At 39.2% G+C, this 281,802-nt stretch overlaps 6 pseudogenes; 3 read left to right on the top strand and 3 right to left on the bottom strand.

Moving 5' to 3' along the window:
- Window positions 1-19,941: 19,941 nt before the first annotated feature.
- LOC101972397 (adenosine 5'-monophosphoramidase HINT1 pseudogene) lies at window positions 19,942-34,214 on the bottom strand (annotated as a pseudogene).
- A 240-nt stretch (window positions 34,215-34,454) lies between these two features.
- LOC110598702 (guanine nucleotide-binding protein G(s) subunit alpha pseudogene) lies at window positions 34,455-35,383 on the top strand (annotated as a pseudogene).
- A 17,763-nt stretch (window positions 35,384-53,146) lies between these two features.
- LOC101972968 (serine/threonine-protein phosphatase 2A 55 kDa regulatory subunit B alpha isoform-like) lies at window positions 53,147-54,119 on the bottom strand (annotated as a pseudogene).
- A 21,410-nt stretch (window positions 54,120-75,529) lies between these two features.
- LOC101973258 (large ribosomal subunit protein eL15 pseudogene) lies at window positions 75,530-76,092 on the top strand (annotated as a pseudogene).
- A 39,158-nt stretch (window positions 76,093-115,250) lies between these two features.
- LOC101973541 (heat shock factor-binding protein 1 pseudogene) lies at window positions 115,251-179,099 on the top strand (annotated as a pseudogene).
- Window positions 179,100-198,069: 18,970 nt separating this feature from the next.
- LOC101973829 (protein DEK-like) lies at window positions 198,070-281,488 on the bottom strand (annotated as a pseudogene).
- Window positions 281,489-281,802: the final 314 nt, after the last annotated feature.

Genomic DNA, 281,802 nt, shown 5'->3' with positions numbered 1-281,802 from the left:
GAATCCACCCTCGTCCTTGAGCAGGGTCACCTTTCTCAAACACACATGCAAGGTCACAGCGAATTTCCAAGGCAAGTCCATTTAACATGGGGTACGCTGGCAAGGAAATTTCGATGCATCCTTCCTCCTTGGCAATGGCCCTCAGCATCTCCCCCCTTCTGATTAATTAAACAACAAGCAATGTGGCTTAAGGACCGTGCCTGGTAGGTTGTCCAATTCAACATATGGTTCTTACCTGTCATGGGAAAAACTGACCTCTAGCTTTGTCTCAATCTGCCATGTACAAATACCTTTTTTCTTCTTTCTTCCTTTCTCAAGCTTTTAAAGTAAGTTTAGTTTCCTCAAAATCTTTTTAAATGGCATTTTATAACTTTTTACTTTACCATACAGAGATTGAGATTATCTCATCTAGAAACATTTTTCTTTCCTTTAACTTTTTATATTAAAATATATTTCCACATCTTGAATATTTTTATCTCTTTTTAACCGTTAACCCTTTTTATAAATTCACATTCTGAAACAACTCTTATAAAATTTCTGATTTAGACAAATTACTCCACTTTAATAAGATGAAATACTTTCATGTTTGTTTTTTTTTTTGGTATTATAATACTGTAATTGAAACCCAACTGAAACTTCTTATACTCTTTGTATATAAATTACACATGATAGAATCTTAACTCTTAGTAACCTTGTTTTAGCAAAGACACAGACCAAAGCAATATTAAACTTTTTTCCATTTACCAATTTATGAAAACACACATAATGTTTAAATATATTACCTTATGGAACTTAATAAGTAAAGAGTACTTGATTTCATATTTAGTGGTTGATATTTAAGGCTTTAGCTTTGTAAATTAATCAGATGTCTGTAAAAACCAAGATCTTAGACAAGTATAGTAAACAGAACTAGCCATCTCTTTCTTGTTGAAGAAAAATCCTTCTACAGGATACCATGATGGTTCCATGGTTATACTTAATAACTCGTCTTTAAAAAGCCATGGGCTACATTTTTGTACTGCATCAACATATGCCCTTATTGTTCTTGGTCTTACTGGGGTGCCTCCTTCCTCTAACAATTTCTCTTCCTCGGAGGTGAACAACTTCAAACATTGAGCCAACCATTTTCCCCAGTTTGCCTGAGAAAGTTCTAAGAACAGGCAACTTGAAATAAAAACAAAATAAATCAAAACAAGAACACATTGTTTTTTGAAATGGTCACTCATTTTTTTGCTCTCCTTCAGGAGCGAGCAAATTCACTTATGCTTCAGACATTCCGCATACGGACCACCAAATGCTGCAGTCTGGGCTGGGCACTGAATCACGAGCCACCACACACCTTGAAGATTCAAACAGCAATTCTTTATTCCCGAACTCACACCGGCTTCTACAAACACGTTCTGGGGAAATCCAAGTTCTGCCACCCAATTCACGTCCCAAATACTTTCTGAATCCCACGAGAACTCAAGGGGAACTCAAGGATTGGGCGTGCCTGAGGCAGCAGGATATGCCCTATTCCTAGCAGGAATAACCTTAAACCTGGAACCGCCTTAAACCTGGAACCACCTTAAACCCGGATTGTCTTAAACCGGGAACGCCCTAAACCCAAATTATCCTAAACCAGGATACTTCCTAAAACCTGCAGGATACACCCTAAACCTGGATCCACCCTCGTCCTTGAGCAGGGTCACCTTTTTCAAACACACATGCAATGTCACAGCAATGCGTCATTCCTACTTGGCAATGGCCCTCAGCAAATTGTGGTAGTGCTGGCATATCTTTGCTGATGGTGTCACCAGTGATGCAATTTTTCTAAAGGAGCCGTCAATTGGCTTGGTGTCGTGGCATTTCTGTATCCTCCTCCCTTCTACTAGTGATGGTCTAAAATTTGGGGGCCAACAGAGGTGAGGCAAAGAACCTCACCCCCCCACTGGCACCAATGCTAAATTTGGGGGCCAACAGAGGTGAGGCAAGAACCTCACGCCCCCACTGGTGCATAGGCCTATCCACAAGTATGGGTGAATGCTGGACTGGTAGTCAGTGACGGGTTGATCCGACTGCAGTGGTATCAACCTAAGACAGGAAGCTGACGCCTAGAGGTCAGTTTTTTCCATGACAGGTAAGAACCATATGTTGAATTGGACAACCTACCAGGCACGGTCCTTAAGCCACATTGCTTGTTGTTTAATTAATCAGAAGGGGGGAGATGCTGAGGGCCATTGCCAAGGAGGAAGGATGCATCGAAATTTCCTTGCCAGCGTACCCCATGTTAAATGGACTTGCCTTGGAAATTCGCTGTGACCTTGCATGTGTGTTTGAGAAAAGTGACCCTGCTCAAGGACGAGGGTGGATTCAGGTTTAGGGTGTATCCTGCAGGTTTTAGGAAGTATCCTGGTTTAGGATAATTTGGGTTTAGGGCATTCCCGGTTTAAGACAATCCGGGTTTAAGGTGGTTCCAGGTTTAAGGTTATTCCTGCTATGAATAGGGCATATTCTGCTGCCTCAGGCAAGCCTGATCCTTGAGTTCCCCTTGAGTTCTCGTGGGATTCAGAAAGTATTTGGGACGTGAATTGGGTGGCAGAACTTGGATTTCCCCAGAACGTGTTTGTAGAAGCCGGTGTGAGTTCGGGAATAAAGAATTGCTGTTTGAATCTACAAAGCTGTGAGTGGCTCGTGATCTTGTGCCCAGCCAAGACTGTGGAAACAATTAACATGGGGTGCGCTGGCAAGGAAATTGCATCACTGGTGACACCATCAGCAAAGATATGCCAGCACTACCACAATTCGCTACTTGGCATTCCTACTTGGCAATGGCCCTCAGCAATTTAGAATAACTTCCCTCCTGCTTTTCACCATAAACAAACAAAAATTAAAAATGGGTTAAAGAAAAATCTAAATATATCATTTACTTGGTCCAGTAATCACTATTTGGGGACTCTAGATAATAAGAATTTTTTTTTTTTTTTTTGTAGTTGTAGATAGACAGAATGCCTTTATTTTATTTGTTTATTTTTATGTGGTGCTGGGGATCAAACCCAGTGCCTCACACATGCTAGACAAGTGCTCTACCACTGAGCCCCAGCCTCAGCCCCTAGATAATAATAATTTTAAAGATTGTTATTGCAGCATTGTTTATAATACCAAATGTCATTCAAAATATAGGAATAGTTAAACATATTATAGCAAGCCCTTTCAATGGCAAATTGTATATTTCTATGATGTATTGCATTGAAAATGATGAATTAGGTTTATAATTATTGATCAAGAAAAGAGATATTATGTATTATTAAAGTTAAAAAAGTTATAGTTTTCTTTTTTGTTGTTATAGAATATACGTAGCATAAAATTCACAATTTTAACTTTTTTAATCATCTAGTTCAGTGACATTAAGTACCTTCACATTGTTGTGCAATCATTGCCACTCCCCATCATCATTTGGAACTTTTTCATCATTCCATACTGAAACTCATGCATTAACCAATAACTCCACATTTCTGACTCCCCTGGCCTCTGACAACCAGTGTTCTTCCTATCTACATGAATTTCACATAAGTGAATCATACACTATTTGTCCTTTATGTCTGACTTACCACTTAGTATAATGCCTTCAGTTTTCACCCATGCAATGTCATGTATTAGAATTTTACCCTTTTTCAAGGCTGGATAATATTCCATCATATGTTTTTTTTTTTTTAAACAACTTTTCATTTAGGCATTCATTTCTTGATGGTCATTTGGATTGTTTCTATATTTTGGCTACTGTGAATAATGCTGCTATGAACATTGGTATAAAATATATAAGTCTGTCATTTTGTTGATACTCTCAGGAGGGGAATTGCTAGATCAAATAGTAATTCTATGATAAAGATTGTGAGGAATTATTGTTGTTTTCCATATTAGCCGCACCATTTTACATTCCTGCAAGCAGTGCACAAGGACTCTAATTTCTCCACAATACACGAGCTTTTGTTATCTATCTATGTATCTATGTATCTATGTATCTATGTATCTATCTATCTATCTATCTATCTATCTATCTATCTATCTATCTATCTATCTATCTATTTATTTTAAAGAGAAGCTATCCTAATGGGTATAATGTGGTATCTCACTGTGGTTTTGATTTACATTGCCTTAACAATTAGTGCTGTTGAGCATCATTTCATGTGCTTTTTGGGCATTTGTATATATTCTTTGGAGAAATATCTGTTCAAGTTCTTTGCTTTTGAATTAGATATTTTGCTTTTGTTTAGTTTTAAGAGTTCCTTATATAGCCTGGATATTAATTCCTATGCAGATATATAATATGCAAATCTTTTCTCCCATCCAATGAGTTTCATTTTCACTCTGTTGATAGTGTCCATTGATGTAAAAAATATTTAAATATCTAATTTTAGTGAAGTTCAATTTGCTATTTTTGCTTTTGTTACTTATGGTTTTGGTACTATATCCAAGAAATCACTGTAAAAACCATTATCATGAAGCTTTTCTTTTGTTTTCTTGTAAGAGGCTTATGGTTTAGTGCTTACATTTAGATCTCTAGTCTATTTTTAGTTCTTTTATTTATTAGTTGCTCAAAACGTTACAATGATCTTGACATATCATACATTTGATTCAAATGGAATTCTTATTTTTCCACATGTTTAGTTCATTTTTGTATATAGTGTTAGGAAAGAATTCAGTTTCTTCTTTTGTATGTGGATATCCAGTTTCTTTAGCATCATTTATTGGAAAGACTCTCCTTTCCTCATTGAATAGCCACACAACAAGACTCCACCTTTGAATCAGAGACCAGGCTCCTCCCCAGATATGGAACCTGCTGGCACTTTTTTTTTTTTTTCTGATACTGGGGATTTAACTCAGGCATGCTTCATCACTGAACTATATCCACAGCCCTTTTTTTATTTTATTTTATTTTTTTAAATTTTGGCAGGAGGAGAGAAGGTTGCTCCTTAAGTGTACTAGTCTAGAGGTTCAAATAGCTCTCAGGTCAATGCTATTGGTCCAAATTTAGGTTAATCAGTGTTTGGAAAAGTACCAGCACTATTGGTCAGCTCTCCAGTCACCACTCGGGTCTGCACCTGTTCCTGTTTTATTGCTGCTTATTCAGCCAGTGTCAGGCCACCAGGGTCCACAGGTGTGTGTGCCCTAGCTACTGGGCTTCAGGCCCACACCAGCATGATGGACTCTGGGTGGCAGTGGCCCTGTGCTTGCCTCCCGTGCTCCAGCCCTCCTAGTCCACAACTCTGCTGCTTTGTAACAAGGGCTTGGCTCCACAAGTATTTTCCCTCTTTGGTCATAAGTTTTCTGTCCTTCCTTCCTTCCTCTTTTTCTTTCTTTCTTTCTTTCTTTCTTTCTTTCTTTCTTTCTTTTTCTTTCTTTCTTTGCTAGAGATTGGGGGATTGCTCATATTCTAAGCACGTGCTCTACCACTGAGCTAAACCTTAAACTAAATATGCCTATTTCTAAGTATTTTATTCCTCTTGAAGTTAATGTAAATGAAGTTGTTTCCTTAATTTCCTTTTCAGATTCTTCATTGTTAGTGTACAGAAGCACAAGTGTTTTTTTGAGTGTTGATTGATGAATTTTGCTCCTGTTACTTCACTGAACTTATTTATTACTTCTAACAGTTTTTTTTTTTTAAAACAGTCTATGGTTTTGGACACATAATATCATGACATCTGTTAGCAAAGATCCTTTCACTTCTCTCTTTCCAATTCAGATTCCCCCTCCCTTTTCTTGCTTAATTGTTCTAGAAGAGCAATTTGATTTTAATACTATGTTGTATAGAAGTAGCCAAAGCAGGCATAGAAGTCTTGTTCTTGATCTTAGAGGAAAAGCTTTCTCCCTTGAATCTGAGGTTACTTGTGGTGGTTTTCAAATATAGTCTTTATTATGTTGAAGTTTTATTCCTAGCTTTTTGAATGTTCTTATCATGAAAGGGTTTGAATTTTGTCAAGTGCTTTTTCTGCATCAATTGAGATGATCATGTGCCATTTATCCTTTCATCCTGTTAGTGTGTTATGTTATATTGAACAATTTTTAAATATTGAAATATTCTTGGATTCCAGAAATAAATCTCACTAATTCATAATTTATAATCCTTTTAATATGCTGTTGAATTTAATTTTCTAATATTTTGGTAAGGATTTTGCATTAATATTTACAAGGATATTGATTGATACTTGTAGTGTCCTCATGTGGCTTTGGTGTCAGGGTAATAATGCTGGCCTCATAAAATGAGTTAGGCAGCATACCCTTCTCTTGAAATTCTTTTGGGGAAGAGCTTGAGAACTGGCATTAATTCTTTAACTGTTTGGTTAAGTTACCAATGACATCATTAAGTTCAGGCTTTTTCTTTATCAGGTGGTCTCTAATTACTGATTCAATCATAACAATTATGGTCTATTCAGATTTTATATTTCTTCATAATTTAGTTTTGGCAGGTTGTAGGTTTCTAGCAATTTGCCTGTTTCATATAGATTTTTTTTCTTAGTCCATTTGTGCTGTGTTTTTTTTTTGGTACTGGAGATTGAACCCAGGGGTGCTTAACCACATCTTTATTTTTTTATTTTCAGAGAGGGTCTTGCTAAGTTGCTGAGGGCCTTGCTAAATTGCCAAGGCTGGCTTCAAATTTGCAACCCTCCTTTCTCAGCCTCCGGACTCACAGTCATGTACCACAACACCTGGCTCTTACTTGTGCTATTATAATAAAATACTGGAGACTGGGTAATTTATAAAGAACAAAAAGTTATACTCATAGTTCTGGAGGCTAGAAAGATTAAGATCAAGTTCTGATAGGGAGAGAAAAAACTTATCTCAAAATTGTAAAGGCTATATATGGCAAGTCCCAAGCCAACATCATACTGAATGCAAAAAAACTGAAAACATTTTCTCTAAAAACAGGAACAACCTTTGTCTAATATAAGATAATTGTAATTTTGTGAGTTAGTCTCTGTGTCCTCTATTCTGTACCATTGGTCTACCAGTCTGTTTTGGTGCCAATACCATGCTGTTTTTGTTACTGTTGCTCTGTATATAATTTAAGGTATGGTATAGTGATGCCACCTGCTTCACTATTCCTGCTAAGGATTGCTGTAGCTATTCTGGGTCTCTTATTTTTCCAGATGAATTTCATGATTGCTTTTTCTATTTCTATGAGTAATACCATTGGGATTTTCATTGAAATTTCAATAAATCTGTAGGGATGCTTTTGGCAGTTTGGTCATTTTGATAATATTAATTCTGCCCATCCAAGAGCAAGGTAGATCTTTCCATTTTCTAAGGTCTTCTTTGATTTCTTTATTTAGGATTCTGTAGTTTTCATTGTATACATCTTTCACCTCTTTTGTTAATTTGATTCCCAATATCTTCTTTTTTTGAGGCTATTCTAAATGGAATAGTTTTCCTCATTTGTTTCTCAAAGAATTTGTCACTGATATACAGAAATGCCTTTGATTTATGGGTGTTGATTTTATATCCTGCTACTTTTGCTGAATTTATTTACTAGTTCTAGAAGTTTTCTGATGGAGCTTTTTGGGTCTTCTAGATATAGAATCATATCGTTAGCAAATAGTGCTAATTTAAGTTCTTCTTTTCCTGTACATATTCCTTTAATTTATTTCATCTGTCTAATTGTCAAGAACCATGTTGAATAGAAGTGGTGAAAGAAGGCATCCCTGTCTTGTTCCAGTTTTTAGAGGGAACACCTTTAATTTTTCTCCATTTAGAATGATGTTGGCTTGAGGCTTTGCATAGATAGCCTTTATGATGTTGAGATATGTTCCTGTTATCTCTAGTTTTTCTAGTGTTTTGAACGTGTAAAGGTGCTGTATTTTGTCAAATGCTTTTTCTGTATCTATTGAGATGATCATATGATTCTTATCTTTGAGTCTACTGATGTGATGAATTACATTTATTGATTTCTGTATATTGGACCAACCTTGCATCCCTGGGCCCCCTTGATCATGGTGCATAATCTTTTTGATATGTTTTTGTATTTGATTTGCCAGAATTTTATTGAGAATTTTTGCATCTATGTTCATTAGAGATATTGGTCTAAAGTTTTCTTTCTTTGATGTGTCTTTGCCTGGTTTTGGGATCAGGGTAATATTGGCCTCATTAGAATGAGTTTGGAAGTGCTGCCTCTTTTTATATTTCCTGAAATAAATTGAAGAGTATTGGTATTAGTTCTTCTTTAAAGGTCTTGTAGAACTCAGCTGTGTATCGATCTGGTCCTGGGCTTTTCTTAGTGGGTAATCTTCTGGTGGCATCTTCTATTTCATTACTTGATATTGGCCTGTTTAAATTGTGGATATCTTCCTGAGTCAATCTGGGCAAATCATATGACTTAAGAATTTGATGATGCCTTCTATGTTTTCTATTTTATTGTAGTATAAGTTTTCAAAATAATTTCTAATTATCCTCTGTATTTCTGTAGTGTCTGTAATTTGAGTTTTTTCTCTCCTTCTCTTTGTTAGCATAGCTAAGGGTCTGTCAATTTTATTTATTTTTTCAAAGAACCAACTTTTCGTTTTATCAACTTTTTCAATTGTTTCTTTTGTTTTAATTTCATTGATTTCAGCTCTCATTTTAATTATTTCTTGCCATCTACTGCTTTTGCTGCTGATTTGTATATCTTTTTCTAGGGCTTTGAAATGTAGTGTGAAATTATTTTTTGTTGACTTTTTCTTCTTTTAAGGGATGAACTTCATGCAATGAATTTTCCTCTTAGTACTGCTTTTATAGTGTCCCAGAGATTTTGATATGTTGTGTCTATAGTATCTTCAACAAATGGTGCTGGGAAAACTGGAAATCCATATGCAACAAAATAAAATTAAACTCCTATCTCTCACCATGCACAAAACTCAATTCAAAGTGGATCAAAGACCTAGGAATTAAACCAGAGACTCTGTATCTAATAGAAGATTCATCATGTGGCATTAGGCCCCAGCTTCCTTAATAAGACTCCTATAGCACAAGAATTAAAACCAAGAATCAATAAATGGGATGGAATCAAACTAAAAAGTTTCTTCTAAGCAAAAGAAACAATCTGTAAGGTGAATAGAAAGACTACATCCTGGGAGCAAATTTTTACCCCTCACACATCAGATAGAGCACTAATCTCTAGGGTATATAAAGAACTCAAAAAGCTAATCACCAAAAAACCAAATAACCCAATCAACAAATGGGCCAAGGACCTGAACAGACACTTCTCAGAAGAGAATCAACAATCAATCAACAAATATATGAAAAAATGTTCATCATCTCTAGCAATTAAAGAAAAGCAAATCAAAACCACTCTAAGATATCATCTCACTCCAGTCAGAATGGCAGCTATTATGAAGACATTGTTACTTTTCAATAACAAGACATTGTTAATTTTCAATAACACATAACTACAATAAGTGTTGATGAAGATGTGGGGAAAAAGCTGTACTTATACACTGCTTGTGGGACTGCAAATTGGTGTAGCCAATATGGAAAGCAGTATGGAGATTCCTTGGAAATCTGGGAATGGAACCACCATTTGACCCAGCTATCACTCTCCTTGGTCTATACCCAAAAGACTTAAAAACAGCATACTACAGGGACACAGCCACATGAATGTTTATAGTAGCACAGTTCACAATAGCTAAACTGTGGAGCCAACCTAGATGCCTTTCAGTAGATGAATGGATAAAAAAAAATTGTGGCCCATATACACAATGGAATTTTACTCAGCAATAAAAGATAATAAAATCATGGCATTTGCAGGCAAATGGATGGAGTTAGAGAAGATAATGCTAAGTGAAGTTAGACAATCCCCCCCCCCAAAAAAAATGCTGAGTTTTTTCTCTGATATAAGGAGGCTGACTCATCATGGGGAAGGAAGGGGAGTCTGGGAGGAATAGATGAATTCTAGAAAGGGCAGAGGAGTGGGAGATGAATTCTAGAAAGGGAGAAAGCAGGGGATTGGCAAGGATGATGGAATGTGATAAATATCACTATCCAAAGTACATGTATGAAGATATAAATTGGTGTGAACATACTTTATATACAACCAGAGATATGAAAAATTGTGCTGTATATGTGTAATAAGAATTGTAATGCATTCTGCTGTCATTTATTTAAAAATTTTTTTTTAAAAAAGCAGGAACAATGATGCCCATTCTAACTACTCCTGTTTAACATAGTCCTTGAACTTCTAGCCAGAGAAATTAGGCAAGAGAAAGAAATTAAGGGGATATAAATAGAAAAAGAAGAAATCAAATTCCCGTTTGCTGATGACATGGTCCTATGCTTAGAGGACCCAAAAAACTGTAATAGAAGACTTCTTGAGCTAACAACAAATACAGCAAACTGACAGAATACAAGATCAACATACATAAATCAATCACTTTTCTATACTCCAATGATGATTCTAATGAGAAGGAAAACTACCCCATTCACAATAACCTCAAAACAAACAGACAACAACAACAACAACAACAACAACAAACAAACAAAAAACAAAACAAAACAAGAACTTGGGAATAAGTCTAACCAAGGAGGTGAAAGAACTCTAAAATGAAAACTATAGAACACTGAAGAAAGAAATTGAAGAAGACCTTCAAAGAGCAAAAGACCTCCCATGGTCTTGAATAGGCAAAATTAGTATTATCAAAATGGCTCTTCTACCAAAAGTGTTATACAGATTCATTCAATCCCCATTAAAATACCAGTGCCATTCTTTACAGAACTAGGAAAAAAAAGTTTTAAAATTCATTTGGGAGTATAAAAGATCCAGAGTAGCCAAAGCAACCCTGAGCAAGAAGAGCAATGCTGGAAGCATCACAATACTGGATCTCAATACTACAGAGTTATAGTAACAAACACAGCATAGTATTGGCACCAAAAAAGACATGTGTGGGAAGCTGTTCTTACACGTGATTGGGCACCTCCCTGATTGGGTGTGAGGCATTCTGGCCAGCTGTGTCAGAACTTATCCCCACCCTCTTTAGGTGAGAGAGCCCATCCTTGTGGGGAGTGTGACTGACCATTGACCCTGAGACCAATCACTGACACTGACCTTGGAATGCTGTCCCCCTTGACCTTCATTGGATGGAATTTTCCCCTAAATTTTTTGTTCCCCAATAAAAGCCCACTCTCTGGCATGCTCTCCCCTCTCTCCTGCTAGTCTCTTGTGTAAATCTCGCTTACCCCACCAGATGGCTTGAGGCAGGAGCCAGGAAGGGCCATCTCTGAACTGGGCAAGAAAAAGGTAAATTGAGTTTATGTGTCTTATTTTGATCTCACTAGTTAACTTCTATGCTTAGGACCTCTAGTATGAAGCTAGCTTGCTGGTCGCGCGGCAGATTTTGGTGCCCACGAGGGAGCATATTAGATTAACTAGATTGAGTGGGAGCGCGCTATAGAAATAAGGATTTGGTGACAATTTTGGGTCACAAAAGTACCTGGAGGTACTGAAGGGACAAGATGTTAAATTATTAATAATGGGAAATGCAACTTCTACTGATAAGGACATGTACTTGACTATTTTAAAAACGATAATTAATCAGAAAGGAAAACAGATACAAAAGACTCAACTGTTACAATTCTTAAAGGTTGTAGGTGAATTTTGCCCTTGGTTTTGTGACCAAGAATCACCAAATTTACATACTTGGGACAAATTAGGGAAGGAAATTACAAAAAAATCTGCCTTTCTAATGAATACCTGGAAATATTGAGAACATTCAGAAAGTATGGATGGCTTTAGAAATTTGTCTTTTTGACTACATGGACCATAGCTCAGTGGCCCCCTGAAGATCTATTGAAAGGCATTCAGAGAGCCATTAAATCTATTCAAATGGAAAACCTGCCTGAGTCTAAGGTAATTTCCTTAAGCTAGTTGAAAACAAAAGCTCTCGGGGCTAAGCCTAAGGTATGAAATGTAAGCTTGCAGGAACAAGGTCAAGGTAGCTTGGAGGAAGATCATAAAAGTCAGGGTCATAGAGATGAGGATTATATAGAGGAAACATCTGGAGACATAGAAAGTTCTCCCGGAGAGATAGAAAATCCTCTTGGAGAAGAAGTAATTCTTACAGAGGCACAAAGCCCTTTACCACGTGGCTCAAGAGCCCAATTTCAAGATGCTACGGAGAAAATTCTTCCCACAAGTCACAGTCTGAGGAAGAGGAATCAGACATTGAAATTCAGGACTTACAGAGAAATTTTAACAGACTGCGTTTAACACCACCTGCCCAGGCTATTAGAATTCGGCCATTTTCTGCTAAAAGGACAAAATTTAACAGGTACTCTGAATTAACAATGACTTTTCTTACCCGGTTCCAGGGAGGTATTAAGACAGCACAGAAGGCAGGGGAAGATATTAGCGGTTTTCAGCTTTTCCCAGTTTTTGAGCAGCTTAATGACCAGGGTCAACGAGTTCAAGTTCATGCAATAATTCCCTTTCAAACCATCAAAGAATTAAAAAGCGCTTGTGAGATTTATGGTCCCAATTCACCTTTTGTGCAAAATTTCCTTGATACTATATCCTCACCAAGAGACTGGGTTTCATTAACCAGGGCTTGTCTGAGTGGCAGAAACTTCTTGCTTTGACGGTCTTATTGGGCTGATTTTGGTGCTGAACAAGAAGAGAAAAATAGAAGACAGAATCTTCAGACACCAGTATAAATGCTTTTAGGAACAGGTGAATTTACTGATTTTGAAAGACAGTTAAATTATGAATTTGCAGTGTATGATCAGATAACTGGCTGTACTTAACGTGCCTGGAAACAGATAATTTCCAAGGACCAGTCCAATTTAGTTCTAACTAAAGTTAAACAAGGCACAAGTGAACCCTATTCTGATTTTGTAGTGAGGCTGTATCAACTGCCAATCGCTCAATAGGAGACCCAGGGGCTTGTGAATTTATTGTTAGACAATTGACATTTAAAAATGCAAATAAATATTGTCAGGATGTTCTCAGATCCCATCGGAAAAAAGGAACAGTTTCTGAGTTTATCCACTTGTGTTCTGAGATTGATTCCACCCATTTACAAACAGTAATGTTAGCTGCAGCCTTGAAGCAGACTTTACAGCCACAGGATTTGGTGCAAAAACCCCGCAGGAGATGTTATCTTTGCGGTAGAGAAGGCCATTTTGCTAAGGAATGTCGTACTCGTAATTTTAAGTCCAGGGTTCCCTCTGCTATTGATAATAGATATTACAGGACTCATCCCCACATGGCGGATCAAGATGGCTCTGATCAGCCTGCCTTCTTGTCATCATTTCCGCCTGGCTGGAACACAGACTTCTGGTTGGTCCTCCCCTTGGCCAAGAATGAGGAAGTAGATGATGGTCGCGCAAATTGACGTCATTGCACCGACCATGGGGGCCACCATTATTTTTACATGAGTGAAACAGTTTCTGTACAAACCCTTAATGATTTTCAAAAACTATTAGGAGATATTAATTGGCTGAGGCCATCCTTAAAACTAACTACTTCTGATTTAAGTCCTTTATTTCAGATATTAATATTTCCAATTGAGCATACCCCAATAGGAGCCATGTAGCAAAGATTGGGAGTTATTGAGTGGATTTATTTAGTCCACTCCCCTCAAAAAACATTGATTCCTTTTCATGACTCTATTGCTCAATTAGTAATTAAAGGTAGAATGAGAATTTTACAATTAATTGGATCTGAGCCTGATATCATAATTATTCCATTTTCTGTTCAACAGAATAATTGGCTTTTTCAAACTTCTAGCTTATGGCAGATAGCTTTTGCTGATTTTCCTGGCCAGATAGATAGTCATTACCCTCATGATAAAATTATTCAATTTGCATCATTAACATCGCTTATTTTTCCAAAGATTGTACATGCCCACCCTATAGATGGAGTTTTATCGGTGTTCAAGCTCAGGTAAAGCAGGTTTTTATAGTCGTGTCCACACAGAGGTAATGCAAACTTCATATACTTCTGCCCAGAGAGAGTAGCTTCAGGCTCTGATTTGTGCCTTAAATTACTTTGCAAATGAGCCTATTAATATTTATTCTGACAGCTTATATGCAGTCAGAGTTACCAAAAATACTGAAACTTCAGTTATTGCGTATACTTCATCACAAGAGTTATTTGAATTATTTCATAATTTACAGTAGGCAGTGCAAATGCGAAGATACCTATGTTTCATAGGACACATACGGGTTCATACTAATCTTCCAGGACCTTTAGCTTCAGGTAATGACAAGATTGATAAATTAGTAGCTGTTTGTCAACAGATGTCTCCATATGATTGTGCACAAGCCTCCCAGTCCTTGCATCATCAAAATGCTTCTAGTTTATGTAAAAAATTTAATATTACCAGAGAACAAGCTCATCAAATTGTAAGTCACTGCCCTAAGTGTGTTATTCACACTCCATCCCCGCCATCAGGGGTAAATCCCTGTGGATTAAAACCAAATCAAATATGGCAAATGGATGTAACTCATATTCCTCAATTCGGTAAGCAATGTTATGTACATGTAATAGTTGATACATATTCCAGATTTATTTTTGCCATAGCACGTACAAAAGAAAATACTCAACATGTAATTTCTCATTGCCTAACAGCCTTTGCTGTATTAGGGTGCCCTTTACAGATTAAAACAGATAATGCACTAGCTTATGTAAGCTCTTCTCTTCAACAATTTTGCCAAGAGTTTCAAATTAATCATAAAACAGGAATTCCTTATAACCCACAAAATCAAGCCATTGTGGAATGAGCTCATTTATCTGTTAAGCTTCAATTAGAAAAATTAAAAGGTCAAAATAGGTTTATGACTCCCCAAAATAGCCTCAATCATGCCTTGTTTGTTTTAAATTTTTTAAACTGTGACGTAGAAGGTCACACTCCAGCTGAGAGACATATGTCTCCCACAGTAACAGGCCCTTTAGGCAGAGTTTTGTGGAAAGATTTACAGACTGGTCAATGGAAAGGCCCAGATCCAGTGATTATGTGGGGCAGAGGTCATGCTTGTATTTTTCCAGAAGGTGCTTTCTGTCCTATCTGGGTGCCTGAAGGCGCAATCAGACATGGAAGAGATAGAACCCGGAGAGGCCCCCATTCAAAAGGAAGAGATATCAAAGAAGGACGAAGAGAAACCAGATTGACCCAGCCAAAAGGCTGATTTTATGGGAAGACATGAAGAAGCTAACAACACAGGTTTCACAAATAATTCGACTTCTAGGAAAAAACAAGACCCTAGTGGTGATGGTAGCCACAGTGATTGCCCTGCTGGGCTGTCAGGTAAAGGGGAGCCAAGCAGACACTTACTGGACATATTTCCCAGATCCACCCCTGGTACACCCAGCTGTGTGGACTGGAGAATCTATTCCAGTGTTTACTAATGACTCATTTATGATGGGAGGATTTACAGATACTAATATTACTCCCAATCATGTGACTAGATTTAATTATTCTGGCTAAAGTGCCCAATTACCTTTGTGTTGGTCCCATGATAAATATGCTTGCTGTCTGAAAGTATCATTTGAGGAAAAGACAGCGACTGGAGACCTAGACTGACTAATTATTCTATTTATGGAAACTTAAAACCTTATACTAGATCAGTAATTACGATGGGACTTTCCCATAACAAACCAGTCATTTCTGCAAAACCTCCACGAATACCCCACTGTCCAAATAGTTCTACAATTGAGATTGGCACCTTTCCTAGGTGGATAGATTGTGTAAATACTTTTCATGTACAACATAAGATGTCTAAAGATAGTGGGTATATTTTAGACTGATCTCCAAAAATTGATGAGACATATACGAAAAAATTCTGCTATGACACCTGCAGGATTTGTCAGTAATATTTTGACTTACAGTGAGGATGGTATTCAAAAAGATGTTTGGTGCTTAATTGCTGCCTCAGAATTCTTATATTTTACAGACAAGCCTTTACCAAAATTTGTTGGCAAGAACTGTAAGGATAGGATCTTGCAATGGTTTACAAGCCTGTGTCCAATTCCTTACATTTTAATTATTGAAAATGTAAAAGTTAAATGGATAGATGACAGATATGTTGTTACATGTTTCAAATGTAACCTAACCAATTGTATTACTAGGTATAATGGAGGAAAAGGAGTGCTGATACTTCATCAGCCCTATTTTGTTTTATTGCCTGCTAACATTTCAGAGCCATGGTATGCTGATGCTGGTTTTCAAGTCTTGCAGCAAATTCATGCCCAGCTAGCAAGACCAAAACATGCTATTGGAATTATAATTGTTGGTGTTTTGGCACTAGTTTCTTTCATTGCATCCAGTATTTCTGCCTCCTTAATGTTGTCTCAAAATATTCAACATGCAAAATTTCTTAATAATTTAGCTCAAAATACTTCCAAGTCTCTGCGTAATCAAGTAAATATTGATGAAAGAATTGAGACTAAGTTAAATGCCTTAGAGGCGACTGTTATAGACGTAGGTAATGAACTTTCAGCTTTAAAGTTTAAGGAAAGGCTTAAATGCCTCGCAAATTATAAATATGTGTGTGTTACAGCTGCCAAGTACAATGCTTCTCTCTGGGATTGGGAGAAGGTTAAAAACCATTTGTTAGGTATTTTGCAAAATAATAATAATAGCTTGGATCTTTTGGAACTTCATCACCATATCCAAGACATTCAAAATAATAGAGCTGATTTTTCAGATCCTTCTTTGGCTAACCAAATATTGAAGGAGTTAAATGGATTTAACCCTGGTACATTATTGTATTGTTCTCTTTGCTGTTAATTCTCTTTTGTGTTGTAATTATGGGATGGCAAGTCTTAGGAACAAGAGTGCAAAAACTCGAGAGAGTGAATCACCCCCTGATTTTTAAGAGAAAAAAGGGGGATATGTGGGAAGCTGTTCTCACACGTGATTGGGCACCTCCCTGATTGGGTGTGAGGCATTCTGGCCAGCTGTGTCAGAACTTATCCCCACCCTCTTTAGGTGAGAGAGCCCATCCTTGTGGGGAGTGTGACTGACCATTGACCCTGAGACCAATCACTGACACTGACCTTGGAATGCTGTCCCCCTTGACCTTCATTGGATGGAATTTTCCCCTGAATTTTTTGTTCCCCAATAAAAGCCCACTCTCTGGCATGCTCTCCCCTCTCTCCTGCTAGTCTCTTGTGTAAATCTCGCTTACCCCACCAGATGGCTCGAGGCAGGAGCCAGGAAGGGCCGTCTCTGAACTGGGCAAGAAAAAGGTAAATTGAGTTTATGTGTCTTTATTTTGATCTCACTAGTTAACTTCTATGCTTAGGACCTCTAGTATGAAGCTAGTGTGCTGATCACGCGGCAGAGACATGAAGACAAATAGAATAGAAGACACAGAGACAAATCTACATAGATACAGTCATTTGATACTTGACAAAGATGCCAAAACGTACATTGGAGAAAAGATAACGTTTTAAAGAAATGGTGCAGGGAAAACTGGATATTCATGTATAGAAGAATGAAACTTGATCCCTCTCATGCTGCACAAAAGTCAAAATGGTTAAGACCTAGGAATTAGACAATAAACTTTGTAACTGCTAGAATAAAATGAAGATTCAACAATCCAGCATATTGACACAGGCTCCAACTTCCTTAGCAAGACTCTTAAAGTGTGAGAAATAAAATCAATAATTCATAAGGTGGAATGGCATCAATTTAAAAACTTCTGCACAGCAAAGGAAACAATTAAGAGCACAAAAAGAAAGCCTAAAGAATGGGAGAAAATCTTTGCCACCTGCTTCTCTGGGGATTAATATTTAGAATATATAAAGAAATAAAAACAACTGCTGCTGCTGCTACTACTATTACTAGTACTACTACTAACCCAATTAATAAATGAGCAAAATATCTAAACAAACACTTCTCAAAAGAAGAAATACAGGTGGACAACAAATACATTAAAAAAGTTCTACACCTTTAGCACCAGGGAGATGCAAATCAAAACTACATTGAAATTCATCTCACTCCAGTCAGAATGACAATTATCAAGAATACAAATAATAATAAACACTATTAAAATGGGGGGGAAAAGGTACACTCAAGCATTTTTTGTGAGACTGCAATTAGTAGTCACTCGGGAAAGAAGTGTGGATGTTTCTAAAAAAAAAAAAAAAAAACGGGAATGGAACCGCCAAATGACCCAGCTATTTCATACCTTGGTATATATTCAAAATATCTAAAATCAGCGTACTATAGGGATGCAATTATATCAATCTTTATAGCAGTGCAATTCACAATAGCCAAGTTATGGAATCAGCCCAGATGCTAGTCAACAGATGAATGGATAAAGACAAAGTTGTATATAAACGCAATGGAGTTTTACTCCACCATAAAGAAGAGTGCAATTATAGCATTTGCCAGTAAATGAATGAAACTGGAGATTATCATGCTAAGTTAAATAAGTCAGACCCAGAAAATCAAGAGTTAAATGTTTCTCTCATATGCGGAAGCTAGACCAAAATAAGAAAAAAAAAAAAAAACAAAGTAGGGGGAATTCCATGAAAATAGAAGAGATATCAGTGGAGTAGAGGAAGGGGTGAGGGGGAGGGAGGAAGGATAGGAAAAGGAGGAATGGTAGAATGAAACTGACAAAATTATCCTAGGAACACATGTGAAAACACCACAGTGAATTTCATCTTTATTTAAATTTATAATGCACCAATTGAAAAAATTATGAACAAAATAAAAGACAGACAAGCAGAATAGAGGAAAGGGAACAGGCAGAAGGAAGGGGAACAGGAAAGGGGGAAGTGCTGGGGAATGAATTGAGCAAAAATTATATTCTATTCTTAAAAAATTATATTCCATGCTTGTATAATTATGTCAAAATATACCCCCAATATTATGTATATCTATAATGCACTAATAAAAAAATTTTAAAAAGATCAAGATATGGGAGGTTTAATAACTAGTGAGGTGCCCAATTCTTTTTCAAGATGATGCTTGGTTGCTGTGTCTTCCAGAGGAAAGGACGCTGTAACCTCACATGTGGAAGGGAAGGATGGGGAAAAGAGATGAATTCCCTTCATCAAGCCCTTTTATAAAAGCATCTAATCCCATTCATGGAGGCAGAGTCTTCATGACTCAATGACCAACTAAAGATCACACCTCTTTTTGTTTTGAGATGCAATCTTGCTATGTTGTCCAGGCTGGTCTTGTGGGCTTAAGTGATCCTTCTGCCTCAGCTTCGGGGGTAGCTGGGAATGCAAGTCTGTATCACACCTGCCACACCTCCTAATACTGTTGCATTAGGGATTAAGTTTTGGCACAAACTTTGGAAGAGATACAAAACATTCAGAGTGTATCCTCCTGTTCAATTGTTGTTAGTTATCCAAATTGTTGGATTACAACTATTTATAGTACTATTTTATATTACTTGTTATACATGCAGAATCAATCATAACATCTCCATTTTCATTTCTGAGTTTAGGAATTTGAGTCTTCTTTCTTTTTTTTCTTGGTCAATCTAAATTTTGTCAATTTTATTAATCTTTTTCAAAGAACTAGCTTTTGGTTTTGTTGATTTTCTCGAATGTTTTTCTTTTCTCTGTTTTATTTATTTCTAATCTTTATTATTTCCTTCTCTCTGCTAGTCTGGAGTTCTTTTTCTTCTAGTTTCTTGAGTTGTGAAGTTAAATGTTTGGCTTGCAATCTTTAAAAAAAAATCTAAGTGTTTTCAGCTACAAAATTATATCCCAGGCCTGCTTTTGATCCATTCCATAAGTTTTGGTATGTTGGGTTCTCACTTTCATCATCTTTAGGAATTTTCTAATTTCACTTGCTCTTTATTTGTTTTAACCATGCAACAATTTTTTTTGCATGTGTAGGTTTAAAAAATTATTTCTCCAATCTTTCCATATATAGTCAAAAATAAATGTGCTACTTACCACTTTGGAACTTACAAACTTGATCTTTGCCTAGAGACAGGGAAATTATTCCACAAACATTCTTAACTTGGAGATCAATTCATCTGCTGACCTCCAAGAACAAGACATGAATATGACAGAGATCTTCCTGCATCTGCCCTTCACTAACCAGCATTTGATAACTCTTCTTCAGGCCCATCTTGGCAGCATATTTCTTACCAATAATGATTAAATGTTTAAGAAAACTTGCATCATCTTTTTCTTCTGCAGAAATCTAGGATATATGCTTTTGGGGTATCACCAGAAAATATGTTGGTGCTTTAGGCTAAATGTCATGGAAAACAAGGCACTGGTCATCCTTAAAAATGATTTGGCTGGGATTGCCTTGTGGATGATCTTCACAAAGATCATGTTACCACCAAGATTGATGACCTGTGCCTCAGTGATCTCCTCTGTCTTCTCAGCCTTCTTCCTGTACTGAGGCCGTGAGAGAAGTCTAGAGGTAGCAGGAACCAGGAAGCAAGCAGAGAGTGAAAATCTCTTTTTCTTTCTTTCATACATTATGATTATATAAACATGTTTTAATTTCTTTTTTTACAAATTTGTGTTTTTTTTCATGTTTTCCTTCTTTGTTTCTAACTTCATTCTATTGTTATCAGAGAACCTTTTATGATATCTACCTTTTAAAATTTCCTGAGATTTGATTTGTGTGCTAACATATAGTTCTACCCTGGAGAATGTCCCATTTGCACTTGAGAAGAATGTATGTTCTGTTGTTTTTGAATGGAATGTTTTATATATATATATATATATATATATATATATATATATATATACATACGTACACCTGTCAGATCTTCTGGTATATATTTTCTTTCATTTTTGTTTGTTCACTTGTTATACAATAATGAGGTCATACTGCACACATGTTTTCTTAATTTCCCTTTTATGTGTTATGTGTATAAGGATAAAAGGAAGGCATAGAAAACAACCTTGGTTACTCCATTGGCGTGACAGTAGACAGAAAGAGGGCCGGGGAAAGACAGTTCTTTTTAGAAGTGTGTTACTTCTTCTTCTTTTTTTTTTTTTAAGTGTGTTACTTCTGAAGTGAGAGCGAGGGTGAGGGAATCCAGGTTGATGGTAGATGAGGGCTATCCCAATCATAGAATGGAGACCGCAGTTTGTTCCATTAATCTCTTACATGGAGTCCTTGTAGAAACTGGGTCTAGCTACTACACTGCAGGAAGCTCTGTGGTGGAGTTAACAGAATAAAAGCATGAAGAGCTTGAAGTGAACAGCAGTCATTGCCTTTTGTGTGACACTCCAGCATCTTCTCTGTCCCATTTCTAATTTCTAATCAGTTTTTACAGGCTTTGTCCAGGTACAGAGAGCACTTTCTGTCTGTTTGAGCTGAAGATCCCTTGCTTCCTGCCCTGAGACTTCTCTAAAGCTGTGTAGAGTGCAGAAACTTGGTTGGAACCCACTCAAGGGTTATCCTGTACAATTGGGAATTTGGGGGGATTTGGCTACTACTTCTTACCAATCAAGATTAACCTATCAGGTTAATCTTGATTGGTAAGAAGTAGTAGCCAAAGGACAAATGCTTCAACCTTTTGTCTTCCTTGACAGAGAATTTTGAATATGTTTTTAAAAGCTCCTCAAAAAGTATTAGAAAAAATGAAAACAGTCCTGGTGATCAGCTTGTTCCTCCTCCTGCTGACACTCCCCACATTACTTGCCTTCCCCAATATACTACCTACACATAATCACTGTCTCAGTCTCTGAGTTAAGGAAACCTCGGTAAAGACAGGAGTTTGTCAAGAAAGTCCAGGAGCTAGCACGAAGGGACATTCTGTCTAAAGATGGAACAATTTGAAAATTCAACAAAATGCCGACAATTTATGGGAACATACTGAATACATAGAAAGCCATCAGTTCATAATGGTATTCAAAATAGAAAATAATTATTAACAAAACAAAACTAATTAGACATTTTTGGAAGTTGCTGGGGCCCCAAATTATTTGTTTAAAAATTAGTTATTAGGGAAAAGAACTAGGAACATATTTTGACTTTCTTATATGAACTGTGTATCAGGAAAATGAAATAGTCTCAGAGGATAAGGGAGAGTTTTTATTTATAGAAGAATTCTAACTAATAAATGCTTAATAAATGATAGAATTAGAAAATTCCAATTCAAGGAATTGATTCAGGCAATTAGTAAGTCAACAAAAAATGTGAAAGATTTCTGCACTGAATTTTCTAAAATAATATTGAGAAAGTTTAAAGAAGTTGTACACAAAGAAGGAATATGTTATGTTCATGTATTGAAAGACTCAGTATGGTAACAATGTTCATATTTTACAAACTATGTATAGATGCAATGCAATATCAATCAATTAGCAGAGGATTTGTGTGTGTGTGTGTGTGTGTGTGTGTGTGTGTGTGTGTGTGTGTGTGAGCCACAGTCCAGCTGCAGCAAAATAACTGGGGGTGGGGGAGGGTGGGGTGACGAGCAACTTGTGTACATTGATACAGCAGGAGTGGGAGCCGTTTATTGTAGGACAGGAGGGGTATATATACATTACACACAGCTTATCTTAATTAACATAAACTAGATACAGCAGTCAACCAATAAGGAATCTCTACACTTAATGGCTCGCTGGCATTACTTCACAAACCACTCCCTCTGGCAAAATACCAGGTGCCATCTTGACTTGTTTACAGACCCTAACGTGTGTGTAAGAGATAAACAATAACACAACTTTATGACAAATATGAAAGTGTAAGAGGGGTAAGAATGGCTAAAGTAGACTCATCAACACCTTTATGAACTCACAGTAATAGAGGTAATGTGGGAATTGGCACAAGAATAGACCAATTAACAAACTAAAAGAAAACTTAGAAAAAATAATCCAGAAAGTGACTGTTGGCCCACATCCTTGTCTGCATTTGTTGTTGTCAATGTTTTGGATCTTAACTATTCTAATAAGAGTTCAAAGATATCTCATTGTTATCTTAATTTGCATTTTCCTGAGGACATACTAGAGCATCTGTTTACAAAATTATTTGGCACTTATCTACCTTTGATGAGGAATCTGTCAAGGTGTTTGGCCTACTTAAATAATTAGACTAGAGCTGGGGGATGTAGGTTAGTGGTAGTGCACTTGCCTAGCATATGTGAACTGTGAGTTCAGTTCCCAGTACTTATTGTTGAGTTTTAAGAATTCCTTGGATATTTTTGATAACAGTTTTTAAAAATGAGTTATGTCTTTTGCAAATGTTTTCTCATTGCCTATGGCTTGACCTTTGATTCTTTTGACAACATCTTTTGCAGAGCAGAAAAATTTTATTTGGCTAGCCACAGTGATGCACACCTGCAATTCCAGTGACTCAGGAGGTTGAGAATGGAAGATCTCAAGTCAAGGCTTGTCTCTGCAACTTAATGAGACCTTAGCAATTAAGCAAGAGCCTGTCTCAAAATAAAAAATTAAAAGGGCTGGGTAGAAAAAAAGGCCTGGGTAGAGCACATCTGGTTCAATCCCCAGTAAAAAAAATAATTTAAAAATTTTCTTTTCAGTACTTGTGTTTGAACTCAGGGGGACTCTACCACTGAGTTACATCTCTACTCCTTATTTTTTGAGATAGGTTCTTGCTAAATTGCTCAGGCTAGCCTCAAATGTGGTATCCAACTCAGCCTCCTGAGTTGCTGGAAGTTCAGGTGTGCACTACTGTGCCTGGCAGAAAAATGTACCCATCAGCAGATATTTTGTAATACAGACTAAGACATCCAGCTAACTACCAGTGAAGTGTAACAACTGTGTTGCTACTTTGTTCTCAGTATTATCCATAATCTGCATATTACTAGTGTTATTCAGATTTTTGTTGTTTTGACCAAAATACCTAAGGTTATGGTTTAAATGTGATATCTCCCAAAAGCTAATATGTGAGACAGTGAAGAAGGTTCAGAGGAGAAATGATTGGGTTGTAAGTATCTTAAACCAATCAGTGAATTAATCCTCTGATAGGGATTAAGTGAATGGTAACTAAAGTGGTAGTGGGGGACTGGAGGAGGTGGGAATTGGGGCATGGCTTGGGGGTATATTTTTGTATCTGGCAACTGGAGACCTATCTGTTTGCTGTCTAATCACCATGTGAGCTTCTTCCCTACACCATATTCTTTCACCATGATGTTCAGCCTCAACTGGAGCCCTGAGGAATGAAGCCTGCAGTATATGGACTGAGACTTCTGAAACTGTGAGCCTCCAAATAGACTTTTTTCCTCTACAATTTCTCTGGTCAGATCCTTTAGTCACAGAGGTGAAAAAGCTGACTAAAACAGAAATTGGCACTGAGAAGTGGGGTCATTGCTGTGACTAACCTGACCATATGGTTCATGTGTTTTTGGAATTGGTGGGAAGGATTTTGAGATGCTTAGTAGTGCAAGCTGGAAATGCCTTAAATTGTTGTAAATGGAGATTAATGGCCTATTCTGGTGGGAGCTCAGAAGATCAGAATGCCAATAGGAGGGCGGACAGTGAAGACAGGGCTCAAGAGGGTTTAGAGGAAAAGGAGGGCACTATTGGTAACTGGACTAGAGGTCATTCATTTTATGTTCTGGCTGAGAAGTTGTCTGCATTTTGCCTGTGTTCTGAGACTTGCTGTGAGGCTGATTTAAGAAGTTATGGATTGGTACCAGGGCTGTAGGTCAGTGGTAGAGTGCTTGCCTAGCACTCTGTGAGACAATATGTAAGACAATGTGTGAGATATTGGGTTCAATCCTCAGCACTGCTTAAAAATAAATAAAATAAAGGCATGCTGTCCTTACACAACTATAAAAAAAATAGGGAAAAAAGTGATGGACTATTTAATCTGGCAGAAGAAATGCCTAGGCAGCATAGCATTCAGGTAGTGGCATGGATATTGCTGGTGGCTTTTAGTCAAGTTTATTGTGATATCCAGGAGCAGAAAGTAGAGCAGGAAGATTTGAAAAACTTGGATTTGAAAGGTGGGATTAAAACTGTGGCTAAGGAAGTTGCAGTTGTTAAAGATTTACTTACCACAAGAAATGCTAAAGACGTTGCCTAGAAACAATGAAAAAGATGGCTTGGGGACATCTCAGGAGCTGTCAAGACCACACCCATCTCAGGCTCAAGGGAGTAAAAGTTTTCTTGAGACCAGTGGGATACCCTGCTTGCACAAGGGGCCCTAGGAAGTTTTTTCAATGTGCTCAACCACCCACACATTCAGAGGCAGCTAGGGTCCCTGGAAGCTTGGTTACTGCTTGAGATAGTGGCAGATCTTGGCATCTACCACAGGGTGCTGGTTCTGCAGGAATACAGTATGCTGGAGTTAGGGCATCATGGAGGCTTCCACCAAGATTTCAAAGGAAGGTCTTGGAAACCAGGCAAAGTGCAGCAGGGTTGGAGTCCCTGTGGGCATGCCCTGAGAAGATAAGGTGTGGAGATTTGAGGAGGAAGCCAAAGCTGCAGTGGAGACTCCCAAGATTAAGAAATGCCAGTAACATGGGACATCATCCTAGAAAAGCTGCAGGAATTGAGCAAAGACAAGCCAACACAAAGGCCACTTGGGCTGCAACCAACAAGGCCACAGGGCAGAGCTACTCAAGCTCTTTGGAGAGAATATCACAATGCCATGTGCCTCAGATGCCAGACTTAGAGCTACAGGACTTATTTCCCCAGCTAGATTTCAGTCTTATTTTGGTCCTATTCCTTCTTTCTATGCCCCTAGTTTTGTGAATGGAAATTTTAACTCCATACCATTATATATTGGATACTTGTAATTTACCTTTAATTTTACAGGATCTCACAATTTGAGATTGCCTTGAGCCTCAGAGAACACTTTGGAGTTAACTTTGGACAATCTTGAAACTGTTGAGACCATGGGGACCCTTGGGAATGGACTAAACATATTTTGCCTTATCAGATGAATGTGAGCTTTTGGGGTCCAGCAGCAGAATATTATGGTTTGGACATGAGCTATCCCCAAAAGCTCATGTGTGAGACAATGCAAGAAGGTTCAAAGGAGAAATGATTGGTTTGTTGTTGAGAGCCACAGCCAAAGGGGCCCCAGCAAACTTCCAGCTGCCAGCAAGCTTCAGACTGCCCCAGCAACATCTAGCTGATTGGCTCCTCTGCGGTGATGTTCATTGGGCTGTTTCCCTGCCCTTCAGACTGCCAGCTGATGATTGGCTCACAGCGGCCCCAGCAACATCTAGCTGATTGGCTCCTCCACGGAGCTGCTCATTGGGTGACTTCTTTGGCTCTGCCCATGCAACCCAGCCAATCGGCCTCAGGAGCAGGAGGATTGTGGGAGGTGGAGAGGCTGGTGTGGGAGAGAGAGGCTTGTGGAAGCCGGTGGTGGCAGTTGGGCTCTGAGGGTTTTTCCCTGAGGAGCTGTTTTGTTTGGCGTTTGTAGTTCTAAAAATAAAGTTAGTTTCTTTTTGACAAGTGGCTCCTGATTTGTGCCAAGCCAGACTTCGGCAGTTTGTGACAGCATTAACCCAATCAGTGAATTAATCCCATGGTGGGGTTCATTGAGTGGTAACTGAAATGGTAGGGTGTGGCTGGAGGAGGTGGGAATTTGGGCATGGCTTGGGGGGTATAATTTGTATTTGGCAAGTGGAGACCCCTCTCTCTGCTTTGTAATCACAATTTGAGCTGCTTCCCTCTGTCACATTCTTTTCTTCCACCCTGATATTCTGCCTCACCTCGAGCCCTGAGGAATGGAGACAGCCTTCCATGGACTAAGACTTCTGAAACTGTGAGCCTCCAAATAAACTTTCCTCTTTTACAATTGTTCCGGTCAGATCTTTGAGTCACAAGAGCAAAAAGCTGACCAAAACACCTGACAAGGACAACTTAGAGGAAGGAAGTTTTCTTTTGACTCATGGCTTCAGAAGATTCCATCCATTGTCAGCCAACTCCATTGTTTCATTTAGGCCTGAGGTGTTATCATGGTGGAAAGGAATGGTGGAGAAAGTATCTCAGCTCATTGCAGCCAGGAACCAGAGAGAAAAGAGGGGAGGCAAGAAGGGAGAGGGACGGAGACAAAGGAAAGGGCAGAGAAGATAAATTCTTGCAGGGCATGTCACCAGTGACCTATTTCCTTCAACTAGGTCCCACCTCCCAGAAGTCCATTCAGCTATGAATGGATAAATGCACTGGTGAGGTCAGAGCCCTCGTGATCTAACCATTGCCTAAAAAGTCCACTTCTGAACTTTTTTTTTTTTTTTTTTTTTGGTACTGCATATCAAACTCAAGGACATTTTTACCATTGAGCTACTTGCTCAGGCTGGTCTTGAACTTGCAATCCTCCTGCTTCAGCTCTCTGAATCAGAGTCACTGGGATTATAGGCATGCACCGCTGTGCCTGGACCCACCTCTTAACCTTGTGGCATTGGGAACCATGCTTTTAACACATGAGATTTAGGGGGACATTCCAGATCCAAACCATAACAGAAGCCTTTTGCCAACTGGCCAGTAAATGATTCAAACTCCATCTTACCTTCTGCCTTCTCAGACCTCTCCTGGTTCCAATTGCTATGGGTTAGGTTTCCCAGGAAGTAGATCCTCAGATGGATAATGGCCTTCGAGAAGACAGGGAATTCTTTTTATAGAAACACCTGTGGGACTAGGGACAGATGCAAAATGAAGCAGGGAAGAATCTGCAACCCTGTGAGGATCACTGAAGCTTTGCTATTCAGAGTTGTCCTGAATTGAGGTGACAAGACTAGAAATTAATAGCTATGTCTCAAATAGTCATTAGATATATTCTACTCCTGGGAAAGGAGCATATTGGCAAGGAAGCTCTCTTTCACTGAGGGAAATTTCTGGAAAGGATTGTCAAGGAGCTAGGGGGCATATACACCTCAGTGGGGGATTCTGGTGGTACAGTATAGTGACAATAATAATTGCCTAGGAAGCCACTCAAGAATGGCCATTGCATCATTTGCCTGTAGCCCCCAAATGGTGATATCTTCATTGTCCCCAGTTAGGAAAATGAATAAATAACCCATGTTTTAATTTAAAATGGAATGAAAATGAAAGCTCCAGATCTTCATGTGTCAACATGAATCAATCTCTCTCTCTCTCTCTCTCTCTCTCTCTCTCTCTCTCTTTTGCCATTCCTTCTTTGGAATGTTACTTTTTTTTTTAGAATTTTAATATTTATTTTAGTTTTCGGCAGACACAACATCTTTGTTTGTATTGAAAGGGTAAAGTTTCTAAGCTGGAAGGCTTGAATTAACGCCAGACCCTTACAGTATGTAGTGCTGAGGATGGAACCCGGGCTGCATGTATGCCAGTGATAAACCCAACCTGATCTTTTATTAAAATTGGGAGCCATCTTGCCACAAAGCCATGAAAAGCTAATTTCGGCTTTACTATAAATTACTGCAAATTCTGAACCTGCTTGGAATGCCTGCCCGTGCCTTGAACTCACCCATGCCTGGCTCTCTGACCAGATAGCAGTCCTCTCTGAAACTTTAGTGACACCTCATAAATATTGGCCTTCCCTGGCCAGACAACGACCCTCTCTGAGGCTCTAATGGTCCTCATAAATTCTGATGTTGGGGCCAGCAAAAAATGTAAACTACCATTAGTGTGATGCTTGTCAGAGTTCTGTTATCTGTAACCCCCCTTTGTGTAACTTTCTGGGCTATAAAGCTGGGCTGTAGGAAAGCTGGGGCTGCTGTCTTGTTCCCACCGTTTTGGGAGGAAAAGGCAGTCCGGCCGGTCGAAATAATAAGCTTGCTTTAATTTGAATTTAATTGGAGTCAGTGGTCTTTTCTTTCGTCCTGGTCTAACACCAGGTGAGCGTGCTACCGCTTGAGCCACATCCCCAGCCCTATGAATCAATCTCAAAAGTGATGAATGTTAAAAGTGCAGATTTACAGTATAATGCAAATATATAAACATAAAATATATGAACTGTTGGGAGCCAGCAACCGCACCCTGAATATGGCGCTGGTCTTTGCTTCCGCTTCGTTAGCGGTTAGAGTTGTTAGAAGTAAACAACTCCTTGTAAGGCTGTGGGGCTGGGCTCTGGCCTGCTTCCGCTGCGCTGTACTTATTAGACTTCTCCACGTGGTGCTAGTTCATTGGCGGGGCTGGGTACTTAAGCTAGGGCAGACCCACCGCTCGCTCTCTTGTTCCTGTTTTCTCATCATGATTCAAAGGTCCTGTGTAAACTGCTGAAAGAAGAATCCTGTGTCGTGTTTCCCTTGCCGGCGAGGGGTCGCGACAATGAACTTATAAACACATACATACACAATGAAAGTACAAAATAATGTGTGAGAATAATAAATAGAATGATTTATTCATTTAACTATTTTTAAAATAATAGAAAATAAGAATCTATTCAAAAGAACAACAAAATATTATTTAAAAAACCTAGAGATTACTAGGCTTCTAGATTACTAGATTACTACATATTTGTAGAGAAAAATTTAACCCCATATCTTAGACTTTAAAAGCAGATTTAAGTGGAGAGATAACCCTATGTTTATAGATAAGATGATTTAAGATTATAATGATGACCATTATCTCCAAATTAATTCATAAACACCAGTGCAATTCCAATCACCATTTTAGAATTGCTAGATTGACTTTGAGGAAAACAAATCCATTAAAAAATTTACATGAAGAGCAAAGTTCCAAAAATAAAACTAGACAATTCTTTGGGAAAAAAGTACAAAGCTGACAAGAGGGAGGCAAGTGGATGAGATTCTTGGCTGGTGAAGCTTAGAGCTCATGAAATTCCATCCATAAAAACTTGTGATAAAGCTAGGCTGAGCTGTCAAAAACAACCATTTCTAAAACTCTGGAAGCTGCCTAAAGGCATATAACCAATTTAGAACTGGATATGAATAAAAACTGAACTTTAGGCAAAAGCAGTGGGGTCTCCTGCAATATTTTCTGGGGGTACTTCTATTTCCCTTCCCTCACCTCTTTGGAGTGGGAATTTCTACCAGAGTGTGCCAGCTATGAAAACACACAGCTTGGGGCTGGGGATGTGGCTCAAGCGGTAGCGCGCTTGCCTGGTATGCGTGCGACCCGGGTTCGATCCTCAGCACCACATACCAACAAAGATGTTGTGTCCGCCGAGAACTGAAAAATAAATATTAAAAATTCTCTCTCTCTCTCTCTCTCTCTCTCTCACTCTCTCTTAAAAAAAAAACACACAGCTTCATTGCCAGAGAGGACTCAACTTTTAATGAAACATGGAAAAACCCATCCTCAGCAATCCCCAAGTTGCTGAGCTTGGGGGTAACCAGTATCTTAGCTATCTCCAATTTACAGACCTTGTTGGTACAAGCAATGAACTGGAGACTGATCAAAAGTTTAATATGATTTGGAATATGAGACAGGCATTGGGCCTTGATAAATTCTCCACATAGATGCATTGGCTAGACTGGAAAGGACCCAAACTATCCACACCAAAAGCATGATCTATGAAAGAAAAACTTGGACTTTATAAAAAATAAAAACTCAAAATATGTCATTAATAAAGTGAAAATGCTGTACAAGGTATATACTAGGAGAAACTATATTTAAGTTGAATGTCTTAAAATGTCTTGTATCTATAATATATATATAAAGAATTCTTGTGGTGAAGTTGTTCATCTTTATAAATTTACTAACACTCATTAAATTGTATACTTACAATGGGTGAACTGATATGTATGTTATGCCTCATTAAACATATTGAAAATGATGACTAGCAATGTTAAGGTATGGAAAAGTATAGGTGAAGTTGGGTGATGGCTATTTAAAGTTCATTTTGCACCTTTATTTATTTATTTATTTTTGGTACTGGGAATTGAACCCAAGTTGTGCTTTACTATTGAGCTACATCCCCACCCCTTTTCATTTTTTACTTTGGTACAAGATCTCACTAAGTTGCCCAAGCTGTCCTGGAAATTGCAATCCTCCCACCTTAGCCTTGCTGAGAGCCACAGCCGAGTGGCATTTTTGCCAGAAGGGAGTGGTTGAGAGGTGACACCAGCGAGCCATTGAGATGATGATGGTTATGTTGATCTGTGTATTCAATTGTATATTAGACCCCTGCTGTCCGCTTCCAGCACCCCGCTACTTTGGCTACTTTGGAGTTCTCTCGTTTGTTGGGGAAGTTCTGGAGGAGGGATTTCCGGTTGGTGGTGTTCCTGGAAGGGCTGTGTGGGTGGGTGGGTGGCGTTCGCGGGAGTTCGGCAATAAAGGAGTTCCTGTTTTGAACCTACAAGTGCCTCATGGCGGCTTGGTTATTTTGTGCCCAGCTAGACTGAGGCATAGCCTCCTGAGTTGCTGGGTTTATGGGTGTATCCCACTAAGTCTGTCCATTTTACACTTTAACTTCTGTGCATTAACAATTTTTGATCATAAAATGTTTTTAAAAGTTGGGTGATAGCCTTATTACATATGAAAAAAGTTGGAGGTTTTATACTGCTTGATTTTAAAGTTTAATATAATAATCAAGACAGTATGAAACTGGTTTAAGGATAGGCCTATGGCTCAGTGGAACAGAACTGGGAGTCCAGAAATGAATCCTAATGTTAACAGTCAACTTATTTTAGACCAAGGCAATTCAATGGGGATTAACAAACAGCCTAATGGAACAGAATAGAGAGTTCAGTGCTAGACCCATCTCTTTGTAGACACTTGCTATGGTAAAGGTGATACCACAAATCAATTCTCAGTAGACTACACTGGAAAAATGAACCATGTTTAGGAAAGTAAAAACTGAATTCCTTACTAGAGTGACTGAATCACGTACAGCTAGAAGAATGAGAAATTGTGCTCCATTTATGTACTAAATGTCAAAATGCATTCTACTATAAAGTAAATTAAAAAGACATCCCCCACCAAAAAAAAAAACAACCCAAAACCAAACCAAAACAAAACACAACTGGATTCCTACTATGCCCCTACCTTATTTATAGAGGTAGATTTCAGGTGGGTTAAAGGTGTAAAGGTACATATTTTAAAAAGCTTATATGAGGATATCTTTGTGACTATTTAAGATCTCAAATACATAAAACATATGGAAAAAAAGTTTTGTTTGTATCAAATTATAGGCTTCTGTTAGACTAAGAATCCCATAGTTAAGGTCAATACACAGATGATAGGTTGGGAGAATATATTTGCAATATCTAAGATTGATTAGAGAATAATGCTGGAATGTACGAGCAACTCTTGTGAATCAACAATGAGAAACATGATGGAAAACTTGATACATGATATAAACAGGAAATTTCCAAATAAGGAAACCAAATGAAAATTATGTAGAGGTACTAGAAATTAGAAAAATGTATAGTGTATTAAGATACTAGACATTGGTTTAAAAAAATTAAAAGTTTGATAATACCAAATATAAAGATATAAGAAAAATAGGACCCTCCTGCATTGTTGGGAGAATTTTGACTGGTATAATTTTCTTTGAAGAGTAAGTTAAATTACTTAAATTTAAATCAAGTATTAATATATTCTAGGGTATTCCTACACAAGTCCACAATAGGTCTGGGAATGTCAAGTGCCTCTACCTGGGATCAAATGGTGATTGCACTTCTGTTTACAGTTACAGAAAGAGTGGAAGAAAGATGGCTTAGTTACAACTGTGCAGTTGAATTTATTATCTTTAATATTTTATTTCCTAGCCTCTGTATTAGTCAGAGGCAGGATATAGTACAAAGGTAAAAATCATGAACTCTGGCAGGTAGATTATTCTTAAATCTTCCAGTTATAAGCTGTGTGACAGTACAAACTTCTACACATCTCAGTTTCTCCATCTGTAAAATGGAAATGATAATAATATCTATCACATAGGGCTGATGTGATAATCAAAATGTATGCACTTTATATGAGAATATATCCATATTTACATGGCACCTACTGTGCTTGGCACAGAGCAAGAATATTACAAATGTTCCCTGTTAGATATAAAGTAAAAGTTTCAAAACATTCATATATATTTAAAAATAAATATTCATACATTAGTGTATATATATGCTGTTTTTGAATTTTTGTATTTGAAATGTGTTCATTAGAAATAGAGGAATATAATTATCAATGAGAAGGGAGGAATAAACAATTGAATGCAGGAAGAATAGAAAGAAGTTGAGAATGAAGCAGAAGGCCAGGAGTGGTGGTGGTACATGCCTATGATCCCAGTGACTCAGGAGGCTTGCTCACTCAGTGAGGCAGGAGGATTGCAAGTTTGAGACCAGCCTCAGCAACTTAGTGAGACATTGTCTCAAAATTAAAAAACAAACAAACAAACAAACATAAAAAATGGTCTGGGAATGTAAAGTGCCCCTGTCTGGATTCAATCCCCAGTACCAAGTTTAAAAAAAAAAAAAGAGGGTATAATTTGATGTTTTAAATATTAGAGGATTCAGAGAAAATAATGTACCAGTCTGGCTTTTGTTTTTATTTCTTCTTAAAATTTCTTTGGTTTATTAGTACCAAGAAACAGAGAAAGGAAATCTGCCAATTCTGTAAGTTTTAAGGCAATACCTGTTGTTAAAAGCCTTGATGAGGCAAGAGTGTGAAATGTTGGCTAAAACACAGATAGTGGACATTCTTTGTGTTCCCCTGGAATGGAGAATGGAAGAGGTGTTCTAGGTGTCAAACAAGATACAGCATTTTTCATCAACAAACTTGCTGAACTTCAAAATTACATTTTTTTCTTTGTAAATGTTGAGAAGCTACATTGACATTATTCAACAAGCAATTAAAATCATTCAAGTTACTGCCCTCCTTCCCCAAAAAGGATAAGGTAAATTTCCAACTCCAATTATAATCAAAGCAAATCAGGAAGCTATTAAGCTATGTATCATAAGGAATCAAGCAGTAAAAATTAGACCAGACAGATGATGTAATGAACATGTGCTAAGCAAAGTTAATCCAGCAACCACTATAGGAACTTCCTCTGAATAGGTATTAGTTGAAGAGATCAACGGTACCAGTATCAATGTTGTTACTAAAGTCGTCGCCTGTGTGGTCATATCAGTGGGATAAAGTGCAGATTTAAGATATATATAATTTTGTGATACCATCAATGAAAAAGAAGTCTCTCCCTATATTTATATTATTTATTTAATTTTCTTGCCTTATAGCATTAGTGAGATATATTCCAAAATAATGTAAAATACTAGTGGTGATAGCCATTCTAGTCTTCCTTTAACTGGTGTTAATATGGTAGAATTTTCCCCACCATTTTCTTTTAACATGATTGTGTCTTTGTGTTCAAGATGGATTTCTTGAGCAGCTTATTCTGCTCCTGCTCTTGTATATCTTGGTTGGTGACAGCTCAGGGGTCCTAGAGCAGCACATACCCTTCTGTCTGATCCATGTTGCCAGCACACTTGCAGCATGCCTAGCACACTCCTGGTGAAAACCCAGCTAGTGCCTGGTCAACTTTACCCTTGGACTGCCTTAGGAATCATAAGGCTGAAATCCAGAGCAGTGAGCTGAAGGCTCAGTATAAAGACAACCAAAAAGTTGAGAAGCAGCTGCAGAGGAACAAACAGGTATCCAGGCTCCAACTGCTGCTGGGTTCTGGAGAATCTGGAATGAAACCCTTGTGAAGCAGATGAGGATCCTGCATATTAATGGATTTCATGGAGAGGACTTGCAGGCTGCAAGGAGCAATAGTCATGGTGAGAGGGTTGAGAAAGAGCAGGACATCAAAAACACCCTGAAAGAGGCACTGAATCATCATGATTGTTATGAACAAGCTCATGCCCCCAGTGGAGAACCAGTTCCCAGTGGGCTGCATTCTGAGCATGATGACTATGCCTGACTTTTCACACCTGAATTCTACAAGCAGGCCATGGCTGTATGGGAGGATGGGGAGTATGTGCCTGCTTAGTGCTCCAACCAGTACCAGCTGACTGTGCTGTTGTTCTTCCTTGACAGATTGAGTTGGCAAGCAGGCCCACTGTGCCAGGCATCCAAGACCTACCCTAATGCTGTGTACTAACTTCTGGGATCCTTGAGACCAAGTTATGGATAGACAAAGCTAACTTCCATGTGGAGGATATGAGTGGCCAGTGTGATGACTGCAGCAAACGGATCCAGGGCTGCAATGAAGTGAGTGCCATCACCTTCATGGTGGCCAGCAGTAGTTTCAATGCATTCATATGGGAGGACAACCTAACAGCCTGCAGAAGGCTCTGGACTTCTTCATGGGGGTCTGGAATAAGAGACGACTGTGCACTATTGCTGTGATTCTGTTTTAGAATGAGCAAGACCTGCTGGCTGAGAAAGTCCTTGCTGGGGGGAAAAAAAAAAAAAACAAAACAAACCTGAGGACTACTTTATGGAACTTGCTTTCTTCAGTAATCTTAGAAATGCAATTTCTGAGTCACCAGTGACCCAAGTATTTTATCCCTGACTGATTTCTGAGGATCAGTACTGCTAGGTGAACTGGTTGCTACTCTCGCTTCCCTCCCTTCACTTACTCTGAACATGACATCACCCGGTGCATGCACTTGCTCTAAGAAGAGAACTCTCACATTTAATTAAAGTCTATACACAATGTATTAAAACTGAGAGGTAATTGTACAAGTAGTTAATCACCTACTAGGCCACAATTATCAAAGTAGCCTTCCCTTTCTCCGTAGAGCTTTTCCCTAGAGCTCCCTTTTCCCTTCAGATTGATTGAATGTTCCAAATTTAGAAAGCTTGAGGTGGCTTATGGAAAAAGAAAAGCCACACAAGTTCTCTTTTACTTTCAGTAAATAGCAGTAGCAAACAGAAATTAAAAAAAAAAAGAAATAGAATAAGTATTATCTTGGGCTTCATTAAAAATCAATTATATAATTATATATATAATCATAGCATATAATTGAGTGTTTTGTATTTTTATAATTAGTATCAAGATTATCAACATAGGGGCTGGGGATTTGGCTCATGCGGTAGCGCGCTCGCCTGGCATGCGTGCGGCCCGGGTTCGATCCTCAGCACCACATACCAACAAAGATGTTGTGTCCGCCGAGAACTAAAAAATAAATATTAAAAATTCTTTCTCTCTGTCTCTCTCTCTCTCCCCTCTCTCACTCTCTCTTTAAAAAAAAAAAAAAAGATTATCAACATAGGCTCATTGACCCTGCCTATCATATGCCATTTGCCTGCCTCTTGCCTGCCCATTGCCTGCCCATGGCTCACTGCTCCACGTCTACCCACGGATTGCCCACAATTAGCCTGCACACTGCCCAAAGACCACCACTGGATTGCCCACTGCCCATTGCCCCCTGCTGCCTGGAATTTCATTGTCATAGTACCCGCAGGTTTGGTTACACATGGCTGCTGCCAACCTGGGACACCAGCCAGGACCTGTAAGTTTGCTGCTGCCACTGTTGCCATCCCAGGGCGCGGCTGCCTCAGTCTGGGAACACTGGCTGGGGACTGGAGATATATGGTCCAGGTATCTACAGGTCTGGTTGCAACTGAGGTCTTTCTGCTGGGTGTGCTAGTGGCCACCATCTGGCTGCTTCTTTGCAGGGCCACTCTGTTGTGTGAGCATATCCCTGCCTCTCTGCAAGTTGAAAGGGCATTGAGATCTTGGGACTAAAGCAAGGCAGAGCCTGGGGAAGCTAAAGCCCAGTCCAATGCCTGGACATGTGACTAAATCAGTCAGGGTCACTCCAGGTGAATTGGGCTGGCTAGTAAATAATCACACAGACACAGAAAGTGCCTTTTTCTTGGGGCATTTCATCAGTGGCTCCTCAGCCCCAGCTCCCACAAGGGAAGCAAGAGAGGCAGACAAAAAAGATGGAGGAGCATGTTCTGAAGCCCTATTTATTGAGGGGAGCCATTCAGTGGAATATTCCACCTTAGAAAGTAAAAGGGGCACTGGGTTCGATCCTCAGCACCACATAAAAACAAACAAACAAACAAAAGAAGATGTTGTGTCCACTGAAAACTGAAAAAAAAAAATTAAAAAACTCTCTCTTTCTTAAAAAAAAACAAAAAACTAAACAGGTGGGTGGACCAATGGTACAGAATAGAGGACGCAAAGACCAATCCACAAAATTACAACTATCTTATATTAGACAAAGGTGCTAAAAGCATGCAAAGGAGAAAGGATAGCATCTTCAACAAATGGTGCTGGGAGAACTGGAAATCCATATGCAACAAAATGAAATTGAATCCTCTCTCTCACCATGCACAAAAGTTAACTCAAAATGGATCAAGGACCTAGGAATCAAACCAGAGACTCTGCATCTAATAGAAGAAAAAGTAGGCCCTAATCTCCATCTCATGGGGTTGGGCTCCAAATTCCTTAATAGGACACCTATAGCACAAGAGTTAAAATCAAGGATCAACAAATGGGACATACTCAAACGAAAAAGTTTTTTTTTGTTTTTTTTTTTTTCTCAGTAAGAGAAATAATAAGTGAGGTAAATAGGAAGCCTACATCCTGGGAACAAATTTTTACCTCTCACACTTCAGATAGAGCCCTAATCTCCAGAGTATACAAAGAACTCAAAAAATTAAACACCAAGAAAACAAATGACCCAATCAACAAATGGGCAAGGATCTGAACAGACACTTCTCAGAGGAGGACATACAATCAATCAACAATTACACGAAAAAATGCTCACCATCTCTAGCAATCAGAGAAATGCAAATTAAAACCACTCTAAGATACTATCTCCAGTAAGATTGGCAGCCATTATGAAGTCAAACAATAACAAGTGCTGGCGAGGATGTGGGGAAGTAGGTACACTTGTACATTGCTGATGGGACTGCAAATTGGTTCAGCCAATTTGGAAAGCAGTATGGAGATTCCTTGGAAAGCTGGGAATGGAACCACCATTTGACCCAGCTATTCCCCTTCTCGGACTATACCAAAAGACCTAAAAAGAACATTCTACAGGGACACAGCTACATCAATGTTCATAGCAGCACAATTCACAATAGGTAGACTATGGAACCAACCTAGATGCCCTTCAATAGATAAATGGATAAAAAATGTGGCATTTATACACAATGGAATATTACTCAGCACTAAAAAATAACAAAATTATGGCATTTGCAGGGAAATGGATGGCATTAGAGCAGATTATGCTAAGTGAAGTTAGCCAATCCCTAAAAAACAAACGACAAATGTCTTTTTTGATGTAAGGGGGGGGTAACTCAAAACAGAGTAGGGAGGAAGAGCATGAGAAGAAAATTACCACTAAACAGGGACGAGAGGTGGGAGGGAATTGGAGGGAGAAGGGGAATTGCATGGAAGATGGAAGGAGACCCTCATTGTTATACAAAATTACATATATAATGATGTGAGGGGGAAGAGAAAAAAAATAAGAGGTAATATTACAGAGGAACAAGAAGGCAGCCCACTCCCAAAGTCTTACTCCCCTGCTGAGCGGAGATAGGGATCCTCCTGCTTCAGTGCACAGGAAAGCCAGTCTCTGCATTTCCATTGCTCAAAGCTGGGGTCGGGGGGGCACTCAGCTCCTATATGGAAGCTCCAGATGACAGCCAGGATTGCATGGGCCAGTCTGGGTCTAGTAAGCCTGTGGAAAGCCGGAAACTAGGGGCAGTTCCCTAGGGGGAGCACAGGTTGGAGAAACTGGAGAAAACTGGGCTCTCTCTAGCTCAGTGAGTCCTGAAGTGTGTGGGGATGGAAGGGGCTGGATACAATGGGTAGGGAGACTGGAAGAGGGTGTGAGAGCATCTTGCTATCTGCTCACTCACCCAACCAGTCGGGTCCCAATGGACTGGAGCTACCTTCAAACTTCAGACAACCCCACCTATGGGAAGAGAAGGGAAGCTGAGAAAGTTTTTGAAAGCCAATGGAAGCAATTATTCAATTTTCCATTGAGACTTTCCTTTTTTTTTTTTTTGCCTTCTCTCACATCTCTACCATCTTTGAACCCAAATATTTTTTCATGCATCAATTTATTAAGAAATGGGATGTCTGAATAGTATATTACAGTTTTGCTGTTTATTCTTATATTTTTACTTTTTTTTCTTAAAAAAAATCTGTACATATTTTTTCTCTCACCTGTATGCCTGGATTCTCTTTCTCACTTCTCTTATACTAACAGCCAACCTCAATTAATTCCTCTCTAACTCTTCCTATAAAGTTTTATCTCTATCATCTTCCCTTCTCCCTCATAAACATCACATCTTACACTACTTTTGTTCCCTCATTGTCCATCATTTGAAATGATAGACACTTTTAGCAAACTTACTGTTTATGTTGTAGACAATAATTGAACCCATCATTTCTGTTTATTGCAACAAACTGTAGGCACCTTAATAGGATCTATTTGGTTTAAAGGTGCAAACACATTAGGTGCTGTTAATATTGGTCTCCCACTTAAAGGTGAGTTACTGGAAGCTTTCAGGGACACCATAAGACTACAGGGTAGAAATTGTACTGCCTCAGATCCATACTGTTAGGTGTGAAAACACACACACAGCATGAAAAAACAAGGGAACAAAGCACTTTAAACAAACCAAGAAGTTCCAACAATAGAATTAATAGATAACATAGTAGAAGAAATGTCAGGGAAGGTGTTTAGAAGGTGCATAGTTAGGCTGATCTTCAACATAAAGGTTGGTATTGAAAAGAAAATATAGGAAGTGAAAGATCACTTTAATAAAGAGGCAGAGATTATAAAAAGGAATCAAGCAGAAATCCTTGAAATGAAGGAAACAATAAACCAAATTAAAAATTTAATGGAAAGTATCACCAACAGACTAGACCACTTAGAAGACCACTTCAGTCAAGGAAGAAAAAATATACACCCTCAAAAATAAAGTCAACTGCACAGTAAAGATAGTAAGAGCCATGAACAGAAATTCCAAGAAATATGGGATAACATGAAAAGACCAAATTTAAGATTTATCAGAATAGAAGAAGGTGTGATGATACAAATCAAAGAAATGCACAATCTTTTCTGCTGCGCCCCTCCCCTGACTCAGGCAATGGCAAGGCCCTACTGAGGTGGATGGCGCAAGGCATTCATCCTCTGGAGGAGTGCAGTATGTTTCTGGGAATGGGCTGATTTGTTATTGTATTCCTTTAATAAGTATAGTTGCGATTTCTCATATGACCATTAAGTATGAAGGAAAAATCATGACTTTCCCAATTAATGCAACTACTTCTAAAGCATAGATCTGTTTGCTCTAAATTCAATGATTCAGCTGTGGAGTGTAAATTGTTAATGTCTAAAGAAAAACTCCCTGTGTTCCTGTCAAGGAAGTTTTTGAGAAATTAAATTAAAATCTAGAGAAGAAAAATTAATGTTAAGAAGATAGATTAGTGCTTAGTACTGGGCAACTTGTTCTTGTTCCTGTGCACAATGGTTTGTGCTCTTACTTTTGTTTGATTAAAAGTAATAACAAATCAACTACTTGCCGTAACCATGGCACCGGTTCCAGTCAGTAAGTCAAGGAAGAATAGTCAAGGTATAGGCCAATAGTTTGGGACATTTGTAACTATTATTAAAAGTTAACTAAGCAGAAACAGCTCAAAGCAAAACTCGAACTGAAAGTACAAATGCTTGCTTATGCATAAGCCAAGATACATTCTTCTATTCTAATTGTAGCTACGTAATATTTTGTTTTGTTTGAATAATGATTCCTGTTTTGTAACCACAAAGTACTGTAAGCCTGCCAAAATGAAAAGTATATATGATCAACTTCACAAGTAAAGATTGGGATCAACACCTTCACTTTGGTGTCTGTGTTGTTTCTCTACCCCCTCCTTCGCTGACTCCTCACCATCCGTTCGTCTCCTGAGACCCCCTGTTGGAGCTGGTCTCCGACACTTTTCAAAGATATAACATCAGAAAATTTCCGAAATCTAAGAATGAAATGGAAAACTACAAGAGGCTTACAGGACCCCAAATGTACAAAATTACAGCAGACTCACACCAAGGCACATTATAATAAGAATGACCAATACACAGAATAAGGATAGAATCTTGTTTATTTATTTATTTATTTTAAAATTTTTATATGGTGCTGAGGATCAAACCCAGTGCCTCACATGTGCGAGACAAGCACTCTCCTGCTGACCCCCAGCCCCAGCCCCAAGGATTGAATTTTAAAGGCCCTGAGAGTTAAAAAAAAATCTAATTACATATAGGGGGAAACCAATTCAGAATTCAGACTTCAACTGATCTCTCAACCCAGACTTTCAATGCCAGGAGGTCATGGAAAAACATGTATCAAGCTATGAAAGAAAATGGATGCCAACCAAAATTAAGCCTCAGATTTGAAGATGAAATAAAAACCTTCCATGATAAAAAAAAATGTCAAAAGAATTCACAACTAGAAAGCCTGCACAACAGAATATTCTAAGCAAAATATTCCATGAGGAGGAAAAAAAACCAATAAAAACCAGCAAAGGGAGGAACTACACTAAAGGAAAGGTCAATCAGAGGAGAAACTAAGTCAAGTTAAAAACCAAAAGTAAACCAAAATGACTGGGATCACAAATCATATCTCAATAATAATCCTAAATACTAACGACCTAAACTCATCAATCAAAAGACATAGACTGGCAGGTTGGATTTTTAAAAAAGACCCCAAAATATGCTGTCTTCAAGAGACTCACCTTCTAGGAAAAGGGAATCATACATCAACAAGACATAAAATCATAACTATATATGTCCCGAACAATGGAGCATCTGTGTACATCAAACAAACCTTTCTCAATTTTAAGAATCAAATAGACCCATAACACAATAATATTGGATGACTTTAACACATCTCTCTCACCACTTGATAGATCTTCAAAAAAAAAAACCTAAACAAAGAATCTATAGAATTAAATAGTACAATCAATAATTTAGACTTAATGGATGTATATAGAGTGTTTCATTCATCACTGAGTGAATACATGTTCTTCTTGGCAGCACATGGGTCCTTCTCCAAAAAAGACCATATGTTATGCCACAAAGAAACTCTCAGCAAACACAAAAAAATAGAAATACTACCCTGCATTCTATGAGATCGTAAAGTAGTAACGAAATGAAACTAGAAATCAATGACAAAATAAAAAATAGAACCTACTTCAACACCTGGAGATTAAATAGCATATTATTGAATGACAAATGGATAGCAGAAGAAATCAGGGAGGAAATAAAAAGGTACTAGAAAAATACTTAGAGGTAAATGAGAACACCGATACAACATATCAAAATCTCTGGGACACTATGAAGGCAGAGTGCTAGGAGGAAAGTTTATTGCATTGAGCTCATTCATTAAAAGAAAAAGTCAGCAAATAAATGACCTAACATTACATCTCAAAGCCCTAGAAAAAGTAGGACAAATCAACACCCAGAGTGGTAGAAGAAAGGAAATGATTAAAATAGGAGCTGAAATCAATGAAATTGAAGCAAAATAAATAATTGAAAAAAATTGACAAAATGAAAAGTTGGTTCTTTGGAAAAAATAAATAAAATTGATAAACCATTAGCTACACTAATGAAGAGACAGAGAAAACTCAAATTACTAAAATTCGTGATGAAAAAGGAAATATCACAAGGGACACTACTAAAACACAGAAGATAATTTGAAAATTTATATTCCAATAGAAAATCTTGAAGACATCAACAAATTTCTAGAGACATATGATCTACCCAAACTGAATCAAGAGGACATACACAATTTGAACAGATCAATTTCAAGCAATGAAATAGAACACAATCAAAAGCCTACCGAACCAGAAAAGCCCAGTACCAGACAGATTCTCATTTGAGTTCTACAAGACCTTCAAAGAATAGTTAACACGATACTCCTCATCATGAAATAGAAAAGGAGGGAACTCTTACAAACTCATTCTATAAAGCTAGTATCACCCTGATACCAAAATCAGACAAAGACACATCAAGGAAAAAAACTTCACACCAATATCCCTGATGAACATAGATGCAAAAATTCTCAAAAATTCTGGCAAATCGCATACAAAAACATATTAAAAAGATAGTGCACCATGATCAAGTGGGGTTCATCTCAGGGATGTGAGGTTGGTTTAACATATGGAAATCAATAAACATAATACTTCAAATCAATAGACTTAAAGACAAGAATCGTGATTATCTCAATAGATGCAGAAAAAGCATTTGAGAAAATACAGTACTAAAAACACTAGAAAAACTAGTGATAGCAGGAACATACCTCAATATTGTAAAAGCATTCAATGCTAAGCCCCATGCCAACATCATTCTAAATGGAGAAAAAATGAATACATTCCCTCTAAAAACTGGAACAAGACAGGGATGCCCTCTTTCACAACTTCTATTTAACATAGTTCTTGAAACACTGGCCAGAGCAATTAGACAGATGAAAGAACTTAAAAGGATACGAATGGGAAGAGAAGAGCTCAAATTAGCACTATTTGCTGATGATATAGTTCTATACCTAGAAGACCCTCCCAAAAATTCCACCAGAAAACTCTTAGAACTAGTAAATGAATTCAGCAAAGTAGCAGGATACAAAATCAACACCTATAAATCAAAGGCATTCCTGTATATCAGTGACAAATCCTCTGAAAGGGAAATGAGGAAGACTACCCCACTTACAAAGACAAAACAAAACAACAAAAAACCAAAACCAAAAACCAGCTTGGGAATCAACCTAACAAAAGAGGTGAAAGACCTCTACAATGAAAACTACAGAATGCTAAAGAAAGAAGTTAAAGAAAATGGAAAATATCTTAAAAGATGGAAAGACCTACCTTGTTCTTAGATAGGCAGAATTAATATTGTCAAAATGACCATACTACCAAAAGCACTATACAGATTCAATGCAATTCCAATCAAAATTACAATGGCATTCCTCATGGAAATAGAAAAAGCAGTTATGAAATTCACCTGGAAAAATAAGAGACCCAGAATAGCTAAAGCAATCCTTAGCAAGATGAGTGAAGCAAGTGGCATCACTATACCAGAACTTAAACTATGCTACAGAGCAATGGTAACAAAACAGCATGGTATTGGCACCAAAATAGACTGGTAGACCAATGGTATAGAACAGAGGACACAGAGACTAACCCACATAATTACAATTATCTTACATTGTACAATAATGTACAAAAATGTATATTGGAGAAAAGAGCCTCTTCAACAAATGGTGATGTGAAAACTGGAAAGCCATATGCAACAAAATGAAATTAAACCCCTCTCTCTCACCATGCACAAAACTCAACTCAAAGTGAGTCAAGGACCTAGGGATTAAACCAGAGACCCTGCGTCTAATAGAAGAAAAAGTAGGCCCTAATCTTCATCATGTCAGATCAGGCCCTGATTTTCTTAATAAGACTCTTATAGTGCAAGAATTAAAATAAAGAATCAATAAATGGGATGGACTAAAACTAAAAAGCTTCTTCTCAACAAAAGAAACAGTCAGTGAAGTGAATAGAGAGTCAACATCTTGGGAGCAAATTTGTACCAACATTATTCTAAATGGAAAAATATTGAAAGTATTCCCTCTAAAAACTGGAACAAGACAGAGATGCCCTCTGTCACCACTTCTATTCAACGTAGTCCTTGAAACTCTAGCCAGAGGAATCAGACAGATGAAATAAATTAATAGGAAAAGAAGAACTCAAACTATCACTATTTGCCAATGATGTGGTTCTATATTTAGAAGATCCAAAAAATTCCACCAGAAAACTTCTAGAACTAATAAATGAATTCAGTAAAGTAACAGGATATAAAATCAACACCCATAAACCAAATGCATTTCTATATCATAAGTGATGATGCCACTGCAAGAGAAATTAGGAAAACTACTCCATTTAATGTAGCCTCAAAAAACAAAAAAATAAAATACTTGGGAATCAGCCTAACAAAAGAGGCAAAAGACCTTTACAATGAAAACTATAGAACACCTAAGAAAAAAATTAAATAAGACTTTAGAAGACCTATCCCTTGCTCTTGGATAGGCAGATTCAATATAATCAAAATGGCCAAAAACTGTTATACAGATTTAATGCAAATCCTATCAAAATCCCAATGACATTCTTCACAGAATTAGAAAAAGCCATTGTGAAATTCATTTGGAAAAATAAGAGACCCAGAATAGCCAAAACAATCCTTAGCAAGAAGAATGAAGCAGGAGGCATCACAATACCAGAACTTAAACTATACTACAGAGCTATAGTAACAAAAATGGCATAGTATTGGCATCAAAATAGACATGTAGACCAATGGTACAAAAATAGAAGACACAGAGACAAACCCACATAAATATGGTTATCTCATACTAGGCAAATGTGCTGAAAACATACATTGGAGAAGACAGCCTATTAAAAAATAGTGCTGGGAAAACTGGAAATTCATATGTAGCAAAATGAAATTAAACCTCTATCTCTCACCCTGCACAAAAATCAACTTAAAGTGTATCAAAGACTTAGGCACAAGAACAGAGACTCTGAGCCTGATAGAAAAAAAAAGTAGGCCCAAATCTGCACCATGTCAGCTTAGGACCTGATTTCCTTAACAAGACTCCTGAAGTGCAAGAAGTAAAATTAAGAATCAATAAATGGAGTGGAGTCAAACTAAAGAGTTTCTTCTCAGCAAAGGAAACAATCAACAACATAAAGAGAGAGCCTACAGAATGGGAAAAAAGAACCCCCAAACCTTAACACCAAATAAACAAATAAAGCCAATCAATAAATAGGATAAGAAACTGAACAGACACTTCACAGAAGAAGAAATACAATGAATCAACAAACATATGAAAAAATATTCATGGGGGAAAAGGTACACTCATTCATTGCTGGTAAGACTGCAAATTGGTGCAACCACTATGGAAATCAGTATGGAGATTCCTCAGAAAACTTGGAATGGAACCACCATTTGACCCAGCTATCCCAATCCTCAGTTTATACCCAACGGATGTAAAATCAGAATACTATAGTGACACAGCCACATCAATGTTTATAATAGCTCAATTCACAATAGCTAAACTATGGAACCGACCTAGGTGTCCTTCAACAGATGAATGGATAAAGAAAACGTGGTACATATTCACAATGGAATATTACTCATCCCTAAAGAAGAATGAAATTATGGCATTTGCAGGTAAATGGATTTAACTAGTAAATATCATGCCAAGTGAAATAAGCCAATCCTAAAAAACCAAAGGCTGAATGTCTTCTCTGATAAGTGGATCCTGATCCATAATGGGTGGGGGGTAAGGAAAAATGAAGGAACTTTGTATTATGCAGAGGGGATTGAAGGGAGGGGAGGGGCTGTGGGTTGGGAAAGATGGTAGAATGAGACAGACATGATTACCCTGTATACATGTATGATTACACTACTGGTGTGACTCTGCATCATGTACAGCCAGAGGAATGAGATGTTGTGTTCCATCTGTATACAATGTTTCAAAATGTATTCTTCTGTTATGTAAAACTAATTAGAACAAATTAAAAAACAAAAATAAAAAATAAAAAAGATTATCATTATGTTTATTCAAATCTATCATGTTAGCATTTGTTTCTAAGATACAGGGTCTTGCAGTCTGGCCCCCAATACCAGGGCTCAAGTGATTCTCAACCTCTTGAGTAGTTGGGACTACAGGCTGCCAGGCCAACAAGCCTACCTGTTTTTATCTCTTCAGCCCCAGTGGAAATAATTATTGTTGGAGAACTTTCCAGGTTGGGATGTTCTCTTCTAGTGACATGGAAACAAAAGAGTGATAGTGAAATTCATTCATTTCTTTTAAGATTTTCTAACAAGCACACTGACTGCTATTGGTTTTTTAAAAATTTTTTTTTCGTTATACACGAATACAATATCTTTATTTTGTTTATTTATTTTCATGTGGTGCTGAGGATCAAACCCAGTGTCTCACATGTGCAGTGCAAGCACTCTGCCACTAAGCCACAACCCCATTGGTTTTTGAATATACCCTTTGCTATATTTTTATTTTAGTAGGTGCTGTATGGTTTACAATATACCTCTTCATTTATCACACTGTGCCTTCAAATAATATTACATCAATTTATTTGCAATAAAAATAATTGCAATAATACACTTCTTTTTTTCTTCCTTCTGGCTTTTGAGCTACTATTCAAGCATTAACTTCTATATATCATAAGCACTAAAATTAATTATTATTTTTGCTTTAATCAGTCAATTACATTTTTTTTTCATTTTTAGATTCACAGTAAAATTGAGCAGAAGGTATAGAGATTTTGTATTTATTCCTGTCCCCATATATTCAGTTCCCTCATTATCAAAATCCTTGATCAGAGTGGTACATTTGTTATAATTGATGAACCTACACTGACACAGTATTCTCACCCCCAAATCCAAGAGTTCACATTAGGGCTTACTCCTGGAGTTGTACATTCTATTGGTATGAGCAAATGTATAATGACATATACCTTCCATTATAATATCACACAGAGTAATTTCACTGCCCTAAAAATCCTAAAAGCTCTGCCCAGTCATCCCTCCAACGTGCACATCCTTGGTAATGACTAATCTTTTTCCCAACTCCACAGATTTGCCTTTGTCAGAATGTCATATAGTTGGAATCATATAGTATGCAGTCTTTCCAGTCTGGCTTCTTTCAATTAGTAATGTACATGTAAGTTTCCTTGCAAATATTTTCTCCAGGTCTGTGGCTTATCTTTTTATTCTCTTGATGGTGTCCTTTGCAGAGCAGAAAATTTTAAATTTAGTGACATTCATCTGATCAATTTTTCTAGGGGTCATGTCTTTGGTGTCACAACTAAAAAATTATTGCCAATCCCAAGGTTACCTAGATTTTGTCCTATGTTATTTCCTGGGAATTTTTATTGTTTTGTATTTTACATTTATGTCTATAATACACTTTGAGATAGTTTTTGTGAAGGATATAAGGTGTGTCTAGAATCTTTTTTTTTTTTTTTTTGAGTGCAAATGTCCAGTTGTTCCAGCACCATTTGTTGAAAAGGCTATAATTTCTCCGTGATGGAGTTTGTTTTCTATTTATTCCATTTGTTCTTTTATTATTTTTTCTTTTTCCTGCTTTCCATTTTCTCCCAAGCAGTCTCTGACCCTGACTTTGCCTATCTTTTTTATTTTTCCTTTCTTTTTTAAGGTACAGTGTCTTGTCGGCTGACCTCCAGCACCTGGATTCAAGTGATTGTCAAACTAACAAATTTCTGCACAGCAAAAGCAAACAACAAAGTGAAAAGTGAAATCTATGGAATAAGAGACAGTATTTGCAAACCATTATCTATAAGAGATTAATATACAAAAAGGGTTTTGTTCTTATCTTTGATTTTCTGTAGTTTAAAAATGATATGCCTAGGGCTGGGGTTGTGTCTCAGTAGTAGAGTGCTCACCTAGCACACGTGAAACACTGGGTTCAAACCTCACCACCACATTAAAATGAAATAAAGATTTTGTCCACCTACAATTAAAAAATAAATATCTTTAAAAAAATGATGTGTAGCTAAAAATTTTGGCATTTATCCTGCTTGAATTCCTGGAACTATGGTGTATTAGTATTGTCTAGAGGAACAGAATCAACAGGAAGTGTAATTATAAAAGGGAGACATATTCGGTTGGCTTACATGACTAGAAGCTGGCTAGTCCACAATGGCTGTCTGCAAGATGGATAGCTGGAAGAACCAGTTCAAGAGGTTGAAGCCTCAGAACAAGAAGGATCAACAGTACTACCCTAGTCCAAGATGGAAGGCTTGAGTTTAAGGGCTAGAGTTGTAGCTCAGTGGAAGAGCACTTGCATAGCATGTGTGAGGCACTGGGTTTGATTCTCAGCACCACATACAAATAAATAAAGGTCCATCAATGATTAAAAAATATTTTTAAAAAATTAAAAGTAAAGAACCTGTTCAAGGGGCTGGGGTTGTGGCTCAGCGGTAGAGCACTCACCTAGCGCCTTCGAGGCCCTGGGTTCGATCCTCAGCACCACGTAAAAAATAAATACATAAAACCAAGGTATGTGTACAACTAAAAAATAAAATATTTTTTAAAAAGAATCTGTTCAAGAATAATGGAGCTTGCATTGCAGCTGCTTCCTTATTCTTGCAACTTTTATTCCATCCAAGCCATCATCCTACTGGACATTGCTGCCCATGCTTAGGGAGGGTCTCCATTTCAGCTGGCTATTCCCCCATGCCAGTCATTCCTAGACACACCTTTATGGACACAACCATAAGCCTATTAAACATCCGCATCTCTTAATCCTATCAAGTTGACAATTCAGATTAGCCATTACATATGGTTTGGTAGCTGACATTAATTTGGGAAAATCCTCAGTCATTATTATCTCAAATATTTTTCTGTTCTTTTTACTTTTTCTTCTTTTTCTGTTATTTCCATTGTAAGTATGTTAGACCTTTTATAGTTGTCCTATAGGTCTTGGACATTTTCCCCATCTTTTTTTCTTTCTATGTTTTAGAAGTTTGCATTGTGATATCCTGAAACTCATAGTTTCTTTCCTAAGCCATATCTCATCTACCAATAAGTCCATCAAAGTCATTCTTCATTTCTGTTATAGTGTTTTTGATCTTTAGCATTTCTGTTTGGTTCTTTCTTAGGATTTCCATCTCTCTGCTTACATTGGCCATCTGTTCTTGCATGCTGCCTACTTCATTCATTACAGCTGTTAGCTTTTTTCTTTTTTCTTTTTGTAGTTCTGGGGATCAGTTGAGTGAGGCAACTCAGGCCTGTAACTTCAGTGATTTGGGAGCCTCAAGCAGGAGAATCACAAGTTCAAACTAAACTGGGAAAATTAGCAAGATCCTATTGATAAATAAAACATAAAAAGGACCGGAGATAGAGCATAGTGTTAAAGTACCCTTGATTAAATCCCCAGTACCAAAAGACAAAACAATATTCTGGGGATTGAACCCAAGATGTTAGGCATGCTTGCATAATCCTTATATTGTGTTATATTTGTTTTAAATTCTTGGTCTGATAATTCCACCATATCTGATTCTGTTTCTAATATTTGCTGTCTCTTAAAAAAAATTTTAGCACGCCTTCTCATTTTTTCTTAATAGCTGAGCACAATGTATTTGGTAAAAGGAATTGCAGTGAATAAGCCTTCAGTACCATGATGGTAAGGTGTTGGAGGAGCAGGGCAGTATTCTGTAGACCTATGATTAAGTCTCAGTCTTTTAGTGAGCATGTGTCCCTGAACTGTGAGTCTCCGATGTGTTTCTCCATCTTTCAGACTTTTTTGGAACAGTATGGCTATATGGACTGTAGTTGGGTATTTCCCTTCTCCTACATGGAAAGCTAAATGGGGTGAGCTGGATTTGGGTAATTTTCTTCCCCAATGGTCAGGTTAGGCTCTGATAAGCCCAGCATATTGGGCTCTGGTTAGACAATTACTCATATGGGCAGGCCTTGTTAAGAAACTGTGCTCTGGCACATTTAAAAATGCTTCCTTATCTCTTCCCCCTGCTAGAACCATGAGAAGATTTTTCTCTGATGTTTACTGTGAGAACTGGTTGAGCTCTAGGAGGTAAAACTCACAAATGCGTGGGGGCCTCCTGATGACCGAGTGCCCTGGACATTTTCTTTTTCAGACTTTTATACAATGAGCCTCCAACAATTTTCTGTTATGGTTTGGTTCCATGGAGGTTTATGCTAGTGAGTTACAGCCCTGGTAAGTTGTGATTCTCTGTATTTGCCTGTAAGTCTTTCCAATTTGGGGGCAATGGATTGCTTTGGGCCTCATATCTCTTGTGGACTTAAGGAAAGTTATTGATTTTTCAGTTTGTTCAACATTTCACTTGATAGGACACACTAGCAACTTTCAGATATCTTACCGGTTTGACCAGATACTGGAGGTGCAATTATACCTTAAACATATTTTTTAAATGAGAAGAGTCTTTTGTATTTGCTCACCTACTTATTATTTTTTGTCATCTTTCTTTTCTTTTTTGTATATAATATATATTTAGTAGAAATATTTATCATTTTAGTGGCTAGATTTTTCTTTCTTCTTCTTTTTTTTTAATTTTTATTTGTTCTACTTAGTTGTACTTGACAGCAGAATGCATTTCAATTCACCATACACAAATGGAGTGCAGTATTTCAATTCTCTGGTTGTACATGGTGTAGAGATGCGCCATTCATGCAATCATATGTACCTAGGGTAATGATGTCCATCTCATTCCACCATCTTTCCTATCCTCATAACTCCTCCTCATCCTCCCCTTTGCCCAATCCAAATTTTCTTCATTCTTCCCATGCCACCCTGCTCCATCACAGATCAGCATCCATTAATCAGAAAAAAACATTCGGCCTTTAGTTTTTGGGGACTGGCTTACTTCACTTAGCATAATAGTCTCCAACTTCATCCATTTACCTGCAAATGCCACAATTTTATTCTCTTTAGTGCTGAGTAATATTCCATTGTTTGTATATACCACAGTTTCTTTATCCAACACAGGTATGTTGTTGAGCATCTAGGTTGGTTCCACTGTTTAGCTATTGTGAATTCAGCTACCATAAATATTGGTGTGGCTATGTCTCTATAGTATGCTGATTTTAAGTCCTTTGGGTATATAGAACAAGGAGTGGAATAGCTGGGTCAAATTGTGGTTCCATTCCAAGTTTTATGAGGAATCTCCACACTGCTTTTCAAATAGATACTTCTTAGAAGAAGATATACAAGTGACCAACAAATATATGAAAAAATGTTCAACATCTTTAGTAATTAGAGAAATGCAAATCAAAACTACTCACCCCAGTCAGAATGGAAGTTATCAAGAATACAAGCAATAACAGATGTTGGTGAAGATGTGGGGGAAAAGGTACATTCATACATTGCTGGTGGGACTGAAAATTGGTGCAACCACTTTAGAAAGCAATGTGGAGATTTCTCGGAAAACTTGGAATGGAACCATCATTTATTCATTTTTAATCCAAATATCCATGTGGTAACATTTTATTTCTATTGAAAGAGCATGCTTTAATTATTCTTTGCTGATGATCTGTTGGCAGAAAATTCATTCTTCATATATTTGCAAAAATCTTTTATTTGCTTTCATTGTTGAAATATATTTTTACTGGATATTAGAGGTTGAATTGGGTCCTTTTGCCTCCAAATTCAAATGTGGAAGTTCTAATTCCCCATACCCCAGAATGTGAGCTAACTTGGAAATAAGGTTTTTGCAAAAGTAATTACAGTAAGATAAGGTCATACTGGAATAGGATGGGATGCCCTTCCAATACATCTAGTGTCCTTATCAAGAGCAATTTAGACAGAGACACACAAAAGAGGGAGAAGACCATGTGAAGATGAAGGCAGAAGATGATGTGATGCGGCGGAAACTACGGGATTCCGCTTGCTGTCAACCCACCAGAAGCTAGAGGAGAGGAATGGACATGATATCCTTCAGAGGCCTGGGTAGGAATCAAGCTTCTGACCATTTGATCCTGGACTTCTACACTGAAGAAAAGAGACAAATTTCTTTTGAGAATTGTGACCATGCATGGCCTACAGAAGGCTCTGCCCAATATGCAGGCACCACCCAGAAGTAGACAGCTGCAGTGCTTAGCCCTTTCTGGGACATTCTCCTTCTTTTTTTCCCTCTCTCTCTGTAATTTTTATTCATATACCCCTTCACTCCCTGCCCTTATTTTTCAGTGCCAGACATGGCAAGGAGTGATACAGCCAACCATTATTAAAACATTTGTTTGTAACCTATATCCTCTTTATCACTGACCTCAAACCAACTCATTTTGTCTGTGTTTTGTTCTTTCTTTTTAAATACACTACCACCAAGACTGGTGGAAGGAGCTAGGGCAAGAGAGATGAAGGGAGAGAGTCCAGTAGGCCAGAGAGGAGGAATGCTACAAGTCACAGTAAGAATTAGCTGTATTTAATTTAAAAAGGGAGGGGGGGAGTGAAGAGAGATATCCTACAAATGATACAGTAATGAGGATACACAAATCCCATAGCACGGCAGAAGGCTTTCACTCCATTGGATGTCATCGCAGTGGAAGGCATAAAAAGTGGAGTAACTCAATGTTGATAGTCCAATCTAGTCCATTAGGCAAGATGGTGCAAGAAGTCATTTAAATTAAAAGTGCCCTACCCTTATGTAACTGGCTAGCAGATGTGGAGAATACAGTGATAATCCACAGAGCTTTCTCCATGTAGCTATAGAAATGTTTTGCTGAATGGATGAATGAATGAATGAATGTTGAATGAATGAATGTAGAATACTGGAATAGGGTGCTGCAATAGATCTCTCTCTTTCACAGATACAAATGCTAGATTCAGTTATCTCAACTAAGCAGGAAGTGGGCTCTTCTGCTAGGAATGCCAACCCTAACTCACTTTGTCTTGAAATGTACACAGATGTTTGTAGTAGATACAGCAGTGATGTTTTCCTTGGGGTGCCAGGTCATATGAAGGGTTTCATTCTTTTTTTTAATATTTATTTTTTAGTTTTAGGTGGGCACAATGTCTTTATTTTAAATGTATGTGGTGCTGAGGATCGAACCCAGTGCCTCAAGCATGCTAGGCAAGCACTCTACTGCTGAGCCACAACCCCAGCCCCTGAAGGGTTGTCTAGGCTGTCAACACTTATTTCATCTTTCTTTCACTTGCTGCTTGCACTTTGTGTGGCTTCAGAACTGTGTGAGGCTTATTGTTTCTCATGATGCTTCTAGAGTTAGATCTCGTTTTTTGTTCCTGTCAAACCAGTCATGACAACGCTGTCACATCCATTCTAGCAATATTCAAATTTATCAAATATGTATTTTCATATAGTGAACAAAGTTTATTTCTGAGGTATTCATGTACCTGGAATATTTCTATGGGCCTGTTTTCCATATTTAAGTTCTAAATTTTGACTGACAAATAGCCTCTAGTCATCATATAGTGACTACTATGGATGAATTTTACATTAGAAATAGGAGAGGTGATTTCAGAAAAAAAAAATGACCTGTTACTAGGGTCTTCAGGTTCTTCAAACAGTTTAGAATGTCTGTCACAAGGCAGATACTCTCATATCTCATAACTAAGTAGTTCCTTTGCTGCTGTTGTATACAATAGTATTACAGTCGTTTGGATGGAATTTTGCTGTTACAATCACTTCTGTGAGCTCCTCTGTATAGGCAGGCTTGGTATCTGCAGTATTAAAATTCCCGTCTGTCATTTCCAGGTTCCAAAGATTAATCCACAAACCATATGTAGATAAATAAGGTTCATGATCACTATGAATAGAAATTGAGTTGATGTGCTATATATGTGCATTGGCAAACATTCTTTGTGGACTGGCCTCGATCATTAGATCCATGGGCCTGAAGACTGGCACATGTAGTGTAGTAACTGTAGCAGGATTTCTGTACCTTCCATCTTCCTCTTTCAAGTTATACCCTCCCCTTCACTGATTTTCCATAATTTTCTTATTTTATCATTGGTAGACAATAAAAACTGAGCAGCATTTTTTTGGGGGGTAACCACCTATTTTTTTCCCCCTTTTTCTAAATTTTTCAAGTAGTCAAATTCTGGTTCATGGCTCTGGAAGGTGCTGTAAGCATTATTTTCTCCCCTGCTATAAAACTGGATTTTGTTCTCATGGGGTGTTGTGAGGATTAATTCGTCAGTGTTGGTAAAGCACCTGAGATCCTTGGGTTGAAGGTGCTCCTGCTTCTGGTGAAAGATAACAACTCTACCACTTTTTCTTCCTGTTACTAGTAATTTTCCAGAATGATTAAACTTTACTGTAGAAATTATATCTGCTTCTGCTACATTATCATTTACTGCTTTCACCTGAGAAAATATCATTGAATATCATTTCCTCCTCCAGCTGTTACCACTTTGGGCTGCAAATGGTGACCCTGCTGAGTTGCTCTGGGTCTCCACATCTTGAACTCTCTCCTCTCACCTAGAGATGGTGGGTAGACAGGGTGGATGGTGTGGATGGCACCTGTGGGGATAGGGGCCGGGGGCTGGGGAGAAGGAAGGAGGAGTAGACAAACCAGCCAGCAAGATGGTGGGTTTCACACAGGGGCTTTCCTGTTGGTGTTCCTTCTCCTGCAGCGGATGAGGCTACAACAGTGATGGCAGAGGTGGGTGACTCCACTTCTCCTTTCTGGGACCTTCTTCTTCCTCTTCCTCTTCTTCTTTTGTACCAGGAGTTGAATTCAGGGAGCTTAACCCCTGAGCCGTATCCCCAGCTTTTTTTGTGTTTTATACACACTAAGTTGCTGAGGCTGGCTTTGAACCCATGATCCTCCTGAGCTGCTGGGATTACAAGTGTGGTCCACTGCACCTGGCTCTGGAACCTTCTTAAAGGGACATTGTGAAGCATTATTTTTCTAGTGGTCAGTACTTGAAGCAGTGTACCTGGTTGTGTACTTTTCTTGGAAGGGGAAATGTCCACACATGTGATCATCCACCAGTTCAGGCGGTAGCCAGTGCTTTGGCCTGATGTTCAGAGACTTAGAAAGAACATGATTGGAAAAATGGTGGCAAGGAAATTTGGGGAAGTATGTGGATAGACTCTCTGAATGGATAAAACATATACAGAGAAATTTAATAATTAAGTGGATAGGTTGACATGTCTGTGAATGCCAGTCAACCTCTTCCTCCAGCTATCCTTGTTTTTGCCAAATGGTTTCATCAACAGAATGGCCATGATGGCAGAGATAGAGGTTATGCATGGGCTAAGTGACATGGACTTCTTCTGCAACCACTGCTCAGTGCCCAGTCTGCCGGCAATGGAAATCAGCACTAAGCCCCTGATAAGGCACCATTCTCTGGGAGTAATCACCCAGCTACCTGGAGGCAGGTTGATTACACTGGATCACTTCCATCATGGAAAGGGCAACATTTTGTTCTTACTGGATAAGATACTTTAAATATGTTTACTTTCCTTATATGCAATACTTTTGCAAAAACTACTATCTGTGGACTTACAATGTATCTTATCCACTGTAGTGCTGTACCACACAGTATTGTTTTTGATCAAGGAACTCACTTCATAGAAAACGAAGTGCTTCAATGGGCACTTGTTCATGGAATTCACTGGTCTTACCATGTTTCCCACTGCCCTAAGCAACTGACTTGATGAAGGGTGAAATGGCCTTTTGAAGACTTCGTTACAATTCCAGCTGGATAGCAATATCTTGCATACCTGGAGTAAAGTGCTCCAGAAGGCTATCTGGGCTCTGAAAAGGTATCCAAAAATATTGTGCTGTTTCTCCTATAGTCAGGATTCCTGAGTCTAGGAATCAAGGTTTGAAATGTGTCACCACTCATCATTACCCCAAGTGACCTACCAGCAAAAGGTTGGCTTCCTATTTCTGTGGCTTTATGCTCTGCTGACCTAGAGGTCTTGGTTCCAGAGACACAATAATGATTCCATTAACTGGATGTTAAGATTACCTCTCATGGGGCTGGGGATGTGGCTCAAGCGGTAGCACGCTTGCCTGGCATGCGTGCGGCCCGGGTTCCATCCTCAGCACCACATACAAAGATGTTGTGTCTGCAGATAACTAAAAAATAAATATTAAAATTCTCTCTCTCTCTCTCTCTCCCTCTCTGCCTCTCTCTTAAAAAAAAATTACCTCTCAGGCCACTTTAGACTTCTCATGCATATGGATCAACAGACAGATAAGGGATTTACTGTGTTGGCTGGATAGGTTGATCTGACTACCAGAGGAAATTGGACTTTCTTCCACAATGGAGGTAAGGAAAACTATGTCTAGGATACAGAATATCCCATAGGATGTCTCTTGGTATTATTATGCCCTGTGATTAAGGTTAATGGAAAATTACAACATTCATCCAGGCAGGACAACTAAAGACTCAGTCACTTTGGGAATGATTTAGGTCACTTCACAGGTAAAGAACCATGACCAGCTGGGTGCTCGCTGAAGGAAAGGGAAATACGGAACAGATAGTGGAAGCAGATAGTTGTAAAACTGACTATGACCATATGGCCAGTTACACAAAAGAGGATGGTAATTGTCATGAGTATTTCTTCCTTATTTTACTATGAATGTTGTCTTTGTTTTCTTCCCTTTCAAGATGTATTAATTTTATATCACACTATCTAAGTACTGCTGACTTTATATCATAGCATTGAGTCATGAGATAGCTAGGAGAAGGGTAAAGTCCTTACCTCCTTTTCTGGGGAAAAGGTTAGTGCATTTCAGTTGTATACAGGATATTTGTATTAAGTTAGGAGAAATTATGATCTTGTTATTATTTTCATTTAGAGACAAAATGTTTGTTATAAGGAGATGTGTATAGGTGACAAGCTGCCAATGAGGGGACCTGTGATGGTTAATTTTATGTGTCAACTAGTCTGGGTCATGGGGTGTCCAGATTAAACATTCAATATTCTGTGTGTGGAATCAGTGGACTCACTAAAATAGATTGCCCTCCCTGATGTGGGTAGGCATGATATGATCTTTGGGCACCTGAACAGAAGATGGACGAAGGAGACATTTACCCCCTCTTCTTCTGCTTCACTGCTTGAGCTGGGACATCTCATCTTCTCCTGTCGCAGACTAGGATTCATACCACAGGCTCCCCGTGTTCTTAGGCCTTTGAACTCTGACTGCTTTTTATCACGGGCCCTCTTGGTCTCTAGCCTGGGAGTGGCAGATGGCAATTATCAGCCTCTGTAATTGCACAAGCCAATTCCTCATAACAAATCAGCCTCTAAGTATCTCCCCAAATTTGTCATAAAGACATCTACAATGTAATTTATTTGTGTGTGTGTGTGTGTGTGTGTGTGTGTGTTTGTGTGTGTTATTCATTATGCTTCTCTGGAGAACCCTAATATATGCAAATTAATAATTTTCATTAAATTTGGAAAGAACACTATGTTTTTCAAATATTGCTTTCTTATTTTTTTTTCTGGATACTGCAATTATACACAAGCTAAGCTTTGTGGGATTTCCGCATTTCTTACTGATGCTCTGTTCAATTTTATTCCACTTTTCTTTCTTTCTTTTTTCTCTCAGTGTTTCATTTTGGATAGTTTCTGTTGCTATGTCTTCAAGTGAAGTCATCTTTTGTTCTATAGCATTTAATCTGTTGTTAATCTTGCCAGTGTATCTTTCATTTCAGATATTGTATTTTTTATTTCTAGAAGCTTAGTGGCTATGTTTTTATTTAATTTTTCTTCTTATTTCACCTGTATTTTCCTGAATACATGAAGTGTATTTATAACTACCATTTTGATGTTGTTGTCTATACATTTTACATCTGTGTTTTATCTGGCTTTATCTCTATGGGGATGATTTCTTTTCCTGGTTCTGTGACATATATTCCTGCTTATTTTCATACTTAGTAATGTTTGATTGGACACTGGACATTGTACATTATTTTTTATTGGGTGCTGGAATGTTGAATACTTTTAGATACTTTGGGCTTCTCTCTCTCTCTCTCTCTCTCTCTCTCTCTCTCTCTCTCTCTCTCTCTCCCTTTTCCCTTTGTACTAAAGATGGAACCTAAGGCACTTTACTACTGAGCTACATCCCCAGCACTTTTTACTTTTTATTTTGAGAGAGGATCTTGCTAAATTGCTGAGGCTGGACTTGAACTTGAGATTCACTTGCCTCTGTCTCCCAAGTCCCTGGATTACAGGCATGCACCACCACACAGGGCCGATACTTTGAGATTTGTTTAAAATGAACTAAATTACTTGTATCAGTTTTATTCTTTTGAGGTTTGCTTTTAAGCTTCAGTGGGGGCAGGTCTAAGACATCTTTTTATCAAGGGCTAATCTGGTTCCACTAAGGCTATATGCTTTGAGAACTGTACCAATGCCTCATATCCTGGGAGGTCTTCTCAGTCTGACTAGTGAGAACACTATTTCTGGCCCTGTGTGAACTCCTTAGTGGCCTGTCCCTGTCTGTCCTTTCCCCGGTTTCTACATAGCATATGGTTCCTGTTTAACAGCATTCTAACTTGCACACAGGTGTTCTCAAAGACTTGGCGAACCACTCTGCAGGTCTCTGGAGCCCTCACTTTTTATACTTCCTCCTTTTGATACTTTGCCTCACAAATTTCATCACCTTGTTCTGCTAGAACTCTGAACTTTGTGTCCTTAATCAGTGAAACTATTTGACTCTACTTTAATTTTTCTTTTTGTGTATTAGACCTGCAAATTCTCAGGCAGTGAGTGGGGCCACTGGTCACACTCATATGTTTTCTTCCTTTCAGGGATCACTGTTTAGCATTTTCTGTTACCCAACGTATGGAAACTTTTGTTTCATGTATTTTGTCCAGCTTTTAGTTGTGAAAGGAGAGAAGGTAAATTGAGTCTCCACCATAGTTGAAAATAGAGTTCTGTTTTGGTAAACAGTTTTTATCTTGTTTGAATAATTTCTACTCTTGTTTTCGTTATTTTTTAAAATTAGAATGCTATTAAATATGGGGGAAAATCCTCTGTTTTGTATGTATTTATAAAATCATGTAGGTTTTAGTCTCAATATACAGATTCAGTGACATAGACAAGATTCCTGTTGTGGAATAAGTATTACATTTCTGGAAGGAACTCTTTATTGGTCAATGATTATGTTATGTTATTAAAATATTAACAAATGTATAATATGATAGCTAGTCCCAATAACATGTTAGCATCAGAGCTATCTGTGTAGGTTGATGACACCTTGAGGGATTGTCACAAAGATTTGTCTGAAGGGGATTTAAATGGCAAAATAATTGTTTTTTTCTTCCAATAAAACTGTTAAAAATTTCTGATGGACTTTCTCACAATTTAGAAGATTTCTTTTACTTTTTATCTTTTTGGTTACATTTTGAAGCATTTAAAGTTCTTCATATATATTAGACTGATCAAAGTTGTCTCGCTGTGTACTAATGCTCTGAATTTCTTTTCGGTATTTTTCTTTCTGTGTTTAAATTTGGATGGCTTGTATTGCTGGATCTTCAAGTTCAATAATCTTTGACATCTAATTTGATATTAATCTCATCCAGTGTTTTTTTCAGGTCAAAAGTTCAGTTTGAATATTTGATTATTTTTGAGATAGGACCTTGTTAAGTTGCCCAGGCTGGTTTTGATTTTGTGATACTTCTACCTCAGCCTCCTTAGTAGCTGGGATTACATGTGTAAGTCACCACACTTGGCTCAATTAAAGGATTAAAAAATATTTTCCTTGTCTCTACCAACTTGTGCAATCTCCTCTGATTCTTGATCATATAATTATAATAATTATAACTGTTTTAATGTCTTTGTCCATGTCATTTCTGGGATGTTTTTCTTATTTTTACTTTTAATAATGACAAAACAGGAGTCATATTTTCCTGAATTTTTGCATGTCTTGTAATTTTTAATTGGATAGAAGATCCTGAAGTTTACCTTGTTGGGTCTGTGCCTCAAGGTGAGTAGAAAAGTGTCTTGAGGGCTGAAGCTCTGGCTGAAGAAGTTGGCAGGAGGCTCCCTCTTGTGGATGTAGTAAGGAAAGAAGAAAACTGACCATTCTCTTCTGCAGCTGCAGTCAGAGGTTTAACCAGGGGAGGATGACTCAGGATGGGAGCGGTGATGGTGACTAGAAGAGGGGAGTGATCTGGCAGAAGTTGGGCACCAGCCTCAGGGCAGGATAGAGCTTCCTTGGAGGTGGAAGGTGGTTCAGTACCAGTAAAGCAAGCCATTAAAAAAAAAAAAAAGAAGAAGCTTTAGAAAACAGGAGGAACCAATTCAGGACACTTGTTATATGACCAAATTTAGGAACTCAAATGATCTTTTGTAAAGTTATAAAGTTTGTGAAGGATAATAAATCTGAGTAGACCCCCCACAAACACACAGGAGGTGCTTGCAAAGAAGGTCGTGTAGGGAAGAAGATTGTCATAGCAAGATTTTTGCTTCTTTATTGCTACCAAGAATCTTGGTAGCAAACATGATTATAAGGATAATTCTTGAGCCACCCAGGAACTGTGATAAGATTGGGGGAAACCAGAACTTCAGCCTTTGCTAGGTGGGGCTTAAGGCAGAGGCTATGATATTTGGTTTATATGCCATTATAGACTTTGATGTTAGGCTTCTCAGGTTAGTGATTTCTTTTTTTTTTTTTTTTTTTGAGGCGGGGGTACTGGAGATTGAACCCAGAGCCCTTTACCACTGAGTTACATCCCCACTCTATTAAATTTTTAGAAACATTTTTATTTTGAGATAGAGTCTTGCTAACTTGCTTGGAGTCTTGCTAAATTGCTGAGGCTGGCCTTATTCTTATGATCCTTCTGCCTCAGCCTCCCGAGTTTCTGGGATTACAAGTGTGTGCCATCACACCTAGCTCAGGTTAATGATCTTAAAGACACTTATTATAGGTTAAACAAACTTCTTAAATATTAATATGTATGAGAAAGAGCCAATGAGGCTTGAGAACCATAACTTTGGAGCCTAGTGATACTAGGTAACTTGTTGGATATGCCTGAAATGTTCCTTGGACACATAAAGCATATTTTTTGTTATTTATTTATTTATAATTTTTAAATGTAATTGATTTTTAAATTTGTTTTTATTAGTTACACATGACAGTACAATGACCTTGACATATCATACATTTGAATCAGATGGGAAATAATTTCTCATTTTTCTGAGTGTACAGGTTGCAGAATCATATTGGTCATGCAGTCACATATATACACACAGTAATAATAATGTCTGTCTCATTCTACTCTCCTTCCTATCCCCCCTCCCGTCCCCTCCCCTCCCCTCCCATCACTTCTCTCTACCTAATCTAAGGTAACACTATTCTTTTTTTTTCCTCACATCATCACACATGTAATCTGTATAACAATGAGGGTCTCCTTCCACCATCCATGCAATTCCCCTTCTCCCTCCCTTTCCTTCCCACCTCTCTTCCCTATCTAGAGGTAATCTTCTTCCCATGCCCTTCCTCCCTACCCCATTTTGAGTCACCCCCCTTATATCAGAGAAGACATTCGGCATTTGTTTTTTAGGGATTGGCTAACTTCACTTAGCATAGTCTGCTCTAATGCCATCCATTTCCCTGCAAATGCCATGATCTTAGATACCATCTCACTCCAGTAAGAATGGCAGCCATGATGAAGACAAACAACAACACATGCTGGCGAGGATGTGGGGAAAAAGGTACACTCATCCACTGCTAGTGTAGCCGATTTGGAAAGCAGTATGGAGATTCCTTAGAAAGCTGAGAATGGAACCACCATTTGACCCAGCTATTCCTCTTCTTGGACTATACCCAAAGGACCTAAAAACAGCATACTACAGGGACACAGCCACATCAATGTTTATAGCCGCACAATTCACAATAGCTAGACTGTGGAGCCAACCTAGATGCCCTTCAATGGATGAATGGATAAAAAAAAATGTGGCAATTATACACAATGGAATATTACTCAGCACTAAAATTTATTTATTTATTTTTGATAATAATCAAATAAGTCTTACTGCATTATGCCTAAAGGTCACATGTAAGAGTAATATTAGCTTTGATGCTTATTTTGTAGATGAAATGGGATATCTAATTTTTTTGAACTAGGAATTGAATCTAGGGGAGCTTACCCCACTGAGCTACATCACCAGCCCTTTTTATTTATTATTTTGAGACAGGGTCTTGCTAAGTTTCTTAGGAACTTGCTCAGTTGCTAAGGCTGGCTTTGAACTTGTGATCCTCCTGCCTTAGCCTCCCCAGCTGCTGGGATTATGGGTGTGCAACCCAGTGCCCAGATCATTTTTATTTTATTATTTACCATGTGTTTTCTATGTTCATTTACATGTCTGCCTCCTCTAACAGCCCCCTAAGAGATCATGCTTTGTAGGTACCATGTGTTGAGTGATTACTGTTAGAAATATTGGTTTGCCACAAGAAATCAGACATGTGCTCAAAAGTTACTCTACAAGGCAAAATTCACTTCTACAGAAGGGTGTGCCACCAACCAGAGCAAGCACAGTGGGGTGGGCAGCCCACCTGTTTTTATCCCTAATGCAGCTCTGCCCCTTGTTCTAATAGGAGGAACTTGGGGTTATTATGTATGTGATTGGCTGATTTAAAATTGAGAAAAGAAAAGGGAAGGGTTATGATTGGCTCATTGAAGACACTATACACACTGTAATTGGAGACCAAGGACAAAGGGAGATTATAGTTGGGGGTTGTGACATAGGTATCGGGGTCTGCACTCTTGGTGGACATATGTTGGACATATGTTGTACATGTAGGGGAGCTCAAAATGGCTTTATTTTTGCCATATGGTTTTAGAATTTAGAATGGCTCCATCTAACCAAATATTATGAAATTTAAGTTTTAGGTTACAGTGAACAGGTTTTTGTTACATACCGGGAAACTAAGACTACAGGTTTAACTTTGGTAGAAAAGAGAACATTCATCTTACATTATCAAATAATGAAAGTTGATATATTTTATGTTGCTTATCTTATATACTTTCTGGGAAACTATGGATTTCATACTTCTGTCCACAGTTTCAGGTTTAGGAAACTGAGGTGAGTGCGGTAAATCACCTTCCCAAAGCCAGATGGCCACTAAGCCTTGAGTCCTCCTGTGAAGAATGCTGTGAACAGGGGTGTGCAGGCATCTCTCTGACATGCTGATGAACTGCCTTTGGTTATCTACTCAGCTTGGGCTTGCAGGTCACATGGCAGTTCTCTTGTTAGCTTTTGAGGCACCTCCATACTGTTTTCCATCATGATATACTAATTCACATTCCTGCTAATAGCTTACGGCATTCCCTTTTTTACATATTCTTGTCAGTACTCATTGTCATTTGGCTTTTTGATAATAGTCATTCTTACTGGGGGAGATGATATCTCATTGTGGTTTTGATTTGCATTTTCTGAATGACTAATGAGTTGGAGCATTACTCATACACCTGTTAGTCATTTGTCTGTCTTCTGAGAAGTATCTGTTTATGTCCTTTACTCTCATAATTTTTTTTGTTATTGACTTTTTGGGATTTCTTATATATTCTGGATATTAACTTCTTGTCAGATGTATAATTTGCAAATTCTTTCTCCCATTCTGTGAGTGTTCATCAACTGATGAATAGATAAAGAGAATGTGGCACACTATATATGATGGGTATATTATCTAGCCATAAAAAGAATGAAATCCTATCACTTGTGACAACACAGATGGAACTGGAGATGATTATGTTACAGTGAAATAATCCATGCACAGAAAGATAAGTATTGCACCATCTTACTCATAAGTGGAAACTGAAATAATTGATCTCCAATAACGTGAAGAGAGAGCCTATAGAATGGGAGAAAATCTTTACCACATGCATTTCAGATACAGAACTAATCTCCAGGATATATAAATAACTAAAAAAACTCAACTCAAGGAAACCAAACAAGTCAATCAACAAATGGTCTAAGGAACTGAACAGACACTTCACAGAAGAAATACATTGAATCAACAAATATATGAAAAAATGTTCAACATCCTTAGTGATAAGAGAAATGCAAATAAAAACTACACTGAAATTTCATCACACTCCCGTCAGAATGGCAATTATCAAGAATACAAGCCACGGGCTGGGGATGTGGCTCAAGCGGTAGCGCGTTCGCCTGGCATGCGTGCGGCCCGGGTTCGATCCTCAGCACCACATACAAACAAAGATGTTGTGTCCGCCGAGAACTAAAATAAATAAATAAATAAATTAAAAAAAAAGAATACAAGCCACAATAAGTATTAGCTAGGATTGGGGGAAAAAGGTACACTCATATATTGCTGGTAGAATTGCAAATTTGTGCAACTGTTATGAAAAGCAGTAAGGAGGTTCCTTTGAAAACTTGGAATGGAACCACCATTTGACCCAGCTATCCCATTTCTCAATTTATACTCAAAGGACTTAAAATCAGCATTCTACAGTGATACAGCCACATCAATGTTTACAGCAGCTCAATTTACAACTGCTAAACTATGAAACCTACCTAGATGCCCTTCAACAGATGAATGGATAAAGAAAATGTTATATATAATATATAATATGTATATATAATATATATATATTTTATGGGATATTACTCAGCCATAAAGAAGAATGAAATCATGACACTTGCTGGTAAATGGATGAAGCTGGAGAATATCACACTAGGTGAAATAAGATAATCCCAAAGAACCAAAGGCTGAATGTTTTCTCTGATATGCAGATACTAATTCATAATAAGAGGGAAAGCTATGGAGGAATAGAGGTACTTTGGATTAGAAGGAGGGGAGTGAAGGAAGGGGAGGGGATATAGGGATGAGAATGAATCAGATATTATTACCCTATGTACATATATATTACATGACCTATGCAATTCTACATCATGTACAACCAGAAGAATGAGAAGTTATACTTCATTTATGTAGGATGTGTCAAAATGCATTCTACTGGCATGTATAACTAATTAGAACAAACAAAAAATAAAATAATTGATCTCATAGAAGTTAAGAGTAGAATGGTGGCTATGGAAGGCTGGGAAGAGGAGAGGGAGGGAAGGATGGAAAGAGAGTGTCAGTGGGTGCTTAGTTACATAGGAGCAATTGTTCTGGTGTGCTATTGTACAAGAGGGTGACTACCGATGAAAATAATGCACTGTGTATTTTAAAAAGCTGTAAGTAAGGGTTTAGAAGTTTTTATCATAAAAATTATAAAGCCTGAGGATACAGATGTGTTTAACCTGATTTAAACATTGCACAATTTATACAAGTGTCAAAACATTGTTATTCCATTAATATGTACAATTTTTATGTACCTGCCAATTTTTTTTTAAAAAAATTTAAGAGTATGTGAACTCTAAAATTGTCCTATTAACCTCTGGATGCCTTGCACCTAACATAATGAATCAGGCGTAGTGCTCAATATTGAATAACTGAGTAGTGAACACCACAGTGCGTATGAGAAACAGTTGCCCACTGTGAACACTAGATAGCAGCATAGATCCAGCTATGCGGTTCACTACGGGGACACTTCTGTTTCTAGTGTTGAGCTTCCAGGATGGTTGATCAAAACCAGAAAATGCAGATCCCATTGGGAATCTATTTTGCTAGTTTTAAAATGAAAAAAATTAACAAGTGACATGAAGTTACTAAGTAAGGGGATCTGATAGCATTAATGAATTTATTCCAATCATAATTAGTATGAGGGCCTGGGACCAAAGAAGAATGATAGGAAATTTTCTTTTCTCAAGATCCCAGAATCATGCCTGCCCCCTTGCCTCTACGTAGGACTAAAAACACTCTCAGAGCATTTTTTTAGACTCAATATACATAACATACCTTTCCCTCCTCCTGTTTGTCTCCTCTGATGCTTCTTGGCTATCATTGTCAGAAAGCTCTGTACATATAAATGAAGAATAACTGTAATCTTAATTATAGTCTCTGATGGCTGTTATTGACCCCACTCATCAGCCTATTGTCTCTGTGTTTCTATGACATTTATCCAGAGCCCTTTCCCATCATTTTAAATAAATGGGCACTTTTCTGAACAATCTCCTTGAGATTTGTACATGTCTCCTAATGTTACAATTGCTTTTTAAAGAGTATGTGAACTCTAAAATTGTCCTATTAACCTCTGAATGCCTTGCACCTAACATAATGAGTGAAGCATAGTGCTCGATATTGAATAACTGAGTAATGAACACCACAGCATGTATGAGAAACAGTTGCCCACTGTGAACATTCCTCCCATGGCTGCTTATGACCAACTTGGGTTCACCAAGACATGGACTCCATGTCTCACAACTGTCAAGTTCATATCAAACTTCAATTTGATTTCTTTGAAATATATTTCTAAAAACGATAACCCAGAAGAACTACATGCATATATTTACTAAAAAACATGTTCTAGAATATTCACACTACTCTTATTACTAATGTCTCCAAACTGGAAACCACCCAAACGTCCAAGAGTAGAATGGAGGCACAGCTCTGCTATGCTCATTGAAGAAAATGCTATACAATAATGAATTAACTAGAACTTCATAGAAGAAGGATGAATCACACCAACATAATATTGACTTAAATAAGTCAGTCACAAAGAGACTGCAGAAAGTTCAAAGAACAGACAAAATCAGTATACCATGTTGAAACTCAGGATCACATTTACCCTGGGGTGGATGAAGCATAACTGGAAGTGAGGATGGAGAAGGCTTCTGGGATGTGTGGTATCCTCTTTCTTTATCTGGTTGCTGTTTTTGCAGGTATATTCACCGGATGAAATTTATTAAGGTGTAAACAAATTTATGACAATGTCTATTTCTCTAGGTATGTTTTATAAAACTTCCAGAAAAATAAGGAAGAAATATATTGCGATGTGTTGATTGGACTCCATTCTAGATTGTTTTGGAAATTGTAGTTTGAAGAGAGCTAGTGCTTAGAATATGTCCGGATCTATTACAATCCAAGGCCTGGATCCTAGTCAATCTTGTAAAAATTGTAAAATTAATTTTAAAAGAAGCTGTTTCCTGAAGTCCTTGTGTACTTAAGGGATGAAGAGCATTAAAGACTCAGGATCAGTACTGTCCTGAAACTCATATATTCTCTGGTCACCCTTTGGGAGAAACACCAGGCTTATGAATTCATCTTCAGAAACAGCTGGCCAGTGGCCCATTGCCCTCCCTCTATCGTCATTTTTGCATTGTTCTGGGACTCTGGTCACACACACTTTCTTAAATAACTGCAGTTGTTAGCATCGTCCAGGAGACTATTTTGAAATACGGGCTTAGCTTGGTGATGTGCAGGAGGAGGAAGAGCCCAGTTGTTGGCAGAGAGGACTAGGGCCACCAGGGAGCTGAGGGTAGGCAGGAAGTTATGAGGAATTGGGCTGCAGGAGGCTTGGACGGGTCCAGGGTTACCATGGCTTCTGACAAGTATTCAGTGCTGGTGTGGGGAATTGGGAAAGAAGGAGGAGAAAGTGTGGGGAGGAACCCATGCGGGTTGGAGGACATCTTAGAAGGGAAGCGTGACAGGGCTGGAGTCTTCCAGGAAGACTTGGTTTCTTCCGGAAGCCAAGGCTGCACTAAGACCTCAAACCTTGATTCTTGAGATCAAGTCAGAAATATTTTAGTCATATCACTCAGATTAATAGGCATGAATTTACTAAATTCATGGAATAATTTAGGAAAAGGATTAAGGGGACACTCTCAAGGGAGAGAGTGGTCCTCTCAGAAGAGAGGGACAGTGTGCCTCTCCTGCACTCCAATTTTATTGGGGATCTCAGAGAAACTTCCAGAAAGCCTTTCACAGATCCACTTCTTGTCTTTCTACTGACAGCAGGATGACCTCAGACTTTCAAGTCCCTATTGCCATGGCAACTCTAGGTCACTTTTGCCCCCTGACCAGTTCTAATTGATTTCTTAACTATAAGTTCTTACAGATTTTATGATTAGGAGGAATTATCCTTATATTCCTAAGTTTTAGGATCTGGTCTGTGAAAAGGTTTACCCAAAGTCTCCCATTCAGGATAAAATTTGGATTCCTCTTATCAACACTATTGTGGGTTTACATTTCTCCTGTGAGTAACAGGCAGTTTGCTGAGGAATGTGACATGTCCTGTCCACTAAGGCCAGGCAGGGCTGCAGGTTAATTGCTTCTTGGAAAAGAAAGCATGTGGGGGTCCACACAGTGGGCTCGTTTCATAGGATTACTCCCTTAACCTTGTGTTCTCACCATTCACATCTGTCTGTTCTCTAACAGAAGAAATGGGTGAAAGGATAGGAGGTTGACTGGAGCTGGAAGAAGAGGCAGAAGAGAGAGGGACGGACAGGGGAAGGGTGGGTCAGCGAGGATGTGGATTGAGGCATGACGGTGTTTGGGCACATGGTGTAAAGGGCAATTTCTATAGCCTGGAAGGACTTAGGGACAGCTGTTGGGAGCCTTCTGTGGGATGGCGAGTGGCAGCAAGGGGTGCGATGATTAACAGGCAGCCTGATGACATCCTGTCACCTTCAGCCACTTCATAGGGGTCAGATACTGTCACAGCCCCTCGGGCTATGGAGACACAGGAAACTCTCATAGGTGTAATGAAGGGGATGCTCAGATATGTTCTAAGGGACAAAAGTGGCACTCTCTTTTCAATTTGTATTGATTTCATAGGGCTGTAGAAAAAGTATACCATCAGCTGAAAACCCTGATTTCACTGGCTCTTGCAACCCCACTGTCTCACAGGGTCTCCAGAAACAATCTGCACCGATTTTTTCTGGGGTCCCTGTGGGAGCGTTTTCTGTACTTGTAGCATTTCTCACAGGAGTCCATCCATTGGTCTCTGGAGACCTCTCTCCTCACAATCACAGTTTAACAGAAAGGTTCTTAGGAAGGGATGCTGATGCCCCAGAATTCAACAAAGTTTAAGTGAACTACCGCCCCCGCTTTTGTTCTTGGGTCATCTTGCGGTGTTTGATTCCTTTTATTCTTTTATGAGTTTTAGCCCAGAAAATTTCCTAGCAACACCTCACTCCCACTCCTGCAAAATGACGTCACCAGGCTTCCCACCAGTATGCCAGACTTTCATGAGTCCCCACACAGGACCTGGCCTCAGTTTAAAGGCAGGTTGCTGATTCATCTAGAAACCTGGCCTCATGCAGGAGCAGGCTAGCTTGTCTCTGGCCCTCCATTGTAATTTTTCTTGCTTCCAGTCCCTCTCCCTAGGCCTTTCTTTACTAATGGAGTGTGCTAATCCCACCTCCTCCTCGCCCCATAACTGAGAAAACTCTTGTTCTGCATTGCTGCCTTTCAGGAGTGCCATACTTTACTAAAGGACCAGGGGTGACGAAGCGCTTCCCTGAAGTTCCTACTAATAAGAAAATACAAAGGAGATGCTATATCCTTTCACCCTGGGCCCTACATCCTTCCCAGATGGAAGAGCTCCTGTTTGTAGTGAACATGATCATCTGTGTAGAAATTCCCAGAAGGGCTGAGGCAGAAGGATCACAAGTTCAAGACTCACCTGGGAAACTTATTGAGACCCTGTCTCCAAATAATGAATAAATAAAGAAAAAGGGCTGAGGAGTAGCTCAGTGGTAGAGTGACCCTGGGTTCAATCCCCAGCACCCCATTCCCCGAAGACACGCAAACATAAGAAAATCCCCAAGACTCTGAAAAATTACTCTTAGAACTAATAAGTGAATTTGACAAGGTTGTAAGATATAAGATTAACGTACACAAAAGCAGTTATAGTTCCACATACCTGTGTATTAAGGTTCTTCCAAACAGATCTATAAAAATATAAATTTATATATATATATATATATATAGTTTTTTTGCAGACCTTTATGGATTTTCTACAGACTATATAAACATATACATGTATATTTATATATATGTGTGTATGTCCAGGTGGGCCTTGAACTTGTGATCCTCCTGCCTCAGCCTTGCTGGGGATTTTTCTACACAGATGATCATGCTCACTGCATGTGTGCATGTGAGCATACACATGCACACACACACACACACACACACACACACACTGTTGTCTCTCTGCAGCATGGGTTCCACATGGAGTCAACCAAACATGGACCAAAAGTATTTGAAAAATAGCATCTGTACTGAATATGTACAGATGTTTTTTTCTTGTCATTATTCTTGAAACAATATAGTTTAACAGCTATTTACATGGCATTTACTTGTGCTGAGTATTAAAGTAATCTAGAGATGATTTAAAGCATATGGGAGGATGTGTGTAGGTTATATGCAAATGCTATGCCTATTTATATAAGGGATTTGAACATCCACCTATTCTTTTTTTGTGTGGTTTCCAAGGAACTTATTTAATCAGAATTTTATAGGACTCTAGTGCAGTTCTAATAAGGCTTCAATTAAAAGTGTGATTTGGGGAAGCAATTTTAACCTTCATTTTGTGTCAGATCACATAATATGATAAAATTTAGTCATTTAATTAGACAAAAAATTTTTGTACAAATTATTGACACCTAGATACAATTCGGTTTGGAAAATGAAATAAAATCATATGAATATAGTTAAATGCATGAGATAAATGTGCTAAATGAAAAGCTATACAACAGTGACAAGCATTAAAGGATCAAATCCAAGTACAAAGGAAGACACTCACCTGAATTTCTATCTTTCCATTGAGCATCTTTTTGTTCTTTTCTTGTACTTTATTGTGTATTTACATTTTCTGCACCTGATTGGATCCCTACATTTTATTCCATTTCCTGTGTGACATTCTCCACACAGGTATATATTATTAGCTGCTGCTTTTGGGGTTGAATGTCCTTCCTGGTGTCCATTCTTACCTATGTACTGCGCAGAGACTTACCTGCATTTCTACACAAAACCCCAGTCGTTGTGCTGTTGAGCATCCACGTATTTTGAAATCTGCAGAGGTCCCTGGAACCATGCACATATCAAAGGATGGCTCTATATGTGTGTGTTCAGATAGAGTGGGAGATAGAAAGTGAGAGGGATTTACTTTAAGGAACTGGCTCATGTGATTGTGGGGCTGGCAAGTTCAAATTCTTCAGGGCACAGCAGCATGCTGGAGACCCAGGAAAGAGCCCATGTTGCAGATCAAGTCTGATGGCCATTGATTGGGAAGCAGAATTTCCTGTTCTGTAGGGAATCACAGTCTGTTTTCTCTTAAGGTCTTCAGCTGATGGGGTGAGGTCGATTCACATGGTGGAGGGTAATTTGCTTTACTCAAAATCTACTAATTTAAATGGTAATCACATCTACAAAATTCCTTCACAGAAACATCAAGACTAGAGTTTGATCCAAATCTGGGTACCATGGCTTAGCCAAGCTGATACATAAAATTAGCTATCACAACCTGCGATATATTATTGAAAAGCAAAACTATAAAACAATACCATTTAAAAAGCTTTAGGGCTGGGGTGGTAGTTCAGTGGTTGAACACTTGCCTAGCATGTGTGAGACACTAGGTTCTATCCTCAGCACCACATAAATGTAAATAAATAAGACAAAGGTAATGTGTTCATCTACAACTAAAAAATATTTGTAAGAGTTAAAAAAAATTGATACTTTTTTCATAGAAAGCTACAAAATGCTGATGAAAGAACTCAAAGGAGTCCTAAGTAAATACAGAGACATACTATGTTCAAGAATTGGAAGTCTTAACATAAAAAAGTTATTGATTTTGACAAAATATTGATGTATAGTATAGATTGAACACAATTCTTGTTGAAATATCATCAGGTCATTTTGTTGATATAGACAAGCTAATTCTAAAATTCATGTAGAAATGTACAAGTTCAGAAAAGCTAAAACAATTTTGAAAAATAAGAATAATGTAGAAATCATACCACCTAATTTTAAGACATACTATGACATGGTAACCAAGACAGTGTGATATTGGAAAGGGACACACACAGATCAGTGGGATATAGTAGACAATATATGATAAAAATGTTATACAAATATGGCCATTTTTTTTTACAAAGGTGCAAAAACAATTCAATGGAGAAAGGATCAGGTTTTTAACAAATGTTATTAGACAACTGGACATCTATAAAACAGACAAGCAAGAGTACATGGACCTAAATTTCATAGCATATAAGTGTGTTCTTTGGGGGGAGGGGCACCCAACCACTGAGCCACATCCCCAGCCCTTTCTGGTATTTTATTTAGAGACAGGGTCTCACTGAGTTGCTTAGAGCCTTGCTGTTGCTGAGGCTGGCTTTGAACTAGTGATCCTCCTGCCTCAGCCTCCTGAGCCACTGGGATTACAGGAATGCACCACTGTGCCTGGCAAACTTCATAACATATAAATAAGTGAACTCAATATGGACAATAGATATAAATGGAAAATGTAAAACTCTAGACTCTGATAGAATAAAACATTTAGGATAAAACGTTTTCTTGAGGTTAGGAAGAATTCTTAGACATGAAACCAAAAGCATCATCCACGAAAGAAAATAAATGATGAATTGGTCTTCATCAAGTTTGATAACATTAACTCTGAAAGATGCTGTCAAGAGAATGGAAACACTAGGCACAGCCTGGAAGAAAATATTTGCAAATCCCATTGGTCATAGGACTTTTATGCAGGACATACACATGGAAAAATAAAGACACAAGATGTTCTGTATTATCGGGCATTAGAGACTTGCTAATTAAAATCACAAGTACCTATTACAGTGGCTAAAATACCAAGTCCTGGCAAGAATATGGAGCAACTGCAATTCTCATACATTATGAGTGGGTCTGAAAACTGGCACAGCCATTCTGGAAAGCATTCTTTTTTTTATTAGTTGTTCAAAACATTACAAAGCTCTTGATGTATCATATTTCATACATTTGATTCAAGCGAATTATGAACTCCCATTTTTACCCTATATACATATTGCAGATTCACATCGGTTACACATCACTTTTTTACCTACTGCCATACTAGTGTATGTTGTATTCTGCTATCTTTCCTATCCTCTACTATCCCCCCTCCCCTCCCCTTCTCTCCCCTCCCCTCCCCTCCCTTCTCATCGTCTCTCCCTACCCCGTCTACTGTAATTCATTTCTCTCTCTTGTTTTTTTCCCCTTTCCCCTCACTTCCTCTTATATGTAATTTTGTATAACAATGAGGATCTCCTTCCTTTACCATGCAATTTCCCTTCTCTCTCTCTTTCCCTCCCCCTCTCATCCCTGTTTTGTGGTGATCTTCTTCTCATGCTCTTCCTCTCTATTCTGTTCTTAGTTGCTCTCCTTATATCAAAGAAGACATTTGGCATTTATTTTTAGGGATTGGCTAGCTTCACTTAGCATAATCTGCTCTAGTGCCATCCATTTCCCTGCAAATTCCATGATTTTGTCATTTTTTAGTGCAGAGTAATACTCCATTGTGTATAAATGCCACATTTTTTTAATCCATTCATCTATTGAAGGGCTTCTAGGTTGGTTCCACAGTCTAGCTATTGTGTATTGTGCTGCTATGAACATTGTTGTAGCAGTGTCCCTATAGCACACTCTTTTAAGGTCTTTAGGAAATAGTCCAAGAAGGGGAATAGCTGGGTCAAATGTTGGTTCCATTCCCAGCTTTCCAAGGAATCTCCATACTGCTCTCCAAATTGGCCACACCAATTTGCAGTCCCACCAGCAATGTACAAGTGTACCCTTTTCCCCACATCCTCGCCAGTACTTATTGTTGTTTGACTTCATAATGGCTGCCAATCTTACTGGAGTGAGATGGTATCTTAGGGTGGTTTTGATTTGCATTTCTCTGACTGCTAGAGATGGTGAGCATTTTTTCATGTACTTGTTGATTGATTGTATGTCCTCCTCTGAGAAGTATCTGTTCAGGTCCTTGGCCCATTTATTGATTGGGTTATTTGTTATCTTATTGTTTAATTTTTTGAGTTCTTTGTGTACTGTGGATATTAGGGCTCTATCTGAAGTGTGAGGAGTAAAGATGTGTTCCCATGATGTAGGCTCCCTATTTACCTCTCTTATTGTTTCTCTTGCTGAGAAAAAACTTTTTAGTTTAATAAGTCTCATTTGTTGATTCTTGTTATTAACTCTTGTGCTATGGGTGTCCTATTAAGAAATTTGGAGCCCGACCCCACAATATGTAGATCGGAGCCAACTTTTCCTTCTATCAGACTCAGAGTCTCTGATTTGATATCAAGCTCCTTGATCCATTTTGAGTTAACTTTTGTGCATGGCGAGAGAAAGGTATTCAGTTTCATTTTGTTGCATATGGATTTCCAGTTTTCCCAGCACCATTTGTTGAAGATGCTATCCTTCCTCCATTGCATGCTTTTAGCCCCATTGTCAAATATAAGATAGTTGTAACTTTGTGGATTAGTCTCTGTGTCCTCTATTCTGTACCATTGGTCCACCCGCCTGTTTTGGTACCAGTACCATGCTGTTTTTGTTACTATTGCTCTGTAGTATAATTTGAAATCTGCTATTGCTATACTGCCTGATTCACACTTCCTGCTTAGAGTTGCTTTTGCTATTCTGGGTCTTTTATTTTTCCATATGAATTTCATGATTGCTTTATATATCTCTACAAGAAATGCCCTTGGGATTTTGATTGGCATTGCAATAAACCTATAGAGAACTTTTGGTAATATTGCCATTTTGATGATATTAGTTCTGCCTATCCATGAACAGGGTATGTTTTTCCATCTTCTAAGATCTTCTATTTCTCTCTTTAGGGTTTTGTAGTTTTCATTGTATAAATCTTTCACCTCTTTTGTTAGGTTGATTCCCAAGTATTTTATTTTGTTTTTGAGGATATTGTGGATGGGGTGTTTTTCCTCATTTCCATTTCAGAAGTTTTGTCACTGATACACAGGAATGCCTTTGATTTATGTGTGTTGATTTTATATCCTGCCACTTTGCTGAATTCATTTATTAGTTCTAGTAGTTTTTTTGTAGACCCTTTTGGGTCTTCTAGGTATAGAATCATGTCATATGCAAATAGTGATAATTTAAGTTCTTCTTTTCCTATTTTTATGCCTTTAATTTCTTTTGTCTAATTGCTCTGGCCACTGTTTCGAGGATCAATGGGTTACAGAAGACATAAAGGAGGAAATCAAAAGATTCTTAGAGACAAATGGAAAGCATTCTTATAAAGTTAACATACATACATTTGTTATATAATTCAGCCATTCCATTCCCTAGAGAAATGAAAACTTATGCATGTGAGCGTAAGAAACCTGGATATGAAAGTTTATTGATATTCTAGTCACATTATCGCAAGCAAACGTCCTTCAGTAGGTGAATGGAGCCTTTCCATCTGGTGGCACCCATCAGGTAAGTCAAGATGGGGGCAAACAAGTCCACCCAGGAGCAATGGAGGTAGAAGCAGTTGGATGTGATGCTCTTTCTTCTGAAGGTCTGCTGCTGGCAGTATCACCAGCTCTCTGCACTCCATGGTGCACCCCGCCCCACCCAGCTGGATAAAGCATGCAGACTGGGATACAAGAACAATCAAGGTTATGTCATATACAGGATTTGTATGCACTGTGGTGGCCACAAATGCCAATCATGGTGTTGACCAGGATTAACCAGGATTCTTCAGTCTGTCATTGAGGAGTGAGCTGGACACCGTTGTGGGGCTCTGAGAGTCTTGCATTCTATTGGTAAAGATTCCACATACAAATTATTTGAGGTCATCCTCATTGATCCATTTAACAAAGCTGTCAGAAGAAATCCGGACACCCAATGAATCACCAAACCAGTCCCCAAGCACAGGGAAATGCATGGGTTAACATATGCAGGCTGCAAGAGTCCTGGCCTTGGAAAGGTCACAAGTTCCACCACACTATTGGTGGGTCTCCCTGTGCAGCTTGGAGAAGGCATAATATTCCCCAGCTCCACTACTAACTGCTAATGAAAGTATGATGTTTGTGACTTAAAGAAGAACGAAATTATGGCATTTGCCAGTAAATGGATAGAATTGGAGAATAGTATGCTAAGTGAAAGAAGCCAATCCCCCCAAACCAAATGTTTTCTCTGATATGCGGATGCTAATTCACAATAAGGAGGGGGTGAATAGAGATGTGTTGGACTAGACAGCAGGAGTGAAGGGAGAGGAGAGGGAATGGGGGTAGGAATGATAGTAGAATTAATTGGACATTATGACTCTCTGTGCATATATGATTACATGACCTGTGTAACTCTACTTCATGTACAATCAGATGAATGAGAAGTTATATCCTTTTATGTGTGAGGTGTCAAAATGCATTCTACTGTCATGTATAACTAATCATAACAAAAAAGTGTGATATTTGTAAAGTTCATATTTAATAAACAACTTAGGACAGTCATGTCTGCTTAAAGGTGTTATTTGTTAAAACTAGTGTGCAGATTATTTCATGAATGCTTTGTCAAATTATGGAAGTTAAAGTGCAATAATGTTTGAAGACAATAAGTGATGGTGTATCTTGTTTCTAATAAGATGAACTCTCTGTCTTGCTTTATCTTATTAGGGAATTACATGTCAGTGTTTAAAATATGTGGCATAATAGGTGTCAAATAAATTCTTTAAAGGGGGAAAACAGGGAAATGGATGAATAAATTGTAACATGTTCATACAAAAGAATACTACTAAGTAATAAAAAGGAATGTATTATTTATGCATGTAACAAAGAAGTATACTCCAAGGCATTATCCTGGGTGAAGGAAGCAGTCTTAGAGAGGTAGGCACTGTATTTCTTACTTGTAGGTGATTTTCATGATATTTTTGAAAAGACAAAGTAGTGATGGAGAATAGACCAGGGGTTCCCAGGAGTTAGGGGTGGGGGAGGCTGTGATCATAAAGGGAGAGCAGGAGGGAAATTTTAGGGGGTACTATTTTGCATCCTGATTGTGGTAATGATTCCATAATTTTATACATGTGTTAAAACTGTAGAAACTTTATAGTAAAAGAGTAAATTTTATTGTGATGATTTTTAAAAAATAAAACCAATAAAATGAGAGAGGATGGCAGTAGCTTCTGGAGTGGGACTCCAGTTCCTCCTCACAGGTGAGGCTGAAGACTGTGACCTGTGCAGCAGCTCTCAAGATGCCCACCTGCCCTGCATGTCTTCCCCGAGTCTCAAGGATTTGATCTTTTTCTCGTGGGGACAAGGGCATGGAGTACTGCATACATGGCATACGTTAAGGGCGTCTGAGTGGAAAACCACTCCCTGCTGCTAGGCGTGTGAGCCGCAAACCTCTTACCCCGCTTACCCTATAGGTACAGCCCTGGGCGTGAGGCCATGTGTTGCAGTCCCGGCGCTTTCTCCACGACCTGCTCCTCGATTGGTTGCTGCAAGGACAGTTGGTCAGAAATTGCATTGGTGGCTGCCTGTAATCTGCTTAGCTACTGCCTGAGTATATATACCTGGCAACTGCACGATAAAATCAGACCCGCTTCCTGCTTGGTCTCCAGAAGTCTTGATTAGTGACTCTATGGCCACACTCTCCTCTACTCTGTTCTGTGGATCTCCTCGAGGGACGAGAGAGAGTCCACACGGTTTCTTGATTTAGATCCATTAGGGCTGGACAGCAAGGCTTACATTTTGATTTTCATTCCCAGAAAAGAACATTAACAATCTTTCTCTCTCAACTGATTGATCAGCATTCTTTCTGGCTGTGTTCTGCACACTGTGACAGTGGTGAGGTATAATGATTTGAGATATAATTTTTATCTAGTATAATACCTAGATCTTCAAAATACAGTTTGGTGAGCTTTGGTGGATGTAGGCAGTGGTATATTCATAAATGTTAAACAACTGTTTTTGTTCTGGTGGGATTTTTAAAAAAACAAGCCTGGCTTTGTACTGATTGCCAACTTCCAGGGTACAAACACTTCCACCACGATGGATTTCATGCTGCCAATGTGATGCCATCTGATTTGCAAAGTTCTGAGAATTTGACCATTGGCTCTCTTGGTGGTGCTAATGGGCTGTGACGCACCTCTGCCCATTATGCTGGTGTGACCATCACCTAGACTGAGATCAAGGACATTTCCCTCACCCACATTTCCTATCGTCCCTTTGTAGGCAGTTTCCACCTCCTAAGCAGTGCTAACAACTATTCTGACTTCTACCAACATAGATTAGATTTTCTTATTCTAGAACATCTTAAAAACACGATATATGCATTTTTTTCCTATTTTTTTTCTCAGACTCAGGATTCACCCACATTGTTGCGCTTAGCTGTTTGTCCTTTTTGTTCTCTGGGGTGCTTCACTGTGTGGATTCACTGTGATCTGTTCTCCTGCTAATGGACGTTTGTGTTCTTCCCTGTGTGGGGCTTTTCTGAGTAATCTGGACAGTGCTCAAGTAGCTATGGAAGAAAAGGTTCTTGTGTTCTTGGCAAAATGTTTTCTGGTGGAAAGGGGATGGATCCTGAAGCTTTAGGTTTCACTGGTGACGATGAAAGAGAGTCTTTGAAAGTGTCTGGCACGCTGAAGATCATCACTCAATGTTAGTGGAGTCTCAATTTGGCAGAATTCTCTACCTAATTCTCATACATAAGCCTTGTGCCAAAGCCAAATTATCTTTTGGAGAAGGATCAGAATCAACCACTATAGAGAAAAGAAAATACAGACTATTTTAAAAATATATGAGTGATTCCATCTTTTCATTTGCTAGGTCCAGGTCAGAAATATTTCATAATTCAATTAGAAAAAAAAATTTATATGAAATTTTATGTTCTACCTAAAGATTATGTATTTTGCATATCTGATTTATTTAATATGCATTTCATTTTTATATTATGCATGTTATTTCATCTAACCTTTCCTACAATACTGCAAGATAAGTGTACCTCCCTTCTATATTAGGGAAAACAGATGCTTAGAGATATTAAGTAACTTTTCCCAAGCTCACAAAGCCGGTAGGCATGTGATCTCAGTTGTGTGATTCTAAAATTCATGCTTCTCCCACTGTGACATTTGCCTTATGTTCATACTTCAGTACAGATAAACAGCACATTTTTTATTAGAGCTTTATAATTATGCATAGTATTTGGGTTCCTTTTGACAAAATTATACATGCAAGGAATTTGATTTCAATTCACCCTCCTTTTTCCTCTCCTTCTCCCTCCCCCTTTTCTTCCTCCTCTACTGATCTTACTTTCATTCCTTTATTTATTTGTTTTTATTGGTACTTTCTACCTATACATAAAGGTGAAATTCCCTTTGGTACATTTATATATGCATATAACATGATTCTGTTCGATTCCTTTCATATTTTTCCCTCCCTCCCTCCCTCTCTTTCATTCTCCTCCTTCTGTTCCACTGATCTTCCCTATATATTTATGATGTCCAATCCCTTCCCCCACTGCTTCTTTATCTTATTTTACTTTAGCTTTTACATACAAGAGAAAACATTTGACCCTTGATTTTCTGAGTCTGGCTTATCTCACTTAGCATGTTCTCCATTTCCATCCACTTATTGGAAAATGCCATAATGTCATCATTTTTTATGGCTGAGTAAAACTTCATTTCTTGATCCATTCATCTATTAATGGGCATCTGGATTGATTCCATAGTTTGGCTATTTTGAATTGTGCTGCTATAAACATTATAATGGCTGTATTGCCATATCATGCTGACTTTAGTATTTTTGGATAAATACTGAGGAATGGGATAGCTGGGTCACATGGTGGTTGAGTTCCTAGCCTTTTGAGGAATCTACACACTGCTTTCCAAAGTGGCTGTAATAATTTGTAGTCTTACGAACAATGTTCTGAGTGTACATTTCCTCCCACATCCTCACCAGCATTTATTATTATTTGCATTCTTGATCATTGCCATTCTGACTGGAATGAGATAAAATCTTAGTGTAGTTTAGATCTGTATTTCTTTGATTGCTAGAGAAGTGGAACTTTATATATATATATATATATATATATATATATATATATTTGTTGGCCATTTGCAGCATATATTATTGAAATAATTGCTATCCATTTTCTTTGATCCCTATTTTTCCAGTAAGTAAAAAAATTTTCATTTTCACTTTCTTTTTTCATTTCACAAATATACTTCTAATAGATTCATTACTGCTTAAACTAGAAAATTAAAAGTACCTACAGGAATGTAAAAAGAAAAAAGTTCTTGAATAAAACTTGAGAACCAAAAAACATACCTGCTGAAAATTTGTTGGCAAAGCTGCACATCAATAGAGTGCCCGGCAGGTGGCAATGTTCACACACTATTGTACTACAGCCACACCCATGTGGCCACCAGGGGGCGCTGTGTTGCTCCTGAAGAAATGCTACTGAAAGGGATTCTCTTGATTCCCCATGGCTAGCACAACCAGGGAAATCAGTTTCAGCATATGCCTCTCCTCTAGGTGGGACACTGCAGTCCCATTGCCTTGTACTTACAAACAATGAGGGGTCCTATGTTCATAGGATAGTTTTCTTTAACAAGTTCAGTCCCGGAGACTCCTTCTGCAGCTTATACTCAGTTTTCTTGGAAAAGTTAGGCTGTGCAGGACCCTCACCCCCACCCCCCAAGCCAATGTGGCACCAAGCAGGGGTATAGCTCAGTGATAGAGTGCCCCTGGGTTCAATCCCCAGTACCCTTGTCCTCTATACACACACACACAAGAAAATCCTCAAGACTCTGCAAAACTTGTTAGAACTCTGTTAGAATTTAACAAGGTGGCAGGGTATAAAGTCAAAACACACAAAAGCAGTTATATTTCCATATACTTATGTATTAGAGTTCTCCAAAGAAGAATCTATTCAAATATAAATATAAATGTATATATAAATATAAATAGTTTTTATAGACTTCTATGGATTGTCTACACAGACTACATGTATATATATTTACATATATATATATATATATATATATATATATATATGTATGTATGCATGCCCGATGGGCCTTGAACTTGTGATCCTGCTGCCCAAGCCTTCCTGGGGATTTTCTACACAGATGATCATGTGTGCACACACACATACACACACATACACACAAATTGTTTCTCTGCATTCATGGGTTCCACATTCATGGACTCAGCCATCCACTGGGGAAAATTCCTCTCCTTTCCTCCATCCCGCTGGTCTTCTGGGATATTTCTTTGATCCCACACAACCCAGGTTCAAGATAATTTCACAACAGCTTCTTAGGCTCTTACCAATGTGAAAGGTGAGAGGATGCCAGGTTTCGAAAAAGCCGAGGTGTGAGGAGAGTTCTGGACGAGCTACGCACAATGGTGGCTAGGGGCATCCTGGCTCCACCCTGGCTTTTGTCTGTCAGCAGGAGACTGCTATTGAGACACAAAACTGGATTTGATGGACATGCCACCACAGCACAGATTCGAATGTCGTTGGCAAACCATTTGGGATGGATGAACCTGGAAAACATTGTGCTGAGTGCAGTCAGCCCGAAGCAGAAAGACCAGACTGTGTGGTTCCACTCACAGGAGGCCTCAGGGGATGCTGGAAGCCTGAGCAGTGGAGGCCGAATCTAGGACATTCTTGCCCACACTTTCTTCTCCAGCTGGCTCTGGGCAGAGAAAAGAGTTCTGAGGCCGAGCCACATCTGATCTCCTCATCATTCTGGCTGAGAGTCAGGAACTTCAGGGAGTACCAAGGGTCTTTTGTTCACCTCCATAGGGTTTTGACTAGGAAGTTCACCCCTCTCAGGTAGGGGCAAGAGGGAAGAGGGAAAATCCCACATCAAATGTGAATGGATGTGAATGTGGTAGGGGTTGCACCAATTTGAATGTTACAGAAGGAGTGAAGGAACTTTGGGATGGAGATAAAACTAAGAAAATGTTACCTTTTGAACAGCTTTATTGAGATATAATTGATATACAAAATTGCACATATTTAACATATACAACTTGATGAGTTTCAACATATGCATCTGCCCATGATACCATCCCCTCAGTCAAGGTAATAGACACATCCAACAACTCCCACAGTTTCCTTGTGTTTCTTTCTTTCTTTTCTTTTTCTTTGTGGTCAAAACACTTTACATGAGATCCACTCTCTTAATAAATTTTTAAGTGCACAAAACCATATTTTGAACTCTAGGCTTTATAGGCAGATCTCTAGAACTTACTGTCTTGTGTAACTGTAGTTCAACACCTACCGAGTAACGAGTCCCCGCTTGTCCTTCTCCCCGTCCTCTGGCAACCGATGTTCTGTTTTCTGCTTCTGTGGGTTTGACTATTGCAGATGCTTCAAGCAAGTGGAATCACACAGCGTGTGTCCTTCTTTGGCTGCCTCACTCATGCTGTCCTGCATGGTAGGATTTCCTTCTAGAAAATGGTATCTTACTTGAGTCTTTCCTTCATTTCCAGGGTTGATGTCAGAAGACCTGAAAGGGAAAGAACATGACATCCACTGAATTCATTCCTTAGGCATGTAATTGAGTTTTTTTTTTTTTGGTGCCTTCTTTGTGTCCCACTGCCAGCCAGGGATGTGGAGGGGGTGGAGACGACCATTCAAACACACTTGAGTCTGAAGCTCTGACCTGCCATGATATATATATATATATATATTTTTCCATATATATTCCATGAATACACATTTGTGAAAACCAATAAGCCAATCTAGTAGAATAATAGAGTGTAATAGTGATCACTAGAGACTGGGAAGGGCAGGGAGGAAGAGGAATGAAAAGAAGTTCAAGAGGGAGTGTCAATCATACAGTGGAGGGATTACTTCTGTTTTTTCTTTAGCAGAGTAGGTAAATAACTGTAGGTGAAAACAACCTATAATACATCTCCAAATGATACAAAAGTATGAAATTCCCAGCAGCAGATAAAAATGATTAATATTTGTAGAAATGTCGATGCTTTTTACCCTGATTTATTGCACATTGTGTACATTGTACTTGGTTACCATAAGGTACCCCATAAAGACATATAAATATTATGTCTCAATAAAAATAATAAAAAGAAGGCCATCATGGGCTGGGTTTGATTCTCAGCACCACATAAAAATAAATAAATAAAATAAAGATAAAAAAAAAGATGCAGTCATTGCCAAGAAGAAGAAGAAGAAGAAGAAGAAGAAGAGGAGGAGGAGGAGGAGGAGGAGGAGGAGGAGGAGGAGGAGGAGGAGGAGGAGGAGGAGGAAGAAGGCCATGAGTATGGTGCCTGGCTGTTAGTTGACATACAATCAATATTAGCAACTATTCTATTTCACTCCCTCAGTTCAGGATGTCTGTCCAACCATTTAGAATGAATTCAGGAAGATATATGCTCTATCACCCAAAAGAGATCATATGAAAAATGACCAAATTTTTGGACAGTTGATATTTGTGGGGTAAAAAACATTGCTCAAGGCACCACAGGTACCACAGGTAGAAATGAAGGAAGAAAAATCCCTAAACTTTAGGCAAAATTAGGTGTGATGCACAGACAAGAGCAGCCCCCTCTGTCCTTCCTGTGAGTGGTGGAAGCAGGCTCCACATTCCATCCCGTCTCAGGCCTGGCTGTCTCTGGGGGTTGTGTTCTGGCATGGACAGGCTTTCCCTCTGTGAGTCTCCATGCCTTCTTTCTTCCCTTGAAGCATTCCAGATCATTCAGTCCAAAGAAAGGACTGTGACTCCAAGTCCTTGGTTATAAGAACTAAACTAATGGCATAACCCTTGAGCCCCAGGGCCAGACTCCTGTCCATACCTGCACTATTAATTTTCCCTGTTTTCTCCATCTTTAGCCTGGCTTGAAGTTCTTGCAGTTCTGGATTCTTGCAGTTCCTGTGATTTATGCTTGGTAAATATCCACCTCCTTCAAACTTTGCAAATAAATGCCTCCTTCACAATGTCTCCTGAGCCCCTGGATCCATCTAACATTCCCGCTCAAGGCCTTCACGATGGATTCCCATTGTGGACATCAGTCCCCAAGTCTAAAACTTTCACTGAAGGTGATTTGTTTCCTTATCTCTCTTTTCTGAAATCTTCTCTCATTGAGGACATATTCACCTTTAAATGTCTCTAACACAAAGTTCAAGGACCAGAGCCCAGCATATCTTAGATGTTAAAAGCAGGTTTCACTTAGCATTCAGGAAGACTTTACATAATGAAGAGATTTCAAAAAAACTAAACCCAGCCCCATGTCTCTTGAAACCATACCGATATTTTATAAGCATCAAACAATTTGTCTGATGCTTTTAAAATTTTTTTCTGTCTATGAATATATTGCATTTTAAATGCTTACCAGAACCATAAGTTCATATATGAGATTTTACTTCATATATGAGATTCTTTAAATCATCACTGTTTTTAAAAGAGGGGCTTTTCCCTCTTCCTGTTGAAAGTTTTCTCCCAGGCTACATGTTGCAAGCTCCTTTCTTTTTTTTCCTTTTTCTTTAAATTAAAACATTTATTGATGCATTATAATTATACATAATAGTGGAATTTGCTGTTCCATATTTGTGCATGTACACAACATAATTTGGTCAATTTAAGGTCCCTTCTTTAAGGTCTTAGATACTACTTGGTCCCTGGAAGTACCAAGGGAGTACTTGGGAGTATTTCTAGTGGCTTGGACATGGCCAACTAGGGTGGGACTCAGGGACATCAAATAATCTCATTATTTAGCATGAAGAAGTTTCAGGAAAGTCTTGGAGGGGGAGTAAAGAATTGTTTTGAGTTTGGAGGTTGCCTTTGTAAGGCAGTGAGTGGTCTCTTGCCAGTTTGGGTTGGTGTCACCCCCAACCCTCAGCACCTGCCCAAGCTCTCTGATTGGGGGTTGCTCTCCATTGGCAAATGCCACTTTTTCCTCCCAATGCCTCTTCCCTCATCCATGCAGAGCAGGGTGGATCTCTGAGAGGTGGGAGAGGCTGCTGCTGGTGCTGGGCCTTGGATGAACTTTTCAGTAGCTAGAGGAGAGCCATGAACCTGGAAAAGGCCTACTGTCCTTCTGCTGGAGAGACCATGCCTGAGTTGGTCATTTCAAGTCAAGTTAGGGTAAAGACTCCAGGGTCAATTGTCTTTTTTTCTGGGAAGCATAAGCTCCCCTCTGGTTCTCTGAGCTCATTTCCCACATGCCCATAGGGACAGCTTTCCTTCTGCAGTGTTAGGGCTCATGGCAGAGCATGGGCTTTGAAGCCAGACTCCCTGGGTTCAAATCCTAGCATTACTTCTTAGTGGCTGTGTGACCTCTGTAACCTCAGGCATTTCACTTCAATCCTCTGTGAGTAAATTGGCTCTTCTGTAATGGGGGGGGGTCACTTCAAATGGGTGTTGTGAAGGTGAAATAGATTAACACAGGCTAAATGCCTACAGTAGTACCCAGAGCACAGTCAGTACTCCATTCCCAAATCTCTCTCTTTGATGTGGTCTAGGTTCATGCCAAAAGACATGCACTAGTGCTCAGGTACCCAATACTGACCGGTTCCAAGGGAGGTATTGAGGGAGATGAGGTGTGGTCTGTGCTCTCAAGGAGTTTGTGACCCAGAGATGTGGAGACAGAAGCTAAATACTTAAAATAAAGAATGAGTGAGCACTGAGATACATGCCACTGCATAGGAGAAGAGGGGGAAAGTGCAGTGAGCTGGAGTAGCTTCATGACAGAAGCAGAACTTGATTTGGGTCCAAAAGGAGGCAGAATATAGAGAACTGCTTTTATGATTTTGCATCCTGCCATTTATAGCTCTGAATTGTCCTTGCTTCTGTATCAATATGGTAAAAACAACTCCCACCACTTAGCTCTGGGAAATTCTCGTGATTCTAGTTTTCAGGCAGAGTATGCAAGACTTAGTCCACTGCTACCTTTTTAACTGCAGGAAAAATGCACAAAGTTCAGGGGCTACCTCTCTCCATGGAATAAATACCCCCCAGACAAATGGGCTTACCCTCTCTTCCCAGGTCTGTGATGTCTGCTTGCACCATGGCTACAAGAGACTGACTTCCAGGCCAGTAAATTCCACTCCTCCAAGCTGAAGTCTGCAAAGCATTAGGCACTATATTTAACCAGAGCCTAAAAGAAAAATGCCTGTCACTGTGCATCCAGACCGGAGAAAGAGGATTGTCACCTCAGAAGACACCCAGTTATTGTTCACCTCGGAGTCATGGACACACAGCCCTGGAATTTTCATCTCCTCCTGGCTCTATCTTTAGCTTTTGGGTAGGCTCAAGCAAAGTGGAGTCAATTCTGATGACCCTTGGCTAGTTAAAGCCTCTCTGATGGGAAGTTGCTGGCTGAGTATGGCTCTGTGGCAAAGGCCTCCGTAGATTCCAAACTTAAGGGCTCCTGGAGTCATACAAAAGCTTGTCAAAGCCGCATGTGATAGGAGCTCATGCACAGTGGTTCTGAGTCCGTGGGTCTGGAAGGAAGCTCAGGAATGTGCATCTTTTGCAAGCAAGCCAGGTGAGGGTGGATCTTGGACCACATTTGGTGAGAAAAATCAGAGGATACCACTAATGGGGACTTTGTTTAAGGAAACGAAAGGAGAAAAATAGCTAAAGATAGAAGCTGAAGCCGAGGGGTGATTTTGAATAGTTCATATTCAGAGTGGAGAGGACATGTATTAAGGAAATATATATACCCTCTCCATCATATCACAGGCTCAAAAACGGGGATTCTCATGACCTCCAGCCCAGTGAGGACATGTTGACATCGGTCATGAGGAGGGGAAGACGACTTGGGATGTGCTCTTCACCCAGAGCATCTTCACTTGGGTCTATTTTTATGTATGTGAGTCCACACAAGATTTCATTTCAAAGGTGGCTACTGCTAAAAGGAGTTGGAAAAAAGCAGTAACCCAGAGATGAAACATTAGTCCTTGGAAATGGCTTCATTTCCCTGGTTAGTGTTTGGGACAGTATTTCATCCACTCCAGATTGTTCTGTCTGCAAAAGCAGGACAACCGTGAACAGAATGCCTGTGTATTTCCTTTAGCTCTTCGTGTTCTTTTTCTCCCTTTCATCCAATTATTCTCTAATTTTTGTTCCAGATTCATTTGAGGATTACAGGAAAGCTTTGGACTTTCCTTACAAAAATGCACATAGGCACAAAACTATAAACGTGGGTATTCTATTTCAGTGGAGTACGTGACTTTGTAAAACACACCCATGTCCTGGAAGACCATCCCCTCCTCTAAATTTTAATTTTTGTGCAGCACCAGTGTTATTCTTTGTTTCAAGTCTTCTTAAATACATTGCAGGCCGCTTGAGTGTAGAAACTGTGGTGTCTGAAATGGGAAGGACAAGAGGATCCATTGCAGCATAAGAAGGAAATAGAAGTTCTACTTATTTTTAACTTAACTCCCTTTCAATTCCTGTTTGTCTCTATTTCTATAAAGCTCATTATAGTATTAGAATAGTTAATATTATTTAAATAGACATTCTTTCTTTGGGGATGCATGTTAAAAACATGCAGACAGGCTTGGAGTTGTGGCTCAGTGGTAGTGCGTGTGCCTTGCACCTGTGAAGCACTGGGTTTGATCCTCAGCACATAAAAATAAATAAAGGTGTTGTGTCCATCTACAACTAAAACAAATAATAATAAAAAACCCATACAGACACATGATTTGAAAAGTTTGGAGTGTCCTGCCTTACAAAACTTCCCTTCCTTCCCTCCTTCCTTCCTTCCTTCCTTCCTTCCTTCCTTCCTTCCTTCCTTCCTTCCTTCCTTCCTTCCTTCCTTCCTTCCTTCTCCCCTTTTCTTCTCTTGATGCTTACACTGATCATTTTTCTAGAAATTGGAAAAATACAAAAATGTTATGCAGTTTCTTCTCACAGGGAGTTTGTAGTTAATTTTGCATTTTGTAGGTGCAGCAGATATTTGAGTCAGTTTTTTTGACTCCAATTCAGTACAGGCTGAGCATCCCTTATCCAAAATACTTGTGACCAGAAGTGATTACATTTCAGATATTACTGGATTTTGGAATATTTGCATGTGCATAATCAAATATCTTGGGAATGGGACACAAATCTAAACATTAAGTTCATTTGTTTCACATACACCTGATACACATAGCCTAAAAGTAATTTTACTCACTATTTTTGATCACCTGTGTTTTGATTGTGTCCTGTGCTCAGAAAGTTTTAGATTATGGAGCATTTCAGATTTTGGATTTTTGGATTAGGGATGATCATTCTCTAACTATATAATGAATGAATTATTTCAAGACAGGCTATTTGATACATGTTTAGAAAACATCTCTTCCTACCCTGAACTGAGATACCTGGAAAAGCACCCCAGAGAATATGCCCAAACTCGGTGTGAAATATGAAGAGTCTCAGACTTTATATCATGTTAGATAGAGAGACACTATTCATAGTGATTCCAGAGTTTCTTAAATATAGAAAATGCTTAGGAGTGACCATTTCTCTGGAAGCACGAAGCTCATGCTGATTACATGGCAATCCCACTGCTGTTAGATTTTGTTTCTTGGAGATGGTCTTAGGAAAGTGATGGATATTTTGGAGGAGAAGTGGAGTGTGGTTATCCCAAGTTACTTGTTACTGTGGCCTAGGGATGTCACAGGAAACTGGAATCAAATTTGGAGAGAAAGCGAATAAACTGGTGCTTATTGAGATGAGAACTTAGCTACAGAGAGAACATACCAGATCACTGCTCAGGACTTTCCAGCAGCATGCGGCATCAAAACTCCAAGGAGAATATTTCTCAGAGCAACTGCCAGACTGGACCCATTTCTCAGCAGCTGTCAACCATTTATTAGTGGGACTCGGCTGAAGCCAAGGGGAGGGGGAGGGGGAGCAGACAAATGAAGAAAATAAAATTGTGTTAATGATCAGTCCATTTCCATGATGCAAAGGTGACCCGGTCTGTCATCTCCTTCCCGGGGCTGGTGCTTTGTTGGCTCTGACATGGGCAGAGAGTGCTCCCAGCTGGGCATCTGTTGCCCCATCACCATGGAGACAGCAGCTGCAGCCACGTCTCCTTTGAGAACCCGCCGCCTGAGATTTCAGGAACCATTCTGGAAGCATTTGTCCCGACAGTGCCTGCTAATCTCCCTTTCATTTGTAATTATTTTATCGCCTTGATTCTCTGCTTTGGCATGGTTCCCGTAGCTAACTCTGTTCCCCGACATAAGAGTCCATGGGGAGGTGTCAGCCGCTCCAGCCCCGTCTGGGTGGAGATGAAAAGGGGGTGAAGGGGAAGACTTGGTCCAGCGCTGCTATCTTCAAACAGGCCCTGTCTCCTGTAGGCAGCCCTGGGGGGGCCCTGGCTGATTGAAGTAGCCCGAATTATGAAGCCCAAAGCCTTTGAGGTGAGCCGCCCCATCCTGGCCAAGAATAATTGAACAAATAGTTTATCTGGCTAACCAACAGCTGTAGAGCCCAGGCGATTTGGAGAGGATTAGGGGAGAGTAGTAAAAGGATACTCCCACGGGGTCCTCCAAATCCTCATCCTGAATTCTACCGATGAAGAACACATGTTGAAACCCTGAGACTGCTTTTTTAAGTCCGTTTTTCTCCCTTTCCAAGTGCCTCTGTCCAGTGCTTCCAAGAATTTTAAGTGACTGAGGTAACCATCATTGGGGTCACCATCATTGGGTTCCTTTCAGTTGTCCCCTTCAATTGCCCCAAACCCCGTTTCATCCCAGACGGCTCAGATTCGTGTGGAGATCCTGATCAGTCTGGGAGGGCTGGAGGCTCACGGCCCTTTCCTGAAGTCTACATTTCTGGCAGCTGTTGTCATGTCTACAGAGGGCCAGGGCCAAGGGGATATGGAGAGTGGTGGGATGGAGAGGGAAGACACAGGAATCGCCTTCTCTGAGTAAGGAAAATGAAGAACAACTCCAAGGAGCCAAAGGTCAAACCTTTAAAGAAATCCATAAAAGTCATAGATGAAAACTTTTGAGGATTTCTTGTCAAAACCTTTATAAACTTGGGATGGAGTAATGTGTTTCTATCATTCAAATTTCATAAATCACAAAACCCAAGGTTGGTAAGTCAAACGATATGAAAAATTCTGCACGGCAAAACACGTTCGCATATATAATTAAACAAACATTTGCAGCCCATCTCATAGAAAATGGTGGATCTTCCTCATTGAGAAAAAGCTCACACATACCAATCAGCAAAAGACTAAGAACCCATCAGAAAAGCAAGTAAAGGGTGTGAATTGATAGTTCATAGGACAGAAAGCAGAAGTGGCCCCTGACAATATAAAAGGTATATTCAATCTCATTTCTGATAAGAGCAATGCAAAAATTAAAGCTACCCCGAGATACCATTTTCATTGATCAGATTGGAAAAAATTCAAAAGTGTAACAACACCCAATGCTGATACATCTGTGGGAAATAGAAGTCTCTTACATTAATGTTGACAGGTAAAATTGGAGAGCATTTTGGCAGTATATGTCAAAATTACAAAGGCATGTAACCTTTGACCCAGCAATAGCACCCTTAAGGATTTGCCTTGCACACTTGTACAATAACATGCACACAATTTATAAATTGCCAGTGATTTAAAATAGCAAATTTTTGGAATTTGTCCACATATCTACCAAGTGGAAAATAATTAAGTAAATTATTGTACTTCCCTACAGTTGAATATTACACAACTGTAAAAAAGAATGAAGATGCTCTCTAGTAAATGATTTCCAATATATTAAGTGAAGAAACTCTAGGTGCAGCAAAGTATGTATAATATGCTACCTTTCCCATAAATTAAAGAGAAAATAAATGAGTAAGTAAATGTTTATATTTGTTTTCTTGGCATTAAAAACACTCTGGGAAAGACTATACAAGATACCAATGAATTGATTAGCTGTGTGTGTGTGTGTGTGTGTGTGTGTGTGTGAGAGAGAGAGAGAGAGAGAGAGAGAGAGAGAGAGAGAGAGAGAGAGAGAGAGAGAGAGGAGAATAACTGGCATTGAAGTAAGACTTCTCTGAATATCTTTTTGAGTTAATTAAGTTTTGAACTAATGTAATACCTATTCCAAAACCAAACCAAACCACTCCAGACAAAAATATTATATAGTGAAAAATCTATCCAAACCAAATGATGAGGTCATTGCTCCAATGGGCAGCGTGGAGCCTAGAACATTCCTTACTTCTTCACTGGTACTGGCACCTTATCTGGGCTCTGAATGGCCAGTGCACAAGAATAGTGTAGCCCTGAGGGCTCAGTCCTTTCAGAACCTCCTCCTAATCATCCTGGGAAGGAGGCCTGGCCCAGCACTTGGAGCCTCAAGGAAGTCAACCTGGGAAATTTTTGCCTGGAAGTACAGTCATGCATCACATAATGATGGGAACAGATTCTAAGAAAGATGTCATTAGGTGACTTTGTCATTGTGTGAACATTATAGAGGTATGTACACAAACCTAGGTGCTATAGACCAATCACTCCACGTGGCCTCTTGATGCAACCAGGAGACATAGTACACAGGAAGTATATGAGCTGCTGCCGGCAGAACACAGCCTCCTGTTTACACCAAACATTTTTCTCAATGAGTAGAAGGAGTACACTATAAAATAGCCATAAAGTATAGAGAAGTAAATACATAGACCACTTATAGTAAGTGTTTTTATTTATCAAGTATTATATACTCTCCATAACTGTATGTGAATGATGGTGCAGGAGGTATGTTCACAACACTGACACCACATGCATGAGAGTCATGCGTTATGCTACAGCAGTGGCTACCATGTCCCCAGGCAAATGGAATTGTCCCATCACCATCTTTTGGTGTATGCACCCCTCATTGGCTGTTAGCAATACATGAGTGACTGTCTTCTCCTGTGGCTTCTTCAGGGAAGACTCCCTTTCTTCACAGGAATCTCATAAGTCCTGAATAATGAGGTTCTGTACACAAGAGTCCCACACTTTTAAGTCATTTGAGAATTTGGGACTCTGATTGGAAACTCTTATTCATTTCCCCTGTGTGGGCGTCTTTAAGGGGACTTTGTCTGCTGGAAACTCCGGAGAGAAGACCGACTCACCCACTGGGCTGAGCCCATCAGCCCTGGATGTACACCTGGCTCTCAAGTTGGCCATTCTGTCAGGCCAAGAGATGCAGACCTGAAGAAAAGAGCCCAGGTCAGAGCAGCCTGCGTGGAGGGGGTTTGGGGCTGATGTATCTATTTAAAAAAATTATGACACTTAGACTATAAAAATACTTGGGGAATGAAACTGACCAAATTATATAGTTATATTGTGAGCAGGTACAAATATGTAACAATAAACTTCACTACTGTGTATAATTATAATGCACCAATAAGGACATAAACTAAATGGAGAAAAAAGAATATAAAAAGGTTGATCTTGTGGCTTTATAGATATTAACTCACTTGCTCCTCACAATGATCTTCGAGGAAAACGTTTTTGCTATTCCCAATTTAAGATGAAGAAACTGAGGTGCAGAGGTCCAGCAGCTCACCCAGTGTCACCTAATGACATGGCAAGTCACCATTCCAAGCCAGGCTGCTAGCTGAGCACGGTGGTGCACACTTGTGATCCCAGCTACTCAGGAGGCTGAGGAAGGAGGATCACAAGTTTGAAGGCAGTCTGGGCAACTTAGACCCTGCCTCAAAATAAAAAATAAAAAGGGCTGAGGATGTGGCTTCATGGTAGAGTGCCCCTGAGTTCAATCCCCAATACTGCAAAACAATACCAGGCAGCCAATAGTAACCAACAGTCTCTTGGCTTTTTATCTATTTATCTTTATCTCTTTATCTAGATATCATCTACTAACTTTTTTATTTATCTTATTCATCTATGTATTCATTGGTACTGGGGACTGAACCCTATGTCCCATTTTTTAATACTTATTTTTTAATTGTAGGTGGACACAATACCTTTATTTTATTTATTTATACATGGAGCTGAGGATTGAACCCACGGCCTCGCACATTGCTAGTCAAGCACTCTACCGCTGAGCCACAACTCCAGCCCAGTTCTCTTTATCTTCTAATTTGAGACAGGATCTCCCTAAGTCACTGGGGCTTTGGAACTTGCCAAGTTAGTGGTGCAGGAGTGCACCACCATGTTCAGCATGTCTGTCTGTCTGTCTTTTTCAAATTAAGATCAAATTTACGTAATATAGAAATAACCATTTAAAAATGCACCATTAGGTGGCATTCATTACATTCAAATGCTGTGACAATTGTCACTTCAAGCATGGGGTTTCAAAATGCTGTCATCACCCTCGGAGGAAACCTTATCTCGTTCCTCCTCCACCTCTGACAACTTCTATTGTGCTTTCTGACTCTGTGGATTTGCCTAGTCTAGATATTATATAGAAATGGAATCATGTAATATGTGACCTTCTGTGTTTGGCTTCTTTCACTTAGTGTGATGTTTTTGAGGTTCATCTGTGAGATGGCATAAATCAGTGTTTCATTCCTTTTTAGAGCTGAATAATATTCCATTGTATGGATATGCTACATTTTGTTTACTCATTGATCTGTTGAAGTTCATTTGGTTTGTTTCCACCTTTTGGTAAAATTGAAGTGTTGCTATGAACATTCGAGTTTCAACTTTCCTTAAATAATGGTTTTCAACTCTTTTGGGTATTATGCTGACTTTTAGACATCAGATGCTTTTACCTTCATGAGTCTCTGTTCTTGGGACTATCACCTCCCTGATGCTCTTTATCCTCTTTGTGAGAAAAAAAAACAACCCCAAACCCCAAACCCCAAATCAAAACATTGTCAGATCAGTAAGTAAGGAAAAGTCTGTTTGGGGGAGGAAAATAGAAAAAAAAAAGACTAGTAATTTTTAGATACCAAGAAGAGATGGGCTGGGGGCCATCTTCCTATTCAGCCTTTGCAAGGTAGAATGGGAACCTGCTGAGGCTAGATTCCATGGCCAGGAGCCTCCTAGGGCTTCTCTAAGCAGCTAAGATTCATCATTATTATAAACAGACTCCTGATCTCCATCTACCCCTGCAAATTCAGAAATAATGCTGTGCTAGAACATTGACAAAGGAAAGTGAAGCTTTCCAAATGTGTGGATAAGTCCACCTGCTTTCCCCTGCCTCCCACCAAGTCTTGGGAATCAGGAGCTCTCCTTCCATGTTCTACAAAGTTCCACTGCTATTCTTTCTACACTTGAGCCTTGTGAAGTTTGCCATTAGGTTGTATTTCACCTTTTTCTTTCCCTTGGGGGGGCTAACTAATTCAAGTTCCTCTATGAGTCTCTCTTAACCTCATCTAGAGTTTAGAGTTGCAAGCCCTTTTTTCTTTCCTTGTCTTCTCCTCCTCATTTTCCTGCTCCTCCTCCTTCTCCTTTTTGTGCCTGGTATTGAACCCAGGGCCTTGAGAGTGCTAAGATGTGCTCTACCACTGAGTGGCTCTCCCAGCTCTTGGTTTTAAGATCTTCATGCATCTTTTTCACCCCATAGGCAGAAAAAGACCTCTTTAGGGTTTGACCAGATTGGAATTAAGTCAGAGACAATCCCATTTTTTTTGTGTGTGTGAGCCTAGGGTGTTAAGGTTTGGATGTGAAGTGTTCTCCAAAAGCTCATGTGTGAGACAGTGCAAGAACATTCAGAGGTGAAATGATTGGGTTATGAAGGCCTTAACCCAATCAGTGAATAAATCCCCTGATGGGGATTAACTGAGTATCCCTGAAGGTGGGCAGGGTGTGGCTAGAGGAGGTGGGTTTTGGGGGGCATGCCTTTGTCAGCTATATATGAACTGAGACCTCTGAAACCCTGAGCCCCCAAATAAACTTCTTCTCTTCTAAAATTGTTCTGGTCAGGTCTTTTGGTCACAGTAGTGAAAAAGCTGACCAAAACACTAGAGCTGCTCTACACTCCTGAAATTTCAAACCTTTGTGAAAAGTTTCTTTTCCTTATTCTCCTCCTCCTCTTCCTCCTTTTTGTTTATTTCCTCTTTTTTTCTTTGCTCCTCCTCCATGATTTTTGTCCTCTTGACTTCTGGAACAAATCATACACGGGTGACTTTCATGCCCAATCTGACCTACTGATGTATTTTTAAAAATTTGTTCTAATTAGTCATACATGACAGCATTCTAATTCATTGTACACAAACGGAGCACAACTTTTCATTTCTCTGCTTGTACACAATATAGAATTGCATCGTATGTGCAGTCATACATATACCTAGGGTGATGTTCACTGCTGATGTATTTTTATAAGTAGTGCTTTTAAAGAATATGAATGATCATTGAAAAATGGGAGAATTTTGCATTAAAACATGTTTATCTAGCTTCTCTTCAAGAAACTGTCAATCTTGTCACACAGAACTTGTGTTCTGTTGTGGAACACTCAGGGCTCCTGGGTGGTGGCCCTCGGTGGGCCTCCAGCTCACCAGAGACACACGCTCACATGCTGTCCATCTCCGACTTGATCCTTGTCTAGATTATCTCATTTATGTTACCACCCTGACCCCTCTACAGTTATATGCAGAAAGGAGGAAAATTACTTTGAAGGTTTTGTGTAAAGGATTTAAATCTATTTTGGACATATGGCCTTGCATTTTGGTGACTTCCTAAGTCTAGCTTTGGTATCAATCAATGAACACAAGCTTCAGCAATTCCCACTGGGGCCTCTCCTGTATAAGGAAAGTAGAAATTAAAGAAACATTGGTTAGAATTTCAGTTATTTTTGCTTTAATTCTGTACCTTTTGTTAACTTTGCAAGGTATTTAGTGACAAGTCATATTGGTATGTAAAACACTTTATAAAATCAAGCCAACTATTATTGTTCTTGGAGGGAAGAAATTGCTTTGTGGACACAAGGTTGTTTTACTGGAATGCCAACAGAAGAGAACGAAAAACATTATCGCCCCAGTTCACTGTTATGAACTCAATATCTGCAGCACCCAAGGAATTTAAAAAAAAATCCTGAATTTAAAAAAAAATTAAATTTTAAATCTGGAAGGAGCAGAAAGAAGAGATGACAGTATTTTAGGAATGAAATAGGGAAGAATTTTTTTAAAAATTTATGTTTTAGTTGTAATTGGACACAATATCTTTATTTTTCTTATTTCTTTTTATGTGGTGCTGAGGATCAAACCCAGGGCCTCACACGTGCTAGGCAAGCACTCTACCTCGGAGCCACAATACCAGACCCGAGGAAAGAATTAAAAAAAAAAAAATGTTCATGTGTATGTGTGAGAGTGTATTCATGCACATTCCTCAGTGTGTGTGAAGTGTACCTATAGTCATGTGCTGCATAATACGGTTTTAGTTGACCTTTAGACAGACTGCATATGTGACAGTTGTTAGAAGAGCATACGGAGCTGAAAAGTTCCTGTGGCCTAGTATCTTTACCATTCCTGTTCTATGTTTAGATACACTGATATGTCTGGGTTACAACTGCCTGCAACATTACGTACATCACATGCTGTGCAGATCTGCAGCCTAGGATCAATAGCTCACACCACATAGTCTGGGTATATGGCAGGCTGTGTCTTCTAGGTTTGTGTGTATTCACACTATGATGTTTGCACAATAATGAAATCCCTTAAGCATGCATTTCACAGAACACATGCCTGTTGTTAAGTGAAGAGTGACTCTGTAAAACGGGGGATGTATGCTTTGTGTACGAGAAAGGGAGAGTATAATTGTAATGGCTGTGTAGGATTCTATCATAATTATCTAGCCCTGTCTTCTGTAACTGGGAGTGTTTGTTACATGGCTGGAGCTAAATGAGGGAATGAAATAAATTGGATGCTTACAATTAAAAAAGGAAAGAAAGGGAAATAATATGTTCACATGTCATAGTAAAGATAATTTCTCTTTTAAGATACTTACAAAAGAAAAGCAATTTATTTTTATTTATTTATTTTTATTGGTTCATTATAATTATATGCAATAGTGGAGTTCATTATGCCATTTTCATACATGCACATAACATAATTTGATCAATCTTGTTCCCTGGTCCCCTTGCTTTACTCAGCTGGTTTTCTTTCTATTGCTATTATTTGAATTACAGAATTATAATCATACATAAAAGCAGGTATATTCACATGTGATCATCTCATAATTTGGCAGATTTTGTTCCCCAGTACTTCCCCCATCCCGCTCTCCCTCCCTCCTTCTTGATTCCCTTCCTCGACTCTTTTGGTCTCCCTTCTATTTTCATGAGATCCCTTTTTTATTCTTTTAAAAAAAATTCTCTTTAGCTTCCACATGAGAGGAAACATTTGACACTTGACTGAGTTTGGTTTATCTCACTTACCATGATGTTCTTCAGTTCCATCCACTTACCAGCAAATGACATAATTTCATTCTTCGTTATGGCTAATTATGTGCCATATTTTCTTTATCCATTCATCTGTTGATGGACACCTGGGCTGGTTCCATAATTTGGCTTTTATGAGCTATGGTACTATAACATTGGTATGCATGTATCACTGTGGTGTGCTGATTTTAGTTCTTTTGTATAACTACCAAGGAATGGGATACCTGGGCCATGGTGGTTCCATTCATTCCTGGTCTTTTGAGGAAACTCCATACTGATAGGAAGAGCCATTTATGAAGCACTACTGTTATCAGCTCACTTTGGCTTCTCCATGGAGGTGTTGGTCCAGAGTCCTCTCACTCAGTTCTTTTTCATTGTTAACACAGGAAATATTATTCATTCAGAAGGGCTTATTGAGATCCCATTCCTTGCCTGGAATTGTTGTACACACTGGGGATATGTAGAGAATGAGAACCCCCAAGTGAGAGCAAGTTTGGTGTGCTCTGGAATAGAAAGCCACTGAGCTGCCCTGGAGCTTGAGGAGAGGCACAAGATGATGTAGGTTGGGCAGTGGCCTTAGTTAGTGCCCATAAACAGATTGTGGGGATAGCTCCATTACCTCTGTGGAGATAGGCACTAGAGAGAGAGAAAGTATATATATATTTTTTTGTTTATATATTAGAAAATCAAACTGAGAAGTTATACAATTTTTAATTAACTAAAATAACATTGATAATGGGCTTATCATCAATAACATCAATTAATTAATAACATTAATAAACCTGTTATATATTATCATAATTACTTGATTTCTATAAAAGACAACTATGTTTTCCAAAGCAATAAAATTTTACTGAGAAGAGTGGCACCATTTTACAGTTTTGCAACTCTTTCTAACGTTTGGCTTCAAAGAAGACAGCTAGACTCTCAAGTGTTGGGGTGCATTGTGTCAGTTGAAATATATGCAGAAAGTCTGGCTTTGTATAGACACATAGCTATAAAGAGAAGTATTCAGTGGATAATTGTGGATAGCATGAAAAATGGACAATAGTAGTTTCTTAAAAGTGAGCTGCAGTACGAACCTGAAGGCTACTTCTGCTTCAGAGGAGCAAAAGACCAGGCACATCTGGAAAGCCTAGTGGGGTTGGGCTGCTTGGGCAGTCTTTGCTGACCCAAAGGAGCCTATCCTGTCACTGAACCCACAGTTTCACAAGAGGAGGAGCCAGTTCCCCAGTGTATAACCCAGCTTCAAAAGCAAGGAAAATGTATTCCTGTAATCTATATGGACCATCTACCTCAAATATTTGGAAACCCAGATCCAAGAGTATTTGTCACTTCGACAAGAGACATCCCATAAGTAAAAAGACTGGGAGCAGGAGAGGTTACACATTGGGTGTCTGAGTTCAAGGATACTGCCAAGCTAGGGGCAGAAGCAGTGGCCAAGTGTTTGATGTCACTTGCAAAAGCACATGGTGAACTTTCTAGATCTTAGAACGTTCTATTTTAAAAGCCATCATATCCAGCAGTGAAATGGTCCAATCAGAATTGGATACTTTGGCAAAATCTGTGGATGGAATTACAATTCAAAAGAAACAAAGTATTACTCAGGAAGAGATTAGCTAAAAACAGAATTGAAACCACCTCAATGAACTTCCTACTCAGTTGCATTAATTACTTGGTTTTGTTACAATGTAACTTGGTCTTGTTGGCCACTTAGAAAAGAAAGACACAGCTGAGGAGATCTTTCAAATGGTGACATATTTAATTATATGAGATAGAAATAATCACGTTAGTAAAGAACACCACTGATTTCACTGTTAAAATTTTTAAGGATTGGAAAGTTGTCAAATTTACAGTGGTAGCAACTAGTTTTCCAGAAGAGCATTTTTTTTTCTTTTTAAAAATATTTATTTATTTATTTTTGCACTACAATTCTTAATACACCATTATATCATACTTTATCATATCTCTGATTATATATAAGGTATGTTTGACACCAAATTCACATCTTCATACATGTATTTTGTATAGTGATGAGGGTCTCCTTTCAGAATAGCAATTTTTGATTAAGAAATTAAATTTTATCATTGGCAACAAATATTGTCAATTGTTTTCATTGAATTGATAGGCTTTATTTTTATTTTTGCAAAAATTTTTCTAAATATCTATATCTAAATAAGCACAGCTTGATTGATAATCCCTCAAGTAAAAAATAGTGTTCCACAAAAACTTGTCTAGTTTATTTTACAACTCAGTCACACACCTGTCTATCCTATTGTACCATATAAAACAAAGTGATATATGTACAATATGTAGCATTAAAAAACTATATAAAAAACTGAGATGAAATAAAATTAATAGCTTTTATTGTTTTATCAAAGACATAAGTGAAACTGGCATTTTTAAAAAAGAATACAGTGACAGTAAAATTTGGTGCTATGCTTTGATTTGAATTAAGGCATCAGCTTTATCTATCTATCTATCTATCTATTTATATTTGTTCTAATTAGTTATAAATTATAGTAAAATGCATTTTGGTACTTCATACATAGATGGAGTATAATTTCTTATTCTTCTGGTTGTACATGATGTAGAATCCCATCAGTTGTGTACATAGGGTAATAATGTCTGATTTATTCTACTATTCTTCCTATCCCCAACTTCCTCCCCTCCCTTCACTCCCCTCTACATAATCTAAAGTAACTCTATTCTTCCTTAGTTGCCCATCCCTCACCTCTTATTGTGAATTAGAATCTGCATATCAGAGAAAACATCTGGACTTTGTTTTTTGGGGATTGGCTTATTTTGCTTAGCATGATATTCTCCAGTTTTATCTATCTATCTACCAACAAATGTCATAATTTATTCTTCTTTAAGGTTGAATAATATTCCATTGTGTGTGTATACCACAGTTTCTTTATCCATTCATTTGTTGAAGGGCACCTAGGTTGATTCCATAGTTTAGCTATTGTGAATTGAGCTGCTATAGATATTGATGTGGCTGTATCACTGTAGTATGCTGATTTTAAATCCTTTGGGTATAAACTTAGGAGTGGGATAACTGGGTCAAATGGTTCCATTCCAAGTTTTCTGAGGGATATCCATACTGTTTTCCAGAGTGGTTGCACCAATTTATAGTCCCACCAGCAATGTATGAGTGCTGCAGTCTGGCTGGGCACAATTCAGGAGCCACTTGTCAAAAGAAACTAACTTTATTTTTAGAACTACAAATGCCAAGCAAAACAGCTCCTCAGGAAAAAAACCCTTAGAGCCCAACTGCCACCACCGGCTTCCACAAGCCTCTCACCCATACAAACCTCACCACCTCCCACAATCCTCCTGCTCTTGAGGCCGATTGGCTGGGTCCCGTGGGCGGAGCCAAAGAAGTTTCCCAATGAGCAGCTCCGTGGTCTGAAAGGGCAGGGAAACAGCCCAATGTGCAGCTCCGTGGAGGAGCCAATCAGCTAGATGTTGCTGGGGCCGCTGTGAGCCAATCATCAGCCGGCAGCTGGAAGTTTGCTGGCAGCTGGAAGTTTGCTGGCAGCTGGAAGTTTGCTGGGGCCCCTTTGGCTGTGGCTCTCAACATCTCCCCTATGAGTGTACTTCCATCTCCATGAGTGTACTCCCCCCCCACATCTTCGCCAACATTTATCGTTGCTTGTATTTTTTTGTTTGGGGGGTGGGTATCAGGGACTGAACTCAAGGGCACTCATCCACTGAGCCACATCCCCAGCCCTATTTTGTATTTGATTTAAAAATGGGGTCTCACTGAGTTGCTTAGCACCTCACCATTGCTGAGGCTGGCTTTGAACTCTCAATCCTCCTGCTTCAGTCTCCCAAGCTGCTGGGATTACAGACATGTGCCACCACACCCGGCTTGTTGCTTGTACACTTGATAATTGCCATGTGACTGGGATGAGATGAAATCTTAGAGTAGTTTTGATTTGAATTTCTCTAATTGCTAAAGAACATTTTATATATATTTGTTCATTGATTGTATTTCTTCTTCTGTGAAGTGTCTGTTAAGTTCCTTTGCCCACTTATTGATTGGGTTATTATTATTATTTATTTGGTGCTAAGTTTTTTGAGTTCTTTATTTATTCTGGAGATTAATGCTCTATCTGAAGTTCATGTGGTAAAGATTTTATTCTGTTCTGTGGAGTCTCTATGTTGCCGATTGTTTCCTTGGCTGAGAAGAAGCTTTTTAGTTAGAATCCATTCTACTTATTGATTCTTGATTTTACTTCTTGCACTTTAGGGATCTTGTTAAGGAAGTCAGGTCCTAGGCTGAAGGCACCAGCATTTTGTCATTGCCTTTGTACCATCAATGCAAAGGTGAATACAGTGAAAAAAAAAATAAAGAACATCTTTGTATTATTTCAAAAATAGTTTTGGCCGCATGGATACTTAGGAGAATTTTGGAGGCCTCCCCTACCAGTGGTCTATGGGTCATACTTTGAGAAACACTGTTATAAATTTCTGAGTGCCCAAATCCCATTAACATTATTTGTATTGCCTCAAGAGCTATGTTGCTTTAGAAAAACAATCATGAATTTGGCACGTGGGAAAGCCTCTTACCCATGAATAGCCATATCTTGTTTTTTTTTTGTACAATTTCCATTTTGCTGCACATGAGTGCGTATTAAATTCAGATTTCTTCCCTCACTTTTATCAAGCTGAGGCATTTTCCCCTGGTACCGATGGTGAAATAGGTTCATTTCATTTTAGATTCTCAAAAGTGGGATAGCGCTACATCTGACATAAGACGTATCTGAAAATATCACCACAAAAATGTCTGTAGGCAAATATTTCTTGTTTCATGTGATTACTGAATTTAAGCAGAATGTTCTGGGAGTTCTGCCATAGGTGATTGACATCTGGTAAAAATAAGGTTTTCCAGTATTCCATTTTTCACAACGGTGGGAAAGGCATCTAGAAATAGAGTTCCTGAATGTGTTAAACTCTGAGGTGTTAGACCTCTGTTTCCTAGGCTGTAAAACAAATTCTCATGATGACAACCATAATTCTTCACCCTGTTAGGAAAGGAAAGCAGAAGTGTGCCCATCCCCAGGAGTTTGTCTTGACTGACTCTCTTTGAATTTATAGTGGAATAATTTAGAGTGCTAGGGGGAGTCTTAAAGGGATAAGGATCAGCATCAGGTCAATATTTTCATCATCTCACCTCTTCAAAATCCTGTGGAAATGTAAGGACCTTAGACATGGACTCTCACATCAGAAAGCAGAGCTAACTAGGACAAGAAGGGAGACACTGGCACTTAATGAAGAGCCCGGGATTTCTATTTTGGAAGGTCATTTGTGTTTCACAGCAATCCTAGAGTGCTGGATTGGGTTCTAGACATCACATCTTGGGTTTTTCATCTATAAATGGAGGTGGCTAGGTTAGAGGACTCCTGACATGCCTTCCAGATTTCTTGGCAATTAATTCTAGGGATGACTGTGATTGTTGACAGGGCCCAGGAAGAGGCCCAGATGACTTCACAAAACTTTTCATCATAACCTCTAGGCGGCGTGCCAGGCCTCCCTATAGCTTTAAAACATTGCCAATTCTTCAGCATTTCTGTTACTGGGAATCCTAAGCTCCTACTTAGGGAAGGGACCTGAGGCTGAACTCACAAAGGAATAAGCAAAAGCAGATATTTTATAGGTAAAAGAGGAACATGGCTAAACTTATCTAGAAAGATTGAAAAGACAGATCCCAGGTGCGATATGAATCTAGAACTCAAAACTACCAGTAAAATTGGAGAAGAGTTTCGGTGGGGTAGGAGAGAGGTAGAGATTCATAGCTGGTCTGAAAAGGAGTCCATTGTTTGTCTAATTCAGCAAAATCCAAGAACATGCTAGGTATTGGTAAAGCCAATGAAATAGATATGAATGGATTTTGTCATGTGGCCAGCCAGCCAGGAACAAGGTGGTTAACGTGAAGCATTAGGAGAGCTATGAAGGGCCAAGTTCAGACAGATGACACTATCTAAGCAGGGGGTTGTAACCAGGTCTGGGGGTCAGAGAAGATTTGAAGATGCAGACTAAAAGGATACGTAGGAATTAGGAAGTGAGGAGGTGGGTGGAAAGCAGGGGGGAGGGAGGAGAAAGGTGAGTGGGGGGCGTCACTGTCAAGGAAAGGCATCTGAGAAACCTGCAGGGGATGGGGACATGTGTCCTGGGAGGTGGAAGGAAGCTGAGTGTGGCTGTTTTACTGAATGAGAGACAGGTGTGTAAGAAAGGCGGCTTGGGTGGTTGGGAGGGGTCGGTTTAGGCTAAGGAGACAGAACTCCATCTTAACAATCAGGGGAACCATTGGAAGGCTTTTCGGAGGGGATTTGAGGGGAGCTCTTTCCAGCTGGTTGGTGAATACATTAAAGAGGAACGAGACCGTAGGCTGTGGCACCAGTGAGTGGGTGGTTGAATTCTTCCAGGTGAGACACGACGTGGACTGAAATGGTGTGGTGAGAACTGAAGTGAATTGAGAGATATTTAGAAGGTAGTCAGACTGGGTTTTCAAAACTATGGCTTCACTGACAAATAAGCAGAGTTAATCATGTTGTGTTCCCCTCCAGCAACACAGATAAAAGTGGAGGAATGAATACTTCCTTCCCCGGGACCTCCTCTCTCTCTGAATCTGATTGTGGTACCTGTGTGAACAGGCAGCTGTAGAGACCTACCTCTCTACCTCAGGGGCCCTGTTTTCTTCACAGCTAAAGTACTCTGGCATTTTCAGCCTCATTGAAGAAAGAGATAAAACTCTAATTGGCTAGTAACCAGAGACCTGGATTAATGTGATGATGTCTGTTTCCAGGGAATGGTTGCAAAGGTTTCTCAACTCCATTTAAGAAACTCTTTCTTCTGTGATCTGTTGGGTTTTTTTTTTTTGCAGCCCAGCTGTTTCCACCCGAGAAAGAGGCAGAGCAAGTTTGCCATTCAGCGCCTTGCACTGGGAGAAGAGAATGATCCTCTCCAAGTAGGAGAACGAGCCTCACTGCTTCCAGCCAGGAAGCATGGCACAGCTTCAGAAGTGGGTAGAAGCACTCAGGACTGGTGTCCAGGAGGGGTGCCTTGTCCGAGGGCCAGTGACTGAGATTCCATCAAAGGTTTCCCATCAGGTTCTGGATATGCTGCTCATTGTGTTCCTCGAATGCAAGATTAGCTGGCCTCTACTCAGAGACCCTGGAACCCTGCTCTAGAGCAAACTTGAATCTGCTGGAAATGTGGTCTGGGGATCCTCAGGGGGGTGGGAGTATCTCTCTTCCCTGTGGAGATTTCATTACAGTGGAGCATGATAGGTAAGCAATAAATGTAATATCATGACTCTCTGGGAGGCCTCAGACCCCCAATTTCAGCCTAATTCACTTGGGAGAATGCATCGTTCTCTCTTGACATCAAGTGTGGCAAGGAAACCTGACCTCTGGGGGCAGACATGCTGTTGTAGGGAGAATCTATCCTGTTCCTGACCTGGGTAGAAAGTCAGCAAAGCCAATGAATGCATAAAATTATCAATGCCCCTATGAAAATGACAGAGTAAAAGAAAAAAGAGGAGATTAAGATGACTTTATAGAGTTCCCTGTTCCCAATAATTTATCTTCATAAATGATTTTGTTTGTTTCAGATATCCTTTAAATTCAGTCCAGAATTCATAAGTATATATTATAATTTATATATAAATTCTATATCCACATGAGTAGGATCATCACCCCATTGCTAGAAATTGCTAGTCGAAATGATGAGAAGGCATCTGCTGAAGCATTGTTTGACTACTTTGGATAGAAGTCGCCTTATTTGTTTTTCCCATCAAAAATGTAGAGAGAAGCCTGTGGTTATTTCTTTGGAGGGTTGGAGTTGTAGCTCACAGAGGGAGAGGTGCTAGAAAATTCTCAAGTGGTAAAATGATCAGGCAAAGGAGTAGTGTGCTTCAGTCATGTGAGTGAAATCCAGGCCCCAGGGTGGGCTCTGCTCTGCTCTAGTCTGTTCCTGACCTTTGATGCATAGGATTTCAGGGCTTAGTTCATTGTCAATGAAGCGGGCACTTACTCAACCTCTTCCTGTGTTTGCTAATAATTATCACCCAGTTCATGATGGGCCCTGCAACACTCCCACTTCCTTTAATTAATTTGTTCTGTATTAATTATTGGGGCATTTTTGTTTTAGAAAGGTGATGACTAATGCAGCCCAGCAGGTTCAGAACTGCCCTGTTGGCATTTGACTGACAAGGGCGTGGTCTCCCAATTCAGCCCGATGCGTTCAGGAGGATGCATCATGCTCCCTTGACATCAGGTGTGGCAAGGGAGCTGGTGCTTGCCAGGGAGCCTGACCTCCTGGGGCAGAGATCTTGTCAGAGCCACTGAGTCAGAGAGGTCAGTTCTGTCCATGACCTGCATGCGAAGAGAGAGAAGCCAGTGATGCGCAAAGCCTAGCGCAGGAGAGCAGCCTCAGAGACAAAGTACTATGTGACCTTCAGACTGGAAAATTCAGATAATTGGAGGATCCTAAAGCATTCTTCTGGGATACAGAAAAAAAAATCTTCATGGGATACAAGTGATATTGCTGCTCGTTTTTTTCTTGGTGTGCTTTTCTCTTGAGTGTTTTCCTAAAGCTGTTTTTTTCCCCCTCTCTCATAATAACTGCTTATGATTTTTCCTGGGGTTTTGTGTTTTATCCCAACATTATTCCTATCTCTGCTCAAAATCCTATGAAGTTAATGTTGGAACCACCGTCCTGTGTGTCGAGCAACAGAGATGTGTTGTGTGTTCCAACATGGAAGAGATTCCTGCATCTAGACCTCTCACCCAGGATATTCTGTGCCGTTGGATTGTGCCAATGGCCAGGGAATATTCAAGGCCAGGGAATAGGCCGTATTTATCTTCATAATCCCAGGCCTGGGAGAGAGCTGTGCTCACCAATAGGAAGCAAGTGACTACTTCTTAAAGGAACGAACAAATGACGGAATGAATAAAGCATGGCTCTCAAACCACCCAGAGTATTCCAACAGCCTCCCAATTTGTCCCCTTTCCTCCCTAGGCACAGCCTGTCCCACTCCCATCTATCCTTTGGGGAAATGCTTCCTGATCTCAATTCCATGGTGTCACTTCCCTCTTAAAGTTCTCCAGTTGAATTCCTATCCCCAGAAAAACAAAGCTGGCTTGGTACACAGGTTCTCCCTGACCTTGTCCCCATCCTTCCCCACCCCTGGGTCAGTCAGCTCTTGCCACTCTCTCATTGCTACTCAGTAGTAGATCCATGTGGGAATTTTTAAGTATGTGATGAGGTTTCACACTTTTGCATCTGTTGTTGTTCCCTGGATTAACAGGTTCTGTACTCTTTTTTTTTGAGCTCCTTGTGAACTTGCTCAAACATCCCTGCCCCTGTGAGAGCTCCCTGATTCATGCCCACCCCAATTAATTCCTCCATCCTCTTCCCTTAGTGCCTACCTATCAGAACCAGCTCCGTGTGATAACTATTATTTGCTTTCACGGCAGTTCTGTGCTGTTGGATTATGCCTTCTCAAGGCCAGGAATAGGCCGTATTTATCTTCGTAATCCCAGGCCTTGGAGAGAGCTGTGCTCACCAATAGGAGGCAAGTGACTACTTCTTAAAGGAATGAACAAGTGAAGGAACGAATAAAGCATGGATCTCAATCCAGCCTTTGCTCCAATAAACATGTATGTTATCTAAGAGCAAAGTTTCTCAATTTTTAAAAACCCACACCCTCCTTTGAGAGTAAACATAAAAATCTTTTTCCTTCTTTAATGCTATTGAAAGTTCAAAATAAATCAAATATTGTTATTAAACCAAATCAAAGCAATGGGGTTTAAATATGCTTAGTCAACCTGTGTATGCTGCAATCTTTCTGCCTTGGGAATCATCAACTTGCTTAGGCCCCTGCTGTGTGACTCCAGTCGGATCCCTGAAGGTCAATTGGCTGTGAAGTCAGTTGTTTTTAGGCTCTTAGACAATTGGTAGTTGCCTTTATTTCTGCAACGGGCCCCATTTCAGAGGAAGAGCTCCTAAGGTGAGGGAAGACACCATATCTCTCTGACTTCTACAAACAAGGTCCTGGCCAAATTTTCCAGCTGAACATTCTTTCCCATAGTCACACAAAAAGGTACTTTCAGAACTTCTTTGGGTATGGAGCACACGATTCCATGAGCTAGAGTTTATTTCTCATAACAACCTCCATTTCTTCACACCTAGTCATTCCCCTCTTGCCTGCCTGAGACTGTGGAAGAAAACCAGCCTCATCTTGTGCCCAATAGATTGTTACTTTAGTGAAGAAAAGCTGTAGAGTGATTCGTTTTGGTGGTTGGCCACATTACGATTATGTGCGTGTGTGGTTGGGATGGGATGTGGCATGGGGGATGTTCAGTTGGCCTGGGGAGTCATTTAAACTGTCCAGATTTGTGAGGTAGAGAATGGAAGGAAGGAGGAGTGAGCTCTAATGCCAAAGAGCAGTAAGAGCATGATTAGGAATCAACATGATTGGACAAAGTACAGGCTGGAAGAGGGCAATGGCAGGTGGAGTAGCTGAGGGTGGAATTCACAATGAGCTCAGCAGAGATGGGCTGAATCCTCGTAGAGTAGGTGGCAGAGAGTTCCATTGTCAGAATGCAGTTGAGGATGCTGGTCTGGAGCAGAGCCCCAGGTTCTGGGAATCCAGGGGAGGAGGTAGGGATATGAGGATTGGCCCTGACAAGAGTCCTTCTTAGGGATGTTCTGCCTAAAGCTGGATTTGAAGGTACAATTCAATCTCTTCCAGAATGGATCTCCTATCTTATAGTCTTCATTTCCTAGAAAAATTCATTAGTCCAGCTCAGACATTTTGTACCTGGTCCTACTGAAATCCTCCCTGCATCCTTCCCCTTTTGGCCTTGGAGGAGCCCTCATCTCTTGATGATCTTGTACACACCTTCTGGTTTGCCTGACTTTCTCCAGATAGTTACCCTCAGAATAGACTAGAATTTAAAACAAAGTAGGAGTAGTCAGATCCCATAGTCTGGTCACTGGCTCTACCTTAGTCGAGCTGGACCTTGATTTTCCTCTTCTATAACATGGGCAACATGCCAATTCACCTCCTCTGAGCTGTCCAGTTAAACCCTACTCTGAGTTCCCAGGGAGTGCAGTGCCCTACAGCTCTCCAGGATGCAAATTGGTAATTTTTATTTTTTGCCAAGCCTCTCACATCAGCTCTAGTTTCATAACCTCAGTCACCCTTCCCTCTCCCTCCCTTGCTGCACGTACAGAACCCTCCCCTCTAGCCCAGATGCACACCTGCAGGAAAAATTGGCATGGACTCCTTCCCATCTGTCACCGCTTCAAATAGCTCGAGTGTGCTGATGACAGATAAAGTAATTGCAGAGAATAAGAATGACTTAATATTTGATGTGTTAAAATAATTTTTTAATGCCATGCATTTGTATAATTTATAGCTGGAATCCACAGTTTTCATCTTTCTTCCCACTTCTTGCCTGGTTGCTCTATAGTGGTGGAAACATTTGCTCCATGTCTTGTGTTTTCTGCTTAGTGGGGTCACAGGGAGGAATGGGGAACATTCAGCAGCATCAACAATGCCTGCTGATTTCTTCCTCTCCAGGGCCTCTTTCAGTTCTTAGCATGTCGAGGTGCTTAAAAATATTTGATGAATGCATTATTAAGTAGCAGTTTGGGACTCACCTAACAAATATTTATGGAGTGCTCATGAGTGCCAACTAGCATCCTAGGTAGTAGAATATCACAATGAACAACAGACATGGCCATGCCCTCAAGGAGTTTAGAGTTTGGTATTGAAGATAGACATTAAGTGAATAAAGAGATGAGGAGGGGAGGAAGGGTTTTAAACAGGAAGGTGACATGATCTGATTTTTTTCTTCTAGAAAGATGTGTTGAGGCCAGAAATAAACTGGTGGCCAACATGAGGGTGGGCTGGGAATAAGGCCAACAATTGAAGGTGGAGACCTCTATCAGTTCAATTCTTAGAGTTCATCCTGGCTCAGATCTGGCATGAAGAGCATGAAAGACAATAGAAAAAACAGGGCCATCCCTCCTCTGAGCTGTCCAGTTAAGCCCTACTCCAAGTTCCCAGGTAGTGCAGAGCCCTACAGCCCTACAGGTCTTGGGAATCAAACCCAGGGCCTACATACATGTTGGGAAAGTGCTCTACCACTGAACCACATCCCCAACCCTAGGTCTGCACTCTTTAAAAAGGATTTTCAAACATTCGAGAGAAAATTCTCAGCTGGGAACCTTTGTACTCTTTGCTACTTAAATGCCTTGTCACCTACAGGTGTGTTTCATCTTGCACTTACAATGAAGGGCAGATGAGAAGAATATGGCCTTCAAAGGTGTGTCTGAGATGTTACTTCCTTCTTTCTGTGATGTCCCATCCCCTTCCCTGATCTGAGCTCTTCTCTTTGTAGAATTTCCACAGTTGCCAGATATGTGCTTGCTCCAGCTTGAAATTGGCTATGAGGGTCATATTTATACCAAGGAAATCAAAGGAAATGCTGCTATAACTCAGGGCTTTTATTTTCCCTGGAAAGCTGGTTGTTAAACATTTACCAGCATCCCACCACCTGCCACTCCACTGTGAACCTAGTGGCTCCTCACAGGTGAAAGCCCTAACAGGTAGTGAGGGACTTCTGTTTTGGCTACAGCACTGAGGTGGCTAATTCCCTTGTTCACCAAGGCTATAATTTCTACCCGTTAGTTTTCTAGGGTATTTTCAGTTCCTAGTGCAACACTAACAAGGGTCCTGAAATGAGGGGTGGTTGTAGGAAGAGAGGGACAGCCTTTCTTTTGTCCTCCGTCTGCCTGCAGGTGGCCATTCTGTACTTGTACTGGTGTGCACCCTCCTGGCTAGGCCACTCTTTGGTCCATGGGATGACTTCCAGATCTTCCTCTAATCCCTTCTCCATTGCCCATTGAGGTGGTTATAGATTGGAAGAGAGAGAAGGGGAAAGTAAGACAAATTAGTTTTTGCTCATTCATTACCCTCTGGAAGATGCCCAATAGATGACATAATCAACTTGGTGTGATGGAAGTCCTGTGGACATGGAAATCACAGACCTGGACTCACTCCATGCTTTCCCACTTTGCAGCTAGCAGACCTCTGAATGTTCTTCGATGTCTTTCAGCTGGGATGGTAATCACACCAAACACAGAAGGCTGTTCTAAGACCCATGTTGGAAACTCATCAACATATACCAATTCTTTCCTTAGATATATTCTGGAGCTATAGTGACCTTTAAATGTGTAAGTTCACATGTTTACTCAGAGAGATAATGGAGGATATGTTATATAAGGACATACAATCCTAACGTTGCCCACACTGACCCAGGAACAATGCCAGTGTCTCTATCTAAGCATCAGTATCAGCTATAGTCCAAGGACAGTTTGATGGGCATATCCATCTCCTGGCCTCTGAAAGATTCAGAGAAAGGACTGCATTGGATGACATGGAAGTTGTCAAAATGTCACTGGATTTGGTGACCAGGGTGGGAATATAGGTGTTTTCTTGTAACTCTGTTTTTATCCTTTGTGTGAAAATAATTTAATTTGTGTAGCAGAGTCATCTGTTCTACAGGAGGTTGTCTTTTATGAGCTTCCAGTGGGGAGCAGGGAGGAAGGAGAGGAATGGGCTTATGGTCTCAGACCTGAGGTCATCTCTGCTTCAGGAGAAGGGCTGATGCTTGCTAAGGAAGGTATGGCCCCCTTGTTCCGAATACTACATCCCTGTCTTCCCAAGATCAAGTGTATAACTTTCTAATGGGTCCCAGGAGCAAAGCAACAAAACACATGTTATCACAAAGCAACATGTCATCAGAGAATTAGGACAGCCGACATCATTCAGCTAACTCATCACATTTTACCACCAAGTGAAGATGGGAAAAGAAGAAACAGGTCAAGATCTCATCACTCAGGGATTTGCAAGTGTCTCATGTCATTACCATCATTTCTGATTTGTCCAATCTCTTGTCATATTCTCCCACAGCTGTCTCCTGAGGTCTTCATTTTTCATTTGAGACACCCTCCCAAGGGCTCATTCCATGAACTTTCCAGATTATGTCACCCGTTCAGTTGGTTGGTGGGCACAACATCCTTTTCTTACCCACACTCTTTAAGGCTCACAGGGAAACCATGGCTGGGTAGGGGCATGGGGCACTTCCACTTCTGATTAGAGTTTTATGAGGGAAATATGCTTTCCCCAAAGTCCTCTTTGGGGAACTAGGCATTCTCAAGTAGGCATGAAAATTGTAGATTCTGCTCTGGCCTGGTCCAATGGAAAATAAGAGTTATGGTGGCTAAGATAAAGGGATTATAGAAGTGGAAGGCTGGAGAATTCAGTCCTACTACTGACATCAGAATATGTAGACAAGAAATTCACAGAAGAAATACAAAGAGCTAACCTACAGTTACAAACATATTCAGCCTTTCATATATATATATATATATATATATATATATATATATATATATATATGGGCTAGAGATGTGGCTCAGTGATTAAGCACTCCTGGGTTCAATCCCTGGTACAACAAAAAAAAAAAAAAAGGAAAGAATTTTATGTGGAGTTGTGTGTATGTATTTAGAAATATACCAACCTGTTCAGAGTAGATACATCTGGGAATTGAGACTAAGGAAGAGGAGAGTGAGGAGTTATTAATTTTTACTTTGTGCTATTGTTTGAATTTTTGTAATAAAACCTTAATAGATTTAGGTATTTACAATACAGAAGAAAACATACCCTGGTTCACTAAGAACTAGGAAACCCTCATGTAGCTCAGAGCATGGTCTGGCAGGGACCAGTGGCTACAGGGGTAGGATGCAAGCTGGGACTTGGAATCATATCTGCTCCTGCGTGAAAATTGTTCAAGGACAGTTTGTAGATCCTCCAGGTCCTTTCGATCCTAGTAAGAAGGTTAACACTAGGTACTGAGGCTTATGCTTTTTTTTGTGTGTGTGGGTGTGGGTGGTGCTGGGGAATTGAACCCAGGCCCTCACATATGCAAAGCATAAGCTCTATTACTGAACTACATCCCCCAGCCCACCTGCTTACACGTATTTGTTGAGGAATGGAGGAGAAATCTGGATCAAGCAGTGCTAGATGCCAGTCCTAGAGAAACTGGGATTCCGTGGAGTGATCAAGTTGTGAAGGCAGGGAACCAGTCTCCAGAGGCACACACAGGAGCAAGGCAGCAGGACCTCGAGCGGCTGTCATCAAAGGTAACCAGTACCCAGGGTAAGGCAGTGTTTCCAGCCGGTGAGTTCAGACTGACTCCAGGGACAGGTTGGGGCCTGGTCTGTAAGGGGGAGCCTGATGACCCCAGTTGCAGAGAGCAGAGCTGCAGATTCTGGCAGGGATGCAGAACCTACACCATGGCGCCCTGGAGTGGATGTAGACGCCCTGCACTTGTGGCTTCAAAGCCTGCTGGGGAGTTCGGGTGCGGCTGAACAGTGCGTGCGTGAGGTCTGTTCCCATTCCATGTGCAGACAAGCTGCTGGTCAGGACCTGGCCAGCAGAGTCCAGTGACTCCAGGAGTGGGACAGCGCTGCAGCACTGCTCAGCCTGGCAGGAGGTGGCCTTGGTAGGCTGCCCCACCATGGAGGCAGGGTGCCAAGGCCGCCTCTTTGCTGCTCTGTTCATTGTGTCCCAGCCACAGGCCTGGAGGAGTCAACTGAGTGGAAAGTCAATAAAACAAGCTGGCGTTTCTCCCCCTGGCGCCCTGACAGCCTCGGCACCGTGGGAACCCTTATCGTGGGGACAGGACGGGCTCCAGGAGCTCCTGCTGTCAGCTGCCCCACAGTGTCCCGCCTGGCAAGTTTGGGCAGCCCGCTGGCTGGGAGGGAGGTCACCGTAGCTTCTCTTTGATGCAGCCCCCTCCACCCTTCACCCTCCTCCTCAGCAGCTGTCTCCTCTTTCCAGATCACCCAGCTGCAGAAGAGGCTGGCAGAGAGCACTGGTGAAGGAGTCCTGGGAGGAATTCTGAGTCTGTGTGACCCAGGGCAGGTCATTAACCTCTCTGAGACTCTGACTGCACACAAGTTGTGAGCCTGTGAGACAAAAGAGGTAATGGCTAATGTTTAGCAAATTCTTCTGTAGTGTGAGGCACTGTGGCCCCTGTAGCATTCCATATGGTGTCCTTATTTATTATCTTGATTATCTGTGACCCCAACTAAAAGAGAATTTCACAGAGAACATTTTTGATACAATTTGTTTACTGTGTTTAGAACAGTGCAGGCATGGTAGATGCTCAAAATTATTTGAGGAGTGAGGGAGCAAACGAAGGGGTGTCTCATTTAGTCCTCAGGTTAACCTTATAAGATGCACATCATTAGCATCTCCATTGGAGAGGCAGAACCTTGAGACTAGGGGAGGACAGAAGATGGTGTGTTAGTGCTGGCCTCCAAACCAGGCAATTCAACTCTAGCACGTGCTCTGCTTGTACTCTGAATAAAACCATGTACTCATCCCTGGAAACACTGGAAGGAGCTGTCCAAATGTAAGGTGTTCCCATGATGGCACTTCACTCACCTGAGGACGTGAATGTCAACTTTGGGTCTGTATGACCCTGCAGCTTCTCCCTCATCCTTTGAGCCTTCCACCGCCCCATTTTAGGTAGCACAGTCAACTGTTAACTTTTTGCTGACACACATTTTGTACATGATCCATAGCCAATCTTTAATCCCATGGCTGATTTATTCTGACCACCCAGCACATTCTCTGCCTCCTCCCTCCACACAGTGAGCTGGTGGCGAGTGTGCTGGGAAAGTTATCACTCATTTTATGGCCAGCCCAAGACACCGTGCCCCGGAGTGGAAGCCTTGTGAGGAGGGAGCATGCTGCATTCCAGGGCCAGAGTTCAAAGGCTTCTGTTGCTAAGCTATATTCCCATGTCTGTCTTCTTTATCATTGTCACCTGAGAATGACTTGGAAATCTCATAGAAGATGTACTAGTAGGTACTCTGTTTCTATCCCATTATTCGCTTCCATTTTTCATCTGGCTCTGAATTATACTGACATGTCCTCACCTATATCTGACTTTACCTCTGCTGTCCCCCAGCCAGGACATAGATATCCTGATTGGGAACCAGGGGAGACTGAGGAAGCAGGGCGGGGGAATGGTTGAATAAGAATATGGAATTATAAATGGAGAAGGGAGAAAAACCAGAGTTGTCCACCCCCTCCCCCCAAATTCTCTGTTAAGCACCCTATTTCTGCTGCTCTGGAAGACTTGCTGCTTCCTGGATAGTCAGAAAACAAGGATTTCTCCTGGGTGAAGAGTCTGAGAGCATGGAGAAGGCAGGAGAATAGAAGCAGAGCTTTCTGCCATTGCTACAAGGATGGGGTTGACAGCCTCTGGCTTCCTGGGGGCAGGTGGTCATCAGGTCCCTTCCTGAGGGGATGTTCAACATCAGAGACAAAGGGACGGTGGTAAAAGAGAGAAGAACCACAGACTTTGGAGTCAGCCTGGTTTTGAGTTCAGATGCCACCCTCTCCTAGCTGTGCCATGTTGGTCACTTAACATCTCTGAGCCTCAGTTTCCCCCATTGTAAAATCAGAGTCACTTTTCAGAGTCACTGTAAGAATCAAATGAGATGGCCAATAAAGTGCCCTACAAACAAGGTGCATCATATAAGCTATTCTGACTGCCAAAGAAATGAAGAAAATTTACATACTAGCCCTTGCCTTAGAAGGAAATGATTTGTTGGAGAAATACTTTGGTCTGGGCTTCAGAAAAAGAAGCTGAAGTTTCAGGATGACCTGGGATGGGAAGAGTGCACTGCACAGGCACAGGGAGGAAGGCAGTGAAGGGCTTTGGGGTGCTTCAGTTGAAACCACCCCGGGGCACCTTCCCCTAGTCAGTTTCTCTGAATTCACAAGGTGGTTGTGGGTAAGTGAATTTTTTCTTTGAGGTGGGAAAGACCAGAAGTAGCATGCGCAGATGAGCTACCTGGAGTCAAGAAAATCACCCAGAGGTAAGCACAGGAGTTCATAAACAATTGTCGGAAAAACTTGGGACTCTCATAGGTCAAGGGGGTGGGGCACAGATCAGGTTAAGAGAGTTTTTGTGGGCTAGGAAGTTACAATGACCATCTGTTTACTCTACCTTTTCTTCATTTTTCTCCTCCTCCTGCTGTTCTTTTTCCTGCCCGCCTCATCCTTCTCCCTCTTCCTCTTCAGCATCCCTATTTAGTAGGGAGAAACAGGTTCGACTGAACTACTTTGCTCAGTCAAGGTCACATGGCACCAATGGTGACAAGACTGGTTTTAAGTTTCCTGAGCCTGCTTCCAGTCCATGGCTGTACCCTCTGAGTCAGACCACCTGTCCATCATGAAAGGCTTGTGGTCTCAGGTAACAGATGAGGATATTAATCTCATAGGGCTTGCACAATCTGCTCAAGGTCAGACCTGGGCTTCATGCAGGGCCCTCAGATCGGGCAGGAGATTTCAGCAGGGATCTGGCCCCTGTTGTGGCCTTCAGGGCTGAGGGGAGCTGTTTTGCTTTCAGACAAATTACTTCATTTATCTGGGCTAATCACCCCTACTGATCCTGTCTGCTAGTTGTGCTAAAGTGTCCCCTCTCTGCAAGTGGATTAAGGATTATGGAGACAGAACTGGGCACAGGACCCAGGAGTTCTGCTCTCACACTTCATGTGGCTTCATGGCTGCACCTGTTTCATTCTTTCGGCGCTCGGTTTCATTTGGTCACACTTCAAAGCATAAACTCACATAAAAAGGCTAAATTTAGCTTTAATCAAGTAATTACTGAACACTATATCTTCCAACGATCATTACCAGCTCCAATTATTGATGACTAAGATGGAAGGCCCTAGAAGAGAGAAATCAGTTACATAATTGAACCCTCACGGAGGTTTTAAAAGATAATCCTGTGTGTGTCCAATTGCCTTCTTATTTCAGAAAGCTTAACACCTGTATCAGATGTCCTCTCAGATGCCGTGGAAACCCCATTGGCTATGGAGATAAGGCTGACCCCAGAATGACTGTGGGGGGGGGGCAGAGTGGGGCGGGGATGAGGTGGTGGGGATCTCCCGGTGCCATTGAGATCAGTATTTATCTATCTAAATTATACTATAACTGAATTATTTATCCTAGAGCAAGAGAAACAAAGAGAGGAGATGAAGAAAAGAGCATGAGGAAGTCTCTCCTGCCCCCATCTCCCATCTCACTTTAAAAGAAGACAAACTACAGAGGGGGAAAGTATGAGCCACAGAGCCTTGGTCTTGCTTGCACAGACAGATTTTAGGTGATCTGGAGCAAGTTTTTAGAACTTGAGAGATTTTTGCCAATTAGCTCATTGAGGGGAATGACTTAGTGATTGTCAAATACCCACCAGCTACCCTGTGGGTCTCTGTCATGAAGAGAGAAGTTGGTTAACCTAGTTAATCCTGGGTTCTCTCTAGCTTACACTGTTTCGGTATTCTGAGCACAAGTGGTATCCATACAGTCCAACAATATCTAGAGAAATTCTTTAATATAAGACATGAGGAGTGTAGCTAAGCCTGCTTTCTGTACTGTGCATTGTGTAGGTATGGGTGTGGAGCTGTTCATACTCACTCACAAGAGCAGTTACGTGCCTCTCTTTCCAAATTTGTGTTTAGTGACATCACCTTGGTTGCTTGGAATTTACTTCAGTGGGAACTTTAAAAAATATTTATATTTTTCCACTTTATTGAAATGTGATTGACAAATAAAAATTGTAATATTCAAGGTGCACAATGGGATGCACATATACCATGTGAAATGATTACCACGATCGAGCTGATTAACATCCCTCAGCACACAGTTTCCTTTTTCTTTGTGATGAGAATACTTAAGATCACTTTCTTAGTAAATTTCAAGTACATAATTATTAACTATAGTCATTGTTCTGTATAGGTCTCTGGAAATTATTCATCTTAGAACTGAATGTTTGTACCATTTGTTCCCATTTTCCCCATGGTTCCAGCCCCTGATTACTTCTCTTCTACTTTTTGTTCCTATGAGTCTAATTCTTTTAGATTCACAGGAAAGTAGGATCATCCAGTGTTTGTCTTTCTGTGGCTGGCTATTTCACTTAGCATAGTGTCTTCCAGGTTCATTTCTGTTGTCTCAAATGGCAGGGTCTCCTTCTTTTTAAAAGCGGAACAATATTTCATTATTTATGGAATATTTGTGATTATGTAAAATTTTGTATGAATTCTGTTCTGACATATAATTATGTCCATACACACACATTTTCTTTATCAATTCATCCACTGATGGACATTTGGTTTGTTTCCATATCTTGGTATTGTGAATAGGGCTGTAGTGAACAAGGGAGTGTGAAAATATCTTTGAGATAGTGATATTATTTCCTTTGGACATATACCTAGAAGTGGGATTTCAGGATCATATGATAGTTTAAACATATTTTTTAAAACCTCCACACTATTTTCCATAGTGATTGTCCCATTTACCTTCCCACTGTGAGAGCATACAAACTGTGAAGATTGGCAAACAAATCTAGGATTTCCCTTTGCTAGAGAGCCAGTTTAAAACATTTATCAGCCAAACAACGCTGAGATACCATGGCACATCTATGACAATGGCTAAAATCCAACACTGGCAATATCAAATGTTGGCGAGGATAAGGAGCAACAGAAGAAATGCTCATTCATTGCTGGTGGGCATGCAAAATGGTACAGTCATATTGGAAGGCAGTTGGGCAGTTTCTTGTAAAACTATACATACTTTTACCATATGCTCCAGCAATCATACTTCTTGGTATTTACCCAAAGGACTTAAAAACTTAAGTCTCCATAAAAAATGTAAGTTAATGTTTATAGTAGCTTTATTTATAATTGCTTCAAATTGGAAACAAAAATATCCTTTAAAAGATGAGTGGACAAACAAGCTGTAGTTCATCCCCATAATGAAATATTACTCAGTAGTAAAAAGAAGTGAGCTTATCAAGCTGAGAAAAGATATGGAGGAAACTTAAGTACATATTGCCAAGTGAAAGAAGCTAGTCTGAAAAGGCTACATACTATGTGATTCCAACTATATAACAAACAAATCTGGGATTTCCCTTTGCTGGAGAGCCAGATTAAAACATTTATCAGCCAAACAACACTGAGATACCATGGCACATCTATGAGAATGGCCAAAATCCAACACTGGCAATATCAAATGTTCTGGAAAAAGCAAAGCTTTTGGGCAGCATAAACATCAGTAGTTTCCAGGGGAAGAAGGGAGTGGGAGGGATGAGTAGGTAGAGCACAAGGGATTTTTAGGGAAGTGAAACTATTCTGCATGGTACTGTAATTGTATTATGCATTTGACGAAACCTATAGAGTTATAAAACAGAAAAGTGATCTCTAGTATAAACTACAGATTTTCATTAATAATAATGTATTAATATTGGATCATCAGGAATTCATGAATGCAAGTTGTTAATAATAGTAAAAATTGTGAGTAGTGACTGGCAGAGGAAGTATATGGGAACTCCATGTTTTCTCTATAAACCTAAAACTGCTCAATAAAAAATAGTATAATTAAAAAAAAACATAGCAGCATGTCTCTGTGTGTATATAATGACTTATTGAACCAATGGTGCACATTGGGTGCAAGTAGAAAACAACTTTATTTTCTTATACCATTGCCTTGTTTGAATCTCTTACCTCTCCTTACTGATATCAATAGGAACTTTATGGTTTCCTCTCAACTATTAAAAAATCTTGCTTCAAGTTAAAAGTTAAGTCCATTTAATTTTTTTAAGCGTCCATCTCTGGCTTGATTCATGGCTTCCTCCTTTCCTCAGGACGGACCTGTCAGATTGGGAGATGTACAGTGCAGAAGGAGATATGAATGGATTCCTCCAGTTTTCCTTTTCTTTCTTCTCTATTGAGAATTCTGTGTTGGCTTTTCTGGAGTTGGAGAAGGCAGTAGGAAAAGGGTACAGTTGCAATCTGGCTTTGGTGGTCCCTGGGAGTCCAGCTGTCCCAGTTAAGTTTCTGTGCTATATTCCTGGGTCAGGGTCAGCCCCCTTCTATCTGATCACTTTAAAAAAGTTATAATATGCATCATAAAGTTATTATTTGGGTTTCAATTGGTTATTCTGTACCATATTTACCATTTCCCATGCGCCATTTATCTGTCACTGACTACATGTTCATAATTGTGTAAAGTAATGGAAACCAAATTCAATACAGTATGTATGAAATAAATGTTTTTTTAAAAATTTTTACTAATTGCTTTATTTTTCAAAAAAGCAAATATGAATGAGGCAGTTTTCATGAGTTTCACCAAGGATATAGAGAACTGAGCCTCCTCGTTCCACAGGGAAATATGGATTGATCCCGTCTTTTTGGAAAGAAATTTGCAAGATTAGCAACAACCACAGACTTTAAAAAAATGTTCCTGCCTTTTTTTCATTTTTTAAAATTTTAATTTGTTATATATTACAGCAGAAAAAATTACAATTCATATTACACATATAAAGCATGATTTTTCATATCTCTGGCTGTACACAAAGTAAAGTCACACCATTTGTGTCTTCATACATGTACTTAGGTAACGAAGTCCATCTCATTCCACTGTCTTTCCTACCCCCATGTCCCTTCCCTTCCTCTCTCTCCCCCTTTCCCTTTTGCCCTATCTAGAGTTCATCTATCCTCCCATGCCCGCCCCCCCAACCACATTAGAATCAGCATCCTTAAATCAGAGAAAACATTCAGCATTTGGTTTTGGGGAATTGGCTAACTTCACTTAGCATTATATTCTCCAACTCCATCCATTTACCTGCAAATGCCATGATTTTATTCTCTTTTAGTGCTGAATAATATTCTATTGTGTATATATACCACATTTTCTTTATCCATTCATCTACTGAAGAACATCTAAATTGGTTCCACAGTTTAACTATTGTGAATTGTACTGCTATAAACATTGATGTGGCCGTGTCCCTGTAGTATGCTGATTTTAAGTCCTTTGGGTATAGACTGAGGAGTGGGATAGTTGGGTCAAATTGTGGTTCCATTCCCAGTTTTCTAAGGAATCTCCATACTGCTTTCCATATTAGCTACACCAATTTGCAGTCCCACCAGCAATTAATGAGTGTGCCTTTTCCCACACATCCTTGCCAATACTTATTGTTATTTGTATTCTTAAAAGCTGCCATTCTGACTGAGATGGTATCTTAGTTTTGATTTGCATTTCTCTAATTGCTAGAGATGTTGAACATTTTTTCATATATTTGTTGATTGATTGTATATCTTCTTCTGAGAAGTGTCTGTTCAGTTCCTTGACCCATTTATTGATTGGATTATTATTATTATTATTTTGGTGCTTAGCTCTTTGAGTTCTTTGTATATCCTAGAGATTAGTGCTCTATCTGATGTGTGAGGGGTAAAGATTTGCTCCCAAGATGTAGGCTCTCTATTCACCTCATAGATTGTTTCTTTTGCTGAGAAAAAGTTTTTAGTTTGAATCCATCCCATTTATTGATTCTTGATATTAATTTTTGCGCTATAGGAGTCTTATTAAGGAAGTTGGGGCCTAATCCCACATGATGGAAATTTGGACTTACTTTTTCTTCTAATAGACTCAGTGTCTGTTTTAATTCCTAGGTCCTTGATCCACTTTGAGTTTTGTGCATGGTGAGAGATAGGGGTTTAATTTCATTTTGTTCCATATGGATTTCCAGTTTTCCCAGCACCATTTGTTGAAGAGGTTATCTTTTCTTCAATGTACATTTTTGGCACACTTGTCTAATATAAGATAACTGTAATTATGTGGGTTAGTCTCTGTGTCCTCTATTCTGTACCATTGGTTTACCAGTCTATTTTGGTGCCAATACCATGCTGTTTTTGTTACTATTGCTCTGTGATGCCACCTGCTTTACTCTTCTTGTTAAGGATTGTTTTAGCTATTCTGAGTGTCTTATTTTTCCAGATGAATTTCATGACTGCTTTTTCTATTTCTTTGAGGAATGCCATTGGGATTTTGATTGGAATTGCATTAAATCTCTACAGAGAGTGTCATTTTGACAATATTAATTCTGCCCATTCAAGAACAAGGTAGATTTTTTTCATCTTTTAAGGTCTTCTTTTATTTCTTTCTTTAGCGTTCTGTAGTTTTGTTGTAGAGGTCTTTCACATCTTTTGTTGATTCCCAAGTATTTTTTTTCCTTTTTTTGAGGCTATTGTTAATAGGGTAGTTTTCCTCATTTTCCTTTCAGAGGATTTGTCACTGATATACAGAAATTCCTTTGGTTTATGGGTGTTAATTTTGTAATCCTGCTACTTTGCTGAATTCATTCACTAGTTCTAGAAGTTTTCTGGTGGAATTTCTTTGGTCTTCTAAGTATAGAATCATATCATCAGCAAATAGTGCCATTTTGAGTTCTTCTTTTTCTATGTGTACCCCTTTAATTTCTTTCATCTAATTGCTCTGGCCAGTGTTTCAAGAACTATGTTAAATAGAAGTGATAAAAGAGGGCATCCCTTTCTTGTTCCAGTTTTTAAAGGGAATGCTTTCAATTTCTCTCCATTTAGAATGATATTGGCCTAAGGCTTTGCATAGATAGCTTTTACAATGTTGAGATATGTTCCTGTTATCCCTAGTTTTTGTAATGTTTTGAACATGAAAGGTATTTTGTCAAATGCTTTTTCCTTCTCTTTGTTAGCTTGGTTAAGGGTGAACTAAATGTTTTTATGGGCGGATGGTCGCTGTCTTCAGAAATCCTCACCCTCCAGTTTCTACCTGTCCATCTCCAAACTTCTTCTGCATCCTTTAGTGGGTGATGGACTAAGAGCTACTGAATTGGTATTTGGGTCACATGTGGCATATTCTTCATCAACATTCATTTAGAATGTCGGCTTTTGACACCTACCACCTCCCCACAGCTTGGGCTTGAGGAGACAGAGAGAAGAAAGGGGAAAAGGGAACCCAGCACTCAGAAGCTGGCCTGGCACTCATAGCTAGGCAGTGCTGTTCTCTGAGTACCAACTTCAGAACACTCCAAGACCATGGTAGATAAAACAAACCAAAGCCACTTCTTACTTGTGTCTAAGCACAGATAAAAACAAGGACACTGCTTCACAAAAGTGCCCAACACCAACTTCTCTTGGCTGGGAGAAATAACAGCTACTTCTTTATGAATTACAGCTTGATCCTAGTCCCAGTTTCCCCTCCCTATGGATAAGATCCATTGAGATGCCCTGTCATAGAATTGCCGCCACTTTCTGGTGACCCCCAATCTAGGGTGGCCAATAACTTTCTTAGGTCCTCCTATAAGTCACACATCAAAGCTCACAGCCTACAGTGAGTGCTTCCTAACACAGCTTTAGGGATTCCCTGTGACTCTTTCATGGTGGATTTTGCCCCTGGGCAAGTTATAAAACCAATTTGTGTGCTTCTGATGGCCTTTGGATAGAGAACATTGCCAGAAGCCATGGTGAAAATTATACTTTGACCTCTTATTCCATACAGATGTGCCTTCTCTGCACCCTTCAAGGACCTTTTTATTCTACCCAGAGAGAGAACATTTCTTCCTTTACAGCTTTACTGAGGTATGATTTACATTGATAAACCTTACATATTTAAAATAAACATTTGATAAGTTTTGACACATGAATATCTTTATTTAGCACCCCAAAGTTCTCTTGTGACTCTTGCCTCCATAATTCTTCTCTAATAACCCTGTGCACCACCCTTTCCCCAGTGAGGATTAGATAACAGCGATGTCTGCAAGTTAATTTCCTGATTTCCATACTGTCTAATTATTGTGTCACAGAATGTCCTTGTTTATAGAAAATACATATTCCAATATTAGTGTTATTCTTGGGACTGAACCAATTGTTTCACTCAGTCCCTTTTGGCCCTAGTCTTACAGGATCTCTGATCCCCGGAGGAGGTTCCATCTTTCCATTCTGGATGAAGGTCCCTGGCAGATGGCATGGGTTCTGAGGGTCCCTGAGAGGTGGTGTGGGTTCTCTAGGTGCAGATGCCAAGGAATATTTGAAAACAATATGAGAGTGGGAAGTAAAGCCACTGAACTTTGTTCTGTGCCTGGGACTCTCCCTATTTTTACTGGAGTGTTGAAACCAGGAAACTTATTAATGATATCTACAGCATATCAACACAGGCATTAATATTAATACCTGTGAGGAGGTTGGATAGTTGTGGGAATTCCCCCTTGCCATAGGCACTATCCACAGAAGGACGTGGCCTTACTCAGTGATCACATCCTTGCTTCTCAAAGCTGTACTAGACATATAAAACTATGTCTGTTTTATATTTGTAAATTCCTTCCTGATATTAAAAAAATAGTTTACCATCCAGTACAATAAACTGAAATTTGCTGAGAACTGTTACTTTTCATATAGGCAAGGCAAGAAAAGAGATTTAGTTTTTGTTTGTTTGCTGGTTCTTGTACCCAGATCACTCTTGATTCATAAGGATCTCCTAGAAACCATTGCTGCTGATGATCCTCCCAGTTACAGTTGAGGGGGCAGCAACCTTATTCTTGAGATTCCATCCCTTCCCTCATGATCTTGACTGGTTAACTCCAGAAACTGGCCCTTCAACTGGATGGCCAATCCCTAGGTTGGTTTCCTCCCAGATCATCTGCATAAAGTTACCATCTCTCATCTTCTGCACCTCTACCTCCACCTCCAGCTCCTCCTCCACCTCTTCCATGCCCTCCAGTCACATTCCTTACCTCTCCTTTCTGAAGAGTAATGAAATTGTGGATCCTAAAAAAAATGTTTTAGGTTGGATCATGCCTCAAGTGTACTCTGTGCAGCTCAGACTGACATTGGTACAACCAGTCCTTTCAGGGACAAACTGGATTTTTTAAGGGGATGGGACTTGGGAGATGGTTTTGGTGCTGAGTGCAGATCCTATAAGTGATCTGTTTGTTATTTCACAATGGAGATGCGAGTAAAACACCCAGACAAGCATTTAATGCACCACATCATACCATCCTCTCCCAGTCCAATTACCCCATCTCGGCTGCCCTTGCCTATTGCTTATCTTATACAGAGGTAAAGTGTTTTCCTTTCCACCTTAAGAGGGCTTGCTCTAGTCAAGGCTTCGTGAAATATGATAAATGACAGCTTAGCAAATCTCATGTCAAAAATTCCTCCTAATGAGTAAAAGGAGGTAGTGGTGGGGGGGGGGGCTGGAGACAGGCAGGAGGAGAGCCTCAGGGCTGGGAATAACCCCTTTATTGATGTGAGATGATCCAGAGCCAGGAGTGATGAATTGGGGGATTGTGTGTCTCCCTGGCTATAAACCCCTCTCTCCCTCCTCCTCCTCAGCCTCATCTCCCTATAAAAAAGTGATTTGGGATAATTGCTGGAAAACAGCCTTGTATATACTTGGGGAAAGAAACTTTACATGACATAATGATTTTGGACAAAATCCTACTAAGCTGGTGCCCTGTGGCTGTTTTTCCATCAAGGTATTTCACAATCCATGATCTCCTCTTTGGGAGAAAGAGGGAAACTCGGTCATGGGGCCAGAAAGGGGAGATGGATGAGAATGGACTCTCTGTTCTCTTTTAGCACTTAACTTCTCCCTTCATGTAGGAGGTCTTTGCCTTGGCTCTGCTGCCTTTAGAAGTCCTAGGCTCTGGGCAAGTCAGTTCTGGAAGAAATGCAGGAAGAGCATATTGTGGAAAACACAAGCTCAGAAGCTGGATAACTAATAGCTCAGTAGTCGCCGCAACACCAACTACTAACAGAGGAATGGCAAAACCAAAATTTGCCAAGCAGGACTTTGTTATTATTACAGTTGATTTGACTCTGTGGTTTTGAGCAAGAGGAAATATGTAAAATATGACTGAGGTGTTTCCCCTACAATATGTGATAGTCCCACTGCCTTTGTGTTCAGGGCCAGGGGCCCCATATGAGAGTCTTAGCTGCCTCCCCATGGTTGACTTGGACTGATGGGGCAGTGAGCCAGCACCACAGGAGAGACATGCCATCAAGTGCCCTTGGAAAGGAGATGTGGTCAGCCTGCAAAGGGCAAGAGGCAGAAACAGAGGAGGAGGCCCATGCCTGCCAAGAACGGTGACCCTTGTGCATGGTGCTTCATCAAGCCTCACTGTCGACACAGCACTTTGCACAATGCCTCACCACAGAGAGCCAGTGAGGTAGGCAGGACAGATGCTGTGATCTCCAATACACACCAGAGAGATTTGGGGTTCACAGAAGTGAATGGGGTCTTCCAAGGACACACAGCAAACGAGGGGCAGAGCCAGGGCTGCATGTCAGCAATCTTGATTCCATGATGGGTGGAATTGCCAAAGGCATGGAGGACATGCTGGCACCAGCAGGATGCTAACAGGTTTGCCTGTCTGGGCCTCGGTGTCTCCACTGCCCTGTGATGGACTCGTGCTTTTAGGTCAAGGCACTGTCTCTGCCATAGCACTGGTCAAAGGCAAATGGAGGTCAAAGAAACTGTGAATTTTATAACTTTGACTTATGCTGTGTTGTGGCAGCCAGGTCTCCCAGAGATACAAACAGGTGTCTGGCCCTCAGCTTCTTGATTCCTCATTCATTCTACTCCCTTTTAAAGATGCATACATAAATTCTAGATGGTGTCCTGCTCTTTGGCCGACTTAAACTACCTATGTACACATCATGGACACATCTTTCCATTCTCAGCTCCTCCCCTTTGTTCAAGCACTCCCTTGGCCTTCTTATTTTGTATGTCTCTGTAAGCCATAAAAGCATCTCAAAATTGTGTCTTTGAATATTCAAAAGCTGTTAATGCAATTGTTTTCCAATAGTGGAGGACAAGAGATAACTGAGTGGAAGTTTGGGTGGCATTTGTTGAAAAAGTTTCCATCCACTTTGGTGCAACAAATTAGACTTCAGGAGCTTTAGGATACGGGTAACTTTCATAGGGGCAGATCAATGTTTTAGGTGGTGGACAGAGTTGGATTCTGCTAAAGATGTGGAATGATTGTATGAAGGCTGTAAAGGTTTTGCAGAACTTTAAAAATATCATTTATTCCATTTTCCTACCTCTGAAATGTATGACTCTGTGCTGGAGATATCCTGAACTTTGGGGAGTGCCTGACTCATAGTGAGACTCTGAGGTTGATGGAAAAGGAATTTACACAGGATATTGCCAGTGATGCTTAAAAGGGGATGTCTCTCCCCCCTCCCCCTCCTCTCCCTTCTCCCTCCTACCCTTCCTCCTTTCCCCTCCCCCTCCCACCCTCCCCCTCATCTCCCTCCTCCTCTTTTCTCTTTTTCTTCAGGACTATAAATGGTATGAAGCATATTGCCATTTTCTAAGCTAGGGACTCACAATAGAGTCCTCAACCCATGGTCTGATTGGACAAAACTAACTGGGAGACCATTGTGAGGACAGCTTCCCAACCCCCACCCTGAATGTCCCAGTGGTTCAGGTCTACAGCTTCAACTGCAGACAGCTCTCAGGAGCCAGCACACAGTCATGCCCAGAGAGGATGGTGCTGAGCTGAGAAGACATGTCAGTGTTACCTCCTCCATCCGTCTGGTGTCTTCTCTGACAGATGGGAGGGAATTACCAGTCCATTGATTCAGTAGTGTTCAGGATACATAGGCCAGGTTTTCCCTGCACCTAGATTTCCAGTCTCCAGAACAAATAAGATTCTCCAAAGAAACAGAATTCTCCCAGATAGCTTCAGTTCCCAAGGTCGACTGCCATGTGTTGAAATCCATAAGTTCATACTAGAACCCTGAACTGCTCCAGCCCGACACCACAGTTTTTCTGTCTTCACATTTTTATTTAAAAACTTTAATAGCAAAATACCTACCTGTTGCTTAATAGCAAAATACTTTCCTCCATTTGTTCATTGGAGTCAGTAATGTTAATAATATTGGGTATGGAGTATGGAGGAATTAATAGATGGGACACAACACTAATATTTTTTCTTTATAGGTTAAAAAACAGGGAAAATTGGGCTGTGAAAAGGAGATGCACTGGCAATAATCACCCCTTTGTTAATTAAGTTTTAGGTAATGAGTTTCAATCCTTGAAGGCCTTGTTTTTTTAAAATTATTTGGTTTTAAATAAGTTTTAACCACAAACTTAAAAAATTTTTAACTGATACATAAGAACATAAAAGTATAAATACTAGTGGAATATTATGTGATGTTTTGAAATATGTATACATTGTATAATGTTTAAATCAGGTTAAACGTGTCTATCTTTTCAAACTTCCATCATTATTTTGTGGTGAAACATTTTAAATCCTTTCTTTGAGCTTTTGTAGATATATAGTACAAGATTGTTGTCTATGGTCACCCTACAATAGCATTCCAGAACTTCTTGCTCCTATCTGATGGTAACTTAGTTGATCAACCTTTTTTCATTATCCCAATCCTGCTATGCTCCCCAGCCACTGGTAAACACTGTTCTACCAAAATCACAGTGAAATATTACCTTACTCCAATAAGAATGGCTATTATCAAAAAGACAGAATATAACAAGAGCCAGTGAAGATGGGGAGAAAAGGAAAGCCTTATACACCATTGGTAGGAATATAAATTAGTATAGCCATTATAGAAAACATCATGTGATTCCTTACAAAACTCTGTAGGTTAAAGAGACATCTGTGCTCCCTATTTATTGCAGCACTATTTATGTTTTTCAAGAGATGGAATCAATTTAAGTGTCCATTGACTGAAGGGATAAAGAAAACATGGCACATATACATGAAGGAATACTATTCAGTCACAAAAAAATGAAATCCGGGGGCTGAGGCTGTAGCTCAGAGTGCTTGCTTGCACATGTGAGGCACTGGGTTCGATCCTCAGCACCGCATAAAAATAAATAAATAAACAAATAAAGGCATTTAAAAAAAGAGAGAGATAATACATTTTTTAAAAAAGAATGAAATCCTGTCATTTGTGACACATGGATGGCACTGGAGATTGTTAAGCTAAATAAATGAGCAAGACACAAAAAGGCAAGTATTTCGGAGTCTTGTTCATATGTGGAATGAGAAAGTTGATCTCATAGAAGTTGAGAGTAGAAGGGTGATTCCCTTTTTATAATTTCAAATTTCTTTACTGAAAGAGGAAGACTTGGTTCAGTTATCTTTAATATACATAATTGTTTTGTCATTGCCTAGCAGGGGCTCCTGTCCCCTCCATCACAGAGAGGCCCTTCTTACCAGACTTGGGCTCTGATGCCCTGTGTCAATCTCTCCCTTTGTGTCAAACCCCTTCTCTCTCTGTCTGGGCCCCGGCATCCTGTGCTGGCCTGCCCCTGTGTGGATGGTCTCCTTGCTCACTGTTGAGTGGACATGTCATCTGGGACCTCCCCTGGGGTTGCCCTCTGAACCCATCTTGGGCTCTAAGCCTCCTATGCCAGACAACTTCCCATGTAGATGCCCTGACCTTGCCTGGGCTCTGACACCCCATTCTGGGCCCTTGTACGCCCACACTGGATACGGGAGCCTACTTTTCATTGAGGACTGAATCACTCGGGAAAATGAAGGGAAGAAAAGGGAAAAGAATAAGAAGGAGTAGAAGACAGAAGGAGAAAGAAGAGGAGAAGGAAGGGAAGGAGGGAAGAAGGAGGAAACAGAGTGACCCTCAACTTCTGTGACCTCCCTCTTGAGTGAATCCTGTGACTAGTCGGGTATCTGTCATGGAGTTTCTTTCCTAGACAACATCAGCCAACGGGAGGACAGTGGAAAGTGGCAGTCACACGAAGTCAACGGCGATCCAGACTCCTGAGTCCCTTGGGCACAGCCACTGGCACCTTTGGTTGGGTCACCGTCTCAGTGCCTCAGCTGTTTTGTCCATTTGAGGAGAGTGGCCACTGTGCCAGCCCAACAGAGTTGTTCTGATCCCAGACACTGGGCTCGTGGATCCCAGGACCAGGGAACGTGCAGACCAGGCTTTCATTGGAGCGTCTGTTGAGGAAGGGAGACCCAGTCCTGACAAGGAGGCAACCTCATCGAAAGAAAGGAGCTTGATTGGTTACTTGCACAGGTGAACGTGTTAACAGGCATTGGTTGTATCTGACCCAAGCATTTTGTCCTGTGCTGAAGATAAGTCAGTGCAGCTACTCCAGAGAACACACACAGGGCATCCTGACCCCAGTGAAGCAAAGCTGACACTGTTCAAGGATGGCAACATCAGGCTTCCCGGAGTCTGCTGTCAGGCCTTGAACCTGCTTGCCAGCCCCAGAGGTGCATCGGCCCTTTCTCCCAGTGGCGGTCCCTGTCTCAGTATGAGGATTCAATTAGCTAACCCATGCAAGTGCTTACCAGAGAGGCTGGCTCGAGTAAGGACTCCATGAAAATGCTCTTACTGAGGAGCTTCCTGCTGATCAGCGAGGAATCAGAGGCTGGGGCTGGTCAGAGAGGCACTAGGCATACCAGGAAAGTCCATGTCATTTGTGTCAGCTTCTGGGCCTGCTTCCCCTCCTGTAAAATGAGGAGCCAGCTGACATTTAAGGGATCCTCCTGGTTCTGACATTGTGGTATTCTATCATCAAACTCCTTCAAGAAGCCAGAGAAAGAGATGGCGAGTCAGGAAACTGGAATTCAGGCTGTGTCCCAGGTGGGCACAGGTGTGCCTGCAGATGGTTCCAGAACCAGAGGACTACATAGATGAACAGTCATGTGCTCCGCAGTCTGCAAGCCTCCGCCATCTTATGTGATTCCTGGAGCTGCGGTGATCAGGGAAGAGATTAGTGACACCACTTAGAAACAGCAGAAGTAGCAAGCTACGTCTCAGACCTGAATCCCAGACGGTGCTTGTCCTTTGGACCCACAGGCCAGCTGCAAGGGGGGCAATTCAGTGCTGGGAATATTTACTAAAGGACAAACTGACACTGCCCCACCAGAGCTTAAATGTCAATTAGCCATCAACAGAACTTTGTCATTAGCGTAATGGCCAAACGTTACTTAGGAGGAAGGGCTAATCAGGCATTGGGAAGGAGTTTTAACCAGGCTGGTTTAACCTAAGAGACCTTCCTGGAGAAGGTGATACCATTTATTTGTGGTTAAATTCAGAAGGAAGATCGTGTAGTTGAGGCTGGAGGAACCAGACAACCTGGGGAATCTTCCCTCCTTTCCTGATCCTCTCCTTCTCATTTCCTGTGGATCTGATGGTCCCTTTCAGGTTCACACAGGCATGGCTCAGTGGCAAAAACCAGAAAGAGATCCTGGGCCATTTGATATCCCAAGTTGGAGCCCTGGAGAAAAGATGCTGCTGCTTTCCCACCCCTTCATGAATCTTGTTTCACCTCTTTTGCAAGATGGGAGTCTCAGCACAAGGGAGGAGGTAGTGTGAGAATGAGTGTTTGCAAACTCCCTGAGTGTTCCGGAAGAAAGAGGTAGTGTTTGTGTGAAGCTCCCCAGAGGTGCCTGTCACACGGTTGTGCACTCCCATTCATGCCCTGAACCTGGAGGCTGGGCATGACTGCCAAGTGTCACTGACACACACCAGTGAGCATCAGGAGGGGCATGTTGCAGCAGGGTAGATGGACGGAGGCCAAATGCCTCCAAGTTACAATGCAATAGATGATGGAAGACCAATTAATTTTTTTTTACAACAGGAGAAATAGCTAACAGATTAACAAGCATTAATTATTTATTGAACTGCTGCCTGTGCAAAAAAAAAAAAAAAAAAGGAGGGAGATTTGCTCTCTATAGGGAAATTATCTCTTCAGTAATCTTATCTCTGGGTTGCTATCTGCCTCTGCTTGGAGGTCATGCAAATCATCTCCAGGCAAAGGGATGAGATCATTTAGGAAGCAGGGAAGAACTTAGTTTCTTCCAGGGTAGTCAACAAACTGGTGAGAAATGTACAGTTTTCCACCTTTCTATCTTTCAATCTTGCTGGCTCTGTGTAGAGAAGGCAAGCTCTAGAGCTCAACCTCCATCCTAGATCTGCAGTCCCCAAAGAGGCCAGTTCAGACAAATGACTGTGAATCCCAGAACAGCCCCAGCAGCCAGTAAAGCCTGGGTAACTGGTCTTAAAACAGGGGCCAGGAGGCAGGTGGGGATCCCTCTGTTGACCTGTTAGACTCTGTCCTGGGATAAGTCATGAAGAGCTCATTCATTCATTCATTCATTCACATACCTGTTCATTCACTCTCTGATTCATCCATTCAGTTTTGATCCCAGTGCCTCTTATGTGCTCCCTACTATACTGTTACCCATTCCACTAGCTGGCTCAGATTAGGGTTCCTACGACATCCCTTTTTGTCAGAAATCTCTGAGATATGTAGCCTGATGGGTGTTGCAGCTCTTTGTCCTCTTCAGACATATTGCTCAGGAGTGAGAATTTGGGAGAAGGAAGTTAACAGTGGTGGTGTTGGCTTGTGATCCCTTTCATCTCAGGTCTCCTTTGCCCATTTTCTTCCCACCTCCCCATTTGAACTTCAAATCCTTTCTCCTAAGTCCCTCTTGATTCCATCCTCCCTATCCACCCCCATTGCCATGTCCTGCTCGAGGCCTTCATTGTTGTTTGCTTGGACTGATGAACAGCATGCCCAGAGCTTCCTCCTTCCAGATCACTCCTCCTCAGCCCTCTTTCCACAATGCCACCAAAGAAATCCTCTCAGGGGAAGAAACCCGAGGGAGTCTGACACTGCACTTAGAAGACTTCCACTCCCCCTGCCATATTGATCAATATTCCAAACCTGTCAGTGTGATGTCTGTTCTTCTTTCCATCCTCTCCTGTGCTCACCCCACACCCCTCCACTCTAGCTTCAGCCATGCCTGTGCTGCTGCTGCTTGGTCCCCACCATCAGCTCTCTTCTTTCTCCTTCTGGACATTTGCATACATGATGCCTCTGTCTGGAGCCTACTGCAAACCACCTCCTCTGAGATGCCTTCCCTGACCGATTAAGACATAGTCATGGCTGTTTTATCACATGCTCCAATAAAGCTTCTTCTATCCACAACTTGACTTGAACTCTGTGGGAAGAGATAGTATTTCATTTATATTTTGTCCCCAGACCCTAAGTAGGGCCTGACAGGCATTCATTCACTCATTCATTCTTATTCACTCTACACCTGGCCTGTGCTAATCAACAGGGGTACAAACAATGAAGAGGTAGCACCCCAGCCTCACAGATGTTATGGATAGAGGAGTTAAAGGAGACTTGAGAGGGATGTGAAGGGAGTCAGGATGTTAGGGAGCATTCAGAGAGCCCAGGGAGCTGTGGGCAGGCTGGGGCAGGGCAGGACCCAGGGCTGCCCTGCACACCTGCAGAGCTCTGAACTGGTGCCCAGCTGAAAACATTACACACCCAGCCTGTCAGAGGGAAGTGTGGGCAGGGCGAAGCCTGTGCTGCTAGTCCTTTCTGTTTACAATGTCTGGGTCTCTCCAGAGGGGTATTGGTGCAGTGGAGCTGGGAGACCTGAATTAGAATCGTATCTCTTAGCTAGAGATCTCTGAGACTTTCCAAAGAGTAGGTCTTGACATGGATGCTACGCTAGATGATCAAAGCCCTTTTTCGTGGAGAAGGACACTGGGAGATAGAATTCCCAGTAACTACATAATTACATTTCCAATTTTAGAAAAGTTAAAATGTGATCCAAAAAAGTGTGATGTTGAATTGAAGCCAGGTGTGGTGGCTCACACCTGTAATCCCAGTGACTTAGGAGACTGAGGCAGGAGATTCACAAGTTCAAGGCCAGCCTCCGAAACTTAGTGAGGCCCTAAGCAATTTAGAGATACCCTGTTTCAAAAAAAAAAAGGAAAAAGGAAAAAAAAAAAGGGGGCTGGGGAAGTGGCTCAGTGGTAAAGTGCCCCAGTGCCAAAATAAGTAAATAAATAAAATTGAATTATCATAGTTGGGAGGAATATGGTGAAGAAAAACATTGGTGCCATGATATTATATTAGGAAGACCATAACACAGTCTGGAGGTTAGAACAGGCTTCTCAAGGGAGTAACATCAATGTGACTTGGTTTAGGCCTGAGTTCAATTCCCTCCACAGGGTTCAATCCAACTATTCTGCAATAACCCCTGTGACCACAAGGGGGCCTGGTTGAGACCATCCTGGAAGAATGGTCCCTGCTAGGAAAAAAACGTTCATGATCTTGTGTTTGTGCCTTCTGTTTCCAGAGGCTCAGGCCACCTTCAGGGTACAGAGTGCCTGTACACTCTACAGACAAATTTGAGAGGGGGAGCTCCCAGCTGGGCCAGTCCCTGGGTGTCCTTTTTGTGGAGCTTCCACTAGGTTCTAACCCCACCAGGGCTTGCTGAACAGATCCTGCCTAGGGTGGCTTTGTATTTAGACCCCTTTGCCTGTCACCCCTGGGAGGGGGCAGGGAGCCGTTTTTATGTGGCTTTCCCAGTACATTTTCTCTAGGCTGGATCTGAAGGTGCAAAGTGAGATAGAGAAGCTACATATGCCTGAAACATCTGAATCTATTTGGAGCTCCATTTCCAGTTCTCTTCACCCTTGTGAAAAAAGCACTGAGTGAAAGTCCACCTTCCTCTCTGGCAGCGGCAACCACTCCCTTCCCCACAGCCGAGGGCCAAGGCATCGAGTCTACATCGAGGGCTGTGAAGGGACACTTGCCCCGAATTCCAGGCTGGCCTCTCCCAGTGCCTGTTGGAAAAGAACAGAAGAGAACAGGTTCCATCAGCCAAACACACCTCTACCTGTTGGCAAAGTGGTGAGCATGTGATTTGGGAAACATGTAGGATGTTCAATAGAATGCAGTGTCTTCCCCACTCCCAGATTCTATTACATAGAAATTCCACTGTTGGAATCCATTCATTCAGGCCAATCACCCACAGCAGCTAACCTTTCTTTGCCATTTTTCAGTCTATAAAGTGCTTCTACATATGTGCCTCATGTCATCTGCATGAATTCTGGAGGATAAGCACTAGCAAGTTAATTTTCACTTAACTCATGAGAAACTTGACGTCTTGCCTGAAGTCATCAGCACTCAATACCAGGTCTCCCACCTCTCAGTTTGGCTGTGGCTAGAACCCCTTAAGCCCCTTGATGGAAGTGAATTGCCTGTTCACTGGGTTTGGGATGACAGCCCTACAGTCGCAGGGAAGTGACAGACCATCCACTAGCTGGGAAAGGGATGAGACATGAGGGTCTGAAGATGGGAAGACCCATGCGGGCAAGAAGCTCAGGCAACAAAGACAGCTTTCCCTCCACGCCAGACAGAGCTCCCACACTTGGAGCAACTGTGTGTGTGTGTGTTTGTGTGTGTGTGTGTGTGTGTGTGTTCTCACTGAGTTTGACAGAGGGCAGACACATTTCAAGTGCCTTCCTGAGCCGTGGTTTGTGAGTTGTTGCCTATGAGAGCGTTGCTCAGTGTTATTGGGGGTGATTCTCAGTGTCCCTTCAGGCCAGCGTGTCCAGTTTTCTCTTCTTTAGCTATAGAGGGTGCCAGAAGGTATCTTCTTTCTGCACAGCACCTCTCTGAGCTGTGACACCAGCTTCTGGCTGGGGCTGGTTCCCCACGGGACCCACGGAGTAGATGCTGCTCTCAGTTCCCAGTGGGGAGGTAGGAGGGACACAGCTCTGCACCAGGGCAGCTTCTGCCTTGCAAAGGCTGTCAGCACAGATGCACCAGAGATGGGCAGCTGGGCTAGGTGCTGTAAAATCTCCTACATAGCCCCAGGCCTTGTTTTCCAGGAGCTTATCATGGGAAGTGTCTTGGTTCTATTACTCTCCCTCCCTGCTTCTCTCCCTCTGACTGTGGCTGCTGTTTATCATTGCAATGAGGTACTGCTTTTCTTTATTTGTGGGGGAGTGGCAAGGATACTGGGTTTGGGGGTCACAAGACTTGAATAGAACCCTAGATCTGCCACTAAATTAGCTGTGTGGTCTTGAGCAGGATATGTGGTCTCACTGGGCCTCAATTTTCTCCTCTGTGGAATGGAAAAGCTAATACCAGGCCTTAAGATGGTTCTGAGGCTATAATGAGAATACACACATAAAAGCACCTTGGGAGCCACAAAAAGCAGTGCATGTGGGAGCTGAGCTGTAGAGGCAAGCAGAACAGCTGAGGGGACCCACTGCCATACTGTGTCTTTCTCTTTCCTTCTCTGCCTGTTCCTTATTTCGTGTGTGTTTGAGGGTTTGAACCCATGGCCTTGCACATGCTAGGCAAGAGCACTCTGTTTCTGAGCTACACCCCAACCCATCCCCCATTTTATTGAGATAGGTCTCATTAAGTTGCCCAGGTTGACCTCAAACTTGCAATCCTCCTGCCACAGCCTCCAGACTAGCTGGGATTACAGTTGTGTACCACCAGGCCCGGACACCTGTTCTTAGCATCTCTGGCAAGTGCTCTTGACACCTACCCATTTGCCATCCCAAGGCCTGTTTTCTGTGCTATGGTCTTTCTTTTATCTCTCTACTCTTAAAACTCGCCTATTCTCTGCTTCACTTCATATCCTTACACCTTCAGTGATTCATTTTTATAATAGATGTTTATTGATTACCCTGCAGAAGAGAGCCTGGTGTAGTAGAAAGGATGGGAATTTGGATCTTTTGCCTCTTCCCTGCTAGCCATGTGACTTTAGGCAAGCCCCTTGCCTTCTCTGAGCTTCAGTTTCCTAAAATATCAAATAGTCATGATACATGCATTACAGGGTTGTCTAGAGGATGATGAGGGGTAATATGTCCCAAAACCAAAGGATGGTGCCTGATAAATTTAACTCCCTGCTCCAATCTGCCACCTGCCAATCAGTTAAACTTACAAGGTAGCAATGGGATGATAGGGACTTCCTATGCTACCCCAACAAAACAAAGCAAAACAACCCACACTGTTGTAATGGGATCTTGGGACTTGCCACCAATCCTGGTCTGGTAATAGTTGCTTGAACATGTGGCTGGACCTCCAAAGCCATCTCAAGGAGTAGGTGAGAGACGCATTCCAAATTCCATAGAGGGGCCCCTGCCCAATAAGGTGTTGAGTTCATCTGTAGCAACACCAAACACTGTAAAATACAGAGTCTTTTCATCCGATAAGAAGATTTTAGACATCTTTTGTTGTTGTTGTTGTTGTGGGAGCAAACTTAAAAACCAGGAATATCAATTGATTTAGGTTGATATTAAGCCTCTGGAGGGCAATTCAAGGAAGCTCCTGAATCATGATTTCAGCAAATCCTGATTGAGTTAGGTCCCTTCTTAGTGTTGGAGACATAGCAGTGAACAAGACAGAATTTCTGCCCTTGTGGAGCTCAAAAGGTGGTAGAGGTAGGTAACAGAGAGGAAACATCCTAAATAAGGAAGTTAAAGTATATCAGCAAGTGGGAAGTACTGAGAGAGAAGAACAAGTGGGGCTGGATAAGGGGCCTTGGAGCACCAGAGGGAAAGGCAGGAGGTCTGCAGTGTTAAAAGACCTCACTGGAAAGGTGACATTTAGCCAACTTGAGGGAGGTGAGGGGTTGAGGATGTTGAGGTGCAGAGCACAAGGTGTGAATGTATTGGTCAGTTTTCTGTTATGATATGACCAAATAATCGAAGCTGGGTAATTTAAAAAGCAAAGAGGTTTCTTTAGCTCACATTCCTGGTGGTTCAAGGGCATGATGCCAGCCTCCACTCAGCTCTGTTGCTGGCCTTGAAATAGATGGTATCACAATGGTAGAAGCCACCTGAGAGAGAGATGAGTGAAAGGAGAGGCCTGTTTTGCTCTTTTTATAACAATCTTGTGGTGAGAATTAACTCAGATTCCCATGAGAGCTACATAGATCTCTTCTGAGGGTAGGGCTCCCAGTGACCCCTTACTAGGCTCCCTTTCTTAAAGGTTCCACCACCTCTTAACATGGGGTCCAAGGGAACCATGCCTCCAATATATGAACCCTTGGGGGAACAAGTCTCCTTTAAACTGTAGCAGCACCACATGTTCCCTCTGGTGTCCTCAGGGCATGCCATTCTCGGGGACTCCCCACGGTCCACATGGTGGGGTAACAGGAACGAGGGGAGAAGAAGAAGAAGAGATCAGACAGGTTCTGGGGTCGGGCAGGCAGATCACTCAGGGCCTTGGTGTCCATCATGAGCATTTCAGTATTATTCTTGGAGTAAAGGGACCAACCAGTGGGTTTTGCGGAAGGATGTGATCTGCCAAGAGAATTCATTCAGTCCTGACTGTGCTATACTTGGGGCAAATCAAGTCACCTCTCTTGGCTGCCTCTTGCCTCAGGCATCCGATGAGATGGTTGGCTTGGGTTATTTCAAAGGGCCATTATAAATCCTATGGTGCTGGGTATGGACCAAGTCAAGCACCCTGGTCATAAATTTCTGTCTATCACAGAAAATATCAGGCTCCCAGGCCAGTGTTTCATTTTCCCCATCGTTCTTTCCCAGGTTGTCCCAGAGGCAAACCCAGGTCTCCAGGTGCATCTGGAAGTGAGAGCCGGTGGCTCCAGGAGAGATAGCTGCACCCCTACCACTCCCACAGGGAGTTGAGTGCAACTCCTTCCAAGGAAATTAATTCCCCTGGCTGGAATTGAAGGTAGCACAGTTTCCCATGGCGAGATGAGCCCATCTCCTGTCCTCAACACCAAAACTGGGCTGGAAGGATTAGGATAGGGACAGGAAACAAATGACAGGCCAGGACGGGCCCCTTTGGGAGGGGAGCAGGATGTGGCAGGCAGTGTCCTTTGTTGGGCACTGTGGCAGGATATGAGTGCAGCATCAGGGGCAGCTGCGAGGGGAAGGCTGGGGGCAAGCCTGTCTGATGCCAGAGCTGCACCCATTTACTCCAAGGATGTCAGAGACATGCACCTCTGCCAAGAAGACAGTGACACCCATGCCTGATTGCCAGGAGCAGGTGCCAAATGCTCTTTTGCTGCAGGATTGTCAGAAAGGAGGAGCTGCCCTTTTCTTGGAGAGGGAGATGGGATATGAAAGGGGAAAGGGGTGCACCTCCCACTTCCAGCCATCATCTCCACTTCTCCTCCATCTGCCAGCTAGTAGGTGCCCGTTAGCCAAGTTTCCAGAGCTGGACATTCCCTCATGCTAGAGGTTGTTGGAAATAAAATACGTGACATCTAGCCAAGAACTTTCAAACTCACAACCACCCATGCACATGGCTGCCCAGGCCGCACAAGGAGGAGAGTTTCAGATTACAAGGACAGTTAACTGCTGAGGTCGGTCTCCTCTCTGGATCCACCAATGCCCAACAATGTAGGTCAACAGTTCAGCAAGAGGTGTTTTTAAAATGTTTGGTTTACTGAAGTATAGATGATGTTGAACAAAAAGCATCTTTTAAAAAGTGCGCAGTGAATGAATTTTGACAAATGTAAATAACCACACAACCACCACCACAAACAAAATTCACATTTTCATCACCCCAGAGAGTGTCCGCATGGCCTGTTGCATTTAATAATCTCCCTCACAGACCCCTTCCTAGAAATATTTTTCCTGAATTATCCTTCTTTTCCTCTAAATGTCCTTTTATCTGTATTCTTTCAGTTAACACTTTGTTTCTGAGATTTATCCAAGTATATTGTCTTCATAATTCTTTTTTTATTGCTACGAAGAATCATCTGTTTTTTTTAATTTTTAAAATATTTTATTATAATCAAACATATAGTATAATATTTGTCCATTTATTTGTAAGTATATGGTTTAGTGGCATTAATTATGTTCACAGTGTTCTATAACCACCATCACTATTTCCAAAACTTTCCATCATCCCAAAGAGAAACTATACCCATTAAGCAGTAATTCTTCCTTTCCCCTTCCCACATCCCTGGGCGCCTCTAATCTACGTCTCTATGAATTCCCCTATTCTAAGTAGTTCATGTGTGGAATCATGCAGTGCTGTTCCTTTTATGTCTGAATTACTACACATATCATAATGGATCATCCATGTTGTAGCATGTGTCAGAATTTCATTTCTTTGTGTGGCTAAATAATATTCTTTAGTGTGGATGTGACATATATTTTGTTAATTTCATTCATCCTTTGGTAGACACTTAGGTTATTTCCAAACTTTTGGCTATAGTGAGTGATGCTGCTGTGAACATTGGCATACCAATACTTGTGTGAATCCCTGCTTTTTAAGTTACTTTGAGTCTATACTGAGGAGTGGAATTTCAGGTCATGTGGTAATCCTATGTTTAGTTTTTTAAGGAACTCCCATTCTGTTTGCCCATGGAAGCTGCGCCATTTTTCCCACCAGCAATGTCCAAGAGTTCCAATTTCTACCCTTCTTTGACATCATTTGTTATTTTCCGTGTTTTAAAAAACTATAGCCAGATGGAGATGTGGAGTAGAATGTGATTGTGCTTTCGATTACAGCCTAAGGACTAATGGTGTTGAACATCGTTTTTTTTTTTTTTCATATGTTTATTTGTCATTCATATGCTTAATTTGGAGACACCTTATTCAAGTGCTTTGTCTATATTTGAATTGAGTATTTTTTGGTAGTTATCATTGAGTCATAAGAGTTCTTTATGTAGTGGAGATATTAATCCCTCATCACATGTGATTGGCAACCTCCGTTTGGTGGGTTATCCTTTCACTTATTAGTGTCTTTTGATGTTTTAAATGTTGATGAAGTGCCATTTGTCATTTTCTCTTTTGTTGCCTGTGCTTTGGGTATCATATCAGAGAAATTGTCGCAAAATCCCAGGTCATGGAGTTGTCCCTCATGTTTTCTTCTAAGAGTTTTATGGTTTTAGCTTTTACATTTAGATCTTCTCTCCATTTTGAGTTAATTTTTGTGTATGGTGTAGCAAGGTTTCAGTTTCATTCTTTTCATGTGGAAATCCACTTTTCCGAGTATCATTGGTTGAAAATACTGTCTTTCTCTATTGTTTGGTCTTGGCACTCTTGTGGAAAATTATTTGATCATATACACAAAGCTTTATTTCTGAGCTCTCTATTGTATTCCATTGGTCTATCTATGATTTTATGCAAGTACCACACTGTTCTTATTGCTGTAGCTTTGTATTGAGTTTAAAATCAGGAAGTTTGATACCTCAAACTTGTTCGTTTCTTAGAAAAGAACTTGTTAGTGAACTTATTTGAGTTTACTTCCTGAATGATAGATGGACTTTTCTATTTCTGTAAAAAAAATGCCATTGGGATTTTATTAGGGATTGCACTGAATCTGTAGATCATTTTGTGAGTATTGAAATCCTAATATTTTTATGTCTTCCATTCTATGAACACTGTATAGCTTCCATTTATTTATGTCTTCTTTAATCTTTCAGCAATGTATTATAGATTTCAGTGTATAAAGCTTCATCTGTGTAGTTAGGCTTACTACTAAGAATTTTGTTCTTTTTTGTTTTTTGGGACGGGAGGTTACTGGAGATTGAACTCAAGGGAGCTCAACCAATGAGCCACATCCCCATCCCTATTTTGTATTTTATTTAGAGACAGGGTCTCACTGAGTTGCTTAGTACCTTGCTTTTGCTGAGGCTGGCTTTGAACTCAAGATCCTCCTGCTTCAGCCTCCCAAGCTGCTGGGATTACAGGCGTGGTGGCATACCACGCCTGACTAAGTTTAGTTCTTTTTGATTCTATTGCAGGTGAAATTGTTTTTCTAATCTTATTTTCACATTGTTCATAATGTATAGAAATAAAACATTTTTATGTGTTGATTTTATATCCTACAACTTTGTTGAATTTTTTAGCTTTAACAGTTTTGTTTTGCTCGAATAATTATGGTTTTCTACCTCTATGATCCTGTCAGCTATGAATAGAGAGCGTTTAAAACTTTCCTTCCTTATTTGGATGATTTTTTTCTTATTTTTCTAATAAGACCAGTTTTTTCTGGTCATAGCTTCTAACACTGTATTGAATAGAAATGGCAAAAGCAGTCATTGTCTTTGTTCCAGACCTTAGACTAGAAAAATCTTTCTTTCAGTCTTTCGCTATTGAACATAGAGTTAACTGTGAGGTTTTCATACATGGTCTTTAATATGTTGAAGTATTTTTCTTCTATTCATAGTTTATTGGTGTTTTATTTCATTGTGAAAGGGCATTGATTTTGTCAATGGCTTTTTCTATACCACTCAAGATGATCATGTAGTTCTTGCCTTTATTCTGTTAATGTGGCATATTATATTGTTTGAACCACCATTTTATTCTGGGAGTAAATCCCCCTTGGTCATGGTGTATAATCCTTTTACTATGCTGTTGAATTGGTTTGATGATATTTTGTTGAAGATTTTTGCATCAATGTTCATAAGGGATAATGGTCTATAGAGTTTTTGGCTTTGGTATAGGGCAACGTAGGCCTCAGAACGAGTTAGGAAGCATTTCCTTCTCTTCAATTTTGGAGGAGTTTGAGAAGAATTGCTCTTAGTTCTTCCTTAATGTTTGACATAATTCACTGGTGAAGACTTTAGGTCCTGACATGTTATGTTTTCATGGTTTCAAGTTATTTTCTTATTTCCCTGTCATTTCCTCTTTGACCCATTGCTAGTACCCACTGTTGGTTTCTGATGTCATTCCATTTGTGATCAGAAAAGATTCTTTATATAATTGTAATCTTTTAAAGTTCATTAAAAATGTTTTAAAGTTTAAAAAGTTTTTTTAAAAAAACTTTTCAAATTTTGTGGCTTAAATATTATTTATCCTGGAGAATGTTCCATGTGCTCTTGAAAAGTATGTATTCTACTGTTGTTGGCTAATTAATTTATGGTGCTAAGTCCTCTATTTCTGTATTGATCTTCTATCTGGTTGTTCTTTTCATTATTGCAAGTCGGGTATTAAAGTCTCTAATATTGTAGGTATGTATGCTTCTCTCTTCAATTCTTCAATGTTTGGTGTATATACATTTGTAATAGTTACATTTGCTTGGTGAATTAAATTGTTTATCAGTATATATTGTCTTTGTCTTATCACAGTTATTTTTATTTTTATGTGTTCTTTTTTATTATACATGACAGCAGAGTCTATTTTGAAATAATTATACAAACATGGAGCATGTCTTATTCTAATTAGGATCCCAATCTTGTGGATATACATGATGTGGAGATTCACTATGGTGTATTCACATATGTACATGGGAAAGTTATGCTAGATTCATTCTTTGCATTTCATATTTCTTATGACAGTTTTTTACTTAAAGTCTATTTTGTGGATTTAGTACAGCTATTCCACTTCTATTTTTTCTACTATTTTTTAAAAAAGAGAACTAATATATATCTTTTTTAAAATTGAAATTAAAATTGTATATATTTATGTCACAAATATGAATTTTGACATGTGTATATGTTGTGGAATGGCTCAGTCAAGCTAATTAACACATGTATTACTTCTTACACATCATTTTTTTGGGGGTGGAGAGAACACACACATCTATTCTCAGCAATTTTCAAGTATGATGTAAAAATCGTTATTAAATCACCATGTTTTATAACAGGTATACTGTGTTGCCTAACATTATCCTCTCCCATCCCTAGCTCCTGGTTACTGCTTTTGTGAATTTGACTTTTTTTTTTTTTTAAGATCTTTTGGTTACTGTTTTCATGGAATTTTTTTCATCTCTCTTCCATTTATTTTATTTATTCTAATTAGTTATATATGACAGTGGAATGCACTTTGACACATCATACATAAATGGAGTAGAACTTCTCATTCTTCTGGTTGTATATGGTGTAGAATCACACCAGTCATGTAATCAAATATGCACACAGGGTAATAATGTCCCATTCATTCTACTGTCCTTCCTACTCCCATACCCGCTCCCTCCCTTTCCTCCCCTCTGCCTAGTCCAAAGTACTTCTTTTCTTCCCTAGGCCCACTCCTTACTGTGAATTAGCATCTGCACATCCAAGAAAACATTCGTCCTTTGGTTTTTAGGGATTTTTTTTTTTTGCTTAGCATTATATTCTCCAGCTCAATCTGTTTACTGGCAAATGCCATAGTTTCTCTAGCTCCATCTGTTTTTCTGGTTAATGCCTTTCTTTAAGGCTGAGAAATATTCCATTGATTCCATTGTGTGTGTGTGTGTGTATATATATATATATATATCTAAGTTTCTTTATCCATTCCTCTGTTGAAGGGTACCTAGGTTGGTTCCATAGTTTAGCTATTGTGAGTTGAGCTTCTGTAAACATTGATGTGACTTTGTCACTATAGTCTGCTGATTTTAAGTCCTTTTGGTATAAACCAAGGAGTGGGATAACTGGATCAAATTGTGTTTACATTCTAAATTTAGAAAAAATTTTAAAAAATTACTTGTTAATGGACACAATATGTTTATTTACTTATTTTTATGTGGTGCTGAGGATCGAACCCAGTGCCTCACACATGCAAGGCAAGTGCTCTACCACTGAGTTATAGCCCCAGCCCTAGAAAATATATTTTATGACTAAATTTTTTAACATATATTGGTAGAAAAAACGTGACATAACATGGTAAATATTGTTGAAAAGAATGTGTGCTCTACTCTTGTTGGGTGGTACATTCTAGAAATGTCGTTTAGATCAAGTTAGTTGATAATGCTATTCAAATCTTCTATAATTCTTACTGATTTTCTGTCTACTTGTTCTATCAGTTTGAGAGAGAAGCACTGAAATCTCCAAACAGAATTTTTTTATTTCTCTTTCAAGTCAGTCAGATTTTTCTTCAGGTATTTTGAAACTGTTATTGGGAATAAACCGTGAGGATTTTGTGTCATTGTGAATTAACTATTGCTAGTGATGCACATTATCCTGGCAATAGTTAATTCTCAATGACACAAAATCTTCACTGTTTATTCCCTAATAATAGTATCTAAACTACTGTGGAGTGACCCACATTATCCCTGGCAATAGTCTTTGTTTTGAAATCTAATTTGTCTTATATTAACACAGTCACTTCAACTTTGATTAGTTTATCGTCTGTTATTATTTCCTGTTGACTTATTAAAGTAGGTTTCTTATAGGCAGCATGTAATTGGATCATAATTTCTCGTGCAATTTGACATTATCTGTCTTCTAATTGGTGGTTTATAGTACCTAAGTTTAATGTATTTATTGATTTAATTGGGTTCAAGTCTATTCCATTGCTATTTGTATTCTGTTTATCCATCACTTCTTTGATTCCTTTCCCCTTCATTTTCTGTCTTCTATGAATGATTTTTTTTTTTTTTGGTGACTCTCTTTTATTATCTTTGTTGGCTTACTAACCGTAACTCTGCTAATTACCTGATTTCTATAATTTCAGCAACTATATATTCAAAGTTCTCCCTCTTCTGAATTCTCTTTGTTCTTTCCTTTTGGAGACCAGGAGCCAACTGTTGGTCTGCCTGGTGTTTGTTTCTGGCTACCATCATTAAGCATATTGTTTAGTCCAGCTGACATTATTTTTGAACTAAGCTTACTTGATAAAAGAAGCACATTGCTTAAATTCCAACACAAGCTCCTTATCTCATAGCAGACTGAGCTTTGTGAAGCAGTGTTCTAGAGGTTAGAGAAACAGGGCTTGGTTCTCATCTTGGCAAGGCCAGAAAGATAACTTTTAGGCTTCTGTAACACTGATGTTGAGCCTCTGAAGGTAACCCACTGTTCATCAGGCAGATGGGACAGGAAAAAAATCCCAGGTGTTTTGAATTTCTTGGGGTCAGGCACATTGTCTTCTTTGTCTTGGTAGCTTCAGAATAATACCTGACACATAACAAGTGCTCAATGAATGTCTGCAGAATTGAGCTGAACACAGTGGGGGAGTAATGTCAGTGAATTGCTAGAGGAATTGGTACAGGTGTTACATGGGGGTGCTGCAAGTACAGGGTGAAAAGATGATGCTAGAGAAATGCAAAAGAATCGGATGTGGAGCACTTTGTTAGACAGGTTACGGGTTTCTAACTTTATCTTAAGACTTATCAGGGCTACTTGAAGGGTTTCAAGCATGATGTGATCAGATTGGAATTGCAGAAGATCTCTCTGTGCATTCTGTAAAAGGTCATTCAGAGCAGGCAAACCAGGAGGGAATATCCCCAGAAATATGATCTAAGATTGGCTTCTCACTGGAAAACAGTCATTTCTGTCTGCAGGCACAGTTTCAGTAGAAATTCTCCTATTCTGCCTGCCCCTGGGGATACTAATTGTACTGGTAACAATCACTACCTTTTATATCTCCTCTGAGACTTAAGGAGTGCATGCCTGCTTTGTTCTAGGTGTTTGCAATGGGGTGAACATCTTGTGGGGACATGGAGGAGGAGGAGAAGGGCTCAGCTCACCATGCCTTTCTGCCATTTCCTGCTACTGGAGAATCAGACATTGCCCCAAGAACAGTGCTCCTGGAAAAAATGAAAGTCAGCTGACACTCCTCGTCCCCAAAGCTCTTTCTGGACACAGAAGTTATTCTAGCTCCAAACATGACTTTACCAGAGAATTAGAAATTGTTCTCCCTACTGTCCTATGAGAGAACTCCCTTACCCTCAACCCTACAAGCTCAACTTCCCCAGCACTCCAAGAGGCATATAAGGTTTACAAATTCCTCTCCTGTGATTCCTGCTATTTCTGAAGCAGTTGCTGTGTAAGGGAGACAAGTTTGGTTCATCAAGTTTGCAAGAGACAGAAAGTGAAGGGGAAATAATACCAACGATGACGATAATAACAGAAAAAACAGCCAGGAGGAAAATTGCCCAACATTGATATACAACAGTCAATTAAGTATGTGTGTATGTGTTTTTAGTTTCAGCAAAGCTGGGGGAGCTTTTAACTATACAGAGATGCTTTTGCAATTCTATTACTAGATGAATAATTGACTCCTGGCCATATTTCCCTGTCATGGATAATAAACGCATCCAAACTTACTTACAGATTTACTCTATGCTAATATGCTCAGTGTGCTGCTAATCACCATCTTTCCCAAAGATCTCCTGTGATTTGGAGGTGGAGCTGGGGGTGGGGGCAGAGAGAGTGAAAGAAAGATTTTGTTCTAATTGACTTTTTTTTATTTCTTTGGAGGGACCAATTGGCTAGCTGAATTATATAATGGGTGATGAGTGTCCGGTGACAGGGTGCTTCTGCTTGATAAATGGGCTTACCATCATCACAAAAGGTATTAAATTCTAAACCATTTTTAGAGAACTGAAATATAGTGATCCATATTCATAACTTTTAATTTTCTAATAGTCTCATTTTAAAAGTAAAAGAGGAAAGAGGAGAAATGAATTTTAATGCAATATTTTATTTAACCCAGTGCATTAAAATTATCATTTCAGTATGTTACCAACATAAAATTAATCTCATTATCAACAAGATCTTTTATATATTTTTTCATGCTACATCTTATAAATCTGTTATGAGTTCCATATTTACTGCACATCTCAATTAGGTCTAGCCACAATTCAGGGGCTCAAAAGACACATGTGACTAGTGGCTGCCATATGGGAGAGTGCAGCTCTAGAGTTTCTTAGGTAATTTGACTTTGGGGTGCCCTTCGTCATGGTCTAAGGAACCCAGACTTACTTTTCTGGGCTGTTTATACCCAGTGATTTACGAGATTCAACCTCACACTACTTTGATGAGAACCTGTTGTCACAGATGCTGCTGAACCAAGGTCATTAGGAAAAGAAAGGCTGAGTTGCAATGGGCAGGTGAGGTTCACTTTACAGTCCCCACTCTGATGGTTCTGTAGCACTTGTCTGCACTGGTTCTCACAGACTGTCTGTTTCATCTTTCCTCCATTTGCCTGTAATGATCCTAAGAAGATGAACAGACCCCAAGAGGATTGGAGATGGAAGAGGTGTTAGAGGACCTTTGGTACAAACTTGCTTTACAGATGAAGACATCGAGACCTGGAATGTCAGAAATTTGCCAGGGACCCATAGCTGATTAGAAGCAAAGCCTTTCTTATCCTTCAGAATCCCAGACTGGGGTCTCATCCTCTGCATCCGATAGATACAAGAATGTGCTCAGCTGGAAAAGTCCACAGCTAATGTTTTCTAGTGCTTCCAAGGCTCAGTGTGTCCAGGAAAAGGAAAACCAGTCACCAGTGCATGTTGGATGAATGCACCTGGACATCATATGTGTAAGGAAATTCTTAGGATAAAAAGCAGGTGCTAGGAACATTATCATGCAGACCAGGGGAGATAAGCCAGGGCTAGGATAGCACTTTGTCACCCCAGTGGTTCCACTGACCAAAGGTCTGAGAAGTAAGAGACAGCTTGTGGGACCTGTTAAATAGACAAGACTGAACTATATTATATTTAATGAATGTACTTCAAGTATTATGAAAAAGAGGTTAAAAGTAAAAACATGGAAAAGATATATACCATGCACTAATCCTAAGAATGGGGGGTGGGTATATTAGACATGAAATGGTAGATTTCAGGACAGGAATATTACTAGAAAGGAAAAGAGATGTTTCATAATGATAATGCAGTAAATTAATAAAAAACCCATAATTCTAAATATACATGCAGTTAATAACAGAGTTTCAGAATACATTAAGCAACACCGATGAGACTGAAAGGAAAAATAAATTCATAATTATGGTTGGAGATTACAAAACTTCTTTCTCAGTAACCAGTAAAAGTAAACAGAACAAGAAGAATGTGGAAGCCCTGAAAACATGGTCAACCAACTTGACTAAATAGAATCTTCTCAAACAATACATCCAACCATGATGGTATATGCCTTCTTTTGAAGCACGTATTCATCAAGATAGATTATATGCTCAACAATAAAACAATCTTAATATATTTTTAAAAACTGAAATCATGTTCTCTGACTTTTGTGTAATTAAAATTATAATTCAATATCAAAAAGATATGAAAAATCCCCCAAATTAAATCACATATGTGCACCACATAATGATACAGGTCAGTAATGGCCTGCATATTTGACAGTGGTATCGTGAGATTATACTGCCTAATGACCTAATGGCTATTTAGATCGTTCAAGTGCACTCCATGATATCTATTTCTCAGAATGCATTCCTGCCAGTAAGCGACACATGGCTCTATTTCTAAATAACCCACAGGTCAAAAAAGGAAATCATTGGGGAAAATAGGAAAAATTTTTGAATTAAATGAAAATAAAAACAGCACATAGAAATTTGTGAGATGTCAATGAAGCAGTACTTCCAAGAAAACTATTGCTGTAAGTGCTCACATTAGGAAAAAAAGGTATATGCTGACCTAAGCTCCTATTTATAAAAATATTAAAAAACAAGAAAAGATTAAGCCCAAACTAGGTAGAATAAATAATAAATAGTGGAAATTAATGAAACAAAAAAGAAAAATCAATAAAATAATAAGATAAATAAGATTGAAAACTTCTATCTAGGCTGATGAAGAAAAGACACAAATTACCAACATCATAAGATTTTAGAGATCATGAAAAGGATAATAAGACATTATAAATAATTTATCAGAATTAATTTTATAACCTATGTGAAATGGACAAATGCCTTGAAGACACAAATTACCAAAATTGACCCATGAAGAAATGAAAAATTTAAAAAAACTCAATAGACTGATTTTTGAATTAAGAACCTTCCTATAATGAAAATTCCAGGATTTCAAATGATTTCACATATGAAAACTTACAACAAGGAAAAAATAATATAACTTCATCACAAAATTTTCAGAAAACAGAGAAAAAGGGAACACTTCACAACTAATTTTATGTGATGAGGATCAACCTGAAACCTACAGTAGATAAACATTATAAGAAAAGAAAATAGAGCAATATTTCCCGTAACTATAGTTTAAAATATCCTTAACAAAATGCAAGTGAAATTTAGAAATATATGAAAGAATTATACATTATTTTCCTATTTGGCCTCTGTTTCCTTAACTATAATCTAAAGAATTGAGTTAAAACCAGATAATGTCTTTAAGTCTCATTTAGGTCCTAAATTTTATGATCTGTTTATCTTGGCCTCTGGTCCAGACGCCTCCTCTTCTTCTTCTTCTTCATAAAGATTTGTATTTTAGTTGTAGATGGACACAATAACCTTTATTTTGTTTTTATGTGGTGCTAAGGATTGAACCAGTGCCTCATGCATGCTAGGCAAGCACTCTACCGCTGAGCCATAACCCCAGTCCCAGACTCCTTTTTTAAAAATGGGCTTAGAAATGCTGAAATTCCAGCTTCTATTAGACCCAACTTATCAAAAAGGATCTATAAATGCATAGAACAGGGTTTTAATATAAAGTTACAGGATAATTCCTGTTCTGTACCCCATCAGTTCCAGTAGCAAGAATTTTAGGCTAGAAAGAGAAGGAAGCGACAAGGGGTGGAGAGATGTCTTGGGGTTGGTCCCTTACATCACACTATTAAACTCATGCTTCTGGCTTACAATAGGTCTTATCCACACAGACCCATTGCTAAATTAGATATATCGTGAGTCAAAAATACATGTAATGTTGACAAGGATGTGGGGGGAAAGGTTCACTCACAAGGTACTGGTAGGATTGCAACCACTCTGGAAAGCGGTACAGAGATTCCTTAGGAAATTTGGAATGGAACTATCATTTTGACCCAGTTATCCTGCTCTTTGACATATACCCGAAGAACTTAAAATCAGCATACTACAGTGAAGCAGCCACATCAATGTTTATAGCAACTCAATTCACAATAGCCAATCTATGGAACAAACCTAGGTGCCCTTCAACAGATGGATAAAGACAATGTGGTATATATACACAATGGAATATTATTCAGCCATAAAGCTGAATGAAATTATTTCATTTGCCGGTAAATGGATAGAAATGGAGATTATCATGCTAAATGAAATATGCCAATCCCAAAATACCAAAGGCCAAATGTTTTCTCTGATATGTGGATGCTAACACACAATAAGGGTGGGGAAGGAAAGAATAGAAATTCATTAGACAAAGGAGAATGAAGGGAAGGGAGGGAGAATGGGAATAGGAAAGACAGTAGAATGAATCAGACATAACTTTCCTATGTTTATATATGAACCAGTGAAACTCCACATCATGTACAACTATAAGAATGGGATCCTAATTAGAATAAGTTATACTCCATGTATGTATAATATGTCAAAATACACTCTACTGTTATGTATTTCTAAAAAAGAACAAATAAAATAAAATAAATGCATTTAATACAATTAACTAGGCTGCATTCCACATAGTAGCTTAGACTAGCTTATCTTAAACGTGCTTAGAACACTCATTGGCTCATAGTTAGGCAAAATCATCTAACATAAAGTTCATCTGATAATAAAGTGTTGAAAATCTCAATGTGATATTTTGAATACCCACATTAAAAAAAAAAGGCTGGCAAGGAATAGTATACTGTAAAGTGTGTGTGGTTTCTCTTTGTGATCATGTGACTAACAGAACTGGTTCTCTACCACAGTGCAGCATCAAGAGTGTATCTTAGTACATATTGCTAACGTGGAAAAAGATGAAAGTGTAAAGTTTAAAGTACAGTTTCTACTGAAAGTGTATTGCTTTTGCATCATGGTAAAGTCCTGAGTTCAAAAGTTGGAACATCAGAAGTTAGGACTGTCTGTCATTCACCTGCCTTGTGTGGAGTTCCCCTAATGTTGATGCAATACACATATTAGTCAGAATGAGCAAAGACTCCAACACAGTGCTAACCTCAGTTGTTCTAAACCTGAAAGTCAAATTTTATTCTAACAAAAGTCAAGGACCTCTACAAAACCTCTTCGAAATGCAATAGAGAAAGAAGCCATTCTTAGGTAAACAGAAGGAACACACAGGAAGCTAAATCTCTTTTGCACCTAAGTGTACAGTTCCAAAATAGGGCATCAAAGATTACAACTATAACATATGATTGTTATATTTATTTAAATTGTGGACTTGAGAAAAATAATGATAACTTTGCACAGTTAATAAAAACCCCAGTGCCTGAAAATGCCTAGCTCAGTGCAAGCTAACTTGGGATATAAATCATCAAAGAACACAGAACAAGATTGGCAGGAACCTGAAGGTAGAAAGAAGAGGGACTTGACCAACCTGAGAAAAACCAGGCTGCATTTCACCAGCTCCTTAATGAGGATGAAGTGGAATTAACCATAAACCTACCTTCTGTGTCACTTCAAGTTTACTGTGGTGTATTTCTATAATCCATTTAGTTGTCGGGTGTCTCATCCACAGTCCAGTTGTGCCAGGGCAGTAGGGTAGGTTGCAGACAGGCCAAAGAGAGTACCCAGAGACAGCCTGGGAACCATATGGTTGATTGGGAAAAGCTTACAAGAGATCAGTGACTGCTCCAAGAAGAGTTTGGTAGTGGCAGGCTGACAGCTCTGCTGTCCCTCGTGGTGTCTCCCAAGTGGTGTCTCTTCTCCCTCACAGTGTTGTGTCCAGCAAGGATGTGTGTCCTTTCCACACTGCCTTCAGTTTTGCACCCAGTCCCTCTCAGAAAGGGGATTTATGTATTTGGCTGCAGGAGCAGTGGCATCAGCAGCGCCAGCTTGCTTAGTTTGCTTGTGACCAGCATCCTCAGGAACAACTGTTCCAGCATCCAGGCAAGAAAGTGGCTTAAAGAAGAAGAAGAGGAAGAAGAGGGAGAAGTAGAAGGAGGAGAAGGAGAAGGAGAAGGAGAAGGAGAAGGAGAAGGAGAAGGAGAAGGAGAAGGAGAAGGAGAAGGAGAAGGAGAAAGTGGTTTTTTACAGACAACACTAACTTGCCTTAGTTCCCCATGTACATTAGAGAAAGTCACTGTCCTTAAAGATACTATGTATCTGGACCGCCTGGCTCAGGCTTGCTCTCATTATTCCCTTGGTTTGGTTAAGTTTTGGGGGGAACAGAAAGGAGGCATTCAGGGGCATGGTGTTTTATTGTCCCTCTTTTTTTTTTTTTTTTTTAGTGATGATACATCTAGATTCGGTTATTTTCATCTAACCCTTGCCATTGTATTGTCTCAAGTAGAAAATAAATTCCTTCAGCTATTCTGCATGTCAGTCAAGTGGGTCACTCATCATTTATTGCAGTCAAGATCTGAATGCTCTGGATGGGCAATACAGGCAGAATGCCTACATATCACATCTGAGCAGGGCTTGCTCTTGCCTGGGTGTGCTATGCGCTGCATTAGAGTCCTTACGGCAAAGGAACAAGGATGTCATTGAATCAACCATGTGGGCCTTTTCAATCTGGTAGTATCCAGGATTGCTTCTAAATCTCCAGAGAAAGCTACATTTTGGAGGATGTGAAAAAACCAGAGGTCTCACTTCATGCCATTACCCATGCATGAAATGCTTCCCCTTCCTTCTACCCCCCAAGTCCTGCACATCTTTCAACACTCTGCTCAAAACATGCTGTCCCTCAAGCTTTTCCACATTACTGACCCTCCCTCCCTCTCTAATAGGGGCAGCTAGTGATTTCTTTCTTGGGGCTTCTATTATTGTTATGGTTCTTTATTGTCCTAGTTGTCTTTTAGAGAGAGGGTTCTTTTTTTCAAGGTTTCTCTCTCTCTCTCTCTCTCTCTCTCTCTCTCTCTCTCTCTCTCTCTCTCTCTCTCTTTAATTTCTCCCCTCCCACCCTGTTTATTTTGTAGTGCTGAGGACCAAACCTAGGGCTTCCCACATGGTAGGCAAGTGCAGTGCTCTACCACTGAGCCACACACCCAGTCCACTTTTGATTTTTGGTATTTTCTAGAATCACTGCTGAATGTTGAGGTTTGCATTGGTTTTTATTTAACTCGCTTGGAATTTGGTGTATTTCTTCAATCTAGAGTGTTATGTCTTTCTTCAATTCTGTTAAATCCTCAACAATAATCTCAAATATTTCTGCTCTCTCTTTCTATTTTGTGCCTCTGGCATGCCTAACCAGAATGGTAGGTCTTTTCTAATGTTGTCCCTATTAATTCTATTCTTCATATCTGAACTGCTTTTTGCATGTTCATCCCTTTATATCTCTCTTAATCTCTATTTCATCTCTTCATCTCTGTATGTGTAAAACTTTAATTATCCTTCAGTTCACTAACAGCATCTTTAGCCATGTCTGATCCACTAGGGGCTCTTTAAATCTCAGGTATGCAGAAGCAGACTGATGTTAATCCTCAGCTGTTATGAACTTTTGTCACTTGTTCAAGCATGGCTCTCTTTTACTTGTTCATCTGAGAATCTATTCACAACAACATTAAAAAAAAACAGAGGAACTAGATTATTAACAATAACGCAATTACCTATATTCTTCTTATCCAAGATGACCACTCCCTGCACCTTGTGCTAATTGTTCCTTTACCTTGAAAATGTTTATATTCCTAAAATATATGTATTCTTAAAAGGCACATTTGTTCAGTTTTGATTTTTTAAAACTTTGTAACACCTTGCGGCTTTATAAAAATTGTAAAAAGAGCCTTCTGGGACTTATGTCTTTCATTCATAATAATGTTGTCAAAATCCATCCAAATTGCTGCATGGGTCTGTAATTCATTTGTTTTGACTGCACTATAATGTTCCATTGTGTCACTGTTTGACTATATCACAGTTTATTTATCCACTCTTCTGTCAGTGAGCTTTTGGGTTGTTTCCAGGTTTTTGCTATTAGGAACAGCACCACTATAAACATCATTATTCACGTCTCTTGGGTTTCTCTTGGCTATGTTCCAAGAAATGCAATTGCTGAGAAATAGAACGTGTGAATGCTCAGCTTTTCAAAATAGTGGTACAGTCCTTTCCTTGATGATTGTACACTAACCTGCTATTTAGTCTGTTCATTGAGTTTTACATTTTCAGTGACCATATTAATTTGTTTTTATTTTTCTGAACTGTCTTCTGTTGTTATTGTAACTTCCATTTCTTCATTTATCCATTTAATCAGTTTAAATATCCCTATGTTATAATCTTTCTCAAACTGTGTGATTATCTCCACTTCTTGAAGTTTTAAACCTGTTTGCTGCACCTACTTAACACCCAGATATACTCCCTCACCCTATGTTTTTTGTTTCCTGTGTGGTTTATCAATTTTGCTTGTGAGCTTATCTTCAGCTTTTTTTTTTTTATCTGAGGGAATCCTGGGTATTCTGACATAAACATATTTATCAATTCACCTATTGGAGAACATCATGGTTGCTCCCAATTTGAGCAATTATGAATCAAGCTGCTACAAATATCTGTGTGCAGGTATTTGTGTAGACATGCAAATTTCAGGTCCTTTCAGTAAATACCAAGAAGCATGATTGTTGGACTGTATGGTAAGAATATGTAGTAAAATACCACTAAACTGTCTTCTGAGGTGGCTGTACCATTCTGAACTCCCACCAGCAATAAATGAGAGTTCCTACTGCTCCACTTTCTTGGCAGCCTTTGCTATTGTCAGTGTCCTGGATTGTCAGGTGTGGGGTATAATCTCATTGTTGTTTTAATTTGCATATCCCTGATGACGTATGATGGGAAGCATTTTTTTGTATGCTTATTTACTATATGCATACTTTTCTTTGGTGAGATACCTGTCTCTGACCCATTTTTAAGCTGGGCTTCTTGTTTTCTTTTTGTTGAATTTTAAGAGTGTATTTTAGACAACAATACTTTATCACATATGTATTTTGAAAATATTTTCTCCCAGTCCATGGCTTATCTTTTCATTTTCTTGATAATGTCTATTGCAGGATAGAAAATATTAATTTTAATGAACCCAGCTGACCACACCTTTGGCATAACTGAAAAGTTATTGCCAAACCCAAAGTCATCTAGATTTTGTCCTATATTGATTTGTCCTTTTTTTTGGGAGTTTGTAATTTTGTGTTTTATATTTGTGTCTATGATCCATTTTCAGTTTAGTTTTGTGAGATTTATGTGTAGATTCTTTTTTTTTTTTTTTTAGTTTTTTTGCATGTGGGTGCCCAGTTGTTCCTACATCTTTTGTTATAGTCTATTTTCCTTTACTGTCTTGTCTTTATTTCCTTGTTAATGATCAGTTGATTATATTTATATTGGTCTATTTCTGCACTCCATTCTCTTCCATGGATTTATTTGTCTATGCATCTACCAATTAATATAGAATTGTAGATTAGTGGGTTTTCCTCTTTTTGTCTCTCAACACTGTAAATAACTTACACTTTAACTTCTTCTTGCTTGCATAATTTCTGAGAAGTCAGATGCAATCCCAAGATTGTTACTCTATAGGCAAGGTGTTTTTCCCTCTAGCTTCTTTTGATATATTTTTTTCCTACATGACAGGCATAGTTAAAAAAAATTCTTCTCGGGTGGGGAGGAGGAAGAAGGCTGTATTTACTGTATTTATCTTCTTGGTATCCCTTGAGTTTTCTGGATCTATGGCTTGGTGCCTAATATTAATTTGGGGAAATTTTTCAGCCATCATTATTTTAAATATTTCTGCTGTTCTTCTCTCTTCTCCTTCTGAAATCATATGTGCATGCTACACTTTTTTTAGTTGTCTCATATTTCTTAGATATTCTGTTATTTTTTTCCAGTTTTTTGTTCAGATTGTCTTTCAGTTTGGGGGGCGGTTTATTGAGATTGCCCAAGTTCAGAGATTCTTTCCCTAGAGGTGTCTGGTCTACTAATAAGCTCACTAAAAGAATTCCTCATTTCTGCAATAGAATTTTTTATCTCTAGCATTTGGCTTTGATTCTTTTTTAGGATTTCCTTCCATCTTCTGCTGATATGATTTCATTTACTGGTTTACTTTCCTCATTGTATCCTCCCCCCACCTTTTCAAAGTAATTACAGTTGTTTAAAATTCCAGATCTGATAATTCCAAATCTGATAATTCCAACATTTCTGTTTATTCTTGCTATGTCTTATTCCAATATTAACTCTGTCTCTTCAAACTATGTTTATTATTTTTTGTTTGTTTGTTTTGCCTTCCTGTATGTCTCCCCCACCCCGGTTAGCGAGGCATGATGTACTGAGTAAAAGAAATGACTATAAATAAGCCTTTTGTAATGGGGTGGTGATTAAGTCTCAGTCTTTTGAAAAGCCTGTGCTCCTGGGTTGTGAAGTTCACACCTGTTTCTCAGTGTTCTACCCTTATCTTTTGAGTGATAGGTGGCTAAAGTGTGCTGGGATTGGGTATTTCCCTCCTCACACCTCCTCCACCCCTTACCCTGGTCAGTTAGGCTTTGTAATCTATGTAAGCAGTGCTTAAGCACTGGTTAACTAGTTTCTCCTGAAGACAGACCTTGTTAAGAAGAACAGAGTGGGATAGCTGGATAGCTTGGAATGGTGGTTCCATTCCAGGTTTTTAAGGAATCTCCATACTAATTTCCAGATTGGTTGCACCAATTTGCAATCTCACCAGCAATGAATGAGTGTGCCTTTTCCCCCACATCCTCACCAACATTTATTGTCTGTATTCTTGATAACTGCCATTCTGACAGGCGAGAGATGAAATCTTAGCCTTGATTTGCATTTCTCTAATTTCTATAGATGTTAAACATTTTTTTTCATATAATTGTTGATCAAATGTATATTTTCTTCTGAGAAGTGTCAGTTCAGCTCCTTAGCTCATTTATTGATTGGGTTATTTGGTTTTTGGTGTTAATTTTTTTGATTTCTTTATATATACTGGAGATTAGTGCTCTAACATGCATGTGGCAAATATTTGCTCCCAAAATGTAGGCTCTCTCTTCTCAGTCTGAACCCAAAGGACTTAAAATCAGCATACTATAGTAATGCAGCCACCTCAATGTTTATAGCAGCTCAATTCACAATGGCTAAATTGTGGAACAACCTAGATGCCCTTCAATAGATGAATGGATAAAGAAACTGTGGTATATATACACAATGGAATATTATTCAGCAATAAAAGAGAATAAAATTATAAAATTTGCAAGTAAATGGATGGAGTTGGGAGAATATCATGTTAAGTGAAGCAAGCCAATCCCCCAAAACCAAAGGCTGAATGTTCTGATAAATGGATGCTGATCTATAATGGGGAGGACATGGGAAAAATGGAGGAACTTTGATGGGGCAAAGGGAAGGAAGGGGTGGGGAGGGGGCATGGGGGTAGGAAAAATAGTGGAATGAGATAGACATCATTACCCCAGGTACATGTATGACTGCACATATGGTGCAACGCTACATCGTGCACAACCATAGAAATGTAAAGTTGTTTTACAATTGTGTACAATGAATCAAAATGCATTCTGCTGTCATATATACCTAATTAAAATAATAAAAAATATTTGCTGAATGAATTAATAAATGATCAGTTAATGAAAAAAAAAAGAACAGAGTGCTTTGGCATATTGCAAAATGGTTCCTTTTCCCCTTCTTTGTAGGAAGTATAAGGGAATTTTTCTCCAATATTTACCGTGAGAAACAAATTGAGCTCTTTAAGATAAAATTTACAAAAGGTTGCCCCCTCCCATGACTGGGTCCCCAGGAATTATTAACTCTCAGACTTATCAGACTGAGCTATGGCAATTCATGAGTTACAGTTTAGGTTTTCAGTGCTGGTTTCTAATAGAGGTTTCTACTCTGATAAGTTGTGATTCTCTGCATCTCTCTTGTCCTTCTCTCCAATTCCATGGACAGCAGTTTGTCCTATGATTTCATTATTTTTACAGATTAAGAAGAGTTATTGATTTTTCAGTTTGTCCAATGTTTTACTTGTTGCTAGGATGAAGTGGCAACTTTCAAACTTCTTGCATGCAAAACTGAAAATTAAAACCATGATATAGTTTTACTACAGCATTTAATGTCATTCCTTTTTTAAGAATTTTTGTTAATTGATTAATTCGTGTCTCTCACACTGAGTGCAAACTGCTTGAGATCAGGTACCTGTTCATGCATGACTTCCAGCAACAACAGATTTCTATGGCAGTCATATTTCTGTGACTGTAACAGCTATCTGAGGTAATCAACTTAGAAAGTGTTTATTTTGGCTCACAGTTTCAGAGGTTCTTGCCACTGATCAATTGGCTTCATTGCTTTGGGTCCATGATGAGGCAGCACATTGTGTCAGGAAATGTTGTGGCGAAGCAATCTGCTTATCTCGTGGCTAGGACACAGAAAAGGAAGAGTCCCATAGTCCCCTCGGCATCCTTCCCTCAATGACCTAAGACCTCAAACTAGGTTCTCCTTTTTTTTTTTTTTTTTTAATTCCTGGTTCTTTTTGCTGCATTTTGAAATTGGTGCAATAGACTTATATATAATGGCATTACTTACTCATACATGCACATAATATAACAATAGAATTTGGCTAATATCATTCCCCAGTATTTCTCCTTTCCTTCTTGTCTTCCTCCTCCCTGGTTCCTTTCCTCTACTGATCTCCCTTTAATTTTCAAATCTATTCCCATGCTTTTTTAAAAAAAAATCCCCTTTCTTCTCTAGCTTCCACATATGAAAGAAAAACATATGCCTTAAACCTTCTGAGTTTGACTTATTTCATTTAACATGATGGTCTCTAGTTCTGTCCATTTTCCTGCAAATGACATAATTTCATTCCTCTTTATGGCTGAATAAACTTCATTGTGTATGTGTACCACATTTTCTTTATTCATTCATCCATATTGATGGAAACCTGGCTATTGTTAATTGTGCTGCTACAAAACATGGGTATATGACCTGGGGGTTGTAGACCAGTGGTAGAGTGCTTGCCTAGCATGTGTGAAGCACTGAATTTGATCCTTCACAGTGCACACGCACGATCATGCTCATGCACATGCACGATCATGCTCATGCACATGCACAACTATATATATAAATTAAATAAAGGTAAACAAACATGGATATGCTTGTATCACTGTAGTATGATGACTTTAATTTTTAGGGTAAATACTGAGAAATGGTATATCTGGGTCATATGGTGGTTCTATGCCTAGTGTTTTGAAGAAACTCCATACTGATACCCATTGTAGCTATACTAATTTACAGTTCCATCACAGTATAAAAGTGTTCCATTTTTCCACATCCTATCCAGCATGTATTATTGTATTCTTGATGGCTGCCATTCTAACTGGAGTGAGATAAAATCTATTAATTTGCATTTCTCTAATTACTAATGATGTTGACAATTTTTCATGTATTTGTTAGCCATTTGTATTTCTTCTTTTGAAAAGTGTCTGTTTAGTTCATTTCAGGGCTCTACCTCTTAAAGGTTCTGTCACATCTCAATACCATGAATTGGGGATCGAGTTTTTAACATATAGGACTTTGGGTGACATTCCAGATCCAAACTATAGGTAGCAACATCCAAATTGAATTGGGAAATCAGACGCAAGGAATGAATAAATTAGTGACTCAATGCCACCTGGCATCACCACCTTACTACTCTCCAAATTCACTCTCTCCTAAAACCACATTTTCAACATTTTATTCAAGGAATTCTCAGGACATAGAAGGACAGAATCTTGTTCAAGTCAAGCAGCCAAAGTGCTGGGAAGAGAACTTTGGAATCCTGAGCTGTTAACTGATACCCTCTGTTCTCCAGAGAGCATAAGACACACACCTACTCCTGCACAGAGACCATGTGCTGTGTCTCTTACAGGCTTTTGTATAGTAACTTTCGGGTTTCAGATTGAGTGAACTAGGGATTGTGAAATTTTTGGAGTGGGAGCACCTCTAGAAAGTAGCAGAGCTCAGGTGGCCCTTTGTGCAAACACTGCTGGTTGAGTTTCTTGCTCCACCTGAAAGATTCCTGAGCTCCCAGTCATGAAAGGAGAAACCTAATGTTACAGATGCTCTGGAGCAAGTGTGTGTGTGTGTGTGTGTGTGTGTGTGTGTGTGTGTGTGTGTGTGTGTGTGTTTTACCACCTGTATTCTGGAAAAGGAAAAACAGTGCTCTACATCTGACTCTGCTTTAGCACTCAGGAATTATATCAAATTTGTTTGTATATTTGCCTCTCAAGTTCTCTGTTTTTTGAAGGTGGGTCCTATGTCTTCCCTTCTTTGCAACCTCAATGCCAACAAGAGTAGATGTTTGCTGAATCAGATTATCAAAAATGAAGCCAGGAATGAGATGTCTTCAAACAGTCCAGCTGCTTTTCTGGATTAGAGTCGGTGTCTCTCACATTATCCTGAGTCTCTAAAGATGCAGTATCCCCCTTATTCCTCTTCCCAACAAGCAGGGAAGATAACAAACCAACTGTTTCCATCTTTGCTTAGCTTCACTCTCTGTCAGCTTTGTATGTGGATCTTGAGCAGGCCTGTTCCCACCTTTGAGAGACAGAACCAGTTTGAGGCCTCTTCATGAAGTATGTGGCAATGGTGTCCCCAAATAGCTTGGGGTGATGAAAGAAATCAGCTTGGGAGAGACACCTCCCTGTTTGTCTTCTCAGTCTTGGGAGTGGGCCCCAGTAGGGCTTTGCCCCAACCCTGGCCTCTCTCTGCCCAGGGCTATGAGGTACTCGGTGTTGTTGCATTCTGAGTGTGTGAAAAGAGCAAAGGGAATATGAGTCAGAGAAATAATTCCTAGGGCCAACCTCACCCTAGAATTGTTTCATCAAAATGGGAAGCTAGAGAGGGGGGAACTCGTCCTTTGCCAAAGTCTCCACACTGTTCCGACTTGCCTTTGACTTGAGGACTCAGCAAACACTGACATGGGGTTGACAAACCAAGACGGACTTGATTTACAGTGTACTCCTCTGTCCCAGGGAGAAATCAAACATTGTAAATCACTAATGAATGGCCAAGGTTCTACAGTGCTTATAAATGATAAGGGTTAGCTTTGCAGCTCTCCCCAGAGTAAATTTCCAGTGGGCAGCCTGCCCTCCTACGATGTAAGATGGAAAGAAAGTACTTCCGTGCACATACCAAGAGGTGAGTCAAGTGGAGTGTCAAGTCAGTCTCTTGTCTTCTCCCAGGCAAGACTCTTGAGTTCCCTCGGGGGAATTTCATCATAGCTCCTGCTCTCTGTCCCTGGCTTCAGAGGGGCTTCATCAGCAGCAGGGCTATGCTGTTTCATGGGATGAGGAGGGAGAGACAACTCCAATTCCCACAGCCTGGCCTTGGTGACACTGATGACTGAGTTTTACAATCCAGACTGCCTGCTAGTTAGCAGCCCCTAGAACCCTGGAGTGAGCCACATGTTTTCCTTATAGTGGTGCTTCTAGGGTTTCTACAGAAGAGGCTCTTAGGAGCACCAATATTAGCAGAGAAGCTGGGGAATTTGTCTTAAAGGTAGGCTTCCATGATCCAGGTGACCAGCTAACTAGAAATGGAACAAACACATGAGCACAATTAATGAAAGAAAAATTCATATTTCATTTACATCAATGAGATACCTATCTGGCTTTTATAGACATGAAATTCAGAACTTATTTTTTTCTTAAATAAGTCAATTATTCGAGTTGTATTTTATTTTCTTCCTGTACTGGTGACCCATCTGGGGGGTTGCTTTACCACTGAGCTCTTTCCCTAGCCCTTTTAAAAAATCTTTAAATTTTGAGACAGGGTTTCACTAAGTTGCACAGGTTAGCCTTGAACTTTTGATCCTCCTTCCTCAGCATCCTGAGCAGTTGGGACTACAGGAGTGCACCATGGTGCCAAGCAAGCAGTTGTATTTTATAGAATTTTCTTTGGCCTAGTTTCTTTCTTCTAGAATGTTCTGTGACCTCATCAGTCTGGGAATTTAAAATATATACCTTTTGGTTATTTATTTATTACTGAAATTTACCTTTTATTCATTCACTTACTTAATTTGTTGAGACTTTGGATGCGGGGTTGATACAGATGGGTGTGGGGCAAGTAACATGGGTCCTGCCAGTTCTTCTTGGTTTTGGATTTTGGAATGAATGCCATTGTTTGAGAATTAACCTAACTTTATTTCTAGTTGAAGCACAAAGGATAATATTGAATCTAACGTGTGAAAGTTCCTGTAATATATGGGAGCAAGTTATTACTTCTCTCCAGATTGTAATTCCCTACAAAATAAAGAAGTCAGCCTGGATGAGTAACGTCTCTTTTCAGCACTCGCTATCTATTGGGGAATGGGGCCTATGCAGGTTATTTCATTTCTCCCATTTATTTATTATAATCCAAGAGTGCAGTGTGTTCTTTTGTGCCTCCCTGGCTTCCTGTTCTCCAATTATGATCTAAGAACTTTCACCTTGGCCTCTTTTCCATCTGCAAGCAAGGAATCTCAGCATCCAGGGTAGGAAATGTGATTTGGTCCCTCCATCCCTTCCTGAAGGATCCCAGAGGCACAGCCAAATCTAGGTAGGAAGACAGCCCACTCCCACTCCCGCCCCCTGCCATCCAACACATACAGGTGGACACTTCCTCTCTTAGGAAGAGGAAAATGAAGAACAGAAGGAGAACAGTTCAAGCAGGGAATCAGCAAGGACAGCCTGAACCACAGTCCTGGGCAGTGTGGCTCCCCTACCCATCCCCATTGGACCTTGGTCAGTCTTGAACTTGCCAAGTATCATAGCAGGAAATTTTGTGGAGAACATCTTTTTTCCCCCCCACTTTTTAAAATTGGTACATTATAGTTGTACATATGGATGGGATCTGTTGTTTCCTATGTATACATGCACACAATATAATCATATAATTTGATCAATATCACTCCCCAGCATGTTCCTGCTTCCTCTCTACCTTCCTTCCTTGGATTCCTTTCCTCTACTGATCTTCCTTTGATTTTTAGAAGACCACCACCACCTTTGCTTCCTTTTTCCTTCAGTTTCCATATATGAAAGAAATATATGACCCTTAACTATCTGAGTTTGACTTATTTCACTTAACATGATGGTCTCTATTTTCATCCATTTTTCTGCAAATGACATAATTTCATTTTTATTTATGGCTGAGTAAAATTCCCTTGTGTATATACCACATTGTCTTTGTCTATTCACCCATTGATGGACACCTAGGTTGGTTCCACAGTTTGGCTGTTGTGAATTGTGCTGGTATAGACACAGGTATGCATGTATCACTGTTATAGGATGACTTTAATTCTTCAGGATAAATGCCAAGAAGTGTTATAGCTAGGTCATATGGTGGTTCCATGCCTAGTCTTTTGAGGAGCCTCCATATTGATTTCCATAGTGGTTACACTAATTTACAGTCCAACCAACAATGTAAGAGTGTTCCTTTTTCTTGTAGAGATCATCTTGACAACTGTAACTTGGGAAGATGAACTGAGCTATGATCAACCTTGATTAAACCTGAGGCCAACCTGTTAAATACAAAAGTTGAGAACCAAACCAGATGAAATATTCAAAAGTTGTAACTTCCATCAATAATCTAAATTAAATACCTATCACAGGAAACAAATCCTAAGCAGCTTTTAAGAGAATTGGATGAAATATTGGTATAATAGCCTGGCTCTGGGTTTAGGTCCCAGTGCTTTCAGTAGAAAGAATCACTTTCTCCCTGCCAGTTGGTTAGGAAAGGTTCCATGCTGGAGGGAATCCCAGATGTCAACAGGGGAGAAGCTCTGTCACTTGAGAGAGGTGAAGTGGTGTGGGGAAGAAGTCAAAGGCAGGTGGGAGGAACTCAATAACAAGTACTAGCATTTCCCAGAGCCATAAAGTGCTTGTCAACCACTTGCATGGAGAAACTGATAAGTTGACCCTCCTCCTCACATCATTCATGTTTTAGAAATCCTACTTCTTCCATGAGACCTTCCTACAACACATTCAGTCAAGCCTAAACTCTTCCCCTTTGTCAGTGGCTTTAGAATGGATATGGTAAATTTTCTTTCTCCACCTAAATTTGTATTAACCCCTGGCACCTATTTCCATTGTAATGGTTTAGTAAATTATGCCTTCTATGTCCCTTCATCAAGCAGATGAGAGACATCTCAGCCATAGAATGTTAAGAGTAAGAAGGGTTAACTATTCTACATGCTCATCCCAAGTTATCAGAGACTTGGTAACACTTCTAGCGGGTGACTTTGGGAACAGGAATGCTGTGTTTCTCAGTGCGGTAGTCTGTCATCACAGGACGTGGAGTTGGCCTAAGCTTCCCTTCCCTTTCCCAGCAGACTCTTGGGCTCCCCCAGTTCTGCTCACTGTTACTTACCCTTCACACTAAGAGAACTTCCTGGTTGGTTCCAATATGAAGGCAGCAGAGTAGAAGGCAAATCTGAATTTCATCAGATCAATTGGAAGAGAAGAGGGGGAGAGAAAGAGAAGAAGGAGGAGGAGGAGGAGGAGGAGGAGGAGGAGAAGGGAGAGGAGGAAAAGGAACAGAAATGCAGTAGACAAATGAAAGCTGAATGTGAAAATGTGAACTGAACACTGGTCACCTGGATCATTCCGATTCTAAAGGTAATTCACAAGGGGAAATTCTGGAAATGCTGAGACCAAGGCAACAACTTTTGAAGACTATGAATTTAGACCTCTATGGTCCAGCATGCTCATGGGATAAAGATGCAGCTTTTTTTTTTTTTTTTTTTTTTGAGAGAGAGAGAGAGAGAGAGAGAGAGAGAGAGAGAGAGAGAGAGAGAGAAAGAGAGAGAGAATTTTAATATTTATTTTTTAGTTTTCAGTGGACACAACATCTTTCTTTGTATGTGGTGCTGAAGATCGAACCTGGGCCACACGCATGCCAGGCGAGCGCGATACCGCTTGAGCCACATCCCCAGCCCAAAATGCAGCTTTTTAACTTACAAGTATTCTAACTATTCACTCTTTCATTTACATTTTTTTTAAACAGACAGTACATTTCTCCATTAGTGGATTCCTTCTACTATAGATTAAAAAGGCTTACTTCTGGACTCAGGATCAACCTAATAATGTATGTGACTGACTCTGGCTAGTAGTTCAGGCCAGGAACTGAGAGATCTTGACACTCTGCAACAATGTAACAGGGGATAAATGGTGGAAATTTCAGTGCAAATTAAAGTTATGCATTTTAAAAGAAAATATATATTTTTTTAAAAATGCATGCCTCACATAAGATGAGGATATAAAGTAAATAAGTAACTACTTCTTACATGACCATAGTTGAGAAGGTAAAACAATTCAAATATGGAGTGATTTGTTGCATTATCATTTGTTGAATTATCCATATTTTGGCTTTAAACAGATTTACACTGACAAGCATACATCTTTGGATTTATTTCTCAAAACAACATTACAAATTCTAAGTTTCTTCAAAGATCTATTTAAAGATTCCTATCAGAATGTACTTCAAGATTCCCTGAACAAATGTAATTTCATTCATTGTGGTAAATAAAACAAAACTATTAAAAAGTGTTAACAGTTTAATTAATTATCATACTCTAGTGGTTGACTTCCATATTACTCTATTTGCTGTCTATACATTTTTTAAGGCTTACATTAAGTTCACACACACATATATGCATATATATATATATATATATATATACACAAAAAAAAAATTTGAATTTAATTAATTGTGGCATTTGTGGTCATTCTCCATAAATAGTTAGTCTTTAGGCTGTTTGTAATGAAAGTGGCTTAGTTTCTGCTGGAAAATCTGATTCAGTTTACATCATTTTGACTTATAGCACCTCTGCCAGGAATTAAATCTAAGAGTTTAAGACTGTCCTGCTTTTTCCCCAGGTCTGTAGAGGCCTGTTGCTTTTAATGGGTTATGTGTAGGACACAAGGATATGACTCATCTACCTACTTAACAGTCATAAAAAAGTAATGCAAACAGCTTAGCTGCAGTCATAACTCTTATTGTATGGACTACAGTGAACTTGCATTATCATTTAGCTTCTGGGATTTTATAGGAAGGGCATTTCTGCACAGTGAATGAAGTGTCTGTTACATTCAATGTCATCAATGTCACAAATGTAATTGGTTTTAGTGATCATAGGATATAGGTGCTGAACTATTCCTCTTGTTACTGAACATCTCTGCCAACCCTTTTATTGTCTCCCTGCTTTGAAGAAGAGAAACCAAATGGCTGCTTTTGCAGAATCCTCTCCTCTGTGAAGTTCCAGGGGAGACCATCCAATGAGAGATACTCACATCAGGAAGGGGGAAGAGAGGTGAGACCAGTATTTTCCAGAGGCAGTTATAGGCAGATGTCCAGAGAAATAAGGAGTTTGAAGCAGCTTCCAGATGAACTTTTTGAGAACTGACTGTATTGTGCTTCAGGCTGAGACAGGTGTCAGGAGCATCTTAGAGTTCATAAGCTTTGCTGTCTCCCAGGTGAGCTCTTGAGAATCATTTCCTTCCATGCTCCAGGCTAGTCTCTGATTCTCTGGTGGTCTTATTCTACTGTCTTAAAATTCTTCATACTTGGAAGATACAGAGTGGCTTCTATTTTTCTGATAAAACCCTGACTGATACAATAAGTAATTATTAGAAATTTAATACAAAGTTAAGCAAAAAGAACATGCAAAACATAGGTTAAAATAAACTACCAATGAGCTACATCTACTATAAAAGTAAGACAACCAAAGGCTGACCAAACAAAAGAATAAAAAAGTATAAACCAACCAATTATAAGCAATCATTTAAATGTATTAAAATTTTGATTATAAATTATCAGATTATTATATATCACATATGTGAACATATATAATTTGCATATAAATGTATTATTTATAAGTATAATATAGAATATGTTAAAGAGAAAAGATTAATAAGAATAATATAAAATACTACATGAATATAATATAAAATATATATTTAGAGATAAAATTACTTTATATTAAATTTTATTATTTATGTATATATAATACCATTATGATACTGCATAATAATTTGGTCTTAGATATTGCTTTGTCTTGGGCCATAGATAGAAAATGCTCAGACTATAGGAATAATGTGGAATCTACAATATCGACACAAAGCTATCAAATGTGGGAAGAACCAGAGATCTCCATTCAATACCATGTGAACAGTACTTGGCATGAAGTAGACATAGCACACAGAAAGCAAGCTCTTGATGAGAGATCACACCAGGGTTGGAAACAAAGGAAAGCAGAAAATTGATTCATTGATTTGTTCATGCAATAAAAATTTTTATTAGTTTTGCCCTATAGTTATATATAATATTGGGTCCATTTTGACATAATTATACAAACATGGAGTACAATTTGCTTCAATTCAGTTCCTAGGACTTCCTCTTTTAACCCCCTCTTCCTACTCCTGTTCCCTTTTATCTACTCTACTGTTTTTTCTTTATTTATAGTTTTTTTAAGTGCTTTATAGATATACATAAAGGTGAAATTCACTTTATGGTACATTCATATGTGTACATAGGACAGTTTGGTCAATTCCATTCCACCGTTCCTCCCATTTCCCATCCTTCTTCCCTCCCTCTCAGTCATCTTTCTTTACTTATCTCTCTTCTGTATGCAACAAATATTTTTGAGCACTTCTGGTTTCCATGTACTATAATAAATGGTGGGGGAGGCAATTGTGAACAAAATAGACATGGTAACTGCCCTTAAGGTGCTCAAAGTCTACTTGGAGATGTGGACAAGTAAATAGCCAGTTCCAATTGATTGTGAGGTGTGCTGTGTGATGCAAGAAGTACACTGTGTTATAGGAACACCTACAAAAGGCAACTTTCTCAGAATTAGGGAATAGGGTCTGGGGTGGGGACAGAGAGACTTCCTGAGGTGATCTCCAAGATAAGACTTGAAGGAGAAAAAGAGGTCAGGAGGTCAGATTTACATGGAATGGAGGAGTTGGAGGCTATCTTCAATTTGTACAAAGGCCCAGAGGCCAGAGTGGGCTCAGAAGTGGTCTCAGTGAACATGCCATTGTGAAGTGGTAGTGGTGAGTTCTGAGGGCAAGGGAGAGATGTTGAGTGACATGATTAGTCTTTTGATTTTAAAACATCCCTTTGGCTGAAGGATCAAGAATGAATTCCAAGAGAGCATGATTAAGTGGAGAGACCATCAAAGGCTGTCTTAATGGTCCATACAAGAGATGTACATAGCCTGGATGTCCATAATGTATATAGGATGCCCATTCTGGCATTGGGGATGGAGAGAAGTCAGCAGCTACAAGCAACATTGAATGCATGACTGGAATGGGAGAAGTCAAGGATGACTCACTTTACACATAGGGAACCTGAAGCTTAGAGGGATTACCTAGCTCACCTAAGGTCACATAGCTCAGAAGCAGTGGAATTAGGATTCAAACTTCCATTTGTCTGACTCTGGAGTTTTTGATTTTAACTACAAGCTCTATAGGATATACATCAGAACATGGTCACAGATGTTCAATTCTTAAAAAATAATTAAATGAGGTCATTATGTCATATAAGTTACCATTTTGTATTAATGTAACCTAGTGGTTCTGCTAGGATCTCTTCCTCTCATCTGCACTGTAAATTTTCTTAGCATTTTTATAAGCATTTCCTCTAAGTGTGTAAATGATGTTTTAATTAAAGGAGAAAGAAGGATTTCTTCCCCCATCACTACCATTTTGTTTTCCATTTAAAGCAAAACCAATGCCATTTCTCCTTAACTTTTTGGAGTCTATGAATTTGTAACTATGAAACTTCTAGAAGCTAAAAGCCAAAACCAGCTGTCACACTTTGTTTGCCAGATGACTAAAGTAATGGGTAAGACCAAGAAAGCTGTAAAGTAATTACCCATATTGCTTCCAAACACCTACCACTTCTCTTATATTTCAGATCTATTAAACAAGTCCAAAATAGTTGGAAACAAATACTGACATGCCCATGATTCTAACTCCCTTTTATTTGCTGACGAGTCTTAAGCCTCTTCCAGAAGAGAAGCCTTTGCAAGTTCCAGACACTGAAGGGCATCCCAGTCAGTTCAAGTCTCCTTGATCTTTGTATGTCCCAATAATCTCGGTGGAGCTCTTGAGGCCCCTCACCACCCGACTCTTTCCTAAGCCTTCACCAGGCAACTCAACAAAACTAGACACTTAAAAGTTATTCTACATTTCTCTTTCTCTCCTATTCCTCATATCTAATCAGGCACTAAATTCCGATGAATCTACCTTCTAAAGACTTCTCTAATTTTTTCTTTCCTCTCCATTTCCTCTATGGCTGTCTTACTGGAGAGCAGTGATTTGAAATTAGTATCCTGCCAGATACTAATTTTTGTGATGTAGAAACAAGACGCAAAATCCCCAAACTCAAGTTATTTGTATTTTCCTGATACTTATATGTTTTAAAATCATTGGCCATAATAATAAACAATGAACAGTTTTTCTGCAATAGGATTATACAAAAAAATTCAAGAAGTTTTCTGTAAAGAAAGAAAAAGATACAGTAATAAATACTTGCCTATTATTATTATAAAATCATATATTGCAATAATAAGTGAAAAAAATGCCCTCTGTTATAGATAGTTGATTAAAGAAAACACAAGAAGAAAGGAACATTAGTATAATATAAATGGCTAATAAAGATCACTAAAAAATAGGAAGGTTCGTTGGTATGGAGGTACATACCTGATTCCTAGCTGCTCAGGGGTCTGAGGCAAGAGAACAGCTAGAGTTAGAGTTCATCATGGACAGCACAGGAAAAGCCCATCTCCAAAACAAACAAACAAAAAAAACAAAAATGGAAAAATAATGCCCAAAATATTTTAATATTTAAAAAACTTATTCTTTACATAAAATTATAAAGCACATAAGCATGATTTTTTTTTGTTCAGTAGTTTTAGATTTTCTTTTGGGACAGATATTAAGGAACATGTTGCTTCCTATAAGTTCATTTCCATTTTTATTCATGAAAATATTTTTTCTACTTGCACTGGCATTCCTTTTACTATTCCAGTAGATGCTACTTTTGTTAATTCAGAGTTTAGCTCATTTTCTGGTTTCTTACTAGAATATTATATAATAACATAGATCTATTATTTTTATATTTATTTAATCAAAATATCTGCAGAGAACTATAGCATGTAATGGATATTTAAATAATAGAAAATGCCAACAAACATTGGGTAATCCTCCAGTAATGTAGCATTCATAACTTCTAACAAGGTTAATAGCACACTCACAGGCTTGCATGCCAAAGTGGCCCGTGTAGGGATTTATTTTGTTTCCAAAACTTGTTATTTCTTGGCAAACCACTCTCAGGATTTGTATAATGTACACTATATATGCAAACTTATATTTATTTTATTGTCAAAAATGACTTATTAGCAGCAGACAGGGACACAAAAATATACTTACACCATGGCAGTAGCTGTAGGCAAGACTGATTAGATCCTGGCTGCTTCTCCTTCCATGCATCTGCCCCAATTTCCAAAATACTAGCCTTAGTATTTGCCTCTACAGCTCAGCATTCCTTCCTGTTTTACATTTGACTTGCTATCAGTGGATCCTTTGGGCCATTAATGTTAATTAAGCTAATTCTCACAGGAGAATTATATCCCCTTTCTTGTTATATATTTTCCAACTGATTTCTTTAAAAATTCATAATTTAGAAAAATATATAAATTACTCTAGAAATGTCAGGAAATTCCACATGGAAACATCAATACACGCACCACCACTAATATCTTTGTCAAATAATCACTTCACTGACCTCTGGACTCTTGCTGTGTGTCCTCTCAATCCATCCTCTTCACTGCTTATTCTGCAAAGGGGCCATTCACTTAACAACTTGGGTGATCATTTAAAATATGCCTGTCTTTCCCACTCAACTGCACATTTCTCAAAGACAGAGACCAAGTCTTATTCAGCTCTTGATTTCTTGTATCTAGTGATGAATTGGCGCAATCCAGATTTTCAATAAATGTTTGATAAATTGGGTTGAATTCAATGGAATTTATTTGAATCAGAAAGATAATGAAGTCTTCTGTTTTGGGAAACCTGGTGGGTGAGACACCTCTCCCACTACGAATTCCTAGAAGTTCTAGATAGGATATAACTAAGAGGTTTTAAAGCAGAGCTGAGCTCAGAAGGATAAACAAGGAAGACTTTAAGCAGAACAAACAAGCGCAACAAGAACAAAAACCCTGAAAGCTTGAGGCAGCAAGCAGTGAAGCTGACAGCATCAGGGCTGGGGTGGAGACGGGACAGGCTGGTGCAGTGTTAGACCAGTAATTAGGCTGAGGCTTCTGTAATCACGCAAGGATAGAAAGCCGTCTAGGAAGATGTGTCATGTGCTCACCAGGTCAGTCTTAAGCCATGCTGACTGAAGGACAGACATCCATGTACAAATAGTATTGTCCTTTTCACTTTTTCAATATGCCTTTTGACTGTTGTTCCTCCTGGTGGGCTGAGTGCTGGGCAGGTGTTTGTTCAACATCAAGAGATCACATTCTAGGGAAGCAGTTCAAGATGTGATGGGGAGACATGCTGTTTTGTGTTTATGCTATTTAATTATGAATGCTAAATTTAATATGACCAAGAAACACATTTTCACTCACATTCTGCTTACTCTGGAAAAACTCGTCCTGTGGACACCGTGAGTGATACATACATAATAGCAACTTCCAAAAGAGTCACTGGGAACCAGTATTCATGGGCAGCACGAGGGATGAGCCAATGCTTGAGCTGTGATGCAACAACTAGCGTTAGGTAATAAATGGTTCTAGGGAACTGCAAAGGCAAGGAGATTTATGTTGTTTCAATATAAACAGATTCCAAAGAGTTGTACATATATTATCAATTACTTCAATTTGCATATGCCTATGAGTTTTGCAATGCATTTTTAATTAAACTGTTTATGTAGATGAGAACCCTACAACATATATCTGCCCAGGACCATATATGCATTTAGGGTGTCTCTGCTCCTGGTTTCTTTCTGCTAGCTCCTATTTCAGTGCTTGCTTTTCTGTAGGTAGACTGTGTAGGAATGGATTCTAATAAGAAATGTGAGACATAAGAAGAAAAAAATGTAAGATTAGATCAAGCTGAATTTACTAGTATTATAACAGTTGCCAGGGATACGAGATTTGATATATTGACCAAAGAAGTAGAAATAGTACTTAACAGAAGCCTGGACTCAATAATGGAGTTTCTCAAATTTATCATGGAGAAGAATCACCCAGTGATTTTATTAGATGCAGATTCTGATACCGTAGATCTGGGGTGTTCCTGGGATTATACATTTTAAACAAGTTCTAATTCATAGATCATACTCAAATAGCAAAAACTTACAACCAATAACATAGAAAAAAGAGTCTACAGTGTCAGGAGATAGGAATGTGGGAACAGAATTAATGTGAGAAATTTTCTCAGTCATTTCCAGGAAGCCCAAGAGGATCAACCCTCACTAAGACACAAAAACTGCATTGCTGGGGGAATGTCAGAATTATTAAAAAAGTGTTGTGACTATAGTCATAGGCCAGAGCTCATGATGTCAGATATGGTAATGGAATTGGATACTCTGATTTTGGTGGAAATAATAAATTGAGGGCACGGTAGAAAACTAGTGGAGGCGGTTCTTAGCCACCAAATATAGGTGGGAAAAAACTACCATTATAAACTGATGGGAGAGAGAAGGTGCTATGATTTGAATGTTTATGCCCCAAATTCCTATGTTGAAATCTGAATCCCCAAGGTGGTAACATTAGGAGGTGAGCCTTTAGGAGGTGATTAGGTCGTGAAGGTAGAGTCCTGAGGAATGGGATTAGTGTCTTTATAAAAGAGACCCCCACAGATTCTCCTTTCCCTTCCACTTGTGAAGATACACCGAGGAGGTATCAATGATGAAATATAGCCCTCTTCGCACACTGAATCTGCTAGTGCCTTGATCATGGACTTCTCGGCCTCGAGAACTGTGAGAAATAAATTTCTGTTGTTTATAAACCACCTAGTTTAAGGTATTTTGTTATAGCAGACCAAATGAACTTAGAGGGATAATTTTTTTTCCTTGTTTGGATCTATATAATGTCAAATTGATCAGGGTCCCAAAGGAACAGAATGAAAGGGCAATCTGTTAAAGTACTCATTGAAATGTGTAAGTAGAAGTATTTTACGTCTGGTGGGCAAAAATATGACTAGAAACACAGTAGTGGGGTTGTCATAGCCTCTTACCCAGCTCCCAAAGGGAGGTCAGAAGACTTGGAGTCCTCTGATAGCCCCCTGTAAGTCACAGGTTTTGCTTGTAAAAAAGCTATGTGGATCTTTGAGGATGACCGTGGATTGTCTCGGACTTAATCATGAGGTAACCCCAATCAAAGCTACTGTCCTGAATGTTGTGTGTTTACTGGTAAAAACTCACAGATCCCCTGGCACCTGCAGCCTTTGTTTTCACGTGGCAATGTCAGTAGTACACTTTCACTCTATTTCCTCAGACTCATGTCAATCTCCTGACCTCTGTCATAATATAGTATTTAGGAATCTTGAGAGACTTGATAATCCACAGAACATGATTCTGCAACATTACAATGATGATATTATTGTAATTATATCTGGAGAGCAGGAAGTATCACATAACTTAAATTTTAAAAAAATCTTAGTAAGGACACGTGTACCAGAAAATGGGAGATAAACCCTATGAAACTCCAGGGAACAGAACAATCAATTATGTCAGGATATTCTTCTGTAAAGTGAGGGACATATCTCTGCAACTTGAAATCCACCATGAAGAAGGAAATATAGAACTTGATGGGATTCTTCAGATGTTGGAAGCAAATGTATACTTCATTTAAGTGAGCCACTCTGTTCTTTTTACAAAGTAATTTATAAAGCTGTCTATTTTGAACAAATCCTAGAATAAGAAAAACTAAGACACATCTAGACCATAGTGTAAGCAATTCTGCAACTCAGGTCTTATGACCTAGCAGTTCCAATGGTAACTAAAGTGTCTCTGGTAGCCAGGGATGCTTTATGGATTCTACAGTAAGACCCAATGATAGAACCATAGCTTCGACCCCTAGGGATTTGGAGTAAGGTTGTCCATTCTCTGCTAATAACTACAAAAAAACAATTCTTGGCATGATAATATCCTTTGGTAGAAATGGAGTGCCTGATTGGGAGATACCATGTAACTGTGATCTGAAATATCATCATAAAGTGGGTATTCTCTGATCCATTAAATAGTAAAATTGGACACGTGTAGAAAGTCAAATGGACATGGCAGATGAGGAATGCATAAATAAATTACACAAGCAAGTGACTTAAGCTTCTATGGTATCTGCACCTACTCCTTTGCCACCACACCCTCAACTCATAGCTACAAGCTTATGAAGCATTCTTTTTTATGACCAATTAGCAGAGTAAGAATAATCACAGGTGCAATGCTAAAACAGGCCTGCACAGTATACTGGTGCAGGCTAGAAGTGGATGGCTTCTTCATAGCCATGCAATCCCACTCCAAAAGAAGCAAAGAACATTAATATTTAGGAATAAATATAACAGAAGCCATTTACAACCTCTAAACTGAAAACAACAAAACATTACTGAAAGAAATTAAAGAAGAACAATATGCAAATAGAGAAATTTATCGTGTTCATGTATCAGAGGTCTCAATATTATTAAGATTGTAATCCTCTCCAAATTGACCTATAGATCTGACACTATCCCAACTAAAGTTCAAGCATCCTATTTTATAAAAATTAATGCAGTTTCTAAAATTTATTTGAAAACAAAAATGAATACCAAAGCCAGTTTTAAAGAAGAACGAAGTTGGAGGACTTATCCTACCTAATATCAAGACTTATTTTAAATTTCTGATAAACAAAACAATTTGGAATTTCCAAAATAATAAGCATATAGATCAGCAGGATAGAATAGAGAGCTTAGTGATAGACACATATAAACTGGATTAAATTTCAACCAAGATACAAATTAACTTCAATGGGGAAAAGGAACATCTTTTAAAAAATGGTGCTTCAATAACTAGATGTCCATTTGTAAAAATAAAAATAAACTTTAACCTTTACTTCACATCATATATCAACATAGACTTAAGATTGATCATATATCTAAATGTAAAACCTACAACAAGCCTCCTCAAAACATAATTTAAAAAATAATAAAATCTTTGTGATTTTAGGCCAGGTAAATATTTCTTAAGATGCTAAAGACACAAATTACAAAAGAAGAAAGGTGGTAAATTTGACTTGATAAATGGATTCTTCTCTAACATAGACCATATCTTATGCCCCAAAGCAACTCTTAGCAAATACAAAAAAGTACAAATACTACCCTGTATTCTATCAGATCATAATGGAATAAAATTAGAAATCAATGAAAAAATAAAACATAAAAATTACTTCAACTGGAGACTAAGTAATATGCTATTGAATGATGAATGGATAGCAAAAGAAATCAGGAATAAAATAAAAAATACTTAGCAGTAAATAAGAACACCAATATAACATGAAAATCTCTGGGATGCTATGAAGGTAGGGCTAAGACAAAAGTTCATTGCATCAAGCTCATACATTAAAAGAATAAAAAGTCAACAAATAAATGACCTAATATTACATTTGAAAGCCCTAGAAAAAGAACAAATCAACACCCAAAGCAGTAGATACAGAAAATAATTAAAATCAGAACTGAAATCAATGAAATTGAAACCAAAAAAACCCAATTCAAATAATTGATAAAATCAAAAGTTTGCGGTTTGGAAAAAATAAAAAAAAATTGATAAACCCTTAGCTATACTAATGAAGAGGTAGAGAGAGAACTCAAACTACTAAAATTTATGATGAAAAAGGAAATTTTGTGATGGACATTACTGAAATACAAAAAATAATTAGAAACTATTTTGAAAATTTATACTCCAATAAAATAGAAAATCTCAAAGACAATGACAAATTTCTAGAGACATATGACCTACTCAAACTGAATCAGGAGGACATATACAATTTAAACAGATCAATTTCAAGCAATGAAATAGAAGATGCCATCAAAAGCCTACCAACGACAAAACGCCCAGGACCAGATGGATTCTTAGCCAAGTTCTACAAGACCTTCAAAGAACAACTAACACCAATACTTCTCAAATTATTCCATGAAATAGAAAATGAGAGAACCCTTTCAAACTCGTTCTATGAGGCTAGTATTATCCTGATACCAGAACCAGACAAAGATACATCAAGGAAAGAAAACTTCAGGCCAATATCCCTGATGAACATAGATGCAAAATTCTCAATAAAATTCTGGAAAATCACATTCAAAAATATACTAACAAATGTAGTGTACCACTATCAAGTGGGGTTCATCCCAGGGAGACAAGGTTGGTTCAACATATGTAAATCAATAAGTGTCATTCATCACATTAATAGATTTAAAGACAAGAATCATATCATCATCTTAATGGATGCAGAAAAAGCATTTGCCAAATACAGCACCCCTTCATGTCCAAAACACTAGAAAAAAAACTAGTGATAGTAGGAAAAAACTTCAACATTGTAAAAGCTATCTATGCTAAATCCAAGGACAACATCATTCTAAATGGAGAAAAATTGAAAGTATTCCCTCTAAGACCTGGAACAAGGCAAGGATGCCCTCTTTCACCACTTTTATTCAACATAGTCCTGGAAACTCTAGCTAGAGCAATCAGAGAGATAAAAGAAATTAAAGGGATATGAATAGGAAAAGAAGAACTCAAACTATCACTATTTGCAAATGTTTCTATATTTAGAAAATCCAAAAAATTCCAGAAAACTTCTTGAATAAATGAATTTAGCAAAGTAGCAGGATATAAAATCAATACCCTTCAATCAAAAATGTTCCTATACATCAGTGATGAATCCACTGAAAGAGAAATTAGGAAAACTACCCCATTCACAATAGCCTAAAAAAAAAAAATACTTGGGAGTCAATCTAACAAACGAGGTGAAAGACCTCTACAACGCAAACTACAGAACATTAAATAAAAAGATTGAAGAAGACTTTAGAAGATGGAAAGATCTCCCATTCTTTTGAATAAGCAGAATTAATATTGTCAAAATGGCTATACTACCAAAAGCACTAGAGAGATTTAATGCAATTCCTATTAAAATTCTAATGACATTCTTCATAGAAATAGAAAGAGCAATCATGAAATTTATTTGGAAAAATAAGAGACCCAGTATAGCCAAAGCAATCATTATTAAGAAAAGTGATTCAGGAGGCACCACAATATCAGAATTTAAACTATACTACAGAGACATAATAATAAAAATGGCATGGTATTGGGACCAAAACAGGCACATAGACCAATGGCACAGAATAGAAAGCACAGAGACAAACCCAGATAAATATCTCATACTAAAGAAAAGACACCAAAAACATTCATTGGAGAAAAAATAGCCTATTTGACAAATGGTGCTGGCAAAACTGGAAATCTATCTGTAGTAAAATGAAATTAAACCCCTATCTCTCACCCTACACAAACCTCAACCCAAAGGGGATCAAAGACTTATTAGAACAGAGACCCTGCTTCTAATAGAAGAAAAAGGAGGACCAAATCTTCACCATGTCGACTTAGGAACTGACTTCCTTAACAAGATTCCTAAAGCACAAGAAATAAAATCAAGAATCAATAAATGGGATGGATTCAAACTAAAAAGATTCTTTTCAGCAAAGGAAGCAATCAATAATATGAAGAGAGGGCCTACAGAATGGGAGAAAATCTTCACCACATTCACCTCAGATCAGCACTAATCTCTAGGATATGTAAAGAACTCAAAAACCTCAACACCAAAAAACCAAATAACCCAGTCAATAAATGGGCTAAGAGACTGAACAGATACTTCACAAAAAAAGATATACAATCTGAAATACAATATGAAAAAATGGTCATCATCTTTAGCAATTAGAGGAATGCAAATCAAAACTACTCTAAGATTTCATTTCATTCCAATAAGAATGACAATTACCAAGAATAAAAGCAACAGTAAGTGTTGGTGAGGGTGTGAGGAAAAAGGTACACTCATACATTGCTGGTGGGACTACAAATTTGTGCAACCACTCTGGAAAGCAGTGTGGAGATTCCTCAGATAACTTGGAATGGAATCACCATTTGACCCAGCTATCCCATTCCTCAATATATACCCAAAGGATTTAAAATCAGCATACTACAGGGACATAGCCACAACAATGTTTATAGCAGCACAGTTCACAATAGCTAAACTGTGGAACCATCCTAAATGCCCTTCAGTAGATGAGTGGATAAAGAAAATGTGGTATATATACGCAATGGAATATTGCTCAGCCTTAAATAAAAATGAAATTATGGCATTTGCAGGTAAATGGATGGAGCTGGAGAATATCATGCTAAGCGAAGAAAGCCAACCCCCACAAAACAAAATCTGAAAATTTTCTCTGATATGCGGATGCTAATTCACAATAAGTGGGGGGGGTGGTGGTGGGAAGAATAAAGGTATTTTGTACTACACAGAGGGGAGTGAAAAGAGGGGAGAGGGTATGAGGGGAGGAAGGATAGTAGAATGAATTAGACATTGGACTCATGTACATACATGAGTACATGACTGGTATAATTCTACATCATGCACAACCAGAAGAATGAGAAGTTCTACTCCATTTATGTATGATGTGTCAAAATGTGTCCTACTGTCATGTATAATTAATTAGAACAAGTAAAAAAAAAGTAAAGAAACTTTTGCCTTTTGAAAGATACACTTGAGCAAATAAAAAAGATAAACCAGACTGGGAGAAAATACCATACATATAGTATTATATATGATATGTACATAATATTTTCTTATATATGAAAAACCTATATATAAAATATAAAAAGAACTCTCATAATTTACTAAGTAATAACAGAAGGATTTAATAAAAAGTAGGTGAAAGATTTTTAATGACATTTCACCAAAGAAGATATGTTAATGGCTAATAAATCACATGTAAATAATCCACCTAATCACTCATCAAACTAAAGGCAAACTAAAACCACAATTAGGACAAGAAGTGGATGGTTGGGGGTGTCTGCACAGACAAACTGAAGAGGATGACAGTCTGAGACATCATTGCCAAACTGGGAACTGGAGTGATAGCCGAGATTGACCCCCAGACTGTGCAGGACCTCACCTCAGAGGTGCAGACACTCCTGCAGCAGATGCAAGATGAATTTTAGACCATGTCTGACCAGATCATTGAAAGACTTGATGAAATGAGTGGTTGCATTGATGATCTGGAAAAAAACATTACAGACCTCCTGACACAGACGGGGTGGAAGAACTTGAAGGCAAAAACAAGATACCTGCTACACAAGAGAGTTGAAGGTTGCTAATTATCCAGAATACCATATTTTTAAGCCAAGAGAAGACTGAATGGCTTTTTACAATTTTTTTTTTTTGCAACTAAGAGTAGACAGGTTTTTATACGATAGTGCATTCTTTTCATATATTACCTAATTAGTTTTTAGAGTGATTTTTTTCCGCCAAGTTTCTCAAATAAGTTCCCATTTTGGAACTTGGTCAATTGTGCTCTTAATATTAAACACTAGAATTTAGGTAGTTCCTGCATAAAATTGTCAAAAATTTTAGTGTATTTTGTGAAGTCATTTTTTTCTGCCATTTTTTTGTAGTAGTTGCTGTTTGAAAAAAAAAAGTTGCTGAATAATTTTTTTTATTAAATAAGTAATAAATCCTTCATTTTTGTGGGACTTGATGGAGTAAAACATTTGCAGAGTTCAGATTCTTTTATTTTCAGCACTATGTGACTATTGCTCTAACATTAAACAATGTGTTAGCAATAATTTCCAAATGGCTAAAAGTTCTGTATTCAGAAATGTCTATCTCTACTTTGTTGCTAAAACCCAGAATTGAACTGCAATTTATGACTAGTCTGTGAGATCAGATGCTGAAGTCAGTGAAGAGTAACCACTGCCACTTAACTACATCAGCATTTTAAAATACAGGAAATGCTCTAATAGCCTGATGTAATGAGGCATTCCTTTGTGTTTTGCCTGAGATTCTAGTACTTCTAGTTTGTTCACCTACAATGTTCACTACAAAGAAACAAAAGGGCAGGATTTTAAAACTCAATTATTCTACCCTTTCTTTGAGCTATTGATTGGAGGAGAGAAAAAGAAAAGAGAGGGACAGTGTTGAGTCTGCGCTAGTAACTTGGTCAGAAAATGGTAGATTCAGATTTTAAGAAATATTCTTGGCCTGGCGTGGTGACGCATGCCTGTAATCACAGGGAGTCTAGAAGCTGAGATAGGAGGATCATGAGTTCAAAGCCAGCCTCAGCACCTCAGCAAAGCTCTAAGCAACTCACTGAGACTCTGCCTCAAAATAAAAATAAAAAGGGTTGAGGATGTGGCTTAGTGGTTAAGTGCCCCTGGGTTCAATCCCCTATACCAAATAAGTAAATAAATAAATAAAATAAAAAATAAACAAAACAAATAAATAAATAAAAGGAAATACTATTCTATTTGAGCTCTTTCTCACCTAAATTCTTGCAGAGTAACAATTTTTTTTGTTGATTATAGAAGATAGAGATAGTAAAATTTGCAATTCAAAAATGCCAGTAACAGGAGTGCTGAGCCTAGAAGTCAATATTGATGACCTGGAAGGCAATCCACGTGATTGTCACCACAAAGTAATTTCCTACAACCAAAACATGATGCCTGAAAATGCTGAGGATTGGTGTGGTCTTCATAAAGGGAAACCAATGAAAACAGTAGGATTTAAGTTTCCCATTGCACCAGTTTCTTGTTTGTATTGTAAATATATAATGTTAAGAAAAAAAACTCCCACAATTAGATATTGCCATATAACCATGAGAATATCTACCAAGTATTGGCATAGATATGGGCCAGTTGGAACATAAAATGCTTTAGGGGACATAAAATGGTATATGTACATTGGTAAAAAGTGAAGATTTTTTAAAATAAGCATACGCCTAATATGACCCAGTCATTCCACCCCATGGTATTTTATCAAGAGAAACAAAAATATGTGTCAAAACAAAGGCTTGTACAAGGATACTCATGCAGTTTTATTTGTAATAACTTCAAACTGGAAAGAGTCCAAACACTGATCCCCAGGTAAACCAATCAGACAAATCCAGAATATAGAAATGTTTTGCAAGACAAGAGGCCTGGACTGTACAGAAGATTTCATGTAATGGAGAACAGAGGAGGAAGGGGAGAATATCTGGGCTGATGGAAATGATTGAGACATAGTGTCCAGATGCAGTACATAAATTTTTGACTGGATCTTAATGAAAAGGTAAAAACAGCTAGAAAGCACATATTTGAGACAATTGCAAAAATTTGAACATGCACAGCATATGACAAGATATTGAATTAATGTTGCTTTTCCTAGGTGGGTAATAGTGATATGGTTGCTTAAAAAATGACTGTTCTCTGGAGATGTGTTTTGAAATGTTTAGGATTGAAATGCCATGATAAGTACATTCTATTTTCAGATGAACTGTCAAAAAAAAAGTGTGTGTGTGTGTGTGTGTGTGTGTGTGTGTGTGTGTGTTTAGAGAGCAGGAGAGAGAAAGAGAGGGAAAGCGGGGAGAGGGAGAGGGAGAGGGAGAGGGAGAGGGAGAGGGAGAGGGAGAGGGAGAGGGAGAGGGAGAACACAATTTGGCAAGAATTTAACAGTTAGTGGATCTTACTTATTTGAGGGGATAGGACGGTTTCCATCATACAGGTTGTACATTCTGTGTCGAAGGAACCGCTGAGCTAGAGCCAGTCCTTTTCCATCATATAGGTTTAAACATTTTCAAGAGAAAAACTAAAAAGAATTAGAGTTCACCCAACTACCTCCAGTATTATCACAAGAATTTCAGCTATATGCTCTTCAAAAAGGATATGACGAAAATGTAATGATGCAGAAGATTAAAAGTAAAAGCCTGAAAAAAGATTAACCAAGCATAAAGGAAGTTTTTAAAAGTTGCTATATAGCTACTGTGATGTCATCAAATTTTTAAGTTAAAACAGTATTAGTCATAAAGAGAATCAATACACAATAGAAAAAACAATTCATCAGGATAATTAAACAATCTTATACATGTAGGCTTGTAGCAAGAGAACAACACTGTGTTCTCTTAGCTCCCACGAGGAGGGACTTTGCTGTGTCCTGCCATCACGGCCCTGACTTACTCTGCCTTGGGAGGACTTGTCTGGTAGGGAGATTGACCATGACAACTGGGCATGTGCAGTTCAATTTTGCTGTCTTCTTCCTTTTCAAGGCAAGCTGCCCTCAGGAAGCCTGTGTTCCAATTTTCTTCAAGGCCTTGCTCCTCCTGGGGGAGAAATGCTGTGGTCTAGGGTTGCCTGCCACTAGCTGGGAGTGCTGCCCCTTTTGGGGTTCAGCTCACAAGTCCATTTGACTCTTTTACCAACCCATCTTCCAACTTAGCCTCTACTAATAAGAAAGGGAATATTTTGACCTACATATTTACTTTTTGGTTTAATTCATAATTTATTCAGACTTAGGCAGAGAAAAGAATATTATCTTTTGGAGGCATTCCTCAGAAGTCCCAATAGTATGCAATTACATATATATATATATATATATATATATATATATATATATATATATATAGAGAGAGAGAGAGAGAGAGAGAGAGAGAGAGAAATGTGTAGAAAAATGGGGAAAATAGAGAAGTCACAATCATATTGGAAAGTTTAGAAAAGCACAGGGAATAAGATTGATCTAAGATAAAGATCTACAGAACTTGACTCCCATTAAACAGAGAACATAACATTCCTTCAAGTGTTCCAAACACTTACAAAATCTTACCCTGTACTAGGTTACAAAGAAAGTTTCCAAAAATAGCAAAAAACAAAAACAACAAACAAGTCCAACAACAGTTTATATAATTAGACCAGATTCTCCAAGGCACAATACAGGTGAATGTAAAATTAGTAACTAAAAATTACAAACCTCTCTGTTCCCTTATATTTGGGTAGATTAAGAACACTTCAAAAACAATCCCTAAAACAAGATATCATATTGTGTGCTACAGTTCTGTTGAAACTGTTTTGTCTAATTTGCTGATAACAGTAGTGGAAGCAACAGCAACCAAATCTGTGAGACAATACCTGAAGGAAAATGTGTAAGAAGAAGAGAAGACTAAAAATCAAAAAGCAAAATCCCCACTTCAAGAAGGTAGAAAATCAAAACAAAAGGAACCTTCCCTGCCTAAAATCAGTGACTTTCAAGGAATTTCTAAGGTGATGTTAATTATATGGAAAGAAGAAAGGCCAGGATAGATTTGACAGTTTTAAAGAAAAACAAAGAGAGGAGATTGATTCTAACAAAGATTTATTATAAAGTTACCAGTAATCAATACAGTGTGATATTGGCGCAAGTGGAGATAAATAGACTAAGGATCAGCCAACTATGACATTCGGGCTGAATTTGGCCCCCTGTTTTATAAATAAAGTTTTGTGGCACACAGCTGCTTTTGCATTACAACAGCAAATGGTGTGGTTGTGACAGACTCTAGGAACCACAAACCATAAAATAGTTATCTCACCTTTTACAGAAAGAGTTTGCTCACCCTTGAAATAGACCAGTGAAATAAAATAAAAGGCCCAGAGATGGACCAAAGAATACGTGGACAGAAATGACATTTCAAATCAATTAGAAAAGGGGGAAGTATTCAATTAGTAGATTTGGACTAATTAATTATGCATATGAAGAAAGATAAAAATAGATTCCTTCTTTACATTTTACCCAAAAAATAAATTCAGAAGGATCAAAGACTAAATGTAAAAAGTAAAACAACATGTTAGACAAAAATATGTGCAGTATCTTATGAACTTCAGATAACAAAGAATCTGTTAAACAATATGTAAAAACAACTTAAACTCTAAAGGAAAAGATTGATCAATTTTGATTGTATTAAAATTTAAAACTTCCACATAATGAAGGATTCCATAGACCATGTTAAAAGATTAGCCACACACAGGAGGATAGATCTGCAAGGTACAGAGCAGGGAAAAGTTTAGTGTTCAGAATACAGAAAGAATTTCAAGACAGTAAGGAAAAGAGAAACCAAAGGAAAAACAGAAAAAGGATATTTCAGAAGAAGATATCTGAATGGGTTATGGGAAGATGTTCACCTTATCAGTAATTAGGCAAATTAAAATTTCATAGCTATCAGTTTAGAGAAAAAAATTAGTCTAGTTACATTAATATTGGCAAGAATGTGAGGGAAATCAGAAAGTTTGTTCATTGCTGGTGATAGTCTATATTGTTACCCCTAATTTGGAAAACAGGTTACAACCCTTGATAAAGGTAAAGATACATAAACTCTGTGACCCAATTATTTCCCTTCCAGGAATCTCTTTGGAGAGCCTCTTGCATAAGTGCCCAAGGAGACATGTATAAGCCCATCTAAGGTGGCTTTGTCAGCAACAGCAAAGAGTTAGAAATAACCCATTCACCTATCATTTGGGAAATGTCCTAATTTTATCCATGGTGAGGCCTTGGGGTTACACAGGAGAACCAGCATGGGCATGTTGCAGATACCTGGAGACAGGTGTTAAGGGTGGTCACAATGGAGGGAGTGATCAGGTTTTCCTGAGGGAGCAGCGAGGGTGCTCATTAAAGATGACATTCGGTGTGTTCTGAGGTAGGAGTAGGTATTTGAAAGGCAGGGAGGAAAGAGACAAAACAAAAGACAGAAAGGTCAGTTTAGACAGAGGACAATCAAAGGTATAAATCCTGGAGCCAGCCTGGGCCCTGGGAGGCTGGCAGCACAGTTGTGGTAGGAGTGGGGGGAGTCAGGGTTAGGATTGTGACAGGCAGGAAAGGTGATGCAACCCAAGGAACGGGTGACCTCATTTATTGTGTGAAGAAATTTGGACCTTACTTCCCTAGGTAATCAATTCTAGAGTTGATTCTAGAATGGGAGCAAATCTTAGCCAGCTTCTCCTTCAATAGGCAATTAATATCCAGATGATATAAAGAACTCAAAAATTGTAACACCAAGAAAACAAATAACCCAATCAAGAAATGGGCAAATGAAATAAAGAGACATTTCTCAAAAGAAGAAACACAAATAGCCAACAAATATATGAAAAAATGTTCAACATCCGTAGTTATCAAGGAAATGCAAATCAAAACTTCAGTGAGATTTCATCTCACTCCAGTCAGAAAGGCAATGATCAACAATATAAATAATGAATGCTGGCAAGGATATGGGGGAAAAGGTATACTCCTACAATTTTGGTAGGACTGAAAATCAGTACAATCACTCAGGAAAGCAGTATGGAGACTCAAAAAACTAGGGAAGAAACCACCATATGAAACAGCTATCCTCCTTGGTATCTATCCCAAAGAACTAAAATCAGCAGATTATGGTGATACGGTCACATTGATGTTTATAGCAGCGCAACTCACTGTAGCCAAGATATGGATCCAGCCCAGGTGCCTATCAACAGATGAATGAATTAAGAAAATATAGTATATACACACAATGAAGTTTTACTCAGTCATAAAGAAGAATGAAATTATGGCATTTGCTGGTAAATGGAGGAATGTCCTGCTAAGTGAAAAATGCCAGACCCAGAAAGTCAAGTGTTTTATCTCATAGGTGGAAGCTAGAACAAAATAAGGGGAAGAAAGGGGGGGAGGTCAAATATAAAGATAGAGGGAAGATCAGTGAAATAGAAGAAAGAGAGATTGAGAGGGAGAGAAGAGAGAAAGGAAAGGGGAGGAAATACAGAACAAATTTGACAAAATTATGCTATGTGAATGTATAAATATACCACAAAGAACTCCACTCTTATGTATAAGACAAATTAAAAAAAAAAGGAGTGAAAGGAAGACCAGTACAGTAAGAAAGTGGAAAAGAGGAAGGGAGAACGGAAGGGAAGTGAGGGGCAGGACCAAGAACTGAGATGGAGTAAATTAAACTCCATGCATGTATAATTATGTCAAAATGAAACTATCATTTATAACTATAATGCACCATTAAAAGCCCAAAAAAGTGAGAAATGTGTGGTTTAAAAGAAGAGAACTGGATTTTCATATTTGTGCTTAATAGTTTTTACTTGTTTTGATTGAAGTATATGAAGAAAAGTAGGTTTCATACAGATGTATAATGGGAAATTTTCTCTCAAAAGCCTCTTGAGAGAACTATGGATCTCCTCCTCCTTCTCCTCTTCTTCATTCTTCTTCTTCTCCTCCCCCTGTTTGTTTGTTTGCAGCACTGAGAATTGAACCCAGGTCCTTGCACATGCTAGCACCACTGAGCTACATCCCCAACCCAATTATGGATATTCTTTAATACTATACTGAAATTGGGTAAATAGTAGTTTACTAATGGTTCATTTCAAATGTGGATTCTGAAGTCAGTTTAAAGAACATTTGAAACTCTGTTACATTAAAACCTATTGATCCATTTTACACCTTAATAGATCATTATATGCATAATTTTGTCACCTCAAGCTTGATCATTTGGAAAATACTGGCTCAGTGAGTTACATAAAGCTTCTACTACACATGTACACATCTCATTAAACAAGATACCAAACAAATCCATGGACCTCCTGAAAGTGTGTTAGGTCCCATTTGAGATCTGCTTCTAGAAGAGATGGAGGACACTGGGGAGAGGCATGCCCAAGTCACATTTGTTAAAATCACCACCATTCTTCTCAGGAAAGTCCATAAGTGATGGAAAACTGCCATGATCATGGTTACAAGTGTATGTTTTCCAAAATTTTTATTTTTGTTTGAAAAAAACTTTTATCATTGATATCAAACACTATCAGTAATTTTCCTTGAAGTAACAAGCTTGCTTCATTAATTTCTGAGACTATGACTGTCAAATACCCAATAATTATAATACTACAGTAACCACAGGTTGTCTGTGAGCTGTACTTCTAAAAAGTTGTACTTCTAGAAAGTACAACTTAGGTAGAGGGGAAGAGCTAGTTGAGTATGCAACTCACAGGATTGCACAAATGCTTTTGCCTGAGACTGCCCCCATAGGCTGGTATGTAGCAGAACTGTTTACTAAGTGCTTTGCATGTGACACACAGAATATTAAAAGATGCTCATTCAAGGGCTGAGGTTTAATAAGATTAATTATTATTTACTGCTTCATATGAGCATGATTAACTGTTTTTTTTTTCTTTCTATGAGTACACAGAGTGTAGGACACAAATACTGGGAATCATGGACTTGGTTCCACACCTTCATTCAGGCTAAAGCACCTGACATTTACATAGAATTGCTTTTGAACCATCAGTGCAAATATCAACACAGTGAAAAGAGTAAAATAAGGTCCTCTATTATGAAAATAATTTTGTCTTCATGGACCTCCTAAAAGTGTCTTGGGTCCCATTTGAGATCTGCTTCTAGAAGAGATGGAGGATACTGGGGAGAGGAAAGGGAGGATACTGGAGAGAGGCATGCCCAAATCACAATTCAGGAAGATCAGTCTGCTAGCAGTTGGATGGATAGTCTGGAGGTGGCAGTCTATAGTAGGAGTGAGGAGGGATGATGAAGGTTTGGATTTAGGACAGAAGCCTGGGCATAGGGAGCACAGGAGTAAGAAAAATGATAACTCTGAGATGAATCCCAGCTTCCATGATTACATGACTGGATTCACTAACATGGAAAACTCAGGAGAAGGAGAAGCTTGGGGCACAGCACATAGAATTCTCCTTTGGTTATGTTGACATTGAAGTACTGTCCATGGCAAGATGTTCAGAGGCAGGTGATTAATAGCTATTGACATACATATTTAGAACTAAAATCAGAGGAAACATAGGCCTTGGAGAATTAGTCTAGAGAGAGAACAACCTACCTACTATCAGGTATTAATGAATAGGCAGAGGAAGTGGAATCTGCAAAAGAGATTTAGAAGGCACATTGAAAAAGACAGGAGGACCATAGGAGACTGGTATCATGGATGCAAGAGTGTTTCCAGAAGGTAAAGCTCAACAACAACAAATGCTACAGAGACAGAAGGACTAAAAGAAGTTCATGAAAACATAAACTCCAGGAAAATTTTTACCTCACTATATTCCTGTGTCTGGTTCAGAACAGAAAAATATCTTGTTGAATAAATGGATGAATCCTCTGGATATGGCCATTGAGGACACTGATAACCTCTGCCATAATGGTTCTGTCGAGTGCAAACACAACATGCAGCCACGTATGGATGAAAAGAGAGGTGGGTGAGTGTAAGTTTTTTTGTTTTGGTTTGTTTTGGTTTGGTGTTTAGGAACTTGGTAATCAAAGGAGGAAGGAAAGAGACGAAGCAAGAGCTTTCAAGTATAAAAGCATTAGAGTTAGGGAGGGCTGTTATTTTGTTAGGCTGATTTCATTCCCTTTTCTCCCTTTCTTTCCTTTCCTTTCTTTCTCTTCTTCAGAATAAAAGAGACTGATGTTTTTAAGCTCTGGAAAATGAGCAAGTAGAAAGGGAAAGGTTGACAATTATCAATTCTGAGTACTTCATTTACAGCTCTCTGTTCTCGTAACTCACTCCATCCCCAAAGCCACAAATGGCTTGAAGAAACAAGAGTTCTCCCTGACACAAGGCATACTTCAAGCAGATCTTTGGTTGTGCCTATCATTCACAAATAAGACACCGCTGTCTCCTCCTCTCTTTGTACCAGGCTGTGATAATGACCTGGGCCTCTTGGGCATTACTGGATGTCAAGACATCCCACCCAAGATGCAGCTCCAAGGTCTACAAGTCTGTCTATGGGGCTCTTTGGACGTGACCTCCCCGCTCTCACCTCCTTGCCCTCTTTCCTGGAGTCTTCCCTCTGAGTCCTCTGTAGACATCCTTTTTCCCCTAAGTTTCTTCTGTCACAGCAGGGATCACACTAGTTTGCAGATTCCTGCTCACAACCCTACTCCCTTGACTAGTCTAGAAGCTCTGTAAAGGAAGGTACCATGTCTTGTTCTGTGTGTTCTCAGTGTATCACACATAGCAAGGCTCACAAAGTGTGTGCTGCATGAATTAATGAACAATGGGTTACTCCAAATCCTTTTTCATCCTGACTCTCTGCCTGGGGAAAGACGACCTGGGCAATGTAGCAGATTTAGAAATGAATCCAGAGTCACAGTAGGTTAATGTAGTTTCCCTCTTAGAGTCTAATTTTCTCTAGCTGCAGACAGGCTGCAAGCAGTCTGCAGACTTGGAGGCAGCACAGACTACATCATAATAACCATCTATTAAACTTCAAAGAGAGAAAAATTAAAAACATGAATAGGGCTAATTGCTGGCTGCCACAAATTGGTTCCTGGGCATTATAAGTGGTTTAATAGTTGGTGTAGATACTATTATGATAGGTTGGTGCCATATATAAATATGAACACAAAAAGATGCAGAGATAACCAAGACCAGGCTGTGACCTCACCAAATCACAGCTCCATGGCCCAAAGGGGAGAATTTTTTATGTTCTGTGTGTTTGGCATAATTATCTGTCACAAAGTAGCCAAAAAGACTCTTGTTTAACAATTATATTACCTAAAGACATGGAGTCTGGTGAAACAAACCAAGAATTACTTACTATCCTGAATTAGGATTCAGGATGCCTGGGGGCCACTTCTGGCTCTGAAGCAACCAGCTGTATGCCCACAGGCCTGGTGCCTGTCTCTGTTACTCAGTGAGGAATGATATAATACTTGAGCTCATGCATCCACTTACTCATTTATTTAAAACATACTTATTAGGTACATACTATATTCCTGGCACAATGCTAGGCACCAAGAATACCAAGAGGTACAAGACAAAGCCTTTGAACTTGGGATTGCAGTTCACTGTCAGGTAAAACAGAAGAACCCCACATGGCAATGCTGCTGGGGTTTGCACAGGCACTGTGGGCACCAGAAAAGAAAACAGGTGAACCCTCCAAAGAGCGAGTCTTTGAGTTGGACTTTTTATGATATATAATAGGAGATTATCAGGCAGAGAACAAAGAGATGCCATCCAAACAAGGGGAACAGGATTCCAAAGATACTTGGAAAGGATATATTTAGGGAACAGTAAGTGCTAGTTGGGTATGGCTAGATAATTAGGGGACTGTGGATTTAGTTAGTGAGGTCTGTGAGGGGTCTGGGCACTATCTTGTAGGCAACAAGGTTGAGGTACTCAAAGTGCAGCACACCCCAGCTCTCCCTGGAGTCATGTATTAGAATTTCACCACTGGGAGAAAATACCTGATAATCAACTTAAAAAGGAAGATGTGCTTCTCTAATAATAAGTTGCAGGTGATACTTTTGCTACTAGTCCTGGGACCACACTCAAGGAGTCACTTTACTAAGGAGAGTTCCCTTCTGATGCTTTTAGGTCGAGGGCTGTTGAAGCGAGCACTCAACACCACATAGAGCAGACTGGAAGGGGACAGGCTGAAGGCAGACAGGTATCCAGTGGACATGTAGAGGCTCTGACAAATAAAACTCTTGCCAGCTTTCACAACTCAAGCAATCCTGATTGATCTTAAATCCTTATATTTATTTCCCTTATTTAGCTGCTACTGGTGCCTGGATGTTTTGCCATACAGAACTTTCTTTATTTGGATTATAAATTATTTCCTATTTAAACACAAATATATCTGAAAGGGACAGCACATAAGACTGCTGTCAGCAACTTGCCATAGAGTGTTAATTATGAGGTCCTTTCCACTCAGAGCCAGATGAGACTCTAGTCATTTTTAATGATCTGGGAGGGTAGACTCCATTGTGGTTGTGCCGCACCTTGATGGCATGATATCACCCAAGTCACTTTACCTCCCTGAGTCCCAGTTCAGTTTCCTCTTTGGTGAAATTGAGGATAATAACAACATCTGCCACATAGTGTTGTTTTGAGGATTGTATTAAGTGCAGTAATGTGTGTGGAAGCTCTTGGAATCTGTCAAGTCTAAACAGAAGTGCTAAAATATATGTATATAAACACACACACCTTTTAGTACTTCCTTTAGCGTTATTGAAAACTCCAGAGGATTCTTAATGAGTCTAAGAGGTCTGTGGAGTCTCTGGAGTTGTAGATATCTGGGCTCAGGACAGACAGAGAAGTGAGATTGAATATGTCAGAGTGGAAGGAGGAGCCTAATATGGATTCCAATTCTTCTATTGGGCTTTTGATCTTATTTCCAATAACTTTTAGGGAGATTTCTAAATGAGATAGGAATCTAGAAATCTTAGGAATTTCCCCTTGTTATCAAATAAAAAACCATCGTAGGGCTTTATAGGAGTTTCTGGTTTCTCTGTGGACCATCACTATTTTCCACAAGTTGAGAAACAAGAGGTATTGACCAGGCTCAGACTGGGTGTTTTCCTAATTCCTTTAAACAAATACATGTCTAGCCAGTCCTAGGAAATCTTTTCTTAACCTCAGGGCTATTCTCCACCTTCAGGTTATTGACAGACCAGGCTTAAAGAGTCCTTTAACTGAATATGATGGGAATTTTCCTTTCATCAGGAGGTAGCATGTGATTCAGGAGTGTGTTGGCAGGTGTGCCCTGGAACAGCAAGCTATCAGCTTACACACAAGTGAACAATTACCCGGGTGGCATGGTTAATCACAGCAGCTTCACCATGGTAAAAGAAAAATAACATCCTTTCTATCTCCTCCCAAGGAAGAGAGACATCTCCCAATTTGTAAGAGGATAATTTCCTTATTATTCCATGAAGTTTGTTATTTCTGGTGGGTCCTTAAATCAGGTTGAGAAGGGTGAAATCTGATCCTTTCATGATGGGGGAAAAAAAATTAACAACAGGGTTAGGTTTTCAGTGTCTCCCTCTACAGCTGAAGGAAGAATTTGCTGATCTCCATCAAAGGCTCAGAGGCAGCCACACATGCAGAAGGTGCCCAAGTGGAAGTGCCAAGGCTGTTGTGCTTTAGGCTGGTCACAATGTAATTGTTTCACCACTTGGAGAATGCCCCTCTTAGGTGTGGCGTGGCCCCAGCAGAATACATGATTAATGGCACATTACTTCTGGATGTTTTAGAAAGGAAGGTTGCCCTCACTTTTCAGTAACCCTTAAATTTCCTTCAAGGCAAATGGTGAAAAGAGGAGGGGTGTTTTCCTAGAGATCATTAAATGTTACCCAATCCCCACCACAAAAGGGGTGCTCACTGGAAAAGAAACCAACCTTCTGTAAAATGCCCCTGTGTGTTTCCACCTCCTGTTCCCTTGACTTTTCACAACAATCTTGTGAGGCAAGGGGAATAAAGTGCTGTTTTAAAGTGGAAATGTTGGAGTTCAAAGTCTAAATGCCCAAATGGAGGAGCTGAGGAAGAGCTCCCTGTCTGACACCACATCCTGAAGGAAGCATGCCATTGATAGCTCTCCATTTCCAGAGCTCTGCTTCTGCAATTTTCCACTTTCCACTCTCTCACCTGTGAGGATCAGGGGAAGGGGCAACAGGAGCAGGGAAGGAACAGGTGGTACGTCCTGGATGTAGAGAATGCTTGGTCTTGGAGTAAGGCCAGGGCTTATGATAAGAATAGAAATAAGTGAGAAATGGCTTTGGAGAGAGTTCCAACTGCAGACCAACCCTCCTCCACGCCTGACATCCATTTATTAACTATTCTGGGCCTCCCTCTGTACCCACCAAGTACCTAATGGGCATTTGGAGGTAGAGCAATGGGAAAAAAAAATCCCTCCCCTCAAGGAGCTTATATTCTAGGGCAGTTTCTCTCCAGTAGTTTCAGGTGCTCCTTCAGCTGCTTAGAATTCTTTATTAAGGTGCCCCCTGGGGTTCCTATTCAGACGCACAAAATGATCACACGTGTGTGCTCATTCACGCATGCCCACTGCCCCCTGTCTTGCCACCCGCCTCCTGCTTATACACCTACGTGTGTGCACACGCGCGGACACGCACTCGCTCACACTGCGCATTCACAAGCCCAGGGGATAAACGCACGTGGGCCCACTCTCACTTCCCAGTCTCAAGCATCCGGTGCAAAGAGGCAGGGCAGTCCTTCCGACCGCGGCGGCAGACGCCAGGGAGAAGCAGGAGCATCTCTGGGTCCTGGCAGTCTGCAGGGCGCAGCGGGGCGATGCGGGGTTGGAGGCTGCATAGAGCCCTAGCCGCCAGAGTCCCGCGTGGTTACACACCTGCCTGTGCTTCCTCCCCGCGGCATAGCAGTGCTCTCTGCGAACAGTGCAGGGTTCCCGCCTGGGTGGTTCAGACCAGGCACTGCAGACCCTTCCAGGCTCCCCTGGGCACACGCCCGCTGCGTGTCGCTGCTTCCATTCATTAACCCGCCCGGGCTTCCCCTCCCTGACCTGGCCTCTCTGGATTTATTCCTCCCTTCAATATTTCTGGGATTTAGTCTAAAGGGAGGAGAAAGGGAGTGTGGCCCGCAGCTGAGCAGTGGTTTTTGCGCAAGACACAGGTGGAAAACAATTACAGAACTCTTTGGAAACAGTCTGGGCCCTGGGTCTGTGGTAGAAACTTGGACTCAGCGGCCTGAAACCAGGCCGAGGAGAACCACCAGGCGGGGCTGCCCCGGGGGGTTAATTGATTAGACGTTCCTTCCTCCCAAAGCACTTAAGAGTGCGTTTGTTTGTTTCCAACCCTAGCAACTGCCTATCATCGGTTAGGCTCACTATCATGGTCCCTAATTTAAGGTTGCGGAGGTTAGCGAGCTCGTTTCTTTATCAGATTTAACCTCTCCTGTGCTCTCTCCATTTTCAAGAAGTTCTGTCACGACCAAACTTACTATCTTGTCCTTTCAAGAAGGAGAAAGAGAAAGTGACAAAGCAGGAAAAAGGAAGGCATCCTCTGTGTCCCAATAGGACAGTTGACTCCATTCAGAAATCCCTGGCTCTGAAGGGCCCTTGAACTGAAGAGCATTTTTTAAAGTTCTGAGGAGGTCAAGATGCAGGCAAGTTTTCTGTGTAGGGGACCCTGAGCAATCCTCTCCTGCACCCTTTGTGAATCAGTGCCAACAGCAAGAGATTCACATAGGACCCAGCTTTCCTCCCTTCTTGGCACTGTACAAGAGAATTCTGTATTTATCCTCTTCCCAAAACTTTGTTGAAGGAGCATCGGGGTAAAACATCTCCCATTGCTCTTTGGAAGGGTGAGGGGGGGGGATAGGGTTTCTTCTTTTTGGGAACCTAAGTTGGAAATTTGGGAGCTTGAAGGACGAATTGCCCTCATAGCCTGTGGCTTAGCACTTGTCCCTGGAAACCTGCACATAGCATTCCCTTTAATTCTCACAGTGACTCTGCTAGACTTGGATTACCATCCCCATTTTACAGGTGAGGAGATTGAGTTTGAGGGAGTCACCTAAGTTCTTGTTTAGTTATGAATGTGAGAAGGAGAATAAAACAAACCACCTTATTGCTAGTAGAAATTCTAAATTTTCTGGCTCTTGCAAAGCAGTAGATTAGGTTGGGAATTAGGATGCCCTCCCTCTACCATAATCACGCCAGTTTTGCCTCTATCCTGTAAACAGTCCTTGTTCTTTTGTGTCTTCTAGATTCTCTTGGTAGTTTCCCACCCTTGGAATGCCACTCTCCCTTCCACCAATGCAACTCCTACACACCTGCCAAGGCCTGGCTAACCAACCTCTTCCTGTTCACTGTAGCTTTTGTCCATTTTCCTCTATGCTATACTAATATCTACATTCTGGGCCATAAAATCAAACCATTGATTATGTTACTGGTTTTGATGATTCTCTGATTAGTTTCCTTTTCATTGATCTCATTCATTCAGCCACACTGATCTCTGTAAAGGGCAAAAGGCTATGCATAGACACTTCATTAAATACCACACTGTTTCTAGCATGATGCTAGATGCAGAATTACACTTGGTAAGTCTTGTTTGGCTTGAAATTCATCAGACACATTCTGAATCTCGCCAAATGTTGTCCAAGCAGCCTTTGCTACAAGACATGCAGAGGTGATATTAATAGGTTTTCTTTCAGACATTTATTAGCAGCTCCCCTTCCTTGGATGGCTTGCCTGCACGGTTCTCCCAGCCTTGGAGAAGCCTTGCATCTGCATTGACTGAGAAAGTGAGACAGAGCTTAATTGTATTCTTTGTTCACAATGAGATACCCAAGGACTCCTTTAAACAGATAATGTGTATAAATGCCACACATTGTCTGTTTAAAGGAGTCCTTGGGTATCTCACTGTGACCAATAAAAAAATAAGTAAATAAATAAACAGACAATGTGTCTTTTACAATGCCTATGGTATGTGTTAATTGAGAATATAGAAGTGAAATGCAAACCATTACATAAATAAAAGATCTGGGGTAAAATTGAAATAAAACCAGAAAGCAAAAATCGCTTTTTTGGAGGTACATTTCTATACTTCCTGTTGAAGCTTTGGAGGTATTTAAATATATCATCTAAGGTCAAGTGTTTTTTTCTATTACCTGTGCAACATACATGAGCGCTTATCCTGTACCTATGCAGCTTATAACAGGTTTTTCACATCCATCATTTCATTTACCTGTGCAACATACATGAGCGCTTATCCTGTACCTATGCAGCTTATAACAGGTTTTCACATCCATCATTTCATTTATTTCTCACAAATCAGAGAGGCAATAACAATGTCTACAAAACATCAGTACTTATTTTTAATATCTACACATACTAGGAACTAACATGTAACAATACCCTCTGCCAGGCAAGGCTGATAGGAACTTTATAGCCACTTTCTCACCTAATGCAATAATCTACAAGGTTAGTTGGTTTATTCCTTATCACTTTACAGATGTAGAAACTGAGGCATGGAGAGTTTTGATTTCAGACCATACATACTTAAAGTGGCAAAGTCTGAATTCGTACCCAAGCCTACTGACCTATAACTTGGCAGAGAGAGGAACAAGTTTCCCTCACCTCATGCCTGTGGCTGCATCTAATGCTTCTTTCACTCACTACTTCCAGAAAATACCTCATTCTGGCTTGTAGGAGAGCCCTGGCTCACTCCTGGGAAAGGTTCATTAGTAGGGTTGGTGTCCTGGACTCAAGGACAAGGACCACTGAGCCCAAGACCTTGCTCTGTTGCTTGCTGGCCAGGTGTGAACTTGGTCATTCACTTGACCTTTCCAAGTCAACATTTAATCTTCAGATTAGAAATGATGGTCCTAAAATAACTAACAGGGATATTGTGAGGATCCAAGGAGACAGTGTAAATATAAAACACTTGTAATAAAATTCTCCTCCTCCCTTTTCCCTGTTCCAGGGAAGTATTGCCTGCCTGGGCACAGGGTTTACTGTGTTGAATGAACATGGTTCTCTGTGAGCCACACTCCTGAATGTAAGAAGACAGGGACCTCTGAAAGGAACACTCATTCCCATTATGTGTGGGGGACAAGGACTGTCTTCATATTGGAAGTAGGAACACAGAAAATAGGTACTGGGCGGAGAGGGAGTTTGGGCCTTTTTTTTTCTCCAGTCTGGATCTTGAGGTCTCTAGACAGGGTAGAAGGTGTCCTCTGAGGTCAGGTAGAGCTGGACAGAAGCTCTCGATGTGCACCACACAGTGCAGAGGCAACACTGTGGGTTACCTGCATGTTGCTTTCTGGCTCTGTTATCCCTACTTGAGTTATGTCTTTGCTAAAACCTCTAGCCTGGTCTTAGCCTTGCCACTGCAGGCCACAAAGGAGACCCAAGTCTGGGCCTCTTGAGTAAATAAGAATAGCAGCGGCATGCCAGTCAGCACATTGAGGTGCCAGCAGAGCATGATGCTGTGAATGTCCCCAGTACAGACAGGACCCAAGAGATAGGGTCACCCAAGGAGAAATTCTCTCTCCCAGCCAGTGTTTCTGCCGCAACAAACTACAGCATTCCAGGTCTTACTGAAGGGGTTCTAGTGCAGTGGGGGTTTCATTGACAGGAAGGAGAAGATGCCTGAGCCCTGAGTAAGGAAACTAACATGTAACAATACCCTCTGCCAGGCAAGGCTGATGGGAACTTTATAGCCACTTTCTCTCCTAATACAATAATCTACAAGGAAGGTGCTGTAACCTTCCCCTACATTCTTGGACACTCAGCCTTTGAGAGATCAGGGTGCTCTCCCTGAGGGCCCAGCTGGTGTGTGGCTGAGCCAGGATCCAAAGCCAGGTCGAGGGACTCACCTGCTTGTGCTGTACACCCTGTATGCCATGTGCTCAGGATGGCATGGCCTCTTGGGCCTTTTTGTTTTTCTCTGAGAGAAGGAAGGCAGTGTTTATTTTGCTGGCTGGGATGGTGAGATCTTTATCAACCTCAGAAAGGCAAGTATTTAATCTCTAATTGTGCATGACATTGAGCAGAGCACCAAATTATTTTGTACACAAAAATAAGCTAAATACACAGACCAGGTCCCTGCCCTCTGGGAACACAAGAACCCCAGCACATGAAGGTGAACGTAAGCATCATGCCTATAAAACTAAGATCTCAGTGCCATTTTCCCAGGGCCCGTCATAGCCAAAGACTGCACCCCTTTCCTTAGCAAGGGTACATCCTGGGTATGGAGGTGTGAGAGGGTCTTCCAAATTCATCCTCACTGCTAGGAAATGCTGGAGGCGTCCAGACTTTAGGGAAGGATAATGGGTTGGAAGCCTTCTAGTGACCTGCGCCTTGGACAAATTCTTTACCCTCTCCAAGTTTCAGTTTCCCATCCACAGAATCAGACTAACAATGGTACCCATCTCACAGTCTTGTTGCACGAGTTCAGGGAGATAACACATGAAAAGCACTTAGCAAAGTGCTGATGGTAAGTCCTCAATGATAATAAATAGTTGTTATTACAGCACCTGGGTAGGGGGCTTGACTCTAAAATGAACTTAGGGCTGAGGGAAAGTTTTGTGCTTAAATAGAAGGAGAACTTTGCACAAGAGAAACTTTGACTTTCTGCCTTGCTGTGCCACAAAACCTTCATAACCTTCATTTTTCTTACCTGTTCATTTTCTTGAGGTGACAAGGGTCAGGCCACTGTGGAGCAATCTTCCCAGTGTCCGTCTCTTAGTGAGTAGTTGATTCTTAGTTCTTTCTTCTGGAGAGGCGTGCCCCTCTCTTGAGTCAAAAGACTTGAAGGATGAGGGAAAAGCAGTAGACTAGAGTATTTAATGAATTGCATGTGCTGAGAACTCGAAAAACGCTGGAAACCCTTGGCTTCCCTCTCTCCAGATCTACAATGGAGTCTGCTGTCCTTCTAATACTTACATAAGGAATAAAGCAACCACACTGGGTGAGATGTCTTGGGATTGCTGAGGGGCTGCATGGTGGTTGGAAGGCTCCAGAATGTCATTTGCTCCCTGGGAGAGTCCCCAGAATGTTTGTCCCTTGCTCACCCAGAGCTGGTCAGAGAGTGACCAGGAGGCCATAGTAACGCAAGGCCACACGCTTCAGAAAGTCCCTTTTTGTTTCTTCTTGGCAGAGGCCCCTATACATCATGGCCTTTATGCTTAATGGCCTGTCAGGAGAAAGAAAAAAAAAAAAAAGAATCTGCAGAACTAAGGGAGAAGAAGATTAAACTACTAATAAAACCAAACCCAAACATCGCTGCCCTCCCTCCCTCCACCCCAGCCCTTACTTGACTGTCTTCCAGCCAGTTCCCCTCCCAGGCAAATAATATTTATTCCATGAGGCCCTGACACACCAGTCCGGAACAAGACAATGCTTGATTGTTTCTTCCTTCCCCCTGCGGCAAATGATGGGCTGGAGCTCGAGACGTGGAAAGGGAAAGGAGTGAGTTTGCTGTTCTTCTCATGGGACCCAGCTCCCAGCGCTGTCAAAACAAGCCTGAGACACGGCGGGGGAGGGGTGGCGGGCCGGGGAGATTAGCGCAGCTACTGCCCAACCTGCTTGGAAAGTTTCACTCTTTTAGCAAAGTTCCTGGCAGCTGTGACCACTTAAACGGCTTTTGCTTCCATTAAACAGGAGAGTCATTAAGTCACGGAGCTTAATGCAGCTCTAAAGGGCCCAGGAGTCATTGCCTCAGTGAAAAGTGCCAATTCATTGTGTGGTAGATTAAAAAACCTGGAGATTCAAATCAGAGGTGAATTTCTCTTGCGTTAGGAATTGACGGCTGACCCCCAAATGACCTCGTGCTGAAAAAACTGTTCTCATGTAAGCCAAAGACTCCAATACTTGGGATGCGGTAAGGTAACAGAAGGTAGGGAATCAGGCAGAGGGCTGGACTGTGTGTTTTCCCAGGTTCTCAACTGGTGTTCAGTCTGTTCAGGCCCCAAAGACCCTGAAAGATCTCCTATCCATGTTGGTGTTTGTCAACTGAGTACATATCGAAGGGGAGACCGATTGTGCTATTCCAAAGTCGGCTTCCTCTGGGATCTGGCCATCAGCATTCCCGAGCTGGGTTCTGCCTGTCCTTAAAAGGAGGGAGTCTGTCCTTTTCTTCTTAGAACAGAGACTAGCACAGTGCCTATAGAATACGTATAGAAAGAAGGGAATGGAAAAACCTCAGGCCTCCCCCACATTGTGCTCTCTCAAATGGGAACCCACTCCACCGCTCAGCACAAGTGGCTAAGCCAGCCAGGCTGCCAGAACATGGTGACTGCTTGCAGCACCTAGTGAGGACCTGTTTCTTGGTAGTACTCGTCAGTTTGTAAAAGCTTTCATTCATTCTAACTCATAATTCAGCAAGGTGAGCAGGGGAGATATTACTATCCCATTTTATAGAAGCAGCAGCTGAGTTTCCGACAGGTTAAGTGACACCTAACAAGTATCCAGAACCCCAGGACTTTTGATTTCTAAGCTGCCGCTCTGACGAGGCTAACCCTGCCTGCTTTCTCATGTGGTTGTCAAATCGAAGCACTTGGCTTCTCACGGGGACCCTGTGCACCTTGACGATCACCTCTTTTCATTTGTCAGGATCCAGCCACACTGCTGCCTCTCACTGCCACGAGAAGCCTGACACTGGAAGACAACCAGAAAAAAGAGGAAAAGGAGTTTCTTTCCCCTCTCCCCCCTGTTACTGAGGTCAGGAAGCAGTCAGAAGAAGAATGAAAAGGTTTGGGGTGGATCCCTTTCACTCATCAGCAATTTCATTCTTTCCTGGGGCTGAATGGGAGGGATCAACTGCATCTGCACCATGATAAAGCTGTAGGCTCTGGGGGTGGGACAAAGAGGTGACTCTAGGAGTACCTAGCTCCCTGTAACTTCAATGGGTAGGTGAGGGGACATGCAATCTCACTGCTGTCCAGTGGAAGGCCAGCATTCTACAAATGCTACTCCTTACAAGAATTTTGATGGGCTGTATGATCCAGGGCCAAAGAAGTTTGACCTGGCTGGACAACCTGGGGTAACTGACAGTCTGGTTTATCCCATGTGGGATTACTCAGCCTATAAAAGTGCTATTTATTTGTTAAGGGAGGGGCAGATCCATATCCCATCTGTTGACACCTGGAACATAGAGGAGCGAGAGCTGCACCTCCTTGCCCATCCCAGCGCCCTGGCTGGGGCACTCCCTGCCAAGCTAATGTGGTTGATGAGAGGAACACCTGGTGGGTGAGTGCTGGGAGAGTCTCCCGTTGGCAGCTGCCACCTCTGCCGAGAGCCATGATTGTCACTCAGTGGAATGGAAGGCCAGGCAGGAAACCTGAGAGCATGGTTCCCAACACGTTCCCTCAGACACATGCCCAAAGTGGGCCTGACCATGTCCCAGAAACCAGGCTCCCCTGCTCCCAGAAGCCACCTCTCCAAGAGTCTCTCTGGGCATTCCCAGCATTTCTTTTCATGGCTGTGTTAGTTTTGGCTCCAAGACCAAATAAGTAGAAGATTCAGGAGATTTTTAAGTCTTCAGTGACAGGTCTGAGCAGGGCACACCCACCCTTTCACCGTGGTGTCTTCATGTCATGTCAGTGCAGAGGACAGGGGAGCAGAGAGGAGGAGCTAGCTAATGTTTTAAGGGGGATTTACTCAATTTCAAGGTTATATCAAGGAACAGGGGACAACTATAGCAATGACTGGCATCTGGAGAGAACACAGGGTCAATGCTTAAGACCCACAGACTCTTGTCATTGCTCTGGCATGAAGCAAGGGCATTATCTTGGGTAGTTGAGTTGTCATTTCAGGATCTCCATTTCCTTACCTGCAAACAAAAGAGATTGGATTGACGCTCTCCCAGAGAACCCTTCAATCTGACATTTTATGATTATTCAAGTGCTAGTCTCAGTCCGGTGTCCTTTATTTGCAAACAAAGTGCAGGTGACGGAGGGCAGGGAGAACGTTGCTTTGAGTCGTTTTTCCTGCTGTACTGAGAGAATCTCAGTGCTCCACCTTCATGCCGGCCCATCTCCTTTGTCTTCCAGTTTCCACACAGGCTTGCCCCTGGCCTTTGCTCTCTTCCCAGCCCTTCAGAAATTGCTGCCCAATAACCATGATGGGACTGGGAGGTCTGGATCTCCATTCCAACCTCAGGGACCCCACTCATAAGACTTAGCTTCTCTGGACTCATCCTCAGAATGGGATAAATAATCCATCCTAGGAAAGCACTTGGGGAAACTTCAGTGAAAGAACCCAGAGAAGCATGAAGCAGCCTCACTGTAGATGTTGAGTACCCAAATCCTGGGGCCTTTGGAAGCCCGTGGCCCTTTACTAGTGGAATGCACACTCCATGGAGAGTTGTTGGCTTCCTAGTCGACGTGGAGGTAAGGCCTTCTGGCAGATGCTTTGTGGACTTGGATCAAGACAGCCTCTTTTTGGATTAGTTCTGAGCCTGGTTTTAAAGCATCTTGCTGGGACAGTGAATGGTTTTGCAACGTGTTTCAGTGAGTTTTTTACAACCTCACTCATCAGGCCTTGGGGACCTGGGCTTACTTCAACCGGCGCAGCGAGGATACCGTGCTGGAGGCAGCTGAGTCACGCAGGCAGAGGCCCGTTACCTGCCAAACATGGCTTTCCTGGATCTGCCTTTCCGGTGTGATGAACCCGCAGGATTAATCTAAGAGCTCCTCCCTCCTCTTCTATCTTCACTCCCTTCTTTCCCACACCCCTCACCCCACAGCTTTTGCTCCTCAGGTGGGATTCCTGAGCTGGGAAGAGCGATTAATCATCTCAGTCTCCGAGAATTTCCTACTAAAACAAGTCAGTCAGGAAACCTTGGGGATGAAGGGGCTCTACTTTGCAAGAGATCCTTGAATGGATATGGAAACTAATAGACAGGGTCCTTCAGAACCATCTAGAACTTCCTGTACATTCCTGGGTCTACCAAATTCTCTCAGGCTTTTGTGGCTCTGAGTTTGTTTCCTCTGGTTAGAATCCTCCATTTTCACATACCCGGTTAGTTCTTACCTGTTTTTTAAGATTCACATCCTTCAGGAAGGGAACCATATGTTTTGTAAGTGCTAACAAAGCATCTACTATGTACTAGGCACTACTCTAGAAGTTAGGATACAACAATGAACGAAATAGCCCCAATTCCAGCCTTTATGGAAATTATAATGAAGTGAGACAGAGAGAACAAAAATAAATAAATAAATAAATATAAATATAACATTGATATTTATATATTTATTGTATATATTTTATGTAAATATATATGATATCAGATCATGACACATACATGACAACAATAAATCCAGTTGAGAAGATCAAGAGTGGAGTTTTAGTCAAGGAAGCTCCTTCTGAGGCAGCACCATTAAATTAGGGAACTAAAAAAACTAGGGAGTGAGCCACCTAGATATCTAAGCATTTTGGGTAGAAGAAACATTACGTTCAAAGGCCCTGACATAGAAAAGGGTTTTAATGTGTTTAGAAAAATCAAGGCCATTAATGGGGCTGAGATAACTGAATGAAGGGAATGAGAGTAGGCAAAAGGTCAGAGAGATCATGGGACAAGATCACACAGGGCCTTGTGGAACCCTGTAAGGACTTGGACTTTTTTTTTTTTATTGTTGGTCGTTCAAAACATTACATAGTTCTTAATACATCATATTTCACAGTTTGATTCAAGCGGGTTATGAACTCCCAACTTTACCCCGTATACAGATTGCTGTATCACATCAGTTACCCTTCCATTGATTGACATATTGCCTTTCTAGTGTCTGATGTATTCTGCTGTCTGTCCTATTCTCTACTATCCCCCCTCCCCTCCCCTCCCCTCCCCTTTTCTCTCTCTACCCCTTCTACTGTAAATCATTTCTTCCATTTATATTATCTTGTCTTACCCTTCCTTTCCTCTTATATATCATTTTGTATAACCCTGAGGACTTGGACTTTTACACAGAAGCCATTAGGTATTTTTAAACAGCAAAGGGATGTCATCAGATTCCAGGTGCTGCAGTGTCACTCCAATTGCCTCATGAAGAAGAGACTGTAGGGTACAAGAGAGAGGCAGGAGGTCAGCAAGGAGGTAACTTCAGTCAGTCAGACTACATGATGGCTTGGACCATAGCAGGTGCTCTAGAGATGAATGGGAGGGGCCAGAATCTGGAAATATTTTAAAGACAGAGCCAACAGGATTTCCTAAGAGATGTAGAAGATATTGAGGAAGCAAAGATGGTACCAAGGTATCTGGTCAGAGCAATCTAGAGAATGGATCTGAATGAGCTGAGATAAGGAGGATGGTGGGTGAAGCCCATTTTGGGGTTGGAAAGATGTGACTTCAGGTTTGGACAAGTTTAAGATTGGAATGCAGTGGGAAAGCCAGTCTGACGTTCAGGGGTGGCAGATTGGAGAGCCGTGGTGGGGTCGTGGTGTATAGAGTGTGTATTAAGAGAAAGAGCGGATAAGAACAGAAGCACTCCAAAGACTGAAACTTGAGGGCCCCCAGCATTGAGAGTTCAAGGGCATCCGCAGGATGCTGAGAAGTACACAGAAGGAACAGTAAGTGAAGTAGGGGAGGGTGGTGTTTGGGGCATCAAATGAAGGACGGGTTCCTCCAAGGAAAGTGAGATTGACTGTCAAGTTGTGACTGCTCAAGAACTGGGGCCCTGAACATTGAATCTAGCATCTCATACATCACTAGTGACATTGCCAAGAACAGTTTTAGAGGTTCTCATGAGGGTTGGAGAGGAGAAATGAGAGAGTTTATATAAATAGTTTTTTGAAGAATTTTGCTAAAAAGGCAATTAGACAGGAGAAAATGTGGATCAAATCAGTTCTTTTTTTTTTTTAAATTTGTATGGACTCATTAGTTAATGGAATCCATTGTCACATATTTTGAGAGCTTAGCCTAGGGTCAGTAGAGGAGAGGAGACTAAAAAGAGGTTGTTTTAATCTACTCCCCATCGGCTCTTGTCCTTGAATCCTCATCCCAGTTCTGCCTTCTTTTCTTGGCTCAATGGTAAAAGAGATGTGGTGATTTTTGTTTAAATATCTTCTGCAGATTGTCTTTGGTATCCATCAGACCCAGGAGACCACCTGCCATTTCACATTGGATATCCACCTACCTTGCAGTCTTCTAGAAGACTGACATTTGGTTATATAAATCATTGATATGGGGGGATGGGAGGATTAAATGAACTCTAGATAGGGCAAAGGGGAAAAGGGGAGGGGGTATAGGGGTAGGAAAGATGGTGGAATGCGATGGTCATCATTACCCTAAGTACATGTAAGAAGACATGAAGGATGTGACTCTACTTTGTGTACAACCAGAGATATGAAAAATTGTGCTTCATATGTGTAATATGAATTGTAATGCATTCTGTTGTCATACATAACAAATCAAAATTTTTTAAAAAGTGAAAAAAATAAATCATTGATAATGCCTGATTGGTGTGTTCTAATGTGATCTTGTAATTTTATGGTGAAGTGATATCACTTCCAAGGCAAGCATGATATTGTTCATAATTTTTCACAATGATTAATTGGGGATCTGGTGATTAGTGCCAGGTTCACCTTCTTTTTATGAATATTCAAATAATGGCTAATACTATAAGGGTGATGAGGCATATGGCAGAAGATATGGCTTCCATTTCAGCATAGGTGAGCTACCTGTGCTTCATATCATATATATATCAGTGAGAACCCATACAAATTCCTGGTCATATATTACAAACTTCAAGGGAATTGTATCAGAACACAATAGTGAGCAATAACATCAATGCTATAAACAATAACATTAAAATGAAACAGTTGACTCATGTGGGAATTGACTGGAGATAATTTTTTTTTCCCTTTATAACTAGGCACATCATTTCCCTTTAGAACCTCTTAATTCCAACACACAAGTAGACATCATTTTTCCCTTTACATTTTGGTCAATTAGATTCATGTAAAACTCCTACTTTGCTGCCTATTTATTTTAATTAAATTTGGTTAGTGCATTATAGTTTTACATAATAGAGGGATTTGTTACATATTCATACATGCACGCAACATAATTTGGTCAATTTTATTTCTCAGTACCTCTTTTTTCCCTTCCTCCCCTCACTCTGGTCCCTTTCTTCTACACTAATGGTCTCCCTTCTCTACTCATGAAATACCCCTTGATTTTTTCCTTTTTTTTTTCTCTTTAGCTTCCACATATGAAAGAAAACATACTGCCCCTCACATTCTGAGTTTGACTCATTTCACTTCGTAACATAGGGCTTTCCAATTCCCTGAACTGTTTAAATATGAGACCACAAGCAACCTCCTTCTGTGAATTTTAGTTTCCTCATCTGTAACATGGGAAGGTTATTGGGGTTATTGTGAAATTCAATTTAAACTTGAATGTAAATGGCCTAGCAGAGAATAGACAACTAATGATAGCACTTAGTATAATTAGCAGTACTAGTAGTGGGCGCAGGGGTGTTGGTGCTGGTAATGATGGGCATCGTGTTCCTAGGTGTGGAAGTGAGGGTAGCTTACCTCCACCATCCTCTCCTTGCTCTGAATTCTACCAGCAGGTGTGTCACTGATCCACACCATTCATCCATATTGGCTTTCACACATTCGTTTAATAATTCACAAAGAGCCTTGGAAGTTCCAAGCGACAAAACTCCCTATCCTCATAGAGCTGATGTTCTAGTGAGTTTTGGACACAGTCTGGGTTGCCCACATTTAATATAGCTCTTCCATGTCTCCCATCATTGGTGCTTTTAATCCCCATCTAGTCACCAGCCCATCCTGCTCAGGTCGGAATAAACTAGGCGACCTACAGCCTGTTATGAATACACACACCAGTAGGGATTTTTCTCCTGTCCTCAGAAAGTACCCAACTTACAAAGCGATTTTTCTCTGAGTCTGTTTTATTTATTTTTTTCTTGAAGTAGAAGGAATGTGTCCCCAATCAAGTCAGTTCCAGTCATGCCTCCTTCCCCATAATTGGGTTTTGAGGCTGACCAAGAATCGCCGTTACCCCTTTGGCTCTGTGCCACAGAACTCGTATATCTTGTTTTGCCCTTTTACTTGCAGGGTTGGGGGAAAGGAGTCCTAGGTGCTCAGAAAAGAGAAAAAAATCTGGAAGGCCTGGAATTGTCAGTGGGAAGGAGGTCAGGAGTCAGAGGCAGTGGGGTACACTTAGAGCCTGGGCTGCCTTCAAAGTCTCTCCTGGAAATAGGTCATGAGGCTATTTAATAAGCAATAAGCTGTGTGGTTGCAGGTCGTCCCAGCCAGGTGTTTCTTCCTCAGGTCTCAAGCGTGAGTGCTTGTCCCCCAGCTGTCAGTGTGATTGTAGTGCAAACTGTGGTCTTGTCAAATGTGGACAGTGATGAGACGGGGCAGACCAGTTTGGCACCACCGTGAACCCTTCACCTAAAACTCAACTCAACCCCAGGGATTTCTGAGCTGTCGAAGAAAGTGTGATGGCTTTCCTTGTTTCATCAGGCCCCGTTAAGCTCCCTTGAGGCTAAATAGGGAAGAAGGGGCCATGAATTTTATGTCTTTCTGTGGAAACTATCCTTTCTCCAATAACACATAGAATCAAAGAGAAAAACAACATTTTCTGCTTTGTAAAAACATTGACCCCTCCATTGTAGAAATTCTGAAATCTCTAACATAATGAGTAGCAATATACGTAGTGGAAATACATGTGTTAAACTGAATTGAATTAGGTTTAGGTGATTCCCTCCTCTTTATTTCTTTGTTCTTTGCTATTTATTTCCATATGCAGTGAGAATTACCAGACACTTGGAGGAAATCTAACAGCTTCTGCTTTTCCACCGTGATACCCACAGCAGTGTTAGGACAGGCAGGTGCATCCTCAACTGAACAGCAATAATTAAGGACTTAGTGAGTTCTTTATGTTTTGCTAACCCTTAAGTCAACAGTCTGCTATTCATTCATTGGCACATTTCTCTTGAGTGATAATTGCTACTCTTCCCACAGGTACGGTTTTTCTAGAAATAAATGATTCAATATTGGATGACTTTAGCCAGGAAAATACCTCAAGCCTTTAACTCTACTTGATTCCAGTGGAAATTGCAAATTAGTCTCAACAGAACAACAATAAAGACTATATTTAAAATTCAACTAATTACCATCCCCTTGTCCAGAAAAAAAAAAGAAAAAAGAAAAAAGAAAAATCATTTTGTAATACATAAAGGAATTATTGGGAGTGATTAAAAGCCTGGACTCTGGTCAGACCTTGTTTTGAACCAGTAACTACCAAGGTGACATTGACCAAGCTACTTGGCTTCGTAAGGCATCATAATTCTTATGAGAATAAGACAACATGCTGCAGTTACTAGATGATAGATGATGCTCAATCAACTAAAAAAAAGTTATTTTGATGGTCATGACTGCAGATAATAATATGGGCTGCCAAACAGCAGATATTTGCAGACGATCAGGGGTTCACTATACTCTAATAATTTCTGTCCTAAGTAATGATAAAAATAGTTCTTATCATAAAAAACAACACTTTGTGTGATTCCATTTATATGACAGGTCCAGATTAGACAAAGTCTATAGAAACAGAATAGATTGTAGTATTGGGGGTTGGGTAGAAGAGAAATGACTGCTAATGGGTTCAGGGTTTCTTTTGGGGTGGTGAAGATGTTCTTCTGGTTGCACAAGTCTTTGGATTAAATACTGAATTGTAGATTTTAAATGAATGAATTGTATGGCATGTGAGTTTTGTCTCAATAAAGCTGTTATAGTTCACATCCCATACAATTTACTCATTTAAAGTCTATGATTCAGTGGTTTATTAGCTCCTATTTATTGCTCAGTTAATCTTGATAATAGCCCTTGGTTTTAATTTCCCTGTAGCCAAGAAAACTGAACAACTTACCATGGCTCATAAAATTGGCATTTAATGGAACCAGAATTTTTTATTTATTGAGTGTTTGGATATTGGATTCACAGAATTGGATTAATCATAATCATTGGCTCCTGGCACATTATCCCTGTTGATTCATCAAAGGCTACCTCTTACATTATTTTATGCATGTATGTATAACAAATAGCATAATAAACACTTCTGAACTCACTGTCCAAACCAAGACCAGAATAATACCAGTAACTTAAAAACTCCTGTGTGCTTTCCTTTCTAATCCAGCAACTCTTCCCCAGAGATGACCACTTTCATGAATAGCATGCCTAGCATTTCCTTGCCTATTTTAAAAGTGTTTTTTTTTTTTCAGGACTGGGGTTGTGGCTCAGTTGGTAGAGTGCTCGCCTAGATATGTGAAGCATTAGGTTCAAACCTCAGCACCACATAAAAATGAAATAAAGATATTGTGTCCACCTACAACTAAAAAATAAATATTAAAAAAGTTTTTATAGCAGTATGTATGCCTAAATGGTATGTTATTTAGTTTTGCTTCATTTTCAAACTTTATAAAATATATATTATGTTGAATACAGTCTTTTGGGATGTGATTTTCTCATTCTACATGATGCTCTTTAGATTAATCTGTCTGAAAGAAAACAGCTGTATTTTTTTGCTTTTATGATGTAGAATATTTCATTTTATGAAATATATTTGTGCATTCTTCCTTCAATCGGTATTTATGTTGGTTCCAGGTTATTGATATGGCTATTTTTTGCATATGTGTTTCCTGATATATATGCACTAAATTTTATCTTATGTATATACATAGAGAAATAGCAAGTATGGATTTTCTGAATATGTGTTCATTCAGGCTTACAGGATAATACCGTGGTGTTTTCCCATTTCCCACCAGCATTATGTATGTGATTCTGTTGAGACTCAACATTTATTATTGTCAGATTTCCAAGATTTGTCAATCAAATGGGTAAGAGTTGGCATTTCACAGTGATGAAATGTGATCTGTCTCTTCATGATAATTGGTGAGTATCTCTTTATATGTTCATTGATCATGTGTTTCTTGTTTTGTGAAATGTATCTTTATGGTTTATGCCTATATTTTTATTGAGTTTTTTCTAATTTATATATTATACATCATATATAATATACATGTATATATAAATAATACACACCTTTTTAAAATTTTGCCATGCTGATGATCAAATCCAGGGCCTCATGAATGCTAAGCAAGTGTTCCAGCACTGAGCTATATCTTCAGCCCAGCTTTATATATTTTTAAAACTAATCTTTTATTTATTTTATTGGCTTTCTGTGCTTAAAATATTTTCCCAAAGTTTGTAGCTTGCAGAAACTCTTGAGTTTTAATATAGTTGAAATTGATGTATTTTTTCTAAATAGTAATCCTTGTGTCTTGATTGAGAATTCTGTCCCTCACTGAAGGTCAAAAAGATGATCATTCATATATCTTCTGAGAGTTTTATGATTTTGCTCTGACATTTGGATTCTGAATCCATTTGGAATCAATTTTTGGTGGTGTGAGATAGGGATTCATTTTCTATTATTTCCAGTTATAAAGTCACCTTTTCCAGCAAAGGCAGGTTTGAAGCCGAGATGTATCCAACTTGCAAATCCATGCTCTTAATTTAGATGCTATTCCGGAGAAATAATAGCAAGATATTAGTTTGTTTAGTGCTAGTACTAAGCATTAGGAAGTAGAGAGAAGTAAGGCAGTTGACTACCCTCATTCAATTGCTCATTAGTGGGAGCTGAGAGCGATTTTGGATTCTTTTAAATTTTATGATAACACATTCCAGATCATCTTTTGGCATTGGCAGTTCCACAGAGGGGCTTCTCTGATAAGCTGTGAGTCTCGCATCTTCATTCCTTATTTCCTTCATTTCTTGAGGATTATTGTGACATTGTGAAAAAGAACATAGAGTCAGACAGACCTGGTTCTAAGACTAAGTGTAACTACATAGCAACCTTGGGGAAATTAAACTCTTTCTGAGCCTCAGTTTCTTCCTCAATAAAATGGGAATAATAATGATTAACTCCCAGAATTGTTGGGAAGATTATATAAAATGTGACACAGGGAAGATATTCCACAATATGTTACTCTCTTCTTTCCTAACACTGTCCCTCCTTACAAGTTACCAAGTGTACTTCTTCTATTGTCTCCCATTCATTTATTCCTACCATTCTACTTTCTGTTTCTGTCTATCTTAGACTTACTACAACCTCTTGCTTGATTTCCCAGGTTCTGGTGTACAGTACCTGTTTTTGTCAGCTTTTCTGTTGCTGTGATTAAAAGGAACCAAACAACTGTAGAGGAGGTAAAGTTTATTTCAGGGCTCACGGTTTTAGAGGTCTTAGTCCATAGACAGCAAGGCTCCATTCCTTGGGGCTGGAGGTGAGGTAGAACATCATGGAGGAAGAGTGTGGCAGAGGGAAGCAGCTCACAGGATGATCAGAAAGCAGAGCCAGAGGTCTCTACTTGCCAGATACAAATATATACCCAAAGCCACGCCCCCAATTCCCACCTCCTCCACCCACACCCTACCACTTCACTTACCACTGTTAATCTCTATCAAGACATTAATTCACTGATTGGGTTAAGACTCTTACAACCCAATCCCAATCCTTTCTCCTATGAACCTTCTTGCATTGTCTCACATGTGAATTTTGAGGGGACATCTCACTTCCAAACCATAACAGAACCAGAACCTGGCAGAGAGCTCTGTGGCATCCCGTGAATGCACCACCACAACAACATTCCCTTGAGCTTCATATGTGAATTGCCACCAAGCCTGTGGCCAAACAGTGGGGAACAGAATTTGTAACCCACACCCCAAAATTCGGTAAACTGCTCTCCCATATTGAATTTTCCTCTGTCCTTTCCACCCAGAAGATGGCCAACAGGTTATTATTTTGTTCACGGCATTCTTCCTGTACTCAAGAACTTGAGTGTGCTATCTGGAATCCTAGCATGCTCTGTCCAACGATCGCGTTCCATCTCATTTTTGTTTCTCCCTACGTTACTGGATCCTCTCTAGTCAGTCCGATTTCCTAAGGATCACTGTGTACTCAGTCTCTATTTATTCCTATCTTACAAATATTCATCACTAATAACAATAATAACATTTAATACATAAACGAGGCACTTTCATATCTATTATCTCCTGTCATCTTGAAGAGGAAGACACTTGAGCTTTCTTGTCCCCGACTCTGTTGATTAGGCTCAAAGACTAACTTGTTCAAGGTGAGATCACACTGTTGGCAAGTGGCAGGGCTGATATTCTGAGTCAGAATTGGGGATTCCATCACCAAGGCTGTAGTTCTTTGTTTAATATCATTCAAGTATCAGCATCTTTTGTTTTTGAGCATAAAAATAGAACCTAATTTTAGCAAAAAAGAGTATATTGGAAGGAGATTGGATACTGAGTAACTCATAGAATTAAAGAGAGATGGCTGAAAAACCAAATTGGAGGAAGATGAATAACCAGGGTAACTAACCCCAAACATCTAAATAAGAAGAGGTTACAGACCTTACCCTTAGGCACAGTCATTGTAGGAGACAACTCTAATTCCTTTCTGTTCCTCTGTGACCCCAGTAAATGCAAATCCTCAGTAGAAAAGGAACTTAGTTCACTCATTTGCTCCTCTGCTAGGGATTGGAATGGTGGGGTTTGATTGCCAGTTCCATCAGGACTTCTGCATTGTGGAAGGTTGGCTCTCCCAAGAGATGACAGAAATGGCAGATGCCCATTTCCAGCTCTAGGTGAAGATCCTGTCACTACAGTTGGCCTGTGAGCTCCCGTGGGGTAGCTCTCCTACCTCAACTTCTTCCGGGAATTTCACACACAGTACTGTGCACACAGTAAAGACATAATAATCTTTAAATAACTGAGCTAAGGAAAGAGTCTCTATTCTCAGGGGATTTAAGAGCAAGCCTTTTAATTGTGTTTGAATTTGTTTTCCCAGTAAAAACAAAAACAAAAACAAAAAGTCAGCCATCAAAACAGAGAAGAGAAAGGCTTTTCTCCACATGCTTTCCCAGGTGTCCTGCCCTAGTTTTGAGAAGCTTGGGTGAGACAGGCAAACTCCCACTCAGTCCCTAATGATCACCATCACCTGCCCAGAATGTTTACAGCACTCTCCTCTTCTCCTTTGGCAGGAGGGATTCCCTAGTTCAGCACAAACAGCAGGAGTAAGAAGGAAAACAACAACCCCCACAGCACCACCACTAACTCTAAGATTCTATATATAGTCTTGCCATTAATCAGCAAGTGATGAGGTATAGGAACATCACTGGGTCCTGTCCCTGCCCAGGGCGCATTGCATTATTGCTGTGTGCATTCTTCATCCAAGCTAAACAGTGTGCTGGGGTGGGGTGCTATTTCTTGCCCTGTTTACAGGCCCCTGGGATTTTTCCTTATCCCAGAGGTGTGAGAAGGAACAGGCTGACCTCAGCAATTTCTGCAGTGAGGTCACAGGGCACTATGAGGATCACCTGAGCCTGGAAGAGTGACTTCCAAAGCCACTGAACCTTAAAGATGGGGGTGGAGCTTAAAGGAAAGAGGGGCAGGAAGGGGAAATTTGGTTCAACTAAACCTGAGCCTTATTTTTAAAAAATTTTTTTGGTAAGGTTCCAATTATGCTTCTCAACAGACCAAATTGGTATAGTGTTCCAAATGGAAAAGCTGGAAAGAGACTACAAATGAAAACAATCTGGTGTCACCTAAAGCCAACAATAAGCCCAAAATGATCTTAATTATTTAACTTCCTTGGGCTAAGTACAATTTGAATGCTCTGCAAACTAGACTCTGAAACAACCTTCCCCCTCGCCCAGAAGACTCTAGAAAGTGATGTTAGAAGAAATGGACTCCTACCTTGGATGTACTCCCTCCTAATTTTGTGATCCTGGCTGGTTGCTGAGCCTGTCACTGCCTGACCTTGATCATCTGTTCCATGGGGGTCATAAGGCTAGCCCTGGCTCTCTTCAAGGGTTTATTTGGAGAATCACAATGAGTTAATGTAAAGGAGCGCTTTACATGAAGTGGCGGTCACTTTAGCTACTTAGACCTGGGTGGGCTGGGGTGGAGGGTGTCCAGGTGGCTCCCCAGCCCATTGTTGTCCAGATCTGCCCTCTTTTCTCTTCCTGACCTTAATTTTTACTCCTTCCTCAAATGTGTCACTCTTCAAGTCTCACTAAGTACTTCTTTCTGAGCTTTCTCCCTGCAACCCCGTTCAAGGCTTTGGTTAAGATTTCCCAAAGCACGTCATGGATCACTAGTGCCCAAAATAGCCCACAAACAAAAGGGGCTTTTCAGAACAAATCAATCTGAGAAAAAAATAAGTACCAAGCCCCCTTTCAGAAAGACACAATTCTCATTAGGGCTCTGACAAGTGTTAAAGGAAGGATGCTTGTATACCTATGCTCCTTAATTAGTGAGTAATTTATAATTAGTTTAACCATAGAAACCCTTTTCAAATATTGCTCATTAACGTCCTCCAAAACACAAGATGGGAAATGTTCTAAATGATGATGGCATGATGCCCGCTGATTAAGTCCTTACTGAGTGTCAGGCATGAACATTAATTCCCAAACAACCCAATGAGGTAGGTGCCATTACACATGGTCAGAAAGTGAGACTGTGATCAAAACTTAGGTCTGGCTATTTCTGTTTGATAAATTAAAAAAAAAATTGAGACTCAAGGAGGTTAAGCATTTTACTCAAAATCTCATAGTTAGTAAGTGTTGGAGTTGGGCCATGAACCTGCATCTTGCATACAGGTCTATCTTTAGCAAACATGAGCCTGGGGGTTGTAGGCCTGACTTCACACAGGGCCTTTGGAGTGGAGAGGCATAGCTTCCACTCCAGTCTGTATGGCAGAGTGCAGAATTGGATAGGTGGGCAGCTGGCCCAGTGCATGGCCCACAGTAGCCCACAAAATAGTCCCAGCCACACCCCATCCCTGCACTGAATAGGAAACTGGAGAGATGCAGTGATTTTGAACAGTATGGCTCCACCAGACAGCAGCCATGTTGGAGACTGGTGTGCTTCAGAGCCTGTCCTTACAACATGTCTAACCGCCACCCTCCCGGCTCAGAGCTTGGACAGGCATTCTCAGTACTCAAAGCTGTAAGGCTGCCTGGCTGCTTCTCACTAATGGAAACCTGTTGTGGTGCCTGTTGCTATAAACACATTGTCAATTTGCATAAGTATGTGACATTGTAAAAGTTGCTGAAAGATCTTATCCACATTGCTGGCACAGGGCCACACAAAAAGCCAGGTAGAAAGACAATGTGTGTGTTATTGAAAGAAAGACAGAAAAGCTTTTTTTAACTTTTTCTTTAGCTTGCTTTCTTACTTTCTTTCTGTTCCTTATGCAGGTGAACAGGGCAAGAAATGGAAAGCTTATCTAATCCAGAGGCAGTGAGTATAGCTTGCTTTGTTTTATTTTGAAATTATTTGGGAGTTATTTTTCTTGTATCTCCTAAACCACCTGTTACATTTGAAAAGCCAAGATGGAACTGTTAAGATTAGATAAATGGATTTGTGCTTTGGAACAGCAGGTTCTGAGCGCTGGAGGCTTTACAGGTGGGGGGGAGGCTAATACGTTCAGAGGTGTCATTTTACAGGTGTGGAAACTGAGGCCTGTGACCTGAATAAGACAACCATGGTCCAGCTGGAAGGAGAGTTAGGACTCCTGACTTCCATACCTGGGTTTCCTGACACTTTCCAGAACACTTCAATCGACAAAACTGTTCACCCTCATTTTCAACAAAGTAAAATATATTCATATGCAACAAGACAAAATTGAATCCTTCCAAAGTCTCAGAGCCAAAATTAACAAGCTCTCAGGCTCCAGGAAGTCCTCCCTACCCTGCACTCTCTAGTCAACCCTTTTGAACCACCAACCCTGAGCAGCAGAGTGGTGTGTTCTTTAACTTACCATTTCTTTGAACTGACATGGTGGAGAGTTGGGCCTACTTTTTCCTCTAGTAGGCCCAGAGTCTCAGGTCTAATGTCTAGCTCCTTAAACCACTGTGAGTTGAGTTCTGTGCAGAGTGAGAGAGAGTTTCATTTTCATTCTATTATATAAGGATTTCCAGTTTTCCCAGCGCCATTTGTTGAAGAAGCTATCTTTTCTCCAATGTATGTTCATGGTGTCTTTGTCTAGTATGAGATAACTGTATTCATGTGGCTAAGACTCTGTGTCTTATATTCTGTTCCATCCGTTTTCATGTCTGTTTTGTGCCTATACCATGCTGTTTTTGTTACTATAACTCTGTAGTGTAAGTTAAGGTCAGGTATTTTGATGCCTCCTGCATCACTTTTCTTATTAATGATTGCTTTGTCTATTCTGGATCTCTTATTTTCCCAAATGAATTTCATGACTGCTTGTTCTATTTCTATAAAGATCATCATTGGGATTTTAATAGGAATTGCATTAAATCTGTATAATGCATTTGATAGTATGGCCATTTTGACAATATTAATTCTGTTTATCCAAGGACATGGGAGATCTTCTCATCTTCTAAGATCTTTTTCAATGATTTTTCTTTAGAATTCTGTTGTTTTCATTGTAGAGGTGTTTTATTTCTTTTCTTAGATTTATTCCTCCATATATTTTTTAGACTATTGTGAATGTGAAAGTTTCAATGATTTCTCTGTCAGCTGATTTGTCCTTGGTGTACAGGAATGCAACTGATTTATGGGTGTTAATTTTATATCCTGATTCTTTGCTAAATTCATTTATGAGTTCTAGAAGCAGCCTAACTCTCCACCATGTCAGCTTAGAAACCAACTTCCTCAATAAAACTCCTAAAGCACAAGAAGTAAAATCAAGAATCCATCAATGAGATGGTACCAAACTAAAAAGCTTCTTCATAATAAAGGAAACAATCACGAACATGAAGAGAGAGCCTACAGAATGGGAGAAAATCTTTAACACATGCACCTCAGAAAGAGCACTCATCTCTGGGATATATAAAGAATTCAAAAAACTCAACGCCAAAAAGTAAATAACCCAATTAATAAATTGCTAAGGAACTGAACAGATACTTCACAAAAGAAGAAATACAATCAACAAACACATGAAAAAAATGTTTAACATCTCTAGCAATTAGAGATGTTAAACACTCTTAAGATTTCATCTCACTCCAATCAGAATAGCAATTATCAAAGAATACAAGTAACAATAAATGTTGGCCAGGATACATTATACATTGCTGGTGGGACTGCAAATTGGTGCAACCACTCTGGAAAGCAGTATACAGATTCCTAAGAGAACTTGGACTAGAACTACCATTTGACCCAGCTATCCCACTCCTCAGTTTATACCCAAAGAACTTAAAATCAGCATATCATAGTGATGCAGCCAAATCAATGTTTATGGCTCAACTCACAATAGCCAAACTATGGAACAAACCTAGGTGCCCTTGAATGGATGAAGAAAATGTAATATATACACAATTATTCAGCCTTAAAGAAGAATGAAATTATGGCATTTGCCAGTAAATGAATGGAACTGAAGAATATAATGCTAAGTGAAATAATCCAGTCCCAAAAAACCAAAGGTTGAATGATCTCTCTGATATGCGGATGCTAACCCACAACAAGGGAGGGGGATGTGAAAAGTTTATTGAACTAGACAAAGGGAAATGAAGGGAAGGGAGGGGATGGGAATAGAAAAGATAGTAGAATTAACGGGTCATATCTTTCTTATCCTTATATAGGAATACACAACCAGTGTAACTCCGCATCATATACAACCACAATAATGGGATTCTAAATGGAACAGGTTATACTTATTCGATGTATGTATAATATGTGAAAATAAATTCTACTGTCATGTATATCTAGCAAGAACAAATATAAAAAAACAATTTCTTTAAACCTTCTGAATTCCTTTATGAGGTGGATTGTATTATCCCTGCCATCCAGATATGGAAATTAAAACTGAGAGAAGTTAAATGTCATGCCTCAGTTACACAACTGGAAGAGACTGTGATTAAAACCCATGACTAATTGAACAGGAGCTATGGTTTTCTTTACTTCATGGGGCTGTTGGAAAGGTTAAGCAAGACAGCATATAGTGTCTTGCACACACTAAATGCTTTTAAAATGTTAGGTCATACCAGGTACAGTGGCACACACCTATGATCTCAGCAACTTGGGAGGCTGAGGTAGGAGGATTGCAAGTTTGAGGCCAGCCTTAGCATCTTAGCAAGACTCTGTCTCAAAATAAAAAATAAAAAGGGCTGGGTATGTAGCTCAGTATTAAAGTGCCCCTGGATTCAATGCCTGGTACCAAATCAATAAATGAAATAAAATGTTGGGTCTCATCTCCTGATGTCTGGCTCAGTCCTCTGTCATCCACATTAAACCCAATAGAAACAGATTATATGATGTGCAGATTTTTTACATTCTGACTCATCCAAAATGATCTTCAAAAGGCCTTGAAAACCTAGTTAATTCACATCAGTAGCCCTCAAATACTAATTTCCAGATGTGCTCAAACACTTGATGGGTGGGCTGGTAGTTTGCAACCAAGCAAGTTGCTACTCAGGAGGCCAAGAAACTGTTAGATTTTCTCAACATGTTCATTCTGTCCCCACTCTTAGCTGGCTGTAAACATTCTGCATCTCCATCCTAGGCAATCAAGTTTGAGCTAGGTTCCTTTGACGGTTTTGAGCCCCAACAACTGGTCTCTACAGTCAGAGGCTTCTGGTGAAACAGTTAAGTAGCATGACTCACTCTGAGGGAGGGTTTGAGTAAACCGTGGAAAGAAAGACGGTAGAGAGAAAATAAGGAACTCAGGAAACACGGGCAGCTAAGGGTTTGGGCCAGGGAGAGATCACTCCATGAAATGTATGGGGGAGGTTCAGCAAGTGTCTTTCTCATCATGAGTCTTCCCACACCTCACGCCAAGCAGGGGAATAGATTTGTTCTGCCACCTATGCCAGAAACTTCACGGGAGCCAAATAAATTATAATGGTGCCAATCTTATCTAGAAAGCCAGAGTCTTTCTCCTCCCCTCCCACACCTATCTCATAGTTGCCTCCAGGTCAGGACACCTCTGCTGGGCATCTCGGAGACCAGTGGCTGAGGAGGCCTGCGCTGATGGGATAAGGGATTGGGAGTTGTAGCCACAGGCCCACAGAGACCACACCAAGACTCATGGAAGAAAAGGGTTGATGGGGAGGGGAAGGAAGTAATATTTACTGAGCACATACTATGAGCCAAGAACTTGACACCTGTAATCCTACTTTAATCCCCACAGAAATACTGCGAGGAGGAATTATTATCTCCTTTGTACTAATGAGGAAACAGAGGGTCAGCAAGGTTAGGTAGCTTGCCTGAGGTCACATGACTCCTGGGGTGGAGCCAGAATTTAAATGCATGTCTTTTGATTCCAAATCCTATGTTCTTTCTGTAAGCACTGGCACCCCATGAGATTGATTCCAAAGTGCTGACTCTGTCACTGGTCCACATCACCTTGTCAACCTGAGCAAGCTACTCAACTTTTCAGTGTCCTAATCTACAAAATGGGACTAAACATACCTTGCAGGGTGGTGATAAGGATTAAATGAAATATATTGTATAAAGGGCTTAGAGCAATGACCTCTTTCATGTTGTAAGAGTTCTAGAAAGATCAGTCGTTGCTTTTATCTTTACTCCCCTGCTGCCTTGGAAAAGTCACTCTCCTATTCTGTGCCTCAGTTTATGCATCTGTAAAATGAGTTGGCTAGACTGGATGATGCCTAGTCTTCCGGCAGTAAAACTCTATCGCTCTGCTTGACATTTAGTGCAAGTTTACACATCTACCCTGCCTCCCCCTGAGCTCCACCACGACTGTACCCCAGCACCCAGTTTGTATTTTCACAGCATAGTTCCTTTCAGCCTTCACTCCTACTCCTGACCTTTGATTCTCCTTGATACTTTTTTTTTTTGCCAACTTGAACTCTTTCTCTCTCTCATGGCCCTGATGAAATCTCAATCCTTCCATGAAACCAACCCTGGTAAATCCCACCCTGAGATGATTTCCCCTTTATTTAAAATCCCCTCAGTTATTCTGTCCATGATCTGAGTCACAGTGATTTCAAATGCTCTATTTTGTCTTATTGAACTCTGTTCGATTTACTCCATTCCCTAAAAGTAAACTTCCAAAGGGCAAGGACCTAGTTTTCCACTTTGGTAGAGCTTCAGGAACACTAGTCCAGACCCAGGAACATACGGGATGAATGAAAGACCTCTGTCTCAGTCATTTCCTCCTCCATGGGTGGCTGAGCATCCCCGGGAGGGGACTTTCTGCAGGATGTTTAGGATGAGGAGGGTGTAAGCAACCTAGTCCACCCTCAAGGAATTTGCAGAGGGAAAGAAGGAGCCTCACAAAAGTCACCAATTGCAAATGTAATACAATGAGTTCTCTTTCAAAGGCACAGAGGCAGAGAGGAGGGGAAGCTGGGGAGCTTAAGGATGAGCAAGTGGTCCCAGAGAGAGGAAGGAATGGATGCCAAGTCAGAAGACGCAGTATGCCTTGGCCTACAGGATGGATTCAAGTGCCACTTTTATGGGACTGAAGCAGAGCAAGGATAGAGATGGGAGGTCAAATTGGCAGCTATAGATTTTGGTTACTCAGTGACAATAGCCCAAAAGCTAAAGACCATGCAAAATTGAGGAAGTTAAGAGCTGTATAAAGAGCTTATTTATTTCTTGTAAATTTTCTTTCTCTCTCTCTCTCCCTCTCTCTCTCTCTCTCTCTCTCTCTTTCTGTACTATAGATTGAACCCAGGGGAACTGAACTCTACCCCAGCTCTTTTTATATTCTATTTTGAGACAGGATCTCACTAAGTTCTTGAGGCTGGCCTTAAACTTTCAACCTCATGCCTCAGCCTTCTGAGTTACTGAAAATGCAAAAAAAAAAAAAAAAAAAAAAGGTAATAGTAGACTTTTTTCCACTTTCTTTTATTTTGTTTTAACATTTTTATTTGACAAAATAAAATTTGGCATGTCATAAGGAACATTTACAAGTCCAGATTCTTGCACCTACTAATAGGAAACCATTTGTCTCCACATACTTGTGGTTTTAGTTACCCTCAGTCAATCGTAGTTGGACAACATTGAATGGAAAATTTCAGAAATAAATGATTCATAAGTTTTATTCCTCCCTTTTTATTTGTTGTTTTTAGATATACATGACAGTAGAGTGTATTTTGACATATTATACACTCACGGAATAAACTTATTCTAACTAGGATCCCATTGATGTGGTTGTATGTGATGTGTAGTTTCACTGGTCATGTATTCATATATGAACATGGGAAAGTTATGTCTTAAATAACTTTTCTTATGATATATTGTTATAATTTTTAAATTGTAATTGTAGATGGACTGATTGCCTATATTTTTGCTTATTCATATGTGGTGCTGAGAATTGAACCCAGTGCCTCACACATGCTAGGCAAGCGCTCTGCCACTGAGCCACACCCCCCACTCATAATTCTTCTATCTTAATATGAATAGTTATTGTTGTCCCTTACCATGCCTAATTTGTACATTCAACTTTATCACAGATATGTATGTATAGGAGAAAAACATTGTATGTGTGAGGTTCAAAACTATCTGAAGTTTTGGGCACCCTCTGTGGGGTCTTGGAATATATCCACATGGATAAATGGGGACAAATGTATATGGAAATAAGGAGCAAGTACAATGCTGATTGAACTCTTAAGAAGACAGTGAAGACTTGAAAGTGCTAGAAGATCTCTGTTTTCTGCCCATGGGAATAGCAGATGTGGCCAATGCTTACAATGGGGACTTTGCAGGTACAAAGAGGAGAGGCACTGATTTGTTTTGATGATTCTAATCTCTGTTCTTATATGAGCAGTGTGAGCTGTCCAGGATGCCCACTCTATCCTCCCTTCCTCTCCTAGCTGTCTCCATTGGGCTGCCCCTCCCTTCCTGGGAGGGGATGGAATGTGTGCTTCCTCCTAGGAGCCTCTTCAGGCAACTCTGACTTATCACAGATCTTCTTGTCTTTCAAAGCAAAGGCTGACAACTGTGATTTCTCATCTCCAGGTGCGAAGGAAATTGCCCCTTGTAAGTGTCTGCACATCTCAGGCCTTTGCCCCCCAGGGTTGCTCAGAGCCTGTCAGTTGAATTTGCACTAATGAGATTAAAGTTAGTGTGTTGGAATTTTCAAATATTTTTGCCAGATCAGTCCAAAATTCCTAAAGTAAGAACTTGCCCAAATGGATAGCATAATTATTGCAAATCTCGAACTGTCCCTTTCAGGGCATTTCAGTCACTTTCTGGGAACAAGAGAGAATTGAGGGGGGCCCAGTGACAGAGGTATAGGAAGAGGGGTGTGGGGCAGGGGCTGAGAATGGCTTCTCAAGTGGAAGAGGTCTTTCAAGTCCTGTATATAGCATTCATTTTTGATAATGAATTCTTATTGTATTTGGGGTTTTACTCCACAGATAGCTTGCCCAAGGCTTCATGGCAGTTTTTGGTTGAAAAGTAAGCCATCAAAATGAAATGTAAAGGCATCCTGAAGGGTCAGGAAGGAGGTTCAACCTGAAATTTCATGCCAAGAGTGGGACTAATAGGAAATGAAGACTGAGGGATGATCCTGGAAGTGGTTCTCAGTCCCTGAGAAGTGGGCTAAGGCACTGATAAGTCAGTTAGAGACCCTGGAGGGGGGAAGGATGGGGGAAATAAGAATTCATTGTTGCCAAAGTGCTCTGGGCTTAGACATGGAGGCTTGGGGAAACAGCAGAGACTCAAATTCTGATTTTAGTTCTACTGTGTGACTTTGGGCAAGCGATAGCATCTTTCTGAGCTTGTTTCCTTGGAATAAAGTGGGATAATAGCACTGTTAAGATTCCTTCCAGCTCTGACATCTTTTGTGATGCTGAGTGAAGGAGTCATGCTTCCCACTCATGCTTCCTCCTGAGATGTGCACTTTCTGAAGTCTAGGACTGAAGCTGTGACCTGGGCTGGGCTTTGGATTGTGGCAGTCAGTAATGACCAGCTGCAAATACATGGACAACATCTCACTGAAAGGTTAAGAACAGCCTGAGGTGATGAAGGATGTTCTGCAAGACAGTGCTCCCAGAGGCAGCCCTATAACCTTGACATGTGGTAGGGTGAATTTAGAAAGTGTCTTTGTTTTCCATTGCTGTAATTGAATACCTGAGACTGGATAATTTATAAATAGATTTATGTGGGCTCATGGTTCTGGAGCTGAGAAGCCCAAGAGTGATTCCACCATCTGCTCAGCTTCTGGTGGGAGCCTTGTGTTGCTTTACCTCGTGATGGAAAGCAGAAGGGCAAGTGGGCACATATGAGAGAGGCAAAGAGGGGTGAACTCATACTTTGTCATGATATGCTTGATATGTTCTTTTTTTTTAAAGAGAGAGAGAGAGAATTTTTAATATATTTAATATATTTTAATATATTTAATATATTTTTTTTTAGTTCTCAGCAGACACAACATCTTTGTATGTGGTGCTGAGGATCAAACCCAGGCCGCACGCATGCCAGGTGAGTGCGCTACCGCTAGACCACATCCCCAGCCCTTGATATGCTCTTGGTATAACAAATCCAGTTCCAAGAGCAAGGACACATGCAAGAAATGCATTCATCCCTCTTAACAACCTACTTACCTCTTGATGGCCCTACTTCCCAACATTGCCACAGGGGCAAATTTCAACATAAATTTTAGAGGGGACCAACTACAGCAGAAAGGCAAGGATTTCTAAACATATATCAGCTTAACATCCACCTCTAGATCTTTGGTTCTGTCCTCCTATTTATGGATTCCTTCCATTGCCCCCTCAACATTTTCCAATTCCATTCAAAGATGAAATTCCTCCTCCACGACCCCTTTCTGTGTGTTGATTGCTATCATTGATGAAGCAGAAGTAACTTATATGCTTCCTTGTAACTTCTCCCCACAATGTAGGGTCAAGATTTCAGCTAAAATCAGAAGGGAATTCTGACGAATGCTTCCGAATGGATGATCCTTGAAGATACGCTAAGCACAATAAACTAGTCACAAAAGGACAAATATCATATGATTCCACTTACATGTGGTACCTGAGTATTCAAATTCACCAGGAAAGAAAGTAGAATGGTGGTTTCCAGGGATCAGGGGGAAGAAAATAGGAGATGAATCATTTAATGGGTATGGAATTTCAATTTCAATTGTGGAGATGGTGGTGGTGATGGTTGCATGACAATGTGACTATACTTTGTCATAGAACAATACACTTTAAAATGGTGCATTTTATAATATATATATTTTACCATAATAAAATAAAAGTGGAGGACTAAATCCATGCACAAAAGAAACTCATTTCATTCTCCACTGGGGTTCTTCAGCCAAGGTGTCAATTTCTGGAAACCTACTGATCTTTTGTTTATTATACTTATCAAGAGGTCCAGGTACTGTCCATTTTCATAGCTAATAGGTAGTTTCAGGATGTGTTGACACTCCACTTGGTTTTAAGTTTTTCATACCTTTTTTTGGTGTGGTGGCCATTCATGGGTTCTTGGTATCAGTAACCACACAGAACAGTGCTTTGCTATGCAGTATGAGGAGGAGGAAGCGATTTGGTGATATGGGAAACTCAGGTTAAGAGGAAGTAGATTTGGAGAGTGAAGTAAAAGAACAGAGATGATTGGGGTTAGCAGGAGTGTTAAACTGTGCTCTGATGGCTAAGAAAGGGAACGGGAACTAAATGGCAGTTGCAGTTGCATGGGGAGAGCATTTGCTATTGGAGGTTGCCAGTTCTGAATGTGAATGACTCATGGGAATCATCCACAGATTATAATTTGGTCAGAATCTAAGTTCATTGACACTTTAGGAAAGTAAGTTATCTTATCTCCTCACACTCTGTCTCTTTGGTTCCTATCAGTCTCTTGTTACTTCCCATCATCCTTTTCCATTGGCACCAGAAAGTTGAGTGCCGGGGGCACCCTGTTAATTAATTACCCTTGGCCTGTGAGCACAGGTGTGCTTTTGTCAAGATTTCCATGCCTGAGGGAAAAACCTGCGTTTGGCTCTATTGGCATCCCTGCTGGTTCAGATTCTGAAAGCCACTCTACCTGGGATGCTTCTGGAGCATCAGCTGTCTTCAGTATTTCAATTCACCTTTCTTGGACACGTACTTCAGAGCAAGAAGTGACCTTGGAAGTCATCTAACCCAATGTTCCTCAATGGTCAACGTGCAGGGGGTCTTACTAGAATGCAGACCTGACTCTGCAGGTCTTCAGCATTTGTCACAGCTCCTCACAATGTTTAACAGACAATGTTTAACCGCGTAAACCAGTGTGACTTCCCTTCCCGGTTGACACCCAAGAGAAATGTGAACATCTGTGCACACAAACACTTGTACAGGAGTGTTTGTAGCAGCATTGTTTGTAATAGCCAAAATGATCATCAGCTGATGAAGGATAAATGTCATGTAGTATACCCATATATAATGGGATATTATTCAGTCACAAAAAGGAATGCTGTATTGACACATACCACAAAATGAATGAATCTCGAACATATTATGGTCAGTAAAAGAAGTCTGTCACAAAAGATAACAGAGTATGTGATTCCATTTTATAAAATGTTCAGAATAGAGAAGTCTATAGAGATAGAAGATAGATCATGATTGCTTAGGGGTAGAGTTTATAGGAGATTAGGAAATACTAGCTAAAGCATGTGACATTTCTTTTTGATACACATGTCTGTGCATCCATTTAATTGTATATTTTAAGTGGGTGAATTTATGGTATATGACTTTAATATCAATAAATATATTTTAAAATCCCAAATCATTATGACTTGAAATATGTAAATTGTTATTAATGGAACAATTTGTTGGCTCTGCTTGTATCTGATTGTATGACACTGGGCTGTGACATTGACTTGTGTTCTCTATCTTGGTCTCCTTATCTCTCCCCTTAAATTTTTTTTAAACCAAGGATTGAACCCAGGGGCACTTTACCACTGAGCTATATTTGCAACCCTTTTTAAAAATTTTGAGACAGTGTCTCCTAAATTGCTTAAGGCCTCATTAAGTTGCTGACCTCAAACTTGTGACCCTCCTGCCTAGAATCCCAAATCACTAGGATTACAGGTGTATGCCACCATGCCCAGCTCTTCCTTACATTTTGGCCCCCATCCCATCCCTCTATTGGACTGTCCCTATTCTTAGCTTCTCAGGCACTTTATATAGAGGTCCAGTCAGGCTATTTGCTTTCTCCAGACCTAAGCACCACTCCCCTGCCTTTGTGTGTCTATTCACACAGTCCTCTTCCAACCATTCAGCTCAGACTGCTGCAGGGGAGCCACATGGCAGCCCTGCCCTGGCTCCTTTCTCTCTGGGATCTCAGACCAGCACTTACCTTTTCTGGTCTTGCTTTCTCTCCTACGAAATGATAGGACTGGACTACCAGCATAATCTGAGGAAGAATTCCTTGAGATGCTCAAGGAATGAACATCTGGTTTTTCAAAAGAGGTTGGCATGGTCAAGTAAAGTTGGGAAACACTGGATTGCACAAGTCCACTCACCTCAGAACTTCTCAGAACCTATAATGTGGTCATGGGCACTGTGAGCCACCAAGAGGGGAATATGGTTTGCAACTTTCCCCAGGCTTTTACCCACATAAACACACACACACACACACACACACACACACATACACACACATACACACAGCACTTTAAAAGAATATTTTACCCTACAGAATAATGCCCTGGATATGTTGGAGTAATTGATCTTCAAGGATCCATCTGGGTCCAAAAACTAAATAAAAATTATTATTCTAAAAACTGCTACCTTCCAATACTTCTGTTATGAAGCCATCTTGACCTCCTCTGTATTCCCATAATGCCTTATATATGTCTTATGGAGCACAATGTCATTCTACCTTACATAGCAAAAGAAAAAATTCATTTGATTTGTGTCCAGCATGATGTAGTGGAAGCAGGGGAAAGAATCAGTCCTTAGAGCTAAACAAAGAAGCAAACTCTGCTACCAGCCATCTCTCTTAGTTCAGGCTGTTACAATAAAATACAGAGACGAGGTGGCTTATGAACAACTACAACTTACTTCTCACAGTTGTGGTGCAGAGGATTGCTCCATGCTGTGTCCTCACATGACAGAAGTGGTGAAGGGTCTCCCTTGGGCTTCTTTTATAAGGGCACTGATTCCAGTCATGAGGAGTCTGGCCACATAACCATCCTCCAAAGGCCCCATCTCCTAGTACCATCACCTTGGGCTTTAGGATTTCAACAAATGAATCTGGTTGCGGGGCAGTTGGAACACAAACATTCAGGCCATAGCACCTTCCTTTTAACTTATGCAAGTTAAAATCTCAATCTTAGTTTTCTTGATTTTGAAAATGTGACTACTAATATTGAACCTGGAGAACTGTGGTGAGGAAGCTGATGGACACAAGGTTCCCAGCATGTGGTATCTGGAAGACTCCTGCTACTCAGAGGCTGCCATTGTTATTATTATTTCTTTTGGGGAGTTGTACCAGAGATTGAACCTAGGGGCGCTTAACCATTGAGCCACATCCCCAGCCCTTTTTTTTCTAAATATATTTTATTTAGAAACAGGGTCTGGCTGAGTTGATTAAGACCTCGATAAATTGCTGAGGCTGGCTTTGAACTTGCAATCCTCCTGCCTCAGCCTCCAGCACTGAGATTACAGGTGTGCACCACCATCCTAGGCTGTCAGTACTATTTCTGAATGGATTGATTTCTGACTCACCCATAAGCCCCTTGAGGGATTCACCATGCTCCCAGCCTTTCATACTCTCCCAGTCCTACATGTTTCCCAGCACAAAAGGCTTTTCATAAGTGTTGGCTAGAATTTGTCTTATTAATGTGGTCAATCATGGAATTTTTCAGGAAGAAAAGTAGGATTTAGCCTTCTTCTCAGGCTGTGGGAGTTGGGGATGCTGGCATTTTTCTGCTGGGTGACCTTCATGTGGGCCTATGCAGAATCCACACTTGATTTTTATTTGGGGTTAGGATTGCTACCTGGTGTGTCTGGGGACAGCTCAGAGAGAGGATAGGATACTGAGGTAGGACACAAGGCAAAGGAATTGATGCAGAAAAGTTTATAAAAACATATATTTTCTTCCTTGAGAAGCCTCAAGAGTTGTCCTAAATCTTATTTTAGGTGAAGTCAGTGAGGAGAACATGGGAATGAAGGTGTTGTTGGAGGAAGAAGGTGGCAGGTTCCTTGCAGATGATGTTCACATTCGTGTGGTTCAGATCAGCCAGGTTTTCTGATAATTTATCATGGACTAGTAATGGTGAAGGATGTTGGGTCTAGATCAGGTATGGCTCCTGGTCTTCGCCATGTCGTTTGTAGAGAAGACAGGTTTACACTCACAGAGTGCCTCAAGAGTGAGAAATCTCATCATCTGGCAGACTCCTTGAACCCTCAGATGAGGATCAGTTCCTTTGTTCTCTGCACCCCGGTAGTCTTTACTCCCTGTCTTCAAACACCTCATACTTATAGTCTGTGTTTAATTTGTCTTTCTTGCTGCAGTAGCTTGGATCTTCAATGTCCCCCACAGGCCCATGTATTGAAGGCTTGGTCCCCAGTGTGGTGCTGTTGGGAGTTGGGAACCTTTAAGAGTTGAAGCCTAGTTGGAGTATGAGGTTATTGGGGTGTGGCCCTCGAAGGGGATAGTCAGACCCTTACCCCCTTTTTCTTCCTCTTTTTCAATTTCTGTCCATGAGGTGAACAATTTGCTCTGCATGTGCTTCCTCCGTTGGGTGCTACACCCCCAATCAGAGGTCTAAAAGCAGTAGACTCCCTGTTCCTGGCTTGAAACCTCCAAAAACACCAGCCAAAATGAACCTTTTCTCTTTCTAAGTTGTTATCATAGGTATTTGTTACAGTAACAGAAAGCTAACACACCTGTGAGATCACAAACTTAGAAGACGGGGCAGAGTCTCACTTTCCATTCTATCATTAACATCTATCACAGCATTGATTAGGCCCTTAATGAATACTATATATTTTGAATGGTTGAAGGAAGTCTAGGCTATGAATTTCAAACTCTGTTAGCCTTTGTGCTGGAGGTACAGTGCTAAAGAATTCAAGGAAGGGACATTGTCCCAGAGGGGCGGAGACTTGGGAGGGTATGGTGCAATCTGGGATGGTGGAGACAAAGGGAGGGGGCATCTGGAGCACAGCCAGAGCCAAAGGGCAGAGGAGAGCAAAGGCTGTCTGAGAACAGGAGCTGGGTAGTACAGGGCTGCAGGCTGCATGCCCGCTGCTGAGTTAGTTCCATGGGGCATTTCATGGAGGGTATAGGGGGAGGAGTGGAGAAATGCAAGGGGCACATTGCTTCATTCAGTCTCCTGTTTGTCACCACCACTCATCCACCTCGAGGTCAGCCTGAGGCCCTGCCGTGGCCCAGTGCTGTCACAGTGTGGATTCTTGCTAATGGGCTTTAAACTGTGGCTAGCCTGGAGCTGTAGTCCATCTGGCAGGCTTGGCATCCTCACATGCTGGCAAATGGAGGGTTGATATAGTCATTAGTCTCGTTTCAGGAGAACCCCAGGGCAAAAAACTGGCAAAGGCCATTGGCTCCCCTAGTGGGGAACCATGCCCCACAGAGAAAGCTCCCGGTCCTATAGAGTTCCTCCATCTGTGACCTGGCACCCCACCTACAACTAGGAAGCCTGCTCACCTGCTCTCGGTCCAAAATAGCCCTCAGTGTTTTGCTCCTTGGTAAAACAGCTGATCAAATCAATGTCACCCTGGGCAAAGGCATCCATTCTCCTCTACCCGACACTTGGGTTAGCCCCACTGTGCTTGGATCAGAGTAAGCATTTAATCATCATCACAAATGCTATTAATCATCATCATCATCATCATTGATTCAACAACTAGAAAGACAGACAATAGAGGTTCAGGGCAGATAACCATTAAGTTTTTATAACTGTTTATTTATCTATCCTGTCAAAAGATCGGTGGATCAGAGCAGAGATTTTATTTACTCACAGAGCATCCTAGTAATGCCTGCTCCCTCTGCCTCGGTTCCCCATGGGGCAATGTGATGAAGGCCAGATATTTACCTGCCTGTGTAGCAAGGTTTACACCAAAATAATGAGACACAGAGCTAGTTGTGTGGATGGGGGAGAAATAGAAGGAGACTGCAATGCTGTACTTGGGAATGTAAGCAAATTCTCTCTGGGAAAGGAGCCTAGGTGGAAGGGAAGGGTGCTGGTCCTGGCTCTGGAGACCTTGGAGACCTTGGAGACCTTGGAGACCTGCTTTAATGCAGTCCCTTTTCAGGGGATCAGTCCTCTTCTCTCTGACGTGTGGAGGAGTGTATCTCTTTTTTTTTTTTAAGAGAGAGAAAGAGAGAGAGAGAGAGAGAATTTTTAATATTTATTTTTTAGTTATCGGCGGACACAACATCCTTGTTTGTATGTGGTGCTGAGGATCGAACCCGGGCCGCACCCATGCCAGGCGAGCGCGCTACCGCTTGAGCCACATCCCCAGCCCAGGAGTATATCTCTTAAGCCTACCTCACATAGGCTCATGAAAGCCAAGTAGCTAATATGAATTGAAACACTTTGAATAATATGAAAACTTTACAAATCAAGTTGAAGCTGGTACGAGAGATGCTTTGCCACAAAATTCTGGTGAATATGTGTATTGGTGCACAGTATAGTACCTGGCACATAGTAGGTACTCTGTAGATGTTCTCCTTCTGTCCCTCTATGCACCTAGGGCACTAATTATATTAAATGGAGGAACGGGGGGGATGTAGACATTTATCAGAGCTTCTCCCTCTGAATTACACACAGATGGCTTTGCACAGAGCATTTGGCTTCCCTGAATTTAAGCTTCCTTAACTCTGTGTGGAGGAAAACTTCCTCTGTGTCCCTAGCTGGGCTTCTTGGTGTGCTACATAAGTTATGATGTTGGAAACGGAAACTAGAGTACTGAGAGACAAAATCATGGGGTGGTTAGGCTGGCTCTTCCTTCTGGAATAATAATAGTATTAACAAGAGAAGGTGAGAATTGGTTGTTTGAGACAGGAGGCACCTAAGAGGTTGTTCCTTGTTTGTCCACTCTGTGCCAGACATTGTGCTGGGACTGGGGTATAAATGCCCCCATGAGAGAGACAGTCAAATGACCCCATGACGCTTGTGAGTCTGGCAGGAGAACTCAACACATCCATATTTTAGCCTGGTTCTCCTTCCTTCTGGGCAAGCTCCTATGGCTGAGGCCAATGAAGAGCCCTTTCCATTCCATGTCTGTTGTTGCCAAAATTTCTTGGATGACTCAGCAGAATGGATGGAGTTGCATGAAAACGGCAATCTTGGAAGTTCAAGAACTTTAGACATGAATGGTTTCAGGTCACATGTGGGAGATCAGGGGATCCCCAGGCTTCACAAAGATTCTCAGGCCCCATCATGGCATGGAAGATGCAGGACCACCTGACTCCTGACTCCCAGGGGCCATGTGGACTTCCATGATAAAGATATAAGTGGGGATGGCACAGGCAGGATCATGTTCTCCTATCCCCCAAGATATCTACACCTTGATCCCCAGAAATTTACATGGCAAAGGGGAATTTTGCAGTTGAGATTAAGTTAGGGACTTTAAGATGGGAAGATATCTGTGAGTTATCCAGGTGGGTCCAAGTTCATCATAGGGTCTTTACTAGTCAAAGAGGCAGGAGAGTCAAGGTCACAAAGAAAGTTGAAAATTCTTTGCTGAGTCTTTGCAGTTGGAAGAAGGGTCTTTGAGGCAGGGAATGCAAGTGGCTTCTAGAGGCTAGAAAAGGGTAAAAACCAATTCTTCCCTAGAGCCTCTAGAGAAAATGCATCCCTGCTGATACCTTGATTTTAGCCCAGTGAGACCCATCTCAGACTTCTGGCTTCCAGAAATAGAAGATAAAAAATTTGCCACACGCAGTGGCCCTTGCCTATAATCCCAGCAGCTCCAGAGGCTGAGACAGGAGGATTGCAAGTTCAAAGCCAGCCTCAACAACTTAGTTAGGCTCTGAGAAACTCAGCAAGACCTTGTCTCTAAATAAAATATTTAAAAGAGCTGAGGATATGGCTCAGTGGTTAAGTGCCCCTGGGTTAAATCCCTGGTACCAAGTAAATAAATAAATATTTTTGTTGTTTTAAGTCACTACATTGTGGTCATTTGTTACAGCAGCCATAGAAAACTCATACTGTGGTGAAATGAGAAACAGGCTCTTCCCTTCTCTGGTTATCAAGTGAGTCTCCAAGATTCTTATGTATCCTGGAGGTGAATGCCAGAACCTCCCTACTAACTTCTGACCCTGAATCATAATAGCTTATGAGTTGATGATTACTGAGAACTGTCTGTGTGCAGGAATAATATATTTTAAAAATGTTATCTTGACCCAGTTTTAAGGCCCTGGCTAAAAGCTGGTCAGTTCTGCTTCTGGAGCAGCTAATTCAATCCACATCCCCACCATCTCTTTTATTTGGGTTCTCACACTCCAGACCACAGTGCATTTATCCTGTTTGCCTCAGAGCCAGGTATTATCCAACCAGGGGCAGCCCCCAGACCCAGAGCCACTGAAATTATTCCAATTAACAGATCTTAAGCCAGTTTGCCCTGCCTAACCTGCTCCTTCCTGTGGATCACAATAAAGTCTTCTGCCCACAGTCCTCCCTCCTCAAGACTGGCCTGCATGGCCTATATGGTATTGTGTATTCTTCCCAGGGAAGACTTTAACAAAACTCTTGATCTGTATCTGGCCTCACCTTGCCTCACCCAAGACAATGTGGTTAAATATCAGGCAGTATTCAAAAGCCCTCTACACACATTTATTCATTCAACCCTAATATCAACTCAATGAAGTAGGTATTATCACAACCCCCACTTTTCCTGAGGGATACATGATAAATAGAAGTGAAGCAATATGCCCAAGTCAGCTACTAAGTGGTAGAGCTGGAATCCAAACCGAAACAGCCAGGTATAGAATCTGGGCTCTTCACCATCATGCTGAGCTGCCCACAGTGATCCAAATGATGTTTCCACCATCCTAACAAGTGGGGTGCTCCACGTTGGGCTTATTTTGACTAGGAATAAAGTAATGGAATAGCATCCCACACTTGTAGAATTAAATTTTGGCTCTCCACAGGTCTTGTTAGGTAGCACCTACTTTGAGCTACAGCTGAGGAGACTTGTCAAATCTGGAGCCTCCTGAGATAGTGAGGCAATTTAAGCCATCTATCTGGATTTTATTTAATTAAATGTTCCTGTTACAGATCCATGCCTCTGCATATTTGGTTGTTTTAAAATAACCTCTGAGACTTGGTCTCTTTTGTGCTGGCCAATAGGTGCTTGAGATCCCTCCTGGAGCAGTCTAACTCACCAACAATATTCGACCCTGGAAGGAAGGTTGCAGGGAATATTCTCAAGAGGCTGTCATTCCTGTGTCACTTCAGCAAGGTGAGCAGAGTCCCATCTCAGGGTTGGGGATAACCTGCTGCTTGCTCCCAGGCTGCAGCCATGATCTGTGAGTAAACAGAACTCATCATGTCTTAGCTTGGGGTGTCCCTAAAACAAAATGTGAACCAAAGCTTGTCTGTAAATGGTTGGGAAGGTAATTTCAGCAAGCTGCATGACGGGTAGTATACCAAGGGAGACAGGAACCTTGATAGAAAGGATCTGTTACGGAGTTGGCGGCTGCTCAAGATGGCTGGTGTGCAACCCACCATGGCCTTCATCTGGTTCTTATGAAACATCCACAGATAGTCCACCCAAGCAACAGTGGGAAGCATTTCACCACAAGCCCTTATCCTTCATTGGGCATGAACACCTTGACCAATAAGCTCTAATCCATATACTAGAAGTTGCCCATGTGTGAATGTAGGACAAGTAGCAAAAGGTTTTGGGCACAGGCCAGAGGCAATACCCTGTGAGATAACAAGACGGCAAAACTCATTCAAGTCTGGAACTTTCCCCATAGTCCTGGCAAAATTAAAAGTTGAGACTAAAGAGATTTTGAAGTTGTACCACTTAGGTTGTTAGTATTTTCACCATCTGTATGGACTTTGTAAAGAGCATTGCAGCACCGTGCATATGGAGGATGGTAGTTGTTGCTGGAAATGCTGTCCTGTTATACCAAAAATCTTTCTAGTGAACAAGTAAGATATGTTGGGACTGGAAACTTCCAGTTCTCCTCCCTCTCCATACAACAAGGGTTTCTGACCTCAAAATATGTTTGGAGCATGACTGGCTGGTGAAGTGTTTGTGGGTCCCTTAGGTACTACACCTATTGTTGAGTGACAGGATATAGAGATGTGCTTCCCAGCCAGACCCAAAAGTCTACATAACCCAGAACATTAGGCCACCACCAAAAAGCATTTGCATGTTGTTGAGTAAAGTGACTCTACATATTCTGTTAGTCTTCACAATAAATCCATGAAGCAGAAATTATTTTCTATCATCTTTAAAGATATAGACAAATAGCCTGAGGTTCAGGGTTCTTTACTAATCTGTTCAAAACTTCAGAGCCATTAAATGGTAAAGCTAGAAATGCAATCTAGTTCATCTGACTTCAAATCTGAATCCTTCTATAGTACAAGTTAAGCCTAGTCCATCAAATATTTTAACCTAGTGGCAGATTGTAAGTTCTTTAAGCTTATTTAGCTTGAAGAATAAACATTCTAGCTGAAAGCGTGTTTAGAATGAGTTTATGCTCAGACATGGTGAGCTCCTTTGGCCAGGAAGAGATTCTTGCATCCCTGGTGCCCAGAATTTAGCCTCAACGCATTTGTGCTGAATTCATTAAAGATACCTGAAGCTTTCAAGTGCTCCTCTTTTGAAATCATTGCTCAAGTTTATGGGAAAGTAGCAAAGAGATTTTTTTCCTGAATATCCAAGAATGCAGACCTGAGGACCCATCACTGTGAGGCTCCTCAGTGTTTCCTATAAACAACAACATTTCCCCATGAAATCACAATACAATCATCAATATCAGGAAATTAACAAAGCTGCGTCACAACAGATACCACCTACTCCTCAGATGCCAAGCTGGTTTCAACAATTGTCCCCAAAATGTCCTTTGTAGAAAAAGGAACCAGTCAAGGATCCTACATTACCTTCAGTAGTTGCATCTCTCTACTCCTTTCTAATCTTGTTCCTCTTCTCCTCTTCCCTGCATGTGCCTTTCCCCCTCCCACCCAGACCCCAACACCAGTGCTGCTCCTCCGCATCATCCCCCCACACACACACATGGGCACCTCCTTACCCTGCTCAGGCTTCAGTTCTGCTCTGAACCAGCTCCTCATCCCCATCATTGTAGGATGACAAATTTCCTCAGCCCTCCTAGTGGGTTTTATACTGAATTGTTCAGGAAAGGAAAAAAGAAGAGAACTATAGCAACCTTAGCATGAGAGGGTGAGATATTTCCACACATTCTCTCAATCCCAGGACCCAGGACAGAAAACAGACTGGTGGGGAAATTAAAAACAGTTACTTCCCAACAAGCAAAGTTGGTTGATAGTGGCAGAAGTCAGGATAATTTTGAAGAGGGAAGAAGACTTGGAAAGGACACATGTCCATTATTTATACCTTCGTAGGGTAGAAATAATGTCCTATGATCTAAATACTGTTGGAAGGTGATAACTATTTGACTATAGTCCTCTCTTTGGGGGAATGACATTACCCCCAAAGTGACAAATAGGTATAGAGAACAAGATTTCCTACTTTGTATGCACATGAAGTTTATGATAAAATCATGGATCAGATCTGAGACCTGCACAGCCATTTTACAGATGAAGAAACCGAAGCCAGAGAGAGTTGATTATTCAACATTGCACTGGTTAGGGCTTGGATGTACTTACCCTATATAATAACTTTCCTGTGTTCATATATAAATATACCACCAGTGAAACGCTAAATCATGTAAAACCACAAGAATTGGATCCTAATTAGTATAATTTATACTCCATGTATGCATAAAATGTCAAAATATACTCTATTGTCCTATATATCTAAAAAAGAACAACAAAAAAGCAGAACTCTTACCACTACAATTTCAAAACCAATGCATTTTTCCTTAAATTTCCCCTACTGCACTCTTGTTTCAAATCTTCCTTCCTCCAACCTTCTTTGTAAATAAATTTTCATTATATACATAAATAAAGGTACACAAATCCTAACTGTTCCTCTCAATGCATTTTCACAGGGGAACACATTCATATCAACAATACTAGAACTCCAAATCCTCCCATGCCCAATTCCCAATCACTACCAACCTCTTTCCCCTAAAAGAAGACTGACTTCCATCACCATCATTTAATATTGCCTGATTTTGAAATGTGTATAATCGAAATAGTGGTATATTTATTTTTGTATGTGTATTTGCTTTTTTGCACTCAATGTCACATGTAAGATTGAGGTTGTTGGTAGAAGTACTTTATGTACAGTTGTTCATTGAATGACTATGTCATAATTTATTTACTCACTCAACTTCTGATGGGTCTTGGAGTATTTCCAGTTTTTGATGATTATACAAATAGTGAAGTTGTGAACCTTATTGTGTATGTTTTAGCAACCTGGCTAAGTTAGACATTAATTCCAACATACATAGCAGTTCTTTGGGTATGAATTAAAAGCGGAATTGATGGGTTATAGAATATGATTATGTTCTATTTTTGTAATACTACTAGTTTTCCACAGTTGCATCAAATTGCATTAAACTAGCAGTATATGAGAATTCCACTTTCCTCACATCCTCATCAGGCACTTGATATTTTCAGTCTTACATTTTAGCCATACTAGTGGTATGTTGTAGTATTTCATTGTGATTTTAATTTGTACTTTACTTATAATTGATATTTTGCATTAAAAGAATAGAGTGCTCTTCATGGCAATTTGAAAATCCCTTTCTATGAAGTTCTTGTTTAATTATTTTGCCTATTGGAGATAAGATTGCCTATCTTTTAATTATTGTCTCTGGAGGTCCTTACATATTCTTGATACCTGTCCTATGAATTGCCAATATCTCACCCCACCCCAATCACTTGTTTTATGGTATCTTCCAATAAATAAGCATTCTTAATATAATCCTCAGATTCTCAACAGTGCTATATTACCTTTGAGGGGTGTAAGTTGGCATAAAAAAATTTTAACTATTGCAATTGGTTTGTGATCCTTCAGGGAGTTATAGTTCATAAACATATACAGTATTATCTGTGGTAATAATATTTTATGAGGCAAGGGGTGGGGAGTTTAGATTTAAAAATTTCTCCAAAAGCCTTCTTAGGGGCAATATTCTAAAAGACATAAAACACCAATGTGGTCCAATTTATCTACATTTGTCTCTTTGAGTCCTGTTAATCTTTGCACATATCAAAGTCTTGAAGATATTTTGTTATATATCTTCTAAAAGAGCTGATATTTTTAATTCACATTCCATCATTTTTATATATAGTGTGAGGTAGGGGTTAAAGTAAAATTCTCTGTATACTATAATGCCATCTTTATAATAAGTCAAGTGATATATGTATATATTGATATATATGACATATGTAGGCATATATGTTATATATATACACACACGTATATCATAAAGAATCATATATATATAATTATTTATATATATAATTATTTTATATATAAATGATTATTTTTCAAGATTGTCTTGTCTCTTTGTGGCCCTTTAAATTTTTCAATGAATTACAAAATCAGCTAGAAATAGTTCCAATCAAGAAAAAAATATCTGGGATTCTAGTGTTATCTTATTGAATCTAAAGAATAATTTGAAACCATTAACATCTTTACCATATTTGATTCTGTGAAACTTGTGTATTCTCCATTTCTTAATTCTTTAGTTTCTCACAATAATGTTTAAAACTTTTCTGTATAAAAAAGTAGACATTGTTAGGTTTGGATGTGAAGTGTCCCCAAAAAGCTCATGTTGCAATACAAGAAGGTTTGGAGGAGAAATGATTAGGTTCTGAGACCTTTAACCAAATCACCGAATCCATCCCCTGATGGGATTAACTGAGTGGTGACTGAAGGTGGGTAGGGTGTGTCTGGGGGAGGTGGGTCATTGGGAGCGTGCTTTGGGGGTATGTATTTTGTATCTGGTGAATGGATTCTATCTCTCTGCTTTCTGATCATCACGTGAGCTGCTTCCCTCTGCCACAATCTTGTGCTGTGATGTTCTGCCTCAGCTCAAACCCTAATGAATGAAGCCAGCTGTCTACGGACTGCGAACTGCGAACTCAGAAACCAAATAAACTCAGAGCCCCCAAATAAACTTTTCCTCCTCTAAAATTGTTCTTGTCAGACCTTTTAGTCACAGCAGTGAAAAAGCTGACTAAAACACACATATTTTGTTCAGTTTTTCCTGAGCATTTGGTATTTTTATCTATTGCAGGTAATATTAAAGCTGTATTTTTCTCATTTGTTGCTTATATAGAGAAATGCTGTTAGTTTTGCATATTGACTTGTATCCAGTAACCCAATTAACTTACACTTAATTCTAACAAATTAATTGCAATCTTTTGCTTATAGAGTCTTTTGGGTTTTCTATGTGTGTGATCATGTTATTTTCAAATAATGATTTAATTTCTCTCATTCCAATCCTTATGACTTTTTTTTCCTCTTACAATGAAGTCAAAGGACTCTCATTACAATGGCTAGAATCCTCTTTCTGTACATTTTTTGAAATTGGTGTGTCATAGTTGTACATAATGATGGGATTTGTTATTTCATATTTGTATATGCATACAACATAACAAAATAATTTGACCAATATCACTCCCCAGCACTTCCCCTCAATGACTAAAATCTTAAGAATAATGAAGAACAGAAGTGTGAGAATCATTTTCTTGTTCTCAATCTCCAACAGGAAGCTCTCAATACTTTATAACTAAATATAATGTTTGTGATAGATTATTTTGAACAAACTTTTTTTTATCACAATAAGAAAGTTCTCTCTGTTCCTATTCTTATAGAGTTCTTTTAAATTTATAATTTATGAATGCTTAATTTTATTGTACACTATTTTCTTATTTTTTCTTTACTTATGGAGATGATCATATATTTTTTTCTCTTTGAAGTTTTTTTCCTTTTTTAGGTATTTTTAATAATTTTTAAAGTTTTTTGTTATATATGACAGTAGAATGTATTTTGACATAACATACCTACATGGAGTATAACTTCCCACTCTGGTAGTTATAAATGATGTGGAGTTTTACTGTTGTGTATTCATATATGAACATAGGAAAGTTATGTCTGATTAATTCTACTGTCTTTCCCATTCCCATCCTCCCTTCCTTCCCCCCACTCTGCCCTGTCCAATATGATGAACCACCCCTTCTCCCTCTTTATGCCCCAACCCTGCCTATTGTGAGTCAGCATCCGCATATTAGAAAGAACATTTGGGCTTTGGTGGGGATTGGCTTATTTTGCTTAGCATGATATTCTCTAGCTCCATCCATTTATCAGCAAGTGCCATAATTTCATTTTTCTTTATGGCTGAGTGATATTCCATTGTGTATATGTACCACATTTTCTTTATCCATTCATCTGTTGAAGGACACTTAGATTGGTTCCATAGTTTGGCTATTGTGAATTGAGCTACTATAAACATTGATGTGGCTGTGTCCCTTTGGTATAAACTCAGGAGTGGGATTGCTGAGTCAAATGATGGTTCCATTCCAAGTTTTCTGAAGAATCTTCACACTGCTGTCCAGAGTGGTTGCCCCAATTTGCAGTCCCACCAGCAATGTATGAGTGTTCCTTTTTCCCCACATCTTCACTAACATTTATTGTTACTTGTATTCTTGATAATTGCCATTCTGACTGGAGTGAGATGAAATCTCAGTGTAGTTTTAATTTGCATTTCTCTAATTGCTGAAGATGTTAAACATTTTTTTCATATATTTGTTGACTGATCATAAATTTTCTTCTGTGAAGTGTCTGTTCAGTTCCTTAACCCATTTATTGATTGGATTATTTGGTTTTTTTGGTGTTGAGTTGTTTTAAGTTCTTTATACATCCTGGAGATTAATGCTCTATATGAGGTGTAGGTGGCAAAGATTTTCTCCCATCCTGTAGGTTCTCTCTCCACATTTGAGGTTTTTTTCCTTATAAAGAATAATATACATATCTAAGTATTCAACCAAATTTTCATAAACAAAACACTTCATAACCAGCATGAAAATCAAGAAATAGATTTTTTGAATCCCAGAACTTTTTTTATGCTCCTCATCTGACTTCTAATACTGTGCATTAGTTTCAATTATTTGAATGAAAACAAGCAGTTTAATCTTTTTGTCTAGCTTCTTCTGCTCAACAATTTTTTTTTTAGAATCAACCATATTATTCTGAGCAATTGTAGTTCTCCTATTTTCAGTGCTGTGTCTCAATGCATGTTATGAATATACCACAATTTCTTTACTCCTTCTGTTCATATGAGCCTTTGGGCAGTTTCTAGTTCAGTGCTACTAGAAATAGTCCCATATGAATATTCTAGTGGGTACCTTTTGCAGAACATACATATGCAATTCTGTTGAATACATTTATCAATTTTTGAACACAAATCAACTTTGCCTTCCTGGAATAAACTCCACTTGGTCTTGATAGATTGTCATTTTTAAAAAAAATCTATCACTGTTTCTGATTTGCTTTTTTATTTTAAAAAATGTTTTAATAAGAATGTTAATGAGAGAGAATGGCCTGAAATATTCTTGTCAGGCTTTGTTATCAAGGCAATTCTGGCCTTGTAAAATTAGTTGAAAACTGCCCCCTCTTTTTATGTTCTTCAGAATTGCTTTATAAGATCAGAGTTATTTCTTCTTTAATAGTTTGAGGAAACTTTGCCAATGAAGCCATCTGGGCTTAGAGAATTTTAAAATTGCACTTTGAATTTTTAAAATAAATACAGGACTATTCACATTTTCTATTTCTTTTTGTTTCAATTTTGTTAGGATATAAGTTTTTTAAGGGGGATTTCTAAGTTTAACTTGTAGTTAAATTTATTGGTATAAAGTTTTTAAATACCCTTTAAAATGTTTTAAAATTTGTAGCATCAATAGCATTGTGTTCCTTTTCATTGTTTATATATAGATCACTTGTGTCTTTTTGTGAAAATCAGTCTCCTTATCAATTTTATCCATCAAAGATGGTTTTGATTTTTCTCATGTTATATGTTTATTATCTATTACACGTTTCTGCTGTAAATCTGATTTCTTCCTCTTTTCCATTTCTTTGGATTTAGTTTGTTATTTTTACTTGTTTAGATGGCTGATTTTCAGCACCCCCCCTTTTTTTTCCTTTTCACCATTTGCTTTTAAGGCCAAAATTTTCCTTTAAACATTAAAAGCTTCATTCTACAAGCTTTAATATATTTGACTTTAATTATCATTCAATTTAAGATATTTTTAAATTTCCATTGTAATTTTTTCTTTAAGTGTATATTATTCATAAGTGCATTTCCCCAAATTTTGATAATTCCAATTATCCTTCTGGTGTAGTCTTTTTTTTTAATTAAAAAATTTTTTTTAGTTGTAGGTAAATGGAATCTTTATTTTTTTAAATTTATGTGGTGCTCTACCACTGAGCTACAATCCTGGGCCCTTTGGTGTACTTTTTAAACTCACTTCTACTGTGTCCAGAGAATATTTACTGAACAATTTCAATTCTTTGAAATTTGCTGACACTTTTTTTATGGCCCAGTATGTGATCTGTTTGGTAAATGTTCCAGGAACACTTGAAAAGAATGTGTAGCCTAAGATTATTTGGAATAGAGTTCTATATATGTCAAATAGGTCAAGTTTATTAATGTCTTTCAATCCTCTCTGACCTTTTTGTCTGGTTTCTCTTTTTTTTTTTTTAAAGAGAGAGAGAGAGAGAGAGAGAGAGAGAGAGAGAGAGAGAGAGAGAGAGAGAATATTTATTTTTTAGTTCTCGGTGGACACAACATCTTTGTTTGTATGTGGTGCTGAGGATCGAACCCAGGCCGCACGCATGCCAGGCGAGCGCGCTACTGCTTGAGCCACATCCCCAGCCCTTGTCTGGTTTTTCTATCAATTACTGACAGAAGTATATTAGTCTCCCACTTCAGACTCTTTATATGTGTCCTTATATTTAAGATGTGTCACTTGTGAGCATATAATATTTGTTGTTTCTTTAATCCAGCATGGCAATCTTTTCTACTTGAATATATAGTGTTTTATATTTATTGTAATGATACTTTTTATTTACCATTTTATTTTTGTTCTATCTATTCTATGTTCATTTTTTTCTGTTTATGCCTTGTTTTAGATTATTTAGATTTTAATTTCTTATTTTAACCCTGTAATAACTTGTTAGTGAATATTCTTTCAGTTATTATAACATGCATTATAACATTATAATTATAACATTATAATTATAACATGCATTTTGCCTTATTAGAATCTGACATATATTAGGATTTTCTTCTGTTCCAAAATAATGCTAGGATCTTAAAATACTTTAATTTCATTTACCTTTCTCCTACCTTTTTTCATTTCCTTCATTGTGTATGTAACTTCTACATCTAGTTTATTTTTTCTTATTTTTTAATTTAAGTTTTATTTTTAATTGTCACATATTTATATACAATTTGATCTCTGTATTTATACGTATACATTGTAAAATGATTATGTCAAGTGAATTAACATACTTATCACCACAAATACTTATTTTTTAAGCATAAGAACATTTAAAACCATTATTTTCATAGTTTGAAATATTACACTATTTATTATTGTACCCTGTGAATAGCATCTCCCCATTCCTCAGGTCTTTTTTCCCAAGCTTCTGGAAATCCCTATTCTATGCTTCATTCACATAAGTTCAGCTTTTTGTAGATTTCACATTAAGTGAGATCATACAGTGTTTGTCTTTCTGTGCTACATCTACTTTAAACTTGAAAATATTTTTTGCTTTATAGATGATATTAATTTGAACTTACATACTTACCCTGTACATAGCTCTTCATTCCTTCCTTCATTTTTCTTTTCCATCTTGATACACATAGAAATGATCTAACATAGCATTTGAAGTAACTATAATTACATTCAAGAAAATAGATAAGACTGCAAACATCATGAAAGAAATTGAGGCCATTTTGCTTGGATCTCATGTACTTCTTTCAAAATTTCTTTTAAAGAAGGTTTTTTGGCAACAAAATTTCTCATTTTTTTGTTTGTTTTCTTTTTGCCTTTGGGCTTGAAGACTATTTTTAACTGTGTAATTGTTTGAGGTTGACAGGTTTTTCCTTTCAGTACTCTAAAGGTGAGTTCTCTACTTTTATTTTCTCTGAGCTGCTATTGCATGGGTTGAGAAGTCAGCTGTTGGTCTTAGTGTTGCTTTTTTGGAGGAATATGTCTTTTTTTCCCTTTCAGATTTTTATTTTCTCTTCATCATTTATTTTCAGTGATTTGCTTAGGTGTATATAAGAGTTATTATTTATCATTTTTGAAGTTCCCTTTCTTCTTTAATCTAGCTATATCTTAATATTTTAGATAGTTTTAAGAACATTATTCTTAGCCCTTAAATCTTAAAATATTGTTTCTGACTATTCTCTCTTTTTTTTTTTCTTGGAAATCCCAACTGTAAACATACTAAATTTTTTCATCATGTTGCATATATCTGCTATGCTCCTTTTGTACATTTCCATCCTCTTTAATGTCTGCACTTTAGTCCATTGTCTGCCCTAGCCAGATCTATTTTCCAGCTTATTAATTATCTCTTCAACAGTATTCAATATGCTCTTTGAATCATCTATCCATTTCATAATTTAAATTCTTTCATTTTTCAGTTTTAGAAATTTTTAAAAATAAAACATCCTGATTTACTGATTTCTAATCAAATATATTTGCATTAGGTTAACAAGATGATATGTAATAGAAATTTTGAAACTTTGAGCAAATCATTGCCTTCTGGTAAGTTTATTAGAACTCAAACTGCTGTTTAGGATAGTGTCCTGTGGATATAGTTGGGAGATGTTATCAGTTTTAGAATTCTATTTAACTGTTTTTTAAAGTCTCAGTTTATCTATCATGATGTTTTCCAGTCATATCTATTTTTTTGAATATAATAATAGTTATTTTAAAGCCCATGTCAGATCATTTCTACATGTATCAACTACACACATATATTTACATTACCCATTGTTTTCTTGGATCTGTTTTTTTAATATGTCTGTTTAAAATTTATTGGATGATAAATATTGTGTATATAATAATATAGAGGCTCTGAATGATGTTTTCTCACTTCAGAGAACATTTACTCTATTCTCTGGCCGTCAAGAGGATGAGGTCACCTCAATCCAACATGAACTAAGTTGAGGCATGTTTGTAGTCTTTCTAAGGTTCTATTTGTTGCTGGTTTGCTTCCATTCCTAGTATATTATATCTCCACAGGTCCTAACTAAGATTTTGGGATATTTTTCACAATTATCTACCCCCATGCTTAAAAGAGTACTGAACTTCAATTTTTATTCCATACTGAAAGATTTGTAAAAAGTTTTACTCTGCTCTACAGCCTCTTTCTGCTTAATTTCCTAGTCTCTGACTCTGCATAGCTTTATTAATAAAAGTTTTGTGTAGTTCATTTTGTGCTGCTCTAACAGAATACCTGATACTAAGTATTTTATAATGAACAGGGGCTTATTGGCTCAGAGTTCTAGAGGCTGGTAAGTCCTACAATTGAGAGACCAGCATCCAACGAGGGCTTTCTTGCAGTTCCATCCTTGCAGAAGGCAAAAAGAAGATAAAGAGTGAGTAAGAGTGAGCTAACTTGCTCCTTTTTTTTCTTTTTTAATTTTTTAATTTATATATGACAGCGGACTTTTTCTTTTTTAATTAATTTTTTATTTATATATGATAGTGCATTATTATTCTTATAACAGACATAGCACAATTTTTCATATATCTGGTTGTGTACAAAGTCTACTCACACCAATTCGTGTCTTCATACATGTACTCTGGATAATAATGTTCATCACATTCCACCATCATTTCTAACCCCATGCGTCCTCCCTTCTCCTCCCACCCCTCTGCCCTATCTACAGTTCGTCTATTCCTCCCATGTTCCCTCTCCCTACCCCACTATGAATTAGCCTCCTTATATCAGAGAAAACAAGATCAAGAGTGAGTAAGAGTGAGCTGAACTCACTCTTTTATACTGACACAAATCAAACCTTCATTATCAAATGATAGTACCACAGGCTGACAATTAAGTTGTTACTTCATGGTCTTTGGAGGACATTTAAGATCCACACCATAACATTCTGCACTGGCCCCAAAAGCTCAAGTCCATTTCATAATGCAAAATGCCCTCCGTTTTTCTCCAAGGGTTTTTAAAGTCTTCATAGTCCAGCATTGCTCAAAAGTCCAGGTCCAAAGTATCCTCTAAGATGCAAGCCAAACTCATCTGTAAGCTCCTAAAAAAAATCAAAACAGGTTGGATGCAGTGGCACACACCTGTAATCCCAGTGGCTTGGGAGGCTAAGGCAGGAGGATCATGAGTTCAAAGCCAGCCTCAGCAAAAGCAAGGCACTAAACAACTCACTGAGACCCTGTCTCTAAAGTAAATACAAAATAGGGCTGGGGATATGGTTCAGTGGTCAAGTGCCTCTGAGTTCAATCCCTGGTCTCCCCCCACCAAAAAAAATCAAAATAACCCATTGCATACTTCCAACATACAATAGCACAGGGTAAACATTGCTAAATGAAAAGAGTGGAGACATTAAAAAAGGAAGGATCAGACCAACCATGACCAAAATCTTGCAGGTAAAACATTAAATACTTTAGTTCTATGTCCAGTAATCCAGGCACATAGTGGCAGGAGGTAAGCTATTGGAGCCTGTTTCTTCATCCATAAAATAAGACACTGCAGTAACTAGATGACCTATAAAGTCCTGTGTCCCTGCAACAAGTGATCTGAATGCCCATCTCCTTCATAGGGTCTTTTCAACCAGTGAAAATAATGATAATTCTTTCTCATTTACCCACATTCCACCACCTTGTTGAAACATGTTCCTTCTGTCTTATTTTTACTCTTCACACTAAAAATGTTTATCCATGAGGATTTATGTCAGAATGTCTGGGGGCAGGGTGGTGGAATTATTTCTGCATGTTAATGGAGAGTATTAGCTCTTTAAGAGCAAAAATGTTGCCCTTAAGGAGAAAAACTTCTTTGTGAAGGCTGCGTCCTTTCTAGCCCCACCCCCATATGTACCTGATGACAGGGCTAAGCCAAGTTCATGACACAGCAAGCCACATTCTTCCTCCTTCCTTCCTTTTTTGTTTCCTTCTTCCTTCTTCGGTGTAAGCTCACAAATGATTAAAAAATACATATTTACCCAAAATTTCTTTCAATCTGTGGATTCAACTCAATCCTTTTATATGCTCACTCAATCTTTCTTTCATGTGAGCATCTATTACATGAGAAGCTCTGTAGTATAGTTTAAGGTCTGGAATAGTGATGCCACCAGCTTCACCCTTCTTGCTAAGGATTGCTTTGGCTATTCTAGGTCTCTTATTTTTCGAAATGAATTTCATGATTGCTTTTTCTACTTTTATGAGTAATGTCATTGGGATTTTGATTGGTATTGCATTGACTCTGTATAGTGCTTTTGGTAATAAGGTCATTTTGACAATATTAATTCTGCCTATCCAAGAACAAGGTAGATCTTTCCATCTTCTAAGGTCTTCTTTAATTTCTTTCTTTAGCATTCTGTAGTTTTCATTGTTGAGTTTTTTTCATCTCTTTTGTTAAGTTGATTCCCAAGTATTTTATTTTTGAGGCTATTGTAAATGGGGTGATTTTCCTAGTTTCTCTTTCTGAGGAGTTTTCACTGATGTTTAGAAATGCCTTTGATTTATGGGTGTTGATTTTATATCCTGCTACTTTGCTGAATTCATTTATTGGTTCTAGAAGATTTCTGGTGGAATTTTTTTGGGTCTTCTAGGTATAGCACCATATCGTCAGCAAATAGTGATGATTTGAGTTCTTGTTTTCCTATCTGTATCCCTTTAATTTCTTTCATCTGTCTGATTGCTCTAGCTAGTGTTTTAAGAATTACGTTAAATAGAAGTGGTGAAAGAGGCCATCCCTGTCTTGTTCCAGTTTTTAGAGGGAACGCTTTTAATTTTTCTCCCTTTAGAATGATGCTGGCCTGGGACTTAGCATAGATAGCTTTACAATGTTGAATATGTTCCTGATATCCCTAGTTTTTCTAGTGTTTTGAACATGAAAATCTGGAGTGCAAATTGCTCATCAAAGCATCCCATGGTGACGCCAAAATGGAGTCTTTTTACACCTCCAGTTAGAGTCCTAAGACTACTCTAACTAATTACCACAAACTGGGTGTCTTAGAACAAAAGAAATTTATTCTCTTGTGTTCTGGAGACTAGAAGTCTAAAATTAAAAGTTTTGGATGTGTTCCCTCCAGAGAGTTTGGTACATCTTTCCTGGTCTTTTCAGCTTCTAGTAGCTCCAGGCATTCCTTGACCCATAGCAGCACACCTCATTATCACCTAAAGTCTATAGTTTACATTAGGGCTTATTCTTGGGATTCTACATTCTATGCATTTGAACCAAGTATATGATGACATGTACCACCATACCTCTGCCTTTTTCTCAGAATAATGCCTGTTGCTGAATTTAGGATTCATTATAAATCCAAAGTAATCTTATTTCCAGATGCTTAACTTAATTGCCATTTACAAAGATTCTTTTTCTAAATAAGGTTATATTCACAGATTTGGGGAGTCCAAATGTGGCCTTTTCTAGAAGGGGTGTGATCTTCAGAGACCCATACTCTGTAACTGAGGCCACCCTAAAGCAACTGACAGTCTACTGACTGAGTCTCTGGGGAGGAGCACCAAGTTCTTCCTTGAAGGGGGAATCTGTGTGTATGCCTTCTTATCTATGACAAAAGCCAAGATCCATATAAATAATTAGACACAGTGCTACTAAAATCAGAGTCTCTGTTCTTACCACTCTTGCAGTCCAGCAAGGGAAAACAAGTATGAATCAAGTAATTCCACAATTACAGGTAAAATCTCTGCAATAGTAAGTGCTGCCAAGAAGATGCACATATTAATTACCACAAAAATGTGCAGAGGAAAGACCTGAAAGTGCTTGATTTGAGAGTGGAGAAAATTAATGAGGAGAGAGGGAAAATCACAGGCAAAGATTGGATCACTGTGCGTTCAAGAAAGTGAAAGAAAGCCTGTAAGGCTAGACTGAGGGATCCACGGGGAATAAGACATGATGTGAGATCAGAAGGTAGGTGGAACCGTTCTAAATAGGAAGTATGGGACATGTAACAGATTTGACCTATATTCCTGGAACAAATGAACTCTACTGAAGAATTTCAAGAAAAGGAGCATGATGAATCAGGGGTGGGGATGCATATTGTATGAAAGCAATGTGGAAACCAGATGTGAAGAACAGAAGAGAAGCAGCTGAGAAGCTAGACAGGAGGCTGTCACAAAAGTAGCCTAACCAGGATCTGATGGCACCAAGGACTGGGGTGGAAATAGTAGAGATGGAGATAAACCAATGGATTCTAGAGAGATTTAACAGATACTTAGTGATGATGAATGGGACATGGAAGTAAGGGAGAGAAAGATGTTTAGGATGACTCCTGGGTTTCTACTTTGTGAAAATGAATAAGGAAAGGTGATCCTTACTGAGATAAGGAGCATTAGAAAAGACCAGGCATGGACTAGTATGGAATGTTCCAGAAGTTAGAGGTGCTCCTGCATGTGGGCTAAGAGAAGACCACAGATTGCAGGGGGAGGTTCAGTATTCCCCTGCCTCCCTTCCCATTATTGAGTGCAAACCTGTACCTCTCCACATTCACATACAAATCTTTGCTTTTGAGGTTTGTGATCCCATATGTTTATTACTACCCATCTCATCACTGACAGGTACTGTCACTTGTAGTGACTCATCTCCTGGTCCCTCCCCACATTTTGGCTTTTGTCTTTGTGGTTTATGTCATTCTATCACCCCAGGGTGACCTCTGCTTTACTTGAATCTCCCTAATTCCACCTCAGGTACTTAACCCCTTAACACCTTGTGCTTGTCAGTCTCCAAACTGTACCATATCCAGTCTTAAGCATCATACTCCTCTCTCCAAATACAATCTTCTATCCTAGCTTGCTCTTAATGTTACCACATAATTCTGGTTCTTGACCCCTTTGTTTTCTTCTAATCAGCCCACTCCTGACCTCACTTTCTTTCCAGCTTATGTACACTGTACATCTCCACATCACACCACCTTGTCTGACCACGAGCTTGTATTTTGTTTTAGTCTCCACATATACCAACCCACTGAACTCCCCTCCAGTTTTGTTCTTCCTATGGTAGACAAAGCCCAAGACAGGATTAATCCTAGCCATATCTTCTCCTTCCTGTCTTCCAGCCCACTGCACACTGCAAGAGAAAGTCATTGGGTTATATAAACTGGTGTCATCACAAATTCATGGTCCCCAAGCCCTCATATCCCCAGATGATTCTTTAATCTGGGGGTGGGTAACCAGCAAAGATGATAGTTGTAATATGAGGTTGCCCAAGTAAAATGGATGATAGGATGGAATAAACTAGATAAAGGCAGATGACTGTCTCAATAAGAAGTGAAATAGAAACCCTTGGCAGACACTTATTCAGAAAACTTGATCTAAAAGGGAAGGAGAGAGTAAAAGTAGTAAGTAGGTAGTGTAGATGAAAAGTTTGGGTATTTTGATTGTAGGGCCCAGAAAGAGGGAGAGGTTAAAGTTCTAGAAAATGGGATGACTGTAAGTAAATGTCCAACAAGAAAGAAGTAATACAGCAAATAATGTACTTCAACACTGGAATATTTTGCATACACAGAAATTAGAACACAGAATTGTCATACTATATGGTTGTAACTATGTAAACAATGTGTTAACTATGTAAATAATGTGTTTAGGAACAAAATGAAAGTCCTTATAGCTATGTAGTAGGATTAAGGCTGAGTGTTTTCTTAAATTAATATGATCATTATTATAAAAATACTTAATAATAAGTGGGGCCTCCTGTTGATATAAGGCACGTGTGTATGTATATATATATATATATATATATATATATGTGTGTATATACACACACATATATATACATGCTTACCGATTTCTCTGCCCAACATTTAGTTTCTTCTTTTTTACTTGCATAATTTAATGGTTCTTTCTATTTATGATAATTTCTTAGTTTTCACTTATCTGGAAATGTCTTAATTTAACCCTCATTACTACATGATAGTTTAAGTGGGTATTACATTAATATTCCATTGCCGATGGTTAATGTTGTAAGTCACTCTAGATGACCTTCCATTGAGGGGTCCTATTTTTCTCTCTCGTTGTATTTATTTATTTATTTATTTATTTATTTATTTATTTATTTAGGTCTTTTGTGTTCTATAGTTTTACTATAGTGAACCTGGAGTGGAGTTTTAGTTCTTTATCAGACTAGGTGTTTGAAGTGCTCTCTGTATCTGAGATTTCATATCTTTATCCATTCTAGGAAATTCTCTTTGAACATTACCACTTCCACATTTTCTCCATTCTCTCATTCTAAAACCCATAAGAGGTATATCTTGGCATTCTTAGTTTATTCTGCTAGTCTGTTAGCCTCATTTTTGTGTTTTTTATTTCTATATCTTTCTGAACTTCATTCTCTCTAATTTACTTATTACTCTTTTCCAGGTAAATTAGTTCTCTCTTTAATACCCTCTAATCTACTTAAATTATTTTATTCTCCATGACTATATTTCTTATTTATCACTTTCCCAAAAAAGTATCATTTGTCTCCTGTTCTCAGTCTTCATTTTGTACCTTTAATCATTTAATATATGACTTATAGGATTTTTCAGCCTGTAATATTCCTGAAGTTATTAAGTGACTAATTTTGTTATTGGTTAGGTATGATTTTTCTCTCTTGATGACTTGATTGTTTGTATGATAATTCTGAATTGTGAGTTCATCTTTAATAGAGATTCATTTGTGGAAGCCTGGATTACATCTTAATATAACTATATAAGGGTGAAAAGGAAGAGCCTGTGTCCTTCCAGGAAATTTAGACTTTGCTTTTTCCAAAGGTATCACCCTAGGAACACAGTTTTTGTTAATTGTTCCCAAGGTCATGTATATTTAAGCCCCAGACCTTCATAAAGTCTGTAGTTATGAATTTTCAGGAAGACTTACTCCCCGTCACCAAAACTCTAAGAAAAAAATAAGAGTTCTCATCATTTCCCTTTACCTGCCAGCAGATTTATTTTTAAAGTTTTCCCTTTCACTTATAGCATAACCCTATGAGTGGCCTGGATTAAATCAGGGTCTTAGTCTTTACTCCTCACCTCTGTAGAAGCGTCCAAATTCCTGTTTTCTGAACCAGTATGGACATTGCAATCTATGTCATGGTTACTAAGATGGAAACCTGTGTTTTTCTACCCTATTTCTACCATATATTCCAGGAAGTGACACTTTATATTTTCTAAACTTGTTCTTACTTTCTTCTTTGCTTTGAAGACCTGGAGATTTCTCTATTCCTTCTATACAAACTCAGCTGTTCATTTAAGAAGATGTTATTTTGAGACATATTTTTCCTCAATAGCCCTCAACACTATTATGATTAAATAATTAATTACAAAATTTTTGTTCATTTTACCCACTGATTCAGAAGCTCCAAAAGGAAGCGCCAAAGACATGTCTATTTAATTTTAAACCTCCAAGTCTTAACAATGCCTGATACATATTAGGTCACAAGTACATGTTTGTGAAATGGATGGAGTTACAAGATTTAAATGAGAAATTATTAAAATTAACACATAATAGATACAAATGAGTAGAAGGCACTTAGTAATAGGATCGTTTGCTTTCTTCTTCATTTATATGAGTTCCTACTACTTCTGAAAAAAAAAAGACTTCATGGTAATACCTCCTTATCTTATAGTGAGCCAATATAATGTGCACTATAAACTCTCTGCCACTCTCACAGGCTAGTTTGATTTGGAACAACTCCAGATATAATGATTAAAAAGCTGTTCCTCACAATTATGTCCTCATTATTATTATTTTTTTTTGCAGTGCTTGGGGGTGAGATTGATGGAAAGCAGAGATGTTCATTTCATCCTCCTGACTGATTCCTTTGACTCTATTCAGACATCTCTTCTTTTGCTCTTTCTATCCTCTCCCCATCTGCTGCTTTCTCCAGCACCCATGTGGATTGTTACTTGACCAGAAGTAAGTATAAAAAGATCCAAGTTCTAGTCCAAGTTCTGCCTCTGATAAATTGTAGGATCCGAGGCAGTTCACATAACGTGTCCTGTCTTCGGTCTCTAAAAGGAAAGTGAGAAATTTGAGCCCCATTGTGTCTAAAATCTTTTTTTAGTACAAACAGTGTCTGATTTAATGTAAAATATCTTGCCTGTCAGTCCATCCTCAGCCTTCCACCACTAGCAAATCAGCATGCATTTTCTCCAGCTTAGTTTTCTACCTTCTATTCCTCACTGTGCCAGTTACCTCTCTTCTTCCCATCCTCACCTTTAGCACTGGCTTATTCCCTATTATAACCGGTAAGCTACTTGAGGGTGGAGTAATGTCTGTAGAGAATCTGCAGATTAATAAACAATCATCATTATTATAATAATAATTACAGCTTTATTTTTGTCCTGATTCCTTGAGCTCAAACTAATCCTGCCCTACCCTCCTGTGTTGGCAAGTAAATAATTGCTCCAACTCTCTTAATAAGAGGATTTGTATTTTCCAAATGTCTCATACTCCATGTGATACTTGGTCAATATCCTTCTTAGATTACTACAGAGTTGACAGGGGCACAAATGAGGGAGGAGGCTCTTTCTGAGCCTTGTAGGCATTCCGTGACTACCTCCTTCCTCTTCCGATTATTGTAGGAAGCCATGAATAACCTGAAAGGAACATTTGGCTGAGTTCTGGTGGTTCTAGAACTTATTTTAGTAAAAATATCTTGGTGTCTTTTGCTCTTTCTACCCTCTTCGCCTCTCAAAGCCTTGTCGTCTTTATCTATTATAGAAGGAATTTTACCAGATGATGGCTAAGCATGGACCTCAGACTCGCATAGATCACAATTTACATCTGGGCTCTGCTTCTTTAGCAGCTGCTAAACTGTGAGGTAATTAACTTTGTGGGGGATCAATTTCTTCATTTTCCTAAATTTCTAGCTGATGTCAGCTTTTAGGTTAAAGACTTCAACCTTAACTCACTGTTCTAGCTCTAGCTCAGTTCTCTCGCATCCTTATTCAGTGTTCTTCCTTTCCACCATCCTCTCCCTCCCAGGGAAGCTGTTATTATTCAAATTAATCTGTACCAACCTACCTTTACACTTCTCAGAATTATACAGCCCCAGTTTTGGACTGGATTGGAGCTCACCAAGCCCATCGATTCATATATCGAAGGTCTGTTCCTGAAGAGCCTACACTTAGTGCTCTCACCACCACCTCTAACTGGTCCTTGTTTTTGATCCCCCAGTGAAAAGAAACAGATTCCTGTTGACCAGGCTTTGCCAATGCATTTTCCTTTTCCTCTCCATCTTGTTCTTTTTTTTTTGCAGTGGATTGGGTTTTGTCATTTGCTGGAAAATACCATTCTGTTGTTTTGTATTTGATGGCTTTATCCATAAGAGAGAAAATGGCCTCAATTATTTGGGTCTCAAACTTAGTAATCTCGGAGGATAAGATTTTTGTTTGCACGTCTTGGTCAGGTAAGAACCCGACAACTCTTACAATGGCCATGTAAACAGAGATGGCAGTTGCCCAGAGAAAGGGAGCAAAGTGATGGAGGCCAAGATAGCAGACTTCCCTACCTTCACTGTATAGGAGAAGGGACAGAAAGATATAAAAATCTGTCAGGTCTGTGATTTCTCAATCCCTAAAATGGTGACTGGATTGAGGCAGAAAGAAGGGTGGAAGATGATAGGGAACAGAGATACAGTGATTGATAGGGTAAAGATCTATTTGGATACAGTGGAGAAACAATTGCAGCTCTCTTTTCCCCTTGGCAGTTCATGTCCTGACATGTCAAGGCCCCTTCAGTTTCTAATCATTCCATGTCAAAACTCTCAGGGATGAATAACCTTGGCCATAGCTGCCTCATTTTGATCAGAAAGTGTATTTCACTGGGAGATTGTCACACAAAGAGCTGTTGAGAAAAGAAAATCTAATAGGTCAGAACTTGAACTTGATGGATTCCTCCTGACCCTACCCTTTTTGGTTGTAGATCAAAGGGCTTGCTTAGATTAAGAGATTACCTTCAGAAAAAGAGATTAAGAGATTACCTTCAGAAAAAGAAAGAAAAATAGATAATGTTAATTAATTTTTATTTGAGGCCTCTATCCTTTTTCCTGCTTTCTATTCTTCTTTTGTCTAGTCTTAAGGAAAACCAGAGGGAGAGGCTGGCCTGTCAGCAGAGTTGGCTCGTCTGCAGCCAAGGACTGACTGTGGCCACTGTGAGCCACCCTGCCCTGGCCACTCCTCTTCCTCTGAAGCTCTTACACAACAGCCAAGCAGGCAGATCAAGAGTCCAACCTGTGCTTTTCTTTCTGGGCTCCTGAGCTTTTCAAAGGATCCTTTTGTTAGTTAATATCAAGCTTTCCCCAAAGGCCTGTAGTGGGAGCCAAGGAGGCTGAGCCCAGAAAGAGTGGTGGCTTCTGTGAAGGGCGCTGTATAGGTGGGGATAGGCTAGTGGCCTCTGGCATAACCTTGGAATCTTTGTTTATAGGAGGAAAGTGAGCTAACACTCTCAATCCTTTATACGACTCAGCTCCTAAAGGAAGCCTTCCTGATCATTCCCACTCCTGCTCTGATTGTTCTTCATTAGTCATCCTCTCAGACTGGCACAAATGGAATGCCTCCCTTCCTCCGGCATTTCATAGACCCTTGAATTTTCCAAAAAAGGGGGAGGGGTGTTGCTGGGGTGTGGCTCAGTAGTAAAGCCCTGACCCAGCATGTGTGAAGCACTGGGTTCAATTCTCAGCACTGCATATGAATAAATGAATAAAAGTCAGGTCCACCCTCCTTCCATAGGCCACAGCATTCCAGTTTTCCAAGAAGGCACTGTCAAAGACTTTCAGGCTAGGGTACAAAACAGTGAGCCCCAAGAAAGGAACTAGGACAGACTTGTACTGTGTTCTTCATCACGTGGGTGTAAAAGAAAGAGGCAGCTGTGTAGGAGAGGAAGCACTGAGGAGCATGTTCAAAATAACTCGAGTCTAGTTTTTTGTACCTTAGACCGAATGTCACCACGTTCTTTATAGTACCTGCTTGGAAAAATGGCATGCTGTGGGGCCTGGGAAATGAGAATTCCTTTGAATGCTCCTAAAATACCCCTAGGTTTCCAGAAAAACAGAATCTACCATGTTTTAGCACAGGCACTCAGGCTGTGAGTGAGCACTGAACATTCCAGGTGAGCTGGACCAACGTTTATTTGTCACAGCCATGGAGGCTGGAGAGTCGGAGATCAAGGTGTCAGCATACTTGGCATCTGATGAGGGACCACTTCCTGGTTCATAGATGGAAAATTCTTGCCATTTCCTCCCTGGAGATAGAAGGCGTGAAGAGCACTCTTGGGTCTCTTTTATGAAGGCAGATTTTTTTGTCAGCCGCCTACTACCTCAAACTGAGATAGGTAGTCTTAGAAAAGTTTATTTGCCTCTCTCTAAACTCTAAATGGAATTCATAATAGCTACCTAAGGGAGTTTTCATTGATGACTAAATGAAGTAATATACAGTTGCCACTCAACATCCATGGATTACTTATTCATAGATTCAACCAACTATAGATTTAAAATATTCAGATAAGAACAACTATAGCTATGCTGATCATGTACAGAGTGTTTCCTGGCCAATTATTTTCTAAATAATGCAGCATAACAATTATTTACATACATTTACATTGTATTAGGTATAAGAAATCTAGAGATGATGTATATGGGAGGATGTGTGTAGGTTACTTACAAATACTGTACCATTTTATATAGGGGACATGAGAATCTTGGATTTTGGTATCTGTGGTCTTGGTGTTGGGGTTCTGGAACAAATACTCCACAGATATTGAGGGGCAAGTGTACTTATAAATTAATTAGAAATTCAAGATGGCAGATTAGAGGAAGTTTACAGTTATTCTGTGGCTCAAGATTTAAGCAGCAGAAATACTGCTTCTTAGCAAGGTGAGTGAAATTCAATAAAATTCAACAGTCAGAACGTCTTAGAGACTCAGAAATCCGAGTGCATTCAACAAAGACTAAGAAAGGGTATATTGGAGTCCAACTAGTTATAGCAGTTGCGCTGATTCGCCATAGACGAGAGAGATCACAGAGAGAAATACAACAGAGAGATTTGGTATGGAAAAAAACTGTGAACCAGAAAAGCAACCTAAGCTTAATGGATCCAAAGGCTTAGGTTGGCAGAAAACTGGTGTTTGAAAAGGGCTCTGTATTTCTCAACTGGCAAATGGAGAACTGAAGTGGGAGCTATCTTGAGTTGGCCACCCATAGCTTACTTCTATGGGAGCCCAGAAGACCACACAAAACATTGCCATACTGTCATGGCAAGTGCCTAGTGTGTGGCCTAGGGTGTGCCTAGCATAACATGAGTGAAACAAGCACAAAGAGAATTGTACCCAGGGGAATCCAAGTCAGAAAAATAAAGCAGTAACCAATTGGCTTTCCCTTTGAGTCTGGAAGCTCATGTGACTAGATAAAAAACACCAGGAAACTGAACAGGCAATGATGAATGCTTCAGAGAATAAGCCTGGGAAGGCTGTGTTCATGGGCAGCAGAGTGTGTGGAGGATTAGTTCTTCTTAGTGAGTAGAATTCTTGGGAGGCTCCTGAGATCCAGACTCCCAGCAGAGATCTGCATCTGCTTGGCCCTAGTGGTGTGTGGACCTAATCTCTCCAGAGCAGATACCACCATCAAAGCCTGTAAGGCCTGATTAGACCTAACTAAGCCCCAGTCACAGGAACTCCCCTCACGGAAACCTGCAACAGTCAAACCCTGGGAATGAATCTGGTTTGTGCAGACAGAACTCCAATCCACAGTATTTCCATTTCCACCCTATCTTACACTGGTGAAAAGGGAAGGTGAGAGCTATGTCCCCCAGCTTCAGTTTTAGCCCACCCACTCCAATTTCAGCTCAGTGACCAAGGCAAAAAGAGGAAGGTGTTAACAACACCCATCCCTCGCATGCGCATTCTCTCTCTCCCTCTCCCCCACCCCTCAATACACAGCTCGAGACAAAACAGAAAGGACAGCTGGGCATAGGTGGTGACCATCATTCTGATCAACTCTCTTGACCACCTCAGTAGACGATTCTTTCATTTTTCATTAAGAACCTCTTTTTATTAGTTTTCTTTTTTGGTGTTCTTACTGTGCTGATCGGTTGGTGGACATATGTACATATTTGGTTTTTGTTCTTCATTTTTAGTGTTATTTTGGGAGAGTTATTTTTCCTTTGCTTGTCTTTCAAGAGTTAGAGTTTGGGGTTTGTTTATTTTTGTTTTGTTTTATTTTTGTTTCTCTTTCTCTCCATTCTTCTCCAACCAACATTTAAATTCTCTTGTTCTTACTTTCTCTCTTTACTTTGCTTTTTCTATTTTTTTTCTTTTTTTTTATAGCCACCACTTGCTACATTTCTTCTGCATTCTCTCTGTTAACATTTTGAACATTTAAACTGTTTTCTACCTTCCTGTCAAATTTTCTCTTCTATTAATGAATTGTGTTTTTACCACTCCTGATCCCCATTCATGTTGTTGCAATTGTTAGTGCTGTGGGTGACATAGTGCTGTGGATGACATAGTTGAAACCTGCTCTTTTCTTTAATGCCAGATCTAGTTCACAGTTATTCTTTTTCCTGTTGGCAGTTTATAACCCCCATCATTCCTGTTTTTGTGGTAATTAGTGTTATTGATGTCATAGTAGGTACTTTATTTTAATGCTATATATTGTTTGCATCAGTTGCTGCTAATGCTTCACCCTTTTATGTGAGGTGTGGGAATATACAGGTACACTAAAAGTTTACAGGGTAAAATCTACTGATGAACTAAACTCAGCCAAAGTATCATACACTTTGCTCCACGCACAAATTAACAACACTTAAACTTTACTAATACAAATAATAGTAGAGATAAAGACAAACTAATAGGCCCCAAGTAGGAATGGCTAGGGAGAGTCCTCAGGTCCCACTCATGAACATTCACTACTGTGACGAAAACAGAGAGAGGTGTGGATACCCCACTTATGAGGGGGTGTTAATCTAGATCACTCTAGGACATTTTGGCAAGAGAAATCCATAGAAACAGATGCATAAAATTCAACATAGAAATACACACACACACACACACACACACACACACACACGGTAATAAAATGCCTCCTAAAGTTCATAATTCACTAGCAACTGACTCATAAGATATTGAAGTGTATGAAATATCAGATAAAGAATTTTTTTAAAGTTATAAAAATAATAAATTCAAAGAGAACACAGAAAACAACTGAATGTATTAAGGAAGTCAGTACAGGATATAGTAAGGAGATAGAGATATTTAAAAATAACTAAATAAAAATCTTGGAAATCAAAGGCACAATAAATCAAATGAAATGTTGATTTGGAAGTCACTCTATATAGTAGACCATGTTGAAGACAGAATCTCAATGCTGGAAGACAAAGTGGCCAGTCTTGAACATTCAGACAGTATTAAAGAAACGAAAATAAGTAGCCATGATCATAATATACAAGAGCTCTGGGACAACATTAAGAGATCAAATTGAAGAATCACTGGAACTAAAGAGGGTTGTGAGATGCAGGTTAGTAGAAAAGATAATTTCTCCAGGGAAATAATAACAGAAAAATTTCCAAACCTTGAAAATGAGATGGAGATCCAGATAAAAGGGTAATTCATAAATAGATAAATTTAAAAAGAACTTCTCCATGACACATTATAATTAAAATGCATAACATATAGCACAAGAATAAATTTTTAAAGCCTCAAGAGAAAAATGTCATGACCAGTTAGAGTCAAGCCAATTAGAATTACATCTGATTTCTCAGAACAAACCCTTAAAGCCAGGAGGGCTTGGAATGATATGTTCCAAGTCCCGAAAGAAAATAACTTTCAACCAAGATTTACTATATCCAGCAAAGCTATCCTTTAATAATCAAAGAAGAAATAAACACTTTCCAAGATAAGCAGAAACTAAAAGAATTCGTGACTATTAACCAAGCACTACAGAACTTACTTTAAAAAATAGCTAAACAAATGAGAAATGTGATCAAATTGAACATTAGAAACAAATCAAAATGCAGGATTACTAAATATCTCTCTATAATAATATTGAATGTAAATGGTCTTAACTCTCCAGTTAAAATACATGGTCTGGTAGAATGGATCAGAAAACAACATCCAACTATGTGTTATTTGCAAGAGACTTACCTTACAGGCAAAGAGAGTGATAGGCTGAAAAAAAAGGATGGAAATTAATATACCATGCAAATAGAGCCCAAACACAAGCAGTAGTAACTATTCTCAAAGCAGAAATCAAGCCAAAAATTAAAGACAAATTCTCTCTATACTGGTAAAGGGAAAAATCAAAAAAGAAGAGAAAACAATAATAAATACTTATGACCCAAATGTTGGTGCACCTAATTACATAAAAGAGACACTACTCAATTTAAAGGCTCAGATAGACTCCAGTACCATAAAACAGGGTGATTTCAACACACCTCTCACTGATAGGTCATCCAAATATAAACTCAATAAAAACTCTTTGGACCTGGAAAATATTATAGAACAAATACACTTAACAGACATTGATAGAATATTTCATCCAACAGCCAAATATACTTTTCTCTCACAATCCATGGAAACTTCTCCAAAATAAATTATATTTTAGGATACAAAGCAACTCTTAGCAAATACAAAAAGAAATTATATTTCTTGCATCTTACTATATCATAGTGCAATGAATTAGAAATCAGCATTAAAAACAAACAAATCCACAGAAAATATGGAAACATATGGAGATTAAATAATAACTTTTGAATGATGAATGGGTAATAGAAGAAATAAGGGGAGATTTTAAAAATTCTTAGAATCAAATAAGAATAGGGATACAACATGCCAGAACCTCTGGAACACTATGAAGGTAGTTAGTTATAAAATGAAGTGTCAGAATTAAAAATAAAATCAGAAAGATCCAGATAAACTACCTAATGATGCATCTCAAGATGCATCTTGAAAAAGGACAAACCAATTCCAAAATCAGTAAAAAGAAATAATAAGATTAGAGCTGCAATTAATGAAATTGAGAATGAAAAAAGATATAAAGGATCAATGAAATGAAGAGTTGGCTCATTGAAAAGATATGATTGATAATCCCTTAGCCAAACTAATCCAAATTAATAAAATTATAGATGAAAAACAATAAATCACCACAGACGTCAAAGCAATCCAGAGAATCATTAGGGACTATTTTGAAAACTTATACTCCAACAAATTGGAAAATCTAAAAGAAATGGATACATTCCTAGATACATACAACTTGACAAAATTGAATCAGTAAGATATAAAAAACCTAAACAGCACCCGCGGGTGCCACCTCACCTGGAGCCTGGACTGGAACCCCTAAGCCCATGTAGAGCCAGGAACCCTGCACCCTCACAGAGAGTTCCCTACATACCAATGTGTGGCTGCACCCAAACCCCCTCCATATTGGGACACTGCAGCCTCTGCCATAGACCTTCTGACATGGTAATCTCCACTGTGGGACAATGGACAGGGCCAGGAGGCAGCTGCCTGTTGCAGCACTGCATGCCATAGTGTGCCATCACCAAATAGGCTGCCCAATGCCATCACACAGCCCATTCTTCCAGCCCCATCTCTGAAAGCGGTTGCCTCCATCTGGGGATACCTCCCCCACTATCTTGGGTTACCTCCGCTGCCACCTCCAGCACATTTAATTGGGGCAGATTCCATCTTGGGACACTGACTAAGGCCTGGAAGCCCAACAGCAAGGTACCTACAGGCTTGACGCTACTGCCACCACCAACTTGGAATGTGGCCGCTTCCATCTAGAGACAACAATCAGGACCTGGAAGACCATCATCAATGCCTCTGTGGACCCTGTTGCATCAAAGGTATCTGTACTAGGTGTGCTAACAGTCACCATCCTGTTTCAGAGGCATCAAGGAGCCTTGCATGGGATTGTCTCTCCTTTTTTTCCTCCTGATGACAGTCAACTTGTTTTGATTCCCGTTTCACTCATCCTATAATCTAATACCTCTATATTCTTACATCGTACCTCATAAACATCACATCTTACCCCTGCCTTCTCTCTCTGTCCGCCATGAGAAACTGTAAACCCTTATGCAAACCTACTCACTATATGGTAGAAGATAACCATACTTGTCATTTCTGTGTATAGTGGCAAAACTGTAAGTGTCTAAATAGAGGCTAATTGATTTATGGCTGATATTTGTTGCATTGGGTGCTATAAAAATTGATCTCCCCCTCTTAAAGGTGAGGTATTTATAACCTGCAGGAACACTACAAGATTATAAGTAGAAACTGCAGTACTTCAGATCTGCACTGTAAGAGAGGAAGACACATTGACAACATGAAAAAACAAGGAAGGAAAATTGCCCAAACAAACCAAGATCCTAAAATAAAATACTATCCATTGACAGCGCAATAAATGAAATGCCAGAGAAGGAGTTCATAATGTACATAATTAAAGAGAGCAAATACAGGTAGCAAAAGATTACTTCAAGAAAGAGATAGAGATTTTGAAAAATAAACAAACAGAAATCCTTGAAATGAAGGAAACAATAAACAAACAAAAATTAAACAGAAAGCATCACCAACAGACTAGATCACTTGGAAGACAGAACCTCAGACAACAAAGAAAAAATATACAATCTTGAAAATAAAGTTGACCACACAGTGAAGATAATAAGAAACCATGAACAGAACATCCAAAAATTATGGGATAACATCAAAAGACCAAATCTAATATTTATCGGTATAGAGAAAGCAAAGGAATGCACAATCTCTTCAATGAAATAATATCATAAAATTTCCCAAACATGAAGAATGAATTGGAAAAACAAATACAAGAGGCTTACAGGACAACAAATGTACAAAATTATAACAGATTTACACCAAGGCACAAATTAATGAAATATAGGGGGAAACCAATTCAGATCTCAGCAGATTTTTTAACCCAGACCCTCAAGGCCAGGAGATCCTGGAAGAACATATACTAAGCTCTGAAAGAAAATGGATGCCAACCAAGAATCTTATATCCAGCAAAATTAAGCTTCAGAGTTGATGACAAAATAAAAAACTTCCATGATAAGCAAAAGTTAAAAAGAGTTTACAGTGAGAAAGCCTGCACTACAGAACATTCTTGGCAAAATGCTCCATGAGGAGGAAATAAAAAACAACAATGAAAATCTGCAAAGGGAGGAACTACAATAAAGAAAAGCCCAATCAAAGGAGAAACCAAGTCAAGTTAAAAACCAAAAACAAACCAAAATTACTGGGAATACAAAACATATTTCAATAATAACCCTGAGTGTGAATGGCCTAAACTCATCAATTAAAAGACATAGACTGGCAGATTGGATTTTTTTTAAAAAAGATCCAACAATATGCTGCCTTCAAGAGACTCATCTCACAGGAAAAGACATCCACAGACTGAAGGTGAAAGTATGTTAAAAAACATATCACTTACATGGACCATGTAAACAAGCAGGTGTTACCATCATATCAGTTAAAGTGGACTTCAAACCAAAGTTAGTGAAAAGGGATAAAGAAGAACATTTCATACTACTCAAAGGAATCATACATTACCAAGACCTAATAATCATAAATATCATCATCTAATAATCATAAAAATCATATATCTATGCCCCAAACAATGAGGCATCTATATATACCAAACAAACCCTCTCAACTTCAAGAATCAAACAGAGCACAATACAATAATACTAGGTGACTGCAACACACCTCTCTCACCCTGGATAGATCTTTCAAACAAAAACCAAACAAAGAAACTATAGAACTCAATAAAACAATCACTAATTTAGACTAACAGACATATATAGAATATTCCATGCATCAATGAGCGAATACACTTTCTTCTTAGCAGCACATGGATCCTTCTCCAAAATAGACCATATGTTGTGCCACAAAGCAAGTCTTAGCAAATTATAAAAAAAAAAAATGGAGATACAACCCTGCATTCTATCTGACTATGATGGAATGAAATTAGATATCAATGATAAAATAAAAAATAGAAGCTACTCCAACACCTGGAGACTAAATAATATGCTATTGAGTGACATATGGATAATAGAAGACATGAGGGAAGAGATAAAAAATTCTTAGAGGTAAATGAGAACTCTGATACAACATATCAAAATCTCTGGGATACTGTGAAGGCAGTGCTAAGAGGAGAGTTCATTGCATTAAGCTCATTCATTAAAAGAAGAAATAGTCAACAAATAAATGACCTGACATTACATCTCAAAAGCCCTAGAAAAAGAAAAACAAAACAACACCAAAAGTAGTAGAAGACAGGAAATAATTAAAATCAGGGATGAAATCATTGAAATTGAATTTTAAAAATTCAAAAAATTGAAAAAATAAAAAAGCTGTTCTTTGAAAAAATAAATAAAATTAACAAACCTTTAGCCACCTTAATGAAAAGAGAGAAAACTCAAATTACTAAAATTTGCAATGAAAAAGGAAATATCATGACAGACACTATTGACATACAGAAGACAATTAGAAACTATTTTGAAAATATATACTCTAGTAAAATAGAAAAACTTGAAGACACTGAAAAATTTCTAGAGGCATATAATCAACCCAAACTGAACCAGGAGGACAAACACAATTTAAACAGACCAATTTCAAGCAAGGAAGTAGAAGATGCTATCAAAGACCTACCAACCAAGAAAAGCCTGGGACCAGACAGATTCTCATCAGGGTTCTATAAGACCTACAAAGAAGAATTAATACCAATGCTACTCAAATTGTTTCATAAAATAGAAAAGGAGGAAACCCTTCCAAACTCATTTTACAAGGCTAGTATTACCTGGATACCAAAACCAGACAGAGAAACATCAAGAAAAGAAAAATTTAGACTAATATCCCTGATGAACATAGATGAAAAAATTCTCATTAAAATTCTGGAAAAATCGCATACCAAAATATATTTTAAAAATAGCTCACTGTAATCAAGTGGGTTTCATCCCAGGGATGCAAAGTTGGTTCAACATATGGAAATCAATAAACGTAATTCATCATATCAATAGACAGAAAGATAAGAATCATATGATTATATCAAATGATGCAGAGAAAGCATTTAACAAAATATAGCACCCTTTCACCACTTCTATTCAACATAGTTCTTATAACTCTAGCCAGAGCAATTTGATAGATGAAAGAAATTAAAGGGATATTAATAGAAAAAGAACTCAAACTATCATTATTTAGTTAGTTTTATTGATTATATTTTTAAATACATGACAGCAGAATGCATTACAATTCTTATTACACATATACAGTACAATTTTTCATATCACACCAATTCGTGCCTTTATATAAGTACTTTGGTTTTTTTGCATTACAATTCCTTTTTTATTTAATTGACTTTATTTTTTTAAATACAAGACAGTGGAATGCATTACAATCTTATTACATATATAGAGCACAATTTTTCATACCTTTGTATATAAAGTATGTTCAGATCAATTCATGTCTTTATACATGTACTTTGTTTTTTTGCATTATAATTCTTATTACACATATATACCATAATTTTTCATATCTCTGTTTGTATTTAAAGTAGGTTAACACCCAATTTGTGTCTTCAAACATGTATGTAGGATAATGAAGTCCATCACATTCCACCATCCTTGCTAATCCCCTGCCTCCTCCCTTTCCCTACCCCCGATCTTCCCTATCTAGAATTCATCTATTCCTCCCATACTCCCCCTCCCTGCTCCACTATGAGTCAGCCTCCTTATATCACAGAAAACATTTGGCACTTGGTTATTTGGGATTGGCTAACTTCACTTAGCATTATCTTCTCCAACTCCATCCATTTACCTGCAAATGCCATGATTTTAATCTCTTTTATTGCTGAGTAAAATTCCATTGTGTATATATGCCACATTTTTTTATCCATTCATCCCCTGAAGGGCATCTAGGTTGGCTCCACAGTTTAGCTATTGTGAATTGTGCTGCTATAAATATCGATGTGGCTGTGTCCCTGTAGTATGCTGTTTTCAAGTCCTTTGGGTATAGTCTGAGGATAGGGATAGCTGGGTCAAATGGTGGTTCCATTCCCAGATTTCCAAGGAATCTTCATATTGCTTTCCATATTGGGTACAACAATTTGTAGTCTCACCAGCAATGTATGAGTGTACCTTTTTCCCCATATCCTCGCCAACACTTATTGTTGTTTGTCTTCATAATAGCTGCCATTCTGACTGGAGTGAGATGATATCTTAGAGTAGTTTTGATTTTCTTTTCTCTGACTGCTAAAGATGATGAGCATTTTTTCATATATTTGTTGATTGATTGTATATCCTCTTCTGAGAAATGTCTGTTCAGGTCCTTGGCCTATTCGTTGATTTGGTTATTTGTTTTTTCGGTGCTTAGCTTTTTGAGTTCTTTATATACCCTAGAGATTAGTGCTCCATCTGATGTGTGAGGGGTAAAAATTTGCTCCCAGGATGTAGTCTCTCTATTCACCTCACAGATTGTCTCTTTTGCTGAGAAGAAACTTTTTAGTTTGATTCCATCCCATTTATTGATTCTTGGTTTTAATTCTTGTACTAATTGGTATATCAAATATCTGATTTTATCATAGGCAGCATGTTTTATTTTAAATTGATTAAAACAGTCAATTTAAAAGTCAAAATTTAGTTTTATAATTCAGGAGTGGACCAGGTACAAGGATGCCCACCTGTAATCCCAGCTACTCAGGAGGCTGAGGCAGGAGGATTGCAAGTTTGAGGTCAGCTTGAGCAACTTAAGATAATCTTGTCTCAAAATAAAAAAGGCTGGGAATGCAGCTCAGTGGTAGAGCACCCCTAGGTTCCATCCTTAGTACCATAGGGGCAGGGTGGGAAAGCCTATGGATCTTGATTGACCAAAATTTATAATCCAAGAGCCCTGATTTTTAAATTTCTTTAAAGTTAAAAATATTATTTTTGAAAAATTCTTTGTTAGAGACATCTGGTATTACCTATATATACATTACCTTCTAGCATTATATCTAGTAGTTTTATCATCATTATGAAAGTGGCTTGGCTTCCTGAAATATCAGCATTTTATATGGTCAAAAGGAGTTAATAAAAATCAGTTCACTTAGTCAAATCAAATGTGCTTATACTGAATCCCATCTCTTCCCCCCAATTTTTTGATGCTTTGACATGTTGATTTTGATCTGTCCTTAATATAAAATATATCTACAGACACTTTTGTAGAGTTAACAAACTACAAATGGATGATGCTTTCCAGGCAAAGCAGAACTAAACAGTTCCTTCATTGTTCCTATCACTGAATTCTGACTTTCACTGCTCTGTCATACCATCTGGCTGAGCACTAGCATTTCATAGTTATAAGTGTAAAGATACCTACCCACATTGAGTTTGGAAACTGATCAAAACTGAACAAAAGAAAAAATTTAAAAATCTTTATATACAGTAAAAAGGTTTTTAAAAATACAAAAATAACATCTGTCATTTCTGTCATGCTGACAATTTGACATATATACACATGCAGGAGAAAAGTGCCAATTCAGTTACCTGTCCGGCTGTAGCTTGTTAACATGATGAGCACACTGCCACGGAGTTTACATGCTGACAGAAGAGATGTGTATTCAAAACATCTCGGGTAGTAAATACTGCAAGTCTCTGCAGGTATAAAGCTGGCTATAATAATTTTGTTCTACTTGATTAAAAGTATGTCCCAAGCAAGCTAATATTAAGTGCACTAAAACCCATGACAGTTCAGGGACCTTAAATAATTAAATCCTAAATGTACAAAATACAGTTGTAAAAGCAAGGAATAATTATTGCCATGCAAGAGTTTAAACTAAAAACCACATAGAAATGCAATTTAAATTGGCAAACTCAAATTTATGTAACACTCGAGATAAAAATGTCAGAAGTAAGGCCTACCAACCCAATGCTTAATGAGGATTTAGAAAAGGAAATACATTCCCTTTACTAGTATAAATCAGATCTTGAAATCTATGGAAACAAGTTATCTGTCTCTGTCCTGTATCAAGAAATTAGCTATTTTACAATTGTTTTTGTATGAAGTCTCTCAGTTAAATCAGAAGCAGGATAATTTTTATATGCCTATTTGAAAATGCACTTCATTGCGAGTTCCTCCAGGTTAGTATTGACCAATAATTTCTTTGCTGTTTCTTTTAACTCTTCATCCGAGGTGGTTTCTTCTTTTTTTATATATATATTAAAGTCTCATGATCTGAACTATGCTCAGATTCACTTTCTTTTCTGGAGCTCTTTGGATTCTTCTTAGTAGTGCTATTATCTGCCTTCTTAACATTCGTGCTTTTTACATACTTTTTACTTTTAGAAGTAGCTTTCTGTTTAGTTTTTCTTTCTGTTTTAGACATCTTTTGGGGGCCTCCTCTTCACTTTCTTTATCTTCATTACCCGAGGATTCCTCCTCGTTTTTCTTTATGTCTTCATCTCTACTAGATCCATCTGACAGAATGTCAAGGCATTTGGTTTGCTTCACCTTCCTTGCCATTCCAGAACTGTTAACTGTCCCATTCCTTTTTACTGCCTTTGCTAGTTTTCGTTTGTTTTGTTTTCATGTTTATTTTTTGTTTTAGATTTTGGCAATGGTTCCGTGGAAGGTTTTGGATGCATTGAGAAATTCAAGATCCTCTTCACTAGTTCATTATTTACCCCTGATCTCTCAGAATCAAGAACCTTGCAGATGTTCTTTAACAAGGCATTTCTAAATTTTTTTTCCACATTTCTTCCTCCCTCCCCTTTTCTTGTAATACCGGATATTCCCTTTTTCAAATGTACTTTCAGATGTCCTTTTCCCACTGAACTGACCCACTCTTCTTTAATGAGGAGGACACTGTGGCTGGTCTGTTGCAAAGCAGTTTTATGGATTTCTAAGTTAATCTGTTTTTGTTGTTGTTGTTACTCAGAAAGAAATGTAACCTTTCAATTTCACAAGTTTTCTGACCCCTTCCTTGTGCAATTGCAAACGGCTCACTTTTTAAGGAAGACACTTGCATTGTCAACCTTCCACTTTTTTCTTTTCCCTCTTGCCTTCCACAGTGAGACTCTTTTTCGTTCTCCTTGGCTTCCTCCTCTTTGTCTTCTCAGTCCTCTTCATTGCTCTCCTCTATGCAGCGAGGCATTTCAGTCTCCTTATATGTGGGTTGGGGTGGAGGCTCCCTCTCCCTCCACAACAGAGGCCAAGGAGGACAACCTGGACTGCTGGTGGCAGAGGACCTGGCACTGGGGAGCAAGAGGAGGCTGCCGGCCAGGGCCTGTGTGTGGTGTGATGCTCACACCGTGCGCTCTGCTTCACCTGAAAATTATTTTCTTTTATCTAAGTCTGCTTTTTCAAATTAGTTTCATATCTCCTTTCCTCCAATCACTACATTTCTAACTTTTCCTAATTATGTTTAAATTTTCATTTTGTAGATTTTATCATTTAAAATATTAGATTAAAAATTTTATCTGTCCATGGGCACATCCTTCTGGTGTTCCTTCATTAACTGTAGGGATGTCTCCGAACTCCTTATTCTCTTATTTCTTATGGTAATTTAATGTGGCATTTATCTATTGATGTAATTTGGATCTGGAAATGTCCCCCAAAGGCCCATGTATAAAAGGCTTGGTCCCCAGCCCATGGTGCTATTGGGAGGTTGTAGAACTTTAAGAGGTAGAGTCTAGGGGGAGGTATTTAGGCCATTGGGGTCATGCTATTGAAGAGCATAGTGGAACCCCAGTCCTTCCTATTTTTTACTCCCTGGCCATAAAGTGAGCAGTTTGCCATGTGCTACTATGATGTGTTGACTGGTCCAATAGCAATGATGCTGATTGATCATGGACTGGAATCTTAGAAACAAAGCCAAAATAAAACTTTTTCTCTTTATAAGTTTATTTTCTCAAGTATTTGTTATAGCAACAGAAAGCTAACACCTCTGTATTCCTAGTCTCTTGCTAGGAATTCCTAGTGAAAGAATTTTTATCCACTTTGGGGATGGAGATGCAGACCAGAATAGTTGCTCTCACAACTTTTAATCAAGTTCTTCTTGTTCTTTTGCTTCTATTATCTTTGTCTTGCTCAATTTGGATTCTTCTCCTACCATTATCTCCCAGTAAGGAACTTCATGGTTAAAGAGATATTTGATTTTTTGGTTTCCAGAGTTCACAAGAGCAAACTTACTCCAAAATCTTCAGATCTTGAGCTCTTGTTTTACTGCTGTTTGTAACAAATCATCACAAACTTAGTGGCTTACATAACATTAGCATATTAACTCACATTCAGTAAGCCAGAAATCTGAGATTGGCCTCACTTGGCTAAAACCAAGTATAGTTGGCAAGGCTGTATTTCCTTTTGGAAGTTCTAGGGCAGAATTCACATGTCTAAATTGGACCCACATACCCTTAAATAGCAAAGTCCCTTTTTGCAATATAATATAACATATTTGCAAATTTTGAGGATTAGGACATGGATATCTTTGGGGTCATTGTAAGCCCCTTGAGTTTACTCATGAATCAGAGTCTGCACAAACCTCTCTCATCCTGGGCTGCTGTCTCAGGTAAATATGCTAAAATTTTCAATGTGTACCTTTTAGTGACGTGAGGTTCTACTCTCCTCTGGCTCATCAGATGCCCCTATGTTGATTCTCTGCTTCCACATAGATGATAATGCCACCTGGATTTTTTAGCTATAAAGGCAGATTTTATCCTCACCTGCTTGTATCTTGGTGGCTTGTTGGATTATATATAATTAAATAGATGTTGCCCATGATTTTAAATTTTTCTATTCTATAGCTTTGTCTCATTTTAGAGTGAGGAGAGATTTGGAGATATTTAAATGATGATGTCACCATTGCCATCTTCCCTCAATGCTTCACATCTCTTGAATTCATGTCCTTTCAATTGTGCCTTCACTACCTGGCACATAACAATTGCTCAATAGATACTTGCTAAATCATATTAATCATCACTGGTATATTTATAAATGCTAGGCAAAGTGATCTTTGTTTACCAAATGATTTTGTCTATTTAGTTACTAAGGGATTAAACCAAAAGTACAGTAATAAAATTACTGAAATGCATAGATAAATTTGCAACCAATTATATATGTGCATATATATCTGATAATATTAAAGCAAAGTGAATGTTTTAAGTTATTGGTTGACATTATTTTCAAAATTTATGGAATTATATTGCTCAAGAATAAGATGCAGCTTGAAATAGGGGTGTGTTGGAGAGAGATATAGAAAAAGCTCAGGTTGTCAGAAAAGGCAGAAGGACAGAAATATATCATCCCCACTTAATAAAAAAAGTTCATGTTCTAGACAAATTAAATACTTATCTGGTTGTCTTGAGAGAGAGGAAGAGACAAATTTAAGGGAGGAAAACAATGAATCAAAGGACAAATATCTTTTTTCTTAGGGCAAATATCTTGGTATTGAAAGTTCTGTTGTATGACTGAGGCTGTCGCTCAGTGGCAGAGCACTTTCCTAGCATGTATGGGGCACTGGGTTCGATCCTTAGCACCACATAAAAATGAAACAAAATGAAGACATGTTGTCCATCTACAACTACAAAACAAACTTTAAAAATTTCTGTTGTTAAAAATTTTGCCTTTTTCATCTACATTCACATGCCAAACAATGACATTTTGGTCAATATCAGATATGTGATAGTGGAACCATAAGATTATAAGGGAGCTGGAAAATTCCTGTCACCCAGTGATGTTGTAGCCATCATTATGTGATAGAGCATTGCTAATGTGTTTGTGGTGAGGCTGGTATAATAAGCCTATTGTACTGCCAGTCATATAAAAGCATAATATATACAATTATGTAAGGTACATAATACTTGTTCATGATAATGAACTCCTGTGTTACTAGATTATGACTTCATCCAGATCCATATTAAGCAATTGGCCTATACCATCTAGTTTTGTATGAATAAACTCTATGAAGTTCATATGACAATGAGATCAACTAAAGGCACATTTCTCAGGATGCATCCCTATTATTAAGCAGCTCACGACTGTGTTATACTTACCTGTGTGAGTCAGGCTTTTACTTGAACAGGGTGACAAAACAAAGTACGAAAAGTCCAGAGACACTACTCAGTCTTTAAAAAAGAAGAAAATTCTATTATCTATGATAACACAAATGAGCCTAGAAGAAATTATGCTAAGGGAAATTAAGGTACAGAAAGACAAATAGTATATAATTACATCTACGTGTATAATCTTAAAAAGTCAAACTTGTAGAGAGTAGAATAGTGGTTACCAGAAACTGGGATGGGGTAGAGAATGGGAAGAAGTCAAAATGTTCAAAATTCCAGTTAGGAGGAAAAAGTTTCCAAAATTTATTGAACAGTAAGATGACCGTAAGCTAATAGTAATGTACATTTCAAAATTGCTAAAAGAATAATTTTAAATGTCCTCACTACAAAAAATGAGAAGTACTTCAAGTAGTAGATATAATAATTAGCTTGACTTAATCATCCCACAATGTTAACATATATCAAAAAACATATTGTACCCCCAAAAATTATAAGCAATTATTATTTGTCAATTTAAAAATGTTTTAAGTAAGTGCAGACTTCTGCTTTTAGGAAAATGGAGTAGATGTACTTTTCCCTATTCTCTCTGGTAAGTGCAAATAAAACCCCTGGACACTATATATAAATAAAATGATCACAAGTAGACTCTAAATGGTAGAGAGAAGAAGATGACCTTGGAATCAGGGGAATGAGTGCCCACTGTTTTGTTTTGCCCCTTCTATTCCAGACCTGGAGCTGAAGAAGCCAGAAACCTGGAAATGCCAACAGGTGCAGACCAAAAATAGTCCCAACAAAAGGGGCTCTGCCTGGCCAGAGGACCAGGAAAGGGGCAGCTCAGAAGGATAGAAAACTTTCACTACACTCCAGCCCAAACCCACCACCCACACAAAACGTTGGTGTCATTCCACACCCTCAGCAGCACAGGGAGAGTAAGGAACTTAGACATCCACTCTTGCAACTGTAATGAGGTGTCTCAAAACCTCTGCCATAGTGACATCATTGAAAGCCAAGTAGAGAGACGAGACTTTCATCTCCAGCAGCTGGAACAAGCCCTGTCCCCGACTACTGTCATTGAGATCATGTTAGGAGTCTAAACTTCCACTGCCACCCAGCAGAAACAATGCCTTTCTGCCTTCTCTCCATTAGGAGACTGTCAGAGGAGGCCTAGAGGAGAGTCAGGATCTTCACTGTCACTAGTGGTAATGAAGCAACCCCACTGTCAGCAAAGACTGCATCAGAAATGGGAACTTCCTGTGCAGAGGTCATGTGGGTTACCTTCCCTCAGGTGTCAATGGAGACTTGGCAGGGAACCTGGACTTCTATCTCAACCTGGTAGTAATGAGGCAGTGCTTCTCTCCCACTGATAGAGTGGTGTCAGAAAAGCCAGCAAAAATAGAAGATTTAAACATCAGCCAGACTACAACACAGAAACATCCAGATTTCAATTGAAAATTACTGGTTGTACTCAAAACCAAGAAGATCTGAAAGTTCATTGGGAAAAAGGCAAAAACAATAGATGCCAACATCAAAATGACAGAGATGTTAGAATTACATGACAAATTATAAAGCCACCATGGTAAAAATGTTATAGCTATGGTTATCCACCAGGAAGCATGAATCATTGTTAATTATTTTTTAGAAGTAATGATCTTACCTGAAAGTGCTTCAAATGTACAACTGATATGCAATTATTATTTTTTTTAAAAAAAATAGACTTCATATTTAAACTTATTGTCTATTTATTAGCTTAGAAACTAATTTCTGCAGGTTTTAATCAGACATACTAGCTTTATTCTCCAAAAAAAAATTTTAGGTATATTCAAAATCTATGTCATTTGTGTAACTAATGTTTTTATAATGGAAGCCTGTCACTAAATTTGCTCTATTGACATTAAAAGACAATTCTCCAAAGTGCCATGTATCATGAAAGTTTGTAAAAGAATCAAAATAGAGCAAAATGCCTTTTAAATGTGTCAACAAGAAATTACAAATATGCCTGAGACAAATTTAAAAATGTAAAGCCTCTACAAAGAAATACAGAGTCTTAGCAAAGAAGCAGAAGATGTATAAAAACCAAGTGCAAATTTTAGAACTGAAAAATATAGTAACTAAAATTTAAAAAAAAAAAACAACACTTGGTAGATGAATTCAATAGCAAGATGGGGAGGGAGGCAGACAGAGAAGACAATTAGTGAATAGAAATAACCCAGTCAGAACAACAAACAGAAAATAGGCTGAAGAATAAAAAGAACAGACCAGAGCGATGTGTTAGATGATAACCAAAGAGCTAACATTCATGTCATCAGAGTCTTGGGGAACAGGAGAAAGAGAGTAGGCCTGGAAAAGTACTTGAGAAAATGCTGATTAAAAATTTCCCAGTTTTGAAGAAACATAAATCTGCAGACTCAAGAAAAACCCCAAACAGGATTAACCCAAAGGAATCAATTCCAAGGCAAATCATAATTAATTTTAAAAACTAAAGAAAAAGAAAATATATTGAATGCAGTGAAACATGAGAGGATACATTGCCTATTGTGTTGAAATAATTCAACTTATGGCACATTTCTTACTAGAAACTGTGGAGTCTATTAAAGAATTGTCACAATACCTTTCAAACTCTGGAGGACAAGACCATCAACCCAGAATCCTTTCCTCAATGAAAATACATTTTCACTCAGGACATTTTTAGATGATGGAAAATTAAGATAATTAGTTGCTAGCAAACATACCTGAAACTTTGACTAAATGAAGTTTCTAGAAAAAAGGAAACAATAAAAGAAGGAAATTTGGAACATAAGAAGAAAAAAATGGTAACCAAAAATATTAGTAAGTATAATATTTCTTTTCCTCTTGAGTTTTCCAAATTATGTTTGACATTATGTTGATGCAAAAATTATAATGCTGCCAATGTAGTTCTAAATATATGTAGAGGAAATATTTAAATATCTATGTTATATGTGGGAGAGAGCAAAATTATTTAAAGGAAAACAATATTTCTATACTTCACTCAAAATGATGAAATGAAAATACTAGGAGACTGTGATAAGTAATAATTATACAATGTAAGGCTTAAAGTAATCACTAAAAAATCTATATGAAGATGTAGAACTTAAAAATAACATACATAAATCAAAACAGAATTATAGAAATAAAGTAAACTACAAGGCGTGAAAAAGAAAATAGTGAAATTAAAAAAGCAAACAGAATAAAATAAAAATAAAATTTTTAAAAAATGCAAACTTAAACTATAACATATCAATACATGTATTGAATTTAATTATCTAAATATACCAATTTAAAGACAGAGACTGGATTAAATAAAAATGATCCGATTGATTATATGCTATCTAAAAGAAATTCACTTCAAACTTATATATAGGTATATACAAGTTGAGAGAAAAAGGATCAAAGTTATGCAATGCAAACATTAACGAAAGGAAGGCAGGAGTGACTGTATTAATATCAGAAAAAGTAAATTTCAGGGCAAATAAAATTGCCATAGACACAGAGGGAAATGATGAAAAGAAGACAGCAATTCTAGCACTGAATCACAGAGCTGAGATTATGTGAAGGAAAAATGGATAGTCCTGAAAAGAGAAACGGACGAGTACACAATTATAATTGGAGATCTCTCTCAACAATTGGTAGAACAATGAGGCAGAAGACCAGCAAGGATTAGAGAAACTCAACAGTTATACAACACTCCACCCGATGGCAGAAAAATATACATTTTTTCAACTTCTTAAAGAACACATGCCAAGACAGGTCACACCCTGAGCCATAAGACATATAGAAGAATAGGAAACATACAGAGCATATTCTCTGACTTAATAGGAATCAAAGTTGAAGTTAATAATAGAAAAAAGGAAAGTTTTCAAACCCTTGGAAAATAAACAGCGCGTTTCTAAATAATCTATAGGTCAAAAAGAAAGTTTCAAGGGAAATTTCAAAATATAATAAATGGCATGAAAATGAGAATGCAACATATCAAACTATATGGAACTCTGCTAAAGAAGTACTGAGAAGAAACCTGATGGCACTGAATGCTTAAAAAGAGGAAAAGCCTCAGATTAATATTCTAAACTCTCACCTTGAGGACCTAGAAAAATAAGTTAAAAATAAATTGAAAACAAAAAAAAAATAATAAATATAAAAGTGAAATTGAAAACAGAACAGCAGAGAATATCAATAAAATAGAAGATTGATGAAGATCAATAAAATTGACAAACCTCCAGTAAGACTAACAAAGAAAAAGAATAGAAGAAACAAAGTACCAATTTCAGGAAAGCTGTCAATTGGTGCAGACATCAAAATGTTAATAAAAGAAAAGTACTAATAGCTCTGCACACATATGTTTGACAATTTAGACCAAATGAACTACTAAGACTCACCCAATATGAAAAAGAATATTTGAATATCCCTATACCTATTACAGAAATTGAACTTGTAATTTAAACACTACCCAAAAAAGAAGTCTTCAGCCCAAATTATTTCATTTGAGAAATATACTGTTAAAATAATTAACATGAATTCTACTCAATTTTTCCAGAAAATTGAAGGAAAAGTAGCAATTCCAAAATCAGTTTATGATGCTAGTATTATTCCGATATCACCAAAGATAGTGCCTAAAAAGAAAAAGAAAAAAGAAGGAAAACTAAAAACTAATATTCCTCATGAATATAGACACACAAATCCTTCACAAAATATTAGCAAGTGGAAAACAGCAATATATTAAAACAGAATTATACACCATGACCAAGTGGGCCTTACCTCAGGGATGCAAGGCTGCCCCAATATTAGGAAATTGATCAATATTATCTACAATATTAACAGGCTAAAGAAGAAAAACCACATGATCTTATACACGAAAATTACTTGATCATTCATAGTGAAATATCTTAGGAAAATACAAATAGGAAATTTCTTAACTTGATAAAAAGCATCTACAAAAACCTACAACCAACATTTTACTTAATAGTAAAATACCAAATGCTTTCCAAGATGGAAAACAAGGCAAGGATATCGGCTGTTATCACTGTTATTCAACAAAGTGCTGAATAACAGTGGATGTTTAAGCCAGGCGACAGACAAATAAATAAATAAAAATTAATAATAATAATTAGTAAAATAAAAGGAAGAAAACCAATAGTTTGTTTTCAGATTATGTAATGATCTATACAATCTCGAGGAATCTGCAAAAAGTACTAAGGGTGTTCAGCAAGGTTTCAGAACATAAGATAAATATAAAAATCAGTTTTTTCTCTCTCTTTCCTTCTTTTTCTTTCTTACCAGTGCCAGGGATTGATCCCAGGGGTGCTGTACCACTGAGCTAGATTCCCTGTCCATTTTATTTTTTAATTTTGTAACAGGGTCTTGTTAAGCTGAGGCTAGCCTTGAATTTGAGATCCTCTGCCTCAGCCTCCCAAGTAACTGGGATTACAGCCATTTGCCACTGCTCCTGGCCAGAAGTCAAATATATTTCCATAAAGTAGCAATGATAACAAAATGGACACCAAAATTAAATCCACAATAACACTTCAATTACTCAAGGAAATAAAATATTGAGGTACAAATCTAATAAAATATGTTCTGGATTTGTACACTGAAAAGTACAGAACACTGATGAAAGAAATCAAAGAAAGTCTAAAGAAATGGACATACACAGCATGCTCATGGATTGGAACATTTAACAGAGTAAAGGGATAAATTCTCCCCAAGTTGATATACAGTTTAGCACAATTCCTATCAAAAATCTCAGCAAGCTTTTTTTAATAGGTAAAAACGATTTTGAAAAAGAAGAACAAAATGGGAGGAATTAGTCATTCGATTTCAAGACTAAAAGCTATATTACTCAAGACTTTCTAGTTCTGGTCATGGGAAAGAAACATAGGTCAACAGAAAGTTGGTCAACTCAGAAATTAACCCACACAAATGTGTTCAACTGGCTTTTTTAAAGATGAAAAAACAATTCGAAACAAGTAACAAGTGGAGCTATAGTGATTGGAAATCCACCAGCAAAAACATGACCCTTGACATAAGTCTCATACCATATCAAAACAATTCAAAATGGATCACAGACTTAAATATAAAACATGAAGCACAAAACTTTTAGAAGAATGAATAGGAATAATTGTAATGGCCAAGAACTAAGCAAAGAGCTATATTTGATACCAACAGTATGACATGTAAAAGGAAAACTAGATTCAGCTTCATCAAATTTAAAAACTTTTACTCTACTAAAGATCATATTAAGAAGTCAGAAAGACAAATTACACAGTTCAAAAATAAGTTGCAACTACATATCCAACAAAAGCTCAAACAACCCAATTGGAACACATATTTCATTGAAGAAGATATATAGATGGCAAATAAATGCATGAAAAGATGTTTAACATAACCAGCCACTAGGGAAATTGATATTAACAATCACAATAAAATACCACCACATACCTATCAGAATGGCTATAATAGAAAAGTGACAACACCAAACACTGGTGAGTATGCTGATAAATGATCATTTATACATTGCTAGTGAGAATGCAAAATAGTACTATAATACTTAAAGAAAAGATTGCCCCTGTCTTTAAAAAAAAAAAAAAACAACTATCATTTGACCCAGTAATTGCACTCCTGAAAACTTATCCCAAAGAACTGAAGATTATGTTCACACACAGACTGTAAATGAATGCAAAAAATAGCAGCTTTATTTTTAATATACCCAGACTGAAAAATCTTGATGTTTTCAACATATGAATGGATGAGCAAACTACAATAGATTTATATCATGTAATACCCATACAAAAAATAGGAACAAGGTATTGGTACATGCAATAGCCTGAATGAATCTCCAAAGAAATATGCTGAATGAAAACATGGATCCCAAAGTTTGCATGATGTATTATTCCACTTATATAGCATTCTTAAAGTGACAAAATCATGGAAACATAGAGAACAAATGAATACAAGGGGTTCTGAATAGGGATGGAGGCTGAAGGGACGTGCATGTGACTATAAAAGGGTTATATGAAGGACCTTTGTGGTGGAATGTTCTGTATTTTGACTATAACCATATAAATAACTTGGCTGTGACATTGTAATTTTGCAAAACTTTTCCACCAGGGAATACTGGGTAAAGTTCATACAGTATTTTTTCTGTATTAATTCTTAAAACTGAATGTAAATCTATAACTCACTCTCTCTCTCTCTCTCTCTCTCTCTCTCTCTCTCTCTCTCTCTCCAGGTATGTGTGTGTGTATATATATATATATATATACCTGTAGTCCCCAGTTACTCAGAAAGCTGAGGCAGTATTGATTGAGCCCAGAAGTTCATGATCAATATACGCAACATAATAAGAACCCATCTCAAAAAAAATGATTAAAAAATATTAAGTGCCTGATAAGCATTAAGAGCGCAAAAGGAACTTAACCTATGGTTAGGCAAGAAGTAATTATAGAATAGCTTCTGTAATAATAGCATCTCTTTATTGAACACTTACAATGTGCCTGTCATTGTTCAAGCTCTTTTTATGCATTCTGTAATTTAATCCTTTTAATAACCCTGAGAGATTTGGAGAGCTTAAGTAACCTGTGCAATTCACTAAGTGGTAGAATCAGGACTGTAAACCTGAATCTGTTTTACTAAAAAAGTTGTATTCTTCACCATTGTCTTGTAGATGGCAAAGAAATTGTGATCCAATGAAAACATCATGAGCTCTTAAGGTAGCCACACTTTAGTTCAATATGACTAATAGATATTAACGAGTTATTTAGCTTGACTGGGCCAAGCTTCCTGATCTGTAAAATGGGAACACTAATATTGCTTATAGGATTGTTATAACCATTCAGTATGACAATATAAATAAAACACCTGGCATTTGGTTGGTGCTTATTAAATGGTATCATTATTTTCTTGCAACATGAAATGTCTTTAACAAGGAGAATATTTTAGTGACCAAAGATAGGTATAGATTTGCTTTACAAGACTCAGAAAGCAATAGCCACATAAAAAATATTTGATGGATTAGATATTATAAAAATTAACTTCTACTCAACAAGGACACAACCTGAAAAAATGGGTAAGCAAGCACCTTGACAAGTTCTTTATAGCCTAAGTCCTGCTATGCATCTGCTGAAGATTTTTTTTCTTATTCTTTTTGCTTTTTTCTTCAGTGTGAAAGCCACAGAACTCTAATTCCACTAAAGAGCTTGCTTAGAAATGTGTACCTCAGGGTTTGTTGTTGTATCATATCAGTCAGAGGTTGTTTGCAAACAATAGGATCCATCCTGGCTAATTTATGCACAATAAAAAAAGGAAAGTGTGGAGTTTGTTAAAAATATTTAGCAGCTGAGGGGATTTCCAAGAGAGCCAGAGAGGCAGATTCTGAAGCTGGGCAGCAAACATGCTCCAGGGTGTCTCCAGAGAAAACATCCCTACAGATGTTGCTTGGCTTTAGTAATGCTGGAACCAGCTGCCAGAAATTCTACCAGTACCTGCTCTAAAGAACCAGCTACCTTCACCAAACATGTCTGACGGATGATCGTTTCCTCACATGGGGCCACCTCCTCACATAGCTCCCTGGTGAATTCAAATCTCATCAAGGAAGATCTGCTTGGTAGAACCTAGATCACATACCCACAAACGTTATGGCTTCCACATTAGAATAATGTCATTAAAATATAGGAAAACTGAAAATATTGGAAGGATGTTCAAAATGCTGGCTACTGAGATGAGAAGTACTTATCCATTCCACTATCATTGTAAAATAGAATCTGGAAAACTAAAAACAACATGTCTCAGACACCTTTGCAATTATGACTCAGAATGTAATTCAGGATTCAACAGTATGATGCTCTTGCATAAGATTTGGGAAGTGAAATTGAGGTGAAAGCCATGCTCTTGCTATGTCTGTCAATTTGTCTATCAAGCATAGTCCTGGTGATGTTCAGAGGATTTTTGGTTTGTTTTTGGATAATTTTTTTTCTATTTTTGAATTTGTTTCAGTTAAGGTTGCCAGAATTCCTATTATCTACTCTTTAACTTCATAGATGTTAAGAGACAGGATTAAAAGTTGAGTATGGAGACACATGCCTGTAGTCACAGTTATGCTAGTCAGCTTTTCATTACTGTGACAAAATACCTGAGAAAAACAAGTTAAAGGAGGAAAGATTTACTTTGGTTCAAAGTTTCAGAGATTTTAGTCCATGGTCACTTGGCTTCATTGATTTGGGGCCTGTGATGAAGGAGAACTTCATTGTAGAAGGTTGTGGTGAAGAAAAGCTGCTTACCTCATGACAGCCAGGAGAGAGGGGGAGGAGAAAGAGAGAGAGAGGGAGAGAGAGGCTAGGGACAAGAAATACCCTTCCAGGGCTTGTCCTCAGACACCTGCCTCCAACTGGGCCCCACCTACTATAGTTTCCACCACCTCCCAAATCAATTATGAACCATCAATGGGTTAATTTGTTGATGAATTAGAATCCTCATGATCCACTTTCCCAAAACCCCACTTCTGAACATTGCTGCATTGGGGGCCAAGTCTTCAACACATGAGTCTTTCAGTGACATGCCACATCCAAATTATATTACTAGCTCTTCAGAAGGTTTGAGCAAGAGGACCACAAGTTAAAAGCTACCGTGGGTTGGAAATCTGTATACAACAAAATGAAATCAAACCTCTATCTCTCACCATGTACAAAACTCAAAGTGGATCAAGGACCTGGGTATTAAACCAGAGGCACTGTGTCTATTTGAAGAAAAAGTAGGCCCAAATCTCCATCATGTTGGATTAGGCCCCAACTTCCTTAATAAGACTCCTATAGCGCAAGAATTAATATCAAGAATCAATAAATGGGATGGATTCAAATTAAAAAGCTTTCTCTTAGAAAAAAGAAACAATCAGTGAGGTGAATAGAGAGCCCACAGAATGGGAGAAAATCTTTACCACACACACGTCAGATAGAGCACTAATCTCTAGGGTATATAAAGAACTCAAAAACCTTAACACCAAAAAAATTAATAACCCAATCAATAAATGGGCCAAGGAACTGAACAGACACTTCTCAGAAGAAGATATACAATCAACCAACAAATATATGAAAAATGTTCGACATCTCTAGCAATTAGAGAAATGCAAATCAAAACTACTCTAATATTTCCATCTCAGTCCCAGTCAGAATGGCAGCTATTAAGAATACAAACAACAATAAATGTTGATGAAGATGTGGGAAAAAAGACACACTCATACATTGCTGGTGAGACTGCAAATTGGTGCAGCTAATATGGAAAGCAGTATGGAGATTCCTTGAAAAACTGGGAATGGAAACACCATTTGACCCAGCTATCCCACTCCTCGGTCTATACCCAAAGGACTTAAAGTCAGCATACTACAGGGACACAGCCACATCAATGTTTTAGCTGCATAATTCACAATAGCTAAATTGTAGAACCAACCTAGATGCCCTTCAGTAGACGAATGGATTAAAAAAAAATGTGGTATATATACACAATGCATTTGCAGGTAAATGGATGGAGTTGGAGAATACAATGCTAAGTGAAATTAGCCAATCCTAAAACATCAAATGCCAAATGATTTCTCTGATTTAAGAATGCTGATTCATAATATGCTATGAGAGGTGGGGGGATGAGAGGATTAAACGAACCTAGACAGGGCAAAGGGGAAAAGGGGAGGGAGAAGAAGGGAGGGGAATAAAAGTAGGAAAGATGGTGAAATGTGATGGTCATCATTACCCTAAATACATGTATGAAGACATGAAGGATGTGACTCTACTTTGTGTACAACCGGAGATTATACACACACAAAAAAATTGTGTTCTATATGTGTTAATAAAAATTGTAATGCATTCTGTTGTCATATATAACAAATAAAAAAAACTAGCCTGGGAAACAGTGAGATCCTGTCTCAAATAACAACAACAAATACTGGGGGTACAGTTCTGTGGTAGAGCACTTACCTAGCAGGTGTAAGGGCCTGGGCTCAATACCCAGTACTACAAAAAAGAAAAAGAAAAAGAAAGTATTGGGGGCATGTATGTTTTGCTAGTGTATGTTTTGCTAGAAATCATCATTTAATTATGGGGCTACCAGTTGCATATTGATGGCTTATCGTTCTGTTCCTGCTTTTAAAAAGATAAAAACTTACCTGACTGACAAGCATGTAGTATTGTTGTAAAAGTCATTTCTTCAGTCTTCCCAACGATTTTCATAAGCACTCAACCCTATATTTAATCTCTTTCTGCATAAATAACTTTCCTAATATAGGCATGTTAATGCTATAAATTTTCTTTTAGTTACTGCTTTAGCTGCATCCTTCATATTTTTTGTTATATTTTCATTTAGTTTATTCAAAATATTAGAAATACTTTAGACCCATTCATTTGAAACTAGCAGTTTAAAATAAAACTTATAAATACTTTCTAATTTCTTTTTAGTATATTTTGTTATTGATAGCTAACTTAATTCTATTGTGGA

Source organism: Ictidomys tridecemlineatus, chromosome 4 (assembly GCF_052094955.1).
Source record: "Ictidomys tridecemlineatus isolate mIctTri1 chromosome 4, mIctTri1.hap1, whole genome shotgun sequence".
Classification (NCBI taxonomy): domain Eukaryota; kingdom Metazoa; phylum Chordata; class Mammalia; order Rodentia; family Sciuridae; genus Ictidomys; species Ictidomys tridecemlineatus.
The sequence above is the reverse complement of the archived record's forward strand: the minus strand, read 5'-3'. Positions and strand labels throughout refer to the sequence as shown.